The following is a 214,802-nucleotide window of genomic DNA, read 5'->3' as shown; positions in this document are numbered from 1 at the left end:
ATCATATCCATAATGGATATTTGTCCAATCTTCTAATTTCCTTTGCTGCATAATGTACATTGGATTTATTCAGGTGTTAGGTAAATGTATCTTGAAGGAAAATAGCACTTAAATAAAAGTCCAACAAGGATATTCATTTAGAATGAAAAATAACTCACTCTGAATTACCATGAGATATAATGTATGTAATAAAACTGTCATTAATGAAGAGGAAAAAAAACTCAATCCAGACTTTAAGTAAGTTTAGGGTCTGGTTCACAGAGTATGAAGTAAAAAGATTTTTCTCAATTATTCAATGGGGGAAACAACTAACCTCAGTTAAGTAAAATAAAATTGTAATCAAAACTTCTGGAATTGTAATTTTTTTTTAAACAAAAGGTTTTGTTTAAAAAACCTTTTTTAAAATAACTCATTTTTGTCTTGTGAACTTAGTTATTTGCCAAACAAACTTATTTGCACACATCAGAAATATTTTCATGTGAGAATCAAAAGCAAAACTTTGAATCAAACAAAAACTTAGAATAGCAAGATTTCTTCACAGGTCCAATCGCTGCTGGTGTTTCCTACCTATTCGATGAAAGATTATCTGGGGAGTCCGGGAGAAATCCAGCAGTCTGCGTTAATCATCCATCTCTTCCACCGACTTGACGATGATTCTTTTAAACTCTGTTAAAGTTCCTTCAGCAGCAGTCAGCAGTGTTATGACGAACACTGAAACGTTCACCTTAACGTGTCTTCTTTTTCTTTCTCTTCTTCTTTGGTGTTTTAAGACTGTGCTTTCATATTACCGCGACCTTGTGGATCATACGACCATCACATCTAAAGAGTTCTCATACAGTGCCACTTCTCTTTGAAAAATTTAAAATCTTTTCATAGTAACAACAGAAGACAGCTGCAGCATAAAAGAGAAAAATACAACCAAGACAAAAAACACATTAAATTATTGGAGACAATAATCATCAAACGTACTTTGTACAATCAATGAAAATTACTTTATAGTGAATATTAAAGGGGGCTGCACAGTGGCGCAGTTGGTAGAGCTGTTGCCTTGCAGCAAGAAAGTTCTGGGTTCGATTCCCGGCCCCGGTCTTTCTGCAAGGAGTCTGCGTGTTCTCCCTGTGGGCTCCCTCCGGGTACCCCGGCTTCCCCCCACAGTCCAAAAACATGACTGTCAGGTTAATTGGCTTCTCCAAATTGCCCCTAGGTGTCTCTGTGTTGCCCTGCGACAGACTGGCGACCTGTCCATGGTGACCCCACCTCTCGCCCGGCACGCCAGCTGGAGATAGGCACCAGCAACCCTCCCAACCCCACCAAGGGACATGGGTGCAAGAAAATGGATGGATGAATATTAAAGATTTTTTATTGTATGTAGATATAATTGAGAATTTACAACCATTAATGAAAATGTACACTTGGTGCATAACAGCACATTATATTTTTGATCATAAGTGTATTAAGGTAATACATGTCAGTCATTTAAAGGATGTTTATTGGTCCCCCAATACACAACAAAGACCCAAACATCATCAATCGATAAAATCCTCAAGCCAAACTTGAAAACTGGACGTTATGCCAACACTTAGCTTTCGTCAAAAACTCAGGCGGAAGTGAGAGCTCTGTGCAACGCAAGTAATAACCCAACTGGATCACGAAGCATTAAATAATAAAATATAACTTAGTGAAGCTTCGAGGAAGATAAATTTTCCTTGAGAAATTTTAATAATCAAGGTACTTGAAGCACTTGAGGAATCGTTTCAACCATATTCTACTTTTTAATCAAATCAATTTTATAGTGAAACTCAACATACGACTCTTCACCAGTGTGAGTCATCATGTGCCGAGTTAAACTTTGTCATGAAAAATTTTCCCACAGGTCACAAATGAAAACGGCTTTTGATCAGTGTGCAACTTCAAGTGTTCAGTTAAATTCTGTTTTAGGCCAAAACTTTTTCACCGTTGTGAATCTTCATGTGACGAGTTAAACTAACGTTGTAACTAAATCTTTTTCCACAGGTCACACATGAAAACGGCTTTTCACCAGTGTGACTCATCATGTGCTCCGTTAAATACATTTTTCGACTAAAACTTTTTCCACAGGTCACACATGAAAATCTTTCACCAGTGTGAATCATCATGTGCCGAGTTAAAATCTGTTTTAGACTAAAACATTTCCGACAGGTCACACATGAAAACGGCTTTTCACCAGTGTGAATCATCATGTGTTCAGTTAAATTATTTTTTCGACAAAAACTTTTCCCACAGGTCACACATGAAAACGGCTTTTCAGTGATGTGAATCATCATGTGACGAGTAAAATTCTGTTTTAGACTACAACATTTCCCACAGGTCACACATGAAAACGGCTTTTCACCAGTGTGAATCATCATGTGTTCAGTTAAATAATGTTTTCGACTAAAATTTTTCCCACAGGTCACACATGAAAACGGCTTTTCACCAGTGTGAATCGTCATGTGACGAGTTAACCCTTGTTTTTGATTGAAATATTTTCCACAGGTCACACATGAGAAAGGTTTTCTTGCTTCCTGATTTTGGTTCTCAGCTTCAGCAGCTTCCTGGAAGATGACTTGCTTCCTGTTTGGTTCTGATTCAGTGTGGGATGTTTGTTCATCAACAGGAACCACCATGCAGGTATCAGTCTCCTGTTTTAACTCAACCTGTTCTTCACCCTGACTGCAGTAAACTTCTCTCTCTTCCACTTTTATCTGCTGAAGCTCTAGATCCTCCTGCTCTTTTTTTATCTGCAGATGTTCTAGATCCTCCTGCTCTTTTTTTATCTGATGATCTTCTGGTTCTTCCTGTTCTTGTTTCACCTGCAGAGGTTCTAACTCCTCCTGGTCCCGAGTGGATCTCCTCTCCTGGTTATAAATGTTACACTGCAGGGAATCTGGAGATGAAAACAGATAAAAACAGCAATTGTTAACTTCATCAAAGTAAATAAGAGAAATTATTCATCGTTTAAGACAGAAATGAAAAAAAAAGGAGAAAAAACCCACACTTAAAAATTCAAGAGCATAGACAGAGAGACAGATCAGTCAACATATCCAGCCGACATTTGGAGAATTCTGAAACAAAAGGATTTTTAAAAAGTATTCCAAAACTAATTGTAGTAGGGATAATTGTTAATATTTAACACCAAATTTTATTATTTCAAGATATTATTCATTTGGAGCTATCATTTATTTTAATTTCTTTGAATTATGTTAAAATGTTATTTTAGTCCACTTTACATCTTTGGGGTCTATTTACAAACATGAGTTTATTTGTAGGTTAATAATTGTTTAGATTGTGTTCTTTTGTTATTTACTTTCCAAAGTTAGACAGGAAGAACTGTGGGTCCATTTTCTGTCAGTATAGGTACTGGTATGCATAGACATAATATAAGAGTAGACCCCGCATTGGCTGCTCCGGCGCAGGAAATACGGTGGCCATCTTGGAGCGGTCGTCCTTCCTACTTTGCTCAACCAAAACAGCAGAAGATGCCTCAGCACTGAGGGATTTTGTTGTTATCCCTCAGTGCTCCTGAGGATCAGTCCTCCTGATCGATGGACCATTGAAGTGAGGGCTCCACAGACAACATTTCACAATTAAGATGGACATATTATTGTGCATATATTGTGATTAGAATATTACTTTACTGTATTTATGTCCACCGGCGAGATACCAGCTAATATTGGCTACAGTGAATGGTGTAATACGGGGTTCAGCTCCGCTATGAAGGCTAACTGAGATTCCGTAAATCTGTATAGTTATATAAATATGTATTGATATTACTAAATTATTTATTAAATTATGAACGGCTGTGTGCTTTTTAATATGCTCATCATACATCTTTATCAGAATATTCCATTCCTATTCTATTGTTTTAGCCACTAAGCATATTTAAATATGCTGAACTATGTATTAAAAACATACTTAAAAAATACAATTGTTTATAAATGTAGCTTTGATAGATGTTTGAATATGGTTTCCAGTAACAAAAAAGCGTGTTATGATCGATTAAATGGGCTGATAAGTCATTGTGCCTGTTAAACACATTACGGTGAGTGGAGTGGTGTACCGCTCCAAGATGGCCGCCCTAAATCTCGTCAGCGACAATAGGCGAAAGCGGTCCATGAGGCGTCTATCCTTATATTATGTCTATGCTGGTATCGGACCAGCATGCACTGGATTTTTTTTGTCAACATCCTGTGGATTTTGACCAGAGCAGTGGCTTGTTGGTTGGACTTTTATAAAATGTTTGGTTTGACAATCGCCACTACAACTTATTGATTACAAATTGAGTTTAATAGCTTCTAACACAGCTTTTATTTTATGTTGCTTACTTTACTAACCTTGCGCTGCATTGTTCACATTTCCCCTGTTTCAAAAGACTCAGTAATTAATGGAGAGCCATAAAAAATGTAATTCGCTCCATTTTCTCTCTACATAAAAGCCATTCATTTACTGCCTTCATTTACCCGTTTACAAAACATTTATACGGTAAAATAACATTTTCTAAAATGATCCTCATACAGAAAGCTTCTATATTTAGACCTTAACCTTCATCCAATCGCTGGTGTTTCCTACCTATTCGGTGTAAGATTATCCGGGGAGTCCGGGAGAAATCCAGCAGTCTGCGCTGATCATCCATCTCTTCCTGCGACTTGACGGTTATTCCTCTAAACTCTGTGAATGTTTCTTCAGTAGCAGTTAACCGCTCGTAGATAAACTCGTTTAAGCTGGACTGAAGACATAGAGAAACACTGGAACATTCAACACAACAGACCGCGTGCCGTCCTTTGTCTTCTTCTTCCTCCTCCTCCTCCTCCTCCTACTCGTCTTCTTCTTCCTTGTGATTTTATGACTGTCGGCATTCATGCCATTGCATTACCGCCACCTTGTGGATCATCCAATCATCACATCTAAAGATTTCCCAAAGTGCCAGTTCTCTTTGAAAAACGTAGTCTTTAAGTAGTCTTTAAACGTAGTTTATATGCTAGAAGACAGGTGCTGCAGAAAAGAGAAAAATACAACTAAGACAAAGACAAACTAAATTATTGAAGACAATGATAATTATCCATATTTACTAAAATAAAGAACAATCAATGTATAAAAATTAGTTTATAATGAATATTAAAAGTTTATTTATTTATTCATTAAATAAATAAATAAATTATTACAGCAGGCGAGCTGATCATCATGCAATGCGCAGTCCAGCTCGATTCAGTCCTTTTGTGCTCAGAAGTGTGGTCAGAGCTTGATGGTCTGTTTGAAGGGTGAAGCGTTGATCCGACAAATATGTTCTCCATTTCTCTGTAGCCCACACACATACAAGTGGTTCCTTCTCGACAGTAGAGTACACTGCTCCTGCTGCTCCCGTGATGACAACAGACGCATCACCTGCATCACTTACCTCAGCTGCTGTGTGAAATCATTCGTTCATAAAGTAAGATTGGATCCTACAGTTAAACTTGTATGACAAAAGCTTAGACGCCTTCCCTTTGCAGTGAGAGCTCCAGTTTCAGCCAAACTGAACCGCATCCTAAAATCTGGAAGTCATTGAACGCATTGATGCATCGCCATGGGTTTTACCAACTGTAGTAACAGGACGCAAAACAGGAGGAATACGATTGTGCGCAAACCTCCGTGTACCAAACAGAGCTCTTATTACAGAGTGCTATCCCCTACCACATGTGGATGAGTTGTCAGTTTACAAGGTGTTGCACTGTTCTCTATACTCGATCTAGCCAATGCATACTACCAGCTACCCCTGCATGAAGATAGCAGAGATTTAACTGCATTTATCACACATGAAGGTATTTTCAGATTTTGCAGAGTTCCTTATGGCCTTGCCTCCGCTTCCTCAGCATTTCAAAAGATGATGGTTGAGATTCTAAAAGATCTTCCAGGTGTCCAGAATTATCTGGATGACCTCATCGTTTATGGTAAAACTCCTTCTGAGCACGACAGCAACCTGAATGATGTCCTCCAAAAGCTCAAAACTGCTGGTCTTGTGCTAAATGAAAACAAATGTCATTGCAGAAAGACATCTTTATGTTTTTTGGGTCATGTCATAACTGCAGATGGCATTCTCCCAGACAAAGAACATGTTGACGCTGTTTCAAATGCTCCTCCACCAACCGATGCTGCTGCATTGAGATCCTTCCTTGGGTTGGTATTTTGGTACTCCAAGTTCTTGCCCAATTTTGCAACCATAGTAGCACCTATGCATTCTTGTGGAAGAGGGACAAGTAACTATGTATGGACAGCAGAAGCACAGACAAGCTCTGAAGAAATTAAGCAGCTTCTGGTGAACAGCCCTGCTCTTGCACTGTTTAACCCTTCTCTATGTATTGATTTCGGACTAGGAGCTGTCTTTGCCCAAGTTCAGCCTGATGGAACAGAGAAGCCTGTGGCCTTCGCTTCTCGCACACTGTGCAACCGAACAAAGGATGTTGTTCGTTTGGTTTTTGTGAAATGGAAAAAGCCAGGATGAACCAATGGCACGATAAGCCCAACTTTATTTCTTATCCTGGATTTTGTAATCTTACAACAGTAAGATGAAACAGCCTTCTGGTGTTTCCCAATACTGATTTGGATCATTTCAGTACAACAAAAAAGCAAAAAGGGGAAATCTGTATGGAGGTGAGCTGGTTTTTACAGCACTGTATAAACCTCTGGCTAATGAATGCTGACACCAGCTAACTTGTGATTTGCTAGATAAGATCCAGCAGTTAAATGTATCAAAACTGAAAGGTTTCCACAAAGTATTTCTTCGTAAACAAAGAAATGGGAAGCTGAAGGTATTGCCTAGTTTTCTGTATATCCTTCTGACTACCAGTAGTTCATTTTTGTCCTCTGTAGAGGACATTTCTAAACTTGAATATCTCCCACCCCCTGCATTCTACTGAATTAATTCCTTTTGGTAACTGGAGAGGACATTTAGGGCTTTTCAATGATACCACATGTAAAGGGGTGGGACTTGTGTACATACCTTTTTCTAATTCATAAAAATGGCATTTATCAGTAATACATTTCATGGGAAGAGACAAAGTAAGTGCATAAAACTTTTTATTACCTTACAAAGACTGGGATTTAAAAACAATTGTGATTGGACAATATTTTTTTCCTGGTAGTCAGGAGGATATAAAATGGCCTGTACTTTAGTCATTTCCCCATTAGCACTCAAACTACTGGAAAGTATTGACGGCTGCCCTCAGGTAGTCTGACAGAGGTGAGACCAGTATGCAATGAGGACTAGAAAATAGTTACAAATAGTTACCTTACTTAACAGATTCATTTACTGTTAGCCAACATGATGTAGCATTTAAGCTAACATTAGCTTTTGTTTAATTGGGACAAAAAAGCTAAGCTTAACTTACTGAATGCACAGAGTTAATGTTATCCAACATGCTATATGCTAACATACCGCAACATGGTACTGATAGCATTTAAGCCAATATTAGATTTTTAGATAATTTTTTTTATCTAAAAACTAAACCTCCCTTATTTAATGGGTTAAGTCGTGTTAACCAACACAATATTGATATTTAAGCTAACGGTTTTCCTGTTGACTGTTAGTTTATACATTTTTATTACTGCACTATGGGTTAAATGTTAAAAGTTGTTGCTCTCTTTAATCCTAAAATTATTCAATATATATTATACTTTACCTTTGTAACCATGATTCTGCATTTGAACTCAAATATTTATGGAAATTTCAGCAGTAGCGTTCAGCACTCACTGCATTTTCAAAGGAAATGCAAGTCAAGTGACTTTGTAAGGACTTAAACAAACATGTATCTATATGTGTAGATTAAATTAGTTTCAGCTTAAAAAAAAATACTGATCTTTAATAGAAAACAGCCACAGCATAAAATAGAAAAATTATACAACTAGCACAAGCAACACTCCAAATTATTGGAGAAAATAATCACATACTTTGTACAATCAAGAACAATCAATGATGGAAAATATGTTTATATTACACATTTTATTTAGGACCCTACATGGGCCCTAAATGGACAAACCCATGTGGGTCCAAAACCATGTAGGGCCCAAGTGGGCTTTGGCCTTAAAGGGGCAAACCCATATGGGACCCACATGCCAGCCCTCCTTTTCCCCACATGGGGCCCACCTAGGCATGCTGGCAGGGACCCCACTTATTGTCTCCATTCAGAATAATACAAATCAATTCTTCAAGTTCATACTGTACATATTAAAGTATCCGAAATCAAGATCCAAATTATCACATTTAAAAAATTAGAAAATTAAACACTTTCTCCACTTTATAGACGAGAAAGCCCTCCAGTGTATAGCTCCAGTTTCCATCTAAATTACTTTTATAGTGAATCTCAACACAGGACATATATAGAAAATAGTTCTACAACTTTTCAGCTGTGTGACGCCTGATGTGCTGAGTTAAAGTAACTTTGTGACGAAAACCTTTTCCACAGAACACACATGAAAACGGCTTTTCACCTGTGTGAATCAACATGTGCTGAGTTAAATCGTGTTTTCGACTAAAACATTTTCCACAATTCACACATGACAACGGCTTTTCACCAGTGTGATTGATCATGTGCAGAGTTAAATTCTGTTTTTGATTAAAACCTTTTCCACAGTTCGCACATGAAAACGGCTTTTCACCAGTGTGAATCATCATGTGCCGAGTTAAATGATGTTTTCGACTAAAACCTTTTCCACAGTTCACACATGAAAACGGCTTTTCGCCAGTGTGAATCATAATGTGCTGAGTTAAATCCTGTTTTTGACTAAAACTTTTTCCACAGGTGACACATAAAAACGGCTTTTCACCAGTGTGAATCAACATGTGCCGAGTAAAATCCCGTTTTCGACTAAAACCTTTTCCACAGTTCACACATGAAAACGGCTTTTCACTATTGTGAATCATCATGTGTTCAGTTAAATTCGGTTTTTGACTAAAACTTTTTCCACAGGTCACACAGGAAAACGGCTTTTCACCTGTATGAGTTCTCATGTGAGCATCAAAAATAGATTTGAAAGGGAAATGCTTTTCACAGGTCACACATAAGAAAGGTTTTCGTCTTTCCTGATTTTGGTCCTCAGCTTCAGCAGCTTCCTGGAAGATGACTTGGTTCCTGTTTGGTTCTGATTCAGTGTGGGATGTTTGCTCATCAACAGGAACCACCATGCAGGTATCAGTCTCCTGTTTCAGATCAACCTGTTCTTCACCCTGACTGCAGCAAACTTCTTCCTCTTCCACTTTTATCTGCTGATGTTCTAGATCTTCCTGCTCTTCTTTTATCTGATGATCTTCTGGTTCTTCCTGTTCTTGCTTCACCTGCAGATGTTCTGACTCCTCCTGGTCCAGAGTGGATCTCCTCTCCTGGTTCCATAGCTCCTCATTGTAAATGTTATGTTGCAGGCAATCTGGACAAGAAAACAGAAAAAAGAAGATATGTTTATTTTATTAAAGTAAATGAGAGAAGACTTTCATTGTCTATTACAGAAATCACAAAATGACCAGATTGAAGAAAAAAAATCACTTTTACTCATTTCAAAACAGACGCCCAAACTAATTTGGGCATTATTGTTAATTAAAAGTACATTTTATTATTTTTAGGTATTATGTTGAAGGTATTCTTTATTTTTATTTCTCGTTCACTTTATATTTTGGTTTATTTGTATGATTGTTTATTTTATTTATTGCTATTTACTTCTCTAAGGTAGACAGGAAGAACTGTGAGTCCATTTTCTATAAATGTATGGACTGGTACAGGACCAGCATGCACTGGATTGGGCCAGTCGTTTTCCATCAGAGCAGGAGAGAAGTAAAACCAATGACAAATTTTATCTTTATTTGCTCACCAAATTGGATAAAAATAAACCATAAAAGACACCTTCTAGTTGTTTGGACATTGGATTTCTTTTGCCTGCGTATTACATTACATTGCTTATAACATTCTAAAAATATATGCTGTACTGTTTCCATTTGTTCACAATAACAACAACTTGTATTATGTTTATTAATTATCTTAAGAATACCATTTAATCCTGTATGTCCAAATCTTATTCTGGATATAATATCTTCTTTTTTATTTCTATTAACTTTCCTAAATTCTCCAACTTTTTTGATACTATAATAAAACCTAGCACTACCTCCTGCATCCCATTGTTTTTGCCATTTGTTCTCAATATACATTTTTATAATATCCTTCATCTAATTTTTTACTTATTTTAATATTTACATCAACGATTTAATTTTTTGCAGCACTTTTAGCAAAACTATCAGCCGACTCATTTCCTACCACACCAGTGTGGGCAGAAATCCGTACTAGTTTAAACTGAGATACATAATTTTTAATCTAAAATTAAAATTAATCTAAAATTAAACTGAGTGAACGCCTTCTGAAGTTACGTCTTGAATGCTTATTAACGCTTGAATCTGAACAAATTATAACCGTTTTCTCTCGCCCTTCTGTATGTACTATCAATTTATCTGTTATTCTTCATTTCTCATGATATTTAAATCTGGAATGACAAACGATATGCCTACTGTAACATTTTACTAATTTCTACACTTAATTAATTTATCGGTTTACTTAAACATTAGCCTGCATCCAAACGGTGGTGTTTCCTACCGATCCGGTGTAAAATTATCCGGGGAGTCAGCAGTCTGCGCTGATCATCCATCTCTTCCTCCGATTTGACGATGATTCCTTTAAACTGTGTGAGTTTCTTCAGCAGGATTAACCGCTTGCTGAGAAACTCGTTTGGATTAACACTCGAACATTAAACAAAGCAGCGCCATCTTTTCCCTCCTCCGCTTTCTCTTTTTCTTCCGGGTGTTATGACTGTCGGCATTCATATCGTTGCATTACCGCCACCTTGTGGTGCATACGAGCATCGCATCTACATAGTTCTCATACAGTGCGAGTTGTATGAAAACAGTGAAACACACCGGGGAGGGAGATTAGTGACTGGGGATGATTCTGGCAGCAGCACATAGCTCATTTATGGGTTTCTTACAGGCTGAGCTACCAACCAGTACCGGCTGGTGGCTCAGGTGGTTCTTACCAGCCGCCAGGGCTACTGGTCTGAGGTAGCCTCTGGTTCTTGGGATTTTGGGGGCGTATTGGATCATTTCAGTGGAACAAAAACACAAAAAGAGGAAATCTGGGTTTGCACTATAGTTACAATATTTAACCCGTAGTGCACTACGGTATAAATGTCATTACTCTCTTTAATCCTAAAATTATTTAATAGTTTTTTCATATAATATATATATCAAAATTATTATATTGTACCTTTGTAAGCGATATTATGCAACACTCTGCACTTAAACTCAAACATTCCTGCAATTTTTAAGCCATTAAACACAGACGTATTAGGTAAATTAGTTTCAGCATTTAAAGAAAGTAACCTTTAATAAGACAGCTGCAGCAAAAAAAGAGAAAAACAGTACAACCAAGACAAGATACACATCAAATTATTGAAGACAATAATCACTTACTATGTACAATCAAAAATAATAAATGCATAAAAACATTTACAGTGAATATTACATTTTCTGTTAAGTTCAAAGGTATTTTAATTCATGCGAAAAGCTTTTACATACCTAAAATAAGGCTGGTTAAAATGTGAAAAATGACAGCATTAGTTTCAATCTAGTTTTGCTTTAAACCTGCTAAAGATTTTTTTTGTGTGTTAATATATTTGAGAATGCAAACCCACTAAGACGAAAAATTACAATTAGTGTACAAAAGTACTTTGTATATTTGGTTATACATGTATTAAAGTAAATCCCATCAAGCTCACTCACTCTGCATATAGTACAGAACAATACAAATCAATCCCTTCAGTCCAATCTTATTAGAACGTTCTGGAAAGGAGTCCATGTCCGGTCAAACTCTCCTAATGTCTCCCATATTGAATGGAGAAGTCTTTCAGGGATGTAGAATGACAGCAGCAAATAGATCAACATTTGTGTATTAGACTCCTTAGATTTACAGTTTTAAGCATGAACTTTATCACTGCAGAATATGCCAGCAAAAGACAAACTATCGCTCAGAGATGCACATATCTAAGTATCCAGATGTCAAGATCCAAACCATCACATTTAATACATTAAACAATTTCTTCATTTTAACAACAAGAAAGTCCTTCAGTCCATAACTACATTTATCCAAATGACTTTTATAATGAACTTTAACACAGCTCACACATGAAAAACACTTCTACGGCTTCTCACCAGTGTGACTTCTCATGTGACGTATTAAAGTCCGTTTTTGACAAAAACGTTTACCACAGGTCACACATGAAAACGGCTTTTCACCTGTGTGATTCCTCATGTGCTCATTAATATGATGTTTTAGACGAAAACACTTCCCACAGATCACACACACAAAAGGCTTTCCACCTGTGTGAATCATCATGTGCTGAGTTAAAACTCGTTTTCCACAAAAACATTTTCCACAGGTCTCACATGAAAATGGCTTTTCACCCGTATGAGTCCTCATGTGAACATTGAGAGTACATTTTAAAACAAAACGCTTTTCACAGATCACACACACAAAAGGCTTATCACTTGTGTGAATCTTCATGTGCTCTGTTAAATAATATTTTAGACGAAAGCTTTTTCCGCAGGTCTCACACGAGAAGGGATTGTCACCGGTGTGAATCGTCATGTGCTTAGTTAATTGACATTTTTGACGAAAGCACTTTCCACAGTGCACACACGAAAAAGGCTTTTCCCCTGTGTGAATCGTCATGTGCTTAGTTAAATTACATTTTAGACGAAAACATTTTCCACAGGTCACACATGTAAACGGCTTCTCACCAGTGTGAATCGTCATGTGATCAGTTAAAGTCTGTTTCTTACCAAAACCCTGTCCACAAGTCACGCACAGAAAAGGCTTTTCACCGGTGTGACTCCTAATGTGACAAATTAAAGTCCGTCTTACAGGAAAGCTTTTACCACAGGTCCCACATGAAAACGGCTTTTCACCAGTATGAGTTCTCAGGTGAGCACTGAGAGCAGATTTTAAAGTGAACCGTTTTTCACAGATCTCACACATAAACGATTTTTCAACTTTGTGAATCATCATGTGCTGAGTTAAAAGCTGTTTTTGATGAAAACCTTTACCACAGGCCTCGCATGAAAACGGCTTTTCACCTGTGTGAATCCTCATGTGCCGAGTTAAATGAGATTTTACTGTAAAACATTTTTCGCAGTTGAGACATGAAAACTTCTTTTCACCGGTGTGAATCGTCATGTGATAAGTTAATGTCCGCTTGTCACAAAAACTTTTACCACAGGCCTCACATGAAAACGGCTTTTCACCCGTATGAGATCTCATGTGAACATCGAGAGAATATTTTACAGTGAAACTTTTTCCACAGTTCACACAGGAAAAAGGCTTTTCACCTGTATGAGTTCTTGTGTGAACATTGAGAGCAGATTTTAAAGTGAAACGCCTGCTACAGATCACACAAATAAAAGGTTTTTCACCTTTGTGAATCATCATGTGCTGAGTTAAAAGTTGTTTTCGATGAAAACATTTTCCACAGGTCTCGCATGAAAACGGCTTTTCACCTGTGTGAATCCTCATGTGCAGAGTTAATTGAGATTTTACTTTAAAACATTTTTCACAGGTCACACATGAAAACGGCTTTTCACCCGTATGAGTTCTCATGTGAGCATCAAAAGCAGATTTGAAAGCGAAACACTTTTCACAGATGCCGCATGAGAAAGGTTTTCTTCTTCCCCGATTTTGGTTCTCAGCTTCAGCAGCTTCCTGGAAGATGACTTTGTCATCTTGTTTCACCTGCAGAGGTTCAAACTCGTCCTGGTCCAGAGTGGATCTCCACTCCTGGCTATGAACTTTATGTTCCAGGCAATCTGGATAAGAAAACAGAAAAAAAGAGGACTTGTTAACTTTATTGTTGTCCTCAATAAACATAAAATTTATTAAAGTAAATGACCGAAGATTTTCAGCTTGTAAGACTGAAAGGAACAAAATAACACTTGAAAATTCAAGAGTGCAGACAGACCGATCAGTTGACATTTGGAAAATTATCAAATGACCAGATTTTCATAAATTATTTATTTATTATGAAATCATTCAGTGTAAGCATTAATGTTATTTTTAGATCTTATTTATTTTTGAGCTATTCTTTATTTTTATTACTTTTAGATATGTTAATATTTATTTTTAGTCCACTTTATATTTTGGCGTTTATTTTTACAGTTTATTTGTATGTTGCCAATTGTTTTATATTATGTATTTATTATTATTAACTTTAGAACTGTGGGTCCATTTTCTATAAATAAAGGAACTGGTATAAGACCAGCATGCACTGGGTTGGCCTGTCGGTTTCCACCAGAGCAGGTGTCAGGTTCAAGCGCTAGACATTTATCACACACTGCAAAGAACAGAGACAAAGAGTCAGTAATGAGTTTCTTACTCGCGAGGAGAGTGCTCAGAGAAAGCTTCAGTTACAATCTCCGAACAAACACTCTGAAGTTTCTCTGCTCGCCTCGCTCTTTTATTAGATTAGGAACGCCCTAGTTACATGAAGTTTCAACAGCTAAGGGGGAGGGGAGCACACTCTGTTGAACCTTGACACAGCAAACTCTTATCCATATAAGATAACTGAACAGCACATTCTCTTCGAGGCCGTTGGGGTGGGTTCCTGTTCTGCAGCTTATCTCAAGCAAAACACAGTTGTCTTCAAAGCAAGTTTCTACTGACACTTGCTTTGCACGCACTTTCTTCTATGTGGTTAGACTACTTCTGCAACACAAGAAGTGAACAAACAAGAACAAACAACAGCCTCCTAAAAGTGGCATAACACTATAAGCTTCATATAAGTAAGATTAAACAAATAATAATTCTAACAGCAGGAGAGGAAATAAAAGTTTTTTCTTTATTTGCTCGTCAAACTAGAAAAAATAAACCATAAAAGCAACCTTCAAGTCACCATTTTAAAATGATCCCAGTTTGCTTTCCCAAACTTCCATCTCCCCGCAGTTTTTACCTGGCCTTGCTCTGTATCTATTCCTACACTGACAAAAATTGGAAGCGTGATCACTCCCCATTGTGCATTCTTTAAATATTCTCCATCTGCAAATATTAGCAATAGATTAATAAAAAAAAAAAGCCAGATCAATGGCAGACTCCCTACCCCTTACAAAGTCCACCCGAATACCTACTCCATTATATAAAATGACCAATTCTTTTGCTTCAATCATCTCTTCTAAAATCCCTCCATTATAATCATCTTGATCTCCCCATAAAGTGCTATGTGCACTGAAGTCCCCACATCAAACCATTTTCCCTCTCCAGTGTTCTAGGACTGTTTCAAGTTTCAACTTTTCTAATTGTTTACTGGATTGTAATAATTTATTATTTTGATATTCTCATCATTTGTCCATATTTCTACAGCAGTAAGTTCCAAGTCTGATATTATTTGGAGCTGAATAAATGTTATGTTTTCCTTTATGAATATGGCACAACCTCCTCCACTCCCATTTATCCTGTCTTTACGTAAAACTGAGTAACCATGAATATTAAACTGCAATGATGGCTTGAGCCATGTTTCCTGAAAGCATATTATATCTGGTTTTGTATTTAGCTTATTAATGAAGCCTTTAAGATCCTGACCATTTGCTATTAGATGCGACCGTTCCATTGTAATATTAGAATTATGTGACAGTTTGAGAAGCCTCAGTTTCCTTCCTCCTATTCTTCTTCTTTGGAATTTTATGACTGTCGGCATTCACATTGTTGCATTACCGCCCCCTTCTGGATGATACGAGCATATCAGGTGAAGTATCTTGCCCGAGGACTCGACAACTGAGGTGGATGGTGGGGCGTGACTATCAGTGCTACCTGAAAATCCGCCCTACCTTGCGGTAATGCGCACATCGACGTTACGTCACATACTGCTTACTCAGCAGATTTCTTAAAAATACGTCCTACCTGTGGAAATTTTGTTTCATGTGTTTTATTTCATCGCAAATTACAGTAAGTTTTATTTAATTTGTTTTATACTGGGCTTTCATTAAGCCTTTCTGTTTTTAGGTTACATAACAGGCAGCTTCTAAATATATTTATAAGCTTTAATTTGCCGTCTACAAAGTCGTTAAACAAGTTATTGTTTGGCGGTTAATGAGGACAAAATGTGTTATGTGGGGTTTTTTGTCCCTATGCTTTAAAATATTTTAGTTTAATAACACTATTACTAAACTTTGTTAAATATATGTTTGTAGGAATACTATGCAAGATTGAAACAGTGTAATATTAGTGTACATTAATCATATCCTATCATTTCAGGTGCACAGTGATCTGTGCAGTTCAGTGGACACATTGTGGCTGCGCTGCATTTAATAAAGTCTGTCATACATGTTGGAGATATTTACTTTTTATTTCTATTACTTTGAACTTTGAGTTAAATTTTTGTGTTGTTTGTTTTATAATTTTTTTGTTTCTTTACTTTTATAAGTTAGATAAAAAGAACTGAGGGTGTCATGATGTAGGATGAAGTGGATCCAAAAGTGGATCCAAATTATGAAAGGCGTAAAGTTCTGTTGATGTTTTAATAAGAAAAGTCTCCAAAGTTGGAGTGAAATGAACATAATCCAAAAAACCAGGCCAACCAAGATGGTAGAGAAGCAGGAAGTTTAACAGGAGAAAACAAGTTGAGGTGACGAACTGAAACTGAGAGGCTTAAAGGGATCCAAGACTAGCTGAACATGTTGGCCTAAATATGTTTTCATTTTCATATTTACTAAAAAAAATGGCTGCTTGTGATACACCAAAACTCATAAATATTTCATAAAGTTTATATAATTTGGATGAAGACCGGACCGAACACTGAGCTATAGAAGGACTTGGTGGATCATTCAGTGTTAATTAATCTAGTTTCATTATTTAACAAGTGACATTAAATAATAAAACTAGAATAACCATGAAGGGCTGAACTAAAGTGAACTAGAACATAACTGGTTAAACAGAAAAGACAAAAAGTCCTAAACCAAGAACCCAGAATACTGACAGTGGGTCCATTTTCTATACGTTTAGGGACTGGTACAGGACCAGCATGCACTGGGTTGGGCCTGTGGGTTTTCACCAGAGCAGGAGAGGAAACAATGAAAACTTTGATCTTTGTTATTTGCTTGCTAAACTGGAAAAAATAAACCCTAAAAGCAATGTTCAAGCTTTTTGGACATTTTACTTCATACCTACGTACGAAGCATCACCTCAGTGCAGCAGTGGTTGGTTGGTTGGACTTTTATATTTGGTTTGACAAACAATCGTCACTACAATTTATTACATTTTACAGCTACTAACACCACTAGTATTGGTTTATGTTGCTTGTTTTACTAATCTTGCGCTGCATAGTTTATATTTCTCATGTTTTCAAAAGTAAGACTCAGTAGTTAAAGGAGGAGAGCCATAAAAAGGCCATCGGTTCTTTTCTCTCTACATAAATAAGCCTCTCACATACTTGTGATGTTTACATTCATTTATCTGATATCAAAACATTTATACAGGAGGGGAGCAGTTACTAAAATGATCCTCATACAGAAAGCTTCTATATTTAGATCTTAACTTTCATCCAATCGCTGGTGTTTCCTACCTATCCGGTGTAAAATTATCCGGGGAGTCCGGGAGAAATCCAGCAGTCTGCGCTGATCATCCATCTCTTCCTCCGACTTGACGACGATTCCTTTAAACTCTGTGAAAGTTTCTTCAGCAGGATTAACTTCTCGTTGAGAAACTCATTTAAACAAACTCTCGAAAATTCAACAAAAGAAGCCATGCGGCATCTTGTTGTTACGCCTCCTATTCTTCTTCTTTGGGATTTTATGACTGTCGGCATTTACATTGTTGCATTACCGCCCCCTTCTGGATAATACGTGCATATCGGGTGAAGTATCTTGCCTAAGGACCCAAGTAAAACTGTTTAATCTTTTGTTAACTTGTCGCAACCTGTTTTTCCGAGCCACCTTCAAACGCAACATGAACGCTGAGACGCTCGCGCTCATAGACATAATGTTATATTATGTCTATGCTCGCGCTGGGTTTACACCTGTGCGGCAGCGACGGAGACCTGCTGTTGCTGGGCGCTACGTAGGTGTGTTAGAATGGTGGTGTTACGTCAATCCGCGTTTCCCCATCAGATGCGGTTCTCCCTGCTTCTTCTTGCCGCCCCGCCCACGCGGTACAATACGCGCGTGCTCGTGCTGAGCACTGAGAAAGCATGCGCGTAGGGAACTACGGACACCGTGAAAGCTCAAACAATATGTTTCGGCAAAGTTGTCACTTTCTTCACGTTTTTGCGGGAAACTGATAATAATAACAATAACAACAACAACAACAACAATAACAACAACAACAATAATAATAGTAATAATAATAATAAATAATAGTGATGATAAAAACATATAAGTCACATATATATATATTATAATTATTATAAATGTATATATATGTTTAGTTATATATATACATATATATATTTATGAAATAAAAACAGGGCAATGTATTTTAATGCTCGATATTACACCCATCAGATACGGTTCCCCCACTTTAAAACAAGGGGAACGGTATCCAGTGGCGGAGCTAGACTTTTAAAGTTGGGGGGGCCAAGGGGGGGCCAGGACTACCTCTGGGGGGGCAAAATTTTAAATGTGTGTGTGTGCACATATATATAATTTTAAAAAATAACCAAACTGAATATTTGGTTAGTTTTTAAGCCCCTCTGTCATGTTATAATTAACACCTTTGACTGGCGCACATGGAGACATGATAGACTTTACGCAGAGTTCATCGCAGAGGAAACTAAAATCAATCAAATAAAAGATCCTTTCTGAATATCATCTCATGGACACTGAACTAAATGCATCTTTCTGACCGGGAGCTGACAGCGTGTTGAAGAGTTATGGACACCTTGGTTAGGAAGCTCTGTTTGGACAGGTAATTTGACAGGTAACAATAGTCCGGGTCGGACCAGAATTATTTGCCTGATGGTGGCTCAGGCTTCTAATGAGTTTACATTTAATGAGTTTGGAGCACACAGAGAAAACCTAAAGAGAATGTGATCTACTTATTGTAGTTTATGTAGAGGAATAACAGCTGATTGTTGAGAGAGGAAAGAAATTAAAGTGCAGATCCGTTAGGCAGAAACAAGCGCAGTGCGCTGGGCAATAAATGCGCTTAATTGCTCCACGGTTACGCTCCAATTAATCACACATGAGATGACAAACGCCAAATATACAATATATAGTTACACTGCTTACGTTAATGGTGTTTTAAAAGCAAAACCAGTAAAAACTTAACCTAGTTAATATGTCAGATTCCCTCCTCTCCCTCGTCTTGATAAGAACAGAGAGCAGTTCGCTGGTTTCTGTCCAGACTGTGATGAAGCGCAGCTGACCACTTGGTGCGCAGACAGTTTCAACTTTACGCACAGAGAACATCGTGGAGCTCATTATTAATCAGACTAAGAACAATATCAGTCAGAGAATCATCTCTGATCTGGTCGCTTTAACGGACCAGAGGCTTTGGAGCTCCTAGCGCAGCTGATCCACTTCTGCGGGGTTTTTCTCCCGCAGAAGGAAGTGATGCGGGATCAGGAAACGATCAGAGTTCTGCCGTCTGCTAATCACGTCATTTCGTGAAATCTTACCTGATTTCAAAAACGTTCTAGCAGAGAAATAATAAATGTTTCGTTTGATGACTACAAATTGGAAATAAAATTATTTTTTTCTTTGACGGACAACGAAAAAAACTCCAGCGCCACCTCTGCTCCAAACTATGAACATTGTCGGCCCCTCTTCGTTTTTTTCTCTTTTTTGCGGAGGATTAATACATAACTTATTGGTGTTTTACAACCACCAGGTATGAAGTGCTTTAGCCTTTGAGTTGCACCACAGCGCAGCATAACTGAAACACCCAGGAGAAGAATATCAGCTTGTTGTTATGAGTATAAAGGAGGCTGGTATCGCGCCTGATAAAAATCTATTTATTTATGTCACATGGACTTATATAAAGTTTTATACATTTTCTTTTGATATATTTATTATTGTTTTTCTTCTTTAGATATTAGGTTGGCTTAGAATGATTCCAAATAATGTACAGGAATGACCTGGTGCTGTTACATGTCATACATGTCAATCATCTGGGGGGGCCACTAGGGGGGCCAATCAGATGACAGGGGGGGCACTGGCCCCCCCTCTGGCTCCGCCACTGACGGTATCTGATGGCCATATTTCACCCATCAGATACCGTTAACCTTGTTTTAAAGTGGGGGAACGATATCTGATGGCCGTATTTCACCCATCAGAAACCGTCCCCCATATGTTAAAATCACCCATCAGATACCATTCCCCTTGTTTTACAGTGGGGGAACGGTATCTGATGGCCATATTTCACCCATCAGATACCGTTCCCCTTGTTTTACAGTGGGGGAACGGTATCTGATAGGCGAAATATGGCCATCAGATAGGGTTCCCCCACTGTAAAACAAGGGGAATGGTATCTGATGGGCAGTGGTGGAGAAAGTACTCAAAAAATGTACTTAAGTAAAAGTACAAATACACAGACACAAATGTACTCAAGTAAAAGTAAAACTACCACATTAGCATTTGTACTTAAGTAAAAGTAAAAAAGTACTGGCTTTTAAAAATACTTAAGTATTAAAAGTAAAAGTGCTTGCTGAATGGATTACCTAATCGCTAATATCATTAAGTGTCTCGATCATATTTAATTTTAATACATTAGAAAACAACCTGCTGAATACTATTAATCAATCATTAATCATTTTGTCTAGATTAATGTCAAGTTGTCAAAACAAAGACATTTTCAATAATGTCAACTTTGTATTAAAAGTGTCATGATTTACTGAATGACGCTTTATGACAACAGTCATAAATATTTATGAAGACTTATTCATGTCCATGACAGATGTTTATGACGGTGTCATGTCAGTCTTATTCACCTGCCTTCAAATAAAGTGTTACCGGCTAGGTTTATGTAGCATTTGATTTTAACAAAATATTTATACCTGTATTTCATAAAAATAATGGTAGACTTTCGGCATTTATTTTGAAGTATGTTGATCCTGTTTACAACTATGATTTTCATGTTCAAAAGCAATTTTTTATGTTCCATCTTATAGTAATAACTTAACAAAACTGTTTATTTGACTTCATAGACTAGAGTCAAAATTGCTTTACATTTAATTTATATGTTGAAAATTTGTATAGTAAACTGCAATAAATTAGTTGTGATGTACAGAAGATAAACAATAGCAAGCTCAAGAATATGTTTAGCTCTTAATATATAATAGTAAAGGTTAGTTATAAAGACTAGATGACGTCAATTTATGGTCTTAAATTGCAAAATAAAGTCTGCAAATTGATTGCAGAATGGTTTCATTTTTACATCACTTTGCATGAGCTACTTTCAAACTAAGTGTTTTGTGTTCTACAACTACATTTCCTGTGGACTTAGAATTTAATTTTGTTTCAAATTATGTTAAGAATATATTAAATACATTAACTTTAATATATTTACACTATAATTAACATATGGTATAGAATACAGACTTCAATGGTTTGGAGGACAAAAGTATTTGGAAATGTCCAAGGTTTTTTAAAAAAAAAGTTTGTGAATGCATCACAAAAGACAGAGTAAAAAGAGAATTTCAGTTTTGGGTTAACTACATATTGGTAAATTTGACATAAAAACTGTTAAATTATGGACATTTTTTTGATGGAAATTCTGAAAAAAAATAATAAAAATAAAAAATACAGAAAATGTCCTGGTAATTCTCTGCCATGATATTTTCAGTGTTTTTTATAGAATTTCCATCAGAAGTTTCCCGTAATTTAACAGTATTTTATTTCAAAGTTTTCCATAAAAAAACAGGGAAATGTCCTGGTAATTTCTGTCAGTACACTTTCTCGTTTTTTATGGAAGTTCGGCAGAATTTTTCCATAATTTAAGTTTTTTTTTCCCCATAATTTAACATAAACTGTTAAATTATGGCCCACCACCACTTCAGGTGACATTTCCCATATTCTCAAACTCAAAGCTTGACATGTATGGGGCAACGTGAGAGCTCATCTACTGACTGACTACATAAACTAAAAGCTGGATCATAGATATTTTCAATAAGCGTATTTGTGAGCCTGCCTCTTTTTATTAAATTGAAATTAATTTTAAATTTTTTAATGACTTTTTCTCAGATTAACTTAGAAAACGAGTTGTTATTATTACAGGTCAGTTTTCTAAACAACAAAAAAGTATCTGTTAGGGAAGCTCAAAAATGAAAAATTGGACTGATATTGATATCCGATAGTAACACTGCTGTTATGCCAGATTTACCAATTCGTTATTTTGTCAGTTTTTTTTATATGATTACTCGATTAATAGTAAGAATAATCGATAGATTACGCGATTACTAAAATTTTTGCTTACAATAGCCCTAATTATATAAATAAAATAGCATTTATAGGTGGATCGGGGGGATTAATTCTCTCCTTCACCCCCCTCCTTCTACACCCAGACCTCCTCCCCTTCTTGCAATTCGCTGACCCGGCCGCCCCCCCACCCAGCACTCAACGGTACGCTAGACCGGCCCACCCTCTTTGACCCCTCACATATACCTCTACATTAAGGGGGACTAGTGTACCTCTCCTGGTACACTAGCCCCCGAATGTCTCTCCTTCGCCCCCTCTTTCTACATACAGCCAGACCTCCTCCCCCTTCTTGCAATTCGCAGTCCGTCTGCCCCCCCAGCACTTAATGGTTCGCCAGACTGGCCCCACCCTTTTTGACCCCCCACATCTACCTCTACATGAGGGGGGCTAGAGTACCTCTCATGGTACACTAGCCCCCCCGAATGTCTTTGCTTCGCCCCCCTCTTTCTACATACAGCCAGACCTCCTCCCCTTCGTGCAATTTGCGGTCCGTCTGCGCCCCCAGCACTTAATGGTTCGCTAGACTGGCCCCACCCTTTTCGACCCCTCACATCTACCTCTACATTGAGGGGGGGCTAGTGTACCTTCATGGTACACTAACCCCCCCAATGTCTCTCCTTCGCCCCCTCCTTCTACACCCAAACCTCCTCCCCTTCTTCCAATTTGCCGTTCATCCGCCCCCCAGCACTCAACGGTACGCTAGACCGGCCCCACCCTCTTTGACCCCTCACATCTATCTCTACATTGAGGGGGGGCTAGTGTACCTTCATGATACACTAACCCCCCCAATGTCTCTCCTTTGCCCCCTCCTTCTACAGCCAAACCTCCTCCCCCTTCTTGCAATTTGCTGTCCGTCCGCCTCCCCAGCACTCAACGGTACGCTAGACCGGCCCCACCCTCTTTGACCCCTCACATATACCTCTACATTAAGGGGGGACTAGTGTACCTCTCCTGGTACACTAGCCCCCCGAATGTCTCTCCTTCGCCCCCCTCTTTCTACATACAGCCAGACCTCCTCCCCCTTCTTGCAATTCGCAGTCCGTCTGCCCCCCCAGCACTTAATGGTTCGCTAAACTGGCCCCACCCTTTTTGACCCCCCACATCTACCTCTACATTGAGGGGGGGCTAGATTACCTCTCATGGTACACTAGCCCCCCCGACTGTCTTTGCTTCGCCCCCCTCTTTCTACATACAGCCAGACCTCCTCCCCCTTCGTGCAATTCGCCGTCCGTCTGCCCCCCCCAGCACTTAATGGTTTGCTAGACTGACCACACCCTTTTCGACCCCTCACATATACCTCTACATTGAGGGGGGGCTAGTGTACCTTCATGGTACACTAACCCCCCCAATGTCTCTCCTTTGCCCCCTCCTTCAACAGCCAAACCTCCTCCCCCTTCTTGCAATTTGCTGTCCGTCCGCCTCCCCAGCACTCAACGGTACGCTAGACCGGTCCCAACCTCTTTGACCCCTCACATCTATCTCTACATTGACGGTGGGCTAGTGTTCCTCTCATGGTACACTAGCCCCCCCTCAATGTCTCTCCTTCGTTCAATCCTTTGCTTCCCCCGCCCCCCACCTCTCTAACGATACGTCAGCCCCCCACCTTCTCTCCTTCTTCGAACCCCTTCTAGCCTCCCAGTGGGCCATCGTTCCCTCGGCCTCCAATTCTGATTCTTCGGGTCAATCTACCCGTCTTGCTCTCACTGTAACAACGGATGACTAAAGGTTTCCGGTATTCTCAGATTGAAAACTTGCAAGCAATCTTTAAGGCCATAATCATCCGCTCTGGTAAGTTGCGAAGTTCTGCTGAGGAACGGTTTTGACACTTCTGACAAGGTGTCACTACGTTGGTGAGATTAGGCATGAGCACTCAGAGGTCTGTCGTGAGTCGGAGACAGGTCCTGACTCAGAGACAGGTCATAACTCTGAGGCAGGTCCCGACTCTGAGGCAGGTCCCGTCTCAGAGGTCGGTCCCGTCTCGGGGACGGGTCCCGTCTCAGAGGCAGGTCCTGTCTCAGAGGCCGGTCCCGTCTCAGAGGCCGGTCCCATCTCAGAGGTCGGTCCCGACGCTGAGGCGGGTCCTGACGCTGAGGCCAGTCCCGTCTCAGAGGCCGGTCCCGTCTCAGAGGTCGGTCCCGTCTCAGGGACGGGTCCCGACTCAGAGGCAGGTCCCGTCTCAGAGGCAGGTCCCGTCTCAGAGGCCGGTCCCGTCTCAGAGGTCGGTCCCATCTCAGAGGTCGGTCCCGACGCTGAGGCGGGTCCTGACGCTGAGGCGGGTCCTGACTCTGAGGCGGGTCCTGACTCTGAGGAAGATCCTGACTCGGAGACGGGTCCTGATTCGGAGACGGGTCCCATCTCAGAGGCAGGTCCCATCTCAGAGGCAGGTCCCATCTCAGAGGCAGGTCCCGTCTCAGAGGTCGGTCCCGTCTCAGAGTTCTGTCCTGACTCGGTGACAGGCCCTGACTCTGAGGCAGGTCCTGACGCTGAGGCAGATCCTGACTCGGAGACCGGGACGGTTTCTGACTCGGGGACGGGTCCTGACTCTGAGGCGGGTCCTGACACTGAGGCGGGTCCTGATGCTGAGGCGGGTCCTGACGCTGAGGCGGGTCCTGACGCTGAGGCAGATCCTGACTCGGAGACCGGGACGGTTTCTGACTCGGGGACGGGTCCTGACTCTGAGGCGGGTCCTGACACTGAGGCGGGTCCTGACGCTGAGGCGGGTCCTAACGCTGAGGCGGGTCCAGACTCTGAGACGGATCCAGACTCGGAGATGGGTCCTGACTCGGGGACGGGTCCTGACTCGGAGACGGGTCCTAACTCTGAGGCGGGCCCTGACTCTGAGTTCGGCCCTGACTCCTCCAAGTCAGTACCAACCTCTGAGTTGACCAAATTTAGAGGCCCAGCTAAGTGTGGACTAAACACATTTGATCCACTCTTGGTGGGCTCTTGCCTCTCTTCTTCGTCTGGATTGTCTCCACAACCGCAGCCTTTTTGATGAGGCCCCATGCCTTTTGAAGAAAGGTGTCTTTGAGATTGATTTTTCGTGGTCGTGCAAGGGTTCTTTTAAAGCATTCCACAACCTTGTAAATCACTAGTGGGTTGTTGCTTTGATCATTTTGAAGAGCAGTTCTCTAACTGCGTCTTCATTGCCCAGAGAAGTTGCAGGATGTCTCGGCAGGCTTTTTTTCCATTTTGTCATAAAGAAAATCTATATCCTTGACTTCTTTCCATATTTTGGAGCAAGCTTTCTCTGGACCGGTTCGGTGTCCTTCCTTTGTAATGCCCATAGCTAGATCTGTAACTGGACTTGTAAATCAATCTCCAAAGAATATTTTGAACCATAACTCTCCTTTCTTCTTCTGTTCCATGTCTGAATCCCATCCTGTTTGCGTCCCTCAAAAATTGTTCAGGGTCCATGGTTTCCTGAGTATAATCTTCACTCAGGCAGTTTTCATCTGCATACAAGTCTTCAGTGGAAAAAAAGTCTTTCGGATCTTTCTTTTGGTAGACGCTAACATTTTCTTTGGAGAAAGGATTCTCCAGGTGCTTTTTGAATTTTTCCACGATGACTTGGTGTCCTTCTGGGTGTTCCAGTAGTGCGATTAAATGCAGTCCACTGGCAAAGTGGAATGCATCTCTCGCAAGACTCTGGAAAATCCTTTCACCAAGCTCTTCTGAAACCTCAGAGAGTACGTTCACATTTATATCTCCAGTTTTCTCAAAAGTAAGATCAAAATTTTGCTATGTTGTTCCTCAAAGACTTGTCGGACAAGATGCAGAGTTGGTCCATCTGCAGCCTTTTCAATCACTTCCACAAAAGTTCACTGAGAAGTTTCTCTTTTGTAATCTGGGCTTCTTTGACCAGGATAACTTTGCTGGACAATGTCTTTTCACTTTCGTCCAAAAAAGAAACCTTAGGTTCACATCCATTTCTCTCTGTGGGCTTTCGTCGTTCATCTTTATTGTGCTGAGCTAAAACGTCCAAATGAATCTCGAGTTGACTGACTTGTTAACTGATTGTGGTAACTGATCAGAGAATTAACTGATCAGTTGGTGATGTCATGGACTCTATGACATCATAAAGTCATCCTCAGAAGGCCTCATGACACATACATCATTTGACGTCATGCTGATGACATCATTGTCAGCAGCATGGCAACTGTTGCTAAGGTAAAAATAGCACGCAGTGAGCATCGCTCCGAAAAAAAAATTCATCTGTCCATAAATGCATTATTCCCGCAGTCTGAACTGGCAGTGATTTGCGCAGCTTAACAGGAGGGGCCAGGGAACCATTGGCCCCTCCACTTACCGCCACCCATTTTTATTTGTTATTGGGTTCCATCTCCTAACAGGCATAGAGCAAATGTCAGGGAACCACAACATTACCTGGGCCGGTCTATGAGTCAAACAAACCTCTGTGATGCCCACTGGTGTGTGAAAAAAAGTAAAAAAAAGGAGCATTAAATGTTTATGGGTATGATAATAATAATAATAATAAATAATTAATAATAATTAATAATAATAATAATAATAATTTACTTGTTAACAGGGTTAAAGATGATGGTGCAGTAACGGTGTTTTCACCGGTATGTGGTGCATGGGAAACTCTGAGCTGCCAGTTGCTCTGCAGTTTCTTATAAGCTGAGAGAAAATTGGAGTAACAAACTGCGTCTCCCGTGTGCTAATTTACTTGAGGTGAGAATAACCCTCAAGTTTATTTTAACCATGGTGGAGAAAGTACTCAAAAAATGTACTTAAGTAAAAGTACAAAATACACAGACAAAAATGTACTCAAGTAAAAGTAAAACTACAACATTAGCATTTGTACTTAAGTAAAAGTAAAAAAAGTACTGGCTTTAAAAATACTAAGTATTAAAAGTAAAAGTGCTTGCTGAATGGATTACCTAATCGCTAATATCATAAGTGCCGATCGTTTTAATTTTAATACATTAGAAATGTGCCATTTTAATGAACAATGCCACAGATAAAGCATGTTTTTATTATGTTTACAGTATGTGATTACTTACTATGTGATTCTATCACATACTTTCAGGATGGAAACATCTTGTCTCTGTCCTAACTAACATGAACTTCACTTTTTTTTTTGCTACTAGTGGCTTTTATTTTTAAAGAAATCCAACAGAAAGTGGATGGAAAGAAGGTGGGTGGGAGAGGACAGGCAACCAAGGAGCCAGTAGCAGAGTTGTAGTCAAGGTCACCGACCCAAGACCAAGTCAAGACCAGCACCCGCGCTACGTGACACAAAAAAATTAACTTTTACTTATCAAAATTGCTTCTCAAATTGATCTGAAAGATCCACATTCCCATAAAAAACTAGTTATTAAATACTTAAGAGCTTAAATAAATGCAATCAGTAAAGATCCGTCCAGAAGAATCGGATCGTTCCTGAATGTACCAGCGTTGTCCCATATTTGCAACACCTCAGTCAACACCTCCACACAATAATTCAGGGCATGAATGACAACTTTTTTTCATCGCAGATGCAACATGTGTGTCTACGTCAGTACAGCTAGCTTTGCTAGCATCACGTCCACAGATCTTACCTTTCTTTAAGCTTTCCTTCCAAGTGACGCTAAAAGTTGGACGAAGTCCCCACCGTCTGTGAAAGCGAAGCGCTGCTGATTTTACATGTAGCCATATCAATTTATGTAGCGCTATTATATTACTGATGATTAGACTCGCTCAGAGGAAACCACTGCGCATGTCTGGAGCTTCGCGTGCGAGTAAAGGTGGAGGCGATGGGTGACAACAGACACGTAAGTTACGATATTGCTCGGATTTTACGGCGCCACCTTACGTCCCTGAACTTCACATTTTAACGGAAAAAAAGAGCAACGCGACTTGGATGTAACGAGTAACGCGACAGTTTTGTAGAAATGTAGTGAAGTAGAAAGTACAGATACTTACTGTAAAATGTAGTGGAGTAAAAGTAGAAAGTATCCATTATTAAATCTACTTAAGTAAAGTACAGATACACGAAAATTGTACTTAAGTACAGTAACGAAGTACTTGTACCTTGTACTTCGTTACTTCCCACCGCTGCTGATGGGTAATATTGAGCATTAAAATGCATTGCCATATATATATATATATATATATATATAAAATCAAACATATATACATTTATAATTATTATAATATATGTGACATATATGTATTTATCATTACTATTTTTTTATTATTATTTTTATTAGGATTATTACTATTGGTTTCCCGCAAAAACGTGAAGAAAGTGACAGCTTTGCCGAAACATATTGTTTGAAAATTCACGGTGTCCGTAGTTCCCTACGCGCGTGCTTTCTCTGTGCTCATCACGAGCACGCGCGTATTTTGCCGCGTGGGCGGGACGGAGCGGCAAGAAGACGCAAGGGGAACCGTATCTGATGGGGAAACGCGGATTGACGTAACAACGGCTCAATCCGCTTTTTCCCACAGTTTGGGGAATACATGACGACCGTATTCCCGCTTTGCTTCTCCCTCAAACTGAGCACGCCAGAATAACTTCCGGTTCAAAAGTAAAACGAGCTGTAGTCCAATCAGCGAATTCATATGTCTCCCACTAGGACCTACCTTTTCCGTTTTATTAATGTGTTGTGTTTTCCTTAATGTCGTTGTGTTTTCGGTAATGTCGTTGTGATTTCGGTAATGTCGTTGTGTTTTCCGTAATGTTGAAGTGTTTTTGTATTTGTAATTGTGCTTCGTTAAAGTTGCAGTGCTTTGCACCGTTAAAGTTGCAGTGCTTTCCACCGTAGATCTGGGGGTCTGTGGCCCTCATCTGGGGAGGGACATTAGTGACTCTGGGGACACGGGTCGGGGTTCGGTTGTTGGTCGGCCCAAGGACGCAACAATTGAGATGAATGGTAGGGAGTTCAAACTGCCGACCCCTCAGTTACAGGAGCCACAGTGGCCACCCCCAGTATAGGTGTACTGCCACCATCTACTGGACTTGAGTACAAGGTGCCAAATACACTAAAGAAAAACTTAAAACTTTTATCCTTAAATGAAATTTTACACTTTAATTACATTGTAAGACATAAATCCAACTTTTACATCCATTTAAAAAGGTCCTAAAAAGACAGTAATCTTTGACAGAAGACAGCTGCAATAGAAAAGAGCAAAATATTACAACTAAGTCGAGAGAAACACCAGATTATTGAAAATAATTATGCATACTTTGTACAATCAGTGCATAAAAAATTGTTTTGGTGAATCTCACATTTTCTTTAAAGTAATAATGTATTTTTATCTTATTTGAAAATATTTTACATAGAGTGAGACTGGTTAATATAATTAGCAAAAAATGACATCAGTTTCAATCTCGTTCTGCTTTAAAGACGGGACCTATCACATGGGGGTTTTTTTTCTATAGATTTATTGAGAAAGTTCAACCATTTTAGTATGTTTCAGTTTTCCATTTTCAGTTCTATGATTTTAAAAAACACTTATGATTACTTTTCTCTCCTGCATGCAACATTTAGAACATTTTTGTCATGCGAGAAATGTAATAACCTTCAATGGCAGGAAATACAACACTCAAGAAAACTCCAAGTAGAAAACAGTTTGTTAAACAGAATAATTTTACACAATATCTTTTTCTGCTTCTTCATGTTTGTATCTCAATTTTTGTGTAGAATTTTTCTAATACATTAATTTATTTGAAAAAAACTAAATACTCCAAAGCCAGTTTTGAAAAAGTAATTAAGTACTTTTTACTCAACATATGTTTACTTAAGGTTAGAGTAGATTTTTACTCAGTTACAAAGTATCTACGGCAACAAGCTTTACTGAATTGAGTTCAGTTTTTTAAATTCTCTGGGCTTCTGCTGTTTCACATTATAAATTTGGCATAATTTCACAAGTGGTGGGTGCTAATTTTTCCCACATGCTTCTCATCTGTGTGGCTTCTCATGTGCTTTTTTAAAGAACATTTCCGAATGAAACCTTTTCCACAAGTTAAACATGAAAAAGGTTTCTCACCTGAATGATTTCTCATGTGAACAGTTAAATGGCATTTTTCATTGAAACCTTTTCCACAAGTCAAACACCAAAAAGGCTTCTTATTTCTGTGAATTATAATATGACGGCATAAAACACGCTTTTTACTGAAACTTTTTCCACAGGTGACACATGAAAAAGGCTTTTCACCTGAGTGAATTCGCATGTGCTCCAGAAAAAGATATTTGAATATAAAACACTTTTTGCAGGTCACACATGAAAATGGCTTTTCACCTGTATGAATTGTCATGTGCTTAGTTAAATACTGCTTTTGACTAAAACATTTTCCACAGGTCTCACATGAAAACGGCTTTTCTCCTGTGTGAGTTCTCATGTGAGCATCAAAAGCAGATTTGAAAGCAAAACACTTTCCACATGTCACACATGAGAAAGGCTTTTCATCTGTGTGAATTGTCTTGTGCTTATTTAAATACTTTTTTAGACTAAAACCTTTTCCACACGTCTCACATGTAAATGGTTTTTCACCTGTGTGAGTTGTCATGTGATCATTGAAAGCAGATTTGAAAAGGAAACATTTTCCACATGTCTCACATGTAAACAGTTTTTCACCCGTATGAGTTCTCATGTGAACATTGAAAGCAGATTTTAAAGCGAAACGCTTTTCACAGATGACACATGAGAAAGGCTTTCGTCTTTCCTGATTTTGGTTCTCAGATTCAGCAGCTTCCTTGATGATGACTTGGATCCCTTTTGTTTCTGATTCAGTTTGGTATGTTTTCTTGTAAACAGGACTAGTCCTGAATGCATCAGTCTCCTGTTTTAGGGTCACCTCTTCATCAACCCGACTGCAGTAAACTTCTTTTTCTTCCACTTTTATCTGCTGGTGTTCTAGATCCTCTTGCTCTTCTTTAATCTGCAGATATTCTGGCTCTTCCTGTTCTTGTTTCACCTGCAGTGGTTCTAACTCCTCCTGCTTACAAAGCTCCTCCTTATAAATGTTATGCTGCAGGCAATCTGGACAAAAAAACAGAAATAAAATGGAGTTGTTAACGTGACCCAGGTGTTAAATCCAAAATCTGTCTCCTTGTCTCATGATATTTCTAATCCAACCAGTAGTTGTTCTTACGAGATTGTTACCAAGCTGCTATAGCCAATCGCTGTCAGTTTTCAGGGGGCTACCGCAGCCTATCAGGATAGCATGTTAGCATGAGCAGAATTATCTGTGACACAGAGGGACACCAACCATAACCCGAGCTGTGAAGACTAGGGAGTTGGCGTGAACTGAAGGGAGAGGAGTTGGGGAAATATTGATGGGTTTGTATTATTTGTAATGAATATTTGTCAGGTTTAAACCCCTAACATCTGTATACATACTGCAAAGGAAGACAGAGACAAGTCAGTTAAGTTTTTACTCGCGAGGAGAGTGCTCAGACTGCTTCAGTTACAATCTCCAAACTACACTCTGAAGCATCTCTGCTCTGCCCCGCTCTTTATTAAGATTAGGTACGCCCTAGTCACACAACCGTTCCAACCACTAAAGGGAGGGGGAGATAAGGTTGGACCAGTAAAGTTCAAACAACACGTCACTTCAAGTTTCTTATACAGCAACAGTTCTACAGAGATAGGGTACGGTTTGCGCGCAAGGAGGCCAAGAGGAGTATTCTGTTCCTCTTATCTCATGTTGCAGCCCCCACCTGAAACCGTCTGCTGTCTCCTCCCACCTCCTCTGCTGGTCTCAGGCTCTTCCAGTCATACCATAGCAAACAACAACTTATACTTTAATAAGTGATAAAACCTAAATACCTATTTTGGGTTAAATGTATTTACACTCTAACAATATTTTTTTTGGTTTATTTATTCTTTGTTTTGTTTTCTCATGCACGCTTTGATTCTTCAATGGCCATTTGGACAAATGTCATTGTTTAGTTTACTTAGGATCCATGTTTATCTGCAGCAATGTTGCAAATCTCTGTATTTACATGTGAGGGAGAGCAATAAAAAATAGAAAGAAAACTAAACACCACTGACTTCTTATGCTGCGTTCCAGTTGTACTTGGAACTGGGAAATTCAAACTTTCCATTTGGAAAAATAAACTTGAACGCCGTCTGAATTCGGATTTCAAACTGGGAGCAACTCTTACTACCCCCAGTTACAACTTGTAACGAGGCATGAGGCGGACTTCGTGCCTCAGCATGGCCACTCTTCACATCAACAGCAGTAAGATGTGGTGGAATGGAAACGTTTATTTTACAAGATACATGTAAAAGTGCGACTAAAATCAATGTTGCATGTATCGCCTGCATGTATCGCATGTATACTGAAAAAATTGACAGCTTAAAATGATGTTTATAATAGCTATAGAGAACAACGTTTATGGACACTGTCATGTTGAAATTCTGATTTCTTAAAGCTGCAGAATGTTACTTTTACTTTAAAAAAAAGTAACAGTTCTTTTAAAAACATTACAAACATGTATTTTACATATTTGTGTAAACCGTCACTATTTTGTGACATCCCAATATGAGACAGATAATCTGGGAAAAAATAAACCAAGCTCCTCCTACTCCTTCCAGTGATACTACTGCCGTCTGAAGAAATGCACAGCTCCTGGTCAAAAACAACCAGTCAGACCAAGAAGTGTCTTAGTGTTGTCAATCAAGCTCGTGTACATGCAGCAAAATGTACTAATGGCAGCAAACAAACTTACTTTCCCAAGCAAATTGTCTATTTGCCATCATAATTGGCCACGCTAACTTGCCTGAGCAGTCATGGAAGGCTCATTTGTGGAAAACCAGTTGTAGTGTTGCAGAGAAAAATGGGGAGGTTGAGAGCAGCGCCTCCACAAGATGATTGACAGCTTACGTCAGATCCTTGTCCTGGTTGTGATTGGTTCTGAGGGAGCAGTGTATGTGTGCAGATGACAGCAGGGGGAAGGCAAAGTTCGGTTTTATTAAAAAGATTCTCCGTCTTATATTATACTGTGATAGTTTTAACAAATATGTAAAGAACTTTTTTTTAAAAATAGTTTCATACTGCAGAACGCTGACGCAGCACTAGCTCCATTGGTTCCATTTTCTCTTTACACAAATAAACCCTTATAACAGGGTAACTGTGCTGTTTGCGTTCATTTTCCTCTTAACAAAACATTTATACGGGAGGGGAACAGTTACTAAAATGATCATCATTCAGAAAGCTTCAGATATTAAGACCTTAACCTGCATCCAAACGCTGGCGTTTCCTATCTATTCGGTGTAAGATTATCTGGGGAGTCCGGGAGAAATCCTGATCATCCATCTCTTCCTCCATCTCTTCCTTGACGATGATTTCTTTAAACTCTGTCAATGTTTCTTCAGCAGGAGTTAACCGCTCATTCATAAACTCTATTTGAAGCTGGAATGAAGACATTGTTTTAGAGAAAACACTCGAACGTTCAACCAAAACATACGCCGTTTTCTTCTTCGGGGATGTGACTGTCGAAATTCATATTGTTGCATTATCGCCACCTTCTGGATTATGTGATCATCACGTCTAAAGATTTCATAATCAGTGCCAGCTCTCTTTAAAAAACTCCAAATATTGTCTTTTCCTTCAGATTTGCTGAAACTAACGCAGCATTATATGGATGACCATATAATAACTGATATAATAAGAATAAGAATAAATGCATAAATACAAAATAAATAAGCATATAATTCTTTATTTAATCACATTTGCAATAATGACCTTTATTTAATTATTCATTCATTCAGTAAATACACAAATGAATAAGGTAATCATTATTATTGCAAAGGTGATTAAATAAAGAAGCCAATTAATAATTCCACACTTATCTCTTATCCTTCCGTTGTCCCTCTGCTGTAAACTCGTTTATTCTGAGTCATGTGTAAATGCCATTTTGATGCATTAGCCCTCTTCAGCTGCCACCGCTTTGTGTTCCTTAAAAATAGCTTCAGTATTTGAACAACTTTACCTCCATATCAACTTTTACTGTTTCATAACTTTATTTGCGTAAAAAGGGGAAAAAAGGTGGGTGTTTTTATGTTTTCTGTATAAACGTCTGGTTTCAACTCCATGTACCAACAATCGGTCAGTTGTGCATATATATATATATATATATATATATATATATATATATATATATATATATATTATAATGTACACATGCACATATACACGCTCTCATATGAAATATTATACTTTAATAACTTTTGAAGACCGTAAACCTATATGTTCGAACACATACTGGTTTCAACATCGAAAATAGGAGGAATCTTTTACAACAAACCAGCTGCAGCAGAAAATAAAAATAATAACAGTTGTCAATTAGAACTGTAAAACAACAAAGAAACTTAAATTCCCAGTTATTGAAAACATTAGTACAATCAAGAACAATCAACGCATGAAAATTAGATTGCAGTGAATTTCAAGCAAGAAGGTATTTGTTCCATAAGACTGGTTATGATTTTAAACCAATAATAGCATCTGTTTGAATCTTTTTGTTTTATTTAAAGACAAACCTATCACCGTTGTGATTTTAAGTTTCATGGTGAACAGCAAACTGCACAAAATCTGAGAATTTTACAAGAATCATACCCACAAGTTGTCATATTGACGTGAGGTTTATGAACCAACAACAATCAAGCCCTCGGGTGCATCACTGTTTTTTTCCTAATTACTTTTTACAGTTAACTTTAACATGGGTCGTACATGAAAAATATTTCTCAAATTATGATTACTTGTCCTTCCTTATTGGAGCATTTAGGAATTTTCTTTAATCAAGGAAAGGTGACCTGCAAACCACTTTTGCACTTTAAAGGAATTTGCTTAACACCATCTCTATGCCCTCCTTGTGTTTAGAAATAACTTTATCTTGTCTTTATTTTTGAATTTTAGAGCAGCAAAAATCCAGCAAAAGCCCTTGAATCCTGTTACTGGATACACTGAAGACTATGTTAAGGTCAGGAATAAAATAAAAAATTAAGTCATTTTTCCCCCTGCATTTTTTGTGTTAATTGTTTTAACAACTTAACTTTGAGATCACTAAATATCCCATAACCCATCTGGTACTTTTGACAAGTAGATTTTGACCCAGTTAAAATGTGTCTGTTGCGAGTCAACCATGCTTCTCATTTGTGTGGCTTATCATGTGCTGAGTTAAGCCATTTCTCTTAGTGTAATCTTTTCCACAAGTTAAACATGAAAAAGGCTTCTTACCTGCATGAATTGTCATGTGACTAATTATTAATGTTTGTTTAGAATTGAAACCTTTTCCACAATTTAGGCAACAAAAAGGTCTCTTACTTCTGTGAATCATCATGTGCAGAGTTAAACTGCCTTTTCCACTGAAACATTTTCCACAGGTCACACATAAAACGGCTTTTCACCAGTGTGAATCCTCATGTGCCGAGTTAAATCCCGTTTTCCAATAAAAAATTTTCCACAGCTCCCACATGAAAATGGCTTTTCACCAGTGTGAATCATCATGTGCTGAGTGAAATTAACTTTGAGACAAAAACTTTTTCCGCAGTTCACACACAAAAAAGGCTTTTCACCGGTGTGAATCATCATGTGCTGAGTTAAACTAACTTTGCGAGAAAAACTTTTTCCACAGGTCCCACATGAAAACGGCTTTTCACCCGTGTGAATCCTCATGTGTTCAGTTAAATTCTGTTTCTGACAAAAAAAATTGCCCACAGTTCACACACGAAAAAAGCTTTTCACTGATGTGAATCTTCATGTGCCGAATTAAATACCGTTTTTGACAAAAATCTTTTCCACAAGTCAGACATAGAAAAGGCTTCAACCCAGTGTGAAGCATCATGTGATCAGTCAATTGGATTTTTGTAGTGAATTGCTTGGCACAGGTAATACATTGAAAAGGCTTCTCGGCTGTATGAACTCTCATGTGAACGGTTAGATTATTGTTATAAAAAAAACCTTTTCCACAATGGACACATAAAAAAGGCTTCTCACCTGTGTGCCTTCTCATCTCATAAGTCAAATAACGTTTTGAACTGAAATTCTTGCCACAAGTAACACATTGAAAAGGCTTATCAACCATATGAGCTGTCATGTGAGCAGTCAAAGAACATTTTGCACTAAAACCTTTTCCACAGTTCACACATTCAAAAGGCTTCTCACCTGTGTGATCTCTTACGTGAGGATTTAAGTGATCTTTTCGGCTGAAACATTTCCTACCTGAGACAGGTCTCTCACATGTCTTTTTTGATATCTTTTTAGTCAAGTCACTATTTCGAGGAAAATCGTCATGACCTTTTTGTTTTGAATTGTCACCATGCCGTTTGGTTTTCTGTTGCCTCTTGGGTTTCTTTTCTTCACCTCTTTTTGCTCCAAAGTCTATGGGATTGCTTCTTTCCCAATTTTGGTTCTCAGGGTTTGGTTCTTTCCCCGAAATGTTGTTGAGTCCATTTGCTTCTTTTATCTGCAGGGGTTCTAACTCCTCCTGGTCCAGAGCGAAGCTCCTCTCCTGGTTACATAACTTCTCCTTATAAACGTTGTGCTGTAGGCAGTCTGAACAAGAAAACAGAAAAAAAAAGAGGATTTGTCGAATGCATTCAAGCAAATGAGAGCAAACTTTAATCTTAAGTACAGAAACCAACAAATAAACACATATTTATCTTTAACATAAGTGACATTTGGAGAAGTCTGAAATGACCTTTTTTATTATTATTTTGTCCTCATATTTTGCATAATTCTTTTTACTTATGAAATTATTTACTTTAGGTTTTATTGCTGTTATTATTTTAAAGTTAATTTCATTATTTCTAGGTATTTATTTCAAATGATTATTACATTTTACAACTAATTATTTTCTATGGCTTATTTTATGAGACCTGTGTTGCATGTTTCCTTTTCCTCTGGTTTTCGAATGTGACCCATATCTGATATGTATCCGATTCAAATGCGACTTAACGTCCATGTCGCATTCATCCAAACGGAACGTCACTGTTTCTCAGCAAATCTCACTATTTTGCGTCCTGATAAGAAAAACAACAACCATGACGGTCTATATGAGGATTAAGTTGTTAATATGCTGCTCCGGCCAGACAACAACTTCAAATAAGTAAGCTAAGCTCCACCGTTAGCCTCCATGTTTACTTCCGCAAACACTGAGCACTTCTTCTTCTTATGGCGGTTGGCAGAACACTGAGAACGCTGACGCTATTGCGCCCTCTACTGCGCATGCGGGACACTTTCAGGTCGTTTGCCCGTTCACACAGCAGAACTCATACAGGTCGCATTTACTGGCAGTGTGAACGGCCCAGGCAAAAAAATCGGAATTGCCAAAAAATCGGAATTGGGTCACTTCAGGCTGCAGTGTGAACGCACACTAAGAAGGTTTAGTTGGAGTTCTCATTTTTGTTTTTTGGAATAAACTAAAATAATTTCTAGACCAAATAAACTGAAAAAAGTCTTAAATGCTAATTATGACAAAAATGGCTTCTTTATTGTTTAATTTATTTCAGAGCAGTTTAAAACAATGTATTGATACAACTCATAAAATAATTAATGAATTCTTAAAATTAAACAATACTGAAAAACTTCTCAGTCCATCCAGGATTTTGTAATTGTTTTTGTGATTATTTGCAATAAAAATCAAACAATTAGTGGTTAGAAATAATTACAATATTTGCGCTTATGTTTGACTTGTAAGCAACTCTTTGTTACTCACCATATAAAAATGCACTGTAATCTGACAGAAATTAATAATATAGTAGGATTATTTACATTAACAATTATGAAAATGTAAAGATCTGTTAAGGCTGAGGCAGCTGTTTAATACAAGTAAGAAAGTTGGCATCAATTAAACCAAAATGTTTTTGTGAAAATAAGACTGCGATAAACTCACAATTATGCATTAGTTTGAAAAGGGTGGGGATTTGCTGATTTTGCATGAATTCCCACAATATTTTGCAAAAACCCTGAGGAACTGATTGATGTAATCTGGCAAAAAATACATCAAAACATAAAACATTTGATTTGACTGATAAAATAATATTTAAGCACATTGTTATCTTGACATTTTACACCAGAGGGCCACATAAAAACGCTATGGATTTGGCCATCAGGCCTCGAGTCTAACACTTGTGCTTTTGTGTTGTTAGGTTTGTACTCTGTTATAGCTCAAAGCAAGTCTTTCGCATGTGTGTCAGAACAGAACAATAACTACACTTAACCTGTTGAAATATAGTAAAAACATCTTAGACAGGAAAAAGGAGTATATTTCCGCAATTATTTTTTTAAATTTTCTACCAAAAAGGAAAAAAAATTTTGAGCTCCAAAACTTGAAAATTTGCAAGACATTTTTAGATAAACCTCAGAAATGTTGGTGAAATGTCCATGTGTTTTCTATCAGGATTAGTTCATAATATTACACAGGTAACAGTAAAAAGTACAGTGCAGTAAAACAACTATAAAGTACATTTCCCCCCAAAAAAAAAGATACTCAAAAGGACTATTCAGTTATTTGCTGGTCTCGGTCGCACAGATGCAAAAACAGCGGGAACTTCTTTTCACGTAACACCGGATCGCAAGCACCGTTGTGTAGCAACACTACATTAGATTCATTAAATTCTATTTTTTAGTTTTGTATTACGAAGATAAATATAGAATACATTATTTAATCTGTAAATATCCACTATGTTTAAATGTTCCTTTAAAACAACGTGGTTACATCTTAGCTTTTAAAGGCAGCTCGGGAATTTTTTTTAACGTAAGTACGGATTTAACGGTTGAAAAAGCGCGGGGTTCAGAGGGCACACATTCAGAAAGTGAGCTTAGCTAGACGCTGCTTACTCCGCGCCAACTCCCGAGTTCCTAGTTTCAACGGTTGCATTTTCTTTCTACATTAATAAACGGTTTTAACATTATAACTATGATGTCTGCGTTCATTTCATGTTAACGAAACTTCCACACGGAAAGGAAACAGTTACTAAAATGGTGCCCATAAAGAAAGATCCAGATATTACAAGATTAGCCTACATTCAATCGCTGGTGTTTCCTACCTATCCGGTGTAAAATAATCCGGGGAGTCCGGGAGAAATCCAGCAGTCTGCGCTGATCATCCATCTCTTCCTCGGATTTGACGATGATTTCTTTAAACTCTGTAAAAGTTTCTTCAGCATCAGTTAACTGCTCGTTGTAGCTGCCTGCACTGAAGACATTTTTTACATGAAGCAGTCCCACATTCAACCAGAACGACCGTTATACGGTCTTCTTCTTGGGTTTTATTTCTGTCGGCATTCCTGTAATTGCATTACCGCCACCTTCTGGGTCATACGATCATCACATCTAAAGATTTCTTACGCTCTCTCCAAGAGCCGTAAGATATTCTCTTCCACTTTATCTAAATAAAGCAAATACAATATTAAACTTCAGCTACACAGTAGTCTGCGATTCCATGAGTAGTTATATTAGTAGTAGTAGTAATAATAATAATAATAATAATATAATTCTCTGAGTCATATTTCCAACATCCCGCTAACATTTTTCAGTTTCTTGAACAATACACCAAGTATGAATATGGAGGATTTTTTTCCCATATTAAAAAGTAACAGAGTTTTTTATTCTACACATAATTATCTCTTATCCCTTGGTTGTCCCTCTGCTGTAAATTCATATTTATTCTGAATCCTGTATACATTCCCTTTTTGATGCATTATCCCTCTGTAGCTGTAACTGCTTTGTGTAATTATGCTTTAAACTTCCTTTTGAATAAATTGAAGTTTATATCAACTTCAGTTTGATATAATTGAAGTTATGTGTTGATATGTATAGGTGTTTTTATTTCATTTGGTGTATGTAAACTAATGGTTTCTACTCTGTTTACAGTCAGTTGCGTATACGTATATCTCAATACTTTACTGTCAAAACATTTTTTTTTTAAATCTGTAATTAATATGAAGCTGTTAAAAATGGTCCACAGTTATGCCTCTTGTCTTGAGATGTTAAACCTTCTAAAGAAAAGGCACTAAAAAACAATAATGTTGAGCCAAAACTCATCCTGACCCCCCACCCTCCCCAAAAATTGCATTAAATAAAAATGTACTCAAAATGGGATTTGCACACTGTAGCTTTAGACAGTTGGTAAAGAGTTCACAGGTGCATTGCTGCCATCTACCAGGTTCAAGTACAGGGTGGTAAATAAACAAAAGCACCTCAAATCTTTCTCTCTCAAAAGAAATATTACACTTTAATTACTTTCTAGGTACTTAAACATATATCCATTTACATACACAAAAAATATTAATACTTTAAAAGTAAAAGTACTCTAACAGAAAAAGAATAGCAAAAAATAGCATTTTTTTTTTCTCGGTTGCTTTGGAGCATTTCTCAGAACTGAAATTCTCAAAACTACTTGTTCCATCTCCAAATCATTGCACCTCTTGTATATATCAAAAAAACATTTTCTAATTTCTGTGAACCCATTGCAAAAACACAATTTCCTGCCTTTTTCTTTATTTTGATCAAGATGTGTTGAATTGTCTCGGCCTCTACAACATTTAAGTGTAACTTCATCGTATTAGTGTTAGCATCCAAAATGTCAGGTGGCACGTATATTTTTGTATAAGATTGATAAGATTTATTTTCTGCCCTGAACTATTAATTTGCTCCCAGGTGAATCCCAACTTTCTTCAAAAAAGGCAAATGTGTGAAGCATTAGCTTAACCAGTTTTCATGTCATGAACAGTTAAGTGGCAAGTACAGGAGGTAGGAGACTAAACAAAAATGTAACTTTTCTCTGCATGCAAGTCTGCCTTATGTTCCTATTTATATTTTTCTTTGTGTTCTGCTTTCTGTATCACAATGACGTAGACTGTGAACAGAACAGAAAAATCATAAATGTGAATCTTGTCCAGTCTCTTGCCACCGGTCTCCCCCAATTACATTTTACAACATGACATCAGAACTTTAACCATAGTTTACAGCAGAACATCCCTCTAGAGTTCAATGTAATATTCACAACATGACTTTACAATTTGACTTTACAATCCGTACACAACAAAACAATGACTTGACATTCTCAGGCACAGACACATTCATTGACACAAATATTTACCTTTGAGGGACAAAACTAAGGACTTTGAGAAAGAAACTGGCTATTGCTGGCAGTCTTAACTGCTGTACAAATTGTTTTGAGAAATACACTTCCTGTTTTGCGAATGTAAGTGATGATTCAAGAAATGCACCAAAGTAATCGAGAAAAACTGGAATACAAAAAAAAAGAATGGCATGCCCAGTTATTGAAGACAACCACAGATCATTTGTACAATCTAAAACAATCAATGAATGTAAGAGTGAATTAGCTTTTAAATAGGTAGCCACACTAGTTATTAAAATAATAACTAGTGTTATTACTAGTTATTAGCAACGAGTAATAACTTTAAAAACTCACTTTAAAAACAAAACTACCACACTTGTGTTTCAATTTCACTGTGAACTGCAAACTATGGAATTTTTACTAGAAATGTCAAAGTCCCACCAAAATCAGAAAATGTTACAATAATCATGCTATTACAACTTCTGATCTATGAGGTTTATGAACCATCAAATGACCACGGTTGATCTTTTCCACAAACTAGAAAAGTCTTTAACCTGTGTGAGTTCCTGAGGGAAGTGTTACTTTCCATATTTAGTTGAAACAATCTCTCCAGTTCATAGATAAGGAAGTCTTCCTATCATTCTGGTTTTTACCCAAATTATTTTACAGTAAACTTTATCATTATACATGAAAAATACTTCTCAAATTATGACTACTTTTCCATCCCAAGTGACGGATTTAGAGAGTGTTTTCTTAAAAAGTTATTACAAGGTGACCAAGTACCTTTTAGTCAAGTATGTTTTAAATGACTTACTTGGACTAGAGTAGATTTTATTTAACTAAGCACATGGCTTTTCATGTGCTTAGTTAAAGCATGCCTCCGACTGAAACCTTTTCCACAAGCTGAGCATGAAAAAGGCTTCTCACCTGTGTGAATTGTCATGTGATCAGTTAAGCTGCATTTCTGATTGAAACCTTTTCCACAAGTCAGACACTGAAAAGGCCTCTCGCCTGTGTGAATCAGCATGTGACGAGTTAAAATACCTTTTTGACTGAAACATTTTCCACAGGTCACACATGAAAAAGGCTTTTCACCTGTGTGAATCATCATGTGACTTGTTAAATTCTGTTTCTGAGCAAAGCTTTTTCCGCAGTTCACGCAGATGTAAGGCTTCAACACCGAGTGACTCCTCATGTGAAGATTCACAGAATATTGATCGACAAACCGTTTTCCACAGGTCTTACATTGGAAAGGCTTTTCACCTGTGTGCCTTCTCACGTGAATAATCAAAGAGCCTTTTGAAATGAAATGTTTGCCACATGTAATACATTGGAACTGCTTCTCACCTGTGTGAGCTTTCATGTGAACAGTTAGATTACTTCTTCTACTGAAGCTTCTTCCACACTTCACACACAGAAATGGCTTTTCACCTGTATGAACTCTCATGTGAACAGTTAGGTCGCTATTACAACTGAAACCTTTTCCACAGTTCACGCATAGAAGAGGTTTCTCACCAATGCCGTCTGACATGTGACGATTTAATTTATCTTTTCGGCTGAAACGTTTCCTACTTGAGACAGGCCTCTCACATGTCTTTTTAGCCAAATCACTACTTTGAGGAAGGTTTTCATGACGTTTTTGCTTTGAACCGTCACCATGCTGTCTGGTTTTCTGATGCCTCTTATGTTTCTTCTCTTTGTCTCTTTTTGCTCCAAAGTTGTTATCATTGCTTCTTTCCTGATTTTGGTTCTCGGCTTCAGCAGGTTCCTGAAAGATGACTTGGGTCCTGTTTGGTTCTGGCTCAGTGTGGGATGTTTGCTCATAATATGCATCAGTCTCCTGTTTTAGTGCAAGTTGTTCTTCACCCTGACTGTAGTAAACTTCGTCCTCTTCCACTTTTATCTGCAAATAATCGAGTTCCTCCTGCTCTTCTTTTATTTGCTGATATTCTAGATCCTCCTGCTCTTCTTTAATCTGCTGGTATTCTGTCTTTTCATCTTCTTGCTTCACATGCAGAGGTTCTAACTCCTCCTGGTCCGGAGTGAAGCTCCTTTCCTGTTTACTTGGCTCCTCCTTATTAATGTTATGCTGCAGGTGGTCTGGACAATAAAACAGATACAAAATAGGAGTCGTTCACTTTATCGAAGAAATCGTTTAAGACAGAAATCGACATATAAGCACGCCTGAAAACTCGGAAGTGTAAACGGACAGATCAGTTGATATATTCATCCAAACGCTGGTGTTTCGTACCTTTTCGGTTAAAGACTATCTGGGATGTCCGGGTGAAATCCATCTCTTCCTCGGACTTGATGACGATTTCTTTAAACTCTGTGAATGTTTCTCCGGTATGAGTTAACTGATCGTTGATAAGCACTCGTTGAAACTGTACTGAAGACATTTTAATTTACAGAAAACACTCGCATATTCCACAAAACAAACCATCCGTCTTCCGCTTTGTATTCTTCTTCTTTGGGGTATTATGACTCTCGGCATCAACATTGTTGCTTTACCGCCACCCTCTGGATTATATGATAATCACATCAAAATGTTTTTTTTAACATGACCAATTCTCCACAAAAAGCGTAAAGTCTTTTATTTCTCTTCAACTTAATCTGTCTAAAACTTTGTAAATCCAAAGACAATGTTGTTCTCTGTCTCTTATTTCCTACATTCTGCAAACCAGTAGGATACATCCCCCACTGAAGAGCACCAGTAAGATATTCTCATTGTATACTTATTCCTTTGCTCTAATTGTAAAATTTACTTTTGAACTCAGAAAGCCATTTTGATGCATTAACCTAAAGTAAGTGAAGTTTTGTCTCATTTACCTGAAGATAGGGAAAGACGTTGAACGGGGTCAGAAAGAAGAAGTAAAGAATGAGGAGTGAGTTTGTGGTGGGGGAATTAGAAGGCAGAACAAAACAAAAAAATACTGCCTGTTTCTGTCGCTCTGACTTCAACAGGATGTGGTTTCCAACCCACAACATGCTTTGTACACCAAATGAAAGTAAAACCACGCACTATTTTTCTGACTGTCAGGAATGTAACATTTTTGTGCTCTGGTTAAATGCGCAATTTCCCAATTCAGGAGAGATTTAGTGGGGTGGGGGGTCAAATGGAAATGTCTAGAAATGCTTGATGTATTATGGCAACTGGTTCGACCAGTTAACATTAAGACTAGTACGACAAATTTATGTTTAAGTGTTGTGAAGGTTGAGAACTATTCAACAGAGATATAATACTTTTTGATCAACGTGACACAGGGAAATAAAAATGTAGACGAAATCATTTAATTGTAATCACTTTCAATGGGTTTACAAAATCGAGAAATGTGTACAAGTGACATTTGAAAATTGACCCAGTAGTTTTGATTATTTCAATTCAGTAAAAAAAAAAGCACCATAACAAACCGAGAAAAACGTTAATATTACATAAAAATATGAGCCGACATTCCTGTCCACACTCCAAGCCAGTTGGTGGCAGTGATGCATCCATCATCGTCGTTTGCCAAGAAGACGAAGAAACGGTTCAAAAACCGGAAGCTGCCCACTGCGCATGTGTTGTTTCTACAGATTACTGTGAGTAAATGTGTGTCTCTTTACAACTTTTAGCGTAAATACGTCAACTACGCTTTGACCCTATATGTGTTTCTGATACTATCTGGCATCAGACAGATGTTAGTCGTTGGTTCCGCCTATTTGAGATTCATCTTCGGTGGCATAAATGTGGTTTTTCCAACATTTACGGAGCTGTTTAGCGTAAACTTGCTAGCTACTGGTCGCTAATGCTCGCAGATGAAAGTAGTTGGTAGTTGAGAACAGGCTGGATTATAATCTAGGTTTAGATACACACGCTAAAACCAAACAGTTCAATTAAACCCGAAAACAAAATGAAAATAACCGTCAGTCTCGCTTCTTTCGTCATTATTATCGCAATAATCCTGCTGCTATTAGGAAGTTAGACGCTAATTGGAGTCAAAGAGGTGATTTCTGTCTGGTAGCGTGTCATACTTACTGATGATAACCGACTCGCCTTGTTCACAGATTATCCTTCTACCAGTAGTGTAAACGTCTTTAACAAACTTGATGATGATATAAGTGAGAAAAAGGTTGGTCAGTTTTTAAAAAAAAATATTCAGCAATTATGTCACAACTTGTAAATTTTTTATGTAACTGCGAAATCTAATTAGGATTAAAAATCTCGTTTATGTAGGCGATCTGATCTGGGATCAATAAATCAGCTTTTGTCACCCTCTACGTCTCCATGGCAACAGAACGTAACCATCAACAGATAAATCAGAACTACGTACAAAACATAAATAATACGCAATAAATAAAATGACAGTGACGTTCATCTGATGGCGTTTTATATAATCATCTTCCAGCTACTAATGGTTTTTATTTTTGAGTGCAAGACTTTTTTTTAAGGTTTTTGATTCATGGTTGGATTTTTTATTTAGTTAGTTTTTCCAAAATCTGTCTTTTCAAATAGAAATTGAGTGAAAATGCTGACACTTGTAACATAATGGCCCAATAAAAATAAAAAATGTTTTAGTTATTGTGCACACATTGATCAGGAGATGACTGTGTGTCAATGTACTGTGCAATTTGAAATGTTTGCATAAACACCTTGGAGATTAAGTCATTGAAATCATACATTAGATTTTCTTTTTATACAAAATAAAGTTAATTGAAAGAAGATTTTGTTGAAACAAATATAGGAGAATAATGGCTGATTGTGAAATATGTATTTTTCAAACTTTCTCTGTCATCTTTTGGTATTATTTAGCGTATATTTATTTGGTAAAATAGAAGTTTTGCTTTCAGTTGCTGTTTATCAACCAGATTTCTTTTTTTAATGAACATTTGGAACTGGAAGATAATTTGCCTGTCCAAATTGAAATGCATCAACCAAACACAACAAATAAAACGTGGAATAAAAAACACACGGAACTGAAACCGTAAATAAAATGAATTATGATGCCTCTGTAAACAAAGTTACTCTTCAAAAAACATTAATAATCAGATTGTAAATTATTGAGCTCATTTTAATTCATCACGCGATTGATTCGTTGCTTAGCGCAGCATGCCATGAGGTTCTGCAGAGCCCAACTAATGATGTAATGGTCTGATTCTGGTGTGTCGATGCATCTAAGCATAGTTTGAGTTTGACTTGTGTTCATTCCTGACAGAAATAATGGAGCAAGCAGAAGAAAAACGGGGCGGAACGAATGAGGAGGAAGGAGCAACAGCAGGAGGAGGAAGAGAACTGGGTCAGAAGTCAGAGATGAAGAGGAGACGTGAGGAAGAGGAGGATGAGGAGGAAACTTCACCCACTAAGAAGCTGGTAGGCTCACCGTCTTCTGTATGGTAGCAACTAACAATAATTGGTAATCAATTATTCTATTGATTGTTCAGACGATTAATGGGAGGAAAAGAAATTGTATATTTTACAGATTTTACATTTAACTGATTGTGCCTTTCTATATAATATTAGAAATGCATTAAAAAGTCAAAATAAACAATTCAATTCCTTTTTAAAATAAGTTTTACTGGCTGAAATGCAATCTTTTAGTGAATTAGAATCAGGTGAATATAGAAAAAAATGCCACTTGAGGAGTTTTGGGTAAAACAATTGCAGACAAAGATGTTTTTTCTTTTTTTTTTCTTTTTTCTTAAATGAAAAAATGAGATTTGCACAGTTTTGGCTTAATTTCTATCCTTTTCTTCAGCTAATAACCTCTTTTTTGAATAAGAAAATCATTTTAGTACTAATGCAATAACGTAACATTATTTTAATGAATTTGAACCCGGTGAAGCTAAAACTGCCAGTTGAGGAGTTTTGGCTCAAACATAAATACATACAACTATGTTTTCATCGTAAATTAAAATTTATATATATATATAAATATATATATATATAGTACAGTTTTAGCTTCAGTACTGATTTGAGTTTTGTTTTCGTCAGCAAATTGCCTGTTTTTGAGTTTGTATACTAAACAGGTTAGCAATTATTTCAATAATAGATTAATCACATTAATCGTTTCAATCCTAATCTTCTGTGGCTTCTGCATGCTTTGTAGTTAAAGTGTCCCTCAGCAGTTATTGATCTATTATTGATGGTCCAGGTGAGCGATCATGGCGAAAAGGTGGCGAGTCACTACAACACGCTGCAGGAAGTCGGACTGGTGGTTCGAAGTCAAAGCAGGATCTTCTACATGAGGAACTTCAACAACTGGCTGAAGAGCGTTCTGATTGGTAACTGATCAATAATCAATACTGTCTGACTAATGAAATAGTCTTCCTCCAGTACGATAAAGTTTGATATAATCAGTCTGGAGATGATGAACTGGAAAGTTGAGAAAGACATCGGTAGGGTTTTAAATGAAACTTTTTTTTTTTTTAATTTTTCCATTAATCCATAATTACTAATCTGAAAACTGTGTAATTATAGTGTAAATGAAAAAAAAATCAATAAATCAAAAGCTAGAGGTCAGCATCTCATCTTGTCCTGTTTCCACAAATGAAACAAACTGCTGTGGTTCAACAAAACATCAGTTTAACAAGATGCTGTGTTTCCCTCGCTGGTGGCCGATATGGACTTGGAAGTTTTATTTTGTGGTAGTATTGTATTAGTGATAAAAATGACAATAAGAACTGCTTATTATTTTTTAAGGTACCTGAAGGACTGTGACTGCCTGGCAGAGCAATGAAAGCCCCGCAAACACAACTACTGCTCTTAAAAAGCCTGTTTGTAATCCTGTTATTTAGGACACCAGTCGCATAAAAATACGACTTTTATCAGCAAAATTCACACAATAACTGCATCTAGTGATATTTTCACGTTTATTGCTGTTTGTTGATGCACCTTTATCGAAAAAGCAGTGGAGAAAAATAGCAAATAATAATCAGGACAGTTCAAATGGGTTTTATCCTGTCAACAATAAATCAAAATCTCTTTATAAAGAATTTATTATGATAAACAATATAATAAATGCCCAATCCTAGTTTCCCCCTTCATTTTTTTTTAAAGATCTCAAACATTATGTGCAAAACTAACGACCTCGTCCAAAATCGCCCTTTTAAAAATGCGTTAGTTTAACCAAACGAAACATTTATCACAAAAAACTAATAAAAAATAAAAGCTTATTCACATTTCCATAATAATTAGGACTCTTTAATCTTTTCCAGAAATCTCCATTGGAGTCATGACTGACTGGATCAACCAGGCGCTGACAAAACTTACAGAACATTTTTATATTGTGCTAAGCTTCCAGTTATTTATTCCTGGATCCCGTCTGAATCTTTTGCATCATGGAAACCACCAGTGTCGACTTTGGGATGTTGATTTTCCTTCTTCTCCGCTACCAGGGGAGATCCTGGACCGGGTACGAGGAGCAGGGAGCAGGAACGTGTCGGTGCTGGACCTCGGCTGTGGAAAAGGAGGAGACTTGTTGAAGTGGAGAAGAGGAGGCATCAGTCACATCGTGTGTGCAGGTAGCCGCTCCTCACAGACTGACCTCTGACCTCCGGTCTGACTTTTGTCCCAAAATGGAAAGACAATCTTCCCCACGGTGGTTTCGCCTCTGGGAAGTTATTTAATCTGTACGTTTGAAAAAGAAAATTTGAGCCCACCACCACTTTTGACCCCGTTTTAAATCAACATTTGTAAATATCCGTAGAATAAATTCTGTTTATACTGCAGCAGGATATCAATTATTTTATTAATCAATCATTGTATAATTATTCCGACAATCCATTTAATCAGATAAAAACATTGGCAGATTTTGTAGATTTTTTTTATTTAACCATTTAAGCCTTTCCCAGCAGGTTTATGGTAAAAAATGTGGCTAGTTTCTGAATCAATCTTATATAAATTAAACAATTTCTGACTCACTGAAGTGTGAATTTTTCTCTTGTTTTATTAATTTTAAGTATTGGTAGCTGGAAACGCAATAAAATAAAAATATATTTTATTGGCTTAAGTCCAAGTAATAACTTGCATAATTAATGGTAAAAAAATTAAATAAAATAAAAAGAAAATGAAGACACTAAAGCAACAACAAATTTACAACACAAGAACAATAATACTGTGCAGTTATTATTAAAATAACATATTCAGATAAAAAGTAATATGCAGCTCAGCAGGAGCATTTAGAGAAGTAAATGTATTAATATATGTGAATAAAAAACAACAGACTATTTAAAAGCTGAGTTATAAAGGCTTAAATGTTTTAACTTCCTGCTGGGAGGAAGGATCTGAAGTAACGCTACTTTGTTCACCCGGGACGTCCTCGATTCCATGTTTATCCGTTTGTTTCTGTTTTGTTTTTCTCAGATATAGCAGAAGTGTCCGTGGATCAGTGCCGGACTCGGTATGAAGAGATGAAGAGGAAAAGTCATTCCAACGAGAAAATCTTCAGCGCTCAGTTTATCGCCTCCGACTGTTCGAAGGTAGATCTGTCCGTCTGCGCAGACGTGATTAGCTGAAGAAGTTGACAGGAGCAGTAATCAGACCGGTTTCCCTCTCTGTGACCTGCTGGTGCAGGAGGTTTTGTCGGAGAGGCTGGACGACCCCGAGCTGATGTTCGACATCTGCAGCTGTCAGTTTGTGTATCACTACTCGTTCGAGAGCGAGCAGAAGGCGGACATGATGCTGAGAAACGCCTGTGAGCGTCTCAAGCCCGGAGGTTTCTTCATAGGAACCACGCCAGACGCCTATGAGCTGGTGTAAGAGCAACGACTCCTCTTTCTACTGTACTTTGTATATAACATTTAGTGTTTGTCCTAATTGGGGGTTTTTTTATTTATGTTTCCAGCAAACGTCTGGAGGCGTCAGACTCCCTGTCGTTTGGAAACGAAGTCTTCAAAGTTTCCTTTCAGTCCAAAGGTTCCTATCCGCTGTTTGGATGTCAGTACCACTTCAGCCTCGAGGGCGTGGTCGACGTTCCGGAGTTTCTTGTCTACTTTCCTCTTTTTGAACAGTAAGATTTAATTATTATTAAAATTAGCATTGGAAAAACAATACATTTTTCTGGCTAAATCTTCTAAATTCCTTTTTAAGGCTTTTTTTCCCCCTCATTAGTATTTGCTCTGCTCAACTCTACTCTGATCCGTTACAGCTGAATATGTGGGCGTGGTTGTCATGACAACACGACAGGATGTGGTTTTAATGCGACGCGTAGAATTTTCTCGTTTTGGATCGCTCCGTCTTCCTCTCTTTGAATTCTCTCATCAGCCGTGAAGCAGAGAAACGTCGACGCTTTGTGTTGCTTTCAGTGTTTACAATTCCTTCAAGCTCCAAAAAGACGTTATAAAGTAGAGAGAAAGTAGCAGGTTGTGTGTCAACTACACTGCAAAAACACAAAGTCTTACCAACTTTTTATGTCTGGTTTCTGGTGCGAATATCTTTGTACACCTGAAATACGACAAAGCTCATTTAAAAGTTACTTTTCAGCAAGATAGACGAGCTTTTTTTTTTAAAACTAAATATGTCCTTCATATTGATTTAAAAAGTAGTCGTTCCACTGGCAGATATTTTTCACGTATTTCAAAATCAACTGGCACTGAGCCGTTACCTAGCAACCCTGGTCAAGTCCAGCTCGTCACCTAGCAACCGGCAGGTAATTTTACATATAAGAAGACATTTTCCCATATTTTAGGTTGAACTAGGACTTTCTCATCTATATTGAGGAATGACCTAAAACACATATTTCTCGCTGAAGAATTACTTGTAAGTTAGTTTTCTTATCTCAAGTGTACGAAGATATTTGCACTAGAAACTACAATAAAAATACTTGTTAAGATTATGTGTTTTTAGTCGACACGCAGAACATGTTAGCCTAAAAGTTGACTAGTTGGCGCATCTCTACCAATCGGATTTTTCCAGGCGGAGCAGTCTGCACAGTAGCAGAATCTCGACAAAGTTTTGCACACATTTCAAATGGAAACGCTGTTAGAAACACTAGAAATGCATTTTCTCCTGCGTTTCTATGACCTCCCAGCGACTAGTCGACATCGACTCTACTTTCCTCATATTGACCTCAACTTTAAAAGATATGAAGTCTTTTAAAGACTAGCCAATCAGTGAGCAGCTGTCTTCTGACGTCACATTTTCATTTCCTCTCCTCAGCCCTTTTAGCAGATTCTGTACCAAGTATCTAAAACGATTTTGAGCTGAGTTGTTACTCATGGAGAAGTCGCTTCAGATTTCTCTAAATGCTGCCAAACTTGCGTTCCAGCATGGCGAAGCGGTACAACATGCGCCTGGTGCTGAAGCAGAGGTTCTCAGAGTTCTTTGAGGAAAAGGTGAAGAAGGAGAATCACCGCAGCCTCATGATGAAGATGATGGCTCTGGAGGTAAAACTGTGGCTCTTCTGTCAACCATAACACTAATGGCAGAGGAAAACCTTTATGATGATTCCCATAATTGTGACAAAAACCTAGAATGTTTTTTAAACATAGATGTCGGCACTCTGTGTTACTTTCAATGTTTACAGTTCCTTCAAGCTCCAAGTAGATGTTACAAAGTAGAGATAAAGTAGCATATTCTGTCAACTACACTGTAAGAACTGCACAGATTTTATTTCTACAAATTAAACCGGTTCTTTGGTGTTGGCTTTAAAAATGAGAAACGACATTCCTCAGACATTTATAGAAACAAAAACGGTTCCTGCTCATACAGGACTCTCGTTTCCAGTCTGTACATAGATGTTAAATAATAGCAACAAGCAGAGAGGTCGGATTTTATGTTTTTAAAAAAATGTCATGCAGTCTCCAAAAAGGTCAGACACTGAATGCCAGGAAAGGCATCGTGACCAGGACAGACTGAGTCCTGCCTGGTTTTTAATTCAGATGATCTGCTTCCATTTCTCTGTTTTCAAATGCGGTTCCTGGATTAAAACACCTGTAATTTCTGCTGTTTGTTGGAAGAACAAAACTGTTATGGTTGAGCAAGAAAAAAAAAACTTTTTTCATTCATTTATAGCTGTGACAAATGGAGAAACCTCATCAATAACTTTTATTTTTGTGTGTGGTTTTCAGAAATAAATATCTCTCCTGTATGGCAACACCTTATTGCACTTAATGAGCTTTTTTCTGCAAATTTTACAAAAGAAACTTTGCAGAATATTTTTTTTATGAAAATCTACTGAAAAAAAATATACCAAGTAGATACCTATATATATATATATATATATATATATAAATAATCTTTTAAAAAAAATGTTTTTGATGCAGGAAATTTGCCAGTCGTTTGTAAAGAACTGCTATTTGTTTCCCTTTTTAGGTTTTAAAATAAAGAAAAAAGTTTTGCCTAATATTTTCTTCTGAGGGATGCAGATATTTCTAGAAAATTAGCTCTACAAATAGAAATAAAAAAGGGCCAGTTTTCAACCCACTGGCAAGAAAATAAATACGGTTTTCAGTTTAACAAAGAAAAATGGAGACTTCATTCTCCTAACTTTATTTTTTTTTATCAGTGTGATGCTAACACTCTGTGTGTTTGCGTTGTGTGCTGGTGTGTCTCAGCCTTTTCCCTGTGAGGATGGAGGTCAGCAGGCTACCGACGACAAGCAGCAGTACTGCCTTGCTGAACAGCACTGCAGCAAACCTGGAGTCAAACGACCAGTGGTGAGTCGGCTTCAGCTCTCGGCTCCAATATGGCTGCCGGTTCTGCTCGGTCTAACTCTGTTTTCTGTGTGAACAGGGAACCCTGAGCAAATCTGAGTGGGATGCAACCAGTAAGTTCAATCATATAATATTTTGTGCTGCGTTTTCTGATCAAGAAACGTAACAAAAGGTCAAAATAGTTTTTATAAAGGCGACGTCTGAGCAGAATGATGACTGCAGCTCCCCGTTTTTTTTTTTTTTTTTTTTTGCAGGTATCTACTTGGTGTTCGTGTTCCAGAAAATGTCCTGATACTCAAATACAAGCTACGCCTCCCAAACTTACCTCACCTGTTACTCAGTTTGTGTCTGTACAGTTTCTTTTTCTGTTGTCATTTCTGAATTTTTTTTTTTTTTTTGATAAAAATGTAAACTTGCTGGAGAAATTAATTCAAGCTGAAAAAAAGAATTAGTCCTGCTTTATTTTTTCATGTGATGCTGGATGGAATTGTTGTACGCAAAAGTCATAACGCAAAAAAACAGTTTGGTGGGCAATAACTGTCAACTGATAAATTGTGAGAATCCTGAAGTTGTATTTGCTGCAGAGCTGATGCAATATTTCAATGCAATGCGCTGAACGACGGCGTAAAAGAGAAACATGATCATGTGCTGAAGGCGAAGTGCCTGAAAGAGCAGGAGCTTCTTAAAGAGACAGAGACCCAATTTCAAGACTGCATTTTTACCACACCATACAAAAGCAATAACTTTACTAATACCTTTTGACTCTTACATTATTTTGTAAGATTTTAACTCGCTCTTTTTCACAACCCATCAGCTCGTAGCGGTTTGCTTCCTTAAAGTCCCACCAATAGATTTCAACCATGTTTAGGGTTGAACTCTTACAGCCCTTACAGAAACATATGTTTTTATTTTTTACTTTTGTCTATTTGATGGTTCTGGAGAAGATTTAGCATATAGGTGCCCAAGTCATTACACCTCTGCCACCGTGCTTCACAGTTGGTCTGAGATTTCAGGTGTTTATTCAAAACTCCACCTCTTTTAGCTATAAAGTTCACAAGAGCTTTTGCGCCATTTGTTGCACTCTTAATAATTCTTCAGTGTGGTTTCGCTTCATTTTAAAAAATTGTTTACAATCAACAGCCGTTTTATCGCCAAATTCCCATTGGCTTTCATCATGAATAAATATTTAATGTTTTAAGAAGCATCTACACTTAATATGAAAATGCATTTGTTAGTTTTTATTATATGCAGGTGAAACTGAATACATTAAAATATTCTCAAACACTGAGTAATTCAATTTAAAAAGGGAAATTTGGTTATTTCTTCTACTTTTACTTATTTTGTCTACCATGTTTTCCTTCCACTCAACTTTCCATCAATGTGCTTGACTGCTGCTGAACTGGACAACTGCCACTTCAGCAGCAGTCTCCATGGTCATATATGACATTTTGCTTTAGATACTGTTTTTCTTTAACTTTGCCGGGTTTATGGTGTTATAATTAAATGACAAAAAATAAAAAAAAATTAAACCATTTGTGCATAAAGAAATTACATTTCACTTTTTGAGTCACTTAAATGAATCAACTTTCAGTGATATTCTAATTTATGGAGATAAATTTGAAGCAAAGTTCTGCCATAGCAACACGTTCAGCTATGGTGCTTTTAACTACTTAAATATTACGCTGACCTCTAGTGGTAGATAATGGTATTCTTTATTTTATTTTTCTTGGAAATCCCAATTAGTGGGAAAAAAACATGCACTTAAAAAATTTGCATTTTTTGTGAGTAATTTTATTTACTCTGTCTTGGCAAAAACTGCAATACTGACCAAACTTCTGCAGTTTAATGAATGTCGTCTGTCTTGTATGATTTAAAACAAGGAAGTCCTGATTACCTGAAAATGACAGAGACATTGATGTGACACTTCTAACAGGAATGTGAGTCTAAAAATATCAAGGAAATCTGTCTGACATTTTTGTGGTTACTTACTGTAAGTGTGTCTGATAACGTGGAAATGTAGCTCTATGGAAAGCATTTCTTAAGCAGCTTTTGATGTATTTTTAACAATTGAATCAAAACTTATCACATTATTTAGTGTTTTGATGCCGATTTATTTCTGATCTTGACGCATAGGATCTCACTTTGCCAGTTTTTCTTTAAGTTGCTGATCTGGATCAGGAAGTGTTGGCTTGTTTCTGTGACGGATCCCAACAGCTGCTGCTGCATCCATGTGCCAGCTGCTATTTATGAACCAGCTGGTTCTGTAAACACACGGATGAAAACTAAAACACTCAATTATATGATAAAGTCACCATAAAACACAAGACCTCAAACCAGAACAACCACAGGTTCTGAAAAACAAGGCACTTCAGACGCTTCACTGTAGTTTGACTCTATTTTTCTGTTTATATAAATAAATAATTATGCTCCACTAATGCTTCTTGCATTTCAAACTGATGAGCAGAGTTATGTAGTAATTACATTTGCTCAGTATTTTTGAAAGAAAAACAAACAGTATTTTGTTCTTTTTACTTTTGAGTGAAATTTTAGGATATTCTACACATTGTGAGAAACTTAATTAAATGAAAAAAAAAACTGCTTTAACCAAAAAATCAGACACACACCTGCAGTTTTTGTTAAAGTTTCAGAAGTTTTATATTGAAACAAACTGATTTGGAAACATTTTTTTTCCCCTGATGTATTTTTTTTGTTACTTATATGAAAAGTTAAATGTAGTTTTGCTCTTACTTGAGTACAGTTTTGGTGCACTCTACCCTACGAATAAGTTTTGCGTAATATTGCGAGGGAATACAATACTTTTGCGAGGGAAGGCAAAATAAAATGTTCCCCATGTCCCATAGGGGGCGCCGTGTTGCCCACCTCTGGTGACGAACGTAAAAGAAATCAATCAAAGTAAAAAGGGAAAAAGATACGATAGTTTTTGTTCAAGTTCGGGTTACATAACCATTAGTATTTAAAAATGAATTCTAATGTGAAGCAAATGTTACGGAGGTGCAAACCTATCCTGAAAGTTTGCTTTTAATCAGGTGGTTAAGTCCAAATAGTGATGTTGACCAGACGTTTCGTCTTTATGTAACAACGTGACAAAACATTTAAGTTTGACTTGTTAGTTAAAATAGGAAAGGATTTGAAAGCAGATAAAGTCACTTAGTAAGTTCATGAAACTTTCCTAATAAAAATAGGTAGAAGCTGGGCCAATTTATTATTTTGGGGAGGCCCAAATACTTTAATTTTTTTAATGAATGCTTATTTTTCAGACATTGTATTTTATATAAGAGTCTTAAACCCAATTATATAAAGTATAAGTACCAGGTGAATTATAATAACAGTATTCAAGTATTTGAACTTTATGACGTTATAGTATTTTTGGGGTTAACAACATGGAGGTAGAGGCCAAAGGACGTATTAAACCTTCGTATTATTAGTATATGCCTAATTGTGTATAATTATAACTATTAATACACTATAATTTGATTTTACCTACTAAAGTACTGTAATTTTCATTAGCAAACAAACCTTACTGTACAGGGCACCAAAACAGTTTCCACACCCTGTAAATCCGGCCCTGGTAACAAACTAGTTTCTTTTACACCTATTTTGTTACAAATTCAAATTTCTATTCAAAATTTGTCAAAAAATATTTTAATGTTTTAAATAAAAAGCATTCAATGACCATTTGGACTCGCCTTTGCCCTGCTTACAGCTGATTAAAAGCTCTGCTATCTGTGATGAAACATGACCCTGCAGGGGTCATCGATGTCAGAGAAAGATGACCGCGTTGGAAGCCTGGGATGACTGAAATACTTTCCACCGTCATGTTAGGGTTTCCTCTGTCTATTTTAGAGGCTACAGCTGCAAGCGTGAGGTTAGAAAGCAACGCACGGAGAGAAATATCCAGAAATTCAGGCAAATAAATTACATTTATTGCAATTATTTAAGCTTTTATATTTGAAAAATGTCTGAAAAAACGGCTGGTGAAACCTCTGAAAGGAAACCTTCAACCAACAAGAGCTTCAGGAAGCTGCGCGCCGTGAGCATGGTGTGCAGCCTGACGAGCGGCTGGCAGCAGTGGGTGGCGGAAAACGAGAAGAAGCAAGGCAGCGAGCCCAGCGGCTGGGCGCCGTCGACCAACGACCAACCAGGGGAACCCAAAAAGAAATGGGCCCCTAAAAAGCCTCACTCTACACAAACCCAACCAAATCTGGAGACACTTTCAGAGACTCGAACATCTCCATCTCAGGGAGCGCCCAGCAATGACGGCGTTCAAGCCGCAAACGGTCAGCCATCTTGCATCAAAACGAAGCTGGTGGTGAAGACCGTGTCCAGTGGCGTCCAGGAGAAAAGCACAGGTGTCTTCTTCTTCTTTGAAACTATTAAATTTCTAATTAATAATCTCTTTCACTTATTACATTACAAAAATAGGTTGTACTGTTTCCATTTGTCCGTAGTAATTACAACAACGTGTACCATGATAATTGATTATTTTAAGAGTACTATTTAATTCTTTACATCAAAATCTTCTCAATGCAATATCTTTAATTTTATTACATTCTCTAAATTCTACAACTTGCTCTTACCATTTCTTCTTAAAGCCCAATTTTACTGTATACTGGAACAAATTTTTATCTATTTTAACATTCAAATCAATTATGTTGATTTTTGCAGCACTTTTAGCTAAATTGTCAGCCAAATCATTGCCTATTATTCCATATGGGCAGGAATCCATACTAGTTTGAACCATAATTCTTTCTCCTGAAAACTGAATGAATTATATCCAATATACCTCCTGAATACTTATAAATGCACTACTTTAGTCTGAACAAATAATATCTTTCTTCAACTTCTTCAACCCATCCTAACGCCATAAAATTTGACGTTAATTCTCCCGTATGCACTGTCAATTTGTCTGTCGTTCAGGTGTCGGCTTCCTGGCTGAGAAGCTGAAAAGGGAATCTCTCCCTTCAGGTGATGAGATTGACCGGCTGCTGAAGAAGAGGAGCTCCCCGACGCGCCGCAGGAAGTGCTCCAACATGGTGTCCTCCCTGACGAAAAGCTGGAAGCAGGTGGAGAGTGAGCGGAAACTCGGGAAGGAAGGAGGAGGGCAAGGAGATGCTCACAGCTGTGGGCAAGACAAAGGAGGCCGAGAGAAGGAGAGCGTAAACGAGCAAGACGCTCAGAGACACAGTGAGACGGTTTCAAAAGCGGGGGAGAGAAGCGACTCTGACGAAGACTCAGTGAGGATAAAAAGACCCCAAGTCTCAGTGTGAGTACTGGCACTGTGTTTCATTTAAACTGGATCTATTATGCAAAATTCACTTCTTTTGTACTTTCATTTGGGTTTAAAAAATGTTCAAGTGCTTTAAAAATAAAAATAAAAAAATCACATTTTTGGCAATAAGTTGATGTTTTTGGTGTCAGGATAATGAGCTGTTCCAAAAACCTCCAGATTGTTGAGTCACTCTCTGTGTTGCTTAGCAACTCCAGTGGAACCCAGCCCGTCACCTAGCAACCAAAGCGGAGCTCCAGCATGTTTGGACACACTGCTGCAAACCTTTTTTCACTTCCGATACCGATACGAATTTCTGAGGTTTAGTATCAGCCGATACCGACTCGATTCAGAATACAAAACAGTGCTGAATTGACTTGGAACATTTTTCTTCACAGAATTACATGTTTGTTTGATAACTCTGCACACCTAAATACACCGTTAGCTTCCCAAGGTTGGTCAAACATGCAAAAACAACAAAACTGTAATTTGTCAGTGCAATTAGAAGTGTAACAGTAAATGTAAATGTAAAAGAAAAAAAAAGAATAATAAAAAAACCTGAAACAGGCAAAAATATAGGTTGTCTACCTTGGTCAAACATGTGAAAATAAACGGCAACAAACCTTTCAAATAGTTCATAAAGTGCAATAAGAAATTCTAAATATAATGTCAAATAAATAATATAGATCTGGATATATCTGCCCTTATGGGTTGGACACATTATCACTGCTGCCCAATCTAGAATTTTCTTTTATATCAGGACCAGTGACATGCTGAGTACAATGGCTGCTGGAAACGACAAGTGTTTTGTTGTTCACTTACCACCCAGAAACCACTCGCTGAATTCTTGTTGATTGTGCAGGAGGCTCCGCTTCTGCTTTTCAAAGATGTACGGTTGGATAATTGCACATCTGTTTGCAGCCATTTTCATGTATGAGTGTCAACATTGATTTGGGTGGTGTGGCCAGCAGCAGCCTGTTTGTATTTAATGTGACAGGAGGCCTAAAGCAGTTCCAGATAGGCAGAACTAACCAGACTAAAATCTCATTATGTAAGAATGATTTTGTGCAATCAATGTAATATCTGTGATTTGTATCGCTCATAAACCTATCCAATTCCTAACCTGTTTAACGAAGCGTAATAGGTCACCTTTTATAATTTCAGAAAACAAAAGCTTTCAATACCGAAACATTGAACATTTAACATTCCTTTTGGAAATGTTAAAGCTAGTTTAACATTCTCATTTAACATTCTCGAAAGTGCTCTTGCAACTTCTGTCTGGTATGTCTCACAAAACACTTTGTTCCTCATTGTCTTCACTCAGTGACAGACATTTGACATCCGTAATTAGCTGCAAAGTGCCAATCATTTTGTCCTGACAGCTGGTGCAGAAAACCAGTTCTTCATTGAAAGTAATTATACTCATCTTACAGACTAATGTGGGGAATGGAATTGGAAACATTTTCTGGAGGTAGAAGTTTTTATAAAATGTTACAAACTGTACAGAGGTCGCTTCATGAAATCAATCCAATGAGAGATGTCGGTTCAAATCTGACATCCTCATATAAAATCTTGAGCATTTTATGTAAATCTCAGAATTCTGACTTAAATCTCAGAATTCTGGTTTTAATCTGAGAATTCTGACTTTAATCTCAAAATTCTGGTTTTAATCTGAGAATTCTGGATTTAATCTTGGAATTAAATTAGAGAATTCTAAGAATTAATTTTATAATTCTGACTTTAATCTAAAAAAATCTGACATTTTTTCAAAATTCTGACTTTTTCAGATTTTTGACTCAATCTGAGAATTCAGATTCTGAGACTTTAATGTCAATATTCTGACTTTAATCTTTTGATATCAAAAGGTAGAAATCTGAAAAAAGTCATTTTTTTTAATGATCCTAATCCTCTTTTGTGTAATTCACGTTATCTTTTCATTAACAGCCCATTTAAGTATTAAATGTTGAAGAAAATCTCAAGGTCTTCTTGTTGAACACTGCTTCATTATTTTAGTGTCTTTTTTTTGTTCCTGCCTGTCCATAACTGAATCCAATGTGGCTCCCAGGTACAAAAAGGAAGCTGAGGATGCCAACAAGATCAAGGCCGTTTCCAAGAAGCACAGCGCTGTTGGGAACCTGAAGAGTCGCTGGCAGGACTGGGCGGTGGAGCACACAGTCAACCAGAAGCTGAACCCCTTCAGCGAATACTTTGACTACGACTACTCGATGTCGCTTCGCCTGCAGAAGGGCGAGGAGGGCTACGGTCGTCCAAAGGAGGGCACAAAGACCGCAGAGAGGGCCAAACAAGCCGAGCAGCACATCCACCGTGAAATAGACGACATGTGCTACGTGATCAGGACCATGGCCGATCCGGATCCAGACGGAAAGACGCGCGTCACGTTCGGACAGCTTTTTGACAGATACGTGCGAATCTCTGATAAAGTGGTGGGGATTCTGATGAGAGCCCGGAAACACGGGAAGGTGGCGTTTGAAGGGGAGATGCTGTGGCAGGGCCAGGATGACGGAGTCATTATTACTCTGATGGTCTGATGGTTTACACCTGATAGCAGATTTTTAAAGACTGAGAGAACCAGTCTTCTATCAAAAGTCACTAGGGGATAAATAATAACACATCATTTGCACCACAAGGTTCTCAAAATGCAGCGTTTAATGTTTTCTTAGTGCTGTAAGTGACGCCCTCTGAGCCATTGTTTTCCTCTGAGTGCAGCCTGTCTGTTTTTATAGTCTGAAACAAATTTTTCTTGCAAAGTCCGGCACCCATGATTGTGTTAGTTAAGTTTTAATGAAATCTCCCTTTCAAAATCTGTTTTCTGGAAGGTTTGTTACAAAAACATCTTTAGCAGAATTAGTACAAATGACAACAGAGCATGAGAAAGCCATTAAAGTTGTAGCGTCAGGTCTTGGACATGCCCCAGCTGCAAAGCATGCCCAGTGGTTTCAGGGTAAGCTTGATAATTATCAAAAACTCCACAGAAGTCACAATGCATTTGCTCTGGCCAAAACCAAACCCATTTACTGTAACTTCATCTGAGGAATGAGACGTGTGAAAAGAAAGTGTCTAGTCAAAGTGTTGAGTGATAATCAACAGGCAGACTTCATGTTGTGATCCATAGTTTCTGTTTATTTTAGAGTTTTTTCTGTGTGATCCTGTTCCCTGTGAGTCCTGTCTCTGCGTCTTCCCTGTTGATTGATCCCAGCTGTGTCTAGTTTTCTGATTACCCTTCTCGTGTATTTAAGTCTACCTGTTGTCTTTGTCTCTTGTCGGATCCTCGTCATTGTCAGTATGTTCTCAGTCGTCACAGTTGAACTGTATAGTCCTGTGACGGTGTTACGTCAAACCGCGTTTCCCCATCAGATACAGTTCCCCCTGCGTCTTCTTGCCGCTCCGCCCCGCCCACGCGGCAAAATACGCGCGTGCTCGTGATGAGCACTGAGAAAGCACGCGCGTAGCAAGCACGCGCTTATTCGGCGCGCTTGTCTGAGGAACTACAGACACCGTGAAAGCTCAAACAACATGTTTCGGCAAAGTTGTCACACTTCACGTTTTTGCGGGAAACTAATAGTAATAATACTACTACTACTAACAATAATAATAATAATCTGTCCAAAATGTTTCTGTACTATAAAACAAAAAAATAACTAGAGTGTTGCGTTATAAAGTTGATGATTGCAGTTTTAGGACTTAATGGCAGTCGGACTGTGCCGCGAATGGTTGAAGACATTTAGACACGTTTGTAACATTTATAAAAGAAATTTACCGGAAGAACTGGGCGGGAAGCTAGCTACATTAGCCTCTTGGAGTCCATAAGCTTCAACTGAACCTGCACTTAATACATTTAATTAGCCATGCTAGAGTCACAGAATTCTTTATAGTCATGCTTGTTGTAAAATTTGAGGATCGATATAAACGCCAGTGACCCTAGGCTGTAATGATCCTTAAAAGTTTGTCTATGAGCCCCTGTCTGTTTGCAGCTAGGCCGTTTACTTCCAATTAAAACGAACTTGGATCATTACAGGGAAAGATCTCTCCACCTGTCTATTTTGTTTATTGCTGTTGCAACTTATAAAGAGAAATCAAGAACTTCCGAAATCTGAACATTTCTTTTTTTATTTCAACAGGTTCTTCTTTGATCTCATCACCTCACGTATATTTCTGCTCTTTTAAATAGCACCCACAAAAGGCACTTTTAAGAGCCACGTCTGTTTTATCTGTTCATCATCTTTGTGTCCTTAATTTGTCTATTCTTAACTTGTCAACAGTACTGTCTGTCTGTGTCTGTCTGTCTGTCTGTTTGTTTCTCCATCTGAAGTTTTTGTTGTTTTGTTGTTGTTGTTTTTTGCACTTTGCCATTGTTTTTTAAGTATGACATGGCCCAAAGTGTGAAACGCCTAACCAGGCAAACAGAAAAACTTGTTTTGTCTGCCACCAGAGTCTTTCCACCAAAAAAAATCTAAAAGAAAAGCTGCAGATTTTTGACGATCAGTGGAGGGAAGCTGTTTTAAAGAACAGAAACGTTTCCAGAGTAATATATTCTGCACAAATCGCAGTAAGTATACATTTTTAGACTGAAAAAGTTGTGTTAATGAGCAAAATGTAGCCCGTACTCCTCTTGTTAACTTAAACATTCTTCTCTGACTTTTCCATATGAAATAGTTGAGATGTTAACACAAAGCACACATGACTTTGAAAATATAAATTATTTTATCAATATGTTGCTAAAGATGAAAAACAACTGCTCTAATAGGATGTTGTGTTTAAGTAATTTGTTACATGTTCTAATCAATTTATATTATCACATGGCCTTAGTTTTAAACATTTTATTTGTATGTATGTCTTTAAAGTAATCTATCTATGCAATTACAACTAATTTTAGAATGTTCTGAAAAAGTACATTAAAGCTTAAAAACAAATTTCTTAAAATCAGTTTTTTTTTACAAACATTTTAATGTGCTCCATTACTGGCTTTTAATAAAGCCAGTAATAATAAATTAATTTATTCAGTAATAATAAATTCATCAGATATCCTACTTAGTAAAGTGTCCACAAAGGTAGATCCATTTTAGTTTATTAAATCATGCTTGACCATTTTTGTGTAAATGCATTTCATTAAACAAAATCAGAACTATGAGTACTAAATTATCACTGACAAGTACTAAAACTTTGTTACTCATTTTTCTTTTTAATACAGAAATTGTCAGAAAAATTGGAACAGCGCCGATGTCACCAAAGACAAGAAATCATTAAACCACTATACACTTTGTTTTTTCATTGACTTCAGAAATAACAGAGCTGCACATGTTCATAAAAAAAGAAAATAAAATTAGAACATCCAGAAATATGTTTCTGTTATGATGGTACAGAATCACTGGGACTGCTAAGTGTAGTCTTGTAGCCATTTTTTAAACTGCTAAACAGAAACACAAAAGTTATTACTCCATTTATAGTTAAAATAGGAAATAAAACAATTACATACAGAAAAATCACTTTTACTATTACATGTAAATACAGTAGACACTCGGAAACAAAAGTGAAAAAAAAAAAAGGAATGACATGCCAGCCTATGTAATCACAGCTCTATTAAGCCTTTGTAGAAAATAAAAAGGTACAAACATATTAACTATTTATAAAGAAAAAGGATAAACAAAATGAAACAATGCCAATTTGTAAACATGAAAGCATAACAACAAATTGGATGGTATGTTTTGGTGATTTATAAGCAAACAAACCTTACATGTGACATATCAGTCAATCAGAAGGAGCTGAACACTGTCACACCAGTGCAGGTCTTTGTCAGCCGTACATGCAGAAATGATTACAAACTATTATCAGAAGCTTCTGAGTCACTATCAAAGTCATCATCAGAAGTATCGTCAAAGCTAACACACTCTGCTCCAGACAAAGTCTGTAGATAATATTCTCTTGCCTGCAGCTTCATCTGTTTTAAGTGCTGCAGCTCTCTAAGGATTATGCTATGGAGACCTCTTAGACCTTCATCGGTTAGGGCACAGGACGAACCTTTAAAGTTGAACATAAGTAAAAATAACAATTAATAAATTTTTTAGATGCTTTAACTATTAATATGTTTATACATCTCTTAAACACATACTTTTAAATTTGCCTCTCGATGACAGGTGGGAAAGGTCCTTCAGAGTGTCTTCTTGGGATAACAGAGATTTCCAATGATGGTCCATCTCTCCTACAAGGATCCTCCTTTCCTCTTCCAGTCTCTTTACTTTCATGAGGCCATCGAATGCCCTTCTTTTTGTGGAAAGACTGACAGAGTCTGAAATACATTCATGAAAAAGACAAATCAACTCAGTTTGAATTTGTAATTGAGTTTAGGTTTACACCTGGAGTATGTACTGACATTATCTGTCAGGTATGATGACAGTATAAAACATATTAGTGTATGTTTACTTACCACTGTGTGATTGCTGCCATGGTAATGTTGTGTCGCCGGACAGGATGTCTTCCAAAGACAGTGCTTCTGTGCCTGCAACAGTCTTGTTGTATTCTTCCAAAGCCAATGCTAAAATGTTTTTCTCATGTTGTATTTTGTGACGAGCCTTGGCACGAGCTTTGTTTCCGTCTGTGTCTTTGTAAAGGCGTTGAGATCGCCTTTTGATGCTTGCAGCCAGAACCTCGATTCTGCCTGCCAACGAGTCTGGATCAGTTGTTGTAGATGTTGCTGATGATGATAAATAACGGAGATGCAGTTACATATAAGTACTTTTGGAATGTACTCTAATTTTTAATCTGTAAAAGCTCACCTTCTGCCCACTTCTTAATATCATTGACCCAGTCATCAAGTTGCATGTCAGTCACTGAAAGCTCAGTTTTTAAGGACACCAGGTTGAGATGCTGTTTTTGAAGAGCTTTTGTGGCCTGCATTGACAATTTCAAGTAAAAAAAAAAATCAGAGCACAGCAATTATAGGAATGAACAAAAATCAACAGTTTCACTACCTTCTGGTATCGATGAGTTAGTGAGGTGGCCAAGTTGTCATGTTTTTGCTGGTTCCAGCGCATGGCCATAAGGGTCAGCATGTCTGTCCGTCCTGTAAACAGAAAGAAGCCCACAATTATAAGTATCATAGTTACTTATAATTTCAGGAAACCAATCTTTGGTCTTCCCACCAGCTTTTGACATATGTTTTGTCGTAACAGCGATCCTTGAAAGAAATGCATTGCACTGTTCAACTTCTTCCCCTAGAGTCAAACCAGCACCCTCTTGATATGCTCCACTCCATTTAACCTAAATAAAAGCATGCAAACACAAACAATTTCAACAGTCAAAGATGTTCATGCATTTATGCAAGGTTATTCAATGGCTATTTGGTGTTCCTTACCTCACATTTGAAGTCATGGGCTTTGGCATGGAACACTGAGAGAAATGGCTTCATTTGAAGCAGGTGTTGGAGCTCAGGACAGCTTTTAGATACTTTTTGAAGATATGGCCAGTACTTGCATGTTACATCCATGCAAAAAAATGTGATCTGTCTGTTGGCCAACCTTTGCTGCAGGTACAAGGGGTATGCAAATATCTCACCCTTCTACATGTTCAGGGCACAAAGTAGGACCCCATGTCTACACACTGCTAGCTCCAATCCCTCCTCGTCCAGCTTGCTGCTGGATCTGTGAGACATCCCCCTGGCTGCTGACCATTGCCCACCACAAACACCTCTTCCAGAAATCTAGAATGCATAAAATTAAATCAGACATGCTGTCATTACAGGGTATAAGGTTACTGTCATTATAAAGTTATAATCTGCAGTCTTACATGTTTGGTTGATTTGTGTATATCAGGGGTGTCAAACTCCAGTCCTCAAGGGCCGCTGTCCTGCAGTTTTTAGATGTGCCACAGGTACAAAACACCTGAATCAAATGGCTTAATTACCTCCTCAGTTCTCCAGAGCCTTGCTAATGACCTAATTATTCTATTGAGGTGTGGTGCAGCAGAGGCACTTCTAAAAGTTGCAGGACACCGGCCCTCGAGGACTGGAGTTTGACACCCCTGGTGTATATAGTCCACAAATTTTACTACATCTTCATCCTTGGCTATGAAAAGATCCTTAAATATAGCCTGTTCCTCCGATCTGGAAAAAAAAAGGAATAAAAACACTATATAGGTGTTATGGTCCACAGGTAGTGAACATCACTAACTTATACAAAGAATTGTTATATTGCACACATTATACAATACCCTGCTGCATTCTTGAAACGGTAATGCTTGCGGTTTCCATCCACTGAAAGTGCAAGCATATCTGGGGTACAAACTTGACATTTGAAGGGATCCTTCCTTAACATTTTATCTAACTCATGTCTTACAGCTTCCCACTCGAAAAAACTTTTCAGGAAGCTGTCAGCCGAGATCTTTCCTGTCTGATTTAAGATGAGAAACAAATTTTAAAAAGAGAAATTACACAAGGACATAGGTGACCAAATCCAAGGCATCAAGGATAGGTGTTCTTCAAGTTCTAGGTGTGTCCTTTGCTAAAAACATCTCATTCAATCAATTTTGATGTTACCAGGACTTCCGATGATCTGAATGCTGAATGAATGAGGTGATATTGATTCAAGTTTATGTAACCAGTGACATCAAAATGTTGAAGAACATAACCAGTCAAAAATGGAGTCAGACAGCCCATCTGGGATATGTACGTTAAAGTACTCACACGGCCAAAGCGGACGGTTCGTTGGTCCAACATTTTTAGAAATGCTTGACAGGAGAGACCTGGTGCTGCCATCTTCATTTCTTCAAATGTAAAAAGCACATCAGTTGCATATAGAGTGGAAAAGTGAAGGGTAGCTGGCCAGTAATCAGTTAAATTTAGGTCATGTACTCCACATGTCCAACTAGCCTCACATCCCTCACAACCCAGCTCTGGCATGCTGAGATCATAACGACCTAAAACACCAAAAAAAGTGTAAAAGCTGTAATACTTGGTTATTGTAATGTCAGGTTGACATTGTGTCACAAACAATTTCTTATGGTCTGCAAAAAACTTACTAAATAATTACATTTTGCTAACATTGGTTTTTAATTATATTTTGGTTTTGATTCATGAAAAAAATAAAGTTATTCATACCATTGATTGTGACCACAGTGACTGCCTTTCCTGGTTTGATCCTCAAACACTCTGATGGACAATCACAAATTCTAACTGGGATCTCCACAGGTACGAATCGTGCTAAAGAGATTGACATGTTTAAAATATGAATTCACATAAACTGCATATAAGATATGTAGAACCAGATGAACAAAAAAACAGAACATTCAAAATACAGTCAAAAGTTAACAGTAAGAAAAACACTCTGAAGAGTGTTTAAACAGTACAAATAAAAAGCTTACCATCATTGCAAAGAGTTGTATTTAAAACATAGGTAGTTGGAGGTAATGGCTGGAAAAACCCAGCTATGATGGTTTCTCTGTTGTGGAAGACATGTCTGGTGTGCATCATCACATCACATTTTTCACAAAAGAAGGGGTGTGGTAGGCAATCACGACACCGAAGTGCAGATGGATTTTTTCCACATTGTTGGCAAAAAGGGGCTGACACACTGTGCTGAGCTGCTATGGTGTTAACCAGGCGGGGTCTTTCTGCTTTCCAACTCTCTGAAAATATGCTTTTTCTTGTGCTCCAGTTAGTGGAAGCCAGAGGAACTTTTGGCACTAGTGGTTGACCTGCAGCATCATTCAGCGAGCTCTGGAGTTATTGTAGAAAAGACTCTTTTAAAAAATAAAAACATTTTTTAGATGTTACAAAAGTATAGCACATAGAAGCTTATTATATAGAAAAAATAAAATAAGATGTACTACTGACATACCAACGGTCTCTGGAGCAAAGGCAGCCTCACACTGAATGTTAGAGGGATGAGAGGGACATCTGGTCTTCTCACTGTGGGACGCTATAATAATGAATTAAACAAATATAAAAGTAAGGAGTATATCTAACATCTTACTTAAATCCACATTTGGATGTCCAATTCCAATTTAATAACTGTCTTAAATTACCATATCTCAAGATTCAAATTTGTAGTAGAAACTATTAACTAAAAATTAAGAAAGTAATTTAGATTGTCAGACAAATGGAGGAAAAACACATTTGTTTGTAACCTTTTGTAATAAGGTATGGTTAATGGATAGTGAACCATTTAAATTATATTGCCTAAATTATCCAAATTTGTAGGCTATTTTTTGTAAATTATTTAAAGGATGTTGCAGACTGTTTAATAATATTTCTCTATTTTGATGAGCACTGGTGGTTTGTATTTTGTTTTGTTTAACTGTATTTGCACTTTGTAAAGTTTTTTTTGTGTGTTATGTACCTCACGGGCTGCCGTAGCTAAATGAGGGCAGGTCCAATAAAAGCTGGCAGAATCACTGTATCAATGAACATTCAATGACTTGAATGAACTGTCAAAAGTGCTTGGCACTATCAACACTTAGTCGTCCCCGGTGAAAGCAGAAAGTTTTCACGGTGACTAAAGTAATCAAGGTGACTATGGTGATCAAAATGATTGAGTTGACCGATGATCCACATCAAAGAAAATAAAAAAAACCTTGAAAATTAATACAAGTGCTGGGGGGCTGCTGTGACTAAATACATGTACATCAACTGCTGGAAAAGCACTCACTCTGTTGCAACCACATTGTACTGTGTGTCAAAACAGTAAAACTCCTCATTTTTGTTATATAACTAACCTGTTCTTTGTTATTGAGTAATTTCTAGTCAACATACTCTTACCGTATAATTAAAAACAATTTTGTGTTGGGGAAAGATATCAAGCCTTTAACAGATAAATGTTTTTACATCCACTTCTCTGGATGTAAAAGCAAACAGAATTAATTACTTGTTAGAAGAAATATATTTTGCCAAAATATCAATTAATATATGCATTAATTTACTAATATGTGTAAAAAAATAGTCTACATCTGTCAGTGATCATGTTTTGAAAGAAGTACTTACTCTTAGGTAATTGATTTCTTGTTGATCTTGCCCTTTTATAAAGTTTACCATCTTTATTCCTTTTTCTCCACCTTACTGTTGGTTCAGCTATCTGCATAGGTACTTGATCTTCATCTTTCTTAAGCTCAACAAGCAAGTCATCAAGTTGTTGAAGCTCGAGATTTATATTTTGCTGTTGTATCTCAGCATCTAGGACCATTAATGGATCAGAGATGTTTGAGACACTCATGGTGAAGGACAGATGGACAGACAGTACTGTTGACAAGTTAAGAATAGACAAATTAAGGACACAAAGATGATGAACAGATAAAACAGACGTGGCTCTTAAAAGTGCCTTTTGTGGGTGCTATATAAAAGAGCAGAAATATACGTGAGGTGATGAGATCAAAGAAGAACCTGTTGACATAAAAAAAGAAATGTTCAGATTTCGGAAGTTCTTGATTTCTCTTTATAAGTTGCAACAGCAATAAACAAAATAGACAGGTGGAGAGATCTTTCCCTGTAATGATCCAAGTTCGTTTTAATTGGAAGTAAACGGCCTAGCTGCAAACAGACAGGGGCTCATAGACAAACTTTTAAGGATCATTACAGCCTAGGGTCACTGGCGTTTATATCGATCCTCAAATTTTACAACAAGCATGACTATAAAGAATTCTGTGACTCTAGCATGGCTAATTAAATGTATTAAGTGCAGGTTCAGTTGAAGCTTATGGACTCCAAGAGGCTAATGTAGCTAGCTTCCCGCCCAGTTCTTCCGGTAAATTTCTTTTATAAATGTTACAAACGTGTCTAAATGTCTTCAACCATTCGCGGCACAGTCCGACTGCCATTAAGTCCTAAAACTGCAATCATCAACTTTATAACGCAACACTCTAGTTATTTTTTTGTTTTATAGTACAGAAACATTTTGGACAGATTCAGGTTTGTACTCACAGGGATGCAAGCGTCGCATGCGATGACGTCAGCGTCTTCTTCTTCATGGGTTTTTGCGGGATACGTACTTATTTTTATTATTTCAATCAAAAATATTAAAACGTTCACAGAACTGTTTGCATGCAATCACAAAAGAAAATAATTTTTATTTTTTCTTAAATTAAGTTGGTAAATTTAAAATAAAGGATTTTAAATCAAGCTAAAAAAAAAAAAAAAAAAAAAAAAAAAAAAAAGGCTTTTAAATCAACTTAGCAACCACAACAAAAACCCTGCGGTTTTATATTTTACTGAGTTATTTTTAAATACCAAATTAAAGTTTTATGAACGTTTATGTAGTAAATATTATTAATATCCTGTTCAAACTAGCACATACATTGTAAATAAAGTTTTTTTTTTTAAATAGATACGTCATCTTATTCGTTCCTAAGTCGTAAATATCGGACGCTTAGGGAACCGTACAACATTCAATGAGAGAACCCTTCAAGTCACATATTGACGCGTCACATATTGACCCTCCGCGTCAATATGTGACGCGGAGGGTACCTGAAAAAACGTCAATATGTGACGAGTTGGGAGTGAGAATGTGTTGAATGTACAGGTAACTGAACTGTGGAAGCTAAAAAGTTCAAATAAAAATGTGCTTTGCTAAAATAAATTAAAAAAGACTGTCCATTTTGTCTCGCTACTGTATTTTTATTTTTTTATTACCAGTCATCCATGATTTTTTTAAAATTATCAACATTAATGAATCCCCTTTTTGAGGATCTGATTTCTGTAAAGTTTCTTAGGAAAAACACTGAGAGTATTAAAGGAGCGAGTTCATATGTTATAAACCCACGTAGGTCGTCGTTCCTGTTCTGGAACATGCCACAGCTGCAATGGAGCAACACACTTACAGGGCAGGGCCTTGATGCTCATAAAAATACTATTGTGTCTCTCCAGAAGTCCCAATATGTTTACTGTTTACTGTGATTTAACCTGCAGAATTAGAAACACGAGAATAAAATATCTGCTCAAACTGTTGAAGGATAATCAACAGACAAACTGCATGCTTAAAGACACTTTGTCCAGAAAAACAGAATATACGCAAACCAAAAGCCAATCAAACCTGTTTGTTTTTATTCATAACTCTACTCTCTTTATACTTGCAGAGTTTATAATAATAGCAAACGTAATTGCATGATGATGATGTCATTTCTGTGCTTCATGTCTTCCAGGTTACTGGCATGGCGGCTTTGACAAATAAACACTCCACCACCTGACAGCAGGTTCCTCCCTGAGGCTTATGCATTTTTTTAAGGTTTGCAGAGCAGCCAATGAAAACATCAGGCGTAATCAAACTGTGATACAAAAGGAAGCAGCATGAAAACGACGCACACATTACTCTGCTTTTTGACAACGTAAAGCACACTTCAGATTTTAGGAGCAAGACAACCAGTCAGGTAAAATGTTTTTTATTATTCTTTGTTAGCTTATATTTACAATGTGAAAAGTCCAAGGGTAAAATGGTAAATATTTTATTTGTCTTACACAGAATGTTTCTTGTTGCCGTCTTTGCTCTGCTTGTTGCCTCTGCTGCGGCTGACCGTAAGTCTCCATGTTGCTCATGAGAAAACATCAATCGCAGAGATGATTAGAAAACATTTTCGACTTTGGAGTGCGTGTTTTATATTTTTAAAAGACATTTTGCACCTGACTGGTAACATGTTTGTTTCTTCCCCATTCCAGTCAGGCCACATTACTCCTTCTCTAAACCCGTTGGGTCAGGAGGTGGGACCTCCTACGCGATCACCGGTCAGGGAAGGATCACCGCTGTGAGGGTTTGGGAAAACTATAATAGCTACATCCGAGGGTAAGTTAGCAAGATGTGTTTTGGATATACTATTTCTTGCTACAACAAAAAAGTTTTGCCACCTTTTATTCACATTATTTCTCTTATTTTCCAGCATCCAGTTCCGGTACGGATACCTCTGGTCCTCCGGTGCTGGCTACACATCTGGGGACGTCCAGGAAATCGAGCTGTATGACGGAGAAGCCATCATCCAGATTTCTGGGAAGTATTCCTCCTACCTGCAGTCCATCGTCTTCACAACCAACCAGGGCCGCTCCCTGTATGTGGGTCAGCCGGCTGGCACTTCCTTCAACATGTACCCGGATCACCCCGAGGCCGAGCTGATCTTCATCAGCGGCCATGTGAATGGAGGCCTCACCTCCTTGGGGTCCCACTGGGCGATCGTTGATCCGACCTTGAGCCCAACCAACAGCTCCTACGGACATTAAGATGGAGAGCAGAGGACAGATGTTGTAACCTGCAGTCTAATTTCCAGCTCTTTTACTACACTGATTAAATTGTAAATCTAGTAAGTTTTTTTTTTTTTTTATCAATTTACGAATCAGTAATAAAGAAAAGATCAATCTACAACTTTTGCTTTCGTTTCTCTGAAGTCACAGCCATTACAATGCTGTTTTGTTGTGAACTCAACATAATTATTTACCAAGAAAATGGGTTATAATATTCAGAAATAAATATTTTTTCTCATTGGTTTTTGCTTTCATTTGTTCATTTATTTCATTTTTAAAAAGGTATAGTTGTTTTCTTCAAAATGAAAGAAAGAATTTATATGTTTAAACTTTTTTTAAACTGAAAACAAAGAATGCACAACACCAGATGCGATTTCCAAAGGCTTTAGAGAACAAAGAACAAGTAGTTTACAATATTAAAATCAAATCGGTGCGAAGGTTGCAGTTATAATTGCACGACATTAGTGGTTGAGCTTAGTTTTACAGATTCTACATAAATATTAATAGAAGATGAATTCTGGAAATTTGTTTTTTGTCGTAAATATTTTGAGGTGTGAATATATTTACTATAAATAATAAAGTGAACGTATAAAAATTATTTTTTTATGAAGTTCACATTTCTCCATCTCAAATGAAACTTTTATTTGAGATGGAGAAATGTAATATAAAAGTAATACTCAAATTATTTCAATAAAGAAAAATGGACTTTTCCCTCCAGAATATTTTAGTATAACAACAATCCCTAAACAGATTAACAAGGTTTTCTTTGTGATTTTTGCAGAAAGTACATATAGGGTTGTAGTTCCACTTATATCTTTATATCTTCCATTTATAATTTTGTAGGAAATTTCTCTGACTTTATTATTTATTACGTGTTTTTTTTAGGAGCAACCAAGTCCACTTCATATTTTTCAAAAATGTTGGACCAATAAAATATACAAGTTGGTGAAAAGACAACATCTCTTAAAAGAATATTTCTTAACGTTAACATATGTTGAAGCCTTTGTATCTTAGCAGGTCTGAAATTCATAGACATGTTCCATATTTCAAAATAAAAGGTACTAGACCAATGGTTCTTAACCTTTTTTGAGGTACCGAACCCCCCAGTTTCATATGCTCATTCACCGCCGTGGAAATTATTCAATTTCACTATGGTACCGTATTTTCCGGACTATAAGCTGCTACTTTTTTCCTTAACTTTGAACCATGCGGATTGTAGCCCGTTGTGGCTTTTCTGCGAATTTTTCTTCAACCACCAGGGGGCTCTCTAGCAGGAAGTGAATCATTAGAAGTCAAAATTGTAAATCAAAGAAGAACGCGCTAATTTTCATTTAGAACAAGCACATGCTAGCAGCAGGCACGACGGAGAAATGTTTGCAAACTCATATCATGCAGCTTTTAAGTTGAGGGCTGTCGATCTGGCACTACAGGAGGGAAATAGAGCCGCTGCACTTAAGCTCGGTGTGAACGAAACTATGGTTCGGCTTTGGAGACGGAGTGCTGCGTCCAGCAGATTTATTAGGACGAGGCATTCTGCTGGGTCCTAATGGAAAACCGAGAGCAGCTTCCAGTTTTTATTTTTATTTTATTTTTTATTTTTTTTAATTGAGGGTGCTAGTATGGTGCGCTCTATAGTCCGAAAAATGCGGTAATTGGTTTTAAAAGATTTTTTGAAAATGAATTATTTGCAAATAATGCCATCTTCGAGTATCTGCTGTAGTAGTAGAAGCGGCGTATTCATGTAATGTTCTTACCACTAGATGGCAGTAGGTACACAGCATTTTACATTAAAACGAGAATTAGTGATGCATGAGTGTTACAGGTAGCGGTGAGAGCATTGAATCTAGCAAGACTGACGACAGTGATGGAAAAGACAGTGAAGCTCAGCAGTAGTTGGACAGAGAATGAGTCCATTTCCCACAACATATCTGTGTGAAGTGAGCTTCACACAGATATGTGTAACAGAGCCTGGTTACTATAAAAACTAAAAACAGAGAGAGACAGAGATGTTGAGGAAGAGCTTTGTCTTTCTTCAATTTCTGCCAGAAAATCAGATCTGTTTTCATCCAAACATGCACAGGTTTCACACCAGGTGGGTAAAATATACAGATATTGACATTTTGTACATGCAACTCTTCAGATTCTAACAGTGAAAATGAAGTGAAATGTTTCCCAAATATTATTGCTTCTTTCAGAATAAGAATTATTTTCTGTATTCTGGCTATAAGATGCTTGTGGATTAGTTTGTAAAACACTTTGACGTTTTCTACAACTTCTTTAAATTTAACACCACAGTGTTGTGGCACTGTTCAGGTGTATTTCTGAAGTGGACATGTTAAGTGCAATTTGAAATAAGAAATGTAAAATGTGATAATACATTTTTGTGTTTATTTGATTCCTATTTAAGAGACTTTGATAAAATTGACTATATATAGGTGGCTACAGAATATCTTTATTTCCATTTTTAGTTGGTGGTGTGCCTCGGGATTTTTTCAATTAAAACAGTGTACCTTGACTCAAAAATGGTTGAAAAACACTGACGTAGGCGAAGGAGAACTAACGACGATTTGACATACGCTTTCAGATCGTCATATGCTTAGCACAAATCTTTTGTTGACTGCAACTGCAGTTAGACCCTGCTTTAAATACACTACAACCACGACAGTCCATGTATATCCATCTAATTATAATTTAAAGCAATTTATTGACTTATTTTTGTTGTATCTTGTCGCATATGCTGAACTGATAGCTCCTCTAAATGTCGCGGACATCTTAATGCGCAGGCGCACGCATGCGTACTCACTGCATGCATGCTATTCTGACAGCGTATGCTGATCCGACTGGACTGTGATCTAAAAACATAGAATAAAACCAGGAGGCCAATTCTGAGCATTACATTGGCTACATGTTTAAGATTGAACGTTCACAGGTGAGTCAGAAGACAGACCTATTGACAGCATAGTAAACAGATAATTTAAATCAGGGGTCCCCAAACTTTTCCCTGTGAGGGCCACATAACTTTTCCGTCCTCTGGTGGGGGGCCGGAGTCAGTTTGTAACAGAAAGTGTGACGATTGCAGGAGTGCCTAAATCTAAAAATTGTTTTCCAGAAAGTCCGTATTTTCCGAAGCATGAGCCGCACCGGACTATAAACCACAACCCCAAAGTTTTTTTTAAAAAAAACAGTAAACATGCACATATAAGCCGCAGATATCTCTGCCGCTCCAGGTTTTCCACAACGATGCAGCAGAAGAGGGGGGCGGACACCCAACATTTTAGTCATAACAGGTCAATTGAATATCACATTTATTACGGATGAAAAAGAAAAAAATTGCCAAGATTAGATTTAACTGAACTGATTACGGCAGTTTCTGAACGGTAACTGTAACAGTAAAAGTGCTGATCCTTCGTGTCTGCTACTAGCATGTGCTAAATGAAAATAGGAGCCTTCTTCAGATTTCAACAGCAGCTTGCATCTATTATTGTTGCAGTACTGCTATCTACTGGATCCTAATGTCTATCTATGCCTCAAATTCTCATAATGATCCCAGTATTATATATATATATATATATATATATATATATATATATATATATATATATATATATATATTAAAAAAAACTGAAAAATCTTCTTTTCCCCTCAATGCTATTTAACTGATCAACAACATTCTCAAATTTCAATTCCCTATGAAAACCTAATTCTGTTTTAATGGGCGCATTCTTTTTATTTCCAATTTTGACTTCCAATGATTCACTTCCTGGTAAAGAGCCTGGTGGTTGAAGAAAAATCCACATATAAGCGGGTTATAGTCCGGAAAATACAGTATATGAAAAAAAATCTGAATGCTTTCTGGTATTGTTCAGGGGGCCGGTGTTATGCCCAGAAAAGCCCGCCTGCCCAAATTTGCATCCCCTGTCGCGGGAGCGCGCATCGCTCTAAACTCTCGCATATTGACGAGGAAACGGATAAAAATATGACCGAAGAGGAAATTTTAAAGATATTTGTAACATTATCACGTTTCCTAACCATGTAATCCCTAATACGGTGGGTTTTATTTCGCAAATTATTTGAAATAAATACGGTTTTTACACTTTTATTGACACAATGAGTCGAACTTTTTTTCAGTCCGTGTCTGTTGTAAACGTTCTCCGCAAATGGTTTGAAATTCTCTGCTTTGTCTTTTCATATCATAATAGCTCAAAAGCATTGCAACAGAGACCCATTATGTAGAGCATTTTATATCATGCTTCACTTCTAGTCTGTTAACGTAGGAGGAAATGCAACTTAATTTATGAGCCTGAAAATATTTGCATCCGTCTTGTTGATATGAAACTTATAGCATTAGCTCAGAGAACAAGTGTCATTACGTAGAAGAGATTAAATCATTTCAGCTCTTTATTTCCCCCAATTAGCACAGGGATGCATGTTTTGGCAATATAGATTTTGAGCCTGCCACAATATGCATCCCTTCTCTATTCCCCTCAAATATTATCCTATCGATATAAAACATATACCAGCAGTTATTGGAACTACTCAGATTATGTAGAAAAAATTCTTTCACTATTAACTCTTGAATTCTTTAAATTAGCACAGGGATGCGTTTTTGGGCAAATTTTCAGCCTGCCAAAATATGCATCCCTTATCTATTCCCCTCAAATATTATCCTATTGATTTAAAACTTATACCAGCAGTTCTTGGAGCTACTCTCATTATGTAGAAATAGTTATTTTACTTTTAACTCTTTATTTCTCAAAGTTAGCACAGGGATGCATTTTTGGGCAATATGGATTTCCAGCCTGCCAAAACATGCATCCCTTATCTATTCCCCTCAAATATTATCCTATTGATTTAAAACTTATAACAGCAGTTCTTGGAGCTACTCTCATTATGTAGAAAAAGTTATTTCATTCTTAACTCTTTAGTTCTTCAAATTAGCACAGGGATGCATTTTTGGGCAATATGGATTTCCAGCCTGCCAAAATACACATCCCCTGTCTATTCTCCTTAAATATTATTATAGTGATTTAAAACTTATACCATCAGTTCTTGGAGCTACTCTCATTATGTAGAAAAAGGTATTTCACTCTTAACTCTCTAATTATTAAAATTAGCACAGGGATGCATTTTTGGGCAATATGGATTTCCAGCCTGCCAAAATATGCACCCCTCTCTATTCCCTTCAAATATTATCCAATTGATTTAAAACTTATAACAGCATTTCTTGGAGCTACTCTCATTATGTAGAAATAGTTATTTTACTTTTAACTCTTTATTTCTCAAAGTTAGCACAGGGATGCATTTTTGGGCAATATGGATTTCCAGCCTGCCAAAATATCCACCCCTCTCTATTCCCCTCAAATATTATCCAATTGATTTAAAACTTATAACAGCAGTTCTTGGAGCTACTCTCATTATGTAGAAAAAGTTATTTCACTCTTAACTCTCTAATTCTTCAAATTAGCACAGGGATGCATTTTTGGGCAATATGGATTTCCAGCCGACTGAGGTTTGGTAGAAAAACTTACTGTCGGTGTCATTTAGTTGAAATGCTTCAGATTTGGACATGATTTCTTTTTTAAAACAGAAGGTCCCAACTTAGTGAAATAATCTTAATGAAATGTGCAACATTAACTTGGTATTTGGATGCATTTACAAACCAAAAGGTGTAGACCTCTATTTCACCTACAATTAGATGGACACAACTTAACATAAAGAATTCTTTATGCCTTTTCTCTGCAAGCTTATGAAATTATGAAATAAACCACAGAGCAGTGGCGCAAAAAGTGGGTATGCAGGGTATGCAACGCATAGGGGCGCAGCACCAGAGGGGGCGCCAAAACCCCGTCTGGAGGGGGCGGCGCGCCGATGATGTTTTCCCGTACACTTCTGCGCGCCATAACGAGGTAAATGTAGCGAGTTTTACCCTTCACGTATCGCGTCGCCTCGGGGGGGGGGGGGGGGGGGGTGCTGAGTGAGCGTCAGGGAACGTCAGGGTGACGTTCCCTGACGGAACGTCGGAACGTCAGGGTGAAGGAGCGTCGCTCCTTCACCCTGACGTTCCGTTTTTGCATCCACCTGAATAATGTGTAGTTGCGCCACTGCCACAGAGGCCTGAGACACCATCAGGCAAATCAATCTTTTCCCACCAGAGCAGATTTAGAGTCGGGCTACAGAGCTCAATTCTAGAGAAAATGCATCTTCAAACCAGTACTTTCATAAAGCATTTGAAGATGAAGCCATCTCTACCACTCAATTTGAGATTAGTGATTTTTTTATGTGTAAATCCTGATTACATTGAATACAACACATAGGAAATAGCTTCACACACTTCTACAAGTGTGTAGGAAACGAATCTGTTACACAGTTTACCCTTGCGTCATGCCTTAAAGACAACACACAGGGCAAACTTGACCAGCCTACAATGACGACCAGCTTGTCAGGCAAAAAGTCTTTATGAATCCCATTATGACTCTTTCTGTATCAAACGAACATTTTCACTACATTTGAAGTAACATTTCTGAGTGTATCGTTGACCTTGATCTTATTTGGCAACAGACAAAAAGGTTGTCATCTTATTGAAAACCTTATTACCCTCCACCTCCCACAACGTGCTGACAGTGTTCCTTTCTTCTCTTAATCAGTCTGCCGTAGGATGGCTGCGTTCCATTTCAGATTCCCGCCGATCAGCCGTACAATAATTTCTAGAACTATGCGGAGCTGGAATGCTTATAAAAATATTTTATGTGGTTTATGATAATACATTATGGAAGATCAAGTCTGAAACATGACCTTTTATAAAAAAATAAAAAATAAAAAAATTCCCTTCTCACCCTCCGCTGGTGGTCTGTTTCATCCTCTGAGCTCGGGTCCTCTACCAGAAGCCTGGGAGCTTGAGGGTTCTGCTCAGTATCTTGGCTGTGCCTAGAACTGCACATTTCTGGACTGAGATGTCTGATGTTGTTCCTGGGATCTGTTTGAGCCACTGCTCCAGTTTGGGGGTGACTGCCCCGAGGGCCCCGATGACCACAGGCACCACTGTGGTCTTCACCTTCCAGGTCTTTTCCAGTTCCTCCCTGGTATTTCTCCAATTTCTCGTGCTCCTTTTTCCTGATGTTGTAGTCACTTGGTATTGCTACATCCACCACAACGGCTATATATATATATATATATATATATATATATATATATATATATATATATATATATATATATATATATATTATTCACAGAAAGAAATTCCTGTAACTAAGGACAACATTCCCCGTCAAGAGGATATTGATGGTTGGCCCCACCTAAAGGAGGTGAAAATTCCCACTATCCAAGCAGAGGTCGGATTGCTTATTGGAGCAAATGTTCCCAAAGCTATGGAACCATTGCAAGTAATTAACAGTGTGGACAAAGGACCGTATGCAGTAAAGACAATCTTGGGCTGGACGGTGAATGGACCGCTTAGAGGCAAAATGGACATGATGAGCGACACATTGACAGGAATTACTGCAAACCGGATCTCAGTGGCTAAACTAGAGGAACTCTGGCAACTGCAGTTCAAACAGGACTTTCCTGATGCTGGACAAAGTGAAGCCATGGAGATGTCCAAGGACGATCATCAGTTTATGAGAATGGTGTCTCAATCTGTGAAATTGGAAGATGGTCATTATAGCATTTGCCTCCCAGTGAAGGAGACGTCTATAAAGATGCCAAACAACAGAGTAGTTGCAGTGCAACGTGCACTGAATTTACGTAAGAGGTTTTCAAAGGACATTAAGTTTCATGGAGAGTATGTTGGATTTATCAATGATCTGCTCAAGAGAGGCTTTGCAGTTAAACTTGACAGTAATACCTGTGGCCCAGAGGGAAGAACATGGCATCTTCCTCATCATGGGGTTAGACATCCAACCAAGCAGAAACTGCGAGTCGTCTTTGACTGTCGAGCAAGCTTTCAAGGAACAGCATTGAACCAACAACTATTGCAGGGGCCGGACCTTACAAGCTCTCTGGTAGGTGTTCTTGTGAAGTTCCGTCAAGAGCCCGTGGCGGTTATGGCGGATGTTGAGGCCATGTTCCACCAAGTTAGAGTCTGCAGTGAGGACACAGATCTCCTTAGGTTTCTCTGGTGGCCTGAGGGGAACTATGACATGGATCTGGTCGAACACAAGATGTTAGTGCACATTTTTGGTGCAACATCATCACCAAGCGTTGCTACCTATGCACTTCAAAGGTGTGCTACAGATTTTGCAGATGAATTTACTGAGGAGACGGTCAAAACAGTGCAGAAAAATTTTTACGTAGATGATTGTCTTAAGTCAGTTTCTGATGAAGACAAAGCCATCGCACTATGTGCTGAGTTAAGAAGCATGTTGAAAAAAGGAGGTTTTCGACTAACCAAATGGTCAAGTAACAGCAGGAAGGTGCTCAGTTCAATTCCAGAAGAGGAAAAGGCACAAGGATTTAAAAGTCTGGACTTAGATGAAGACAATCTGCCGATGGAAAGAACATTGGGCATCCAGTGGTGTACTGAATCAGATCAGTTCAGGTTCAAGATCAACCCCAAAGATCCACCCCACACTAGGAGAGGTCTGCTTTCCTTGGTCAGCTCCATCTTTGACCCTTTGGGATTTCTTGCTCCAGTAATACTTCCAGCAAAAAGAATTCTACAGGATTTATGTTGGCAGAAGTATAGCTGGGATGAAGATCTACCAGACGATGTTGTAAAAATCTGGAAAAGTTGGATTTCAAGTCTGTCTCTGCTCGAGAAATTTGGAATCAACCGATGTGTCAAGTCAAAGCAGTTTGGTGTGCCATTGTACGCACAACTTCATCACTTTGCTGACTCGAGTGAAGATGCCTATGGAACCGCAAGTTACCTGCTGCTGCGCTCTGAAACTGGGGAAACTCAATGCACATTGATCATGGCCAAGACAAGGGTTGCACCTTTAAAGTCACCAACCATCCCAAGAATGGAATTGATGGCTGCCACAGTTGCAACAAAGACGGACACACTGCTAAGAAAGGAGCTGGAGCTGAAGCTCGCTAAATCGGTCTTTTGGACTGACAGCACAGCTGTGCTAAAGTACCTCAGGAGTGAAAGCACCAGATTCAAGACTTTTGTCTCCAATAGGATCTCAGCCATACTGGAACACTCTGAGACATCACAGTGGAGATACATCAACACTAGTCTGAATCCAGCTGATCATGTTTCAAGAGGACAAACTGTGGAAGAATTTTTGAAAAATGAGGTTTGGCTATCTGGACCCAGTTTCTTGCTCGCTTCACATGACCAATGGCCCAAAAATCCAGATCCTGGAATGCCAGATATTGATGACCCGGAGATCAAAAGAACGACTCAAATGCACATCATTCATGTACAAGAATCAAAGGACGTCCTGGATCCACTGATGAGCCATTATTCTTATTGGACAAAGCTGAAACGTGCTGTAGCTTGGTTCTTAAAACTGAAGGAGTTGCTGAAGGAACTTAAAGAAAAGAGGAAGGAACTAAAAGATGAAAACAAGATGGACAGGTTCAAGAAGAGTTTCAAAGCAAATAATCTGACATGTGACAACTTGGTTGAAGCAGAAATTGATAAATACTGTCAAAGGCAAAGTTTCAAAGAAGATTTGGCTATGCTGCAAAAACATCGGAGGGTAAAGAAAAGTAGCTCACTCTTTAAGCTAAATCCAGTGCTAGAAGATGGAGTTATGAGAGTTGGTGGAAGGTTGCACCGTACAGCAATGCCTTTTGACTCCAGACAGCAAGTCATCCTGCCAAAGGACTCACATGTTACAGAGCTTGTGCTGAGACACATTCACAACACTACAGCTCATGCAGGAAGGAATCACATGTTGGCTCAGCTGCGGCAAAGATTCTGGATCCCAGGAGCCAGCGGAGCCATCAGAAGATTTCTGTCCAAATGCGTAATCTGCAAAAGGCTACATGGAACCACTGGCAAGCAACTCATGGCAGATCTACCAACCTGCAGGATCCTTCCGGATGATCCTCCATTTACCAGAGTTGGCGTTGATTATTTCGGCCCGCACCTAGTAAAAAGAGGTAGACGTCAAGTAAAGAGATACGGCGTTATCTTCACCTGTCTTGCTATAAGAGCTGTGCATCTCGAGATTGCCTCTTCACTTGACACTGATGCATGATGCATGTCTGAACGCAATCAGAAGATTTGTTGCCAGAAGAGGACAGGTGAGAGAGATGTATTCAGATAATGGGACCAACTTCAAGTCAGCAGACGCTGAGATAAGAAGAGCAATTAAAGCATGGAACACCAGCAAGATTGAAAATCATTTGCAACAGGATGGTGTTCAGTGGCATTTCAATCCGCCAACAGGTTCACATCATGGAGGAAGCTGGGAGCGTCTAATCCGTTCAGTGAGGAAAATCCTGAACATCACAGTCAAGGAGCAACTTTTGGATGAGGAGGGTCTACACACCTTGCTTTGTGAAGCAGAAGCAATTATAAACAGCAGGCCCATTACACAGGCTTCATCAGACCTTCACAACCTGGAGGCACTAACCCCTAATCATCTGTTGTTGCTAAAGGTCAAACCTGAATTACCACCAGGAGTCTTTCAGAAGGACGATCAGTACACAAATCGCCGTTGGAGACAGGTACAATACCTCGCAGATATCTTCTGGAAACGCTGGTGCAGGGAATATCTATCCCAGTTCCAAGAACGTCAGCTATGGTCTTCACCTAAAAGAAACTTCTGTGTGGGAGACGTGGTTCTGATCGTGGACGACACCTCTCCCAGAAACTCATGGCCACTTGGAAGAATTGTGGAGACATTTCCAGACAGAAGTGGCTTTGTTCGGCAGGTGAAAGTAAAGACTAAGACTAATGAGCTTTGTCGTCCCATAACAAAGCTCTGTCTTCTGCAGAGATCAGAAGATGACCGATAAAGGATCTAAGGTCAAGGCCTCATTCATGAGGTGAAAGACAATGGACTTGATTTTCTCTGCAAATGTAATGTAATTTTTGTTTATGTAAACTCTTCTGTTTGTAATTGTTTCAAGAATATTGATAACAATTAGGGGCCGGTAATGTAGAAGCCTAAATTGAATTTTAGTTCATTCAGATCCTTAGTATAAATTATGTTTATATTTCTTATGGTAACTTGTTTATTTGGAGAAAAATAATTACAAATTGTATCTCTATTTCATACTAATCTGTTATATTGGATTACTAAGGTCTTCTTGTAAATTTGCATAGGTAATTGAAGTTAAGGATTTGAGGGTGTGGCTAGGGGGACTTGGTTGGGCAGTTGGAGTGGAGCCACACAGTTTTTTGACCTCTCTCTCTCTCTCACTCTTGCTTAAGACCTTTAGTTTACTCTATTATTTTTTGTGGAAAAGTAACATTTGTACTGTTTTTATTTTTGAAGTAAACCGTTAACTTTTATCAAGAGGACCCAGTCTGGTTTTTTGTCGTTTTCGTTATCAAGTGGACCGAAGGGGAAGTACGGAGAGCGTCAAGCTTATGGCTTCATTATTTAGGAACCTACAGTAACATCATTAACAACCATAATGAAGTGGCACTAGGGGGACAGCAACATGAGAGGATTTACTTGCAGGTTCCCAGGTATCATCCCAGATTTTTCCGCTAGAAAAGAACAACAATAAAATCAGGATGTGGATTTTTTGTGCTGTAAAGTTCACAAATCTCTCTTTCTAAGTTGTGTACCTGACTTTAAAAGGAGGAAATGTAGCCAAAGTATTTTCTCTGCCTACATCCACCCAAATGTCAGCTAGTACTTACATCTTGTTTTGTCCCAAAGATACAATATTAACTTAACTTATTAAGTGTTAAATGATGAACTGACTGTAGTCATTTTTACCACTACACAAACAATACAAATCTCTCGTAGTGCTTCAGTTTATTAGAAAAGTCTAAAAATCAAAACAGAAAAAAAGTGACAGTTTCAGATTTAATTTCCATCTTATGTGAATTATAAAAGGCATTCAATACTTAAATAATAAGTGTTGAATCACCTTTAAAAAGTCCAAATATCAAAATCAGCATTCCTTTGCTGATAAATGGCCTAATTACGATATTTGTAGTTCTATCTCTATATTTCTATGTTTCTGTGCAAATGCTTACTTTTTGTATGAATTTGTTTAACCCAAAGATGTTGTGACTTATGTGGTATAAGTACTACTGATTCCTGTTGTGATGCCCGTTTTTGTCCTCATAAAAAAATAAAGACAAATATATTTTTTTTTTCTTTTCCCAAGAAAAAAAAAAGGTTTTTATTGTTCAAACAAACTGCATTTGGTGGTACTCCTCGGAAAGGGAACTGGATATTGTTTGTCCTAATGTATTTGCAAAAAAAAAAAAGGTGGAAAAATACTACCGGAGAAACTTGGTAATTTTCTCCAAGTTTCTAAATGTGGCTTTAATTAGGTCAGTAATTAAAGCCACAAAGTTTATGAGTAAACTTTGTGGCTTTAATTGTGCTTATTTTTTGCAGACCACCGCCCCACTTATCACCGCTCCCCCCCGCCCCCACCTACTCATCGTCACGCGTGGCAATGTCTCTCAGTGTACCTTGACATGTTTGACTGGGGTGGAGATATACTGTTACAGGGTGGATTAGTTAAATTTTTTGACTTACCGCATTAGTTCTACGCCCAGGGATTGATTTTGTGTACTACATTTCCACCAACCTAAATAACAAGAAAAGGAAAAAAACAATAATAAAAAAAAAGAAATAAAGTCAAAGCATGTATACTTGAAAACTGAAAACTAGTGTGATGACTGTCATATTTTATAATCCTTCTAAACTTTACACATTTTCTCAAATTAGTTTAACATTCATTTCAACCACTTTACAATGGCCACAGAAATGGAAACTAAGCCCAAAACAAGTTGTCTTTGCTTATAAAGGGTCTCTATAGGTTTTCTGTTTCTGTGAGAATTTTGACATTTTAGGGCTGGACTTCTTAAGACGCGAGTTCAGTTTTCTTCTGGGTTCAATTCCCAGCCCAGGGTCTTTCTGCTTTGAGTTTGCATGTTCTCCCTGTGCATGGTGGGTTCTTTCCGGGTTCGAAGCGGGTGTGTCAGAAACCCTTTGAAGTTGTAATTCCAGTTCTAGGACATGCCACAGTTACAAGGAAGCACAGATCGCAAAGCGCTTGCTTCCTGGAGAGTTCAAAACTAAACCTGTTTACTGCAATTAGTCTGGTGAATTAGACACGAGAATAAAGTATCTGGTCAAACTGTTTATTGTAGGATAATAAACAGGCAAACTTCATGTTTAAAGGTCTAGAAGAGTTAAAGTAAAATAAAGGTAAAGGGAGCTAAAAAAAAAAACTGCCTTTACCTGGTAGTTTGTAAATGTACTCACACAGATTAAACAACTTTATAGTGACAAATATAAAGGCACTGTCATTGTGTTCATCATTTCTAACAGATTACTGGCATGCTGGCTTTGATAGACAAAGGAAACACACCTCCTGACAGCAGGTTCCTCCCTCACGCTTCAGTACATTGTTTTAAGGTTGGCTGATCAACCAATGACAACATCAGACGTAACAAAAAAATGCAGTATAAAAGCAGAGATCAACATGCAAACACACGGTACACCCTGCCGCTCAGCTTTTTGAGTGTTTAGAAACAAGACAACCAGTCAGGTAAAAATGTTTTCTGTATTATTGTTTAATGTTGTACAATTACAGTGCAGATTTTCTCAGATAAAATAGTTTTATTTTTCTTGTGCAGAATGCTTTTGGTTGCCGTCTTTGTTCTGCTTGCTGCTTCTGCTGCGGCCGATCGTAAGTCTCCATGTTACCAGAAGTTAAAACATCAGAGGGTTTTCAAAACAGATATTTTGTTTATTCATTTCTAAGCATCTGATTCGTATTTTTAAAAGTAACATGTTTGTTTTTCCCCATTCCAGTCAGGCCACACTACTCGTTCTCCTCACCCATTGGGTCGGGAGGTGGGAGCTCCTACGTGATCACCGGAGAGGGAAGGATCACCGCTGTGAGAGTTTGGGAATATTATTCCAATTACATCCGAGCGTAAGTTGGCAAGACATTTTCTGCATATTCTGCTACTATTTTTTTTTAAATAGACAACCATGATGAAAAAAATCCAAAAAATCTCCAAGCAGATTTCTCAAAGATGTGAGGTCCAAAAATTAATCTTTGGAATCAGCAGGCTCGTTTTAATACACTGCAAAAATCACAAACATATTTGTGGTCTGGTTTCTAGTATTATACTTGAAATAACACAAAACTACTTACAAGCAAGTTTTCTGCAGTATACAGGAGCTTGTTTTAAATCAATTATTTCTTAAAATTGGTAAAACAGAAGGATTATTTCACTTATAACAAGACATTTTCGCCATGTTTTAAGTGAACTAGAACTTTTTCATCAATATTAAGGAATTATTGACTTAAAACAGAGCCCCATGTCTTATATTATTCCAAGTATTTGCACTAGAAACTAGACCAAAAATACTTGGTAAGGTTTTGTGTATTTGCAGTGTATTAAGCCTGTTGCCTGTTCACAGATCAGGTTTTGGCGCTACAAATTAGACCAAAAATACTTGCATTTTTACGGCGGTGTAGCTGTAAAAATCAATTTCCCCTGCATTTATTCAAAGTATTTCTCTCTTTTTCTCCAGCATCCAGTTCCGGTACGGATACCTCTGGTCTCCGATTGTTGGCTACACATACGGGGACGCCCAGGAACTTGAGCTGTACGACGGAGAAGCCATCATCCAGATTTCTGGAAAGTATTCCTCCTACCTGCAGTCCATCGTCTTCACAACCAGCCGGGGCCGCTTCCTGTCTGTGGGTCAGCCATCTGGCACTTCCTTCAACATGTACCCGGATCACCCCGAGGCAGAGCTGATCTTCATCAGCGGCCATGTGAACGGAGGTCTCACCTCCTTGGGGTCCCACTGGGCGATCGTTGATCCGACCTTGAGCCCAACCAACAGCTCCTACGGACATTAAGGCCTGAGGAAACGACAGATGTTGGGATCTGAAATCTGATTCACAGCTTTTTTTACTGCACTGGTTTAATTGCAATGTGGTGATTAAGACACTTGAAGGATTTCTTTTGATTAATCAATAATAAAAACAATGCATCCTTCAAGTGATCGTCATCAGAAATTTAATTAAAGATCAAATCTGCTGGGTTTTTGTTCTTGCACTTATGTAAATGTGTTAAAATCTATTTTTTTCTGAAAATACTGAACACAATAATGTTTATGTTAACTGTTGACTTTAAAATATGATTTATGAATAAACTGCATCTGCCTTCATTTTTAAAAAAACTATTTGTGGTATTTTTCAGTGAAGACGGCCATTAACGGCATGTTAAAAATATCTCCCAGTTAAGTTTATTACAGCATTCAGCCTTATATTCATAATTAAACATATATCATGTTCTGCAATATTTTACCTTTTCAACAGTTAATGAGTTTGTAGTTTAATTCTTGCAGTTTATCATATATTTTTAATTGGAGATCAATTTGTTCAGCACATTAGCAAACTGTGACCAAGATCTGCTGAATTTGTGATAAATGATTTGGATATTAATGCAGCACAAAATAAAGAACAATAGGTGAACACATAAAAACAACTACATAAGAAGTGAATAAACTTCTTATCTAGTTGGATAGAAAAATTACAAATGGTCAAAACTGTGATTTATCAAATACAAACCAACATCAACATTGCACTTTAATTTACCAGAAAACTGGAGGTTGTGAGCACAAATCAGCTGCCGTAAAAAAGTACAATAAGCTCCAAGTCAGAATAAAAGAATAAAACTCTATGCTCTCTATAGCAGGGGTGTCCAAAATGTGGCCCAGGGGCCATTTGGGGCCCTCAAAGTGATTTTGTCTGACCCTCGACCACAATACAAAAATGGCAGAAACTTGTTTTTCCAGCTCAATGTTGAAGGTTGATGGAGTTAAAGAAATCGTCCAGTAAAATGTTCACCGACTTTCAAAAAAGATGCAAATTAAAGTCTCCTAAACGTTCTCCTTTAATTAAATTTCATAGTAAACAAAACCACAAACACTCGTTGGCTTTTACTTTGACGCATCCTTCTAGTAAACTCCAGTAAATAAAGCAAAACTTTGTGAAAAATCAGCAGCAACATAGCCCGTTATTGAGAATAAACAACAAAAATCCAGACGAAGATAAAAGAAAAAATATCGACGTTTCAAATATAGTTTTAATAGTTATTTAAACAAGACAAACCTGCTAGATTTTAAACTTCAAAAACACTTAAGGAATTTTGTTCTTGTGTCTTGTATAAATATCTTAGTATGCTTAAAATAAGACAAAACTACTTTACAAGTAACATTTCAACAAGAACTCAGCTTCAAGTTTTTAAATAAACAATTCTTTAATATTCATGAAACAGTTCTAGTTCCACTGACAGATTAATTTACATGTAAAATAGGAAAAATGTCTTGATATAAGAGAAATAATCTGCCAATGGAACAAGTGATTGTGATTATTGTTTTGTAAATTGAGGGGTGACTTTGTCTTTCTGTGTAAATAATTTGCATTTGAAGGACAAAATAATGCTAACTTATATGTTCATCCAAAGTAATTTCACCTGCTTTTCTGTCTTATCCTTTTGAAAACTTTATTAAACATGAATGTTGCAAAGGAAAACTCACCATTATGTTAACCATTTCATGAGGAAATTCTTTTACCCACATAAACAAAACCACTGATCACAGCTTCAGTCTATCTTACATTTTCTAAAAACCTACCACCATGTTGTTTTGCTTCAAACACTACACATTAAAAAATGCCATTTTGCTCTAACACCAAATAATTAAAATATTTTCTCCTTATCTGATGGTCAGATAAGTTTTACCCAGGTTAAATTGAAAGTTCATCCAGTTATTTCCACTTTCGGTTTAAAGGATCCTGCTTGTAGATTTGAGTGAATCTTCATCGGCGCAGACAGAGAGTTTGCATAATGTAGCATGAGATTAAGTAATGTTAGTATTTGGTCATTGCTGCAATTACTGAGTTGTTGTGTCGGTGGACATGTGAAGCAAGCTTTCTCAGCATACTGTCAGGCAGATATTTAAAGAGGAAAAGCAAAGGATCAGCAGTGCTTACCAGTAACTGATGATGTCATCGATGCTATGAAATGTCGTCTCTGCTGAAGTCTGAGCTGAAAGAATACTCAAACATATTTTTACAAAGATTTTAGGAGTTTAGCAACAAATTTTGATTTCCGCTATAATTTCTCTGACTTCGGTTCAGCTGGTAGCACCGTTGCCTTGTTGCAGGAAAGTCCTGTGTTTGGATCCCAGACTGGCGTCTGTCTGCACGCAGATGTATGGCTGTATGACACAGGCCTGCTTTCATTGCCTGTTGAGTGTTTTGTGTCAGTTTTGCATCTGACAACAAAGATCATTGTTTTGTACTGGGTTGTTTTGAGTTATTTTTGAGGTTTGATAATTATTCTGTGTTCTTTGGTGTTTTTCTTTTTCTCTCGTGCCATTTTATCTCTCTATCTCTTCTCACACCTGTTAATGAGCCCAGGAGTTTTGTTCCACCATTCACCTTCAGTATTTAAACCCTTCTCCTGCTCACAATTTGCTGATTCCTCCTGTTATTTTCCCTGTTTCTTCCCCATTTGGATTTTTCCTTGGATTTATGGTTTCTGTTCTGCTCTGGCTCCTTGTGATTTTTTTTAAGCATGTCCTTCGTTTTTTCATTAAACATTCTTCATTTATTCAACGTCTCTGCTTTTGGTTCCACCATCAAAACACACATCATGACGATCATTGAGTATTTTATGTCCTGAGAGTTACTGGATTTCATCATTGACATTGATGGCAGACTTCAGGTTGAGATAAGAAAAACTCTGAAAGACGACAGGTTCTGTACAGGTCGTTTTCTTTAGCTCCAATTAAATGTTCAGGAAATAATTTTTCACCCTGAACTCAGCAAAAAATCTTAACCTCACTTACTTTTAATAAATAGGCAGTTTTCCTGGAAGCATTTGCTGATCCAGTTCTTAGAAGTACATAGCGACATATTTCTAGAGACAGTGCATGATAACTCGTGAAGAAGTTGTATTTCCTGTTACATCTAATACCAAAGCCAGAGGAAAAACAAGTTAACACTGTAGTAAACATTTGACTCTATGCATTAAAACAACAGGACTAAAGTTAGTGTACCACACTGTTGGTAAACAATGTTTTTTAATGAAAGGTGTTAATTTCCTGCAACACATCAGACTAAACTGGATTCACTGGCGGAACCAGGAAGGTAATGAGTGGGAAATCTGTAGAAATATACCTGGGGGTGTGCCACACACATAAAAGACCTATGTGCTGAAGGAGTGAGATGAGTAGCTGAAAGAGGAACAGCTGGTCACATCTGCTACCACTCTAAGTCTGAAGAGGCATCGGAAGAAAATTGTAAGTACCTGCTTTAAAAATTTGTATTACCGTATTTTCCGCACTATAATGCGCACCTAAAAACCTTCAATTTCCTGAAAAGCCCACAGTGCGCCTTATAATCCGGTGTGCTTTATATATGGACCAATATTGAGCCACAACAGGTCTAGCAACTACGGTAAGCAGCTTCATTTTCGCCCGTAGAAGAAGAAGCGCGTGGTGCATGCTGGGATAGTTGTCAGAACGCTGGTTTGTTAATAAAGTTTGACTGACCTATCTACCTACCGACCGTCTAGAATCAGGTCGTCTGCAGGTCATTTAGCACCACTTTCTCCATGAACATGCTGTGCGCGAACGGAGAAGGGTGACCATCGTCCGGTCACGCCCCGGCCCAGTCGCGGAAGGCTCTCCTCGCTGACCGGAGTCGGACTGTTTGGTGGCCATTCCGTTCAGGGCAGCTCCATCTAGTGAATGCATAACGTAACTCCAGCCTCTACTGTACCGTCTATTCTATGCACCTTATAATGCGGTGCGCCTTAGATATGAGAAAAGTTTTAAAATAGGCCATTCATGGAAGGTGCGCCTTATAGTGCGGAAAATATGATACTCAGAAAATTATCAGTTGTTAGACACTCTTGATGCGTTAACCCTAATATTTCCTAACTTTCCTGCAGGTTTGTGGTGCTAATCCTGAAAAAATCTTTACTAGACATGTAAATAAAAACGTTTTTTAATGTCAGCTTATTAATTACATGATCTAAATGAAGTCCTGTTCCACATAGAGGTCTGAGTCATTATCAATTTCTTTTACAGAATGCATTACGTTGCTATCTTTGCTCTGCTGACGGCTTGTGCCTTGGCTGATGGTAAGTGAGTAACTAAATAACTGATATATGCTGTATTTCACTATGTTTCAACATTTAAAAAACACATAGACCTCATGTAGACATGAGTCACTGTTGAGTCTGTGCAAAACCCTGAGAAGTCAATACACTGCAAAAAAGCAATTCTTATTAGTTTTAGTCTAGTTTCTAGAGAAAATATCTTATTACACTTGAATAAGACAAAACTAACTTACAAGTAACTTATCAGCAACATATGGAAACTTGTAGTCAATAATTCCTTAATATTGATGAAAAAACACTAGTTCAATTGACAGATAAATTTACTTGTAACGAGACAATTTCCCCATGATAAAAGTGGAATAATCTGCCAATTTAACTAGCATTTTTTCACCAATATTAAGGAATTATTGACTAAAAACAAGCCTCTATGTCAAGATTTGGGTGGAAGTGGTGAGGGAAATGCTGAGACCCAGGTAAGATGATGAATTTAATGAGGAAGAACACAGTCCTGAATCAGGCGGCACGGCACCAAATTAGCACACAGCTAACACCGGTAGCAACTGACATGAAAGACTGGACAGCAACAAGCAACCTCAGGACTTAACAGTTCTACTGCGGAAACTGACTCACAAAGACGTTAGACGACTGACGTATGACGAGGATCCGACGAAGAACACAGACAACAGGTGAGACTAAATACACATGGGGTCATCAAGGGAACGAGACACACCTGGGAGACAATCAACGGGGAAAGACGCAGAGACAGACTCACAGGGAACAGGATCACACAGAAAAACTCAAAAATAAATACACAGAAATACGGATCACGACACTCTATAGCTTGCTTACATGTTACTTTTAAGTTAATTTCATTTTAATTCAAGTATACTGAGATATTTTCACTAGAAACTAGACAAAAACTAATTGTTAAGACTGTGCATTGCTTAGAATTGGAATTAAAAAACACATAAATCATCACATATTTAGCCAATCAGAGCCACCATGCATAATGCAAAAAGAAATATCCTTGATCTAAATTAGATCCCTTATAATAAATAAAACGTTAATGCACATCTATGTGTTAATTTGTTTCTATGCAGATTAATGGGTTCAGAGCTGTGTATCATCTAGAGCCGTGAAATTAATCTTGTTACTTGTTCTAATCTGGGCTAATGAGAGCATTTAGATATTAAACAAGATGGGCTCTAAGATGGAACCATGAGGTACTCCACATGTGATTTTTGTCATCTCGGATGAATAGTTACTTTTTGACACAGAGAAGTTCCTGCTTTTTAATCAAGACTCAAACCAGGTAAGTACTGGTCCAGACCCAAACGTTGTACACTGAGGTCCAACAGCACCAGCACCGTGGTTCTGAAACAGTTTTTATTTTTCAAACACAATGAGTGTCAGTAGTGCGGTGAGCATGAACACCTGACAAGATAAGATCCTGCCTGGTATTCAGGAAATGGCTGATGTCCAAACGTTGAGTTGTTAAGAGTAACCAGTCAATGTCTACCAAACCTGATGGTCCGGTAGACTGGGTTCAGTTGGGACCAAAATTGCAACATTTGTTGCATTTTCAGCTGGTGCGGTTCCCTTTCACACTCTGTCCTAGATATTATGATAATAGACGAAGCAGAAAAGACGGAAGAAACGATCAAGAAGAAAGAATTACCAATAGCTTGTGAAAAATCAAGACTGGACCCACTGGTGATCAAAGTGCTCCAGATATTCACCATGTCATTCTGAGGCGGATATTAATCCCTTTGTATTATTTTTGTCTTTGAAGACGCCCATTACTCCTTCTCTAAGTCTGTGGGACAAGGAGGCGGTACCGCGTACAGCATCGTCGGGGACGGCAGAATCACCGCCATTAGAGTATGGGAGGTCTACAGCAACTACATCTACGGGTAAATATTTGAAAGTTACGATCAGGCACTAAAAACACTTGGGCTACGTTCACACTGCAGCCTGATTCTGACCTAAATCTGATATATTTTTGCCATAATGTGATCTGTGTCTGGGCTTTTCATGATAGTCTGAATAAAACGGATCAGACCCAGGCTACTTGGATATCCGATACAAATCTAATCTGAGTATGTACTTCCAGGTCGCGTTCATCCGACCTGAACGTCACTGATACTCGACAAACGACATTATTTTGCGCTTTCAGGTCACATAAAAGTCGCATATATTCGGAAATTCGGATTTTACAAACATCTGAATTGATCATTAAAGCCTGCAATGTGAACAAAAATATAGACAATATTTTTTTTAGCTTACTGTCTTTTTATGACTAAATGAATTCCATTCCACAAATATTTCCAATGTAACTTGAAGGTTCCATCTATATATTCTTCCTAAATCATCCCAGATCAACATGTGACACCTCACTTTCTGTTTCCTTCAGTTTCCAGCTCTGCTACGGAGCCGTTTGGACTCCGGTTGTCGGCTACGTGTCTGGCGAACCCAACGAGCTGCGTCTGTACGACGACGAAAGAATCGTCCAGGTGTCTGGGAAGTACGCTCAGTACATCCAGTCGCTGATCTTCGTCACAGACAAAGGCCGCTCCCTGCACATGGGCCAGCCCGCCGGCACCGCCTTCAACATGTATCCGACCCACCCAGACGCCGAGCTGCGCTTCCTCAGCGGCCAGGTCAACGGGCCGCCCACTTCCTTCCAGGCCCACTGGGCCGTTTTCGATACTGACAGCAGTGAGACTAACTGAGTAACGGTGAAATAAATGGCTGCCATGTTCAAACTGATATTCTCTCCACATTGTTTGAATGATTTTGACTTTAATTTGCTGAATTTTTATTCATATATTAAAATTTTGATTAAAATCTGCTTTAATGAGAAGACAGTTCATATTTAGTTTCACTGGAAATGTTCATTTTGCATTTTGCTCTGCAAGTTCAAAGTAAATGATTTTAGTATTCATGAAAAATACTAATGTGTTTCTTGTTATGTCTGTGAATCCTAAATATTCTGCAACCTGTATTTCTGTCTGACTTTGGTTCCATTTGGTTCATGATTTTATTTGTCAATGAAAACTTTAATAAAAACTAATCAGAATATATATGTGGCTGGATTTTCTTTTTTTTCTACACAAACAAACAAACATGGCTTCCTACATTTAAAAACGGCCCAGTTTAGTTCTAGCTTGTGTTTACAGTTAACGTTTATTATTGTTCTTACACTAAAAATAAATAAACACCCCAGAGCTCATCCAACTGTTGGATTGCAACTGATCAATGTATTATTATTATTTTTTTATTTTTTTACCACGGAAGAAAATATTGGTGGATTTTTAGTTATTCTGTGAGAAACGTGGACGGATCCAGTCCATCACAGAACAAACACACTCACACTATAAATCAATCAATTTTTTAATTAGACATTATATCATGTTATGAGTGAAATAATCTGCCAGTGGAGCTAGTACTTTTCCATCGATATTAAGGAATTATTGATTTAAAACAAGCTCCTATTTCTTGCTCAAATGTTACTTGTGAGTTAGTTTTGTCTCATTTCAAGTGCAGTAAGATATTTGCACTAGAATCAGCTTTTGAAGGGTATTAAAACGACTCCCTGCAGAATCTGGGGCTGAGGATGATGGAATGACCTTCAGTTGTGACCTTCGACCCAATGGTCTCTTCTGGTCGGTCTGTTCAGGCAAGAGTTACCAAAACAAACATGTCGGCCGACTTGTAACAAATTGTGTTTAAAGACTGAGGTGCTGGTTTTTTAGTTACGACAGAAATAACAGACTAAAAACAGATTTTCTTACTTTCATGCAAAGTAAGAAAATCTTTGCATGATTTTCTTACTTTGCAAGAAGTAAGAAAATAATTTCATCTGGAGCATTTGATCCAGTTTTAGATAAAATGGACATGTAGAACTAAACTATGACCGTTTCCTGAAGACTTGATCTGTTTTAATGCAATTCCTGGAAGTTCAAGTGAGATTACGCAGAGATGTGGCGCCTGACAACTGCACAGATGAGAAAAAAGTGAGATTTCCAGTTTCATCTCATGACATGAAGAAGAAAAAGCTCAAGTTGACTCTGCAAACATCAGACTACCTCTCTTAATCCCACAGATCTAATCTGACAGCACTAATTTGTTTTTTTGTAACAGTGCCAGTAAGAGTGGCTGAGTTAGTAGGCGTACCATGCATACTTTCAATTCATTTCTGACAATGCTTGGTGTTGAAAGGTGTGTCTTTTCAGGAAGATATCAGATTGAAACAGTTCCCATCTGCCAATGAGAACCCGGAAAGTAATCAGCGGGAATTACCTAGAAAATGTGCTTGAAGTCATTCCATACTGGCATAAAGTCATTGCTAGCGCCGCGTAGCATGTAAGAGCAGAAAGGAAGAGCTGGACACGGATTCTGAAATCTTGAAACATTTGAAACACTGTGAGTGTCTCGTTTTTTAAAATTGTGTTTATTATTGCGTTTAGTTGGATTTATGTGCTAAACGATCAGCAGTGGTAACACGTACAAATATTTCCTCCTCAGGTTTTCTTTGCTCCTCTTGCAAACAGTCGATCAGAAACGTAAGAAGTATTTCTGCTTTCTCTGTAATTGTAATATTTATATGAACTGAATAAATCCCTGCTGAATCAGGATTAATTTGTTTCACAGAATGCGTTTCATTGCTGTCCTTGCTCTCCTGACGGCCTGTGCTCTGGCTGAGGGTAAGAGAGCAGATGACATTCAACTCTACACTTTAGAAATGTGTTTATAGAAAGACTTATTCCACCAGAGTGAAACTGAAGTGTTAGTTTTCCTGTGATGTTCATGGTTTTGCTGGTATTTTTACTGCTTCCCCTGCAGACTCTCATTACTCGTTCTCGCCGTCGGTGGGAGGTGGAGGAGGTTCCTCGTACAGCGTGGTCGGGGATGGCAGGATCACCGCCGTCAGAGTGTGGGAGCTCTCCAGCAACTACATCTACGGGTGATTGTTCAAGATTAGAAATCGATCACGACGATTTGGGATTTTTCTGTCAGTCTTTGACTTTCTAGCGCTTTGACTTGAATTTCATTTATTCTTAAGCACCATAAAAAAACCAACTAAATCATTTTACTCTCTTAACTTTCTGCATAACCTGGAGATTTAACTGGCTAAACAATGAAACATAGTTAAATCTGGGGTGCAGAACTTTTATTTAAAAATATGTTTTTGTTTTTAAAATATGATCATCTAAATGAGACAAATAATCTGTGAAAAAATAAAGCTGCTCTGCCTTCTCACAGAAATACACAGCTCAGTCCAAAACAACCAGAGCCAGGAGGAGGGTCTCAGCGATGTCAATCATGCTTGTGTATATGCTGCTCTCACCCCAACCTTTGCTCTCAGTCTATTCGCAGAGCCTGTGATGAATGCTAAGGCTAGTTAGCATGGCCATCGATGACGGCAGATAAACGGTTTTTCTGGAACGGTAAATTGTTTCTCTGCTTTTAGCAAATTGAGCAGCGCGATCACAAGGTTGATTGACAGCGCTAAGACCCTCCTCCTGGCTCTGATTGGTTGTCTTTAATCTGGACGGTGTAATAATAATAACTAAATGACAGCTCAGGGAAGAGGTGGAGGAGATCAATCTTTTCACATTAAAATGTCACAACATGGTGACTGTTTTAGGAAATACGTAATAAACATATATATTTTTAATAAAAGTTACATACTGCAGCTTTAAAACAAAGATTTCTCAAAAACAGATCAAAGCTACAAAGCTTTCTCTTCCTGCATTTATGATGTTTTAAAGGTGCAGTATGTAACTTTTATTAAAAATGTATATGTTCATTACATATTTCCTAAAACGGTCACCATGTTGTGACACATAATCCGTGAAAAGATCAATCCTAGTCTCCACCTACTCCCTGAGCTATTACTGCCATCTAAATAAATGCAGTTCTTGACCAAAAGCAACCAATGAGAGCCAGGGCGAAGGTCTTAGTGGTGTCAATTACACGTATGTATCCGTTGCTAAATGTGCTAATTTCGGAGAAAATCTGTTTATCTGCACGACAGGCTCTGCTTTCTGGAAGACACCGTAGTGTAGCAGAGATCAATTGGGGAGAACAGCAAACGCAAGGATGATTGACAGCACTAAGACCCACCTCCTCGCTCTGATTGGTTGTTTCTAGTTGGCACTGGGAGGAGACAGAAGAGCTTGATTTTTTTTCATAGATTTTCTGCCTCATACCAAACTGTCACAACTAACATGTTTAAAAAGTTTTTATATAAAGGTTACATATTGCAGCTTTAAGCTAGTGAAAGTTTAAATTTAAGATCTATACACTATATATCTAGGTTGTTATCTTCACAAATGTAATAAACTCCTCCTGTCCCCCTCAGCTTCCAGGTCCAGTATGAATTGTCCGGCTGGACTCCGGTTGTCGGCTACGTTTCCGGCGAAGCCAACGTGTTGGAGCTGAACGACGATGAGAGGATCATCCAGATCTCTGGGAAATACACGCACTACATCCAGTCGCTCATCTTTGTCACCAACAAAGGCCGCTCCCTGCAGGTCGGCCAGCCGTCCGGCTATTCCTTCAACATGTATCCGACCCACCGAGACGCCGAGCTGCGCTTCCTGAGTGGCAGGGTCAGTGGGCCGCCCTCTGCCCTCCAGGCCCACTGGGCCGTCATGGACTCTGACTTCACTGATGATTAATGATGAAGAAAAAACAATGATGCAATGCTGCTAATTTCACTTAAATGATGTACATTTTCCCACACTTTACAGCTGATTGTGTATCATTCATTTTTAAATCACCGCTTTGATTGACTTTTAAATTAAGACTAAACTAAGTATACATGTAGGTATTCCATAAAACAGCCTACTTTATTCCCTTTTTTCCTAAATATAAAGATAAATGCTTCTATTAAACTATATGTATAATTTGGTAAAGGGAGTGTGTTATATTGTCTGTTTCTTTCTTTTTGAAAGTTAAACATTCTTGTGTTGTTCTTTCATTAAAGCAAAATGAATTGATAAAATTAATCGCTTCATATTTGTGCCTGCTTCCTTTTTTGTACACACAGATGAACTAACAAACATGGAGACAATATTTCACTTTGCAGGGTATTTTTGATGTTTTTTGTGGCTTCAACAACAACTTGATGTGGCAAAAGAAGAAAAACTTTCCCTGAAAATGGAAGCGGGAAGCAGAAATAAAGATTAGCATATGCTAGCTTAGCTCCAGCTAGCTAAAAACGGTCATAAGCCAAAAATCAGGAAATGTAAACATTTATTCATATGAGATCCTAACAAAATATCTTCATTAGCTCCATTATGGAGAATGAAAGACAATTTAAAAAGCAGAAATTAAAATTCCAGCTTCAGTTTTGCACAGGCTAGTATTTATTGTCATCATTCGAAGGAAACAAAAGGCTGCGTGCTTTCATTTGTTCTTCCTGTAATTAGTGTTTTTTTTTTTATTTTTATTCAGAAGTAGTACGTGCAGATTATGCAAGAGATTAAAAAGTGGTCTTGCCAGTCAGTCCTCATGTCACAGCAGGTTAAAAATAAACACCAGGAAAGTGCGTCCACTTCCTTCATGTCACCTGCCAAAAAATGAAAACAAACAAATGATTCATGCTCTGTGATGCCGGACCCAATCTCTGTGACCCAATCTCTGTGACAAGAAGGAAGAAAACAAGATAACAAAAACTTTTTATTATTAAAAGCAAAATAAAAGCTAAGCAAAACCAGTTTTCCCCCCAGTTCAGCAAAATAAAAGTCATTTAGAGCCACAAATGTTAGAATTACTTTTTGAAAAATATATAACTTATAATTTTTTTTACAAATGTCTACTACAGGAACAAGATTTTTTATTTTTTTTGCTCATTGAAATAAAGAAAACTTTTTGCTTTAAGAGAGTGGAACACATTTCTTCTACGGGACGTTGATATTAATGTTAAATGATGTCACAAAAAACAGTTTCCAACATAATTACAAGATTAGATGTAAACAAAACATTGCTGATACTATAGCCTCATTAAATCGAATTATTCTGTGATCAAACTGAAAATCTTATATTTGGTATCATCTGTATTTAAAAGTCTTAGTTGATTATCATTTTTAGCAACATTCAAGTAAAACTGTTCCTCTGTTAACAGCTTTTGTAAAGTATATAGCTTTGCACATTTACAGCTGTTCAGTGGTGGAGAAAGTACTCAAAAAATGTACTTAAGTAAAAGTACAAATACACAGTCAAAAATGTACTCAAGTAAAAGTATCACATTAACATTTTACTTAAGTTAAAGTAAAAAAGTACTGGTTTTTAAAAATACTTAAGTATTAAAAGTAAAAGTACTCGCTGAATGCATTACCTAATCGCTAATATCATTAAGTGTGCCGATCGTATTTAATTTTAATACATCAGAAATGTGTCATTTTAATGAACACTACCACAGATTAAACTTGTTCTTATTGTGTTTAGTCTCTGTAACAGTTTAGACTTAGATATGTGATTCTATGGATCATTATTTCGGGGATGGAAACATCTTGTCTCCTGTCCTGACATAGCATGAACTTCATTAGTGACATTTATTTAGAAAGAAATCCAACTGCAAGGGGATGGAATGAAGGTGAGGGGAGGCAACCAAGGAGCCATGAAGCAGAGTTGTAGTCAAGACCACCGAACCCGAGACCAAGACCAGGGCCCCGCGCTAAATGACACAATAAAATTAAGTGCACCTATCAAAATTGGTTCTCAGATTGATCTGAAAGATCCACATTCCCATAAAAACACCTAGATATTAAATACTTAGAGCTGAAATATATTTAACCAGTATCAATTAAAACTCACTTCATTCTGTTTTGCTTTCATCGCTGTGCTACAATCCGCATAGGTCTCCTGCCATCCCTAGAAAAATAACACCCTGGGCGGTTGCCCATATTGCCCATGTCAGAAACCACAACTGAAACATCGCAATTAACGGTAAATATCGTTCAACTATGAACACTGTCCAACGGCGCAACAAGTAACTAAGCAGAAGGAGCATCGTGACTGTTCTCACCCTCCCTCCCACTGCGATGTTTGCCACCATGACAGGAGACGAAATCAATCAATGAGCAATGAGCATGCTCTGTGTTCATACGTTCAACTTTTACTTATTCAGCGATTAAATAAATTATATATATATATATATATATATATATATATATATATATATATATATATATATATATATATATATGTCTACTGCAGTGTACACAAGAACAAAGAACGGCTCTAAGTGAAGCTTCAGTCCTTAGGACTTAGTAAAGATCCGTCCAGAAGAATCGGATCGTTCCTGAATGTTAAATCACTATATTGCAGACTTTGGTCACAGCGTTGTCCCATATATGCGACACCTCAGTCAACACACAATAATTCAGCGCATGAGTGACAACTTTTTTTCATCGCAGATGCAACATGTGTCTCTGTACAGCTAGCTTTGTTAGCATCACGTCCACAGCGCTTACCTTTCTTTAAGCTTTCCTTCGAAGTGACGCTAAAAGTTGGACGAAGTCCCGCCGTCTGTGAAAGCGAAGCGCTGCTGATTTTACATGTCGCCATATCTATGATTTATGCAGCTCTATTATATTACTGACGATTAGACAGACATCTCCTCCCGTTCAGAGGAAACTACTGCATGTCTGGAGCTCCGCGTGCGAGTAAAGGTGGAGGCGATGGGTGATAACAGACACTAAGTCACGTTATTGCTCGGATTTTACGGCGCCACCTTAAGACCCTGAACTTCACATTTTAACGGAAAAAAGAGCAATGCGACTTGGATGTAACGAGTAACGCGACAGTTTTGTAGAAATGTAGTGAAGTAGAAAGTACAGATACTTACTGTAAAATGTAGTGGATTAAAAGTAGAAAGTATCCATTATTAAATCTACTTAAGTAAAGTACAGATACACGAAAACTGTACTTAAGTACTTCGTTACTTCCCACCACTGCAGCTGTTGCAAATCTAATTTTTTTCAGCCTCAACCGGGACAATTTCAGGCTCTTGGGCGCCCCCTGCTGGTGAGCTTGATCTGATCGGTTAAGCGCATCAGGTTTTAAACTTAGATTCAAAACTATGAATCTGAGTTTCTAAGTTTACCAAACTTAAATAATAATAATTATTATTATTATGAATTCATTTTAAAATCATAAAAATAACCTTTCTTCGGAGCCTCAAGGGAATAAACCAGTGACTTATTTTTTGTCTTCCTGTATTTTTTTCACATGACAAATGTTTGGTTGGAGGGCAGCTCCTCATTCCTTTCCTTCATCAGATGGGCAGTGAGCCACTAGTTTTGATTCCAGGTATGATATGGGACGTAACATTCACCTGTCAGCCAGCAGCCAATGACAGACAGGAAACAGTTTAAAGCTACTGTGAGAGCTGCTGAGGGACGTATAAAAAGCTGCCGGCCATGTCAGGTTGAAGACAGTCGCTGAGGAAACAGCTGCACACAGGTGCTAAAAAAACCATTTTTATTACTGTAAGTACATGTTTAATTAAATAGATTTGTTGCATGTAGAGAGTGTTTATGATAACTGCCAAGAAGGTTAAAGTTTTCATATTTAATCTGCAGGTTTACTTTTGAATCAGACAGGTAAAGTTGATCCTCCGTTTCCAACTTTACGTTTCATAAACAAAGTGAAGGAAGTTGAACTTTTATTTATTTGTTTCACAGAATGCGTTACATTGCCGTCTTTGTTTTGCTGGCAGCCTGTGTGTGGGCAGAGGGTAAGAGTGCAAACTGCTGCAGGATTCTTTAAACTACTCAGAATAAATCTGAATAAATCTGAAGTTTTTCTGAAATGTTCTCGTGTTTGTTTCTGTTTGCAGATTCCCACTACTCGTTCTCATCGTCTGTGGGATCAGGAAGCGGCACCTCGTACAGCATAACCGGGGAGGGAAGAATCACGGCCATCCGGGTCTGGGAGGCCTGGGGGAACCACGTCTACGGGTAAAAACGTCTGGGTTTGTGTTCAACAGCTCCGCCTACAGCTACAAAATTTAATTTTCTTTGTTAAAAAAAAAGTCCAATGAACCAATTATGACTGAATTTCAATTTCAATTTTAGGTTTCAGAACAAAGAAAAACATGTAACTTTTACACTTTTATTGATTATATATTTTTGATAAGTATCTATTGAAGGAAATGTGTTGACATTTTTTTAAGAATCATCTTGTTATTTTTATTTTGTTGGTTTTAAAATAAAATAAAATAAAAAATTACATGCCGCAAAAGAGAGGATGCAAACATTTACTTCTACAGGATGTTTATATTTGTGAAAAATGTCTTTAAAAAAGCAAATATTCAAAGCTAATGGCAAGACAAACAGATCTAACAAAATGATGTTCATAGGATGTGATCCTTTTAAAATAAGTGTTTTTGTAAAAGTGCCAGGGGAAAACAAATAAAATTAAATAACTGAATATTTATTTTAAAATTATTTGGCATTAACAAACATTGTTATTCATCCACATTTTTTTAGAAACAAGAGAGCTGCTGAATAAAATGCCAATGTCAAATTTATTTATACAGCACTTTTTAAAAACAAGATTAAAACAGCACAAAAGTCAAAGTCCAATCCAGGACTTTCACCAGAGATCTGTAAACTGTAAAAGTTTTGCTGTTTATTGGCCTCTTTATTAAAACAAAACAATTTTATGCGTCACATTTGGTACATCAGGCTTTAACATAATTTCACCATTACCAGTCAAATAAAATGTGATTATTTTACTCTTTTCTTTCCCCTCAGCATCCAGTTCTGCTACGGATCCGTTTGGTCCCAGATCGCCGGATACACATACAACCAACCCTTAGAGATCCAGCTGTTCAAAGATGAGAAAATCATCCAGGTGTCCGGAAAGCACTCCCACTACATCCAGTCCATGATCCTTGTCACCAACAAAGGCCGCTCCCTGCAGGTCGGCCAGCCTTCGGGTTATTCCTTCAACATGTATCCGACCCACCGAGACGCCGAGCTGCGCTTCATCAGCGGATATTACCATGGAGGCCTGAGCGCCTTCCAGGCCCACTGGGCCGTCCTGGACCAGAGCCAGGATTGGTGAATAAGATAGACCTCCGCCTGGTTTCCTCCACTGCACTTAGTTTTCTTTTTTAACAAAAATCTGACTGTGAATTTAATAGATTTGATGTCTTTTAACACTAATTATGTAGGTGTGGAATAATTTGCTAATTTAAACCAATCTGTGGTTTTTTTGTACTCTCAAATGTAATAAATTAGTACTTATTTAACGATCATTGCTGGTTCTGTATTCTTTTGATTTAAAGAAGTAGCCAAAATGCAAATCAGGTTATTGATATTTTTTTTAAGTGTGTGAATAAAACTTCTATTAAAAAATAGGTGCAAATTATTATTTTTTATTATTTTATTTGAGTCTGCTAAAAAATGTCTTCTTTTTTTTCTTGATTTCAACAAGAAAATGTGTAATGTATTTTGTAAAAGTCTGAATATGCAGGTCTGGTACTTAATCTGATGGCATCTTGAGTTTTGTTTACAGCCTGACAGATGGTCCCAGAACCCGCCAGCAGGGGGCTCTAAAGAGCACTTCAACTTTTAAAGCAACATTTTTTCCTCCGGTTTTACTTCTCATGATGAGATCAACGTTTTAACCCTTTCATGCATGAATTATGATCCTTTGAGTCAGGATGTTTTTCAAATATTTTGTTTATTTTCTTAAGGCATAAAAAAAGGTAGGGACATTTTTTTGTAAAAATATATTTTTTTAATTTTTCTTTTTAGGTGATCAATTGTAATTTTCTCCAAAAACAAAGTTGTTATTTTCAAAATACATCAGTAGTATTGTTCTTTAGGGGTTATATGATGTCACAATATTTTTTTATTGTTATCAACAGTAGAAGGAGGGACCGAGTCGGTCGGCATGCTTTTTTGTCTGACGGCCATATTGAATTTAACAAAAAATAATTTCTTGCATTTGCAGCTGATGGCCAGTAGTTGATGGTGTATTTTATGATGCGTTTTGTCCACTTCAGTGGTCTGTGTGCATTTATAACAAATCCACAAGAAGCACAAGGAAATGGCTTAGCTAGCTGTCCGCTGTAGTGACCACTATGCATGAAAGGGTTTAAAAAATCAGTTTTAGTTGAATAATTTCAAATAGTTTAGACCGACTTGTTTATCTACCATATATGACAACATATAGGGTTTTAAAAGTAAAAAAACTCAGAAATGTTCTTGTTTTTTCTAGAAAATTACTGAAATTAATCTAAAATGTTCTGAGTTTTTTATAGCAAATTTTCTCATTTTGTTGCACAGAATTTGTTATCCCTAGAAAACGTCTTTTTTCCTTTGGTGGATATTTCTTTTCTTTTTTTCATTCCTATTTATGGCCCTAATACACTGTCGTAACTGTGTATGGTCAAAATATTGTCTGTTTTTTGTTTTTTTTCAACAGATTTATCCTATGTTCAGGGGAGATTGATGCACCTTTTCTCAATTTATTTATTTTTTTTAATCTCAAGGCACTTTGCAAATAAGAGGTGCCATTTATTTTTTATAAAGAAATAGATAATAAAAGCAACGTAATAAAATAAGATCACAAAGATCGTCTAATTTATAGCTTTCAGTTGAACATTGTTTGTTTTTCCACTGGATTTCTGATGGTAAAAGGAGAAAACTTTCATGATCTGTGACAGATTTTGTCACAGTTGCCATCATCAGAGTTAATAAATAAGTTATTTATTACCTCTTGCATATTCTAGCATCTTATTTTTTTTACGCAGAACTTAGTCTGGGGGAATAACATGAAACACTTCAACTGTTCCTCAGCCTGCAGACTGGGGGGCTAGGGGAAGACTGGAGGGTGGGGGAACCACAAGACAGGCAGAAGTGGAAACATTGAATGCTGAGGAGCAGCAGAAGTGGGAATCAGTGCCAGTAGAAAAGTGATACTTCCTCATTCTGTCAGACTGATTATCTTTTTATCTCGGCGTCAGTCGCCCTTTGTCCCAGCCACACACGGCTGCAGACAGCGACAAAGGACCTCATAAAAAACACATCTGTTGTACAACTTGGTTTTGTTTGCCTGACTCTCACCTGTAATACCTGTACTGCCAGTTGCTCCTTAGAGGAACAACAGCCTGACCTGCTTCCCTTTGAGTTCACTTCAACTTGGTGAGATTCTCACTAAGTTGAATTTCCCTTGACAGACAAAGTTTCCCCCAAAGGAGACAAATAAAGATTCTTGATTTGAGTCAGAACCCACTGTACCTGGATCAGTCAGTGTGGGTTCTTATCTAAAAACATACAGAAACAGCATCGATTATCTAACAGGATTTCTTCATTGTTTTCTTTCCTTCTGCAGATTATGACAGTAAGGATGCAGATTTAGTGGAAGTATGCACAGGGATGACCAGGGGTGAAAGTAGTTTTAAATTCTTAGGGGTACTATTTGGAGTTTCTATGTTGATTTTTTTTTTTTTTTTTTTTTTGCGTAGTGATAAAAGCTGGTTAGCTCTTGAATTGTTACAAATTAAAGCTGTATTTCCCTCAGCCCACTGGCTGCAATGTTGACACCTTGAGATGCCATGAGACCTAAATTCTGAACATCATGGCATGGAGTGAATCCCAGTTTTCCATGTCTGGCATACAACCATTCATTTTAGCTTTTAAACTGGTTCTATTGATCCTGTGTCCAGACAGAGGGATAATCAGTAGCCCAGCATCATGACCCGTTTGTTCTGAAGATCCTGCAGCTTCCACTTCTCTTCCTAACATGGTGCCTCCTCACCCTGACTCTCATGCTGCTAGGAGGAACCACAGAGCTCTGTTAGGTTAAAAGCTCATCTTCTGAAGTTGGGATATTTTTCCTCCAACAGGTTCCAGAGAAATCACCTCAAGCCAGATGTTGGACTGGGTTTTATTTCAATGTCACTGTGAATGTTAGAACCTTATTTTCAACAGTTTAGCTATAAAGATTGCAAAAGGTTATCATTTTGGAGAAGATATCATCAACATCAATATTTCCACTAAAGAAGCAAAAAGCCAAAAAAAACGCCATGAGAAAGGTAAACAAAGGTAAAACAACCCAAACAGGTGATCAACTCTAAACCACTAGCACCTTTTTACTCTCTCTCTGTCATTTAAGCACACCCGTTGCCGTGGCAACTGCCTGCGCTCCGCAAGCCGACCAGAGATTACGTTAAAAATATAACATTCAGTCCGTTACAATATCACGTTTGCAGGCTTGATATTTAATTTGCGATCATTAATAATCCTCTCATGAACACAGTGGTGGTTGATTAATTAATTTTAAACTCCTGCTCTTCTCGTTATTTTGGTAATAGAACCGAAACGCACAGAATTGCGCAACACCTTGTTGAAACAATAATCACTGAGATTATTATTGTTGTTGGGTCATTAATTTGAACACTTTTTGTTGATTTTTTGTTCTTGTTCTTTAATAAAGTTGCGAACATTTTAAGCGAGCCAGAGGATGTGCTGGTCTCAGCGTCCTGGCGGCGTTCAGTTTGTCACCTAATGCCGAGATCGACTCAAAACCTTCCGCTATCAGAAACAATATGAAATGGGGAAAAAAGGTATTTATCAACTGATTAAGTCGTGTTTTAGATTGTTCTTGGAAAAACTAATCAGTCACGGCTTATTAATGGGTGAACTCATGGCTACACAGTGAACCCATTAATGTTTTCCAGCTGACAGCCGCTTCCCTCTCTTGCACTGCGTACCCCCGCTAAATCTTTTAGGGGTACGCAATACCCGACCGTAGCCGCCTACTTTCACCCCTGCCAGCAACCCACTAGAGGAACATTTAGTTTTATACTTCACTCAACCCAGAATCAAACCTATTGAACTAACAAGAGATTCAGAGAAACTTCTACTAGTTTATAAATTCCAGATTATTGGTCAAAACAGGAATTGACAAGTCAGACTTGTTAAAAATATGTAATCAGCAATCAGAATACTGCAATCAGGGAACCCAAGTTTATCTGGTGATTTCTCTCCCAAACAATGAAATTCTTCTCTCATGTACTTCAGTAAAATCAACAATTCTTCATTTTCCTCTGTTTTATTGTCTAGATTGCCTGCAACATAACATTTATGAGGAGGAGATATGTAACCAGGAGAGGAGCTTCAATCCGGACCAGGACGAGTCAGAACCTCTGCAGGTGAAACAAGAACAAGAAGAACCAGAAGATCAGCTGATAGAAGAACAGGAGGATCTAAATACGTCGGTTTTGAGTCGATCTCAGCAGGTGACAAACTGAACGCCGCCAGGACGCTGAGGCCAGCACTTCCTCAGTGACCCAATTTCGATTTTTTGGCAATTCCGATTTTTTTGCCGGGGCCGTTCACACTGCCAGTAAATGCGACCTGTATGAGTTCTGCAGTGTGAACGGGCAAACGACCTGAAAGTGTCCCGCATGCGCACTAGAGGGCGCAATAGCGTCAGCGTTCTCAGTGTTCTGCCAACTGCCATAAAAAGAAGAAGTGCTCAGTGTTTGCGGAAGTAAACATGGAGGCTAACGGTGGAGCTTAGCTTACTTATTTGAAGTTGTTGACCAACCGGAGCAGCACATTAACAACTTCCTCCTCATATAGTCCGTCATGGTTGTTGTTTTTCTTCCCGCTTGCGTGTATCAGGACGCAGAATAGTGAGATTTGTTGAGAATCAGTGACGTTCAGTTCGGATGAATGCGACCTGAAAGTTTAAATTAACTACTCAACCACCGCTGTGTTCATGAGAGGCTTACTAATAATCGAGAAATGAATATCAAGCCTGGAAACCTGATATCGTAACGGACTGAATGTTGTGTTTTTAACGTAATCTCTGGTCGGCCTGTGGATCGCAGGCGGTTGCCACAGCAACGGGTGGGCTTACACGACAAAGAGAGATGGAGAGTAAAAAGGTAGGAGTGGTTTTGAGTTGGTCGTCTGTTCGGGTTGTTTTACCTTTGTTTACCTTTGCTGTGACTCATCACACCTGCCGTAGTTTCTGAACATTCAACAAACGACAAACTTGGACTAATTACCTCGTTCGTTTGTGAGTATACATCACCACAAACATCAGATAGGACAAATACATTTCATTAGTTTTTTTTTTACAAATTCTACCGCAATAATTATGTGAAATTAAATTAATTATATCCCGAATTCAGAAGATTTGCCTTTACCTTTATTGGGCTCTTTGGTTCCTCCTATCAGTCTGTAGTTTCTCATATCGATATCATCAAACCAAATTTCAGATCTATCATGACTGACTGACACCTGCTGGCGTCAGGTTTGCAACCAGCTTCTGACTGAGAAACCAGTAACCAGCTCCCAGTGTCAGAATCTCACTGAGGAAGAAACTGGATTAGGTTTTCTGTCACTTTATTATTTCTGCTATAACTGATGCATATTCACATATAAAATAAGTCAATAGAGTTTAATTTGCAATTTTTATGTCTTTGTGTCATGAGGTAGATCTCAGGCAGCTGGTGAGAGAAAAAGTAGATCTTGCTCTCAAAAAGTTTGGGCACCCCTGATCTAGAACATCAGCAGATAAAAGTGGAAGAGAAAGAAGTTTACTGCAGTCAGAGTGAAGAACAGATTGAGTTAAAACAGGAGACTGATACCTGCATGGTGGTTCCTGTTGATGAACAAACATTTCACACTGAATCAGAACCAAACATGAACCAAGTCATCTTCCAAGGAGCTGCTGAAGCTGAGAACCAAAATCAGGAAAGAAGAAAACCTTTCTCATGTGAGAATTGTGGAAAAGGTTTTAGTCAAAAACAGAATTTAACTCAGCACATGATGATTCACACTGGTGAAAAGCCATTTTCATGTGTGAACTGTGGAAAAAGTTTTAGTCAAAAACAGGGTTTTACTGAGCACATGAGGAGTCACTTAGGCGAGAAGTTGTAGAAGTATTTTCCTTTTATGACTTGTGTCACCTACTTGGGCTGCGTTCACACTGCAGCCTGAAGTGACCCAATTCCGATTTTGTTTTTTTACGTAATGCGACCTGTATCTGATCTTTTCATGACAGTCTGAACTGCACAGGTCGGATTCTTTTTGAATATCTGATACGGAAGATTAAGTTGTTAATATGCTGCTACGGCCTAGCAAAAACTTCAAATGTGTAAGCGATGCTCCACTATTAGCCTCCATGTTTACTTCCGCAAACATTGAGCTCTTCTTCTTTTTGTGGCTGTTGCAGAACACTGAGAACACTGACGCTATTGCGCCCTCTACTGCGCTTGCGGGTCCCTTCAAGCTGTGAACGCAGAGATGGGCAACCCTGATTTGTTTTCCTTAGGTGATACTTTTTCTTTGTTGGCATTTTCTGTGCTGCCAAAAAAAAAATCATTCTTAAAAACTGAATATCTATGGAGCAGTTTAGTAATGTTCAGTAGAGGCAACATTAACAGAGTCTGACGGGACACGGACTCCCTACCAGAACATCCTAATGAGATTGGGCTAGCAGGATTTATTTTTATTATTCTGTACAACAGAGATATTTTGTGAGTTTTACTTTTATAGTTGTTTTTTTTAATCAAAAATGGAATGTACTGGAATACATTGTTTTTAATGAATCTATACAAAACTATATTTGCGATGAGGTTTGTCTTTAAAGCAAAACGAGATTGAAACTGATGCTGTCAGTTGATTCAAGTTATATTACCCAGTAGAGATGTGCCGATCAGGTTTTTTTCTGCCGATGCCGATCACCCCCTGAGGGCCAAGCGCCGATACCGATCACCGATACCGATCACCGATACCGATCACATAATTATTATTATTATTATTATTATTATTATTATTATTATTATTATTATTTTATAATAAACACTACCGGTTACATTATGTGGAAAAAGGAACAATGAATTCACCTTAATTTAGACAAAAACTTGTTAAATTAAATTAATTTGTACTTTAAAGAAAATTCAAGATTCACCACAAACTCATTTTCATGCATTGTTTGTACAAAGTATGTGTGATTGATTTCAATAAATGACTTTTTCTCTCGTTTTAGTTGTTATAAACTGAAGGAGATCGGAGCAAATGCACCTTGTGCTGCCGGTAGAAGTCATCCCCAAAGTCACTAATGTCCCTCCACAGATGTCAGAATATATGTGAGAGTACAAGAAGCAGAGGGTCAACTCCAGGTTAAGAGATAATTATGTGTCGATTTTAAATTTCTGACTGTTACTGTATTGTAGGAAATGTTCTTATTTTGTGTAACAGTGAAACATGTTGTGAGATGTAAGAAAGTTTTACCTATTGATTTGTGGAGAACCAGAATACTAATATTGTATTTGTTTTATTTAAATCAAGTGGAAGAGAAGATTTTAGTTTTTTCGATGAGAACTGGAACAGTATGAGAAATCTTTAGATGTAATAACCGTATTATCCAGAAGGTGGCGGTAAGGCCACCTTATGAATGCCGACAGTCAAAACATCCCAAAGAAGAAGAATCGGAAGAGGAGGAATAAGAACGATAAAATGGCGCCTGGTCTGTTTTGTTGAATTTTCTAGATTTTTCTGAACGGGTTTCTCAACAAGCGGTTAATCCTGCTGAGGAAACTTTCACAAAGTTTGAAGGAATCATCGTCAAGTCGGAGGAAGAGATGGATGATCAGCACAGACTGCTGGATTTCTCCCGGACTCCTCAGATAATCTTACATCGAATAGGTAGGAAACACCAGCGTTTGGATGAAGGTTAATGTCTAAATGTATGAAGCTTTCTGTATGTAAATCACTTTAGTAACTGTTCCCCTCCTGTATAAATGTTTTATTAACAGGTCAATTAACGCAAACGTCACAATTATACTGTGAAAATGTCTAATTCATGTAGAGAAAAAAAACTGAGCCAGTGATCTCAGTTGTTTCTCACCCCGTATTAATATTTACATTTCAAAACAGAAACGCGGTTGGATAGAATTTCGCCTTCTAGCACGAAAACCACCCTAAACATAAAGCCAGGGCTACAATGCGATGGTTTAAAACAAAACATATTCATGTGTTAGAATGTCTCAAAGTTCACATGGTCAGTTTTACTTCACAATTACATTCCGCTTTATGTTGGTCTTAACATAAAGCTTTACTGAAATGATTTATGTATGTGGTTATATCACACAATATGGAAAGTTTAAGAGTTATGAATACAAGCTACTGTAGAGACAATGCAGCAGAGGGGAAGTGGTATAAGTAGCATAAAATAACATGTAAAATAATTTGTAAAAAAAAAAAATTATAAATATATATGTGCTGTTAAATAATATTAATGCCTACAATAAATAATGTCACGGTAATAAATAGGAGGACAAAATAACTTGTAAAAATCTGGTCATTTGAGAATTCTCCAAATATCAGCTGAATATCTTGACTGAAGTCTGCACTGTTAAATCTTCAGGTTTCTTTTTCAGGGGTGCACCGATTTATTGATTAGCTGATTAACTGGCCCCGATTTCCTTAAGTTTGGGAGATCAGTGATCGGCAGATACTTAAATGTGAAACAAACTTTATCCACTGATCTTATCTGCTTCAGCAAAAGTCTAAAAATTAACTACTTACTCTTCTGCTCTCCAGTGAGAGGTTTGACTGATAGACCGGCCCACCAGGTCATGTCTGCACGTTCACAGTTAACAATAGTCGCCTCACATTTGTCAACTGAACGACTTTTCTGCTATATTTAGTGACATTTCAGACAGAAAGAATGGTATCAGTCAAAAAAATAATCGGTAGGTCAGACTTTTTAAAAATCTGTAATCAGAAAACTGCCATTAGTGCACCCCTACTCTATCTGGTTAGTCAAAAGAGTCAACAATTCTTCCTTTTTTCTGTTTTCTTATCCAGATTACCTGCTACATAACGTTAAGGAGGAGCCATGGAACCAGGAAAGGAGATCCACTCTGGACCAGGAAGAGTTAGAACCTCTGCAGGTGAATCAACAACAGGAAGAACCAGAAGATCAGCAGATGAAAGAAGAGCAGGAAGATCTAAAACACCAGCAGATAAAAGTGGAAGAGAAAGAAGTTTACTGCAGTCAGGGTGAAGAACAGGTTGAGTTAAAACAGGAGACTGATACCTGCATGGTGGTTCCTGTTGATGAACAAACATCCCACACTGAATCAGAAACAAACAGGAACCAAGTCATCTTCCAGGAAGCTGCTGGAGCTGAGGACCAAAATCAGGAAAGAAGAAAACCTTTCTCATGTGTGACCTGTGGAAAAAGTTTTAGTCTAAAACAGGATTTAACTCGACACATGAGGATTCACACTGGTGAAAAGCCATTTTCATGTGTGACCTGTGGAAAAAATTTTAGTCTAAAACGGAATTTAACTCGGCACATAATGATTCACACGGGTGAAAAGCCGTTTTCGTGTGTGAAGTGTGGAAAAAGTTTTAGTCAAAAACAGAATTTAACTAAGCACATGAGGATTCACACTAGTGAAAAACCGTTTTCATGTCTGAACTGTGGAAAATGTTTTCGTCACAAATTTTGTTTAACTCAGCACATGATGATACACACCAGTGAAAAGCTGTTTTCATGTGTGAACTGTGGAAAAACTTTTAGTCAAAAACCGAATTTAACACAGCACATGACAATTCACACTGGTGAAATGCCGTTTTTATGCGTGAATTGTGGAAAACGTTTTCGGCACAAAGTTAGTTTAACTCTGCACATGAGGATTCACACTGGTGAAAAGCCATTTTCTTGTGTGGACTGCGGGAAAAGTTTTAGTCAAAAACAGAATTTAACTCTGCACATGAGGATTCACACTGGTGAAAAGCCATTTTCATGTGGGAACTGTGGGAAAAGTTTTAGTCTAAGACAGCATTTAACTGAACACGTGATGATTCACACGGGTGAAAAGCCATTTTCATGTGTGAGCTGTGGAAAAAGTTTTAGTAGAAAACGGAATTTAACTCAACACATGAGGATTCACACTGGTGAAAAACCGTTTTCATGTGTGAACTGTAGAAAAAGTTTTAGTCACAAAGTTAGTTTAACTCACCACATGAGGCGTCACAGAGGTGAAAAGCTGTAGAAGTATTTTCCACACATGTCCTATGCTGAGGTTCACTATAGAATTGATATTGGTTAAAAACTAGAATCAAAGACTGGAAGGGTTTCATGTTTATAAAGCTGAAAGTTGTTGTATTTGTTAAATGTGGTCATTTGGATCTTCACATTTTTATACTTAGAGATGTGCAATAATGACACATTTTCCTTCAGAGATGCTTTGTTTTTTCTGGCATATTCTGTATCAAAAACAATAATGATAAACTGCATGTTATTAAATGAACATTCTGTTTGTGTCAAACTGTATGTTGTGTGTAAAAAGTGAAGAGCAGAGGGCTCAGCACACAGCCCTGAGGAGAGCCAGGACTGATGCTGACTATTTCATGCATGAACAAAGTCTGACCGGACCTGGACTCCCTTCCAGAACATTCTCACAAGATTGGACTTGAGGGATTGATTTGTATTATTATGTACAATAGAGTTTGTGGGGTTTATTATTGTAGTCTTTAAAATCAAAAATAGAATGTACTACAATGGTTGAGTGTTTTCAAAAAATCTGCAAAAAAAATATTTGTGATAGTTTTGCCTAGTAAAATGAGATTGAAAGTTTAATTTCTTACAAATTATATTAACCAGTTTTACTCTACCTAATTAAAATATTTTCAAATGAAATAAAATACATTTGTACTTTAAAGAAAATGCCAGATTCACCACAAACTAATTGTCATGCATTGATTGCACAAAGTACTTGTGGTTGTTTTCAGTTATTTGCTTTTTTCTCTAGTTTTAGCAGTAATATTTTGCTCTTTTCTGCTGCAGCTGTTAGATTACTGTATTTTTATGTTAAAACTATTTGTATGTGCATTTATATATGTATTTTAGAAAGAAATTGTGTAAAATTTCATGTAAGAATAAAGGTTTTGAGTTTTCCTTTAGTGCATGTTATGCCTTATACTTGAGCCCAGTAGATGGTGGCTCTACACCTGTACTGGTTGTAGCCACTGTGGTTCCTGTAACTGATGGGTTGCTGGTTCTGACTCTCCACATCCATCTCAGTTGTTGAGTCCTTGAACAAGACACCAAACCTACCTTGCCTGGTGTTAGTCAGAAATCCGATGGGCCGATTGTGTAGCAGCTTCTGTCAGTTTACCCCATGCCAGCTGTGGCTACAATGTAGCTTACCACCATCAACATGTAAAGCCCTTTAACATCATCTGCAGTAAAGTGTTATACATACATTTACCATTGACTATACATTTCCCTTTTGTCTTTTTGTTTTGTTTTTTTATTAACCGTACCCTGTCTGGCAGGAAGAAGAAGAAACCGGAGAGAAAAGAAAGGTGAGACAAAGGTTTTATCGGGTCACCCTCCTCTCACCCAACTTGATTTAAAGGTGATCACAGAGAGGGGAGCCAGAGACCCAACCTGACAGAGAGACCAGGCACACAGAGACAAATTGTTCAGTTTAATTTCAGTTTGTTCAGTTTAAAGCCATCAGTTTAATTTCTGATGGCTTATTAACCTTTACCAGATCCTAATTCAGCTGAAAGTTATAGACCAGTAGCTCTAAAATCATGCTTAGGTAAAATTATGGAAAACATGGTAAATAACATATTGATTTATTTTTTAGAATCTAAGGAAAAGATTAAGTCTTATCAGTTTAGATTCAGAAAAGGCAGAAGTACAATAACTCCAGCATCATGTCTGGAACATAAAATTAGTTTTAATTTGTTCAGATTCAAGTAGTGCATTAATTGGTATTCAAGAGGTAAACTCAGAATCAAGGCAAGATATTATACTGGATATAATTCACTAGATTTTCAGGATTAAAAATCATGATTCTCATGTTAAACTAGTTTGGATTCCTGCCCATATTGGTGTGGTAGGAAATGAGTTGGCTGATAAGAGAAGATTTTTTATTTTATTTTACCGAGACAATACGGACCATATCCTAAATATACGCACATTTTTTCGAGATACCTCGTCTGTTCCCACCCATTTAGGGCATTAGCTACTAGTTGTGATCAACTTTGCTTTGTTTTGAACCGGATAAATCCCCTCCTGGACCTCCATCTGAATTTCGCGCGTCATCTGGGTCACATGACTGAAACCTAGCAATTAAGAAAATGTAATAGAAATAAAAAGGGAGAAGATCTAGAATAAGATTTGGACATACAGGATTAAATGGTACTCTTAAAATATTTAATAAACACAATACATGTTGCTGTAATTATTGTGGAAAATTAGAAACAGTACAGCCCTGTGACAGACTGGTGACCTGTCCAGGGTGACGTGACCCCGCCTCTCGCCCGGAACGTTAGCTGGAGATGGGCACCAGAAACCCACCCGACCCCACTAAGGGACAAGGGTGCAAGAAAATGGATGGATGGATGGAAAGAGTACAGCATATTTTTCTTAGAATGTAATAAATATGTTCGGGAAAGAGAGGTGTTACTTAGAGATTTAAGTAGAAATAAAAATAAGTTATATATTAGAGAATTGTTTCAGAGATCATCAGGGGATGTAGTTGTTAGCAGTATTTTTAATTTCCTAAAAAGAACAGGTGTTATGGGGCGATTATAATAGTTAAACGTCTGATCCATACTCCAATCTGGAAGGTGGCGGTAATGCACCTGTAAATTGTTTGCCAACCGCCATGAAAAGGAAAAAGAAGAAAACGACAAGGGAGGAAGAGGAAGATAATGGCTCATGGTTTGTTCTGTTAAATGTTCGAGTGTTTCTGTAAAACAAACAAACAAACAAACAAAAAACATGTCTTCAATCCAGTTTAAATGTGTAGTTAATCCTGTTGAAGAAACATTAACAGAGTTTAAAGGAATCGTCTTCAAGTCGGAGGAAGAGATGGATGATCAGCGCAGACTGCTGGATTTCTCCCGGACTCCCCGGATTATTTTACACCGGATAGGTAGGAAACACCAGCGATTGGATGAAAGTTAAGGTCTAAATGTAGAAGCTTTCTGTATGAGGATCATTTTAGTAGCTGTTCCTTTCTGAAGGAACAGCTACTAATCTAACTAATCTAATAAAGGAAGACAGACGTGACAATTATGCTGTAAAAATAGCTCATTTTTGTAAAGATAAATTAGAGCCAGTGACTTCAGCTGTTTAATTTTTTTATGGCTCTCCTACATGAATTACATAATTACATTACATTGCAAAACGGGAAAAATACATTTGAATAGAGTTTCACCTTCCAGCACGACAACGATCCTAAACATAAAGGCTGCAAAGCGATGGTTTTAAACAAAGCAAACCAAATCTGGCCCGCCGTAGCTTTTTATGCTCTAGTCTAGGATAGACGCCTCATGGACCGCTCTGGTCTATTGTCGCTGACGAGATTTAGGGCGGCCATCTTGGAGAGGTCAACCACTCCACTCAGCCTTACATGTTCGGCAGGCATAATGACGTATGGCATTTAATCGATCATAACTCGCTTTTTGATTACTGGAAACCTTATTCAAACAGCTGTTAAAGCTACATTTATAAACAATTGTATTTTTAAAGTATTTTTTAAATTGCATTGATGCATATTAAAGCATATTTAAATATGCTTTGTGTGGATAACAATACAATAGGAATAAAGTATTGATGTATGATGAGCATTATACAAATAAATTATTTAGTAATATCAATATATATATTTATAAATATACAAACACATAAATAATGATTAATATTGAATAATATATAATATCCATGTGTGTATCCATTATGTGTATACATGTTATATTTATATGTACATATAAATGTGTAGCCTAAAATATGTAATTCATCGGCTGTTTTCCAGCACATGAGTTCTAGCTTCAGAGAGATTCAGCAGCTGAGATTGAGTCCAAAATGTTGATCCAAAGTAAATAAACTAGATATTCCTATTCTGGCTTGCTAGATAAGTATAAATATTCTCTGGACTTTCTAAGTATGCTCTAAATTTGTACAAGTGATGAGTACTCCACAGTTTCTAAGTAATAACAAAAGCTAAATGTTCCTGTTCTGGGAGATTTTTTTCTGGATTTTAAGTTTGTTCTAATTTCGTTTTTGGGTTGCAATAATAGGAGTTTCATTGCATAATAATATAAAAACTAATCTAATATTGTTCTAAATAGTGAGAACTGTACAGTTCCTACTTTTATCATCTGCCGGTGTGTGCAGTTAACAGCCCATCTACCTGCTTCCTGAAAACAAACAAGAAAAAACATGTAGAGGACTAGAGACACCTACTGGACAGGAGGGGATCGTCACAACAGTTTCTAACAAAATAAAAAGAGGGAAGGACACATTAGGCCACATGGTAACATTCAGACAAAACAAAGACATGCATGAAGGCGGTGACGTCACAAGGCCATAAAACCATGTGGCTCAGCCTCCTGGCAGAAGTCTGATAAGATGTTATCAAGGAATGTCCTTGGGAACGCTCAGCTCCACAGCTGCATGGAAACAGGAGGGGGTGAGGTGGGAAGGAGCGTTATGTTTACATATCTTCCAGGAGATTGGAAATATGCAGCCCTTCCAAGGCAACACAGGAAAGCCAATTCAGATACAAAAAGTCTTAGGTTGGGTAGATTATAAATTTCAATCTTCCCTAAAGTATCTCTGCTACATCTCAGTTCCCATTTATCCAGATTAGTTTAATCGTTCCACTGAGCCGAAACTAGCAACTTCTCCAAGATCGATTCCATCCTGTTAGTGAGTTTTTCAGTCCTCAGCTGGGCTGCAAGTCTCAGCAAGACTCACATCCAACTTGTGTCTCTGTCCACACCAACAGTCGGTTTGCTAGTTCAGCCAAGTCCGTCACAAATTTGTCGATAATTCAGGAATCTACAAGCTCCAAACAGCAGAAATCCTGTTATGAATAAATCCAAGGTGAATCCTGCTGGATGTGTCCCCACAGGACAAGAGGGCTCTCCTGTGCCCAGACTTCTTGTCGAGAAATTTTGATCCATTGCATTGAGAGACCAGTTGACCAGATCCATTTGGATCTTTGCACATTTGGAGGATGTGCAAAGAAAGGCTCCAAAAGTACAGAAAAAGACAGGACAAAAACAGAGCAGGCCAGGGCAGAGAGGGAGCAGAGGAAAAAAAAGCATCTGCCTTCACTGAGAGCAAGAGAGGAAAATTTATTGATATTTTAACAGTCTAATGGGTTTTATCAATACATTCTGGCACAACCTGCCCTTTCAGAACATTCAATATAAGATACAATCTTTACTCTTATAGTCCTAGCTCCCTTCCTGACGACATCCGTGCGACTGTGGAGCAGAGCACTTCCAAGGACTTGCTCTTAGATAAGATCACACTCCAGATATACAGATAAATCACTTTGTGATTATCACTGCCTTTCATTGGCTCCATGTCTGTGCCTTATCTTGCAATATCTGCCAGATCCTTCCCACTGTTGTCATTTCATCCTATTTACTGTTACTTATTAGTTAGAACAAAGAAGAGAGCCAGAGAAACTCCTATTAGTTTATAAATTCTTGAGAACTTATTCTTATTATTCACCAACCCGCTAGAGGAACATTTAGTTTTATACTTCACTCAACCCAAAACAGGAATCAAACCTATTAAAAAGAACTAGAAAATTCATGCAGAAATTTTACGGGGCATGCCAAAGTGTGCCCGTCGGCTTTGACCCAGCGTTATGATGCTAAAAATTTGCATTAATGCTAAAGAAAGCTGCAATGTAGTCAATAACCTGTGGAGAGGCAGAAGCATGATGACTAAGCTGTACTTGTACCATTCATTATGTTAAAATTAATGCATAAGCTAAAATTAGCCAATATGCTAAGTTTATCCTAAATGCTGGCAGTAGCATGTGGAGCAACAGGACCATGTTGTTTTAATTTTACTTGCTCCATTCAGTATACTAAAGATGTCTAATTAATGAGAAAATCAGCTAATAGCTAACTTTAGGTAAAAGGCTAGTGCTAGTCAAGGGCAGTGAAATGCTAACATTTGTGCAAACTATCCTGAGGGGGAAAAAAAACATAAAAAGGCTGATATTATTGCACAGCCTACGGCAGTGCACTAACCTGAGGGGAATATGCAGACTTTTATTTAGAAAGTTTCAGTAAGCTTATTTTTAACTACAGGGTTTCCCCAGAGTGTATTATAAGCCTGGCGGCCCGCCATGCTTTACTAGTCCCGCCGCCAGGCTAAGCGTTGCTTGTTTACGTTTCTAGGAAAATGTATATATATATATATAAATATATATATATATTTTTTTTTTTTAAAGCAGGGCTGCAAGCGTCTCTTTTGCTCCTAGCATTTCACTAGCAGAGCAGATTTATTCCTAAGGGATAGGTTTATAATAGATAGGTTTATAGTTGCATTTAAACCCGACAGCGCGCGGACTAATCACACAGCTGGCCCCTCTGCGCTTTGCCTCGCGTGCTGCTTTACCTCAGTGGGATCGCGCGCGTCTCCTTTCACTCAAACTGGACACAGGCTGACCTGTATGGATATTTACATAAACCTACTGTGAGGAATTATGATCCTTTGGAGAACTCTAGGTAAGAGTTTAAAACCCGCCGCGTTAGCTCTGGTTGTGCAGCTCCATGCGAACCGTAGGAATAACTTGTAGCAAATTCAGAGGTGCGTGTTGTGGAGCGGTGAGAATGATTTATCTTTGTAAACGAACAATTATATGCGGCGTTTACATCTCACCTCGCTGCCCAGCGTGTGGCTCTGTCTGTCTTCCCTGTAAAGTTTATGTCTGTGGTCCCGGTTGGCCGGAGCGTTTGTGGATAACGAGCAGCGCTAACCTCATCATGCAGGTTCAGCCCGGTGAGGAGCTTTCAGGCTCTCCTCGGAGTCACGCATCACACTAATTTTATATTTTATTATAATTTTTATTATTATTTTTCCGGTTACACGATGCATCAAACCATATCAAATGCGCTGTCTACGTAGAGTTAAAGCGCGCGGCCGCACGGAAATCTGAGAAACTCGTCCCATAAACTCGACCAACCAAAACGGTTTCTGTGAAGATTATTAAAAACTCAACAGACACGAAATGGAAGAGCTACTGAAGCCACATTAGCAGCATTGAATTAAATCTCCTGTTTGTTGCACATCTCTGCATAGTGCAGCAGATTACAGGGCCGGTCCAAGGCTGTATGAGGCCTTAAGCATACTCTGATTTAGGGGCCCCTCTTGCTGCTAAAATATCAGCACCTCTAACAGCTTCTGTGTTAGATTTAGTGAAATATGGGAGAAGGGAGTAGTTTAATTGGTCCAGCCTAAAAAGCAATAAGTTATAATCGCAGTTTACTAATTTGTGTAAATTAAAAGATTAAATTCACAGCATCAGATTGTTGCTATGGTAACAAAACAATCTAACTATGAATATTGTTCTTTGAAGTTTTACAAAGTAAACTTGCCAGCTCCTTAAAATCTTGGATCTAAATGTTAAGCAATTTAAAATCTTTTAATTTATACCTAAACAATTGAATAAAATTTAACAGCATTGATAATCTCAATAAACAAATGTTACATTTATGTATCTGTGGTCTGTGTTAAAATATTAGCATTTATGGGGCACCTGAAGCGCTTTGAGGCCTGATGGAGCCGCTGACTTGATTTGGATTAAACATGTTGTTGTTTTTAGACTAGTTGTGGGTTTAAATAGCATTTCACTGAAGTCGTTTTCCCGTACCATATAATTAGAAATTAATACTTTTACATTTCCTGTCAACTTAACATCTTTTAATACAAAAACTTGGTGGACCACCGGTGGACCGCCTCGACACCCCGACCACCGGGCTTAGCGAGTTTTCTGGGGGAAACCCTGAACTACCTCACCAATTCAATGTGTTACAGTAGTTTGTTTAAACTACTCACATAAAGCCCAAAAGAGAAATTACCTGTTGTGAAAAATGTCAAGGCTTTTATTTTGACATTTTCAGTAAGCTTCATTACTGTTACACATTGGATTAATAGCCACATTAATCCAATGTGTAACAGTCCAGCTATATAATGCCCAAAACAGCAAGTAGTGCTAAATGCCAGCTCAGCCCTAATGTGTGCTATTTGAGAGTTCCGCCGTGTTTAGTTCTGCTATAGTAAATAATCCTCAGCCAACTGCTGTGTGTGTGTGCTGCGCAAGGCAATGCACTAGGGGGCAGTGAAGTGCTACTCTTTGTGCTAATATCCTGAGAAAAAAAAGGTGAAAAAAAAAGCTATATTATTGCATCGCCTACGGCGGTGCACTGATGTGAGAGGAATATGCAGGCTTTTATTTTGAACGTTTCAGTAAGCTTCATTTTAATGACCACACTAATTCAATGTGCAACTTTGGTTTGTTTAAACCAGTCCCATAAAGAGCAATTACCTGATGTGAGAAATGTCAAGGCTTTTATTTTGAAATTTTCAGTAAGCTTCATTATTGTTACACATTGGATTAATGGCCTAGCTATATAATGCCCAAAACAGCAAGTAGTTCTAAATGCCAGCTCAGCCCTAATGTGTGGTATCTGAGAGTTCTGCCATGTTGTAGTTCTGACCATAAGTCATTGTAGTTCTAAAGAGCAGCTAGCTCAACTATCATGTGAGTGAGACACACAGGGAGAGATTGAATTCTAACTGTTTGAAGCAGTTAGTTTTTCTGAACAAATCAGTCCAAACAGCTCCTTCCTGTTCAAGATCCGTAAGAGTGATCCGAAAAACATTTGAAGCATATAAGAGGGCAATTTCTTGTCTCCGATAGTACTGCAATTTATATCTGTAGCTCTCTCTGCATTAACCCAACAGAAAAACATAATAAAGGCCTGAGAGAAATATACAGGCTTTTATTTTGAAATTTTCAGTAAGCTTAATTTTAAATGGCCACACTAATCCAATGTATAACAGTGGTTGGGTTAAACCAGTTATATAGTGCCCAGAAAATTCGGCCCTGTATGTATTTATAACATTCTGTTCACCCTCCTTCTGTAGTAACTCAGAGTTCCACCATTATGTAGTTCTTAACTGCCAGCTAAGCCCTCCTCTGTAATAATTGAGTGTAATAATTGTAATAATTGAGTGCGCAAGGCAGTTCACAATCCTGAGGAAAAAACCCATAAAAAAAGCTAAATATTATTGTATGTAAGATGTAAGAGGAATAGGCAGGCTTTTATTTTGAAAGTTTTAGTAAGCTTTATTTTAATGACCGTACTAGTTCAATGTGTAGCTGTGGTTTGTTTAAACCAGTCACATAAAGTCCAAAAGAGCAATTACCTGATGTGAAAAATGTCTAGGCTTTTATTTTGAAAATTTTAGTATGCTTCATTTAAAATGGCCACACTAATCCAATGTGTAACAGTGGTTTGGTTAATCCAGCTATATAATGACCAAAACAGCAAGTAGCTCTAAATGCCAGCTCAGCCCTCCTCTATATTAACTGAGTGTTCCACCATGTTGTAGTTCTGACCTTCTTCTCTGTCCTCTGTATTAAAGTGTTCTGCCATGTTTAGAACTACAGAGACTTTGTAGTCCAAACCAGCAGCTCTGCTTTCTATGTTTTCTGTTGCTATAGCGATTAAGCCTCTGCCAACTGCTGTGTGTGTGTGAGACTTTATCTAACTTTATGAGACACCCAGTCAGTTTTAATGAAAAAAGCAGTCCGAACGACTCCTTCCCGTTCAGAATCCGTAAGGTCGATCCAAAACCCGTTTGATGCGTATGAAAGGGCTATTTGTCGTCTCAAATAGTTCCGTGATTCATATCTGCAGGTCATTCACAGTAAATTGCAGTGATGAGAGAAATATGGTGTGCGCGGAGCTCAAACATTTTTCAGAAATATATGTAAAACACTGGGGAGGAGCGTCAGTTAGTCTTGTCCCATCACTTTGCTCTGAAGCACCTGGAAGGAAAACCGTAAGCCCTAGCAAAATTTTGAAAACATTTTACCGGAGCAGGCATTCAGTGCGATTACATGACCAACTTTCATACCAATGGTACAAGTTTTGCGGCCATGAGAGCGATTTCAAAATTATTTTGGGGTCAAAATTCCACTCCGTTTCTCACTCGAAAAAAGCGGCAGTTGGTGTCAGTTACACTCTGTGTTTTGGCAGTTGGAAATTTCGCTCGTTTTTCGCTTTTTACGTCGCAGTCATAACTCCGATCCCCAATAAAAATAATGGCTCCCTTCTGGGCATCGAGCTGCACGCTTTGATTCCACTTTTGTGGATGGGCACGCAGCGGTACGAGCCGCATTAACTGTGACGGAAGAAAAATAAATAATCAATAATAAAGAGACATTCTATTGGGTGTAGAACAATAGGTGCCTGCCGTGCAATGCATGGAGGCAGCTCTCCTTATGCATTGCCATGGCATGCCCCTAACTAACAAGAGATCCAGAAAAACTTCTATTAGTTTATAAATTCCAGATTATTGGTCAAAACAGGAATTGACAAGTCAGACTTTTTAAAAATCTGTAATCAGCAATCAGAATACTGCAATTGGGGAACCCAAGTTTATCTGGTGATTTCTCTCCCAAACAATGAAATTGTTTTCTCATTTACTTCAATAAAATCAACAATTGTTAATTTTCCTCTGTTTTATTATCTAGATTGCCTGCAACATAATATTTATGAGGAGGAGATATGTAACCAGGAGAGGAGCTTCAATCCGGACCAGGATGAGTCAGAACCTCTGCAGGTGAAACAAGAACAAGGAGAACCAGAAGATCAACAGATAAAAGAAGAGCAGGAGGATCTAGAACACCAGCAGATAAAAGTGGAAGAGGAAGAAGTTTACTGCAGTCAGGGTGAAGAACAGATTGAGTTAAAACGGGAGACTGATACCTACATGGTGGTTCCTGTTAATGAACAGATGTACCAAACTGAATCAGAACCAAACAGGAACCAAGTCATCTTCCAGGAAGCTGCTGAAGCTGAGAAACACAATCAGGAAGGAAGGAAACCATTATCTTGTGAAACTTGTGGAAAAGGTTTTAGTCGAAAACGGAATTTAACTCGTCACATGGGGATTCACACTGATGAAAAGCCATTTTCATGTGTGAACTGTGGAAAAAGTTTTCGTCACAAAGTTAATTTAACTGAGCACATGATGATTCACACTGGTGAAAAGCCATTTTCATGTGTGAACTGTGGGAAAAGTTTTCGTCACAAACTTAGTTTAACTCAGCACATGATGATTCACACTGGTGAAAAGCCATTTTCATGTGTGGACTGTGGAAAAGGTTTTAGTGGAAAACAGCATTTAACTAGGCACATAATGATTCACACAGGTGAAAAGCCATTTTCATGTGTGACCTGTGGAAAAGGTTTTAGTGGAAAACAGAGTTTAACTCAGCACATGATGATTCACACTGGTGAAAAACCGTTTGAATGTGATAACTGTGGAAAAAGTTTTAGTCAAAAACAAGGTTTATCTCAGCACATGATGATTCACACTGGTGAAAAACCGTTTTCATGTGGGAACTGTGGAAAAAGTTTTAGTCAAAAATGGAATTTAACTCAGCACCTGATTATTCACACTGGTGAAAAGCCGTTTTCATGTGTGACCTGTGGAAAAAGTTTTAGTCAAAAGCAGAGTTTAACTAAGCACATGATGATTCACACTGGGGAAAAACCATTTTTATGTGGGAACTGTGGAAAACGTTTTATTCATAAACGGAATTTAACTCGTCACATGATTATTCACACCGGTGAAAAGCAATTTTCATGTGTGACCTGTGGAAAATTTTTTAGTCGAAAACGGTATTTAGCTAGCCATATAATGATTCACACAGGTGAAAAGCCATTTTCATGTGTGACCTGTGGAAAAAGTTTTAGTGAAAAACGGGATTTAACTCGGCACATGATGATTCACACAGGTGAAAAGCCATTTTCATGTGGGAACTGTGGAAAAAGGTTTAGTCAAAAATGGAATTTAACTCAGCACATGATTATTCACTCTGGTGAAAAGCCGTTTTCATGTGTGACCTGTGGAAAAAGTTTTTGTGAAAAACGGGATTTAACTCGGCACATGATGATTCACACTGGTGAAAAACCGTTTTCATGTGGGAACTGTGGAAAACGTTTTATACATAAACAGAATTTAACTCGTCACATGATTATTCACACTGGTGAAAAGTAATTTTCATGTGTGACCTGTAGAAATTTTTTTAGTCAAACAGTATTTAGCTAGTGTTGAGACGCTTTAACCAAAGTCGAGAAAGAGTCACACGCTGGTAGACAAAGGCCCATAGTAAAAAGTTACATGTTTGATTCTGTTAGACACCAAGGTCCATTTCTCACGAAAAAGAAACGTTTTCCCAGGCCACAGAGACATGGTGTGATTTCAGGGAGTGTCTTCAGTCCATATAATCAGCTACCCTCCTCTTTCTCCTCAGACACTACACAGACTTTTTTAGAAACTCTTCTCGGATGTAATGGTAAAAGCGTCTCCTTTCAGCGCTGAAAGTGAATAAAATAAGTAAAGTCTGAATGCTTTTCTTGGCTGATTTTATGCTCCGTGTGTCAATACAAATTATGATTCATCGATCAGGATTTCCATTCCCAACACTAGCCACATAATGATTCACACTGGTGAAAAGCCGTTATGTGTGAACTGTGGAAAAAGTTTTCGTCACAATTTTAGTTTAACTCAGCACATGATGATTCATACAGGTGAAAAGCCATAGAACGTTTTTCCATTAGGATTGTTGTAAACGAATATTTTAGTAGTCGAGTAATCTATCAGTTATTCTTACAATTAATCGATTAATAGGAAAAAAATAAAATAAAATTAAATATTGATAAATCTTCCATAACATCAATGTTACTATCGGATATCAATATCATTCCAATTTTTCATTTTTGAGCATCCCTAACAGTTACTTTTTTTGTAGTTTAGAAAATTAACCTGCAACAATAATAGCTCACTTTCTAAGTTAACCTGAAGAAAACTTATACAAAGATCTTAAATTATACCCAATTTAATAATAAAGAGCCAGGTTCACAAATATGCTTGTAAAAATGTCTGTGATCCAGCTTTTAGTTTATGTATTCATCTTCAGTGAGTTTAACAGATTAATTCTCACCTTGCCCCATGCCTGTCAAGCTTTGGGTTTGAGAATGCGGAAAATGTTGCCTCTAGTGGCTTGGGGGTGGTAACACAACTAATATAATTACATTACTAAATCAGAATACCATTAAGTCTTTATTATTTATTATTAATTCTGGCATTATTGGTACTATAAAATATAAATTCCCTCACAAACACCATACCTTTTCATTTTCTTAAGGATGTAGAGCGAATTGAATGACAAAGTAATTCCAGTTTCACTTGATGGTCAACCTGTTGAAACTGGCAAATTTTAAATACCTCTGGTCATTCCTGGACAGTCAGCTCAAAACACTGAAAACACTGGCTATGTTTTAAAAACTGTTCTCAGAGACTCTATCCTTTAAGAAAACCCAGTGATCTTGGGCTGTGTTTTTCAAAATTTTTTGAGCGAAGGTGCATTGTTTTAATTAAAAAAATCATGAGGCACACCACCAACCAAAAATGTAAATAAAGATACTCTCTCAGTCTCTCTCTGTGTTTTTAGTTTTTATAGTAGCCAGGCTGGAGAAGCTCACTTCACACAGACATGTTGTGGGAAATGGACCCATGTTCTTTCTAACTACTGCTGAGCTTCGTCTTTTTTCCATCACTGTCGTCAGAGTCTTGCTAGATTCAATGCTCTCACTGCTACCTGTAATATTTATGCATCACTAATTCTCTTGTTTTATTGTAAAATGCTCTGTACCTACTGCCATCTAGTGGTGAGAAAATGACATGATTACGGCGCTAGTCACTACTACAGCAGAGACGCTCGAAGATGGAATTATTTGCAGATAATTAACTCATTTTGAAAAAATCTTTTAAGACCAATTACCATACTACAGAGCGCACAATACTATAAGCCGCTGGTATCTCTGCTGCTCTCGGTTTTCCATAAGGACCCAGCATAGGGCTGCATCCTAATAACTGCTGGATATATTAGGGACGCAGCACTCCAAAGCCGAACCATGGTTTCGTTCATGCCGAACTGACGTGCAGCGGCATTATTTCCCTCCTGTACTGCCAAATTGACAGCCCTCAACTTACAAGCTGCATCATATGAGTTTGAAAACATTTCTCTGTTGTACCTGCTGGTAGCATGTGCTTGTTCTAAATGAAAATTAGTACATACTTCTTTGATTTACAATTTTGACTTCTAATGATTCCCTTCCTGCTAAAGAGCCCCCTGGTGGTTGAAGAAAAATCCACAGAAAAGCCGCACCGGGCTATAAGCAGCATGGCTCAAAGCTTAGGAAAAAAGTAGCGGCTTATAGTCCGAAAAATACAGTACCGTAGGTGAAACTGGATAATTTCCACGGCACACCTGACGATCACTCGCGGCACAGTGGTTGAAAAACACTGATCTTGGGGTCACCCAACTAGAGGTTGTGTACAAGACAATGTTGAGTGTTTTAACTTTTCTTCTCCTCGGCTGGTTTGGTCACATGAGCTGCAGATCAACAAACGTTTAAGAATACTTTCAATGGCAGGTAAAGTAGCAGGTAAATAGTGGTGTAAAGAAAACTGAACATGGAAGATGGCGAGGAATATTTTAATAGACAGCATCCATCCTCATTTTTCATCAGTTTTAACCTACGAGGTGATGAAGACGTTATTGTGTTCCTCTGGCAACTAAGAACATTGCTTTCAAGTTATTTATTGATGGTGCAATAATTATTAACCAAATTAAATACAATTTATCTGTAGCATGCTAAGTGTATTACTCAATGCTCAAATTGTTCAAGGATTCAAGAATTTTTATTGTCATACCACCTTGATAGTTTGTGGTACAAAATTTGTACTCAGGTCCCAGATCAAGAAATCTACAGTAAAGGCTGCACCCCACAGTCCTTTGTGCAGCCTTGACCACCCTCTGCACAACCGTCCTCTCAGCAGCAGTGCAGCTGCTGTGCCACATGGTGATGCAGGTGCAGAGAACGGCCTCCACCACACAGCGATAGAAGCTCCTCAGGACTGAGCTCCCAAGTCCAGGTCTCTGCAGCTTCCTGAGGACGTAGAGATGCTGGTGGACCTTCCTGACCAGACAGGAGGTGTTGGTACTCCAGGTGAGGTCACTGGATATGTGCACATCCAGGTACCTGTAGCTGGAAACCACCTCCACAGCTGCCCCTCTGATGTACAGGAGCTGAAGACGATTCTTGTCCCTTCTGAAATCCACCACCGTCTCCTTGGTCTCCTTCACGTCGATGCAGAGGTTATTTTCTTTGCACCAGGTTTTCCACCTGCTCTCTGTATTTGGACTCATCACTGTTCATGATGCATCCCACTACTGCTCTGTCGTCGGCAAACTTTACTATATGACAGCTGGGCTGTCTTGCTGAGCAGTAAAATGTCAGCAGAGTGAAGAGGAGGGAGCTCAGCACGCAGCCCTGCGGCGAGTCAGTGCTGAGGGTGATGGAGGAGGAGACGGTGTTGTGGATCCTGACAGTCGGAGGTCTGTTGGTCAGGAAGTACAGAATCCAGTTCCCCAGTGTGGAACGCAGTCCTGGAGAGGAGAGTTTCTGCGCCAGGGTCTGTGGGATGATGGTGTTGAAGGCTGAGGAGAAAACCAGGAACAGCAGACGAATGTAGGAGTTTCTGCTCTCCAGGTGGGTGAGGGCTGCATGGATCTCTGATGAAATGGCGTCAGCAGTGGAGCTTCTTCCTGTAGGCGTACTGATGGGGGTCCAGAGCGACGTCAATGGAGTCCTTGATGTGATTTATGACTACCAATGTTAAGGGTATAGGCTTGTAGTCATTCAGGCTCGTCACTGTGGAGCACTTGGGAGACGGGGACAATAGTGGCGGTCTTTAAGCAGGTGGGCCCAGGTGACCATGACAGTGAGGTGCTGAAGATGTCTGCCAACACCTCAAGCAGCTGGAGTGCACAGTCCCTCAGTACTCACCCTGGGATGTTGTCCGGGCCTGCAGCCTTACGGGGGTTGATTTCCTGGAGCGACTTTTTATTTATTATTATATTTTATAGCAGTTATGTTTCTGTGATCCCATGTCTCTGTCCTGTCTTTGCTATTCTCTCTATATAGCATTGGCATACCTTTGTAAATTGTGTAAGTCTTTTAACTTTTGCATGTATAAAATAATAAAAAAGAAACCTCAAAAATTAAATAGAATTGAAGTTAAATATAGTTGATTTTACTTAGAAATAACTGTAAAAGTAAAATTGATTTGGATATTATTTTGTGATCTGAAAATAACTAACAACTATTTAACACGATTTAATCCTAGAGTGACATTCTGATCCACTCTCCATACCAGTCGGTTCTGACAGCTCCTCTAAAGGTCGGACCTCTTAATGAGTTTTCTGTCAGAGCAGCACCAGCAATCAGCTAGTCGGCATGAAATAGCAGGTAAATGGCAATAAGCTTAAGAGGCTCTATGGCCCACTAATGCAATGCATGCACCCAAAGCCTCAGAACCCAAACGTTCAGGCTCAGCCAGGATCCCAGACAATACCCTCCCAAGATCCCAAGAACCCAAGTCTACCTCAGACCCACCCAGGAACAGAACAGCCACCGGGCCAGTAGCCCTGATGGCTGAGCCACCAGCCTGTAAAAACCCCATAAATGATCTATCTGCTGCTGCCAGAATCATCCCCAGTCACCAATCTCCCTCCCCGGTGTGTTTCACTGTCCGCAACTCGCACAGTATGAGAAATATTTAGATGTGATGCTCGTATAAACCACAAGGTGGCGGTAATGCAACAATATGAATGCCGATAGTCATAAAACCCCAAAAAAGAAGAAGAAGGATGAGGAAGCGGGAAAAAAGAAGATGGCGGACGGTCTGTTTTGTTGAATATTCGAGTGTTTCTCTAAACAAGTTTATCAACGAGTAGTTAATCCTGCTGAAGCAACTTTCACAGAGTTTAAAGGAATCATCGTCAAGTCGGAGGAAGAGATGGATGATCAGCGCAGACTGCTGGATTTCTCCCGGACTCCCCGGATAATCTTACACCGGATAGGTAGGAAACACCAGCGATTGGATGGTTAAAGTATAAATATCTGAAACTTTCTTTATCAGGATAATTTTAGCAACTGATCACTTCCCGTATAACAAATTATTAACAGGCAAATGAATGCAGACATCACAATTACACTGTGAAAATGGCTCGTTAATAGACGAAGCTGAAGTTAGTTTTCAATTCTAGCTTTCAATGGCTAAAGGGCGATTCCACCTAATTTTTCACCATCTTCCGTATCTTTAATCGACTGTAGTTTAAAAACTACAACACCTAGACTCTTCAAACCTGGACAGGATTATTCTGCTCTTAAATATTTATAACCTTGTTTGGGATTTGTGAAACCTTTTCCTGATTTGTAAAACTCAATTAAGTTTGATTTTCACAATTTGTTTGCATCTGGATCACACTAGAACTGCTCTTTATAATACACACACATACATATATATATAGTTATAGACGGTTGAAAGTAGTTTTAAATTCTTACGAGTACTGTGACCAAAAAAAAAAAAAAATATATATATATATATATATATATATATATATATAAAATATGGCTTCTTTTTCTGTGTAGATTAAATTTTTGCCAAGTGATAAAAGCTGGTAGCTCTTGAATTGTTACAAAATAAACCTGTATTTCCCTCAGCCCACTGGCTGCAATGTTGACACCTTGAGATGCCATGAGACCTAAATCCTGAACATCATGGCATGGAGTGAATCCCAGTTTTCCATGCCTGGCATATAACCATTCATTTGAGCTTTTAAACTGGTTCTATTGATCCTGTGTCCAGACAGAGGGATAATCAGTAGCCCAGCATCATGACCCGTTTGTTCTGAAGATCCTGCAGCTTCCACTTCTCTTCCTAACATGGCGCCTCCTCACCCTGACTCTCATGCTGATAGGAGGAACCACAGAGCTCTGTTAGGTTAAAAGCCATCTTCTGAAGTTGGGATATTTTTCCTCCAACAGGTTCCAGAGGAATCACCTCAAACCAGATGTTGGACTGGATTTTATTTCAATGTCATTTGTGAATGTTAGAGCCTCATTTTCAACAGTGGACCTATAAAGATTGAAAAAGGTTTTTATTTTGGAGAAAATATAATCAACATCAATGTTTCCACTAAATAAGAGGCAAAAAAATTGTTTGATAAAGGGAAAACCTCTCAGCACCAAACTATTTTTTTATATTAGACAATTTAATTTCACATAATTATCGCGGTAGAAGCCATTTGTTTGTAAAATACTTCATAAAACATATTTAACGTGTTTGATGTTTGTTATAAATGACGTATACTCATAAAGAACGAGATAATTAGTCCAAGTTTGTCGTAATTAAATGTTCAGAAACTACAGCGGCTGTAAAGAGCCACAGCAAACGTAAAACAGCCCGAACAGACGATCAACTCTAAACCACTCGCACATTTTTACTCTCCGTCTCTCTCTGTCATTTAAGCACACCCATTGCCATGGCAACCTCCTGCGTTGACCAGAGAGATTACGTTAAAAACATAACATCCAGTCCGTTACGATATCAGGTTTTCAGGCTTGATATTCATTTTTCTATCATTAATAAACGCTCCCCAAAGACAGCGGTGGTTGATTAGTTAATTTTAAACTCCTGCTCTGTTATTTTGGTAATGGGACCGAAACGCACAGAATTGCGCAACACCTTGTTGAAACAATAATTAATGAGATTATGATTGTTGGGTCATTAATTTGAGCACGTTTTGTTGTTTTTTTTGTTGTTATTAACATTTTGATAAGGAGCCAGAGGATGTGCTGGTCTCAGCGTCCTGGCGGCGTTCAGTTTGTCACCTAATGCCGAGATCGACTCAAAACTTTCCGGGATTGATGTGTTGCAGCCCTACTCTAGCAAAGCACGAACAGTTCAGAAACAATATGAAATGGGGAAAAAACGATCTATTAACTGGTTAAGTCATGTTTTAGATTGTTCTTGGAAAAACTAATCGATCACGGCTGGTTAGTGGGTTCTCTCACGGCTGCACAGTGAACCCGTTGATTTTTTACAGCAGAGAGTCGCTCCCCCTCTCTTGCAGGTACTGCGTACCCCCGCTAAAACTTTTAGGGGTACGCAGTACCCGACCGTAGCCCCTTACTTTCACCCGTGGTTATAGATGGATAGATGGACATATTACAATCCAGCCTTATGGTGCTATATGAATTAAAAACAGGGCAATGCATTTTAATGCTCAATATTACCCATCAGATACTGTTCCCCCTGTGTTAAAGGAGTAACAAGCGAATCACAACCCTCTCATATGGAGTGAAAATAAATAACCTGGACGCTCCGTCTTGCTTCTGGGTTTGTCTGGCTATTTTTCCGGCCAGCGAACCATCCCGGCACCCAGTGGTCATTTTTCAGACCACTTAGTCTCCTGTACCGCTCAAAAATGCACAATATGTTTATAAATAATTTTAGGATATTATAAAGAAGTGCTGAGATATTCCGTTTTCCACTGAACTAACATATTTTCCTCTTCAGAACAAGCACAGTGAGAAACGTTCAGAGGATAAAAACACTAGACTCAGAGCAAAACTCAGATGGCCCAGCTTTCTACTAGCATGTAAACGCATCATCTACACACAAATCTGGGAGCTTCCCCGAAGCGTGAAATGAGTCTCAAAAATAGTTGTGCACTCGTAACCGGATCTGTGTGTAAATGCAGTTTTGTGTGTGTGTACCAGGTGACTTGTGTGTGCTTTTTCAACATTTATAGCATAGGAGAAGGTTTATTTTATTAAGGTTTACAATTCCAGTATTACACATGCACAGATATTTTGAGACTATTTTCACTCCATACTCTCTCTCCTGTTTGTCTCCAGTTTTCTTTTTGATCCAGCCATTGTTTCAAACGACCAGATTAATCAGAATTTATGTATCAGAATCACAAACATCTTTTAGTTGTTTATTCATTGTAAGGCTTCATGTTGTTTTCACGTTGCCTATTTTACATATATTGTCCCCTTGATGTCCCAGTAGAGCATATGAAGCACCGCGGTGCATCGGCTCAGGAGTCGAATGATTGGATGGAGTTCCTCAGATCTCACCATCACTACTTTTCATTGTTTCCTTTCCTGCTCTGGTCAAAACCTAGAGGCCCAACCCAGTGCATGCTGGTCCTGTACCAGTACCTATACTTACAGATAATGGACCCACAGTTCTTCCTGTCTAACTTATAAAAGTAAATAACAAAGGAACAAAAACTAAACAACTATTAAGCTACAAATAAACTCGTTAAGTAAATCCCAAAGGTATAAAGTGAAGTAAAATCACATTTTAATACAAATAAAAGTAATAAAATAAATCATAGCTCCAAATAAAATTATATATTGTAATAATGAAATTGGGCTGCATAGTGGTGCAGTTGCCTTGCAGCAAGAAGGATCTGGGTTCGATTCCCAGCGTGGGGTCTTTCTGCATGTTCTCCCTGTGTATGCATGGGTTTTCTCCAGGTACTCCGGCTTCTTCCCACAGTCCAAAAACATGACTGTCAGGTTAATTGGTTTCTCTAAATTGCCCCTAGGTGTGAGTGGTTGTGTGTCCTGTGTGTCTCTGTGTTGCCCTGTGACAGACTGGCGACCTGTCCAGGGTGACCCCACTACTCACCCAGAACGTTAGCTGGAGAGGCACCAGCAGCCCTCCTGAACCCACTGAGGGACAAGGGTGTAAAGAAAATGGATGGCTGGAATAAAATTTAAAACAATGGTGACTATAATTAATTATATAAAAAATATATTTTTAATATCTGCTCATTTGAGAATTCTCCAATTATCAGCGGGATTTGTCAACTGATATGTCTCTCTGCCAATGTTTAATTTTTAGGTGTGGGTTTTTTCTTTTTTCATATTTGTCTTATATGATGAACAATTTTTCTCATTTACTTTAATAAAGTTAACAATTGCTCTTTTCCTCTGTTGTCTTGTCCAGATTGCCTGCAATGTAACGTTTGTAACCAGGAGAGGAGATCCATTCGGGACCAGGAGGAGTTAGAACTTCTGCAGGTGAAAAAAGAACAGGAAGAACCAGAAGATCATCAGATAAAAGAAGAGCAGGAGGATCTAGAACATCAGCAGATAAAAGTAGAAGAGAAAGAAGTTTACTGCAGTCAGGGTGAAGAACAGGTTGAGTTAAAACAGGAGACTGATACCTGCATGGTGGTTCCTGTTGATGAACAAAAATCTCACACTGAATCAGAACCAAACAGGAACCAAGTCATCTTCCAGGAAGCTGCTGAAGCTGAGAACCAAAATCAGGAAAGAAGAAAACCTTTCTCATGTGCCATCTGTGGAAAATGTTGTAGTCTAAAACGGAGTTTAACTCGGCACATGATGATTCACTCAGGTGAAAAGCCATTTTTTTGTGGGAACTGTGGAAAAAGGTTTAGTGACAAACGGAATTTAACTCATCACATCAGGATTCACACTGGTGAAAAGCCGTTTTTATGTGTGAACTGTGGAAAAAGTTTTAGACTAAAACGGCTATTAACTCAGCACATGATGATTCACACTGATGAAAATCCGTTTTCTTGTGGGACCTGTGGAAAAAGTTTTAGTGACAAACGGAATTTAACTCGGCACATGATGATTCACACTGGTGAAAAGCCGTTTTCATGTGTGAACTGTGAAAAAAGTTTTAGTGACAAATGGAATTTAACTCAGCACATCAGGATTCACACTGGTGAAAAGCCATTTTCATGTGTGAACTGCGGAAAAAGTTTTAGACTAAAACGGCTATTAACCCAGCACATCAAGATTCACACTGATGAAAAGCCGTTTTCTTGTAGGAACTGTGGGAAAAGTTTTAATCGAAAACCGAATTTAACTCAGCATATGATGATTCACTCTGGTGAAAAGCCGTTTTCATGTGTGAACTGTGGAAAAGGTTTTAATCAAAAACCTTATTTAACTCGCCACATGATGATTCACACTGGTGAAAAGCCGTTTTCATGTGTGAACTGTGGAAAAAGTTTTAGTAAAAAACAGTTTTTAACTCGGCACATGATGATTCACACTGGTGAAAAGCCGTTTTCATGTGTGACCTGTGGAAAAAGTTTTAGTGACAAATGGAATTTAACTCAGCACATCAGGATTCACACTGGTGAAAAGCCATTTTCATGTGTGATCTGTGGAAAAAGTTTTAGTGACAAATGGAATTTAACTCAGCACATCAGGATTCACACTGGTGAAAAGCCGTTTTCTTGTGGAAACTGTAGAAAAAGTTTTAGAGACAAATGGAATTTAATTCAGCACATCAAGATTCACACTGGTGAAAAGCTGTTTTCATGTGTGAACTGTGGAAAAAGTTTTAGTCAAAAACATCATTTAACTCGGCACATGATGATTCACACTGGTGAAAAGCCGTAGAACTATTTTCTGTATATGTCCTGTGTTGAGGTTCATCATAAGTCATTTATATAGAAAAATGAAATTATACACTGGATGGCTTTGTTGTCTACAAAGTGGGAAAATGGTTTAATTTTCTAATTTGTAAAATGCGATCATTTGGTTCTTGACATTTGGATACTTTAAGATGTACAATATGAACTTGAAGGATTGATTTCTATTATTCTGAATTGAGAGAATGAGTGGAGTGAATGAGATTTACTTTAATACATTGTTAATCCAAAATAAAATGTGCTGTTGTGCATTAATTGTATATATTCAGTCATTGTTTTCCACTTTTAAATTTACTGTATTAAAAACTTCTGTGATAGGTTTGTCTTTAAAGCAAAACTAGACTGAAACTGATGCTATTATTTGTTCCGATTTATATTAACCAGTCTATGTAAAAGTTTTTCAAATAAATTAACCTGCCCTTTTACTTAGAAAATGCAATAATCAATATAAACATATTTTCCTTCATTGATTGTTCTTGATAGTACAAAGTATGTGATTATTGTCTCCAATAACTTGGAGTGTTGCTTGTCCTAGTTGTATATTTTTTCTATTTTCTGCTGTGGCTGTTTTCTATTAAAGATCACTATCTTTATTTTTAAAGTTGAAACTAATTTAATCTACACATATAGATATGTTTGTTTAAGTCCTTACAAAGTCATTTGATGACTTGCATTTCCTTTGAAAATGCAGTGAGTACTGAAAACTACTGCGGAAATTTGCATAAATATTTGAGTTCAAGTGCTGAATCATGGTTACAAAGGTAAAGTAAAATATATATTGAATAATTTTAGGATTAAAGAGCAACGACTTTTAACCCATAGTGCAGTAATATAAAAATGTATAAGCTAACATTAGTCAAAAAGAAAACCGTTAGTGTAAGCCAACATGATATTGATATTTAAACTATCGTGTTGGTTAACACAACCCATTAAATAAGAGAGGTTTAGTTTTTAGGTAAAAATTAGCTAAAAATCTAATATTGGCTTAAATTCTATCATTGCCATGTTGCGGTATGTTAGCATTTAGCATGTTGGATAACATTAACTCGATGCATTCAGTAAGTTGAGCTTAGCTTTTTTCTCCCAATTAAACAAAAGCTAATGTTAGCTTAAATGCTACATCATGTTGGATAACAGTAAATGAATCTGTTAAGTAAGGTAACTATTTGTAACTATTTTCTAGTCCATGTTGCATACTGGTCTCGCCTCTGTCAGACTATCTGAGGGCAGCCGTCGCTACTTTCTAGTAGTTTGTGTGCTAATGGGGAAATGACTAAAGTACAGGCCATTTTATATACAGAAAACTAGGCAATACCTGTGGAAACCTTTCAGTTTTGATACATTTAACTGCTGGATCTTATCTAGCAAATCACAAGTTAGCTGGTGTCAGCATTCATTAGCCAGAGGTTTATAGTGCTGTAAAAACCAGCTCACCTCCATACAGATTTCCCCTTTTTGCTTTTTTGTTGTACTGAAATGATCCAAATCAGTATTGGGAAACACCAGAAGGCTGTTTCATCTTACTGTTGTAAGATTACAAAATCCAGGATAAGAGATAAAGTTGGGCTTATCGTGCCATTGGTTCATCCTGGCTTTTTCCATTTCACAAAAACCCAAAAGAACAAAATCCTTAGAGGAACTGGGAAAAAAAACTGCTTGCACTTTTGGAATCTGTTTCTAGAGATATGTTAAATTTGGAGTATTATGGAAAAAACAAAAATCTAGAACTCTGTTGCAATCTAATATTTTGTCTGTCAAAATAGTTTTTTCATAAAGAAAGAGGCCAAAGATCATCCACATGTGTCAGGAAAGGAGGTGGAGGTTGCACCTGCTGGCGGGGTAATTGCAAGCGAGCTAATAGCTCCAGAGGGCGCTCAGTATAACAGCTGAGGTAAGCTGCAGACTTACATTGTTGAGGAATATAATTATGTTAATAGTTAAAAGTTGTGTTAATTCACATTAAGATATGTTTTACTGAAAAGGAATGTGTTACGTTGTGCTGGTTCAACACCAAAGAAGGTGTTGTACGAGACATTCCTGGCCGGCAAGGGACTCAGCCAGAGTCTGTTTGGACAGATAAGAACTAGCAATCTGACTAATGGTCCTCTGAGGGAGCAGATTTAACTTCCACGAGGTCGGCCCAGAATTCTCGGAACTTACAACACACACTCAATGTAAAACAGAGCCAGAAGCAAGATTCAGAACGCCATTGGTCAGATGGTTTCCAATACACAACAGCAGACTGAAAGCGGTATAAATGCTCAAAGCCAGAAGCAGAAGACAAGACATTTTGGATTCTGAGACGATGAAATGAGATGATGAAAATGTAATATGTGATTCCGCAGATGTGCATTAAATGTCTTCCTGGTTGTCAGTGAGCCGGAGAGAATGGAGTTTGTGTATCGTCTCTTAATTCATGAGTTTAGCACCTTTGAATTCCTCCATAACATCTGAGGTAAGCTGCAGACCTACATCTGAGGTAAGTCTGCAGACTTACATCTGAGGTAAGTCTGCAGACTTACATCTGAGGTAAGTCTGCAGACTTACATCTGAGGTAAGGAGGCTGCTGTTAACAAATGCAGGGGTAGAGGTGTGGCCAGATGGTGGCAGGATCAGGGATGTGAGTTTGAGAACAGCTTGTTCCTCTCAGGAATTTCTCACTCGCGCACCACTCCCTATCATCCTCAGTGCAATCCAGTGGAGCGACTGAACCGCACACTTCTCCAGATGTTGCGCACCTTACAAGAGGAGAAAAAGAGTGACTGTTTCCAGTTGTACAATTTTTATTGCTGTGTTGATGTGAATTAATGTATGAGCAACAGACAACCTTAATTTCCCTACGGGATTAATAAAGTTATACCTAACCTAACCTTAATTCAACACTGGCATTTTTACTGTGTAGCAGCCCTGGTGCCCTCCGGTGTGTTTGCTAAATACTATCAGCTCTTTCACACTTCGTTTTATAGCTGTTCTAATAATAGTCAATGGGAAAAGTGGAGTAAAGCATTATCGATTTTTATGAATGGGAGATATTTGCTAAACTGATAGAAATGGTGTATAAACCAGCTGGATTTAATATATGGATGGTTTACTTTTAGTTTCAACAATGAAGTTATCACGCAGAGGAATCCTGCAGTTTCAAACTGTGTCTGGCCTTCCTGACATGCTGCACCTATCAGCCTACTGATGGTTTGGGCATGTTCAGGTGTGGTGATCATAAAGAACCAGTCTGAGAGTCACACATCACTGCAGTGCGTTTTGTACTAGCTAGACCAGTTCTGTCTTTCTTTTTCTTTGATCGAGCTCCTTGTTTGAGTCCATCCATCCATCCATTTTCTTACACCCTTGTCCCTTAGTGGTTAGGGTTCGGGAGGGTTGCTGTGCCTATCTCCAGCTAACGTTTTGGGTCACCCTGGACCCAAAATTGACAGTCAGGTTAACATGACTGTCAGTTAACCTGACAGTCATGTTTTTGGACTGTGGGAGGAAACCGGAGTACCCGGAGAAAACTCACGCATGCACAGGAAGAACATGCAAACTTCATGCAGAAGGACCGGAGCCGGGAATCGAACCCAGAAGCTCTACCAACTGCGCCACTGTGCAGCCCTCTTGTTTGATTCCATTTGGTGAAATTAATTCTGAAATTAATTTATGACGGATTAGATCAGTGTTTTTCAACCACTGTGCCGCGGCACACTAGTGTACCGTGAGTGATCGTCAAGTGTGCCGTGGAAATGATCTAATTTCACCTACCGTATTTTCTGGACTATAAGCTGCTACTTTTTTCTTACACTTTGAACATGCGGCTTTTCTGTGGATTTTTCTTCAACCACCAGGGGGCTATTTAGCTCATTATGTAAGGGTGCGGAGAGGGGTGTTCAAAAAGATTTGAAGGTATGATTTAAAGTATGGTGCGCTCATAGTCCGGAAAATACGGTAATTGGTCTTAGATTTTTTTTTTTTTTTAAACGGAATAATTATCTGCAAATAATGCCATCTTTGAGTGTCTTTGCTGTAGTAGAGACTAGCGGCTTAATCGTAATTTTCCTATCACTAGATGGCAGTAGGTACAGAGCATTTTACATTAAAACAAGAGAATTAGTGATGCATGAATGTTACTGTATCACACACGACAGTGTTGTGGCTCTGTTCAGGTGTATTTTTAAAGTGGACATGTAAAGTGCAATTTGAAATAAGAAATGTAAAATATGATAAAAATAAATTTGTGTGTATTTGATTCCTATTCAACACACTTTGAAAAGAATGACTATATATATGTAATATAGGCGGCTACAGAGTATCTTTGTTTACACTTTTGGTTGGTGGTGTGCCTCGTGATTTTTTTCAAAACAGTGTACCTCGGCCCAAAAAAGGTTGAAAAACGCTGGTCTAAACAGATAATAATCCCCTGACTTACCTTTTGAGTTCTGCCAGGTTAAATGCTGTAGGTCATAGGTGGGTTGGGGAATTGGCCAACTTTCACTTTGATATCAAGTATAGACCGGAAAAGAGGAATGCTGATGCAGATATGTTGTCCAGATCTTTCATGTACTGTTCATAGGAACAGTACATGAAAGATCACACCGAGACTGTGTCACCTGAAGTAGTGTCTGCAGTTTGGCAAGGCAACAAAAGCAACACAAAACAATGATGTTCCCTGGATAGCTGCATTACAACTTGCAGATGAAAATGATGATGCTAACCTACCTGATGGTGTCATGACCATTATGCCTGAAAATATCAGAGCAGCACAACAAGAAGATACAGCTATCAAAGAGATTGTGTCATTGAAACAAGGAAACTGGAGTCCAAATGAAAAGGATAAAAGAACCATGTGTAAAGAAATAAGGAGACTGTTGTACGAGTGGATCAAGCTAGTCGTGGAAAACGGACTACTTTTCTGGAAAACAGAACTAAACAGTCAGCTAGTTCTCCCAGAAAAACTCAAACCACTAGTGTTGAAGAACTTGCATGATGACATGGGCCATGTCGGTCCTGACAAGGTGATCCATCTTGCTTGAGAACGCTTTTACTTGCCGGACATGCAACAAGACATTGAGGATTATGTGACAAATAAATGTCAATGTATTAAACAAAAACATCCCAATATTCCACAGAGAGCTCCAATGGGATCCATCACAACTAGTGCGCCATTTGAGTTGGTCTCTATTGATTTTTTGCATTTGGAGCCAAGCAAAGGAGGATATGAGTATATCCTGGTTGTTGCTAACCATTTCACTCGCTTTGCACAAGCGTACCCAACACGAAACAAATCCGGAAAGACAGCAGCTGAAAAGATATTCCAAGAATTTATTCCTCATTTTGGGTACCCAGAAAAACTACGTCAGGGATGTGAGTTTGAGAACAGCTTGTTCGTCTCAGGAATTTCTCACTCGCACACCACTCCCTATCATCCTCAGTGCAATCCAGTGGAGCAACTGAACTGCACGCTTCTCCAGATGTTGCGCACCTTACAAGAGGAGAAAAAGAGTGACTGGAAAGATCATCTGCCACAAATCGTGCGTGCATATGCTCTCACCACTCATCCTCCTTCTTTTACCGTTAATCAGTTGTGGACTGAGATGAGACGACTCCATCCTAGTAAGGCTGCAGGTCCAGATCGGGTGTGTCCGAGGGTTCTAAAGGCCTGTGCTGCGGAATTAGGAGAACCTCTACAGCATGTCTTTAACCTGAGTCTGTGACTGGGTGTGGTTCACATACTATGGAAAACATCTTGCATAGTTCCTGTTCCAAAAAAGGGTCGCCCAAGCAAGCCGACTGATCATTGGAGCGACAGGTCTTGAACATGATGCAACCCCAGGCGCAGAGCGTTAAGGACCCTCTTCAGTTCGCCTACCGAGAGAGGGTGGGTGTTGAGGATGCTGTACTCCAGTGTTTTTCAACCTTTTTTGAGCCAAGGTACATTGTCTTAATTGAAAAAATCACGAGGCACACCACCAACCAAAAATGTAAACAAAGATACTTTGTAGTACTCTGTATTACATATATAGTCATTCTTATCAAAGTGTCTTGAATAGGAATCAAATAAACACAAACATTTATTTTTATCATATTTTACATTTCTTATTTCAAATTGCACTTAACATGTCCACTTCAAAAATACACCTGAACAGTGCCACAACACTGTCGTCTGTGATGCATGAATGTAGTAACATTCATTCATCACTAATTCTCTTATTTAATGTAAAATGCTCTGTACCTACTGCCATCTAGTGATAAGAAAATTACATGATTACGCCGCTAGTCTCTACTACAGCAAAGACACTCGAAGATGGCATTATTTGCAGATAATTATTCCGTTTAAAAAAAAAAAAATCTAAGACCAATTACCGTATTTTCCGGACTATGAGCGCACCATATTATAAACTGTACCTTCAAATTTTTTGAACACCTGGAAACTTGCATATATCAGCCGCACTGGGCTAAAGGCCGCTGGTATCTCTGCCGCTCTCGGTTTCCCATAAGTACCCAGCAGAGGGCTGCGTCCTAAGAACTGCTGGATATATTAAGGACGCAGTTCTCCGTCTCCAAATCTGGTTTTGTTCACATCGAGTTTACGTGCAGCGGCTTTATTTCCCTCGTGTACTGCCAGATCAATACTCCTTAACTTAGAAGCTGCACAACGAGAAAACATTTCTCCGTTGTGCCTGCTGCTAGCATGTGCTTGTTCTAAATGGAAATTACCGCATTCTTCTTTGATTTCCAATTTTGACTTCCAATGATTCACTTCCTGCTAAATAGCCCCCTGGTGGTTAAAGAAAAGTCCACAGAAAAGCCGCATGTTCAAAGTGTAGGAAAAAAGTAGCAGCTTATAGTACGGAAAATACGGTAGGTGAAATTGGATAATTTCCACGGTACACCTGACGATCACTCATGGTACACTAGTGTGCCGTGGCACAGTGGTTGAAAAAGCCCTGGGGCCCTAAGCAGCCCCAGGGCTGCTACACAGCAGTCAGGTGTCAGGGCCAGGTGTCACCTTTGCCCTGACACCTGGCAATGACACCTGGCAAAGATGTCAAGGCCACACCTGACAAAGGTGTGGCCTTGAACGTAAAGCACTTCTCTCGGTCTGGTTATTATGCACTACCAACTGAATGCACGTCCTGTTCTCCTCGCTTTTCTTTTAGAAACTGTCACTATCCGGCGGCCGCCTTTCGTTTCCCTCAGCGCTACCAAGATGCCTCTAGAGTTTGAGCTGTGTCCCGGACGGCCCATCGGAGGAAAACATCCGTGTTTCATTATTGCTGAGATTGGACAGAACCACCAGGGAGACCTCGAGATCGCCAAGAAGATGATTAAAATGGCAAAGGTGAATGAAAGTTTGCTTTATTTGGAAGGATCTGAGTTCAGGCAGGTGTGCGCTAATTACTATCAGCTCTTCCACACCTCAGTTTTTAGCTGATCTAATAATGGAGTCAATGGGAAAAGTGGAGTAAAGCGTTACCAATTTTTATGAATGGGAGATATTTGCTAAACTGATAGAAACGGTGTATAAACCAGCTGGATTTAATATATGGATGGTTTACTTTTAGTTGCAACAATGAAGTTATCACGCAGAGGAATCCTGCCGTTTCAAACTGTCTGGTCTTCCTGACATGCTGCACCTATCAGCTTACTGACGGTTTGGGCATGTTCAGGAGTGATGATAACATGCCAGTCTGAGCGCCACACATCACTGCTGTGCATTTTGTACTAGCTAAACCAGTTCTGTCTTTCTTTATCTTTGATCAACAAATTGAAATAAGCGTTGTAAGTATTCCTAGTACTGGTAGTGGTCGCAATTGTAAATGATTGAATAGTGGTTTAAAGAGTGGTTCTAGTACCTTACTTAACAAATAATTGACATATTAATATTTAAGTCCATTGTATTTAATGCATAGATTTTCCACTTTCTTGAAAAATATTGAAGTTAATATTTGTTGGATCCCCAGTTACATATTGGAAAAAAATATATATTTTCATGCTAGTGTGAGTACTAGTATGTGTACTACATCTTCCCAACTACAACTGTTGCCAAAATACCTCCAATAATCTGTGCTCTTAAAGAAAGGAAAACTTTTTACATAAAAATATACAAACTTTTTTTCTTGTTTGGTTCAAAGTGAAGATATCTGATGTATTTTCACACATTCGCCCCCTCAGGACTGCGGTGCTGACTGCGCCAAATTCCAGAAGTGCGAGCTGGAGTACAAATTCAACAAAAAAGCCCTGCAGCGTCCGTACACCTCCAAGAACTCCTGGGGCAAAACCTACGGCGAACACAAGCGCCACCTGGAGTTCAGTCATAATCAGTACAGGGAGCTGCAGAAATACGCTGCAGAGGTGGGGATCTTCTTCACGGCCTCGGGGACGGATGAGGTAAGACGGGGTTGAGTTCGGAGGGTTACTTTCTGATTTGATCTGCTCGGGGGATTTAACTGCAGTTCTCGTCTGCGTCCTTTAGATGGCAGTAGAGTTTCTCCACGAGCTCAACGTGCCTTTCTTCAAAGTTGCATCTGCAGATGCCAACAACTTTCCATATCTGGAGAAAGCGGCCAAGAAGGGTGAGGCTGTCACCTGCTGCTGCCTCAGGTTGAGGCTTTGGGTGTGATGGGAGAGAAACGTTGCTCAGGTTTTGAGAAATGTTGAAAGCAGTTGTTTCTTAGCAATGTATGTATTGCATACGAACAAAACCAAGCTGACCTGAAAACTCACAGAAGAAGAACCATTGTTTGCTAATTTACTAAGGCTACATCTACTAGCTTGTCATGGTTGTTTTATAAAGGGCTAACTTTTAAAAAACAAAGTTCCTAAAAAGCTGAAAAAATAAAGTGTAAACAAATGAAATTTACATGCATTTTTCATCTTGTTCTGTTTTTCTCAGCACTTTAAGGTGTTCTCTTCATGTGCTTCAAAAACTGATCATTTTACGCAAACAAAATAGTCTTGATTAATTACTAATTTCTTAAAGTTTTGCTTTTAGGAAGCATAAGAAGGTTGTGGGAAATGTTTTTGTCTGAGCCACTAAGCTCTAACCTCTTTAGTCATCAAAATACCCATAAATTAAATTAATTTTAACTGAGTAGATTTATTTTAACAAAGACACAATATGTTTCTTATCATTCTCATGAAACAAGTAGCCTATATTGTACACTAGGCAACACAGAGGAACTCTTGTTCTTCTTACTTTGAATAGAAATAAAAATAATTAGATTTTCTTATTTATATTAAAAGAAAGCAAACACTTTTAAGATTCTGGTCTTTCTTATTGCTACATATTTGTTTCTTGGTGAAATCAAAGTCTTGGATCTAAGCAGCATTTAGGAGCCACATGAACCATTTATAAGGATGTTGTCCTGTGGTTTGCGTCAGGCCGTCCCATGGTGGTGTCCAGTGGGATGCAGTCGATGAAGACGATGCGTCGCGTCTACAAGACGGTGAAGGAGCACAACCAGAACTTTACCATCCTGCAGTGCACCAGCGCGTATCCTCTGGAGGCTGAAGATGTCAACCTTGGAGTCATCATGGTGAATATATATATATATATATATATATATATATATATATATATATATATATATATATATATTTATTTATTTTTTTATTTTTTTATTTTTTTTTTTCCATATGTGTCCACTTGTGACATTTGGGTGGGGAGATGCAGGTGATGTGAAACAAAAACGTAAAATTGTAAAAATGTTGCTTGTTTTTTTTTTCTGTGGGAAGGAAAAGAAATTATGCACATGGTGTCACGTTACAACCACAGACTTCAGTGTGTTTGTAGTTAGTTTATTCAGTTTGTGTGAAGTAACACAAAGTTGTGCATAATTGTCAAGTAGAAGGTAAATTATACTTTGGTTCTAAATTATGAAAGTATGCAACCAGGAAAAAAAAAACTAAAATGTTTTACATATGGATTCTTTTGTGAGGAGCCATATAGGAGAGTCTGAAACAGGCAACAGGCATATCAGAAGAAGGGAAGACACAATAAACGTCATCAACAATATTTCTGTTTTTCACTGTAGGAATACCAGAAGGAGTTTCCCGATATTCCCATCGGGTATTCTGGTCATGAGTCTGGGATCAGCATCTCTGTTTCAGCTGTGGCTCTGGGAGCGAAGGTCATTGAGCGTCACGTGACCTTGGACAAGACATGGAAGGGGACCGACCACAAGGCCTCGCTGATCCCCTCTGAGCTGGCGGAGCTGGTCCGCTCCGTCCGTCTGGTGGAGCGGGCGCTGGGAAGCGGCGTCAAGCAGATGTTGCCCTGCGAGAAGGCGTGCCACGACAAGGTCAGTGTGACCTTCTCCTCTACGATGAGACGCGCAAAAGTTTGGCAGCAAAGAAAGTTTTTATTATCTGTAATAACGTTGCTCCCTGTCGTTACTTGTCCTCCAGCTGGGCAAATCCGTGGTTGCCAAGGTGAAGATCCCCAAGGGAACGGTCCTGACGCTGGACATGCTGGCGGTGAAAGTGGCGGAGCCCATGGGCGTCCCGGCAGAGGACATCTTCCAGCTGGTTGGGAAGACGGTGACGGAGGAGGTGGAGGAGGACAACAGTGTCCTGCCGGAGGTGGTGGACAGCTACGGCAAGAAGGCCGAGTGTTGATCACAGCAGATGGTTGAAACTTGTTGGAAATAAAAAGGCACTTATTTCTTTTTGGTTTGTTTTGGGGGGTTTTATTCTTAATGGGATAATTTGGATGTTCACACATTAAGTATGAGGGTGATTTTACTTCCTAGATAATCAGAAATTTGCCAAATGGTTGGTAAGTGGAGTGAAATAGCTTAAATCTTTTGATGGATGATTAAAAATTTTTTTTTTTCAGAAAGTGGCCTTAACGAGACGTTTTCTGGCTATTTTCATTTTCTGGTCGGTGCCTTCAGAAGCTCTGTCTCTGGTACTCCTGTTATAAATCTGTCTGACAATATAATTTCCCTTTGCCAGAAACTTTAGGCAAGGTGTTTTTGAAGCATTTGTGTCTGAATTATGTCTTAAAGAAAAAAAAACCTTAAAATAAAATCTTGGCAAATATTAGTGTTTGTGTTTTGTATTTTGGTCATAAGTCTGTTAATAATATAAATGCTAAATTTGGATTTTTAGCATCCAGACATAAAGCATATTTTATTTTTAACATATGTGCTACAGGGTGGCCCACGAAAAAAGTAACCCGCCTTCCTGCCTGGCTACTTTTATTAAACTTTTTTTTTACTTTTTCGTACACTTTTCAAAGTGTACGCTAATAACCCGAAAACTTTACAGCAGAAAGACAATAGTCGTAATGCAATTCAGAACATTGGTGCCCCAGAGTTGCGTCACATATATGACAATATGTTAAGGCGCGCCCAAAACTGCATTGACGCACAAAGGGATCATTTCCAGCACCTTCTGTAAAGAGTGAGTAAATATTTTGGCATTTCAAGTTCTTTCTTTCTTTCTTAACGGAAGGCCACCAGTAATACTATAGTAACAGCAGAGGGCGTGGCTATGGCGTTGCAACGCAGTGACAGGTCACGCCTCTGCCATACGTTTGGCCATAAATTCCACACGTTTTGACCGAGCTGGACCAAACTCACTTTCAGAATCTATTTCTAGAGATCTGTAAAATGTTGGAGTATTATTGAAAAACAAAAATCTAGAACTCTGTTGTAATCTGATATTTTGTCTGGAAAAATTCTTTATTCATAAGCAAAGGTAGCGAAGATCATCCCCAGTTTTTGACATTTTTTAAAATCTTAATTGTAATTGTATTTGGAATCTCTGAAATATATTGAAACGTATGAATACTTGACTGAAAAGTTAATTGAATTGCTCACCGATGCAAGTTAAACCTAAAATATTCATCCCTTTGTTGCGGTTTTATTTATTATTATATTTTACATCAGTAATGCTTTTGTGTTCCCATGTCTAAGTCTGTCCTGTCTCTGTCTCTATATAGCATTATTGTAAATTCTGCAAGTCTTTTAACTTTTGCATGCATAAAGTTAGAAAAATAGTCTCAAAAATTTCATTGAATTAAAGTTACATTTAGAAGATTTTATTCATAAATAACTCAAAGTGAATTTTATCTGAAAAGAACACAACTATTTAACACAATTTAATCCTAGAGTGACATTCTGATCCACTCTCCATACCAGTCGGTTCTGACAGCTCCTCTAAAGGTCGGACCTCTTAATGAGTTTTCTGTCAGAGCAGCACCAGCAATCAGCTAGTCGGCATGAAATATAGCAGGTAAATGGCAATAAGCTTATGAGGCTTCATGGCCCACTAATGCAATGCATGCACCCAAAGCCTCAGAACCCAAACGTCCAGGCTCAGCCAGGATCCCAGACAATACGCTCCCAAGATCCCAAGATCCCAAGAACCCAGGTCTACCTCAGACCCACCCAGGAACAGAACAGCCACCAGGCCAGTAGTCCTGATGGCTGAGCCACCAGCCTGTAAAAACCCCATAAATGATCTATCTGCTGCTGCCAGAATCATCCCCAGTCACTAATCTCCCTCCCCGGTGTGTTTCACTGTCCGCAACTCGCATAGTATGAGAAATATTTAGATGTGATGCTCGTATAAACCACAAGGTGGCGGTAATGCAACAATATGAATGCCGACAGTCATAAAACCCCAAAGAAGAAGAAGAAAGATGAGGAAGCGGAAAGAAGATGGCGGATGGTCTGTTTTGTTGAATATTTGAGTGTTTCTTTAAACAAGTTTATCAACGAGCAGTTAATCCTGCTGCTTAGAAGGTTCGATTGGGAATCTGTTTTCTGAGCCAAATTCTTTTCTATTAGTTCAGATGGTGAGGTTATGAGATAGAAACCTACCTTTCTATCTCATAACCTGTATTTGGCAGATTTGTATTGTATCCGGTATAAGACAATACACAATATTATACAATGTTGATTCACAGAGTTTAAAGGAATCATCGTCAAGTCGGAGGAAGAGATGGATGATCAGCGCAGACTGCTGGATTTCTCCCGGACTCCCCGGATAATCTTACACCGGATAGGTAGGAAACACCAGAGATTGGATGGTTAAAGTATAAATATCTGAAACTTTCTTTATCAGGATAATTTTAGCAACTGATCCCTTCCCGTATAACAAATTATTAACAGGCAAATGAATGCAGACATCACAATTACACTGAGAAAATGGCTCGTTAATAGACGAAGCTGAAGTTAGTTTTCAATTCTAGCTTTCAATGGCTAAAGGGCGATTCCACCTAATTTTTCACTATCTTCCGCATATTTAATCGACTGTAGTTTAAAAACTACAACACCTAGACTCTTCAAACCAGGACAGGATTATTCTTCTCTTAAATATTTATAACCTTGTTTGGGATTTGTGAAACCTTTTCCTGATTTGTAAAACTCAATGAAGTTTGATTTTCACAATTTGTTTACATCTGGATCACACTAGAACTGCTCTTTATAATACACACACACACACACACACACACACACACACACACACACACACACACACATATATATATATATATTAGTTATAGATGGATAGATGGACATATTCAGGGGTGAAAGTTGTTTTCAACTCTTGGGGGTGCTATGACAAAAAAGATTATTTATATATATATATATTTATATATATAGCTTCTTTGTGTGCTTTGGAGTTTCGGTGCTGATTAGTCTTTTTGCGTAGTGATAAAAGCTGGTTAGCTCTTGAATTGTTACAAAATAAAGCTGTACCTCCCTCAGCCCACTGGCTGCAATGTTGACACCTTGAGATGCCATGAGACCTAAATCCTGAACATCATGACATGGAGTGAATCCCAGTTTTCCATGTCTGGCATATAACCATTCATTTTAGCTTTTAAACTGGTTCTATTGATCCTGTGTCCAGACAGAGGGATAATCAGTAGCCCAGCATCATGACCTGTTTGTTCTGAAGATCCTGCAGCTTCCACTTCTCTTCCTAACATGGCGCCTCCTCACCCTGACTCTCATACTGATAGGAGGAACCACAGAGCTCTGTTAGGTTAAAAGCTCATCTTCTGAAGTTGGGATATTTTTCTTCCAAAAAATATCCCAACTGAATCTGTGTTGAGATTCACAATAAAAGGTTCCAGAGGAATGACCTCAAACCAGATGTTGGACTGGATTTTATGTCATTAGTGAATCATGGAGCCTCATTTTCAACAGTGTAGCTAAAAAGGTTGAAAAAGGTTATTATTTTGGAGAAAATATCATCATCAATATTTCCACTAAATAAGAGGCAAAAAACAAAAATGTTTAATAAAGGAAAAGCTTCTCAGACTCTGAGCCTGACAGCACCAAACTATTTTTTATATTAGACAATTAATTTAATTTCACATAATTATCGCGGTAGATGCCATTTGTCTGTTAGATACTTAATGAAACATATTTACTGTGTTTGATGTTTCTTATAAATGACTTATACTCACAAAGAATGAGGTAATTAGTCCAAGTTCGTCGTTTATTGAACGTTCAGAAACTACAGCGGCTGTGATGCGCTAATGCAAAAGTAAAAAAAAAGGTAAAACAACCCGAACAGGTGATCAACTCTAAACCACTCACACCTTTTTACTCTCCGTCTCTCCCTGTCATGTAAGCACACCCATTGCCATGGCAACCTGCGCTCCACAAGCCGACCCGACATTAGTTAAAAATATAACATTCAGTACGTTACAATATTAGATTTGCAGGCTTGATATTTATTTTGCGATCATTAATAAGCCTCTCATGAACACAGTGGTGGTTGATTAGTTAATTTTAAACTCCTGCTCTGTTATTTTGGTAATGGAACCGAACGCACAGAATTGCGCAACACCTTGTTGAAACAATAATCACTGAGATTATTATTGTTGTTGGGTCATTAATTTGAACACGTTTTGTTGATTTTTTGTTGTTGTTCTTTAATAAAGTTACGAACGTTTTAAGCGAGCCAGAGGATGTGCTGGTCTCAGCGTCCTGGCGGCGTTCAGTTTGTCACCTAATGTCGAGATCGACTCAAAACCTTCCGCTATCGACGTGTTGCAGCCCTACTCTAGCAAAGCACGAACAGTTCAGAAACAATATGAAATTAGAGAAAAGGTATTCATTAACTGATTGTCGTGTTTTAGATTGTTCTTGGGTGAACTCACGGCTGCACAATGGACCCATTGATTTTTTTACAGCAGAGAGTCGCTCCCCCTCTCTTGCAGGTACTGCGTACCCCCGCTAAATCTTTTAGGGGTACGCAGTACCCGACCGTATCCCCTTACTTTCACCCCTGGACATATTACAATCCAGCCTTTTAGTGCTATATGAATTAAAAACAGGGCAATGCATTTTAATGCTCAATATTACCCATCAGATACTGTTCCCCCTGTGTTAAAGGAGTAACAAGCGAATCACAACCCTCTCATATGGAGTGAAAAGAAATAACCTGGACGCTCCATCTTGCTTCTGGGTTTGTCTGGCTATTTTTCCGGCCAGCGAACCATCCCGCCACCCAGTGGTCATTTTTCAGACCACTTAGTCTCCTGTACCGCTCAAAAATGCACAATATGTCTATAAATAATTTTAGGATATTATAAAGAAGTGCTGAGATATTCCGTTTTCCACTGAACTAACATATTTTTCTCTTCAGAACAAGCACAGTGAGAAACGTTCAGAGGATAAAAACACTAGACTCAGAGCAAAACTCAGATGGCCCAGCTTTCTACTAGCATGTAAACGCATCATCTACACACAAATCTGGGAGCTTCCCCGAAGCGTGAAATGAGTCTCAAAAATAGTTGTGCACTCGTAACCGGATCTGTGTGTAAATGCAGTTTTGTGTGTGTGTACCAGGTGACTTGTGTGTACTTTTTCAACATTTATAGAAGAAGAAGGAGAAGGTTTATTTTATTAAGGTTTACAAATCCAGTATTACACATGCACAGATATTTTTACACATGCACAGATATTTTGAGACTATTTTCACTCCATACTCTCTCTCCTGTTTGTCTCCAGTTTTCTTTTTGATCCAGCCATTGTTTCAAACAACCAGATTAATCAGAATTTATGTATCAGAATCACAAACATCTTTTACTTGTTTATTCATTGTAAGGCTTCATGTTGTTTTCACGTTGCCTACTAGTACCTATACTTACAGATAATGGACCCACAGTTCTTCCTGTCTAACTTAGAAAAGTAAATAACAAAGGAATAAAAACTAAACAACTATTAAGCTACAAATAGGCCTGTTGCGATAAACGATAAATCAATTAATCGCACGATAAATTAAACCTATCAACCTCATTTTAATTATCGGCTTTATCGTCTCTTCCTGCCTTTTTTTCTTTCTATTGATGATACTGAATGAAAAAAGGCTCAGCTCCGGTGCTCTCCACTGACCCTCCCTTCCTCATTTCCTTAGTCTAATGTCCAGCGCACACGACACGAGTTGTCGGCCCATTTTCAAAACCTGAGACCACACATTAGCCGACAGAAATCCTAGGTATAACGGTTCGATCGGGTTCGTCGTGCCGTGTGGTGTTCAGCCACATGGGCACAAAATAATGGCTACAAGTACAGTTAACTAATTTTAAAACCAGGGATTAATCAATGCTTTACTACAATCTACCTGCAATGCATGTGGCTAGAGTCAGCGTAAAGTCCTGACTGACTGAAAATCATTATAACCTATTTATGACACATTAATGAAGAACAGCTGAAAACGTACCGGGTTTATCAACTGCGGTAGCAATTTGGCTCCAACTCCTCATCATGTCTATATTCTGTGCACGAAACGTTGAATAAACAATGTTGTTTCCACATATCATCTCCAATGTCCGCTGGACTTCGGGTTGCGCCGTGTCAGCTGGTTGGGATTCCCCTCCGTAATTTCCCCTCAGAAAACAGGAGGAGAATCCGCGCTTTCTGATTGGCTACCTGTCACATTTAGCGTTAAGGTCCTACTAGGGGAAAACCCCTGATTTAGATTGGAGTGGCCGTAACACACCACACACTGCAGGATGATCGGTTAGATCGGTCAACGATCTAAGATTGTCATAGGGGGAAATAGGGGCAAAAAATTGTGTAGTATGAACTACTGTATTAGGTAGTGGGATGTGCCCGTTTTCCCTATTTAAATCTATTGATTGCTGAAGGGCAATATAGTATACAGACTTCATAATCTGCACTCTTTTGGTTGAATGCAGTATTTATTTCCACTTTGGCTTCATGTTGTTTAGTTTTTATTCAAGTACGTTTTTTGCTAATGGAGACTGAGAATCCTTTTTGTTTTTGGTTGTTTTATTTAGTTTATCAGTTCCAGTGTTATGTTGTTCTTTTGAAAATAAGGTGTATCTATCAGGAAATCGCATGTATTATTAGTCATTTCCATTAAATCAGTGTCAAAAGGTCTTGAAACAATATCGTTTGTCTAAAAAATTATTGCGATAATCGTCCAGCAAAATTTGTTATCGTGACGGGCCTAGCTACAAATAAACTCTGTAAGTAAATCCCAAAGGTATAAAGTGAACTAAAATCACATTTTAATACAAATAAAAGTAATGAAAATAAATTATAGCTCCAAATAAAGTTATATCTTGTAATAATGAAATTGGGCGCCCTGCGACAGACTGGCGACCTGTCCAGGGTGTACCCCGCCTCTCGCCCAAAACGTTAGCTGTAGATAGGCACCAGCACCCCTCCCGACCCCATTAAGGGACAATGGTGCAAGAAAATGGATGGATGGATGGATGAAATTGGGCTGCATAGTGGCGCAGTTGCCTTGCAGCAAGAAGGATCTGGATTCTCTTCCTGGCGTGGGGTCTTTCTGCATGTTCTCCCTGTGCATGCGTGGGTTTCCTCCAGGTACTCCGGCTTCTTCCCACAGTCCAAAAACATGACTGTCAGGTTAATTGGTTTCTCTAAATTGTCCCTAGGTGTGAGTGGTTGTGTGTCCTGTGTGCCTCTGTGTTGCCCTGCGACAGACTGGCGACCTGTCCAGGGTGACCCCACTTCTCACCCAGAACGTTAGCTGGAGAGGCACCAGCAACCCTCCCGAACCCACTGAGGGACAAGGGTGTAAAGAAAATGGATGGCTGGAATAAAATTTAAAACAATGGTGACTATAATTAATTTTATTATAAAAAATAGATTTTTAATATCTGTTCATTTGAGAATTCTCCAATTATCAGCGGGATTTGTCAACTGAACTTTCTTTCTACACTCTTTAATTTTTAGGTGTGGGTTTTTTCTTTTTTCATTTCTGTCTTAAAAGATGAACAATTTTTCCCATTTACTTTAATAAAGTTAACAATTGCTCTTTTCCTCTGTTGTCTTGTCCAGATTGCCTGCAATGTAACGTTTGTAACCAGGAGAGGAGATCCATTCGGGACCAGGAGGAGTTAGAACTTCTGCAGGTGAAAAAAGAACAGGAAGAACCAGAAGATCATCAGATAAAAGAAGAGCAGGAGGATCTAGAGCATCAGCAGATAAAAGTAGAAGAGAAAGAAGTTTACTGCAGTCAGGATGAAGAACAGGTTGAGTTAAAACAGGAGACTGATACCTGCATGGTGGTTCCTGTTGATGAACAAACATCTCACACTGAATCAGAACCAAACAGGAACCAAGTCATCTTCCAGGAAGCTGTTGAAGCTGAGAACCAAATTCAGGAAAGAAGAAAACCATTCTCATGTGTGACCTGTGGAAAATGTTGTAGTCTAAAATGGAATTTAACTAAGCACATGATGATCCACACTGGTGAAAAACCGTTTTCTTGTGGAAACTGTGGGAAAAGTTTTAGTCAAAAACAGTTTTTAACTCAGCACATGATGATTCACTCTGGTGAAAAGCCGTTTTCATGTGTGACCTGTGGAAAAGGTTTTAATCAAAAACCAAATTTAACTCGGCACATGATGATTCACACAGGCAAAAAGCCGTTTTCATGTGTGAACTGTGGAAAAGGTTTTAATCAAAAACTGAATTTAACTCGGCACATGATGATTCACACAGGTGAAAAGCCGTTTTCTTGTGGGAACTGTGGAAAAAGTTTTAGTGACAAACGGAGTTTAACTCAGCACATCAGGATTCACACTGGTGAAAAGCCATTTTCATGTGTGAACTGTGGAAAACGTTTTAGGCAAAAACAGTTTTTAACTCGGCACATGATGATTCACACTGGTGAAAAGCCGTTTTCTTGTGGGAACTGTGGAAAAAATTTTAGTGACAAATGGAATTTAACTCAGCACATCAGGATTCACACTGGTGAAAAGCCGTTTTCATGTTTGAAATGTGGAAAAGGTTTTAATCAAAAAACGATTTTAACTCGGCACATGATGATTCACAATGGTGAAAAGCCGTAAAACTATTTTCCATATATGTCCTGTGTTGAGATTCACTATAAAAGTCATTTAGATGGAAACTGGAGCTATACACTGGAGGGTTTTCTTGTCTATAAAGTGGAGAAATTGTTTAATTTTCTAATTTCTTAAATGTGATAATTTGGTTCTTGACATTTTGATACTTTAAGATGTACAATATGAACTTGAAGGATTGATTTCTATTATTCTGAATGGAGAGAATGAGTGGAGTGAATGAGATTTACTTTAATACATTTTTAATCCAAAATAAAATGTGCTGTTGTGCACTAATTGTAGATTTTCATTAATTGTTTTGCACTTTTAAATTTACTGTATTAAAAACTTCTGTGATAGGTTTGTCTTTAAAGCAAAACTAGACTGAAACTGATGCTATTATTTGTTCCAATTTATATTAACCAGTCTATGTAAAAGTTTTTCAAATAAATTAACCTGCCCTTTTACTTAGAAAATGCAATATTGAATATAAACATATTTTCCTTCTTTGATTGTTCTTGATAGTACAAAATATGTGATTATTGTCTCCAATAATTTGGAGTGTTGCTTGTCCTAGTTGTATAATTTTTCTATTTTCTGTTGTGGCTGTTTTCTATTAAAGATCACTTTAGTTTTTTTTTAAAAGTTGAAACTAATTTAATCTCTACACATATATTTTTGATTAAGTCCTTACAAAGTCACTTGATGACTTGCATTTCCTTTGAAAATGCAGCGAGTGCTGAACGCTACTGCTGAAAAGAGCAGAATCATGGTTACAAAGGCGAAGTATAATATATATTGAATAATTTTAGGGTTAAAGGGCAACAACTTTTATCCCATAGTGCAGTAATAAGAATGTATTAGCTAACATTAGTCAAAAAGAAAACCGTTAGCTTAAATATCAATATGTTGGCTTACACTAGCATGTTGGTTAACACGACTTAACCCATTAAATACAGGAGGTTTAGTTTTTAGATAAAAAATTAGCTAAAAATCTAATATTGGCTTAAATGCTATCATTACCATGTTGCGGTATGTTAGCATATAGGATGTTGGATAACATTAACTCGATGCATTCAGTAAGTTAAGCTTAGCTTTTCTGTCCCAATTAAACAAAAGCTAATGTTAGCTTAAATGCTACATCATGTTGGATAACAGTAAATGAATCTGTTAAGTAAGGTAACTATTTGTAACTATTTTCTAGTTCTCATTGCATACTGGTCTGACCTCTGTCAGACTACCTGAGGGCAGCCGTCGCTACTTTCCAGTAGTTTGTGTGCTAATGGGGAAATGACTAAAGTACAGGCCATTTTATATACAGAAAACTAGGCAATACCTGTGGAAACCTTTCAGTTTTGACCCATTTAACTGCTGGATCTTATCTAGCAAATCACAAGTTAGCTGGTGTCAGCATTCATTAGCCAGAGGTTTATACAGTGCTGTAAAAACCAGTTCACCTCCATACAGATTTCCCCTTTTTGCTTTTTTGTTGCACTGAAATGATCCAAATCAGGATTGGGAAACACCAGAAGGCTGTTTCACAACAGTAAGATTACAAAATCCAGGATAAGAGATAAAGTTGGGTTTATGGTGCCATTGGTTTATCCTGTCTTTTTCTGTTTCACAAAAACCAAACGAACAAGGTCCTTAGAGGTGGACCTTGTTCTAGGGGTGTGAGAATCCTTGTTAAATGGAGTTTTAACTAAAACTGAGGTGTGAGAATCCTTGTTAAATGGCGTTTTAACTAAAACTCTGTGGTGTGAGATGTTTAACTGAAGTCAAGGGGTGCGGGTTTTAATGTTTTTCTTTTTTTTACCTCGTTTTTTTATTCTCTTTGTCTTTCTGTGCTGTTTTTATCTTAATTATGTGAAGCACTTTGAAATGCCTTGCTACTGAAATGTGCTATACAAATAAAATTTGATTGATTGATTGATTGATTGATTGATTGATTGATTGATTGATTGATTGATTGATTGATTAAGTGCATGTTGGAGAAATTAAACATGCTAAAATACTGAGAGACGGAAAACTTCTGATTGGATGTAATTCGGAAGTTCAAGTGGAAAAGGCGAAGAAACTTGAGTGGGTGTGTAAAGTCAAAGTGAGGACAGTTGTTAAAGTGGGTGATGAGAGTAAATGAAAGTAAAGGTAAAGGAATTGTTACAGGAGTGCCTTTAAGTGTAAACATGAAAGATTTAGTTGGGGATTTAAAAGAAAATCATAGGGATGTAAAAGGAGCACAAAGACTGACAAGGAGTCCAGAGAAAGCTGAAACAGAAACTGTGTTGGTGGAATTTGAAACAAAAGAAATGCCAAAGCAGGTTTTCATTGGTTTGATAAGATTTAGTGTCAGGGAATTTGTGCCCAAACCAGTGAGATGTTTCAGCTGTCAGGAATTTGGCCATGTTGCTAAAATGTGTAAAGGATAAAGGAGATGTGCCCGATGTTCTGGAGACCATGAATATGGAAAATGTGGAGTTGGAGTTAATGCTGTAGTTTTGTAGGAGAGCATAGTGTCGCCTTTTGGGGACGTGAAGGGATGAAACGATTTATGTTTTCGCATCCACCTGAATAATGTGCAGTTGCGCCACTGGTTATGGGAATGGTTGAAAAGAAAATAGAAGAGGAGAAAAGAAAATGGTGACTTTAATTGCAGGAGTAATAAATGCAACTTCAGATGTGAATTCAACGACGGAAAGGATTCAGATTATTGTGAAGGCAGAAGGCCATAGCTTAGACTTGAAGAATATTCGGTGGGAAGACATAAGGGGAGAATTACTTAGTCAAGCAAGTCAAGAAGGATAATTTTAATCTTACAATGGAATGCAAGGAGTCTTTTGTCAAATGGTTAAGATGTTAAACAGTTTATTTATGAGCAGGAAGTAAAACCTGATATAATTTGTATACAGGAAACTGGGCTGAAGCCGTTTTTGGACTTCAGAGTTTATAGATATATTGCAGTAAGATATGATAGAAAAGAGAAATGGGGTTGGTGTTTTTCTCGGATTTAGGAAGGTATTCCATGTAAAATAATTGAAAGGAAAGGAGATTTGGAGTATGTAGCAATTGCAATATGGGTAGAAGAGAAGGTAATATTGATTATAAATTTTTACAATCCTTGTAAGAAGCTTGAAATAAGTAAACTTGAGGAGATAGATATGAAAGGAAATGTTATTTCGAGTATAGAAAATGGATGGATGATAAAAGCAGATAGGTTGGCTAATGAGGCTATTAAAAATAAGATATTGAAATGCCAATAAACTTACCTAAATCTGAAGGCAAAAGTATAGTTTGGAGAGAAAGCAAGAGAATATGGAAAATTAGATGGAATATTGAAATAACTGGAAGGCATTTATATAAGATACAAAATACAGTTGATGTAGTAAGGATTAGAGGAATAAACAGGAGGGAGGAGATAATGATGAATAGAATAAGAACCGGTCACAGTTTCTTAAATGGAACTCTTTTTAAGATGGGGAAACATCTTATTGGTTTATGTAGTTGGTGTGACACTGTAGAAACGATGAAACATGTTTTTATTAGTTGTAGAAAATATCTAAATCAAAGAAGATTATTAAAAACAGAATTAGGTTTTAATAGGGAATTGACATTTAAGAATGTTCCTGATCAGCTAAACAGTATTGAGAGGGGAAAAAGATTTTTTTTTTTTTTTTTTAATTCTGGGATCATTATGAGAATTTGAGGTAGAGATGTTAGGACCCGATAGATGGCAGTAGTGCAACAATAATGGATGCAAGCTGCCGTTAGAATCTAAAGAAGAAGAAGGAGAAGAAAGAAGAGAAGAAGAAGGATAAGGAGGAAGAAGAAGACGGCACGTGGTCTGTTTTGTTGAGTGTTTCTCTAAAAATAATAAATAAAAATCATACAACCCCGAAGAAGAGAAAGACGAAGTAGATAAAGAGTACGGCATGTGGTCTGTTGTGTTGAATGTCTGAGTATTTCTCTAAAAAAATTCTCCAGTCCAGCTTAAACGAGTTTATCAACGAGCGGTTAACTGCTGCTGAAGAAACTTTCACAGAGTTTAAAGGAATCATCGTCAAGTCGGAGGAAGAGATGGATGATCAGCGCAGACTGCTGGATTTCTCCCGGACTCCCCAGATAATCTTACACCGAATAGGTAGGAAACACCAGCGTTTGGATAAAGGTGAATATATGTATCTTTCTGTATGAGGATCATTTTAGTAAATGTTCTTTTCCTGTATAAATGTTTTCTTAACCCTCGCGTGTGTAACTTTGTGTAACTCGGCCTCCTGGCATGCTTTTATTCACGTGTGTGAGTATCGCCGTGAGTTATTGTGCGGCTCGTTTACCATTTCGTAAGGCACCTAGACTATGTGTGGGACTGTGCATAAAAACCACAATAAACCATCCTTTTGTCACACAGCTATAATGTAAATTACTTATAGTAAGCATAGTCAAGTCTGACACGTCTGCACCAAAGTAAACTTGTTTCTTTCCATTGCTACTGCTAATTAGTATTAGCAATAATGCTAAGTATGGCTAATGCTAAGTAGCAGTAGCTTTCTGTTTTGTCACGACGGTGTTGCGTCAATCCGTGTTTCCCCATCAGATACGGTTCCCCCTGCGTCTTCTTGATATTACAAAATAATATATTTAAAACATTATAACTGGTTGTGTGCTTCTGTTTTCCCCACTAAGAATAGTTAAATATGCTCAACCTTGTATCACTCATTCAAAATACTTTAAAAAAATAATTAACTTGTAAATGTAACTACGATGGCTGTATTAATAAGGTTAACAGCAAAAATTGTGAAAATGTGTTTTGTATTTAGCGAGTTATGATTGATAAATACGTCATTGAGCCTGTCAAACATGTAAGGCTGAGTGGAGTGGTCGACCTCTCCAAGATGGCCGCCCTAAATCTCGTCAGGGTCAATAGGCGAGAGCGGTCCATGAGGCGTCTGTTCTTTATATACGTCTACGGGGAAAAGGGGCATAGATGCATTCAGGGGCCCAGTACAGGTGGAAATTTAAAGCTACTTCATGGAAACACCGTTTTCAACTAATACACCCAGTTACATTGAGAAAATATGTTCAATGTCCAAAAAAACTTGAAAATTGCTGTTATAGTTTATTTTTTCCAGTTTGACAAGCAAATAACCAAGATCAAGAGTTTCATTAGTGATCCAGGAGGATTTTTATGAAGGACGTAAAACGGAGAACTCACCTGAAAATGAGCAGTTAAACTTTTTATTTTTTAGTAATAAATCGTTATCCATAGTGACATGGCGAGTAACAAGCCAATCACAACTCTCTCTCTCCTGTTTGTTTCCCGTTTTCTTTTTGATCCAGCCATTGTTTCATACAATCAGATTAATCAGAATTTATGTATCAGAATCACAAACATCTTTTACTTGTTTATTCATTGTAAGGCTTTGTGTTGTTTTCACGTTGCCTATTTTACATATATTGTCCCCTTGATGTCCCAGTAGAGCATATGAAGCACCGCTGTGCATCGGCTCAGGAGTCGAGTGATTGGATGGAGTTCCTCAGGGCTTCATGAAGCTTCATCTCACCATCACTGCTTTTCATTGTTTCCTCTCCTGCTCTGGTCAAAAAACACAGGCCCAACCCAGTGCATGCTGGTCCAATACCAGTACCAATATTTACAGATAATGGACCCACAGTTCTTCCTGTCTAACTTAGAATAGTAAATATCAAAGGAACAAAAACTAAACAACTATTAACCTACAAATAAACTAAATAAACCCCAAAGTTAAGTGGACTAAAATAAAATTGTAAAACAAATAAAAGTAATGGATATTAAGTAATATTTTGAAATAATAAAATTTATAACAATGGCGACTATAATAATTTCATAATAAATAAAAAATATATTTTTTAATATTCCTTTGAGAATTCTCCAATTATCAACTGGATTTGTTGACCGATCTCTCTCTTTTTATGTGTGGGTTTTTTTCTTTTTTCATTTCTGTCTTAAATTATGAAACATTTCTCCCATTTACTTTAAAAAAGTTAACAATTGCCTTTTTCCTATATTTTCTTGTCCAGATTCCCTGCAGTGCAACATTTATAAGGAGAGGAGATCCACTCTGGACCAGGAGGATTTAGAACCTCTGCAGGTAAAACAAGAACAGGAAGAACCAGAAGATCATCAGATAAAAGAAGAGCAGGAGGATCTAGAACATCAGCAGATAAAAGAAGAGCAGGAGGATCTAGAACATCAGCAAATGAAAGAAGAGCAGGAGGATCTAGAACATCAGATAAAAGTGGAAGAGAAAGAAGTTTACTGCAGTCAAGATGAAGAACAGGTTATGGTAAAACAGGAGACTGATACCTGCATGGTGGTTCCTGTTTATGAACAAACATCTCACACTGAATCGGAACCAAACAGGAACCAAGTCATCTTCCAGGAAGCTGCTGAAGCTGAGAACCACAATCGGAAAAGAAAACCTTTCTCATGTGTGACCTGTGGAAAAAGTTTTAGTCGAAAACGGCATTTAATTGATCACATGATGATCCACACAGATGAAAAGCCATTTTCATGTGTGACTTGCGGGAAAAGTTTTTGTCAAAAACAAAATTTAACTCGGCACATGATGATTCACACTCGTGAAAAGCAGTTTTTATGTGTGACCTGTGGAAAACGTTTTATTCGAAAGCAAGATTTAACTAAGCACATGATGATTCACACTGGTGAAAATCCGTTTTCATGTGTGACCTGTGGGAAAAGTTTTAGTCAAAAACCGAATTTAACTCGGCACATGAAGATTCACACTGGTGAAAAGCCGTTTTTATGTGTGACCTGTGGAAAAAGTTTCAATCTAAAACAGCTTTTAACTAAGCACATGATTATTCACACTGGGGAAAAGCTGTTTGAATGTGTGACCTGTGGAAAAAGTTTTTCTGAAAAACATACTTTAACTCGGCATATGATGACTCATACTGGTGAAAAACCATGTTCTTGTGTGACCTGTGGGAAAAGTTTTAGTCTAAAACCGAACTTAACTCGGCACATGAGGATTCACACTGGTGAAAAGCCGTGTTCATGTGTGAACTGTGGAAAAAGTTTTGGTCTAAAACGGACTTTATCTGATCACATGGTGATTCACATTGGTGAAAAACCGTTTTCATGTGTGAACTGTGGAAAAAGTTTTCATCGCAAAGTTGGTTTACGTCAGCACATGAGGATTCACACTGGTGAAAAGCCGTTTTCATGTGTGACGTGTGGGAAAAGTTTTAGTCTACAACAGACTTTAACTCGGCACTTGATTGTTCACACAGGTGAAACGCCGTTTTCATGTGTGAACTGTGGAAAAAGTTTTAGTGAAAAACAGAACTTAACTCGTCACATGAAGATTCACACTGGTGAAAAGCCGTTTTCATGTGTGAACTGTGGAAAAAGTTTTCGTCTAAAACACCATTTAACTGAACACATGATGATTCACACTGGTGAAAAGCCGTTTTCATGTATGACCTGTGGAAAAAGTTTCCATCGAATAGTTCGTTTAACTCGGCACATGATAATTCACACTGTTGTAAATCTGTAGAAGTATTTTCCACGTGTGTTCTATGTTTAGTTTCATAATAAAATTTTTTTGGTTAAAAACTAGAATATGGCTGAAATGATTCCCTAAGTCATTCAAGTACCCTGATTATTTAAATTTCTTCCTCGAAGCTTCACTAAGTTCTATTTTATTATTTAATGCTCCGTGTTCCAGCTGGGTTTTTACTTGCTTTGCACAGAGCTCTCACTTCCACCTGAGTTGTTGACAAAAGCTAAGTGTTAGCAGCATAATGTCCAGTTTTCAAGTTCGACGTGGGAGGATTTTATTGATTGATGATGGTGTTTGGGTCTTTGTCGTTTATCGGGGGACCAATAAACATCTTATAAATGACTGGCCGATGCCTGTAGTACGGTAGTCTTTTCTCCTCTCTGAGCTGCTGCCTGGTGGTGGTTCAGAGCGAAAGACGAGGAAGAGTAAGCGCTGCAGGAGTATTTATACAGGTGAGAGAATAGACTGAACACTGCGGGCGGCTGCACATTAGATAACATAAGTGTAGCTTTATGGACGAACCGGAATATTGATTTCATATCATCCCAGTTTAAACAAATGGTGGCGGAGCTGGTAGACGAGTTTCTGTTTGTGATGAATGAAGGTGTTAAATCCTTCGATTTTTTTATTTTTCAGGTTAACTTGTGAGCTATTATTGTTACGAGTTAATTTTCTAAACTACAGAAAAGTTGTTGGGGAAGCTCAACTGTAAAAATCGAACTGATTTTGACATGTGATAGTAATACTGCTGTTAGATTTACCAATGTTTTACTTTATCCTTTTTGTATCCGATTACTTGATTAATCATAATATCGATAGTTTGCTCGATTACTAAAATATTTGTTTACAACAACCCTAAACTAGAATTAAAGACTGGAGGGATTTCATGTCTATAAAGCTGAGAAATTGTATTTGTTAAATGTGATCATTTAGTTCTTGACATGTGGATACTTAGAGATGTGAAACATTTTTATTGATGCTTTGCTTTTTTTCTGACATATTCTGTAGCAAAAATAATGACAAACTGTATTGTTATATAAACATTCAATAAAATGACAGATTATAACAACTGGGTGATAAATTGTTCTAGGTGCATTTAATGCCCTTATGGCTACTGGGTATAAACTGGTCTGCAGTCTGTTCGTCCTTGTTTTAACGCTCCTCTATCTGCAGCCAGTTGGAGCAAATTGTGACCTGGTGTGAAGAGTCTTTTAAAATGTTCTTCGTTTTCCTGAAGCAGTCGACCTGTGGAGTTCATGGAGAGAAGGCAGAGAGCAGCCGATGGTCTTCTGAGCAGATTTTATGATTCTCTGGAGAGTCTTCCTCTGTGCTACTGTACAGCTGGAGAACCACACACAGACAATAGCAAAAAAAGTCTCTTAGAGGTTTCCCCTAAAATGCACTGGAGGTGGCCATTTTGTGTCAAAGGGCAAATTTTGGCCATTTTTCACTTTTACTCACATTTAACTTTAACAAACACCTCCTATGAATTTTGACCTATTGGCTTCATTCTTGGCCAGGATGCAGTTAAGGGGTGGGGCTTTAAAAGTTATCAAAAAATTTGGTTTCATAAATGTGGTGTGGCAGAGCAGAGAATTTGGCATTGTGGCTAACGCAGACAAAACATTATGACTTTCATTTAAAAAGGCCAATTGGCACCAAACTTGGCATGAGTGATCCTAGTTGGATCCCTGATGATCCCATGTCATCATAGATTGATGTAATCTAAGCCCCTCCCCCTCTGAACAGGAAGTGACGTTTTTCTCTTGGAAAGCTTCGTCTCTGACCCGCTTGGCCTAATCAGGGTGGTCGTCTGTCAGATGACGGATAAGTTGGTCTCACATGCCTTAAAGCACCAAGAGTTTTCAGTAGAGGGCGTGGCAATGGCGATGCGGCGCAGTGACGGGTCACGCCGTTGCCATATGTTTGGCTATAAATTCCACATGTTTCGACCGAGCTGGACCAAACTCACTGTGATCGATCCTTGTCCACCACCTGACAGGAATGTAGTCCAATATTTGGTGGGTGTGGCCTAATTCCTGCACAGCGCTCCAAAGCTTTATGAAGAAATTTAAAAAAGTTTTACTCTATAGAAAATGTAATATTCACTATAAACTAATTTTTTTCATGCATTGATTTTTCCTGAAACTATGGTTGATTGTCTTCAAAAAAATGTTGTGTTTTGTCTTGGTTATATTTTTCTCTTTTCTGCTGCTGCTGTCTTCTATTATAGATGGTCTATTATAGACCATGTTCATAATGTTGGAACTAATTTAACCTCCACACACACACACACACACACACACACACTATATATATATATATATATATATATATATATATATATATATATATATATATATATATATATATATATATATATATACTGTCTTAGAAAGTAAGTAGAACATTTGCCTTTTCTGTGAAAATGTAGTGTTAGTGCTGAATGTTACTGCTGAAAATTGTAGAGACATTTAAATTCAGCTCCAGAACACTTGCTGAAATGAAATGAGAAGAAGCAGCAGAAAAAAGTTCATCTTCAAATCTGGTTACACTGCAAAAACTCTCAGCTAAACTGAATAATTTAAAATCAGTACTAACATCCCGGCTGAAAATTTTAAATATTGCTAAGTAATGCCTGCAAAGGTAAAGTATGAGGTCATATTTTGAATAATTTCAGTATTAAAGAGAGTAATGGCATTTAACCCATCTAGTCCAAGAGTGTATAAGTTAACATTAGCTAAATAAATGTTAGTGAGGCAATCGATGGTAAAAAAAAATACACAATTATTTTGTCACCTGGGACTTCCACCCAGGAATTGATTCAGGACACAGGTAGATTTTTGTAATAGACACAGTTTCAAAGTTAAAATAATGTATTAAAATAAAAACAGTCAAATTAAATAATACCTCTATGTGGATAAGGAGTTAGAAAAACTACTCTCAGTTTCCAAGGCTTGGCGGAAGGTGCTGACAAGTCCTGGATCTGAGGATCCCGAGCAAAGTAATTGCCACACACTCGTTGGATTTCCCTCCATCGATTTATCGATGGAAGGAAATTTATCAGCAGCAAGGCATTTGAAAGTGCTTTACATGATTAAAATAAAAACAGCAAGTGACATTGAGAAATAAAAATAAATTAGAAAGTAAAGATAAAAATATTAGAGATTTAAAAAAATAAAAGATAAAAACTTGCCCTTATGGGGTCTCCTCAAAAATAAGGCTCTACAAGCCTTTTCTTCTGTAGGACTTTAGTCAAACCACCATTTGACAAGGACTCAAACCTTTATAACTTCTGTAGGACTTTAACAGGGGTGAAAGTAAGGGGGTACGGTCGGGTACTGCGTACCCCTAAAAGATTTAGCGGGGGTACGCAGTACCTGCAAGAGAGAGGAGCGACTGTCTGCTGTAAAACATGAATGGGTTCACTGTGCAGCCGTGAGTTCACCCACTAATCAGCCGTGACTGATTAGATTTTCAAGAACAATCTAAAACACGACTTAATCAGTTAATAACTTTTTTCCCATTTCATATTGTTTCTGAACTGTTCGTGCTTTGCTAGAGCAATATGTCAATCACGGAAGGTTTTGAGTTGACCTCGGCATTAGGTGACAAACTGAACGCTGCCAGGACGCTGAGACCAGTACGTCCTCTTCTGATTGGTTTATCAAACCATTCATAACTTTAGAACAACAACAAAAACAGAGCTGGAGCTGCTGTTCCTCAGTCTCTGTTTCCAGCTCAGTTTCCCCATGTCGGTATTTAGCTATAAAGATGCTACGAGTCACAGCCCAACATGCTGAAAAATGTCTTTTTATGAATGTGAAGGAAACATTTATGTATTTTCTATTACCTTTTGGATAATTTCTCTTTTATCCTTGGTTTTAGCCTGTGAACCAGGATGTCTTATAAGTCATTGGAGTTCTCCCAGTGTGACCAGCAGACTGAAGCCTGTGAACAGTGTTACCAGTATAATAAAGAAATATTTTATATTTTCACTTTTTGTATATTTTTAAATATCAAAATCTGAAGTATTACTGTATTAATGCATCTTATGTAATGAAATAAAAAATATTTTATTCTGTTGGAATTATTTTAACTCTTTGCTGTCAATAGCAGAGTTGATGTATACTGTAATAAATATTTATTCTCTGGAAAAAAGTAAGAAAAATATGTAGTTTAATGTTTGACAATGACTGATTTATAAATCAAGTCATTCCTCAATAATGTATGTTACGGCCCAAGGCCTTGTCCTCTGGGTCTCTAACATCCATGTCTTTAATTGGTGTTGATTGGAAGTGGAGGCAGCTGGCCAGTGTCTCCAGATCCACCTTAAGACTCACCACTTCCTCTGACTGATCAGCCTTTTTTCTTTCTGTCTCCCTGTCACTCTCTCCCTTTGTCCCTTTCTTTCCCAACCAGTTATGACTTTTGTTAAATAAATTCCTTTTTAAGTTATTCCATGCATTGCTTCCCTTTCATTTGTTATGGTTTAAGAGCCAGACCATAACATGTATAAAAAAATAAATACAATAATTAAAATACAATAATTTGTTTCTTGTCTTGAAACGTTAAATGTGCATTGAATTTGATGATTCTCAAACGGAGTAGAAAAGACATGCCGAGGATAAACTTGGCTTTGGACGAACGGATTATATTTCATGGATAAGTAAAGGTAAGACAGCAATAAGATGTTTTTGTTTAGTTTTTTAATTAAATGTGCGTTTTGTGGGTTACAGTTAATGTTTAAATAATTCAGTAAAGTAGAAGCGGTAGCTAATCTACCACAGCAATTATTTATTAATAAAACATTAAGCCTAAAACGTACTACAACAAACTAAATGTTCTGTTCTGTGTGCAAAATTCTTCAATGTTTTGAAGACTATTATTTATGTGTAATTCTTTCACTCTGTCAAAAGTAAGATGCCTCCCAAATCTTCTGCTTTTGTTTTGAAGGTTTCCTAAAGACACGATGTGAGGAAGAAGAGGGAAATATCTTTAAAGAGAGACGGATTCACTGCAGCACGGAGGAATCTCACATCGGATTTTGGACTCAATCTCAGCTCCTGAATCTCTCTGAAGCTAGAACTCGTCGGCTGGAGAACAGCCAAATCAGAAGACAATATTAACTTTGGATTTGTGAAAACTGGAATGCTAATATTGTATTTGTTTTATTTAGATAAAGTGGAAGGAAATATTTTACGTTTTTCAAAGAGAAGCGGTATTGTAGTATGAGAAATCTTTAGATGTCATGATCGTATGATCCACAAGGTGGCGGTAATGCAATTACATGAATGCCGACAGTCATAAAATCCCAAAGAAGAAGAGGAAGAGGAGGAAAAAGAAAAAGACAAAGAAGACGGCACGTGGTCTGTTGTGTTGAATGTTCGAGTTTCTCTAAAAATATCTTCAGTCCAGCTTGAACCAGTTTATGAACAAGTGGTTAACTGCTGCTGAAGAAACTTTCACAGAGTTTAAAGGAATCATCGTCAAGTCGGAGGAAGAGATGAATGATCAGCGCAGACTGCTGGATTTCTCCCGGACTCCCCGGATAATCTCACATCGAATAGGTAGGAAACACCAGCGACTGGATGAAGGTTAAGGTCTAAATGTATGAAGCTTTCTGTATGAGGGATCGTATCTGATGGGAAAACGCGGATCGTTTCCCCATCAGGTAAACGAAACATTAGATTCCTGTGTTTTTGGAAATGTAAAATCTTCAATAAATAACGATGGGCTGTATTTTGTTGCTGAGAAACGAAGTAAAGTTGCGGAAAGAAGTAGCGATGCGAACGGAGCAGCTGCAAAAGCAGTGAGATCGCGAAAGTAATGCAAATTTCGACTGGTAGCATTCACTTCGTAATTAGTTTTTAGCTTGGCGGTTTTTGTTCTGTATATAAAGGATTACCTGAAGAATGAACATGGGTTGATCCGAAGCGGGCACGCAGCGGCACCATGTTTTGAGCAGGAAGTCGAAGAGGGAAAAACCCTCAGCCGGAATCCGCGGCGCAGTGAGGATGTCCATGATAACAATGGCTGATCGATCATTCTTATTAGCAACAGACAGAGTATCAGAGACTTAGAGAACGATGAGATCCTGGCAGTCTGAGAGGCAGCTACTCAGAGATCCACGCAGGGGAATAGCTGCGCTGCGTAGCTGCAGGGAGTCGATCACTACGGGGTGAGGTGGAGCCACGACTTTAGCAGTTAGAAGAAAGCAGCTTACAGCCACGGCTAACTCCGGGAGCCAAGGTAGAAAAGCCTTTTTCACCATAGTCCAAAAGACTGCATTTGTGGCTGCATTTTTACTCCAAAATGCAGCCACAGTGTCCAAAAGAAAAAACATAAGTGCAATCATTTGCATATTGAGAGTCTACAGAGGCTGATAATCTCCCCACTCTGCTCCTGGATTACCGTTTAAACTTTTGAGTTTTATGTCAAATCCACATGAATTAAATGACAGAAACGAATTCTCTCACTGCATCTTTGATTCATTTTGTCCAGCTGCAGACTGTTGGACTGTCCAATCAGTCAGGTATTGGACAGCTTTTAATCAGTTTTCAGTTAAGTAAATTCAAGTCTAGGGAACACAAAATGTCACTAAAATCACTGTCCTTCTAAAATCTTTCAGAAAATCGTAAAAATGCACTTAATCGTATCGAATTGTATCACTCAAATATTGTGATGCATATCGTATCGTGACCAGAATATCGTATCGTATTGTGAAATTATTGTATCACTACACCCCTACGATGGATTTAGAAAGAAGTGACTGGAATAGTGTTGATTGTAACGGTGAGGAAGGGAGGGATGGTCAAAATGAAGAAAGTGGGAAAAGTTGGGGAAGGGTGGCAAGAAGCAGCGAACCGCTGAAAGAAGAAAAAGGAAAATGAGGAAAGCACAGAAGACACTGAAGGCATTGAGGAAAGAGCAGAAGAAATAAAAAATCCAACTTTGAATATTATAGTAAGATTTGATGGAGGAGTTAAGGAGATTGAACCACTTAAGTGCATGTTGGAGAAATTAAACATGCTAAAATACTGAGAGACTGAAATCTTCTGATTGGATGTAATTCGGAAGTTCAGGTGGAAAAGGCGAAGAAACTTGAGTGGGTGTGTAAAGTCAAAGTGAGGACAGTTGTTAAAGTGGGTGAAAAAAGAAATAATGAAAGTAAAGGAATTGTTACAGGAGTGCCTTTAAGTGTAAGCATGAAAGATTTAGTTGGGGATTTAAAGACAATCATAGGGATGTAAAAGGAGCACGAAGACTGACAAGGAGTCCAGAGAAAGCTGAAACAGAAACTGTGTTGGTGGAGTTTGAAACAAAAGAAATGCCAAAGCAGGTTTTCTTTGGTTTGATAAGATTTAGTGTCGGGGAATTTGTGGCCAAACCAGTGAGATGTTTCAGCTGTCAGGAATTTGGCCATGTTGCTAAAATGTGTAAAGGATAAAGGAGATGTGCCCGATGTTCTGGAGACCATGAATATGGAAAATGTGGAGTTGGAGTTAAACCAAAGTGCTGTAGTTGTGGAGGAGAGCATAGTGTCGCCTTTTGGGGATGTGAAGGGATGAAACGGCAAACAATTATACAGAAAACAAACGTTATGCAGAAAGTAACATATGCAGAAGCATGTAAAGTGGTTGAAAATGAGAAACAGAATGCAAAATCTTTGACAGTAGAAAAACAAGTAATCCCAAAGGTTATGGGAATGGTTGAAAAGAAAATGGAAGAGGAAAAAAGAAAATGGTGACTTTTATTCGTACCAAACAGTTGGTGGGGAGGTAAAAAAGAAATCTTTTTTCGTACGTAAGGAAGAATACACACACATATACATATGTATATGTAGGTAGATAGTTGCAATTGTAATTCATGCTCGGTGGACTAGTAGCCTCTGGTGGATTATTGGTGGGTTTTTTCTTTTTTTCATTTGTTTCTTTTTTTTCCATTTCTGTCGTAAATGAACAATTTCTCCCATTTACTTCAGTAAAGTTGACAATTGCTCTTTTCCTGTTTTCATCTCCAGATTCTCTCCAGTGTAACATTTATAAGCAGGAGAGGAGATCAACTCTGGACCAGGAGGAGTTAGAACCTCTGCAGGTGAAACAAGAACGGGGAGAACCAGAAGATCAGCAGATAAAAGAAGAGCAAGAGGATCTAGAACATCAGCAGATAAAAGAAGAACAGGAGGATCTAGAACATCAGCAGATAAAAGAAGAGCAGGAGGATCTAGAACACCGTCAGATAAAATTGGAAGAGAAGGAAATTTACTGCAGTCAGGATGATAAACAGATCGAATTAAAACAGGAGACTGATGCGTACATGGTGGCTCAAGTTGATGAGCAAACAAACCAAACTGAATCAGAACCAAACAGGAACCAGGTCATCTTCCAGGAAGCTGCTGAAGCTGAGAACCAAAATCAGAAAAGAAGAAAACCTTTCTCATGTGTGACCTGTGGAAAAAGTTTTAGTCGAAAACAGCATTTAACTGATCACATGATGATACACAGAGATGAAAAGCCATTTTCATGTGTGACTTGTAGGAAAGGTTTTTGTCAAAAACAAAGTTTAACTCAGCACATGATGATTCACACTGGTGAAAAGCCGTTTTCATGTGTGACCTGTGGAAAAGGTTTTTGTCGCAAACTTAGTTTAACTCGGCACACAAGGATTCACACCGGTGAAGAGTTTGCATGTGTGACTTGTGAAAAAAGTTTTTATGTAAAACAGAGTTTAACTCGGCACATGATGATTCACACTGGTGAAAAGCCGTTTTCATGTGTGACTTGTGGGAGAAGTTTTTGTCAAAAACAAGGTTTAACTCAGCACATGATGATTCACACTGGTGAAAAGCCGTTTTCATGTGCTACCTGTGGAAAAGTTTTTCGTCACAAAGTTAGTTTAACTCTGCACACAAGGATGCACACCGGTGAAGAGCCGTTTTCATGTGTGAACTGTGGAAAACGTTATAATTTAAAATCAAAGTTAACTCATCACATGATGATTCACACTGGTGAAAAGCCGTTTTCATGTGTGACCTGTGGAAAAAGTTTTGGTCGAAAACAGCATTTAACTGATCACATGATGATCCACACAGATGAAAAGCCATTTTCATGTGTGACTTGTAGGAAACGTTTCTGTCAAAAACGAAGTTTAACTCAGCACATGGTGCTTCACACTGGTGTAAAGCCGTTTTCATGTGTGAACTGTGGAAAAAGTTTTCATCGCAAATTTAGGTTAAGTCAGCACATGAGGAATCACACAGATGAAAAGCCATTTTCATGTGTGACCTGTGGAAAAAGTTTTAGTTTAAAACAAACTTTAACTCGACACATCTGGATTCACACAGATGAAAAGCTGTTTTCATGTGTGACCTGTGGGAAAAGTTTTGGTCTCAAAGAACATTTAACTCAACACATGATGATTCACACAGGTGAAAAGCCGTAGAAGTGTTCACCAGGTGTGTCCCATGTTGACTACTGTTTGCCTCCATAGCATTTAATGAATTAAGGAAAAGAAATACCAAGATATTCATATATTTAACTTGTCCCTGTACCTCTTACCACCACAACAGGTGAGTCAGTCAGCAGCCTCTCTAACCACCATACCAGTATAAACCCTGTTCCTCCCTCTGTCCCAGTCAAAAGGGTGAGCAACACTGTGTTCAATGACAAGCTAGTTGGCATCATTCCAGGGAATCCATGGGGATTTCTCTCTTTGCCCTTTACAATTGCACAACAAAAACAATATATTTGTTGCTGACAGAAATTCAAACAATCTTCATAAAATGATAAAAAAACAGCCTCCTGTCTGGACTGCAGCCAGTCCACACAATTTTACTTTAGCTTGCATTTAAATTAGATATATGATCCCATGTCCCTCCAGACCCGTCCTGTCCTAAGAGAAATTGAAGCTGCAGTATGTCACTTTTATGAATTTTTATTTTTTTTTTTACATATTTGTTGAAACTGTCATTATGTTGTAGCTTGAATAATAAAAAAACTACATGGCATTTTTTGAGAAGTCTGGATTGCTTTATGTGTATTTTGCATGTTGCCTATGAATTGCTCGTGGGGAGAGACATTTCAAACTTATAGAAAAAGTTTAAGCAACCTACTTGCATATTGGATGTGGACTAAATTTTACTTTTGCATATAAAATTCATGAGCAGTAAATATTGTACTTGTTAACAATATTGGAGCAAAGAAAGCAAGGCAGTTGCAAGCCTTTGAAATTGACGCTTTTATGGGTCAGATAGACTGAAGAAATTGTAACAGCAGCTGTGGGGGGGGGCAATTTAATTTTTTTTCAGGGGGCCCATGATTCCTGGCAGCGCCCCTGCATTTCTGTCGGCTAATGTGCGGAGTCTCAAGTTTTGAAAATTGGCCAACAATCAGCCGACAAGATCGTGTTGGATTACACTGAGGAAGGGAGGGTGAGTGGAGAGCACCGGAGCTGAGCCTTTTTTCTTTCAGTGTCATCAACAGAAAGGGAAAAAGGCAGGAAGAGACGATTAAGCCGATAATCAAAATGAGGTCGATAGTTTTAATTTATTGTGTGGTTAATTGATTTATTGATTATCGCGACAGGCCTACTGACTATTTCATGTATGAACAAAGTCTGACAGGACATGGACTCCCTTCCAGAACTTTGTAACAAGATTGGACTTGAGGAATTGATTTGTATTATTCTGTACAGTAGAGTGGGTGGGGTGGATGTTTAATACATTTATAATCAAAAATTCAAGTGAATTTAATGTTGGAACTATTTTAATTAAATTAAACTCAACACAATCGATGGTAAAAATACACAATTTTCTTTGTTGCAACAACGCCACCTGGGACTTACTCCCAGCCCCAGGGAAATAAAAAAGGACACAGGTAAGTTTTTGCAATAGACACTGTTTCAGCGTTATAATTTATTAAAATAAAAACAGTAAAATAATTAAGTGTACAAACCGGTGCTGAGGGCTCTCAATAGGGATGGGCGGCAACCAGCGGTAACTGAACAAAGCAGCAGCGCTTATTGACATATGAATACTATAGGAAAGGTTCTTCTCTGGTGTAGTGAAGAAACTGAAACGTTGCGGGATGTAGGAGATACGAATCAGAACGATATTAGCAATGGATATACGGAAAACTGGAATGCTGATATTGTATTTGTTTCATTTAGATGAACTGGAAGAAAAGATTTTACGTTTTTCAAAGAACTGGCTGTATGAGAAATCTTTAGATGTGATGATCGTATGATCCACAAGGTGGCGGTAATGCAATTACATGAATGCCGACAGTCATAAAATCCCAAAGAAGAAGAGGAGGAGGAAGAAGAAAAAGACAAAGAAGACGGCACGTGGTCTGTTGTGTTGAATGTTCGAGTTTCTCTAAAAATATTTTCAGTCCAGCTTGAACCAGTTTATGAACAAGTGGTTAACTGCTGCTGAAGAAACATTCACAGAGTTTAAAGGAATCATCGTCAAGTCGGAGGAAGAGATGGATGATCAGCGCAGACTGCTGGATTTCTCCCGGACTCCCCGGATAATCTCACATCGAATAGGTAGGAAACACCAGCGATTGGATGAAGGTTAAGGTCTAAATGTATGAAGCTTTCTGTATGAGGGATCGTATCTGATGGGAAAACGCGGATCGTTTCCCCATCAGGTTAAAGGGCGATTCCACCTAATTTTTCACTTATCAATATCATGTTGGCTTTCGCTAGCGTGTTGGTTAACACGACTTAACCCATTAAATAAGGGAGGTTTAGTTTTTAGGTAAAAAAATTAGCTAAAAATCCAATATTAGCTTAAATTCTATCATTGCCATGTTGCGGTATGTTAGCATTTAGCATGTTGGATAACTAACTCTGTGCATTCAGTAAGTTAAGCTTAGTTTTTTTGTCCCAATTAAGCAGAAGCTAATGTTAGCTTAAATGCTACATCATGTTGGCTAACAGTAAATGAAATTTGTTAAGTAACTTTCCAGTAGTTTGTGTGCTAATGGGGAAATGACTAATGTACAGGCCATTTTATATACAGAAAACTAGGCAGTACCTGTGGAAACCTTTCAGTTTTGATACATTTAACTGCTGGATCTTATTTAGCAAATCACAAGTTAGCTGGTGTCAGCATTCATTAGCCAGAGGTTCGAACATACAGTGCTGTAAAAACCAGCTCACCTCCATAAAGGCCTGTCACGATAACAAACTTTGCTGGACGATTAATTGTCTAAAAAATTATTGCGATAAACGATAATATTGTTTCAAGACCTTTTGACGCTGATTTAATGGAAAGACGTAATAATGCATGTGATTTCCTGCCATAGATAAACTTTATTTTCAAAAGAACACAACACTGGAACTGATAAACTAAAACAACCAAAACAAAAAAGTATTCTCAGTTTCCATTAACAAAAAACGTACTTGAATAAAAACTAAACAACATAAAGCCAAAGTGGAAATAAATACTGCATTCAGCCAAAAGAGTGCAGATTATGAAGTCTGTGTACTATATTGCCCTTCAGTAATCACTAGATTGAAATAGAGAAGATGAGCACATCCGACTACCTAATGCAGTAGTTCATACTACACAATTTTTTGCCCCTATTTTCCCTTTACGAAAATCTTAGATCGTTGGCCGTTCTAAGATTGTCGCTGGTGATTTCGTAACCGATCATCCTGCAGTGTATGGTGTGTTTCGGTAGATCGTCGTGGCCGCTCCGATCTAAATCGGGATTTCCCCGACTGTGAGCTTAACGCTAAATGTGACAGGCAGCCAATCAGAAAGCGCAGATTCTTCTCCGTGCTTTCTGTAGGGAAATTACGAGGGGAATCCCAAACAGCTGACACAACGCAACACGAAGTCCAGCGGACATCGGAGATGATTTTTGGAAACAACATTGTTTATTCAACATTTTGTGCAAAGAATATAGACATGATGAGGAGTTGGAGCCAAATTGCTACTACAGTTGATAAACCCGGTAAATTTTCAGCTGTTCTTCGTTAACGTGACATAAATAGGTTATAATAATGTTCACGCAGTCAGGACTTTACGCTGACTCTAGTCACATGCATTGCAGGTAGATTGTAGTAAAACATTGATTAATGCCTGATTTTAAAATTAAGTTAACTGTACTTGTAGCCATTATTTTGTGCCCATGTGGCTGGACACCACACAACACAATGAACCCGATTGAACCGTTATACCTAGGATTTCTGTTGGCTAATGTGTGGTCTCAGGTTTTGAAAATGGACCGACAGTCGGCCGACAACTCATGTAGTGTGCGCTGAACATTACACTAAGGAAATGGGGAGGGTCAGTGGAGAGCACCGGAGGTGAGCCTTTTTTCATTCAGTGTCATCAATAGAAAGAAAAAAAGGCAGGAGGAGACGATAAAGCCGATGATTAAAATGAGGTTGATAGGTTTAATTTATCGTGCGATTAATTGATTTATCGTTTATCGCGACAGGCCTACCTCCATGCAGATTTTCCCTTTTTGCTTTTTCGTTGCAAAAAGCAAAAATCCTTCTGGATTGGGATACACCAGAAGGCTGTTTCACAACAGTAAGATTACAAAATCCAGGATAATAGATAAAGATGGTCTTATCGTTCCATGGACCTTATCAAGCTCCGCCCAGAAACGCCCCTCGAAAGTCCGACGCTTAGCTCCAATGTCTAAACATGGCATTTTTCATTCTCTGCAGAGTATTTCTGAGTTGATTAGTTTAGCATTTCTGCCGGATTTTTACAAAATATCAGCCACGACAATGGACAAGGGAACCAACAAGTTCATGTCATCTTTTTTGGATGACATCAAGATGTTTTAGCCACGCAATGCCTCTAACATTGTGCGAGTTGCAGCTAAATGCTACCAGTCGATGAGGAAAACGGCAGATTCTCACACCGTCGGCATAAATATAGCTGTAGAAAAGATCACTGATGGCTATTGTTCTTGCAAGGCTGGGTAAGTCGGGCATTCATGGTTTTGAGGGTTCGATTGTGCCTAGGACTTATACACGGTACTCGGTGCTAGCATGGCTAACACGATTACAGTTTAGTAAAAGCTAGCGTGGCTAACATGATTACAATTTAGTAAAAAGCCTTTTCAGGTGAAATAAAATGTTTAATTATGTCAGATACGGTACACATTGCATATTGATCTGTTCAGCTAATGTAAGGCTGTAACAGACAGGCTTCAGGATGTAGAAGTTGTATTGGTACTGCCATTATGCTGTCCTTGGCTAAAAGGTTTTCATAATGGATGTGTTTATTATTGACTTTATTTTTTCATTCACTAAACACAAAGAAAGCAAAGCAATAATACTTACACCAGCAAACACTTTGTTCTTATTGATCCTACGACGGTTGAGCTGCAAATCCGGTCGTGCACAAGCTTTAATCCAAGCAAGACATTCCGTTTCAGATTTTGGAAATGTGAATTTTAGTTCCACAAACGATCAGGATACCTGACATCGGCTGTACAGATACAGGCGATATGTACTGACGGAGAATAAATTTTTTTTTTAGTCCTGACGCAAAAACTTTCTGTCGGTCTGGTAGTCCACAATGTATATTAGCATGAGTTTGTGAGCCGGTAACCCACGTGATAGCTGCACTGTGACGTAAAATGGGCATTAGCCAATGAAAGGTGGACCCTGTAGTAAGTTGGTTCATCCTGTCTTTTTCCGTTTCACAAAAACTAAACGAACAAAATCCTTAGAGGATATCTCTAGAAACATAACTTTTGTTATGTTTCTAGAGATATGTTAAATTTGGAGTATTATGGAAAAAACAAAGATCTATAACTCTTGCAATCTAATATTTTGTCTGTCAAAATTGTTTTTTCATAAAGAAAGAGACCTAAGGTCATCCCCATGTGGCAGGAAAGGAGGTGGAGGTTGCACCTGCTGGCAGGGTAATTGCAAGCGAGCCAATAGCACCAGATGGCGCTCAGTATAACAGCTGAGGTAAGCTGCAGACTGACACTTGGAGAGAAAGGAGGCTGCTGTAAACAAACGCAGAGGTAGAGGTGTGGCTGGATGGTGGCAGGATCACTGGAGAGCGCAAAGACAGGGAAGTTTGGAACTGAACTTCAGATGATAAATGCGACTTAAATCAGAACATGACAACGATGGATTAGGGCTGTATAAATAAATCGATTTTGCGATATATATCGCTATTTTCCACCCTCGGAAAGCATCGATTTTTCATCCGCGAGTATCGATCCGTTAAACCATAGGGGTCCATAGCCTTACAGCTCTTTTTAACGTCTAGTTTGTTACAGCGTAGCAGCAAGACTCCGCCTACCTCAGTCTCATTTTCAACTTGAGCTTAAAGTGCTCATTATAAACTACACACCAGTTTTTAAATTGTGATAATAGGCCAAGTATAACCGGAGTTATGCTAAAATTAGTAAACCATATTTTTCCCGAATGTCAGAGAAATGTCAAAAGCGCTGCCATTCCCTGGCTTTTCCGATTATGTGAGAGGGACTGAGCTTCCAAACGTACAAAACTAAACGAAACATTAGATTCCTGTGTTTTTGGAAATGTAAAATCTTCAATAAATAACGATGGGCTGTATTTTGTTGCTGAGAAACGAAGTAAAGTTGCGGAAAGAAGTAGCGATGCGAACGGAGCAGCTGCAAAAGCAGTGAGATCGCGAAAGTAATGCAAATTTCGACTGGTAGCATTCACTTCGTAATTAGTTTTTAGCTTAGCGGTTTTTGTTCTGTATATAAAGGATTACCTGAAGAATGAACATGGGTTGATCCGAAGCGGGCACGCAGCGGCACTGTGTTTTGAGCAGGAAGTCGAAGAGGGAAAAACCCTCAGCCGGAATCCGCGGCGCAGTGAGGAAGTCCATGATAACAATGGCTGATCGATCATTCTTATTAGCAACAGACAGAGTATCAGAGACTTAGAGAACGATGAGATCCTGGCAGTCTGAGAGGCAGCTACTCAGAGATCCACGCAGGGGAATAGCTGCGCTGCGTAGCTGCAGGGAGTCGATCACTACGGGGTGAGGTGGAGCCACGACTTTAGCAGTTAGAAGAAAGCAGCTTACAGCCACGGCTAACTCCGGGAGCCAAGGTAGAAAAGCCTTTTTCACCATAGTCCAAAAGACTGCATTTGTGGCTGCATTTTTACTCCAAAATGCAGCCACAGTGTCCAAAAGAAAAAACATAAGTGCAATCATTTGCATATTGAGAGTCTACAGAGGCTGATAATCTCCCCACTCTGCTCCTGGATTACCATTTAAACTTTTGAATTTTATGTCAAATCCACATGAATTAAATGACAGAAACAAATTCTCTCACTGCATCTTTGATTCATTTTGTCCAGCTGCAGACTGTTAGACTGTCCAATCAGTCAGGTATTGGACAGCTTTTAATCAGTTTTCAGTTAAGTAAATTCAAGTCTAGGGAACACAAAATGTCACTAAAATCACTGTCCTTCTAAAATCTTTCAGAAAATCGTAAAAATGCACTTAATCGTATCGAATTGTATCACTCAAATATTGTGATACATATCGTATCGTGACCAGAATATCGTATCGTATTGTGAAATTATTGTATCACTACACCCCTACGATGGATTTGAAAGAAGTGACTGGAATAGTGTTGATTGTAACGGTGAGGAAGGGAGGGATGGTCAAAATGAAGAAAGTGGGAAAAGTTGGGGAAGGGTGGCAAGAAGCAGCGAACCGCTGAAAGAAGAAAAAGGAAAATGAGGAAAGCACAGAAGACACTGAAGGCATTGAGGAAAGAGCAGAAGAAATAAAAAATCCAACTTTGAATATTATAGTAAGATTTGATGGAGGAGTTAAGGAGATTGAACCACTTAAGTGCATGTTGGAGAAATTAAACATGCTAAAATACTGAGAGACTGAAATCTTCTGATTGGATGTAATTCGGAAGTTCAGGTGGAAAAGGCGAAGAAACTTGAGTGGGTGTGTAAAGTCAAAGTGAGGACAGTTGTTAAAGTGGGTGAAAAAAGAAATAATGAAAGTAAAGGAATTGTTACAGGAGTGCCTTTAAGTGTAAGCATGAAAGATTTAGTTGGGGATTTAAAGACAATCATAGGGATGTAAAAGGAGCACGAAGACTGACAAGGAGTCCAGAGAAAGCTGAAACAGAAACTGTGTTGGTGGAGTTTGAAACAAAAGAAATGCCAAAGCAGGTTTTCTTTGGTTTGATAAGATTTAGTGTCGGGGAATTTGTGGCCAAACCAGTGAGATGTTTCAGCTGTCAGGAATTTGGCCATGTTGCTAAAATGTGTAAAGGATAAAGGAGATGTGCCCGATGTTCTGGAGACCATGAATATGGAAAATGTGGAGTTGGAGTTAAACCAAAGTGCTGTAGTTGTGGAGGAGAGCATAGTGTCGCCTTTCGGGGATGTGAAGGGATGAAACGGCAAACAATTATACAGAAAACAAACGTTATGCAGAAAGTAACATATGCAGAAGCATGTAAAGTGGTTGAAAATGAGAAACAGAATGCAAAATCTTTGACAGTAGAAAAACAAGTAATCCCAAAGGTTATGGGAATGGTTGAAAAGAAAATGGAAGAGGAAAAAAGAAAATGGTGACTTTTATTCGTACCAAACAGTTGGTGGGGAGGTAAAAAAGAAATCTTTTTCGTACGTAAGGAAGAATACACACACATATACATATGTATATGTAGGTAGATAGTTGCAATTGTAATTCATGCTCGGTGGACTAGTAGCCTCTGGTGGATTATTGGTGGGTTTTTTCTTTTTTTCATTTGTTTCTTTTTTTTCCATTTCTGTCGTAAATGAACAATTTCTCCCATTTACTTCAGTAAAGTTGACAATTGCTCTTTTCCTGTTTTCATCTCCAGATTCTCTCCAGTGTAACATTTATAAGCAGGAGAGGAGATCAACTCTGGACCAGGAGGAGTTAAAACCTCTGCAGGTGAAACAAGAACGGGGAGAACCAGAAGATCAGCAGATAAAAGAAGAGCAAGAGGATCTAGAACATCAGCAGATAAAAGAAGAACAGGAGGATCTAGAACATCAGCAGATAAAAGAAGAGCAGGAGGATCTAGAACACCGTCAGATAAAATTGGAAGAGAAGGAAGTTTACTGCAGTCAGGATGATAAACAGATCGAATTAAAACAGGAGACTGATGCGTACATGGTGGCTCAAGTTGATGAGCAAACAAACCAAACTGAATCAGAACCAAACAGGAACCAGGTCATCTTCCAGGAAGCTGCTGAAGCTGAGAACCAAAATCAGAAAAGAAGAAAACCTTTCTCATGTGTGACCTGTGGAAAAAGTTTTAGTCGAAAACAGCATTTAACTGATCACATGATGATACACAGAGATGAAAAGCCATTTTCATGTGTGACTTGTAGGAAAGGTTTTTGTCAAAAACAAAGTTTAACTCAGCACATGATGATTCACACTGGTGAAAAGCCGTTTTCATGTGTGACCTGTGGAAAAGGTTTTTGTCGCAAACTTAGTTTAACTCGGCACACAAGGATTCACACCGGTGAAGAGTTTGCATGTGTGACTTGTGAAAAAAGTTTTTATGTAAAACAGAGTTTAACTCGGCACATGATGATTCACACTGGTGAAAAGCCGTTTTCATGTGTGACTTGTGGGAGAAGTTTTTGTCAAAAACAAGGTTTAACTCAGCACATGATGATTCACACTGGTGAAAAGCCGTTTTCATGTGCTACCTGTGGAAAAGTTTTTCGTCACAAAGTTAGTTTAACTCAGCACACAAGGATGCACACCGGTGAAGAGCCGTTTTCATGTGTGAACTGTGGAAAACGTTATAATTTAAAATCAAAGTTAACTCATCACATGATGATTCACACTGGTGAAAAGCCGTTTTCATGTGTGACCTGTGGAAAAAGTTTTGGTCGAAAACAGCATTTAACTGATCACATGATGATCCACACAGATGAAAAGCCATTTTCATGTGTGACTTGTAGGAAACGTTTCTGTCAAAAACGAAGTTTAACTCAGCACATGGTGCTTCACACTGGTGTAAAGCCGTTTTCATGTGTGAACTGTGGAAAAAGTTTTCATCGCAAATTTAGGTTAAGTCAGCACATGAGGAATCACACAGATGAAAAGCCATTTTCATGTGTGACCTGTGGAAAAAGTTTTAGTTTAAAACAAACTTTAACTCGACACATCTGGATTCACACAGATGAAAAGCTGTTTTCATGTGTGACCTGTGGGAAAAGTTTTGGTCTCAAAGAACATTTAACTCAACACATGATGATTCACACAGGTGAAAAGCCGTAGAAGTGTTCACCAGGTGTGTCCCATGTTGACTACTGTTTGCCTCCATAGCATTTAATGAATTAAGGAAAAGAAATACCAAGATATTCATATATTTAACTTGTCCCTGTACCTCTTACCACCACAACAGGTGAGTCAGTCAGCAGCCTCTCTAACCACCATACCAGTATAAACCCTGTTCCTCCCTCTGTCCCAGTCAAAAGGGTGAGCAACACTGTGTTCAATGACAAGCTAGTTGGCATCATTCCAGGGAATCCATGGGGATTTCTCTCTTTGCCCTTTACAATTGCACAACAAAAACAATATATTTGTTGCTGACAGAAATTCAAACAATCTTCATAAAATGATAAAAAAAAACAGCCTCCTGTCTGGACTGCAGCCAGTCCACACAATTTTACTTTAGCTTGCATTTAAATTAGATATATGATCCCATGTCCCTCCAGACCCGTCCTGTCCTAAGAGAAATTGAAGCTGCAGTATGTCACTTTTATGAATTTTTTTTTTTTTTTTTTTACATATTTGTTGAAACTGTCATTATGTTGTAGCTTGAATAATAAAAAAACTACATGGCATTTTTTGAGAAGTCTGGATTGCTTTATGTGTATTTTGCATGTTGCCTATGAATTGCTCGTGGGGAGAGACATTTCAAACTTATAGAAAAAGTTTAAGCAACCTACTTGCATATTGGATGTGGACTAAATTTTACTTTTGCATATAAAATTCATGAGCAGTAAATATTGTACTTGTTAACAATATTGGAGCAAAGAAAGCAAGGCAGTTGCAAGCCTTTGAAATTGACGCTTTTATGGGTCAGATAGACTCAAGAAATTGTAACAGCAGCTGTGGGGGGGGGGGGGCAATTTAATTTTTTTTCAGGGGGCCCATGATTCCTGGCAGCGCCCCTGCATTTCTGTCGGCTAATGTGCGGAGTCTCAAGTTTTGAAAATTGGCCAACAATCAGCCGACAAGATCGTGTTGGATTACACTGAGGAAGGGAGGGTGAGTGGAGAGCACCGGAGCTGAGCCTTTTTTCTTTCAGTGTCATCAACAGAAAGGGAAAAAGGCAGGAAGAGACGATTAAGCCGATAATCAAAATGAGGTCGATAGTTTTAATTTATTGTGTGGTTAATTGATTTATTGATTATCGCGACAGGCCTACTGACTATTTCATGTATGAACAAAGTCTGACAGGACATGGACTCCCTTCCAGAACTTTGTAACAAGATTGGACTTGAGGAATTGATTTGTATTATTCTGTACAGTAGAGTGGGTGGGGTGGATGTTTAATACATTTATAATCAAAAATTCAAGTGAATTTAATGTTGGAACTATTTTAATTAAATTAAACTCAACACAATCGATGGTAAAAATACACAATTTTCTTTGTTGCAACAACGCCACCTGGGACTTACTCCCAGCCCCAGGGAAATAAAAAAAGGACACAAGTAAGTTTTTGCAATAGACACTGTTTCAGCGTTATAATTTATTAAAATAAAAACAGTAAAATAATTAAGTGTACAAACCGGTGCTGAGGGCTCTCAATAGGGATGGGCGGCAACCAGCGGTAACTGAACAAAGCAGCAGCGCTTATTGACATATGAATACTATAGGAAAGGTTCTTCTCTGGTGTAGTGAAGAAACTGAAACGTTGCGGGATGTAGGAGATACGAATCAGAACGATATTAGCAATGGATATACGGAAAACTGGAATGCTGATATTGTATTTGTTTCATTTAGATGAACTGGAAGAAAAGATTTTACGTTTTTCAAAGAACTGGCTGTATGAGAAATCTTTAGATGTGATGATCGTATGATCCACAAGGTGGCGGTAATGCAATTACATGAATGCCGACAGTCATAAAATCCCAAAGAAGAAGAGGAGGAGGAAGAAGAAAAAGACAAAGAAGACGGCACGTGGTCTGTTGTGTTGAATGTTCGAGTTTCTCTAAAAATATTTTCAGTCCAGCTTGAACCAGTTTATGAACAAGTGGTTAACTGCTGCTGAAGAAACATTCACAGAGTTTAAAGGAATCATCGTCAAGTCGGAGGAAGAGATGGATGATCAGCGCAGACTGCTGGATTTCTCCCGGACTCCCCGGATAATCTCACATCGAATAGGTAGGAAACACCAGCGATTGGATGAAGGTTAAGGTCTAAATGTATGAAGCTTTCTGTATGAGGGATCGTATCTGATGGGAAAACGCGGATCGTTTCCCCATCAGGTTAAAGGGCGATTCCACCTAATTTTTCACTTATCAATATCATGTTGGCTTTCGCTAGCGTGTTGGTTAACACGACTTAACCCATTAAATAAGGGAGGTTTAGTTTTTAGGTAAAAAAATTAGCTAAAAATCCAATATTAGCTTAAATTCTATCATTGCCATGTTGCGGTATGTTAGCATTTAGCATGTTGGATAACTAACTCTGTGCATTCAGTAAGTTAAGCTTAGTTTTTTTGTCCCAATTAAGCAGAAGCTAATGTTAGCTTAAATGCTACATCATGTTGGCTAACAGTAAATGAAATTTGTTAAGTAACTTTCCAGTAGTTTGTGTGCTAATGGGGAAATGACTAATGTACAGGCCATTTTATATACAGAAAACTAGGCAGTACCTGTGGAAACCTTTCAGTTTTGATACATTTAACTGCTGGATCTTATTTAGCAAATCACAAGTTAGCTGGTGTCAGCATTCATTAGCCAGAGGTTCGAACATACAGTGCTGTAAAAACCAGCTCACCTCCATAAAGGCCTGTCACGATAACAAACTTTGCTGGACGATTAATTGTCTAAAAAATTATTGCGATAAACGATAATATTGTTTCAAGACCTTTTGACGCTGATTTAATGGAAAGACGTAATAATGCATGTGATTTCCTGCCATAGATAAACTTTATTTTCAAAAGAACACAACACTGGAACTGATAAACTAAAACAACCAAAAACAAAAAAAGTATTCTCAGTTTCCATTAACAAAAAACGTACTTGAATAAAAACTAAACAACATAAAGCCAAAGTGGAAATAAATACTGCATTCAGCCAAAAGAGTGCAGATTATGAAGTCTGTGTACTATATTGCCCTTCAGTAATCACTAGATTGAAATAGAGAAGATGAGCACATCCGACTACCTAATGCAGTAGTTCATACTACACAATTTTTTGCCCCTATTTTCCCTTTACGAAAATCTTAGATCGTTGGCCGTTCTAAGATTGTCGCTGGTGATTTCGTAACCGATCATCCTGCAGTGTATGGTGTGTTTCGGTAGATCGTCGTGGCCGCTCCGATCTAAATCGGGATTTCCCCGACTGTGAGCTTAACGCTAAATGTGACAGGCAGCCAATCAGAAAGCGCAGATTCTTCTCCGTGCTTTCTGTAGGGAAATTACGAGGGGAATCCCAAACAGCTGACACAACGCAACACGAAGTCCAGCGGACATCGGAGATGATTTTTGGAAACAACATTGTTTATTCAACATTTTGTGCAAAGAATATAGACATGATGAGGAGTTGGAGCCAAATTGCTACTACAGTTGATAAACCCGGTAAATTTTCAGCTGTTCTTCGTTAACGTGACATAAATAGGTTATAATAATGTTCACGCAGTCAGGACTTTACGCTGACTCTAGTCACATGCATTGCAGGTAGATTGTAGTAAAACATTGATTAATGCCTGATTTTAAAATTAAGTTAACTGTACTTGTAGCCATTATTTTGTGCCCATGTGGCTGGACACCACACGACACAACGAACCCGATTGAACCGTTATACCTAGGATTTCTGTTGGCTAATGTGTGGTCTCAGGTTTTGAAAATGGACCGACAGTCGCCAACAACTCATGTAGTGTGCGCTGAACATTACACTAAGGAAATGGGGAGGGTCAGTGGAGAGCACCGGAGGTGAGCCTTTTTTCATTCAGTGTCATCAATAGAAAGAAAAAAAGGCAGGAGGAGACGATAAAGCCGATGATTAAAATGAGGTTGATAGGTTTAATTTATCGTGCGATTAATTGATTTATCGTTTATTGCGACAGGCCTACCTCCATGCAGATTTTCCCTTTTTGCTTTTTCGTTGCAAAAAGCAAAATCCTTCTGGATTGGGATACACCAGAAGGCTGTTTCACAACAGTAAGATTACAAAATCCAGGATAATAGATAAAGATGGTCTTATCGTTCCATGGACCTTACCAAGCTCCGCCCAGAAACGCCCCTCGAAAGTCCGACGCTTAGCTCCAATGTCTAAACATGGCATTTTTCATTCTCTGCAGAGTATTTCTGAGTTGATTAGTTTAGCATTTCTGCCGGATTTTTACAAAATATCAGCCACGACAATGGACAAGGGAACCAACAAGTTCATGTCATCTTTTTTGGATGACATCAAGATGTTTTAGCCACGCAATGCCTCTAACATTGTGCGAGTTGCAGCTAAATGCTACCAGTCGATGAGGAAAACGGCAGATTCTCACACCGTCGGCATAAATATAGCTGTAGAAAAGATCACTGATGGCTATTGTTCTTGCAAGGCTGGGTAAGTCGGGCATTCATGGTTTGAGGGTTCGATTGTGCCTAGGACTTATACACGGTACTCGGTGCTAGCATGGCTAACACAATTACAGTTTAGTAAAAGCTAGCGTGGCTAGCATGATTACAATTTAGTAAAAAGCCTTTTCAGGTGAAATAAAATCTTTAATTATGTCAGATACGGTACACATTGCATATTGATCTGTTCAGCTAATGTAAGGCTGTAACAGACAGGCTTCAGGATGTAGAAGTTGTATTGGTACTGCCATTATGCTGTCCTTGGCTAAAAGGTTTTCATAATGGATGTGTTTATTATTGACTTTATTTTTCATTCACTAAACACAAAGAAAGCAAAGCAATAATACTTACACCAGCAAACACTTTGTTCTTATTGATCCTACGACGGTTGAGCTTCAAATCCGGTCGTGCACAAGCTTTAATCCAAGCAAGACATTCCGTTTCAGATTTTGGAAATGTGAATTTTAGTTCCACAAACGATCAGGATACCTGACATCGGCTGTACAGATACAGGCGATATGTACTGACGGAGAATAAATTTTTTTTTAGTCCTAACGCAAAAACTTTCTGTCGGTCTGGTAGTCCACAATGTATATTAGCATGAGTTTGTGAGCCGGTAACCCACGTGATAGCTGCACTGTGACGTAAAATGGCATTAGCCAATGAAAGGTGGACCCTGTAGTAAGTTGGTTCATCCTGTCTTTTTCCGTTTCACAAAAACTAAACGAACAAAATCCTTAGAGGATATCTCTAGAAACATAACTTTTGTTATGTTTCTAGAGATATGTTAAATTTGGAGTATTATGGAAAAAACAAAAATCTATAACTCTTGCAATCTAATATTTTGTCTGTCAAAATTGTTTTTTCATAAAGAAAGAGACCTAAGGTCATCCCCATGTGGCAGGAAAGGAGGTGGAGGTTGCACCTGCTGGCAGGGTAATTGCAAGCGAGCCAGTAGCACCAGATGGCGCTCAGTATAACAGCTGAGGTAAGCTGCAGACTGACACTTGGAGAGAAAGGAGGCTGCTGTAAACAAACGCAGAGGTAGAGGTGTGGCTGGATGGTGGCAGGATCACTGGAGAGCGCAAAGACAGGGAAGTTTGGAACTGAACTTCAGATGATAAATGCGACTTAAATCAGAACATGACAACGATGGATTAGGGCTGTATAAATAAATCGATTTTGCGAATATATCGCTATTTTCCACCCTCGGAAAGCATCGATTTTTCATCCGCGAGTATCGATCCGTTAAACCATAGGGTCCATAGCCTTACAGCTCTTTTTAACGTCTAGTTTGTTACAGCGTAGCAGCAAGACTCCGCCTATCTCAGTCTCATTTTCAACTTGAGCTTAAAGTGCTCATTATAAACTACACACCAGTTTTTAAATTGTGATAATAGGCCAAGAATAACCGGAGTTATGCTAAAATTAGTAAACCATATTTTCCCGAATGTCAAAGAAATGTCAAACGCGCCGCCATTCCCCAGCTTTTCCGGTTATGTGAGAGGGACTGAGCTTCCAAACGTACAAAACGAAACGAAACATTAGATTCCTGTGTTTTGGAAATGTAAAATCTTCAATAAATAACGATGGGCTGTATTTTGTGCTGAGAAACGAAGTAAAGTTGCGGAAAGAAGTAGCGATGCGAACGGAGCAGCTGCAAAAGCAGTGAGATCGCGAAAGTAATGCAAATTTCGACTGGTAGCATTCACTTCGTAATTAGTTTTTAGCTTAGCGGTTTTTGTTCTGTATATAAAAGATTACCTGAAGAATGAACATGGGTTGATCCGAAGCGGGCACGCAGCGGCACTGTGTTTTGAGCAGGAAGTCGAAGAGGGAAAAACCCTCAGCCGGAATCCGCGGCGCAGTGAGGAAGTCCATGATAACAATGACTGATCGATCATTCTTATTAGCAACAGACAGAGTATCAGAGACTGAGAGAACGATGAGATCCTGGCAGTCTGAGAGGCAGCTACTCAGAGATCCACGCAGGGGAATAGCTGCGCTGCGTAGCTGCAGGGAGTCGATCACTACGGGTGAGGTGGAGCCACGACTTTAGCAGTTAGAAGAAAGCAGCTTACAGCCACGGCTAACTCCGGGAGCCAAGGTAGAAAAGCCTTTTCACCATAGTCCAAAAGACTGCATTTGTGGCTGCATTTTTACTCCAAAATGCAGCCACAGTGTCCAAAAGAAAAAACATAAGTGCAATCATTTGCATATGAGAGTCTACAGAGGCTGATAATCTCCCCACTCTGCTCCTGGATTACCATTTAAACTTTGAATTTTATGTCAAATCCACATGAATTAAATGACAGAAACAAATTCTCTCACTGCATCTTGATTCATTTTGTCCAGCTGCAGACTGTTAGACTGTCCAATCAGTCAGGTATTGGACAGCTTTTAATCAGTTTCAGTTAAGTAAATTCAAGTCTAGGGAACACAAAATGTCACTAAAATCACTGTCCTTCTAAAATCTTTCAGAAAATCGTAAAAATGCACTTAATCGTATCGAATTGTATCACTCAAATATTGTGATACATATCGTATCGTGACCAGAATATCGTATCGTATTGTGAAATTATGTATCACTACACCCTACGATGGATTTGAAAGAAGTGACTGGAATAGTGTTGATTGTAACGGTGAGGAAGGGAGGGATGGTCAAATGAAGAAAGTGGGAAAAGTTGGGGAAGGGTGGCAAGAAGCAGCGACCGCTGAAAGAAGAAAAAGGAAAATGAGGAAAGCACAGAAGACACTGAAGGCATTGAGGAAGAGCAGAAGAAATAAAAATCCAACTTGAATATTATAGTAAGATTTGATGGAGGAGTTAAGGAGATTGAACCACTTAAGTGCATGTTGGAGAAATTAAACATGCTAAAATACTGAAGACTGAAATCTTCTGATTGGATGTAATTCGGAAGTTCAGGTGGAAAAGGCGAAGAAACTTGAGTGGGTGTGTAAAGTCAAAGTGAGGACAGTTGTAAAGTGGGTGAAAAAAGAAATAATGAAAGTAAAGGAATGTTACAGGAGTGCCTTTAAGTGTAAGCATGAAAGATTTAGTTGGGGATTAAAGACAATCATAGGGATGTAAAAGGAGCACGAAGACTGACAAGGAGTCCAGAGAAAGCTGAAACAGAAACTGTGTTGGTGGAGTTTGAAACAAAAGAAATGCCAAAGCAGGTTTCTTTGGTTTGATAAGATTTAGTGTCGGGAATTTGTGGCCAAACCAGTGAGATGTTTCAGCTGTCAGGAATTTGGCCATGTTGCTAAAATGTGTAAAGGATAAAGGAGATGTGCCCGATGTTCTGGAGACCATGAATATGGAAAATGTGGAGTTGGAGTTAAACCAAAGTGCTGTAGTTGTGGAGGAGAGCATAGTGTCGCCTTTCGGGGATGTGAAGGATGAAACGGCAAACAATTATACAGAAAACAAACGTTATGCAGAAAGTAACATATGCAGAAGCATGTAAAGTGGTTGAAAATGAGAAACAGAATGCAAAATCTTTGACAGTAGAAAAACAAGTAATCCCAAAGGTTATGGGAATGGTTGAAAAGAAAATGGAAGAGGAAAAAGAAAATGGTGACTTTTATTCGTACCAAACAGTTGTGGGGAGGTAAAAAGAATCTTTTTCGTACGTAAGGAAGAATACACACACATAACATATGTATATGTAGGTAGATAGTTGCAATTGTAATTCATGCTCGGTGGACTAGTAGCCTCTGGTGGATTATTGGTGTTTTTTCTTTTTTTCATTTGTTTCTTTTTTTTCCATTTCTGTCGTAAATGAACAATTCTCCCATTTACTTCAGTAAAGTTGACAATTGCTCTTTTCCTGTTTTCATCTCCAGATTCTCTCCAGTGTAACATTTATAAGCAGGAGAGGAGATCAACTCTGGACCAGGAGGAGTTAAACCTCTGCAGGTGAAACAAGAACGGGGAGAACCAGAAGATCAGCAGATAAAAGAAGAGCAAGAGGATCTAGAACATCAGCAGATAAAAGAAGAACAGGAGGATCTAGAACATCAGCAGATAAAAGAAGAGCAGAGGATCTAGAACACCGTCAGATAAAATTGGAAGAGAGGAAGTTTACTGGAGTCAGGATGATAAACAGATCGAATTAAACAGGAGACTGATGCGTACATGGTGGCTCAAGTTGATGAGCAAACAAACCAAACTGAATCAGAACCAAACAGGAACCAGGTCATCTTCCAGGAAGCTGCTGAAGCTGAGAACCAAAATCAGAAAAGAAGAAAACCTTCTCATGTGTGACCTGTGGAAAAAGTTTTAGTCGAAAACAGCATTTAACTGATCACATGATGATACACAGAGATGAAAAGCCATTTCATGTGTGACTTGTAGGAAAGGTTTTGTCAAAAACAAAGTTTAACTCAGCACATGATGATTCACACTGGTGAAAAGCCGTTTCATGTGTGACCTGTGGAAAAGGTTTTGTCGCAAACTTAGTTTAACTCGGCACACAAGGATTCACACCGGTGAAGAGTTGCATGTGTGACTTGTGAAAAAAGTTTTATGTAAAACAGAGTTTAACTCGGCACATGATGATTCACACTGGTGAAAAGCCGTTTTCATGTGTGACTTGTGGAGAAGTTTTGTCAAAAACAAGGTTTAACTCAGCACATGATGATTCACACTGGTGAAAAGCCGTTTCATGTGCTACCTGTGGAAAAGTTTTCGTCACAAAGTTAGTTTAACTCTGCACACAAGGATGCACACCGGTGAAGAGCCGTTTTCATGTGTGAACTGTGGAAAACGTTATAATTTAAAATCAAAGTTAACTCATCACATGATGATTCACACTGGTGAAAAGCCGTTTTCATGTGTGACCTGTGGAAAAAGTTTTGGTCGAAACAGCATTTAACTGATCACATGATGATCCACACAGATGAAAAGCCATTTTCATGTGTGACTTGTAGGAAACGTTTCTGTCAAAAACGAAGTTTAACTCAGCACATGGTGCTTCACACTGGTGTAAGCCGTTTTCATGTGTGAACTGTGGAAAAAGTTTTCATCGCAAATTTAGGTTAAGTCAGCACATGAGGAATCACACAGATGAAAAGCCATTTTCATGTGTGACCTGTGGAAAAAGTTTAGTTTAAAACAAACTTTAACTCGACACATCTGGATTCACACAGATGAAAAGCTGTTTTCATGTGTGACCTGTGGAAAAGTTTTGGTCTCAAAGAACATTTAACTCAACACATGATGATTCACACAGGTGAAAAGCCGTAGAAGTGTTCACCAGGTGTGTCCCATGTTGACTACTGTTGCCTCCATAGCATTTAATGAATTAAGGAAAAGAAATACCAAGATATTCATATATTTAACTTGTCCCTGTACCTCTTACCACCACAACAGGTGAGTCAGTCAGCAGCCTCTCTAACCACCATAGCAGTATAAACCCTGATCCTCCCTCTGTCCCAGTCAAAATGGTGAGCAACACTGTGTTCAATGACAAGCTAGTTGGCATCATTCCAGGGAATCCATGGGGATTTCTCTCTTGCCCTTTACAATTGCACAACAAAAACAATATATTTGTTGCTGACAGAAATTCAAACAATCTTCATAAAATGATAAAAAAAAACAGCCTCCTGTCTGGACTGCAGCCAGTCCACACAATTTTACTTTAGCTTGCATTTAAATTAGATATATGATCCCATGTCCCTCCAGACCCGTCCTGTCCTAAGAGAAATTGAAGCTGCAGTATGTCACTTTTATGAATTTTTTTTTTTTTTTTTTTACATATTTGTTGAAACTGTCATTATGTTGTAGCTTGAATAATAAAAAAACTACATGGCATTTTTGAGAAGTCTGGATTGCTTTATGTGTATTTGCATGTTGCCTATGAATTGCTCGTGGGGAGAGACATTTCAAACTTATAGAAAAAGTTTAAGCAACCTACTTGCATATTGGATGTGGACTAAATTTTACTTTGCATATAAAATTCATGAGCAGTAAATATTGTACTTGTTAACAATATTGGAGCAAAGAAAGCAAGGCAGTTGCAAGCCTTTGAAATTGACGCTTTTATGGGTCAGATAGACTGAAGAAATTGTAACAGCAGCTGTGGGGGGGGGCAATTTAATTTTTTTTCAGGGGGCCCATGATTCCTGGCAGCGCCCCTGCATTTCTGTCGGCTAATGTGCGGAGTCTCAAGTTTTGAAAATTGGCCAACAATCAGCCGACAAGATCGTGTTGGATTACACTGAGGAAGGGAGGGTGAGTGGAGAGCACCGGAGCTGAGCCTTTTTTCTTTCAGTGTCATCAACAGAAAGGGAAAAAGGCAGGAAGAGACGATTAAGCCGATAATCAAAATGAGGTCGATAGTTTTAATTTATTGTGTGGTTAATTGATTTATTGATTATCGCGACAGGCCTACTGACTATTTCATGTATGAACAAAGTCTGACAGGACATGGACTCCCTTCCAGAACTTTGTAACAAGATTGGACTTGAGGAATTGATTTGTATTATTCTGTACAGTAGAGTGGGTGGGGTGGATGTTTAATACATTTATAATCAAAAATTCAAGTGAATTTAATGTTGGAACTATTTTAATTAAATTAAACTCAACACAATCGATGGTAAAAATACACAATTTTCTTTGTTGCAACAACGCCACCTGGGACTTACTCCCAGCCCCAGGGAAATAAAAAAAGGACACAAGTAAGTTTTTGCAATAGACACTGTTTCAGCGTTATAATTTATTAAAATAAAAACAGTAAAATAATTAAGTGTACAAACCGGTGCTGAGGGCTCTCAATAGGGATGGGCGGCAACCAGCGGTAACTGAACAAAGCAGCAGCGCTTATTGACATATGAATACTATAGGAAAGGTTCTTCTCTGGTGTAGTGAAGAAACTGAAACGTTGCGGGATGTAGGAGATACGAATCAGAACGATATTAGCAATGGATATACGGAAAACTGGAATGCTGATATTGTATTTGTTTCATTTAGATGAACTGGAAGAAAAGATTTTACGTTTTTCAAAGAACTGGCTGTATGAGAAATCTTTAGATGTGATGATCGTATGATCCACAAGGTGGCGGTAATGCAATTACATGAATGCCGACAGTCATAAAATCCCAAAGAAGAAGAGGAGGAGGAAGAAGAAAAAGACAAAGAAGACGGCACGTGGTCTGTTGTGTTGAATGTTCGAGTTTCTCTAAAAATATTTTCAGTCCAGCTTGAACCAGTTTATGAACAAGTGGTTAACTGCTGCTGAAGAAACATTCACAGAGTTTAAAGGAATCATCGTCAAGTCGGAGGAAGAGATGGATGATCAGCGCAGACTGCTGGATTTCTCCCGGACTCCCCGGATAATCTCACATCGAATAGGTAGGAAACACCAGCGATTGGATGAAGGTTAAGGTCTAAATGTATGAAGCTTTCTGTATGAGGGATCGTATCTGATGGGAAAACGCGGATCGTTTCCCCATCAGGTTAAAGGGCGATTCCACCTAATTTTTCACTTATCAATATCATGTTGGCTTTCGCTAGCGTGTTGGTTAACACGACTTAACCCATTAAATAAGGGAGGTTTAGTTTTTAGGTAAAAAAATTAGCTAAAAATCCAATATTAGCTTAAATTCTATCATTGCCATGTTGCGGTATGTTAGCATTTAGCATGTTGGATAACTAACTCTGTGCATTCAGTAAGTTAAGCTTAGTTTTTTTGTCCCAATTAAGCAGAAGCTAATGTTAGCTTAAATGCTACATCATGTTGGCTAACAGTAAATGAAATTTGTTAAGTAACTTTCCAGTAGTTTGTGTGCTAATGGGGAAATGACTAATGTACAGGCCATTTTATATACAGAAAACTAGGCAGTACCTGTGGAAACCTTTCAGTTTTGATACATTTAACTGCTGGATCTTATTTAGCAAATCACAAGTTAGCTGGTGTCAGCATTCATTAGCCAGAGGTTCGAACATACAGTGCTGTAAAAACCAGCTCACCTCCATAAAGGCCTGTCACGATAACAAACTTTGCTGGACGATTAATTGTCTAAAAAATTATTGCGATAAACGATAATATTGTTTCAAGACCTTTTGACGCTGATTTAATGGAAAGACGTAATAATGCATGTGATTTCCTGCCATAGATAAACTTTATTTCAAAGAACACAACACTGGAACTGATAAACTAAAACAACCAAAAACAAAAAAAGTATTCTCAGTTTCCATTAACAAAAAACGTACTTGAATAAAAACTAAACAACATAAAGCCAAAGTGGAAATAAATACTGCATTCAGCCAAAAGAGTGCAGATTATGAAGTCTGTGTACTATATTGCCCTTCAGTAATCACTAGATTGAAATAGAGAAGATGAGCACATCCGACTACCTAATGCAGTAGTTCATACTACACAATTTTTTGCCCCTATTTTCCCTTTACGAAAATCTTAGATCGTTGGCCGTTCTAAGATTGTCGCTGGTGATTTCGTAACCGATCATCCTGCAGTGTATGGTGTGTTTCGGTAGATCGTCGTGGCCGCTCCGATCTAAATCGGGATTTCCCCGACTGTGAGCTTAACGCTAAATGTGACAGGCAGCCAATCAGAAAGCGCAGATTCTTCTCCGTGCTTTCTGTAGGGAAATTACGAGGGGAATCCCAAACAGCTGACACAACGCAACACGAAGTCCAGCGGACATCGGAGATGATTTTTGGAAACAACATTGTTTATTCAACATTTTGTGCAAAGAATATAGACATGATGAGGAGTTGGAGCCAAATTGCTACTACAGTTGATAAACCCGGTAAATTTCAGCTGTTCTTCGTTAACGTGACATAAATAGGTTATAATAATGTTCACGCAGTCAGGACTTTACGCTGACTCTAGTCACATGCATTGCAGGTAGATTGTAGTAAAACATTGATTAATGCCTGATTTTAAAATTAAGTTAACTGTACTTGTAGCCATTATTTTGTGCCCATGTGGCTGGACACCACACGACACAATGAACCCGATTGAACCGTTATACCTAGGATTTCTGTTGGCTAATGTGTGGTCTCAGGTTTTGAAAATGGACCGACAGTCGGCCAACAACTCATGTAGTGTGCGCTGAACATTACACTAAGGAAATGGGGAGGGTCAGTGGAGAGCACCGGAGGTGAGCCTTTTTTCATTCAGTGTCATCAATAGAAAGAAAAAAAGGCAGGAGGAGACGATAAAGCCGATGATTAAAATGAGGTTGATAGGTTTAATTTATCGTGCGATTAATTGATTTTCGTTTATCGCGACAGGCCTACCTCCATGCAGATTTCCCTTTTTGCTTTTTCGTTGCAAAAAGCAAAAATCCTTCTGGATTGGGATACACCAGAAGGCTGTTTCACAACAGTAAGATTACAAAATCCAGGATAATAGATAAAGATGGTCTTATCGTTCCATGGACCTTATCAAGCTCCGCCCAGAAACGCCCCTCGAAAGTCCGACGCTTAGCTCCAATGTCTAAACATGGCATTTTTCATTCTCTGCAGAGTATTTCTGAGTTGATTAGTTTAGCATTTCTGCCGGATTTTTACAAAATATCAGCCACGACAATGGACAAGGGAACCAACAAGTTCATGTCATCTTTTTTGGACGACATCAAGATGTTTTAGCCACGCAATGCCTCTAACATTGTGCGAGTTGCAGCTAAATGCTACCAGTCGATGAGGAAAACGGCAGATTCTCACACCGTCGGCATAAATATAGCTGTAGAAAAGATCACTGATGGCTATTGTTCTTGCAAGGCTGGGTAAGTCGGGCATTCATGGTTTTGAGGGTTCGATTGTGCCTAGGACTTATACACGGTACTCGGTGCTAGCATGGCTAACACGATTACAGTTTAGTAAAAGCTAGCGTGGCTAGCATGATTACAATTTAGTAAAAAGCCTTTTCAGGTGAAATAAAATGTTTAATTATGTCAGATACGGTACACATTGCATATTGATCTGTTCAGCTAATGTAAGGCTGTAACAGACAGGCTTCAGGATGTAGAAGTTGTATTGGTACTGCCATTATGCTGTCCTTGGCTAAAAGGTTTTCATAATGGATGTGTTTATTATTGACTTTATTTTTTCATTCACTAAACACAAAGAAAGCAAAGCAATAATACTTACACCAGCAAACACTTTGTTCTTATTGATCCTACGACGGTTGAGCTTCAAATCCGGTCGTGCACAAGCTTTAATCCAAGCAAGACATTCCGTTTCAGATTTTGGAAATGTGAATTTTAGTTCCACAAACGATCAGGATACCTGACATCGGCTGTACAGATACAGGCGATATGTACTGACGGAGAATAAATTTTTTTTTAGTCCTAACGCAAAAACTTTCTGTCGGTCTGGTAGTCCACAATGTATATTAGCATGAGTTTGTGAGCCGGTAACCCACGTGATAGCTGCACTGTGACGTAAAATGGGCATTAGCCAATGAAAGGTGGACCCTGTAGTAAGTTGGTTCATCCTGTCTTTTTCCGTTTCACAAAAACTAAACGAACAAAATCCTTAGAGGATATCTCTAGAAACATAACTTTTGTTATGTTTCTAGAGATATGTTAAATTTGGAGTATTATGGAAAAACAAAGATCTATAACTCTTGCAATCTAATATTTTGTCTGTCAAAATTGTTTTTTCATAAAGAAAGAGACCTAAGGTCATCCTCATGTGGCAGGAAAGGAGGTGGAGGTTGCACCTGCTGGCAGGGTAATTGCAAGCGAGCCAATAGCACCAGATGGCGCTCAGTATAACAGCTGAGGTAAGCTGCAGACTGACACTTGGAGAGAAAGGAGGCTGCTGTAAACAAACGCAGAGGTAGAGGTGTGGCTGGATGGTGGCAGGATCACTGGAGAGCGCAAAGACAGGGAAGTTTGGAACTGAACTTCAGATGATAAATGCGACTTAAATCAGAACATGACAACGATGGATTAGGGCTGTATAAATAAATCGATTTTGCGACATATATCGCTATTTTCCACCCTCGGAAAGCATCGATTTTTCATCCGCGAGTATCGATCCGTTAAACCATAGGGGTCCATAGCCTTACAGCTCTTTTTAACGTCTAGTTTGTTACAGCGTAGCAGCAAGACTCCGCCTATCTCAGTCTCATTTTCAACTTGAGCTTAAAGTGCTCATTATAAACTACACACCAGTTTTTAAATTGTGATAATAGGCCAAGTATAACCGGAGTTATGCTAAAATTAGTAAACCATATTTTTCCCGAATGTCAGAGAAATGTCAAAAGCGCTGCCATTCCCTGGCTTTTCCGATTATGTGAGAGGGACTGAGCTTCCAAACGTACAAAACTAAACGGAACATTACATTCCTGTGTTTTGGAAATGTAAAATCTTCAATAAATAACGATGGGCTGTATTTTGTTGCTGAGAAACGAAGTAAAGTTGCGGAAAGAAGTAGCGATGCGAACGGAGCAGCTGCAAAAGCAGTGAGATCGCGAAAGTAATGCAAATTTCGACTGGTAGCATTCACTTCGTAATTAGTTTTTAGCTTAGCGGTTTTTGTTCTGTATATAAAGGATTACCTGAAGAATGAACATGGGTTGATCCGAAGCGGGCACGCAGCGGCACTGTGTTTTGAGCAGGAAGTCGAAGAGGGAAAAACCCTCAGCCGGAATCCGCGGCGCAGTGAGGAAGTCCATGATAACAATGGCTGATCGATCATTCTTATTAGCAACAGACAGAGTATCAGAGACTTAGAGAACGATGAGATCCTGGCAGTCTGAGAGGCAGCTACTCAGAGATCCACGCAGGGGAATAGCTGCGCTGCGTAGCTGCAGGGAGTCGATCACTACGGGGTGAGGTGGAGCCACGACTTTAGCAGTTAGAAGAAAGCAGCTTACAGCCACGGCTAACTCCGGGAGCCAAGGTAGAAAAGCCTTTTTCACCATAGTCCAAAAGACTGCATTTGTGGCTGCATTTTTACTCCAAAATGCAGCCACAGTGTCCAAAAGAAAAAACATAAGTGCAATCATTTGCATATTGAGAGTCTACAGAGGCTGATAATCTCCCCACTCTGCTCCTGGATTACCATTTAAACTTTTGAATTTTATGTCAAATCCACATGAATTAAATGACAGAAACAAATTCTCTCACTGCATCTTTGATTCATTTTGTCCAGCTGCAGACTGTTAGACTGTCCAATCAGTCAGGTATTGGACAGCTTTTAATCAGTTTTCAGTTAAGTAAATTCAAGTCTAGGGAACACAAAATGTCACTAAAATCACTGTCCTTCTAAAATCTTTCAGAAAATCGTAAAAATGCACTTAATCGTATCGAATTGTATCACTCAAATATTGTGATACATATCGTATCGTGACCAGAATATCGTATCGTATTGTGAAATTATTGTATCACTACACCCCTACGATGGATTTGAAAGAAGTGACTGGAATAGTGTTGATTGTAACGGTGAGGAAGGGAGGGATGGTCAAAATGAAGAAAGTGGGAAAAGTTGGGGAAGGGTGGCAAGAAGCAGCGGACCGCTGAAAGAAGAAAAAGGAAAATGAGGAAAGCACAGAAGACACTGAAGGCATTGAGGAAAGAGCAGAAGAAATAAAAAATCCAACTTTGAATATTATAGTAAGATTTGATGGAGGAGTTAAGGAGATTGAACCACTTAAGTGCATGTTGGAGAAATTAAACATGCTAAAATACTGAGAGACTGAAATCTTCTGATTGGATGTAATTCGGAAGTTCAGGTGGAAAAGGCGAAGAAACTTGAGTGGGTGTGTAAAGTCAAAGTGAGGACAGTTGTTAAAGTGGGTGAAAAAAGAAATAATGAAAGTAAAGGAATTGTTACAGGAGTGCCTTTAAGTGTAAGCATGAAAGATTTAGTTGGGGATTTAAAGACAATCATAGGGATGTAAAAGGAGCACGAAGACTGACAAGGAGTCCAGAGAAAGCTGAAACAGAAACTGTGTTGGTGGAGTTTGAAACAAAAGAAATGCCAAAGCAGGTTTTCTTTGGTTTGATAAGATTTAGTGTCGGGGAATTTGTGGCCAAACCAGTGAGATGTTTCAGCTGTCAGGAATTTGGCCATGTTGCTAAAATGTGTAAAGGATAAAGGAGATGTGCCCGATGTTCTGGAGACCATGAATATGGAAAATGTGGAGTTGGAGTTAAACCAAAGTGCTGTAGTTGTGGAGGAGAGCATAGTGTCGCCTTTTGGGGATGTGAAGGGATGAAACGGCAAACAATTATACAGAAAACAAACGTTATGCAGAAAGTAACATATGCAGAAGCATGTAAAGTGGTTGAAAATGAGAAACAGAATGCAAAATCTTTGACAGTAGAAAAACAAGTAATCCCAAAGGTTATGGGAATGGTTGAAAAGAAAATGGAAGAGGAAAAAAGAAAATGGTGACTTTTATTCGTACCAAACAGTTGGTGGGGAGGTAAAAAAGAAATCTTTTTTCGTACGTAAGGAAGAATACACACACATATACATATGTATATGTAGGTAGATAGTTGCAATTGTAATTCATGCTCGGTGGACTAGTAGCCTCTGGTGGATTATTGGTGGGTTTTTTCTTTTTTTCATTTGTTTCTTTTTTTTCCATTTCTGTCGTAAATGAACAATTTCTCCCATTTACTTCAGTAAAGTTGACAATTGCTCTTTTCCTGTTTTCATCTCCAGATTCTCTCCAGTGTAACATTTATAAGCAGGAGAGGAGATCAACTCTGGACCAGGAGGAGTTAAAACCTCTGCAGGTGAAACAAGAACGGGGAGAACCAGAAGATCAGCAGATAAAAGAAGAGCAAGAGGATCTAGAACATCAGCAGATAAAAGAAGAACAGGAGGATCTAGAACATCAGCAGATAAAAGAAGAGCAGGAGGATCTAGAACACCGTCAGATAAAATTGGAAGAGAAGGAAGTTTACTGCAGTCAGGATGAAAAACAGATTGAATTAAAACAGGAGACTGATGCGTACATGGTGGCTCAAGTTGATGAGCAAACAAACCAAACTGAATCAGAACCAAACAGGAACCAGGTCATCTTCCAGGAAGCTGCTGAAGCTGCGAACCAAAATCAGAAAAGAAGAAAACCTTTCTCATGTGTGACCTGTGGAAAAAGTTTTAGTCGAAAACAGCATTTAACTGATCACATGATGATACACAGAGATGAAAAGCCATTTTCATGTGTGACTTGTAGGAGAAGTTTTTGTCAAAAACAAGGTTTAACTCAGCACATGATGATTCACACTGGTGAAAAGCCGTTTTCATGTGCTACCTGTGGAAAAGTTTTTCGTCACAAAGTTAGTTTAACTCAGCACACAAGGATGCACACCGGTGAAGAGCCGTTTTCATGTGTGACCTGTGGAAAAGGTTTTTGTCGCAAACTTAGTTTAACTCGGCACATGATGATTCACACTGGTGAAAAGCCGTTTTCATGTGTGACTTGTGGGAGAAGTTTTTGTCAAAAACAAGGTTTAACTCAGCACATGATGATTCACACTGGTGAAAAGCCGTTTTCATGTGCTACCTGTGGAAAAGTTTTTCGTCACAAAGTTAGTTTATGTGTGGATAAACTAACTAAACTAACTAAACTAACATCTGTGTGGATCATCATGATCCACACAGATGAAAAGCCATTTTCATGTGTGACTTGTAGGAAACGTTTCTGTCAAAAACGAAGTTTAACTCAGCACATGGTGCTTCACACTGGTGTAAAGCCGTTTTCATGTGTGAACTGTGGAAAAAGTTTTCATCGCAAATTTAGGTTAAGTCAGCACATGAGGAATCACACAGATGAAAAGCCATTTTCATGTGTGACCTGTGGAAAAAGTTTTAGTTTAAAACAAACTTTAACTCGACACATCTGGATTCACACAGATGAAAAGCTGTTTTCATGTGTGACCTGTGGGAAAAGTTTTGGTCTCAAAGAACATTTAACTCAACACATGATGATTCACACAGGTGAAAAGCCGTAGAAGTGTTCACCAGGTGTGTCCCATGTTGACTACTGTTTGCCTCCATAGCATTTAATGAATTAAGGAAAAGAAATACCAAGATATTCATATATTTAACTTGTCCCTGTACCTCTTACCACCACAACAGGTGAGTCAGTCAGCAGCCTCTCTAACCACCATACCAGTATAAACCCTGTTCCTCCCTCTGTCCCAGTCAAAAGGGTGAGCAACACTGTGTTCAATGACAAGCTAGTTGGCATCATTCCAGGGAATCCATGGGGATTTCTCTCTTTGCCCTTTACAATTGCACAACAAAAACAATATATTTGTTGCTGACAGAAATTCAAACAATCTTCATAAAATGATAAAAAACAGCCTCCTGTCTGGACTGCAGCCAGTCCACACAATTTTACTTTAGCTTGCATTTAAATTAGATATATGATCCCATGTCCCTCCAGACCCGTCCTGTCCTAAGAGAAATTGAAGCTGCAGTATGTCACTTTTATGAATTTTTTTTTTTTTTACATATTTGTTGAAACTGTCATTATGTTGTAGCTTGAATAATAAAAAAACTACATGGCATTTTTTGAGAAGTCTGGATTGCTTTATGTGTATTTTGCATGTTGCCTATGAATTGCTCGTGGGGAGAGACATTTCAAACTTATAGAAAAAGTTTAAGCAACCTACTTGCATATTGGATGTGGACTGAATTTTACTTTTGCATATAAAATTCATGAGCAGTAAATATTGTACTTGTTAACAATATTGGAGCAAAGAAAGCAAGGCAGTTGCAAGCCTTTGAAATTGACGCTTTTATGGGTCAGATAGACTCAAGAAATTGTAACAGCGGGGGTGGGGGGGCAATTTAAATTTTTTTCAGGGGGCCCATGATTCCTGGCAGCGCCCCTGCATTTCTGTCGGCTAATGTGCGGAATCTCAAGTTTTGAAAATTGGTCAACAATCAGCCGACAAGATCGTGTTGGATTACACTGAGGAAGGGAGGGTGAGTGGAGAGCACCGGAGCTGAGCCTTTTTTCTTTCAGTGTCATCAACAGAAAGGGAAAAAGGCAGGAAGAGACGATTAAGCCGATAATTAAAATGAGGTCGATAGTTTTAATTTATTGTGTGGTTAATTGATTTATTGATTATCGCGACAGGCCTACTGACTATTTCATGTATGAACAAAGTCTGACAGGACATGGACTCCCTTCCAGAACTTTGTCACAAGATTGGACTTGAGGAATTGATTTGTATTATTCTGTACAGTAGAGTGGGTGGGGTGGATGTTTAATACATTGATAATAAAAAATTCAAGGTGTAAACTGTTACATTAATTGTGCATTTTCAAAATGATCTATAAACAATAATCTTTGTTAGGTTTGTCTTTCAAGCAAAATGAGATTGTAAGTGATGCTGTTTTACGTTTCAAATTACGTAAAATTTGAAGTAGGTAAGTAACTACCTACTAGCTAACTCTACCTATGTAAAATCTTTATGAATAAATAAAACATTTTTACTTGCAATATTCACTATGAACTAGTTTTTATGAAATGATTTTTCTTGATAGCTTAAAGCATGGTTGATTTTAGTCTTCAATAATTCGTTGTGTCTTTTGTCTTAGTTGTATTTTTAACTTTTCTGTTGCAGCTGTCTTCTATTATAGATTACTAGGAATTTAATATTGGAACTATTTTAATTAAATTAAACTCAACACAATCGATGGTAAAAATACACAATTAGATTTTGTTTGTTGCCAACAACGCCACCTGGGACTTACTCCCAGCCCCAGGGAAATGAAAAAGGACACAGGTAAGTTTTTGCAAGAGACACTGTTTCAGCGTTATAATTTATTAAAATAAAAACAGTAAAATAATTAAGTGTACAAACCGGTGCTGAGCGGCTCTCAATAAGGATGGGCGGCAACCAGCGGTAACTCAGAACAAAGCAGCAGCGCCCATATGAATACTAAGGGAAAGGTTCTTATCTGTTGCGACAGACTGGCGACCTGTCCAGGGTGACCCCGCCTCTCGCCCGGTATGCTAGCTGGAGATGGGCACCAGCAACCCTCCCGACCCCACTGAGGGACAAGGATGTAAGAAAATGGATGGATGGAGGTTCTTATCTGGTGTAGTGAAGAAACTATGAAACATGTTGCGGGATGTAGGAGTTACGAATCAGAGGACGATATTAGCAATGAATATACGGAAAACTGGAATACTGATATTGTATTTGTTTCATTTAGATGAACTGGAATAAAAGATTTTACGTTTTTCAAAGAACTGGCTGTATGAGAAATCTTTAGATGTGATGATCGTATGATCCACAAGGTGGCGGTAATGCAATTACATGAATGCCGACAGTCATAAAATCCCAAAGAAGAGGAAGAAGAAAAAGACAAAGAAGACGGCACGTGGTCTGTTGTGTTGAATGTTCGAGTTTCTCTAAAAATATCTTCAGTCCAGCTTGAACCAGTTTATGAACAAGTGGTTAACTGCTGCTGAAGAAACTTTCACAGAGTTTAAAGAAATAACCGTCAAGTCGGAGGAAGAGATGGATGATCAGCGCAGACTGCTTGATTTCTCCCGGACTCCCCGGATAATCTTACATCGAATAGGTAGGAAACACCAGCGACTGGATGCAGGTTAAGATCTAAATGTATGACGCTTTCTGTATAAGGATCATTTTAGTAATTGCTCCTTTCCCGTGTAAATATTTTTTGCTTATAACAAAATGAACGCAGACATCAAAATTGTGGAAACGGCTTATTTGTGACGAGAGAAAATGGAGCCGGTGACCTCCGTTGTGTTTTTTATTTATTTTATTTTTTATGGCTCTTCCTTCTTTATAACTACAGAGACTTACATTTGAAAACGAAAAAATACAGCGGAGCCGATGTTCGCCTTCTAGCCCGACAACCCTAAACATAAAGTCAGATCTACAATGCGATAAAACAAAACATATTCGTGTGTTGGAATGGCCCAGTCAAAGTTCACATCGTCAGTTAGTTCACAGGTGTATCCCTCTTTTTGTTGGTATTTCACATAAAATTTCACTTAAATATATTTATGCATGTGGGTGGCAAAATGTTGAAAAGTTCAAGGGGCATTTTTACTTTTCAAGCCACAGTAGAAACAATGCAGCGCAAAGTTAGTGAAATAAGCAGAGGAAAATAGTGGTGACTTTTGTATTTGTAAATGTAATAATTCGTAAAAAAAAAAAAAAAAAACATAAAATGTATTTTAAAATAATAAAGCCTACAATAAATATTTTCATAATGTGTAAAATATATTATAATAAATGTGAGGACTAAATCATTTTAAAAATCTGGGCCTTCATCTACGAAACGTGCTTTCACACATATTTTACACAAAAGCAGGCAAAATTGAAAATGTGTGAAAGTTTTTGTAAATATACACAAACTTTTTACCTGCCACAAAAAAGTGCGGCAGCCACACACATTTTTTTGTGGATAAACTACAAAGCGCCAAAATTCACCTAAATTAATTAAAACCAGACTTCATTCACTGTTATTTAGACCAAGAAGCATCATGATTGTAATTTTTTATTGTTTAAACTGAACCACATTTATCCTCAGACAATAACATACAGACAAAATAAATAACAATAAAAGGGACAGGACAACCTCACTTGAATTTAAATATTAGATTTCCTCAGCTTTTGTAACATGAAAATGTAACTTGCCATCACTTATATGATAACGCCTTAATTTCACTGAAAAAGAAAACTGGGACGGATTAGCATATCAGCATATCAACATCAAACAGGTTTGATTATTCTTAAGGTGATCAAGGTGTGTAGTACTTAAGTATCTGCAAAATGTACAAGGCTTTTTCACTGATAGAGAACATCGCCAATTGAAGGGTTCATGTAGGGAGTGTGCGTTCAGAGACTATATTGATTATTGATCTGGGACATGTTGGTGGTTTATTAGCATTTAGATTGTCCTGGATCTCAGAGCAGAACTTGAGCCAGGCGGTACCGGTGCAGCTGAAGCTGCTGACGGTTCAGTCAGTCGTCTTTCAGTCGAGCCATGCAAATGAATTCAGCTTTATGAAGAGAAAGTGTCTCCATTCCTTAAATGTCCAACTTCTATGTGGAGAAGTGCCTAATGCACTTGGTGGCACGTTGACCTGAACACAATCGCATCTGGAATAAACTTCCACATTCCCCACTCACCACAAACGACTCTCTGTCTTTGCATCCTGGCTGAACGCTCTGCCGTCCACACAAACATTTCCTCTTGAATTAACCAACTCTGTCTTTATTATTTTCTTTTCTTTTTATTTGGAATTTTTCCTTTAAAATTTATTCGTTTTTGTGGAGTGACATTATGTGCCGTGAAATGCACCTTCGAAATAAAATATATAATTATTATTGTTAGAACTCCTGAGAAGAAAGGACCACTGCCATAGTTACATAGTTACTGGTGGAAGTATTCCAGGTATATAAACTAGTTCACTAGTATTTATGGGTGGCGACAAGGCGGACCAGAAGCTGTTCTATATTTCTGGCAAACTGGGACGTAGAAAGGAAAGATGAGCAGCCATTTGCATGCACACATTTTTATACATGTGAATTTTTTATGCGCTACTTGTCTTTTGTCCATATGCCAATTTTTAGTGTGAAAGCTGCGCATAAGGAGACCCCTGGCCATTAGAGAAGTCTCCAAAGGTCAAATGGATATGTGAACTGATCTATCTTTCCACACTCTTGAATTTTCAGGCGTATTTTTATTTTTGGTGATTTCTCTCTTAAATGATAGTTTTTCATTTACTTCAATGAAGGTAATTAGTCATTTTCTGTTTCTTGTCCAGATTGCTTGCAGTGTAACGTTTGTAACCAGGAGAGGAGATCCACTCTGGACCAGGAGGAGTTAGAACCTCTGCAGGTGAAGCAAGAACAGGAAGAACCAGAAGATCATCAGATAAAACAAGAGCAGGAGGATCTAGAACATCAGCAGATAAAAGTGGAAGAGAAAGAAGTTTACTGCAGTCAGAGTGAAGAACAGGTTGAGTTAAAACAGGAGACTGATACCTGCATGGTAGTTCCTGTTGATGAACAAACATCTCACACTGAATCGGAACCAAACATGAACCAAGTCATCTTCCAAGAAGCTGCTGAAGCTGAGAACCAAAATCAGAAAAGAAAACCTTTCTCATGTGCCATCTGTGAAAAACGTTTTGCTTTCAGATCTGCTTTTGAGGCTCACATGAGAACTCATATGGGTGAAAAGCCGTTTTCATGTGTGACCTGTGGTAAATGTTTTAGTCAAAAAGAGATTTTAACTAACCACATGAGGTGTCACAAAAATGAAAAGCAGTTTTTGTGTGTGATCTGTGAAAAGCAATTTGCTTTCAAATCTGCTTTCAATGTTCACATGACAACTCATATGGCTGAAAAGCCTTTTTCATGTGAGACCTGTGGAAAAAGATTTGCTTTCAAATCTGCTTTCAATGTTCATGTGAGAACTCACTCCAGAGAAAAGCCTTTTTTATGTGTCACCTATGGGAAAAGTTTTGGTCGAAAGCAATATTTAACTGAGCACATGATGATTCACTCAGGGGAAAAGCCATTTTCATGTGTGAACTGTGGAAAGCGTTTTGCTTTCAAAACTGCTTTTGATGTTCATATGAGAACTCACACTGGGGAAAAGCCTTTTTCATGTGTGACCTGTGGAAAGCGTTTTGCTTTCAAAACTGCTTTTGATGTTCATATGAGAACTCACACTGGGGAAAAGCCATTTTCATGTGTGAACTGTGGAAAGCGTTTTGCTTTCAAAACTGCTTTTGATGCTCATGAGAACTCGCACAGGGGAAAAACCTTTTTCATGCATCACCCATGGGAAAAGTTTCAGTAATAAACGTGTTTTACTTAATCATATTGTAATTCACACAAATAAGAGGCCTTTTTGGTGTCTGACTTGTGGAAAAGGTTTCAATGAAAAATGTCATTTTACTGTTCACATGAGAAATCACTCGGGTAATAATTAATTTAGAGCACAGAAAAATCTAAAATAGAAATTGTAATGAAGAAGCCTAATTTGTCAGTTTATTCCTGACCATAACATAATCCTCAACTTATTGTGTAAAATCTTCTAAATCTGTGCAGGATTTCAATGGTTGGACTGCTTTAGCTATAGTGAGACCAGAGGCTCTTCTGCTTAAAATCCAGATTTTTTTCCCCATAACAACATAAAGTTGAGTTTTAAACATGAAGGATGAAGGGGCTGATGAAGACGATGCTCAAAATAATTCATAAACATAAACTGTTTTCTGATGGAAGTTCTTTTCAGTATCACCTGATGCAGATGGGTATCACATTTCCTTAATGAATTAAAATTCCCAAAATGTTTAATGGAGAAAAAATAAGTATAATTCAAAAACGGAACATACTAAAATGGGTTGGTGTTCTCAAATCTGTAAAAAAAAAAAAAAATATCTGATAGGTTTGTCTTTTAAGCAAAATAATATGGAAATTGACGCTTTCATTTGTTTAAAATTATATTAATCAGTCTAACTACCTATTTAATAAAATCCATTCGTTCTTTACAGTAAATGCAAAATTCACCACACTAATTTATGGATTGATTGTACAAAGTGTGTGTGATTGTCTTCAATAATTTGCCGTTTCTCTCAAGTTAGTTGTAATAATATTTTGGTCTTTCCTGCTGAGCGGTCTTCTGTGAAAGATTGTCTTTTTTATGTTTAAATGGCTTATGTGTATTTAGATCTAAAAGTTATACTAATGTCTTAGAAGCTAATTAAATGTAATGTTTCATTTAGGAATATAAGTTTAGAGTTTTTCTTTAGCATGTTTATCACCTTGTATTTCAGCCGAGTAGATGGTGACAGTAGACCTGTTGCCACTGTGGTTAATGTAATCGACGGTCTTGTGCGAAATTCTGTGTCCCCTGTGAAAACCCGTTTCCCCTGGGTCGGGATCAATTTCTCAGTAAAAAATAACTCATATAATCATGTCAAGGTTGTAACATTCAATTTAATCATCAGCTGTTGTTTTAAAGAGAAGCATGCTAATTTTTTGAGATGGGAATTTTGGGTTTTCGTGAGCTGTTTGCCAAAATCATCATCAGTATTAAAACAATAAAAGACCTGAAATATTTCAGTTGGTGTGCAATGAATCTAAAATATGACAGCTTAATTTTTATCATTACATTATGGAAAATAATGAACTTTCTCACAAAATGCTAATTTTTTTAGAAGGACCTGTAATTTTTTCATTTCTGATATAAGAGAATGGAAACTGGCTGATGGGAGGGCACCAAACATTAAGACTTCCTGAAAAGAAGAGCATGTAGACTTTCTGGTAAATCTTGTTCTAATGTAAAATATCACAGATTACAGGATTAAATGGAAATTTCTGGTATACTACATGCTATCACACATAATTTTTGGGGATTTGTTACTCTTAATTTCCCAAAGTTATGGGGTGAGGAGAGTAGAGAATGGATATTTCAGCTGCCTGAAATAATCCGTTCCCCCTCCATAAAATGGGAACACATTAATCTACCTGCAAGTCTTTAACTGAGTTTAATCTCTCTTTCATGAACAACAAATTATTTGAATATGGTAACGTTTGCTCTTTATTTGACAAAGTTATGAGGGGGCTCTGTTGCATGCAGGCATGAACACCTCCAAAAAACACAGCCTGATGGCACCCTCTGGTGGACAAAAGGTGGAAACTGAAAAGGACCCAAGAGCATTTTTTTTTATTTTTTATCCATAAAATAATGAATTCTAAAAAAAAAAATAAAATGATGAATTCTACTTACATTATCAAATATGTATTGTAGTAAAAACAAATCACATTATAGTGAGATTGTGTGCTTTTGATATTATAATGACAGAAATTATTACTAAAGAAAAAAACATTAGCTGCACTGAGGGGGGCCCCTGGGGCCCTAAGTGGCTGCTTAGTTTGCTTATGCCTTAACCCCCCCGCCCCCAAACCGTCTTAGTTGTCGAGTCCTCGGTAAGATATTTCATCCGATATGCTGGTATTTTCCAGGAGGGGGCGGTAATGTAATAATGTGAATGCCGACAATCAAAATCCCAAAGAAGAAGAATAGGAGGAAGAACAACAAGATGGCGCATGGTTTGTTTTGTTGAATTTTCGAGTTTGTCTAAACGAGTTTCTCAACGAGAAGTTAATCCTGCTGAAGAAACTTTCACAGAGTTTAAAGGAATCATCGTCAAGTCGGAGGAAGAGATGGATGATCAGCGCAGACTGCTGGATTTCTCCCGGATTCCCCGGATAATCTTACATCGAATAGGTAGGAAACACCAGCGTTTGGATGAAGGTCTAAACATAGAAGCTTTCTGTATGAAGATCATTTTAGTAACTGTTCCCCTCCTGTATAAATGTTTTGATATCAGATAAATGAACGCGAACATCACAACTACGTGAGAGGCTTATTTATGTAGAGAGAAAAATAACCAATGACTTTTTTATGGCTCTCCTCCTTTAACTACGGAGTCTTTTGAAAACAGGAGGAATATGAACTATGCAGCGCAAGGTTAGTAAAGCAAGCAACATAAAACAATATTAGTGGTGTTAGTAGCTGTAACATTTAATAATTTGTAATGAATTGTGACGATTGTTTGTCAAACTGTAAAGTCTAACCAACCAGCCACTGCTGCTCTGAGGTGATGCTTCATACGCAGGTAAAATAAGTTTAATGTCCAAAAACTTAAAGATTGCTTTTATGGTTTATTTTCTCCAGCTTGACAAGCAAATAACAAAGATCAAACTTTTCATTGTTTCCTCTCCTGCTCTGGTGAAAACCCACAGGCCCAACCCAGTGCATGCTGGTCCTGTACCAGTCCCTAAACGTATAGAAAATGGACCCACTGTCAGTATTCTGACAGTGGGTTTTTTCTGTTTAACCAGTTATGTTCTAGTTCAGTTTAGTTCAGCCCTTCATGGTTATTCTAGTTTTATTATGTAATGTCACTTATTATTAAATAATGAAACTAGATTAATTAACACTGAATGATCCACCAAGTCCTTCAATAGCTCAGTGTTCGGTCCGGTCTTCATCCGGTCAGTAGTCCCGCTGGTGCTACTGGCTCAGAGCTCCGTTAGCGCTGAAGAGCTTCCACTGCTGTCTGTCTGATGTTCCTCCCAGCAGTTTTGCTCTTTTTCTGATGGGAGTTTGTTCAGGTGATTTATGGATAAAACTGTCAGCACAGGATTTTTTTTCAACTCATTAAAGTAACAATCACCTGTTGGAGTCTTTGTCAGTTTTACTTGTACAAACTTCTTTTGTGGAGAGAAATGTTGAGAGCACAAATGTCGGTCCTTTGGAAGTTCTGATCGGCTCCGACTCGCTCCCACTGCTGCTCTTTTATTTTTCATGAGAAATGATCCAGATTCACCCCACAGTTATTTTTGTGTTTTTTAATTACAGCAAACAGTCACACATTGTGTCATTATCTAACATTGTGTCATTATCTAACATTGTGTCATTATCTAACATTACACCAGTCCAGTACAATATGATAAACAAGAACTCGGGTGAAGTTAGCCTTCCTGTCTTTACTCTGTAGATTCCAGTACAGGATGGATTAAAACGCATCATCAAGCCAGCAGGTGAAGAAATGGAGACCTCCATGGATGAAACGTATAACAAATTATATAAACTTTTTAAAATAATTATGAGTTTTGGTGTATCACAAGCAGCCATTTTTTTTAGTAAATATGAAAATGAAAACATATTTAGGCCAACATGTTCAGCTAGTCTTGGATCCCTTTAAGCCTCTCAGTTTCAGTTCGTCACCTCAACTTGTTTTCTCCTGTTAAACTTCCTGCTTCTCTACCATCTTGGTTGGCCTGGTTTTTTGGATTATGTTCATTTCATTCCAAATTTGGAGACTTTTCTTATTAAATCATCAACAGAACTTTACACCTTTCGTAATTTGTATCCACTTCATCTTATATCATGACACCCTCAGTTCTTTCTATCTAACTTAGAAACGTAAAGAAACAAATAAATTATAAAATAAATAACATAAAATTTAACTGAAAGTTCAAAGTAATAGAAATAAAAAGTAAATATCTCCAACATAGAAAATACCTAGAAATAAGAAAATCTACTTTTAAGCAATAACAATAATGGGTACAATGAATGACTTAATATTTTTAAAATTTGATAATTTTCCAGCTGATAATTTTCAGCTGAATATGTGAACTGATCTGTCTGAATGTCTACACTCTTTATTTTCAGGTGTTGTTCATTTGGTGATTTCTGTCTTAAATGATGAAAGTCTGTTATTTACTTGAATAACATGAACAATTCCTCTTTTTTCTGTTTTCTTATCCAGATTACCTGCTACATAACATTAAGGAGGAGCCATGGAACCAGGAGAGGAGATCCACTCTGGACCAGGAGGAGTTAGAACCTCTGCAGGTGAAACAAGAACAGGAAGAACCAGAAGATCATCAGATAAAAGAAGAGCAGGAGGATCTAGAGCACCAGCAGATAAAAGAGGAAGAGGAAGAAGTTCACTGCAGTCAGAGTGAAGAACAGGTTGAGTTAAAACAGGAGACTGATACCTGCATGGTGGTTCCTGTTGATGAACAAACATCTCACACTGAATCAGAACCAAACAGGAACCAAGTCATCTTCCAGGAAGCTGCTGAAGCTGAGAACCAAAATCAGAAAAGAAGAAAACCTTTCGCATGTGTGACTTGTAAAAAACGTTTCGGATTCAAATCTGTTTTTGATGCTCACATGAGAACTCATACAGGTGAAAAACCTTTTTCATGTGTGAACTGTGGAAAAAATTTTAGTCGAAAAGAGAATTTAACTCTGCACATGATGATTCACATGAATGAAAAGCCATTTTCATGTGTGACCTGTGGAAAAAGTTTTAGTCAAAAATGGAATTTAACTAAGCACAAGAGGATTCACACTGATGAAAAGCCCTTTTCATGTGTGACCTGTGGAAAACGTTTTTGTGAAAAACCGAATTTAACTAACCACATGAGGATTCACACAGGTGAAAAGCCCTTTTCATGTGTGACCTGTGGAAAAAATTTTAATATGAACCAAAATTTAATTAGGCACAAGAGGATTCACACTGGAGAAATGCCGTTCTCATGTGTGACGTGTGGAAAAGGTTTTTGTCAAAAACCGAATTTTACTCGGCACATGAATATTCACAACGGTGAAAAGCCATTTTTATGTGTGACCTGTGGAAAATGTTTCAATCTAAAACGACTTTTAACTAAGCACATGATTATTCACACTGGTGAAAAGCTGTTTGAATGTGTGACCTGTGGAAAAAGTTTTTCTGAAAAACATAATTTAACTAGGCATATGATGACTCATACTGGTGAAAAGCCGTGTTCATGTGTGACTTGTGGAAAAAGTTTTAGTCTCAAACCGAACTTAACTCGGCACATGAGGATTCACACTGGTGAAAAGCTGTTTTCATGTGTGACCTGTGGGAAAGGTTTTGGTCACAAACAACATTTGACTCGACACATGATGATTCACACAGGTGAAAAGCCGTAGAAGTGTTCACCAGGTGTGTCCCATGTTGAGTTTCACAATAAAATTGATTTGGTTAAAAACTAGAACAGGGCTGAAATGATTCCTCGAGTTATTCGAGAACCTTGATTATTAAAATTCCTCAAGGAAAATTAATGTGCATCAAAGCTTCACAAAGTTATATTTTATTTAATGCACCATGTTCCGGACGGGTTTTTACTTGCGTTATGTGGAGCTCTCACTTCCGCCTGAGTTGTTGACAAAAGCCAAGTGTTGGTGTTTGGGGGGAGTAATGACAATTCTAAGGGCCCTTGACCACAGAGCCACAGAATCTCACAAAATAATAGTATTTTTTTTTACAGAAATATAAAAAAATCAGGGCCTTGTCAATTACTGTTATTGTGTTTTTACTATTATTATTAGCAATAAAAATTTAATGTTACCCCTTCCAGAACAAAAAGCACACATCCATATTGACACTGAACTCCCCCCGAATCTGCGTTAAATGGGTCGTTGCTGATTAGCGCACTTGACGCTAAGCTGTTTTCAGCAGTCAGTAGAAGACAAGAACGACTGTGGCAGTTACTATGCTAGGTTTGTCTTTTAAGCAAAATAATATCGAAATTGACGCTTTCATTTGTTTAAAATTATATTAATCAGTCTAACTACCTATTTAATAAAATCCATTCGTTCTTTACAGTAAATGCAAAATTCACCACACTAATTTATGGATTGATTGTACAAAGTGTGTGTGATTGTCTTCAATAATTTGCCGTTTCTCTCAAGTTAGTTGTAATAATATTTTGGTCTTTCCTGCTGAGCGGTCTTCTGTGAAAGATTGTCTTTTTTATATTGAAATGGCTTATGTGTATTTAGATCTAAAAGTTATACTAATGTCTTAGAAGCTAATTAAATGTAATGTTTCATTTAGGAATATAAGTTTAGAGTTTTTCTTTAGCATGTTTATCACCTTGTATTTCAGCCCAGTAGATGGTGACAGTAGACCTGTTGCCACTGTGGTTAATGTAATCGACGGTCTTGTGCGAAATTCTGTTTCCCCTGTGAAAACCCGTTTCCCCTGTGAAAACCCGTTTCCCCTGGGTCGGGAGCGCACATTGCAGCCAGAGAGGCGGATCTGACCATTTTTACAGCGCTTCTGATCAATTTCTCAGTAAAAAATAACTCATATAATCATGTCAAGGTTGCAACATTCAATTTAAACAGCAGTTGTTGTTTTAAAGAGAAGCATGCTAATTTTTTGAGATGGGAATTTTGGGTTTTCATGAGCTGTTTACCAAAA

At 38.2% G+C, this 214,802-nt stretch overlaps 19 protein-coding genes and 1 pseudogene across 33 annotated transcripts; 15 read left to right on the top strand and 5 right to left on the bottom strand.

Moving 5' to 3' along the window:
* Window positions 1–1,784: 1,784 nt before the first annotated feature.
* LOC103472613 (uncharacterized) lies at window positions 1,785–4,839 on the bottom strand. The gene is made up of 2 exons (XM_017307423.2): window positions 4,588–4,839; window positions 1,785–2,905 (listed from the first exon to the last, which is right to left on the bottom strand). The coding sequence occupies exons 1-2, from the start codon at window positions 4,649–4,651 to the stop codon at window positions 1,935–1,937; spliced, it is 1,035 nt and encodes a 344-aa protein (XP_017162912.1). The 5' UTR covers window positions 4,652–4,839; the 3' UTR covers window positions 1,785–1,934.
* Window positions 4,840–7,832: 2,993 nt separating this feature from the next.
* LOC103472655 (uncharacterized) lies at window positions 7,833–18,229 on the bottom strand. 3 transcript variants are annotated; one of them, XM_017307428.2, is made up of 2 exons: window positions 17,629–18,228; window positions 7,833–9,414 (listed from the first exon to the last, which is right to left on the bottom strand). In XM_017307428.2, the coding sequence occupies exons 1-2, from the start codon at window positions 17,690–17,692 to the stop codon at window positions 8,384–8,386; spliced, it is 1,095 nt and encodes a 364-aa protein (XP_017162917.2). In that variant the 5' UTR covers window positions 17,693–18,228; the 3' UTR covers window positions 7,833–8,383. The 3 variants fall into 3 exon arrangements, with proteins under 3 accessions (XP_017162917.2, XP_081468622.1, XP_081468621.1); XM_081612496.1 differs by lacking the exon at window positions 17,629–18,228 and adding an exon at window positions 10,626–10,850; XM_081612495.1 differs by lacking the exon at window positions 7,833–9,414 and adding an exon at window positions 11,381–13,885 and having other exon boundaries at window positions 17,629–18,229.
* An 11,257-nt stretch (window positions 18,230–29,486) lies between these two features.
* Window positions 29,487–40,537, bottom strand: LOC103472612 (uncharacterized). 3 transcript variants are annotated; one of them, XM_081612504.1, is made up of 3 exons: window positions 39,482–40,537; window positions 36,597–36,986; window positions 29,487–31,468 (listed from the first exon to the last, which is right to left on the bottom strand). In XM_081612504.1, exons 1-3 carry the CDS (start codon window positions 39,543–39,545, stop codon window positions 30,351–30,353), a joined length of 1,572 nt encoding a protein of 523 aa, XP_081468630.1. In that variant the 5' UTR covers window positions 39,546–40,537; the 3' UTR covers window positions 29,487–30,350. The 3 variants fall into 3 exon arrangements, with proteins under 3 accessions (XP_081468630.1, XP_017162897.1, XP_017162898.1); XM_017307408.2 differs by having other exon boundaries at window positions 36,654–36,986; XM_017307409.2 differs by lacking the exons at window positions 36,597–36,986; window positions 39,482–40,537 and adding an exon at window positions 33,671–33,983.
* Window positions 40,538–40,641: 104 nt separating this feature from the next.
* On the bottom strand, window positions 40,642–44,081 carry LOC103472610 (uncharacterized). The gene is made up of 2 exons (XM_008422365.3): window positions 43,769–44,081; window positions 40,642–43,617 (listed from the first exon to the last, which is right to left on the bottom strand). Exons 1-2 carry the CDS (start codon window positions 43,914–43,916, stop codon window positions 42,353–42,355), a joined length of 1,413 nt encoding a protein of 470 aa, XP_008420587.1. The 5' UTR covers window positions 43,917–44,081; the 3' UTR covers window positions 40,642–42,352.
* An 895-nt stretch (window positions 44,082–44,976) lies between these two features.
* rnmt (RNA (guanine-7-) methyltransferase) lies at window positions 44,977–54,698 on the top strand. The gene is made up of 11 exons (XM_008422364.2): window positions 44,977–45,096; window positions 46,710–46,864; window positions 47,646–47,775; window positions 48,889–49,014; window positions 49,856–49,971; window positions 50,066–50,247; window positions 50,337–50,501; window positions 51,759–51,876; window positions 53,047–53,148; window positions 53,225–53,258; window positions 53,400–54,698. Exons 2-11 carry the CDS (start codon window positions 46,715–46,717, stop codon window positions 53,435–53,437), a joined length of 1,161 nt encoding a protein of 386 aa, XP_008420586.1. The 5' UTR covers window positions 44,977–45,096; window positions 46,710–46,714; the 3' UTR covers window positions 53,438–54,698.
* Window positions 54,699–56,793: 2,095 nt separating this feature from the next.
* abrab (actin binding Rho activating protein b) lies at window positions 56,794–63,711 on the top strand. Its single transcript, XM_008422380.3, has 3 exons — window positions 56,794–57,515; window positions 58,084–58,429; window positions 60,498–63,711. The coding sequence occupies exons 1-3, from the start codon at window positions 57,122–57,124 to the stop codon at window positions 60,979–60,981; spliced, it is 1,224 nt and encodes a 407-aa protein (XP_008420602.1). The 5' UTR covers window positions 56,794–57,121; the 3' UTR covers window positions 60,982–63,711.
* Window positions 63,712–64,011: 300 nt separating this feature from the next.
* Window positions 64,012–68,161, bottom strand: LOC145553691 (uncharacterized). Of its 2 annotated transcripts, none has more exons than XM_081612548.1 (7): window positions 67,805–68,161; window positions 67,542–67,643; window positions 65,419–65,510; window positions 65,224–65,338; window positions 64,875–65,141; window positions 64,560–64,736; window positions 64,012–64,468 (listed from the first exon to the last, which is right to left on the bottom strand). In XM_081612548.1, the coding sequence occupies exons 1-7, from the start codon at window positions 67,911–67,913 to the stop codon at window positions 64,266–64,268; spliced, it is 1,065 nt and encodes a 354-aa protein (XP_081468674.1). In that variant the 5' UTR covers window positions 67,914–68,161; the 3' UTR covers window positions 64,012–64,265. The 2 variants fall into 2 exon arrangements, with proteins under 2 accessions (XP_081468674.1, XP_081468673.1); XM_081612547.1 differs by lacking the exons at window positions 67,542–67,643; window positions 67,805–68,161 and adding exons at window positions 65,590–65,707; window positions 65,802–66,010.
* Window positions 68,162–70,855: 2,694 nt separating this feature from the next.
* Window positions 70,856–72,898, top strand: LOC145553697 (zymogen granule membrane protein 16-like). Of its 2 annotated transcripts, XM_081612554.1 has the most exons (5): window positions 70,857–70,953; window positions 71,573–71,797; window positions 71,890–71,942; window positions 72,084–72,207; window positions 72,302–72,898. In XM_081612554.1, exons 3-5 carry the CDS (start codon window positions 71,891–71,893, stop codon window positions 72,633–72,635), a joined length of 510 nt encoding a protein of 169 aa, XP_081468680.1. In that variant the 5' UTR covers window positions 70,857–70,953; window positions 71,573–71,797; window position 71,890; the 3' UTR covers window positions 72,636–72,898. The 2 variants fall into 2 exon arrangements, with proteins under 2 accessions (XP_081468679.1, XP_081468680.1); XM_081612553.1 differs by having other exon boundaries at window positions 70,856–71,797.
* Window positions 72,899–86,212: 13,314 nt separating this feature from the next.
* LOC103472624 (zymogen granule membrane protein 16-like) lies at window positions 86,213–87,943 on the top strand. Its single transcript, XM_008422381.2, has 4 exons — window positions 86,213–86,300; window positions 86,389–86,441; window positions 86,567–86,690; window positions 87,299–87,943. The coding sequence occupies exons 2-4, from the start codon at window positions 86,390–86,392 to the stop codon at window positions 87,630–87,632; spliced, it is 510 nt and encodes a 169-aa protein (XP_008420603.1). The 5' UTR covers window positions 86,213–86,300; window position 86,389; the 3' UTR covers window positions 87,633–87,943.
* A 2,827-nt stretch (window positions 87,944–90,770) lies between these two features.
* On the top strand, window positions 90,771–94,991 carry LOC103472626 (zymogen granule membrane protein 16-like). Of its 2 annotated transcripts, XM_008422383.3 has the most exons (5): window positions 90,775–91,084; window positions 91,738–91,776; window positions 91,877–91,929; window positions 93,701–93,821; window positions 94,322–94,991. In XM_008422383.3, the coding sequence occupies exons 3-5, from the start codon at window positions 91,878–91,880 to the stop codon at window positions 94,638–94,640; spliced, it is 492 nt and encodes a 163-aa protein (XP_008420605.1). In that variant the 5' UTR covers window positions 90,775–91,084; window positions 91,738–91,776; window position 91,877; the 3' UTR covers window positions 94,641–94,991. The 2 variants fall into 2 exon arrangements, with proteins under 2 accessions (XP_081468681.1, XP_008420605.1); XM_081612555.1 differs by lacking the exon at window positions 91,738–91,776 and having other exon boundaries at window positions 90,771–91,084.
* A 1,153-nt stretch (window positions 94,992–96,144) lies between these two features.
* Window positions 96,145–98,924, top strand: LOC103472625 (zymogen granule membrane protein 16-like). Its single transcript, XM_008422382.2, has 5 exons — window positions 96,145–96,333; window positions 96,436–96,473; window positions 96,562–96,614; window positions 96,754–96,874; window positions 98,276–98,924. The coding sequence occupies exons 3-5, from the start codon at window positions 96,563–96,565 to the stop codon at window positions 98,592–98,594; spliced, it is 492 nt and encodes a 163-aa protein (XP_008420604.2). The 5' UTR covers window positions 96,145–96,333; window positions 96,436–96,473; window position 96,562; the 3' UTR covers window positions 98,595–98,924.
* A 3,400-nt stretch (window positions 98,925–102,324) lies between these two features.
* LOC103461615 (zymogen granule membrane protein 16-like) lies at window positions 102,325–104,185 on the top strand. Its single transcript, XM_081612556.1, has 5 exons — window positions 102,325–102,410; window positions 102,504–102,524; window positions 102,606–102,658; window positions 102,761–102,881; window positions 103,680–104,185. Exons 3-5 carry the CDS (start codon window positions 102,607–102,609, stop codon window positions 103,990–103,992), a joined length of 486 nt encoding a protein of 161 aa, XP_081468682.1. The 5' UTR covers window positions 102,325–102,410; window positions 102,504–102,524; window position 102,606; the 3' UTR covers window positions 103,993–104,185.
* A 3,832-nt stretch (window positions 104,186–108,017) lies between these two features.
* LOC103460877 (uncharacterized) lies at window positions 108,018–214,432 on the top strand. 3 transcript variants are annotated; one of them, XM_081612523.1, is made up of 4 exons: window positions 108,018–108,832; window positions 110,944–111,076; window positions 111,447–111,602; window positions 212,331–214,432. In XM_081612523.1, the coding sequence occupies exons 2-4, from the start codon at window positions 111,016–111,018 to the stop codon at window positions 213,524–213,526; spliced, it is 1,413 nt and encodes a 470-aa protein (XP_081468649.1). In that variant the 5' UTR covers window positions 108,018–108,832; window positions 110,944–111,015; the 3' UTR covers window positions 213,527–214,432. The 3 variants fall into 3 exon arrangements, with proteins under 3 accessions (XP_081468649.1, XP_008420608.2, XP_081468650.1); XM_008422386.3 differs by lacking the exons at window positions 108,018–108,832; window positions 212,331–214,432 and adding exons at window positions 110,100–110,226; window positions 112,767–114,872; XM_081612524.1 differs by lacking the exons at window positions 108,018–108,832; window positions 110,944–111,076; window positions 111,447–111,602 and adding an exon at window positions 210,027–210,280.
* Window positions 116,336–126,387, top strand: LOC108166693 (uncharacterized). The gene is made up of 2 exons (XM_081612493.1): window positions 116,336–116,863; window positions 124,505–126,387. The coding sequence occupies exons 1-2, from the start codon at window positions 116,647–116,649 to the stop codon at window positions 126,034–126,036; spliced, it is 1,749 nt and encodes a 582-aa protein (XP_081468619.1). The 5' UTR covers window positions 116,336–116,646; the 3' UTR covers window positions 126,037–126,387.
* Window positions 130,742–138,777, top strand: LOC103472628 (uncharacterized; annotated as a pseudogene). Its single transcript, XR_534905.2, has 2 exons — window positions 130,742–130,969; window positions 134,917–138,777. The product of XR_534905.2 is annotated as an uncharacterized LOC103472628 (transcript).
* LOC103472627 (N-acetylneuraminate-9-phosphate synthase-like) lies at window positions 143,414–147,421 on the top strand. Its single transcript, XM_008422385.3, has 6 exons — window positions 143,414–143,714; window positions 144,548–144,763; window positions 144,849–144,948; window positions 145,757–145,911; window positions 146,410–146,676; window positions 146,783–147,421. Exons 1-6 carry the CDS (start codon window positions 143,484–143,486, stop codon window positions 146,990–146,992), a joined length of 1,179 nt encoding a protein of 392 aa, XP_008420607.2. The 5' UTR covers window positions 143,414–143,483; the 3' UTR covers window positions 146,993–147,421.
* On the top strand, window positions 148,969–157,620 carry LOC108166705 (uncharacterized). Of its 2 annotated transcripts, none has more exons than XM_081612544.1 (3): window positions 148,969–149,053; window positions 149,292–149,390; window positions 154,681–157,620. In XM_081612544.1, the coding sequence occupies exons 1-3, from the start codon at window positions 149,044–149,046 to the stop codon at window positions 155,694–155,696; spliced, it is 1,125 nt and encodes a 374-aa protein (XP_081468670.1). In that variant the 5' UTR covers window positions 148,969–149,043; the 3' UTR covers window positions 155,697–157,620. The 2 variants fall into 2 exon arrangements, with proteins under 2 accessions (XP_081468670.1, XP_081468671.1); XM_081612545.1 differs by having other exon boundaries at window positions 149,018–149,127.
* LOC145553669 (uncharacterized) lies at window positions 159,432–173,266 on the top strand. 4 transcript variants are annotated; one of them, XM_081612500.1, is made up of 3 exons: window positions 159,434–159,825; window positions 161,742–163,178; window positions 171,792–173,266. In XM_081612500.1, the coding sequence occupies exons 1-3, from the start codon at window positions 159,636–159,638 to the stop codon at window positions 172,688–172,690; spliced, it is 2,526 nt and encodes an 841-aa protein (XP_081468626.1). In that variant the 5' UTR covers window positions 159,434–159,635; the 3' UTR covers window positions 172,691–173,266. The 4 variants fall into 4 exon arrangements, with proteins under 4 accessions (XP_081468623.1, XP_081468626.1, XP_081468624.1 ...); XM_081612497.1 differs by lacking the exon at window positions 171,792–173,266 and having other exon boundaries at window positions 159,432–159,852; window positions 161,742–163,305; XM_081612498.1 differs by lacking the exon at window positions 171,792–173,266 and having other exon boundaries at window positions 159,437–159,825; window positions 161,742–163,305.
* Window positions 174,418–183,085, top strand: LOC145553671 (uncharacterized). The gene is made up of 2 exons (XM_081612505.1): window positions 174,418–174,796; window positions 181,096–183,085. The coding sequence occupies exons 1-2, from the start codon at window positions 174,658–174,660 to the stop codon at window positions 182,514–182,516; spliced, it is 1,560 nt and encodes a 519-aa protein (XP_081468631.1). The 5' UTR covers window positions 174,418–174,657; the 3' UTR covers window positions 182,517–183,085.
* LOC145553685 (uncharacterized) lies at window positions 204,283–209,112 on the top strand. Its single transcript, XM_081612538.1, has 2 exons — window positions 204,283–204,583; window positions 206,805–209,112. The coding sequence occupies exons 1-2, from the start codon at window positions 204,445–204,447 to the stop codon at window positions 207,845–207,847; spliced, it is 1,182 nt and encodes a 393-aa protein (XP_081468664.1). The 5' UTR covers window positions 204,283–204,444; the 3' UTR covers window positions 207,848–209,112.
* Window positions 214,433–214,802: the final 370 nt, after the last annotated feature.

The sequence above is a fragment of the Poecilia reticulata genome, chromosome 11 (genome assembly GCF_904066995.2).
Source record: "Poecilia reticulata chromosome 11, P_reticulata-male-v2, whole genome shotgun sequence".
Lineage (NCBI taxonomy): Eukaryota > Metazoa > Chordata > Actinopteri > Cyprinodontiformes > Poeciliidae > Poecilia > Poecilia reticulata.
The sequence above is the reverse complement of the archived record's forward strand: the minus strand, read 5'-3'. Positions and strand labels throughout refer to the sequence as shown.

Bases quoted from the DNA above. Each gene is read 5' to 3' on its own strand.
- rnmt (XM_008422364.2), top strand. From the start codon at position 46,715: ATGGAGCAAGCAGAAGAAAAACGGGGCGGAACGAATGAGGAGGAAGGA. The intron at 46,865-47,645 runs GTAGGCTCACCG...TTGATGGTCCAG, and splicing joins CTTCACCCACTAAGAAGCTG to GTGAGCGATCATGGCGAAAA. The intron at 49,015-49,855 runs GTAGCCGCTCCT...TGTTTTTCTCAG, and splicing joins CAGTCACATCGTGTGTGCAG to ATATAGCAGAAGTGTCCGTG.
- LOC103472626 (XM_081612555.1), top strand. From the start codon at position 91,878: ATGCATTACGTTGCTATCTTTGCTCTGCTGACGGCTTGTGCCTTGGCT. The intron at 91,930-93,700 runs GTAAGTGAGTAA...TTGTCTTTGAAG, and splicing joins GGCTTGTGCCTTGGCTGATG to ACGCCCATTACTCCTTCTCT. The intron at 93,822-94,321 runs GTAAATATTTGA...TGTTTCCTTCAG, and splicing joins TACAGCAACTACATCTACGG to TTTCCAGCTCTGCTACGGAG.
- LOC108166705 (XM_081612544.1), top strand. The intron at 149,391-154,680 runs GTAGGAAACACC...TGTCTTGTCCAG, and splicing joins GATAATCTTACACCGGATAG to ATTGCCTGCAATGTAACGTT.
- LOC103472612 (XM_081612504.1), bottom strand. From the start codon at position 39,545: ATGGATGATCAGCGCAGACTGCTGGATTTCTCCCGGACTCCCCGGATT. The intron at 36,987-39,481 runs GTAGGAAACACC...TTTCTTGTTCAG, and splicing joins GATTATTTTACACCGGATAG to ACTGCCTACAGCACAACGTT. The intron at 31,469-36,596 runs GTGAGAAGCCTT...TTTTTTGTCCAG, and splicing joins TCACGTAAGAGATCACACAG to ATTGCCTGCAGCATAACATT.
- LOC145553669 (XM_081612500.1), top strand. From the start codon at position 159,636: ATGTCTGAGTATTTCTCTAAAAAAATTCTCCAGTCCAGCTTAAACGAG. The intron at 159,826-161,741 runs GTAGGAAACACC...TTTCTTGTCCAG, and splicing joins GATAATCTTACACCGAATAG to ATTCCCTGCAGTGCAACATT. The intron at 163,179-171,791 runs GTTTCCATCGAA...CTTGTAGGAAAG, and splicing joins ATGTATGACCTGTGGAAAAA to GTTTTTGTCAAAAACAAAGT.
- LOC103460877 (XM_081612523.1), top strand. From the start codon at position 111,016: ATGTCCCTCCACAGATGTCAGAATATATGTGAGAGTACAAGAAGCAGA. The intron at 111,077-111,446 runs GTTAAGAGATAA...TGAATTTTCTAG, and splicing joins AAGCAGAGGGTCAACTCCAG to ATTTTTCTGAACGGGTTTCT. The intron at 111,603-212,330 runs GTAGGAAACACC...TTTCTTATCCAG, and splicing joins GATAATCTTACATCGAATAG to ATTACCTGCTACATAACATT.
- LOC103472627 (XM_008422385.3), top strand. From the start codon at position 143,484: ATGCACTACCAACTGAATGCACGTCCTGTTCTCCTCGCTTTTCTTTTA. The intron at 144,949-145,756 runs GTGAGGCTGTCA...GGTTTGCGTCAG, and splicing joins GGAGAAAGCGGCCAAGAAGG to GCCGTCCCATGGTGGTGTCC. The intron at 146,677-146,782 runs GTCAGTGTGACC...CTTGTCCTCCAG, and splicing joins AGAAGGCGTGCCACGACAAG to CTGGGCAAATCCGTGGTTGC.
- LOC108166693 (XM_081612493.1), top strand. From the start codon at position 116,647: ATGGTTTGTTCTGTTAAATGTTCGAGTGTTTCTGTAAAACAAACAAAC. The intron at 116,864-124,504 runs GTAGGAAACACC...TTTATTATCTAG, and splicing joins GATTATTTTACACCGGATAG to ATTGCCTGCAACATAATATT.
- LOC103472655 (XM_081612495.1), bottom strand. From the start codon at position 17,692: ATGGATGATCAGCGCAGACTGCTGGATTTCTCCCGGACTCCCCGGATA. The intron at 13,886-17,628 runs GTAGGAAACACC...TTTCTTATCCAG, and splicing joins GATAATTTTACACCGGATAG to ATTGCCTGGAACATAAAGTT.
- LOC103472613 (XM_017307423.2), bottom strand. From the start codon at position 4,651: ATGGATGATCAGCGCAGACTGCTGGATTTCTCCCGGACTCCCCGGATA. The intron at 2,906-4,587 runs GTAGGAAACACC...TTTCATCTCCAG, and splicing joins GATAATCTTACACCGAATAG to ATTCCCTGCAGTGTAACATT.
- LOC103472625 (XM_008422382.2), top strand. From the start codon at position 96,563: ATGCGTTTCATTGCTGTCCTTGCTCTCCTGACGGCCTGTGCTCTGGCT. The intron at 96,615-96,753 runs GTAAGAGAGCAG...CTTCCCCTGCAG, and splicing joins GGCCTGTGCTCTGGCTGAGG to ACTCTCATTACTCGTTCTCG. The intron at 96,875-98,275 runs GTGATTGTTCAA...TGTCCCCCTCAG, and splicing joins TCCAGCAACTACATCTACGG to CTTCCAGGTCCAGTATGAAT.
- LOC145553691 (XM_081612547.1), bottom strand. From the start codon at position 65,933: ATGGATGTAACATGCAAGTACTGGCCATATCTTCAAAAAGTATCTAAA. The intron at 65,142-65,223 runs GTGAGCTTTTAC...TATCATCATCAG, and splicing joins TATTAAGAAGTGGGCAGAAG to CAACATCTACAACAACTGAT. The intron at 64,469-64,559 runs GTATGTGTTTAA...TCAACTTTAAAG, and splicing joins ATCGAGAGGCAAATTTAAAA to GTTCGTCCTGTGCCCTAACC.
- LOC145553685 (XM_081612538.1), top strand. From the start codon at position 204,445: ATGAACAAGTGGTTAACTGCTGCTGAAGAAACTTTCACAGAGTTTAAA. The intron at 204,584-206,804 runs GTAGGAAACACC...TTTCTTGTCCAG, and splicing joins GATAATCTTACATCGAATAG to ATTGCTTGCAGTGTAACGTT.
- abrab (XM_008422380.3), top strand. From the start codon at position 57,122: ATGTCTGAAAAAACGGCTGGTGAAACCTCTGAAAGGAAACCTTCAACC. The intron at 57,516-58,083 runs GTGTCTTCTTCT...TCTGTCGTTCAG, and splicing joins CGTCCAGGAGAAAAGCACAG to GTGTCGGCTTCCTGGCTGAG. The intron at 58,430-60,497 runs GTGAGTACTGGC...TGTGGCTCCCAG, and splicing joins AAAAGACCCCAAGTCTCAGT to GTACAAAAAGGAAGCTGAGG.
- LOC145553697 (XM_081612553.1), top strand. From the start codon at position 71,891: ATGTTTCTTGTTGCCGTCTTTGCTCTGCTTGTTGCCTCTGCTGCGGCT. The intron at 71,943-72,083 runs GTAAGTCTCCAT...TCCCCATTCCAG, and splicing joins TGCCTCTGCTGCGGCTGACC to TCAGGCCACATTACTCCTTC. The intron at 72,208-72,301 runs GTAAGTTAGCAA...CTTATTTTCCAG, and splicing joins TATAATAGCTACATCCGAGG to CATCCAGTTCCGGTACGGAT.
- LOC103461615 (XM_081612556.1), top strand. From the start codon at position 102,607: ATGCGTTACATTGCCGTCTTTGTTTTGCTGGCAGCCTGTGTGTGGGCA. The intron at 102,659-102,760 runs GTAAGAGTGCAA...TTCTGTTTGCAG, and splicing joins AGCCTGTGTGTGGGCAGAGG to ATTCCCACTACTCGTTCTCA. The intron at 102,882-103,679 runs GTAAAAACGTCT...CTTTCCCCTCAG, and splicing joins TGGGGGAACCACGTCTACGG to CATCCAGTTCTGCTACGGAT.
- LOC103472624 (XM_008422381.2), top strand. From the start codon at position 86,390: ATGCTTTTGGTTGCCGTCTTTGTTCTGCTTGCTGCTTCTGCTGCGGCC. The intron at 86,442-86,566 runs GTAAGTCTCCAT...TCCCCATTCCAG, and splicing joins TGCTTCTGCTGCGGCCGATC to TCAGGCCACACTACTCGTTC. The intron at 86,691-87,298 runs GTAAGTTGGCAA...CTTTTTCTCCAG, and splicing joins TATTCCAATTACATCCGAGC to CATCCAGTTCCGGTACGGAT.
- LOC145553671 (XM_081612505.1), top strand. From the start codon at position 174,658: ATGAACAAGTGGTTAACTGCTGCTGAAGAAACATTCACAGAGTTTAAA. The intron at 174,797-181,095 runs GTAGGAAACACC...TTTCATCTCCAG, and splicing joins GATAATCTCACATCGAATAG to ATTCTCTCCAGTGTAACATT.
- LOC103472610 (XM_008422365.3), bottom strand. From the start codon at position 43,916: ATGTCTTCAGTACAGTTTCAACGAGTGCTTATCAACGATCAGTTAACT. The intron at 43,618-43,768 runs GTACGAAACACC...TTTATTGTCCAG, and splicing joins GATAGTCTTTAACCGAAAAG to ACCACCTGCAGCATAACATT.